The 288,358-nt window shown below is 38.6% G+C and overlaps 8 protein-coding genes across 9 annotated transcripts in view; 5 read left to right on the plus strand and 3 right to left on the minus strand.

Moving 5' to 3' along the window:
* Nucleotides 1-12,970: 12,970 nt before the first annotated feature.
* On the minus strand, nt 12,971-17,901 carry LOC306758050 (cathepsin Z). Its single transcript, XM_079243266.1, has 6 exons — nt 17,759-17,901; nt 16,448-16,611; nt 16,093-16,272; nt 14,325-14,475; nt 13,710-13,875; nt 12,971-13,543 (listed from the first exon to the last, which is right to left on the minus strand). Exons 1-6 carry the CDS (start codon nt 17,884-17,886, stop codon nt 13,430-13,432), a joined length of 903 nt encoding a protein of 300 aa, XP_079099392.1. The 5' UTR covers nt 17,887-17,901; the 3' UTR covers nt 12,971-13,429.
* An 11,233-nt stretch (nt 17,902-29,134) lies between these two features.
* Nucleotides 29,135-118,921, plus strand: piezo2b (piezo-type mechanosensitive ion channel component 2b; the record flags this gene model as incomplete). Its single annotated transcript, XM_079243755.1, has 55 exons — nt 29,135-29,198; nt 36,404-36,499; nt 41,412-41,537; nt 46,092-46,134; nt 48,593-48,755; nt 51,337-51,616; nt 55,059-55,272; nt 60,400-60,574; nt 65,574-65,693; nt 66,328-66,363; nt 66,901-67,018; nt 68,709-68,878; nt 70,863-71,093; nt 71,577-71,697; nt 72,035-72,228; nt 73,131-73,279; nt 75,968-76,141; nt 76,671-76,712; nt 79,476-79,744; nt 86,345-86,505; nt 88,109-88,279; nt 88,519-88,638; nt 89,298-89,498; nt 89,583-89,787; nt 91,423-91,524; nt 92,071-92,236; nt 95,651-95,894; nt 96,694-96,808; nt 97,429-97,573; nt 98,146-98,235; nt 99,908-100,032; nt 100,279-100,347; nt 102,120-102,226; nt 103,830-103,928; nt 104,640-104,760; nt 105,679-105,759; nt 106,044-106,210; nt 106,307-106,500; nt 107,314-107,487; nt 107,750-108,445; nt 108,648-108,906; nt 109,100-109,279; nt 109,485-109,782; nt 110,042-110,174; nt 110,686-110,833; nt 110,934-111,145; nt 111,554-111,712; nt 113,275-113,422; nt 113,892-114,080; nt 114,323-114,430; nt 114,707-114,876; nt 116,070-116,192; nt 116,449-116,522; nt 116,793-116,994; nt 118,669-118,921. 55 exons carry the CDS (start codon nt 29,135-29,137, stop codon nt 118,919-118,921), a joined length of 8,994 nt encoding a protein of 2,997 aa, XP_079099881.1.
* Nucleotides 118,922-124,990: 6,069 nt separating this feature from the next.
* Nucleotides 124,991-131,112, minus strand: napgb (N-ethylmaleimide-sensitive factor attachment protein, gamma b). The gene is made up of 12 exons (XM_079243069.1): nt 130,968-131,112; nt 130,665-130,732; nt 130,489-130,573; nt 129,280-129,297; nt 129,161-129,191; nt 128,962-129,071; nt 128,657-128,723; nt 128,466-128,536; nt 128,230-128,308; nt 127,805-127,884; nt 127,528-127,657; nt 124,991-125,948 (listed from the first exon to the last, which is right to left on the minus strand). Exons 1-12 carry the CDS (start codon nt 131,021-131,023, stop codon nt 125,808-125,810), a joined length of 936 nt encoding a protein of 311 aa, XP_079099195.1. The 5' UTR covers nt 131,024-131,112; the 3' UTR covers nt 124,991-125,807.
* Nucleotides 131,113-132,960: 1,848 nt separating this feature from the next.
* Nucleotides 132,961-146,455, plus strand: rab12 (RAB12, member RAS oncogene family). Its single transcript, XM_079243429.1, has 6 exons — nt 132,961-133,341; nt 134,258-134,318; nt 140,608-140,746; nt 141,857-141,946; nt 142,231-142,335; nt 143,989-146,455. Exons 1-6 carry the CDS (start codon nt 133,116-133,118, stop codon nt 144,094-144,096), a joined length of 729 nt encoding a protein of 242 aa, XP_079099555.1. The 5' UTR covers nt 132,961-133,115; the 3' UTR covers nt 144,097-146,455.
* An 834-nt stretch (nt 146,456-147,289) lies between these two features.
* On the plus strand, nt 147,290-227,025 carry mtcl1 (microtubule crosslinking factor 1; the record flags this gene model as incomplete). The annotated part of the gene is made up of 15 exons (XM_079243428.1): nt 147,290-148,132; nt 153,089-153,313; nt 153,730-153,888; nt 184,807-184,866; nt 187,057-188,439; nt 193,763-193,909; nt 197,192-197,287; nt 198,135-198,365; nt 200,602-200,772; nt 205,169-205,336; nt 211,287-211,559; nt 212,497-212,838; nt 214,403-214,482; nt 214,916-216,485; nt 226,756-227,025. The coding sequence occupies 15 exons, from the start codon at nt 147,290-147,292 to the stop codon at nt 226,957-226,959; spliced, it is 5,952 nt and encodes a 1,983-aa protein (XP_079099554.1). The 3' UTR covers nt 226,960-227,025.
* A 17,615-nt stretch (nt 227,026-244,640) lies between these two features.
* On the minus strand, nt 244,641-262,289 carry acss2l (acyl-CoA synthetase short chain family member 2 like). The gene is made up of 18 exons (XM_079243468.1): nt 262,064-262,289; nt 261,782-261,977; nt 259,085-259,176; nt 258,302-258,405; nt 254,268-254,340; nt 254,035-254,110; nt 253,359-253,443; nt 252,481-252,618; nt 251,953-252,123; nt 251,712-251,845; nt 247,152-247,284; nt 246,985-247,041; nt 246,599-246,679; nt 246,401-246,509; nt 245,858-245,926; nt 245,542-245,718; nt 245,217-245,291; nt 244,641-245,140 (listed from the first exon to the last, which is right to left on the minus strand). Exons 1-18 carry the CDS (start codon nt 262,185-262,187, stop codon nt 245,013-245,015), a joined length of 2,022 nt encoding a protein of 673 aa, XP_079099594.1. The 5' UTR covers nt 262,188-262,289; the 3' UTR covers nt 244,641-245,012.
* A 1,295-nt stretch (nt 262,290-263,584) lies between these two features.
* ndufv2 (NADH:ubiquinone oxidoreductase core subunit V2) lies at nt 263,585-270,497 on the plus strand. Its single transcript, XM_079243670.1, has 8 exons — nt 263,585-263,707; nt 264,565-264,627; nt 266,848-266,910; nt 267,457-267,573; nt 268,331-268,499; nt 268,839-268,948; nt 270,104-270,180; nt 270,282-270,497. The coding sequence occupies exons 1-8, from the start codon at nt 263,666-263,668 to the stop codon at nt 270,373-270,375; spliced, it is 735 nt and encodes a 244-aa protein (XP_079099796.1). The 5' UTR covers nt 263,585-263,665; the 3' UTR covers nt 270,376-270,497.
* A 1,544-nt stretch (nt 270,498-272,041) lies between these two features.
* The window catches only part of ankrd12 (ankyrin repeat domain 12), a 44,545-nt gene continuing 28,228 nt past the window's right edge, over nt 272,042-288,358 (plus strand). For both annotated transcript variants that reach the window (XM_079244206.1, XM_079244207.1), the window contains exon 1: nt 272,042-272,180. The gene's annotated coding sequence lies outside the window, so the exon portion shown is untranslated. The remainder of the gene's footprint in view (nt 272,181-288,358) is intronic.

Genomic DNA, 288,358 nt, shown 5'->3' on the forward strand with positions numbered 1-288,358 from the left:
AAAATAAAAATGAGGAAGCGAGGTTAAATGTGGAGATGAGCAGCAGCACAAAGGGAATTTGCAGCACAGCAGTCTGACTGGGGAAAAATTCTTCCAGTTTCAAACTCGTGATTGACTCGTGATCATGAATGAGTATTTTTGTTCCCAAAAAAACAAAAAGAAAAAAGAATGGGTGGATACCTTGAACTTTGCTCCCTTCCAGATGTGCAGCATTGATGCAAAAGTTAAACAAGAGGCCATGAATTCTTGCCTTGCAATGTCACAGAGAACCAAACTGGGAGAGTTAGCAATAATTCAGATTTTCCTTCACACAGTCAGAACAAAAATAAAAATAAGCATCTTCACTTACTCTGGCATTAAATCCACTATATCACAAGTCTGAACAGTTTAATATACCACACATCTGTATAGTTTAAAAAAAAAAACCAGATTTGATCATCTTTACTTTTACTCTTTATTTTCCCATACATGCATACCTATGCATATTATTTTAGACATTACCAGTACAGACAAAGACTGGACATTTTTTAAATGAAAAATTGTCACTTAAAGATGTCAGATGGCCTTGCACCCACAGTTTGAGGTGTTTATAACTCATTCTTCAGTGTTTATAGTGACATGATCGAACTGGAAAGTGAAATAAGTATGAACTTAGGAAACCTATGGAAGTAAAGTGTTTTAATCCAGACTTTTTGAGAGGACTACACAGGAGAGGACATCAACAACCTACAGCTTTTCACACTTTATTTCCAATCACTGAATGATGTTTTCTGATGGATTTGATCTTAAGAGCCACAAAACCTTAAACCAGCCTAAAACTGTAATTTTTATTGAGTATTTTAACACTTGTGAGATCTCTGAATCTTCCAGGGATGTTTTCACAGGACTGTTGGTATATCAGTGAAGAAAAAACAAGTCCTGTAAGACTTTGGGAGATTTGCATGTATCAGCAGGGTGTCCCAGCGGGAGCAACAACCCTCCTCCTGATCCAGCACCACCAACTCACAGATGGGAACAGCTGTTTGTGAAGCATAGGATCTCCCCCCTGAAATCGCCTCTTCCTCCTTGGTCTCCAAGGCTTGCTCTTGTTATAAAAACACAGTTTTTTGGAAGGTTTTTGAAGCATGCAGCACAGAGACTGAAGAGTTTGCTGAATTTCATTGTGACCAACATAAATGCATCACTTGTGTTTCTATTCAAACAAATGAGCAGGAATTCAGTAGAGAACACTGCTTCCCTGCTTAATCACAAATTTGATTAAGGGATAAATATGTCTCTATTCAGTGGAGCTTTTCTAATCTAGAACATCATATAAAATACATTGATATTTGGTTCACCCACAACAGGATTCCTGTTTTTACTTCACCACTGTTGCTTGACTTCAGATTGAAAGGATCATTGTGAAATAAGCCTCAGAGGAGAGTTAGATTATACAATCAATACAGCTTCTGTGACAATATTAGACAATTAATTATGCATTTTAAATTAATTATTTGTTCATCAAATGATCAAAACTAGACAAGTAACTTTAATGTCCCTGAGGGGTCATTTGGTTTACATAGTCAAGTATAAATATGCATAGTTCTACAGTACATCTTATCTAATATTTACAAAACACTAACACAGAGTGCACTCACCACAGTATCAACTATCATTGGCTGTTAACCCTCTGAGCCCTGTGCAAGTTTTTATGCCACTGCTGCAATTGCAGTCTTCTTGAATATTTCCAATCCTAATAAAAGAAACTTTGGATAAGATGTGCTACTTGTGAAAAATTAAAATAAAAAAGATAACCCTTTGCACAAATGCAAAAAGTTTAAGGCTCACTACAACAAATAAAAAAAGAAAATACTTTTAGGATGAATAGGAGTGTCCTTTTGACAGAATGTAGCTGGAAATCTCTATCAAATAACATGTGAGCTCTGCACAGATCAACTCTGATCAAGTAAAGCAGAAGAAAATTAGAGAGGACTCGGAAGTCTCTAAAATGGCCTTTTTAGCACAGCCTGCCTCAAAATCCTCAAACTACATGATTATATGCTTTTAAAAAGCTAACCTATGCAAGTGCTGCAATACCGTCACTCTGCAGCACAAACTCAGTATGGAATGAATGAAGGACATCAGTAACTAGTTCATGTAAAAACAAACCTTTAATATGCCTCTCTTTGGAAAAAAAAAAGAAAAAAAAAAGCACATCTTTGACTTGTTTTTATTTTTGTGGAGAAAGAAAGAACAAAATAATGTGAAACAAAAACATGTCTAAGCTGCCAAAATCACAGTATTTAAAAAAAAAAAAAACTATTACAGTATTATAGGATACATAAGGTACAATAAGAATGATATGCAAAAACACAACAGTTAACACACATACCTGCAGAGAAACGTACAGACAAACAATCAGTAACATTTAGTAGGAACCAAATGGAGAGAGAAAAACTTTGCATACATGTGTGATCATGCGACAGATGACCCATGTGCTTGCAAGGGCACTGTGACCATGACATGAAGCCTCAGGGGAAGGCAGGGAGGAGCCGGAGACTCCAAAAGGTCCAGGCCCACAGAGCCCATGGCAGCCAAAGCAGAAAGAGCTGCTGTCCCATCTTCGTTTACTTTGAAGGTTTTATTTATCAGGTCATTGAAACACAAAAACAAAGTTATCTGTATCAGAGTTTAACATCAGTGTGCCAGAGTTTTACGTCAATGTCATTTTTTTCTATTGTAGATTCATTTTGGCTCATTTTTCTTTAGAGGTCGTTGAGGTTTGCAGGTAGAATTTTATTCAAGTTCAGGACTTTGGGTCTTATTTTTCAGCTATTCTGTTGCTGATTTGCTGCTGTGCTTGTGTGGCGAATGGAGGGTGTAACTACACCACCTTGGGAGTTATACCCAAAGAAAATCAACCTCACAGGTTCACATAAGCTGTAACAAGTTCCACTTAAAAATAATGTACCGGTATTTTAAAGAAGTAAATGGATCAGGCTGAACAAGAGTCAGGGGCATCTCAGGGATAAAAGCACAAAAACAAAGAGGTCACCCCACCATCAAATCACTCCAATCACTGCATGCACATAGCAACCATAAGGAGACCGTTGACACTAAGATGTCCACCGGTCCACCACCAGGAGGAAGAAGCTAAAAAACACAAATAAAAGAATGTCAGTAAGAATGATTCAGTTAAAAATAAAATTAAAACAAATGTAAAATACCAGACAACTCTGGAACATTTTACTTAAAGGCTGTTCTTTGCAGTATGATGCGAAGCAGAATGAACAGCCTAGAAAAGCATCCCTGGACAATTTCCAGTGGTGCCAGAGTAGGCATTCGCCTAGGTCCTCTGTGTCTAGGAGGTATAGCACAATTTAAAACAATGGATGCAAACACTAGCACTCCAGTCACACATTGACAGCTACATACCGATCAGCAGGGTCTCACCCAGGTAAAGCCTTCGTCACCACTCTGACATCAGTTACCTATCACAGTATAGATTGTTGCTTGAGAAACATAGCTACCTGCAGTGTGTAAAGCCAAAACCAGGATAACCTACCAGTCCAGCCATTTTCAGGACATTGCACAGCAGCGCTTTTATGAGCATTTCTTAGTTCCTGGGGATGAGTGAGCCAGGAGTCAGTTTTTCCTGTTCTACTCACAGCAGCTGCTGATATACCAGGAGTACTGCCATTGGCTGAAGGCCACTGTAATCAGCTCACCTGAAAGCAACTACCACCCTCATTGTCCGGATGATGGATTGACAAAACAAAACTAATACAAGGGTCTAAAGAAAGCCACTACTGAACTAGATATCTGTTCGGAGGGTACAGTGGGCTGCTGGGTTGACCTTTCCACTGACCTTGGAAGATGGTGGACATTACGACGCTGATCAGCAGTGGGCCAAGCAGTTCTGCGCACAGCCCCAGTTATGGTACTTGTGTAGTCAGTCTTGGGACTAACAGTTATATGGATGGCTCACAAGTACAGGAGCTAAGAACAGACCTAGCACTGTGGGAATCAAAGCATCAAAAGTCGATGCAATTGATGTTGGTTGTGAGGAGGAAGCCGGTTATGTGATGGAACTGGGTTGAACAGGTGAGGAAATGGAAGCTTGCTGAGGAGCATCCTGCCTCACAAATGGGCCATCACCAGTTGACAACTCATAACCTGAGTCATCAGCACCTGGAGACTTTTCAGCAAGTTTGACCTGGAGCCCTGAGGATTTTATGCACAACTGAACTCCTTATATCTTGCATCTTAAACAAAGTCCAGGGGCACAAGGCCGGGGGAAGAGTCCAAACGGCCCAGCTCAGGAAACAGTCTGGGGGCAGGCCAGACTCTGGAGGATGGCCAGGAGGCCGAGACGACGAAGGCAGGCCTGGCTCCGGAGGACGGCCGGGAGGCCGAGACGACGGGGGCAGGTCTGGCTTAGGATCCCTCACGTTGGACACTGGAGACAGAGGAGAAGGAGCGACCTCCTCGCCGGACACTGGAGACAGAGCGTCCCGACCTGGGACCCCTCGGGAACTGGGGACAGAGGAGGAGCGTCCCGACCTGGGACCCCCTCGGGAACTGGGGACAGAGGAGGAGCGTCCCGACCTGGGACCCCCTCGGGAACTGGGGACAGAGGAGGAGCGTCCCGACCTGGGACCCCCTCGGGAACTGGGGACAGAGGAGGAGCGTCCCGACCTGGGACCCCCTCGGGAACTCGGGACAGAGGAGGAGGCGTGGGAGCCTGCAGCGCCGGACGGGTTCTGGGCGCTGGCGTGGGAGCCTGCAGCGCCGGACGGGTTCTGGGCGCTGGCGTGGGAGCCTGCAGCGCCGGACGGGTTCTGGGCGCTGGCGTGGGAGCCTGCAGCGCCGGACGGGTTCTGGGCGCTGGCGTGGGAGCCTGCAGCGCCGGAGACGTAGACCTGGGCGCTGGCGTGGGAGCCTGCAGCGCCGGAGACGTAGACCTGGGCGCTGGCGTGGGAGCCTGCAGCGCCAGAGACGTAGACCTGGGCGGGGACGCGGGCGGCGTGGACCAGGGCTGGGACGCGGGCGGCGTGGACCTCGGAGCAGGTGGGGAAGGGAAGCAATGTTGCTTGCGGTCCCGCCTCCTCCTTGCCATTGCTGCAGTCCATGTCAGCCCATGAGATGGAGGAGACCAAATTGCCAATCTGGACCTCCAGTATGGATTGGGTGCTGGCTTACCCCGGCTTGGAGAGTTCATAGCAGCCCGTCTGCAGAAGAGCTCATATGGGGTTATTTTCTCCGCTGGGTCCACGTCTGGCTGGATCATTCTGTCACGAGAGCAGTGGAGATGTGGTGTGGACCCAAACGCGGAGACGAGGGAGCAGGGATGCAGGTTCAAGACTGATTTATTTTTAACCCAGGAAACTAAGAACAGACAAACTAACTGAGGTACAAAATGATCCAGCAAACAAGGAGTGAACCTGAGTGGTATAAATACCCAGGAAAGCCAAACAAGAAACAGGTGAAGCAATTAACAAAATGAACCCAGGTGAACTCAACAGGAAATCAATGAAGCTAAACAAGAACCGAGGGAACTAAACAGGAAAAACTACAAAATAAAACAGGAACCCCGAAAACAAAGCAAAGGGAAAAACCCAAATCATGACAAACACCAACTGTCCTGTCAATGGTGCATCTTTGACATGCCGATCATTGTTCCTTTTCCTATGGTCAGCAGCTACCTTTAGCCGCTCCCTAGCCCCCTCAAAAGCTAACTGTAAGCTAGCCTGATGCTCCTGCATCTAATCATGGACACTTCAATTAACAGGCTCTTGTACCCTACCCAGCAAGAAGTCTATTGGTATTCTCAGTTCCTGCCCAAACAGAAGTAAGAATGGGGGTTCCCCAGTAGATTGATGGGGAGAGTTGTTATGACAATACAACACCTGGGTTGCAAACAGGAATGCCAATCCCGTTTCCAGGTAATGGGCAGAGTACGCAGCAGGTTGTGGAGAGTTCTATTGAAACGCTCGCACTGGTCATTCCCAGCTGGATGGTATGGAGTAGTCCGAGATTTTTCAATCCCATACAGGCAACAGAGCTGCTGGATCAAGGTACTCTCAAAGTTTAGGCCTTGGTCTGAATGTATGCGAGGAGGAACCCCAAACTTATAGAACCACTCATGGACCAAAACACTAGCTATAGTGGAGGCATGTTGGTCATGAGTTGGGAGTGCCAAGGTATATTTGCTGAACACATCTGTCATGACCAGCACATTCTCCAGTCCATGATAGGTTGGCTCTAGTACAGTGAAGTCAATCGTCAACGATATCATTTTGTCAGGAAGCCAATAGATGACCCATGAAACTATGGTTACCCGTCCAAGTATCCTTAGCAAACTGACACCGCTCACAAGCCTGACACCATTGTCAAATCTAAAGACATACGTGGCCAGTAACACCATGACCCCAACAGAGCCAAGGTTCTTTTGGTACCTTAATGCCCATGTTCCTGGTGAAATCCTGTCAGAACTTCTTTTATTAGAACGGCTGGCAGCAACAACTGCCGCACCGTTTCTGCCCCATCTGAACTGGAGGGCAGAAATATCAGTTGGGGTATATTGAGGCAGGACTATGACTGCAGCCTGCGTTGCATCAGTATCTCCTGAATGCAAAGCTTGCTGAAGAAGTCCAGGCAAAAAGGAACCAGGAATGAAAGGTGCTAACAAATGCTGGTCAGGTGGGTGCTGACGTGACAGAGCGTCAGCATTCCTATTGCTTCTTGATGACCTATACTTGATCTCGAAATCAAAGACTGCCAGCTGTGTAGCCCAGCATTGTTCCGTAGCACCCAGCTTAGCAGATGACAGATGACTCAAGGGGTTATTATCAGTGTAAAAAATAACACTTGTGACCCAATAAGTACTCTCTGAATTTTTTTCACTCATAGCCGATTTCAATGCCAAAAACTCCAGCTTCACAGAACTGTAATTCTGCATGTTACGCCCAGGAGGCATTAACCTTGGCTTGCATAGACTATGGATCTCACCTTTCCTTCTTGCTCCTGAGAGAGTGCTGGACCCAGGCCATCAGGAGGGGGAAAGAGCATCTAAGAACATCTCTTCTTCTGTTGTCATGGGGGGGTTGCAGCGGCCCAAGGCCGCTGGGAAGCCAAATCTAGATATGATTGTTGTTTGGGTTCCAGGTGAGGAAAACAATATGCCCTCGGCCTTGAGCCCATAGCAGCTCTCAGGCTGGCAGCTCCAAACAGCCAAATGAAGGGGTCAATTTCCACCAATCCTAGCAGACATCCTCTCCATGTTGTTATCAATTCTGCGTCCTGAATGAGTCCTGAACGTATCCAGCCGGAAGCGTCCCCTCAGGACATTTGGGGTCCCCTCTGCCCGATCTCCGGGATGAGAAAATTTGATTGATTGCATTGAGAGACCAGCCAATCAGATCCATGATGTAAAAATTATAGAAAAGAGATGTAAAAAAAAAGGCTCTGAGTCAAACAGGACAAAGTAGCAGGCCAGAGTGGGAGGGAGGAGGAATCACGTCCGCCTTTGCTGAGAGCAGGAAGAGGGCTTCTGACCCTTGACTTGCCTGACTGATTCTGTAGGGCTGCCATCTCTGCACAATGACAGTCTTGTGGAGCCTGAACTACAGACCCTGGGACTTCTGAAAGAAGTCTGGCATCAAATAAATCCAGCCCATGCTGCCCAAAAAGCTCAGTATAGCTTTTACGGATGATATTCATCCCCAATACACCAGAGACCTTAGGAAACGCACCACTGGGGGGGGGGGGGGGGGGGGGGGGGGGCGGCAGTCTTTAACCACCAGCACACCACACTGGGACATTACCTTCCTGCAAAGCTTTGCGATGAGCTCCAGATAACTAATGTAAGAAATAGCCAGACCATTAGCTGCCCTCAGCTGTAGCCAGTGACAGGATCTAAGTCTCTCTGGGCCCCATGGCAGAAGATGCTCACATAACGCTCTCCATGACTGTAGAGACCATTGAGCCAATGTCAACAAGACATGGAACCTTAACCCCCTTTATGTCAACATCTATGTGTGGACAAGCTGAGACCTACTTAGGATCACCCCCAACAAGCTGGTTACTAACTTCTGAGCCAAACAATGCCTCACCTGAACTGTGGCCCTGCAATCCATTGGGTATTAGTTTTCCGGCTGCCTACCAAACTGAGATTAAAAATAAGATGAAGGATGTAGACAAGAAGAAACCCGCTTCCCATCATGTTCTCTGGCAAAATGACCCGGTTGCTCACAGCATCTACATATTACAAGCCTTTTAAGAGAATTATGCAAGGGGCCTGGCTGTTGAGCACATTGCAAGAGGGCAATACTTTCCGTGAGCAGAGTCAGCTGCTCCTGCTGACGTGTCAATAGCTCCTTTAGTTCGCCCATCTCAGTAGTCTGAGTGTTCGAAGCAACATGAGAGGATTCCTGTACGCCATATTGAAAGCCCTCTATTTGAGGGCTAGGGCTGGCTCATCCTCTTGTGCCTGACAAACCCTCCCATTCCCATTGGATGGCCTCACTTCTAATATCAAGCAAAGTAGAGTTAGGTTGTCTGCGCACAATCTGGTTTAGTTCCCGACGGAGTGTCCCATTTAGAACCTGTTCAACAAACTGATCCCTTAACAAGGCTTCGGCATTTGGCAGGTTACATGGCGCACGCTGCTTTACCCTTTGCATCAGACTCTTTAGGGCCAGGGAAACTCTAACAAGGATTCCCCTTCCTGTTGTTTCAGGGAAAAAATGCTTCCTGCAGGGCTACATTAGATTCAGTACATCCATAAAGTTCCTGTAATACATGAAGAATCTTATTTGGGTCTGCTCTTTCATCTGCTGAGCAATATTTTATTTCTTCACAGGCTTCCCCCTCCAAGTGGTCAAACAAAAAAAATGCCTGATCAGTAGCTGACAAGTGTCGTGCTCTCCTACATGTTTGTACCTCCTCGATCCAATCATTCCACTTCCCCTGGCTTAAGGCTAAATGTAATCAGCTCACCTGAATTCAATCAGGCAAGCAAGCATTCCACTACACTTGCGTTCACTGTCCTCTCGAATGACCTAATTTCTGCCAGTTTAGGTGAAACTTTGAAACCTGCAAAAGCAAATTCTCCTCAAGTTCAGATTGTTCAACTCTTAGAGAAGCTACAAAAACCTTGGGAGCTACTGTACATCTCAGACTCTACGCGCCACAGTTGGCATGTAAAATGTTAAAGCTCATGTCAATGTGGTTTGAAAATGACAGATTATTGATTATGGAAAAGTCTGCAAACTTCCATCTGAACAAACCATGTCCTTGATGATGAGATTGAAGTGGAAAAACAGCGGGACAATCCAAAATAAAACAGCTGAACGACAACAGAAAGGTTGAAAAAGAGAGGAAACCAAGAAGCTGCAGTGCCTCAAAGTCCAGATATAAACCCGATTAAAACGATGTGCTGAGACCGACGATAAGTAAGTTCTGTAAAACAACCGACCACACACCTCAGTTAATTGAAGCAAGAGATGAGTGGGCCAAAAATCCTCCCCAGTGATGCGAGTCTGATAGCATCATTCAGAAATACTGCTTATTGTTGCCAAAACTTACTCTACAAACTATAGCGATAAAAAACAAGTGGAATAAGTCATACAGTTAGTTCATTAAAGTTGCACAACCTCTAGTCGGGACTGGGTTATTTCTTTTTAATTATGTTCTGTTTCATAAAATCTTTGAATTTAAAGAGGGTGTGTTTATTATCTACTTCAATATGGCTCTAGATGTTTTGCCAATTTTTTAACAGCAGTGGAGTATTGAGATTTTCTCTCAATATCAAGTATATATGATATAGGATTTTATGAGGCAGTGTTTGTGCATATTTCCCTGTTTGAACAAGTATGTAAATACAAGTTAATGCTTTCTGTCTGTGAAACTGTTTGCAGAGGAATGATGTTGCATTTTTACTTTGCACAGTTAAAGTGGAAGTTTCTCCTGCATAGACTCTAAGTGATGGAAAAGGCATGCAACCAATCACATTTAGTTGCTTATGATGTTTGCTTGCAGAACTGATCAGATCTTTTTTTGGTTTTTGTTTTTGACTGTCTGACAAACTGATAAACTCAGCTTCCTTAGGCAAAGGCTGCTTGTTTTAAATTGTGGTTACGCTAAATCACATTTTTTAGATATAAAATATAACATTATAAGTAAGTTTCTGGCCAGGATCTGGTGTTAGATTTGCCACACACATACGTGCAGAAATTAGGGAGGCTTTTCATGCAATGATACCTCTTTTTACTCTCTTTACTAGAATATGAAGAAACCACTGCCTCTTTTTTCTTTTCCATGTCAGCATCAGCACAATATCTCTGTACCTTGATGTGGAATCTGGTTTTTTTTTTTTTTAGAAGAATCATAATTTATTTGCAACAGTGTATTGCACTTTTGACAAAAATGTTGATATTTCACGTCTGAAATTTTTGTAATTTCCTTTTTTTCATATTGCTCCCAGTGTGTGAAGGCCTCTGAAATAATAATAGAAAAGATTAAAAATTAGCTACTTTCCCTTTTAACTGTTAAAATTGCATAAAAATGTGAAAATGTTAAAGTTTGGTTTTATAGTTTGCAGAATGAAAAGAAAATCCCTCATATATATATATATATATATATATATATATATATATATATATACACACATATATATATATATATATATATATATATATATGATATATATTCCATGCACAATGCCCTGTATCCCAATTATCCCATTTATTGTATCTTACAAGAGTTGATGTTGGTCCATTCCCAATGCTTTCAATACATGCAAAAGTGAAGAAGATCAGTCAATACCTGATGTATAAGAGGAGAAAGGTACACAAAGGCACCTGGACTGTGCCTCTGAACAGTGTTGTTGTGGCCAAGTGGTCAAGGTGATGGACTAGAAATACATTGGGGTCTCCATGCGCAGGTTTAAATCCTGCTGACATGTGTGTCCTTTGCCTTCTTCCCCAAAATGACTGGTAACAGAAGCAAGAGGGTGAAACGTTTAGAAACCTCAGCTGAAAGGAAGCTAGAGCAGCTATGGGGAGGTGTCCTTTACAGGTAATGATCTCAAATATCAAAGACCTTTCTTGCATTGACGCTCCCTTTCTCAAAGCGACGAAAATGCTTTAGAAACAGACTTGTATTCCAGATTGATGGACAAAAACAGTTTTTTTTCTATCTTTCTGATATCTTTTTCGTCCTCATTGTCAAGAAAATCCCAAGTAAAACTTGCAGACCAGTAAATTGCTAAAACTTGTGCTATAAGACGTGTACATATGAGCTGATGAGCAATTTAAAGGGATCATGTGATAAACAGCTTCTGGCTTTTACCTGCCCTGCAGACGTCTATCATGAGTGTTGCTTCTTCTTGTTTTTCTTGTTAGTTATTAAAGACATATTCAATTCAATTCAACTTAATTTATGTACCGTCAAATCACGGCAATGCCATCTCAAGATGCTTTACCATAAGCATCTTGAGATTAACACATCAGACAACATATCTGATGTGTTAATTTTCATTGTAGAATGTGTTAATTTTACTGTAAAGTTGGCAAGGACCAGACGTTTGTCTTCTTTATTGCTTTGACGCTTTGTAAAAGCATACAATTTGAATTTTTTGAACATGTTAAAACATTTGTAGCAGGCCTGGGATCCCCCGGGCTCTTCATCTTCTGGACAAGGCTTCCTGCTTTCTGAGTTTATCAGAAATGCAGGGTTATGTGCAAAGAATCCAGCTTATAATTACAGCCACCAGCTGGGCAATGATGCAGCCTTAGTAACTCAAACCAACAGATAGAAACCTTAAAAAAATGGACAAACTCTTAATATTGGACCAGACTGAATAGTAGAATATAAAGCTTAGAGTAATAAAGACAACAATGTGCATTAAACACACAGAAAACAATTAACTTGTGTTGCAGATGAAATATAATGACATTATTCCCCATATGCGAGTCAAACTTGTAGAACACTGGATCCTAGATTTTCCATGATTCACCTAATCAGCTCACTGACTGATGAAATCTGCAGAGTTATTTTTAAAATGTTCCCCGCAGAGTCACAGAAAACATTATACAACAGTTTGCGATTGAGAGCCTCTTTTAGCACTCCCGCTAACGAGCTCTATACATCAGCCTGTCGGTATGGTAACCATTTACTTTCTATGATTTCTGGCTAAATAGGAATCAATCAAAATCCTTTTTTTTTTTCTCCCCTAACACTTTTAAATAAGTTATTATGAATGTGATTTAATGTTAGTGGTATTTGAATGAAAACATACTGACTCTTAGCTACATCTTCTAAAAGATCCAGTGTTGATTTTAAAATGTAAAAAGCTGCTAACATTTCCTCAAACTTTGAAAACAAAGTACAAATCAGCTCTAAATCCTCATTCAGCCTCATCTGAACAAATGAAATCTAAGCATCATTTGATATTGATCTCACTTGTGCAGAAGAAAAGGCGCTATAGATCTACTTCCATTGATTTGGCTATTCTGATATTGGGAGTAAACAGCTTCCTTATGAAATATGTGTGATAATGGATCTGAAGTGATGAAACTGTAGTTATTTCAAGCTTAAAACTGGATTAACCAGCAGGTCATCCATCCAGTCTACAGTTTATCAAACCATTTGTTAGGTCTGAAAAGGAATATTTTTTTAAATGCAGCATCTGACAAATCATTTTGTTCCTTCACAGACTTAAAGCTCCCATAACACAAATAATTCTTCTAAATGCATGAAGAATTTAAAGCTGATGTCACAAATGGATTGGTTTAAGTGCCATATTGTATGCTACCTCACTGTGACGCTGTCTTTGCATGCACAGGTCTTGAATTCTAACTTTCCTATGTGTCAAACTGTAGAATCAGTTTCCAAAATTATAAGTCAATTTTTATTCCTCATAACCTAATGTCATCATCAGCACAAACACAGCCATTCAAAAACACATCCCATGATCCACATGATGCGGTTTTAAATAAATTTGTGACAAAACGGAATTTACAGGTAAACAGCTCGTCTTGTGTTCAGCAACTAAACTTAATTACTCCTAGTAAAGTCCATCTTCATTCTCCTTTATTCTTCACTTATTCACTACATTTGTTTTTTCTTTTTGTCAAACACAGCATCTAACCAGGCAACATGGTTATAGACTAAGGTGATGGGTATAGCTTTCCTTACTGGGAAGTGCTCCTGTCCAGGTATTCAATAAGATGTAACATACCTTCAGAAATCTTAAAAACTGCCTTAAAAAAAAAAAACTCCCCAAAAACTAAAACACAGCTGAAAATGATTATATACCTGGAAATAACTGCTGTCAGTTAGGAAATAGTCTGGCATACTTCATAAAATCTTTAATTTTTCAATTTATTTGTCAAATTACTTCCATTATTACATGGCACATCTTGAGCTTGTCAGTTTAATGATGCTTCTATGTTAAAATAGGGTCTCCATATACACAGTTTTTCTCAATACCCAGGTTAAACCAGTTGCCTTTTCCTCCTTTGTATTCACTGGTAACGATCCTCGCCCAGCCGTGTTCTCCCTGAAAGCAAGAAGAAACATGTCAGTTCAATCTGCGAGCACAAAGCTAAGCATCAGTGAATGCAACAACCCTAAAAATACTTTTTCACTCATTACAGCAAAAGCACAGAAATCTATGACAGTAGCTGCATAGCTGATTCAGGCAACGCATGGCGAGTAAAACCAACCCAGAACTCTCCCCAGGAGTTTCTCACGATCCAGAACTCGGTCCTGTCTTCATCTACGCCCCAGCCAGCCACAGACACAATGTGATTTGGCAAGGAGAGGGGGTGAAACTCAGCGACAATCCCTCCAGAGTATTCCTCCAGGCCATCAGTTGCCATCAGAGCACAGCTAAAAAAAAAAAAAAAAATCTAGTTAATCATTAACATTTTTATATGGAAAGTTTTGCAGAAGGATTTAAATCTGCAAATCAAATGCTGACAAAATACATTTTTTACAAAAGAATATTTTCATATCCTGATAACTCCTAATGTGTTTTTCACAATAATCAGATTTAATATAGTTTTTGGACCCTCTTGTAAAGTTTTGTTTGAAACACAACTTAAGAGACAACTGAATAAATAAAGTCCTTGAAAGGTTTGATCGTATGAAAAGCAGTCAAACCTTTGAAAACTGTAAATGAGTTAAGTCATAACAATGAATTATCAAATTAAATAAAGCTTAGCTGTTCCAAGGTGAAGACAGATTTCTATGTGGTGATTTTGTAATCATGAATGATGAAGAGTTAAAAGGTCAGACTTATTCTTCCCTGTTAACAACTTTGGAGGACTTTCTGCTACCTGATTGGCCCGTTGGTGTAAATTTCAGCTTTCATGTGGTCTCTTCCAGAAACATCTCCATAGTCTCCCACTTTCCACACAGTGTAATTCTTCACAACAGCACAGGATTCAAAGAAGGAGCACGTTCCACACTGGTTAAACTGCTCGCACCCTGAAACAAGAGAAGAAGATCACTCCTGCTGATGGTTGATAAAACACATTTAGATTAATGGTCAGTGTCAGATTTAACATCTAATCCTGAAGTGGGAGAAAACAGCTAATACAGACATTTTCTCTTGATTACGACAGAGAGTGCCGCTTATGTCTACAGGAGGTTAGATTTTTCACTAGCGACAGGTTAGCAACGTTGCTAGCAGTGATGGAGCAACCAGGATACAAGATTTGGGTCAGTTGGATTATTTTTTAAAATAGTGAGTCTGAGTGTGTGGTGGATAAATCAAGAGATCTGTCTTGACCAAGCAAAGTGACTACAATACAAACAAGTTGAGGGTGGAATATGAAGGAAATGCAATAAAACTGTCGTTTGGCATAGTTTGCAGACATAATATTAACAAGTGTTCGCTACAAGGTGCCATACAAGCCTGCCTCTTTTTCTTGGTTCTGAATTTATTAGAAGACAGTAATACTGTGGTTATGGAAGTGTGTATTGCATGTTTGATCACTTTAACTATGGTCTCATTAAAAATACATTATGATAATTACCACTTTAAAGGTTTTTAGACAGCATTTTTATTCGTGTCTGGAGAATGGCAAAAAAGTTGATATGCTAGTGTAGTAGGGCGTGATGCATGATAGTGTTTGGCCCCATGTGGCTGGAGTGTGTCAGCATTTCCTGCAGGAAGAAGGCATTAATGCTATGGACTGGCCTGCCTGCTCACCAGACCTGAATCCAGTGGAGCATCTCTGAGACATCATGTCTTATTCCACCCACCGCTGCTAAGCTGCACCAGACTGGTTCCCTGATCCAGGTTTGGGAGGTGAGCCCTCAGGAAAACATCCTTGGTCTCATCAGGAGCATGCCACACATTGTAGGGAGTGCATACAGACACATGGAGGCCAAGACACTCCCATTTTAATTATTCTTGAGGAATTTCCATAGAAACTGGGTCTGATCTTTCTGCTTTTATTTTGGAAAGGGATTCTGAATCCAGGCCTCCATGGGTTAATGATTATTATGATTATTGGTCATGCTTATGTTATTTTGTTCTTGTATGCCACTATGTAATTAATAAAAATTTTCAATTGGAATATTTCATTAATTAAGATCTAAGATGTATTGTTTAAATTTGCCCTTCATTGTTTTTAGCCCTATACAATGTCTCTGCTATTATAACTGTTGTCCACACCTAACATGATTCAATTAAATCTATTGTGCAGCACAGCAAGGCACTTTAGGTCATTTTTTATAGAAGACAGCTGCACTTGTCAAGATTTGATCAGGTTTTAGATTCTGTGAGTAATAAATCTGCAGCTGTAACAGTCTCCACTCTCAAGATTTTGGAGGCTAACAGCAGGGATTTTATGAAGAATAACACTGAGATCAGTGAAAAAAATTGAAGTTCATAGGTAATAGATGTGCTCGAAGATAAAACTGCAGGCTAACTAGCTGTGAAAATGACTTCTTTGTAGCCCCGTCTTTCTGCACTGTTGATAAAACAGGATGAAATCTTCCTAAGCTGTTGCTAAACAAGCCTTTCCTTCATGATTTATCCTCAAATTTTCTGACCACATGCACTTTTTGGGAAGGTGAAAACATTGTATTTCTTACTTTGGTTTATAGCTTGGTAGTTGTTGCAGGTTTCATCAGGAATGCCTTTTTCATGTGCGTAGGCGTAGACTCTCAGGTGGTCTCCGCCATAACAAGAGCCCGCCCTCCCACAGTCTATTACGTTCTGGACAGACAGGTAGGCCGATGGCCAAACTCCTCCACGTTTAATGTTAATACGGTCTAAAAAAAAAAGTATGAAATACTATCAGCAGAAAACAGTGAAACTGACAGTAGATTTTAGTCCTGACTCCATGGGTGATATGAAATATTTAGAAATTAAAACGATGGCATTCATAAAATTCAGTCCTCTGCTTTATCTAGTTCTTCTTCCATCTATCTCTGTTGTCATGGTTACCTGCCAGGGCACTAGTGGCTCCCATCGCCCAGCAGGAGCCACAGTATTGAGGGATGTGTTGGTTCCTTGTGACGCTCACATAATTTTTCCCCTTGATGTTCCTCCAATCCCACGAAGGAGGAAGATCCGACACTTTTACATACTCGTGAGGTCGGGCCTTCGTCCTACAAACAGCAAGCAAGAGGTTGCGCATTATGTTTAGATTCATTACACTCACACTTTACACTTGTCTAAAAAAATGACGTCTCCATCACTGTGCAAGTGGAATACTGGCTGCGACCGATTATTAGTTCCTGCAATATCCTGCAGGAGCTTCTGACTGAAAGGGATATTGGAGGGTGATCCTAAAATTGCTCCTCAACCTGAGCGCAGATTCAATAGACTGGTTTAATGGAAAACAACTCAGTGAGCAGTTTTATAGAAGAAAAACAGTCATCTTGTCATTAATACACAATATTGTAAATATTGTCTTAATGATACAGGAAAGTCACAGTTCTTTTGTCATATCTAAATAAAAATGTCACAATTGCTCTGTAATATTTTGCTCCTAACAATATTTCATAATAAAATGTAATAAAATGTTTAATGTTTGTGTCTATCAGTAATTAAAAAAGACACATGTCAACCAATCACAGGTCTTTTATGTGGCTTCATACAGAGAAGTGTAATCTAACACAAAAAGAGGGATTTAACACAACAAAACATTTATTTTCAAATGCATGTAACAGGACTTTTAACCTGTCCCATTAATCAACCCATCTGATTTATTTTTACTATGTGCCATAAATTGAAGCATGTCCAGTTTAAGCTGCTACAGCAGTGACGTGCATTAAATTGAATAGTCAAATTCATATAATTACATTATAAAGTAGAAATTTTCTCCCTCAAATTTTGTGTTTTAATGCTTAAAGCGCTTTTTTTTTTTCAACAATATGACTTAATTTAAAGCAAGAATATATTTTCCCCGCACGATATAAAATTAAGAAAGTCTGATTTTCATAAAACACGAGACAGTATATATTAAATCACTCAAGAGACGGCATGAATACAGAAATAACGTAGGCAATAAGCCCCTTGATCTACAAACTCATTGCAATAGGTATTGTCATCTTCTAAGTTACAATCATACAATTACACTGATGTAAGCTATGAATTAAAAATAGTAAATGAAAGTGGATTACTAGAGGAATATTACAACTGTAATAATGCGCTGATAAGTTATTTTCCAGACGTAAACAACAAGAAGAACATCTCTGTTTAGACTGCTGTGTCGCTGTCTGCACCCACGATAAACATGCTCCTGTTACTTACTTTACTGAGTCTGGTCTCCCGTCGAAAACGGGTTTGTAACATGGCTCGGATAAAAACCTGGAGGAGGTGATTTGTAATGAAAATGACGCTAAACAAAACAACAGCGGGCCGATGTTTGAAGACGCCATGTTAGCCCCGCCCACTCCGTCTGACGCAGCGACGCAATGACAGAGCGCCGCCTGTTGACCGCTCACTGCTATGGCACACTGCTCCAGATCCAAAGCGGTTGTTGTCATGTGTTCAGTAAAGAAACAGGTTTCCCCCAAGAATAAAGATCTTGCTTTACCTTCCACAGTCTGTAGTACAACAATGTAAGTATAAGAATATACAAACTGAATGAGGATAGGACCATAAAAATATACATATGCCCAATTATTTTCAGAAATGAAAGGTAAAGGTATAAATATGGTAAATATTGTAAATGAAGGAACATGTTTGAAAGAACATGTTTGAAATGAATTTTATATATATATATATATATATATATATATATATATATATATATATATATATATATATATATATATATATATATATATATATATATATATATATATATATATATATGCCTTTTGTTATTTGTCATTAATTAAACTTGTAATTTAATAACTCATCAAGTATGGACTGACTGGAACCTACATGTTCAAAAAACTATCTAATTATGACTGTAGTTATTTTATTAGTTAATTTATTTAGAAAATATTGAAAATCTTACATACTCCACCTTTAAAGTATTACTTCTTCTCTTCATGTACAATTATTTTTCCTGTTCATGATGATGTCAGCACTTTAACTGATGTAAAGTTTTAGAGTAATATTTTATCACGTGATAAAGTTTTTAAAGGAAATTTATATAACTACTTAACTTATCGTATTACAGCGATTTTTTTCTTACTCGAACAGAAAAACAGTAGCAGCTCTGAAATTTCACAAGTTACAATTTTACATTTGGATCATGAATCAACTATTAATGTTAATGACTAAAGTAACAAATGCCATTCTCCATTGAGTATCTTTGGGATCCATGACACTGAGACTTCAACAGTATTGAAAATACTGAAAAAGGAGTGCTACAACTGACATAATTCATTTTATGAACTACATCAATGTATTACGGTACTCAAATGCCCGCTACTGAAATTACTGATGTTGCCTGCCATTCTCTGTTAAGTCACAACAACATGGCACTAATAAAATGTAAAGAAATCTGCCTGAGTTGATGCACACTGGTCCAGAAATCAAAACTTGACCTTAAAAAATGTAACACTAATAATTAGGAAACCATTTTAAAGGTAGGCAAATACAGAAATAATAAGGATAAACAAAGGTGTGGGCTGGGGCATTTAATGAACATTACTCTCCTGCATCACTAATCATAAATTAGATTCTCTAAATATTGAATGAGTAGTAGAATAGTAGTACTTTAGAGAAACTCTTTCTGAAGATTGACTTTTCAGAAATGTATTACTTTATTTATTTATTTTTTTCTACTTTACAGTGGTTGATAAGCTATCATCCTTAAGATAAAATAAATGGTGGTGCACTGTAGTATTTCTATACTCAGCAGGAAACTGAAATAGCTCACTTAGTTCCTAGTTACAATCACATTACACCTAATGCAGCACCGATGATTGGCTGGGTTAGTGTGGAGAATATAAAGCTCTTAACAAGGTTATTATGTTACAGGATGAAACGAGACTTCGACACACCCTGTTTTTGTGAGGGAGAAACGTTGGTGTTTGTACTTTCAATGATTAAAGATTAGATGTCCATTAGGAACATAATGAACCCTCACGAGGAACGGTAGACGGTTTACTGTTATTTGTTTAACAGTCCATCTGCAGTTTGTGTGGGTTTTTTTTTCTGTTGATGATGATGAGCAGCTCATGGGAAAATTCTTCATTAGTAAAGGAGCACGCATGTGTTGTATTTTGTACAAAATGGGCTGTAAAAGTGAAGTATATGGTTTCTGTTTAGTATTAGTCATGACTGGATCAGCACCAGGTATATGGATACATCCACAATTCGAATGGAAAGTAGTTTAAAGAGTATTTCCAGAAATAATCTAGTTTTTCTTTCACTTTCAAGTATCTTTTGTAATAAATTATTTAAACACGTAGAGCACATTATTCACATTGTAAAAATAATTCTGCCAAAATTTATTTATTTCCTTAGAAACCAGAATATATTTGTACTTTTTTTTTTATTGTGTAAAACAGTTATTTTTCCTGCCACTGATCTGCTGTGAATTAGCAATACAGCAGCAGCATTTGTGATGCAGTTGCAATCAGTTCTGCACATGAACAAACAAATGTATGCACAGTAACGAACGTGAGGTAAATATGGCTGATTTGCAGTTGTCTTGCTTAACATTACACTGTCAGAGCAGGCACAGAACTGTGGAACATTTGACATGTCTCTTTTCCTCTCTGGTTCAGCTGCAGGACATGTGGAGAACATTTCATTTTCTGACCCCTCCATAGCCCCGGACTGCACAAATTTTAAGAGTGCTGAAGGATTTGTAAACTTTGTTGAGCAACATGCAACATGAGACAGAGTCCTGACTGAACTGGAGACATCCCACTTCATTTTTCAGCCTTCTCCTTCAGTAAGAAATATAAGTTCTAGGAGATAAATAGCTATAATTCTTTCGTTTAAAAAAGAGTTATTGATTTAAAGAAATAATGCATAAATGATCACCTTATTAAAAGGTAAAGAAAAATTAGTAAAAACAAGCAACCTATGTGTTCTTTAGTCCGCATGATCCTGCATTGTATGGTTTTAATCACTGCTGCATCTTTAATTCACTGATAAAGAAAAACATTACAAGCTTTATATTTTTTTTACAGCATTGTTGGGAGTTAAAGTCCAATTGTTACAACTGTTTGGACAGAAATATTATCACGCATGTTCATTCCTAAAAAATAAATGAACTCTAAAATATACATTAAAAAGTCTGTCCCTGATTTATTTAACACAGATTTGCTGTCAAGGAGCAGAAAAAAAAACCAAACAAACATAGTTTCCATAGTTACCATTCATTCATTCATTCATTCATTCATTCATTCATTCACTTTCTACACAGCTTCATTCAATTCAGGTTTGTGGAAGATGAAATCTATCCCAGCAATTAGCAGGTGAGATGCAGGTGCACCCTGAACAGGTCACCAGTCCATAACAGATTATAATTAACAGACTTTTATTTTTATTTTTAATCGATTCATTTAACATTAATATCAACGAACATCACTTGAGTTTTGTTTTTTCCACCATCACTTGTTAACCTGAGCTGAAAACAGTTTATTTGGGGGAATAGTTAAGTTATTCTAGGAAAGGCAGTCAGCATTAGAGATCTCTGAGAGAGTCTGAGTTGGTAGCACAGAAATATAAACAGTCATTCATCTAAAAGAAAACATTGAATTATGACTCTGAGCATCCAAAAATAATGATATATGTGACAACTGAGACGGGAAGGTTGAACGTTCCCAGGAGTTGCTAACCTCAAATAATTTATTGCTCTGGCTTTAAAGTGTCTTAAAGATGCACCAAACAAACTGAAGAGTGGTTGACAGATGAAAGCTAAGATAATAACATGGTGAGTATGCAACCACCGTCCTTGGCTAAAAAGTCATCTCACTGATTTTTGTCAACTGAAGCTCAAGTTTTAATCAGACACACTCAACGGTCCTCTTCGTGAAGTTCTATTTCTTTGAGAGAAGATGCTCTTCACATCCTTTGAGTTTTCACACACAGAGACAGCTGTCTACAGCAGCAGCAGAGGAATGAAGCCAGGCTGACGTTTAACCTCTTAGATAATCATTGTTGTGTTAAAAGCTGCACTTTTCCATACTTTGGTGCATCTTTAAAAGGCACAAACAGTCCTCAATTATGCATAACCTTACAGCACGAGTATGGGTGTTAGCCTGTTTGCTGTAAATTTTTCAGGATGTAATGTGATGTTCCTAATAGTCTGTCAACATGTGAGTCCTTTATAATGAAGCCGATATCCTGGATGTGTGCATTAACATGAGCTTCTTCCTGCTTTTGGAAGCAGGGGCAATAAAAGCCTTAATGACACACTAAACTAACTTCAATCATCATTTAAGGAGTCCCATTATCCTGCATCATTTTGCAACAATAAAATAGCTCAAAGAGTTCCTTTGCTCCACACAAATAAATTTGCAGACAATCATGCAGCTGCAGTTAAATAATAATAGCTCTTTCCATTTGTTTTGAGTTTCTAAAAGTCAGCCGCTACGTCTGTCGCGTTGATAGTGGTTGATAGTGGTTGATAGTGAGATTTATGGATTAGGATTTCAACCACGCCTAAAAGAGACAGACTACTGGTCTGTCATTCCTATCACACATAAACACCTAATCAATAACCAGGTAAAGAATCATATATGATGTTTTTCATTGCTTTGGAATATTGTTAAAAAGAAGTTTGTTGTTTCCTTTTTTTTACATAGCTGTGTGACTTCTTTAGTGTCAAGCCATATGTTTATCCTCATGATATTCACCATACATATGTATATATATAAGTATATATATATATATATATATATATATATATATATATATATATATATATATATATATATATATATATATATATATATATATATATATATATATGTTTATACATATTTATATTATATATATATATATATATACACATATATACATATGTATATACATATATAAATATATGAAAAGTAGTGGATGAAGATGCAGCCATTAATGATCATAAGTCAGTCCTAAGTCAAAGAATTCAATTTGCTGTTGAACGTCAACATCAAGGACTTTACTTTTGCTTTTTGGAGGGAATGAAGGAAAGACATATATATTTATTTACATCAGCTGAACTGGAGACGAACAGTTTTAGATTACTTGGAATAAATATCACAAATAGTCAGTGATGGTGATAAAGGACTGAAGTTCCCAAGGAGAGCCAGGTTCTTGTAAACATCTACAGAAAAGTGTCAGGAAGCAACACTTTGGAAATATCACATCCTTTCATGAGTGCAGATGGAAGTTTCTGCAGCCCAGATTATTATCAGCATGCAAGGAGCAGTTTCTCTCTGCATGACAACTGAGTGCACAACAATAACACGTTTCCCATTTGACAGTTTATTTGTTTTCATAAAACTATTGTTTATTAAAGATCTGTGTGGGTAGGCATGTACTTAAAAAAACACAATGCGTGTTTTCAGTTTCTCTTTGGAGTCAATGAAATATTTTCATTTCTTTATTTAGCATTTGATGTTTTGACATCACGTAGGAAATAACGAATGTTTGATTATTTCTGTTTTTGTGGCTGGCTTTCCAACACAGCCCAGACCTTATGGGATTATTCCAACTCATTTGCAAATAAGCAATTATTTCCCATGACATCATACCAACTCACCAACAAAATAAAAAAATAAAGAAAAAAAAATACAATATACATACCTAGAAATAACAACACTGAAGAAATATGAGAAATAACTGGTATGACTCATCGTCAGAGTCACAACTGTGCATAGTTGCCTGTTTTCTTCTATTCTAGGCTTTATGTGTGGAATTGGATATTGCAAATATATGATTATCAAATGAACATTTACTTAAATTAAATTAAATGTGCTTATTGTAACAGACTGGCGACCTGTTCAGGGTGTGCCTTGGCTTTTCTCTAGTAAAGCTGCTGGGACAGACTTCCATCTCCCTGTCATCCTACATTAGAAAAACAGGTCTAGAAAATAGATGAATGGATAAATAAAAACATTCACAAGCCAGCAGATTTTTTTAAAGCCATATTGTCAGATCAAATGTTAATTTATCCAGAATTTCTGTAATCCCAACAAAACCTCAGAAGCATTGCATGTGTTTGTAAGAATATTCAAAATGAAAAATACGTTACTTCTTTATATTAGCAATGCTGAAATAATCCTATTATTCATGGCGTCAGAGGTCAAAACGATAATAATAACTGATGTAAATAATTTATTAATATTATACACACACGCAAAAGTGATAGGTTTTCATTGGACAAAACTATATACGCCTACATTCCTAAAGACACAATTTGCCCACAGCCACCACAGAAAGACACTAAAAAGCCCACTTAAGCAGAGAAACCTTGAGAGTGCATGGAAAGTGCATCCATGTAACTATTGAGCACACACAGTTAGGATTTCACTTATGGATCAATATTGAAGCAATTTAGACGTTAATTCAATTACCTCTGCTTTCTTCTTGTCAAATGCTGTTCGAGTTGGGCAGCGTGAATTTCCAGTGAAATTAAGAGATAAAAACAATAAAATCACTCTTTAGGGGAATTTTCCATGATCACATGAATATTTAATTATAATACAGTTCCTGTGCTATTAGATCTTCAGAGAGATAATCAATATACACTTCATATGCAGGCAATTTTATATCTTGGTAAGCATCTTTCTGACAGATTGAACGAAAAGAGACACTTTACTCACGGTATTGGATCAGCCCAATAATTTTATATGTATGTATAAAAGACAAATGAAGTTCACCTTGTTTTTTTTTGTCTAAAATATTCTCCTAACTTTGTTGTTGTTTTAAACATAGTAAATACAACTTTGTAGTAAAATACAGAATAAAAGTTTATGGACAGCAAAAGTTGTCTAATTTGTAAATAAAGTACTAAAAGATGTATCCTCGCTTCCAAAGTGGAGCTGGTTCTTTAAGAGTGGATCTTCCTTTGCTCATTTTCCTCTTTTCCAACGGGTTTCACAGAGTTGTATTTAAGCAGATAAGCAGAACTCATACCTGTACTGTGGTGCAAACGTAAATGAGGAATAAAGAGCAGGCATAAACCATGAGAAAAATTTGACATCTGAATCTCACATTAGATATCTGAACACATTGTGTTGCTTCCTTGCAGTGTTGTGTAGATCAGGTCCACTTGACCCAAACATATGTCTCAAACAACATGTTGAAGAACCTTTTCACTTGAATCAAGTGTGTCGTAATGGGGAAACACTAAACCCTGCAGGACGGTAGCTGTTGAGGACTGGAGTCGGTGACCTCTGGCGTAGAGGATAACGTGAATCATCCAATATACTCAGCATCTTGTTCAGCGTTTCTCTCTGGACAATCAGCTCCAGTGGATCCAGAGTATCCCCAGCACACAACCAGCCTTCTTGATCAGCTGATTCTGCGTCTTTTAGTCTCTGGCCCTGATGCTGCTCCCCCAGCAGATGCTACAAAGCTGAATGTACTTTCCACAGCAAACTTAAAGAGCAGGGATCTCAAAATCTGGTTCTCAAGGGCCGGCGTCCTGCAGGCGTTGGTTGTTTCTCTTCAGCAGCACACCTGATTCAAATGAAATAGTCATGAACAGACTTATACTTTCATCAGGTGTTCTTCAGTGGGGAAATATTCAATACCTGCAAGACTCTGGCCTTCAAGGGTCGTATTTGGAGATAAGATGACAGGCAACATCTTGGTGCAGAATTGAATGATTTCAACTTCTTTAGGAAGTTCAGTCTTCTCTGCCCTTCTTGCAGATGCATACTGCTAGGTAAGGCAACAGTTTGGTGATGAGTGATGAGTGGACTGCAGACTGGGAGGCTGAGTAGGCCTGCAGCAGGTGAGAATCTCCAATTTAACCCAACATTGCGCCCAGCAGAAAGTCAGAACCACAAAAGGATCAAAAGAAAATGAGAAATAAAAAGAAATGTCAAACTGAACTAAGATTTCTGACACAAAACAGCTGTAGGCATTAATTCTTTAATAAGAATGCATAAAAGTTCAAAGATCACTGCAACAAACTGAGCAAGCACACAACTTTAGTGTTGAGCTATGCAAAAAATATCCTTGTTGTTGCAATACTTCAGAAGATATGCGACAAGTGACTCAGGATCAACTTGATCTGAAGCTCCACTGCTGAGTCAATTTGACCCACAGAGTTTATCGATATCTTCCTCTCAAGAATCAGATGAATAATGGATCAAAGACGAATGTTACTTAAGATCCGTATCCATTCGAGGGATTAGATCAGACTTCAAACAACACAAACAAATCAAGGGCTGACATGTTTTGAGGTCGATTATTGATCATCCCTGGCTGCAGTTCAGGAGCCTCGTGGGCGACTGACTGCTCTCACATGACAGCTGTAGCAGGGTAGCCAGTCTGGATCGCCAGTGAAAAGTGAAACTTCAGGGCAGAGGTTGGCACCGAGCAACGTTTTTCATTAGCAGCATTTAACTGCTTATTTTACTTATTTTCATAAAATGAATAACTTTTTCTGATTAGGCCAAATGATGATTCATCACATCACATGCAGGACCTCTGCTGCTGAAAGTGCCCTGGCTTTTTCCATGTGGAGACCGGTGGAGACGCAGGAGGGTCATTTGGATAATTTCTTTTCTCTTGCACTTCTCCTTTAGACAAAACAGCACTGTGGATCATTTCGTTGTCAATAGTTATAAAATACATCAAAGAACACTTAATATATTGATTTTATTCTTGCCTTGATGATGCTCAGCAGAGTTCAGACTTCTGCGTTTTCTTTCGGAGTGGTGATAAATAATCAAAGTATAACCTTAGAGGTAATATAACATTTATAGCATTCAAACTCCAGCAGTTTGTTATTTATGGTTGAAGTCTCTGGATATATAAAAACTCACCCATGCTGTTTGTTTTCAGACGATCATCAATGAATGTTCTTGTGTTGACGTACAAAACGGGGCAAAACATGTCTGTGGTGTTCTGGTAATGAAGAATTTTATTGTCAATTGATGTTTAAAATGAGCCAGAAATGAGTTTTAGACTCTTGCTGTAGATCTAAAATTAAACTGGAGCAAATGCTGTGTGAGTCAGCACCAGCTCTTAGTATACACTGGATATGTTCCAGGCAGCTTTATTAATGACATTTTTCTGTATTTTATGACTCAGAAGTGACTCAAATCTGAATAAATGGTGCAGAAACATGATGGATTTGGGTATTTTCAGATATATAACCCCTAATCATGCTGCATCTTAGGTCTTAAAACAGTTAGTTGTAGTGTAACCCTGGACAGGTTGCTGTATTTTTCAGCAACGGGAAGTTAACTCTCTATCAACTTGACTTCATCCTATTGTGAAACTTTTGATCAGATGCTGATGACAGTGACAATGCTAAAATTCAGAGAGCAGAATGGCTCACTGGAGTGATTATATGGGTGTGGTTCTCACTGTTAAAGAATGTCAATGCACGAAACAAAAGGTTCTGTCAGGAAGACAGCCGTCTTTTCCTTTTCCTGCTCTTTTAGCCAACCGAGGATGTCCTACAACCTCTGTGGGCAGAGGCCAGTCACACAGAGGCCAGTCATTCGACCTTCTTCCTAATGTGGAATGCCACATGTGGCATCATTTTGTCATTTTACCGTCAGATCAACATGATCCCTTTTCCCCTCCCATTCACTTCCACTTTCATATGATCATGCACTGATAAGTCATTTAGCTGACCTCATAATAACTCCAACACTTTATCATTTCTGTCCAGCTTAGAAGTGACAAAATCTGTACAAAAATAAAAAACTCCTTTCCACAATAAGGGTTGACCGCCCCAATTCCTCACACACCTCTTCAGCTTTTGTCAGACATACTTTATGTTTCTTGTGGCTTGACTTAATATTGTTACATATAACATGAGATAAAAGTGACATTTTTCAGAGAAAATCCACTTTTTTTATATTGGGTTATTAATACAAGTAATTGAGGTTGCAATAAAAGATTAATTATAATTTCAATAAGTTTATGAAGTTTTACTTTTATTAAGCTGACTGGATGCCCAGAGATCTGTGTATTTTTGGGGAGAAAAAATAAGCAAAGAAGGGTCATTTGAAAAATATTGCCAATTGCAATAGTTTATTTGTGAGTGCAAACAGAAACTGATGCAGCCATTAGTTTTTTTTACGTCTAGTTTATACAATTCAAGGTCCTAGAAGGGGATGGAGACACTGTCCCAGTTGCTATGATGGGCTGTCTTAGATTGAAACTTGGACAAGTTGCTGGTAAACTGGACTAAAGAACATTTACTTGTTCAACTTTACCAATCAAATCATGACTTTTTGCTCAAAAGGTTTGAAGGGCAAATTTAGCTGGAGAGGGAATAACAGTCTTATAAAATCCCAACACAAACCACTTCAGGTCAGTTTACATGGCTGATATGCAACAATATCCTTTAAAGATATCCACCAATTTCCTCTGAGCAGCACAAAAAGAAACCTTCAGTGGAAAAAGGCTCAGGGAGGGCAGCTGTTTGTGCACAACACAAAGGAGTGTGACAGAGAACACACACACACACACCGCTATGATGAAATTCACTTATGTGCTTCAACAGTTTTGGAGTAAAACATATAGATAATACAACCTGAGTTAAGGCTTTAATAATAACATGTCAGTTCAACCAATTAAAAAATGGTTCACAAGAATTAAGAATATTATTACCGCAACCTTCCCAATTTAAGTTCGGAAGATATGTTTTTCACACCAGTAGACGTCGCTGTTTCTTCTCATAACCAGAATAATCCGTTTGTAAATGGAATTTATAAAGTTTGTTCTGGGAGTAGCTGCTCTCCGTTATTGTATTCAGCTCCATATACATATATAAAGAAAAATATGTATGCAAATAAACTGGTAAAATCACTCAAGATCCGTGGAGCACATCATCTTATTACTCCTGTTGGTTGCATCCATTTCCTCGACCCACCTTTTGGTTCCAATTATCCTGGAGGGCTGGGCCGGCTGCCAGGAGCACACTTCTGATTGGCTGATCTCAGTGTCACTCTCGTGCTCATTCTGTATCCTTCTGTTAGTGAATCCAGTCCACACCAGAAGTCAGAAAGTCAAATTTCACAGAGGGGGCTTCACACAGAAGTGTCGACTTATCCCACATTTCTGCGTCTGTTTTCAACGATCCATTCTTAAGAAGTGTCGTGAAGATAATTTAGCAGTTAAGTAGTTACTTCCTAATTAGTTTTTTTTTCAAGTTAAAAGGAAGGTTAATTAGACTTAAGGACTTATTGGTTCCATTCTCCGGCGTTTTTACGCGTCTTGCCAGCTCAGCTCTCTGCGCACCTGAGCCGTCGCTATTCAGTCCGGGCAGCGTCAACATGTCTTCAACACACTCTAAACTATCATGGTGACATTTTTTTTTTTACCAGCGACTTAGCTGCTGAGGTGAATCTATGTAAATGCGCTATCCCCCATTGTGGAATGGCCAGAGTCCAGATGTCATCAGGGCAGAGCCGATGTGGCCGATCGGAGGAGCCAGCTGGGATCTGACAGAGCGCAGGAGACTGGGATGCGAGAGAAACCTTAGAGGGACGATCTCGGGCTTCTTTTACCTGGATTCAACGCGAGCTTCCCAGAGCCATGGCTTCTCAGATGGTGTGCGGTCTGGTCTTCAGGCTGCTGCTGCCGATATGTCTTGCAGCTGGTGAGTTTTCTGTTAAATCGGCACTTTTTACGCATCTCAACTGGCTTGTGATGTTGTACGTGCGCCACGTGGGGTTTGATGCTTATTCAACAAACAAACAAACAAACTGAAAAAGGATACAAAAAAAAGTAAATTTGATGGTTATTTTTGTTAAATAAATTGAATTCCACTTGTTTAAAATTCCTCAGCTTGTCAGCAAAGCTGGAGCCATCCATCATTTTGCTTCCAGAGAACAAGATCTTGTTCATTGTCTTGTCAGAACGTGAATTGCAACCGTTTTTCTTCATTTCTTTTGTTCCACTTTCAATAAATTTTGCTTAAAGAATATGTTTATTTTGCTTATAAAATCCACTTGATATTAACTTTAAGGCTGTTATCCAGACATAATAAACAGGTTAACTAAAAGCAAAGTTAACTGGCAGTGGAAAAAAATGAAGAATGGCTCAAATCTCAGTGAGATCCGCATGGAGCTATTTGAGGTTTGTAGTTTTGTATATCAGCACTGCTCCAGGCTACACTGCAGTCATACACCAGCTATTACTACAAATTGCAGCGCACAGGCGTCATTTACCAGCATTGTCCTCCACCTGGATGTCACCTTTTATTTGATTTAGAGAAACCGACAGCTGGATATCCATTCACCGCAGTGTGTGACAGAAAGGTGATATTTATGAGATCCTTTCAGATGTTTTATTTGTGAGAAAAGTATGTGAAATTCTGAAATCAAATGAAATATTGACTTGTTTTCTTACTCTACTGTGTTTCATTCTATGCTCAACCAAAAGCTTAATTATAGTTCACAGATGTTGCACAAGTAGCAAAATTACTGCACAGAAGTAGCACTAAATACACACACTGCCATGCTTGTCTAATTTGTTGATTTATATTGCTGTGGTTTCTTAGTTTTGTTTGGTAGCTACTCGTGAATCCTCAACATTGTTACAGACATAGCTGCTGGCAGTGTTACTGTTATTAATTAAAGTTTACTGACAGTGATATCCCTGCTGTTTCACATTCCTTTGAGCTGCTGTGCAGAAGTTTGTTTGCAACTTTGTTAAGAAAAGTGCTCCTTACAGGCACACTTTCCCTGTGTTGTTGAAGGTTTCTGTCTGATTCACTTCTTTGCTATGCAGAAGATGATTCATACTGGTTGCTTTTTTTGGACTTGTAGCAGCTCAAAAGCTGATTTAAAGTGTGTCCAGATGAAGCTTTTGCACCTTGGATGCAGACTCTTTGACTTAAATGCAACTTAATTAAAGCCTTAATCTTGTGGTAGGCCACAAGTGAAAAATGATTAGCATCAAAATGCCACTGAGGTTCCAGTGCGGTGTCTGTATAGCAGGCAGAAGTACTTTTAATGCTAACAGCATGCTTTCTATAGATAAGACCCACTCTGTACAACTGTAATGCATTGTTTGACAGGCAGATGCGCCCTTTATTTCCAAAAGCAATTGTGGGGCCATGCGTTGTCTCCATTAATTTGTGGAAAGTCGTTTTAACAGTATGAATTAATAATGCGGTTGCAAGGGAGAGAAGAATTGCTTTCCCTCTTATCGTAAACATACCTTTAATATTTTATGTTTAGTCAGAATACTGGTGAGCACTTGTCATGCACTGCAGCTGTACGTGATAACTGACAGGATGGAAAAGTCATGGAGAGGAAATGTGGGAACATACTCAGAAAAAACAAAAGATAAAGTCTTAATATTAATATTGATATTTATCAGAAGTTGATATTCAACATTATTATTGACTATAGTGGGTTTAATTCTTTGATTTACTTCTGATTTGGTTTGAGTTCTTTTTTTGTATTTAAGTAAAGTAAAATAAAAAAAAGTATATTTCCAGGTTTTTTCACTGCTACATAAACAGATTGGAAACAGACGGCGCAGCAGATGTTATCATTCCTCGAGCAATTATATTACCATCACTGTATATGTTTATGTCTGCAATATATGTTGCAAAGTGTTGCTTTTCATGTACTAGTGACAGACTTGTCTGCTGACGTTACACAGTCGGTGTTTCCTGTTAGCCATCTGACAGCACCTCTATTGAAACGCACACAACTGCTGTGCCGATGTGTACACAATCCCCTCTAGTTACACACACACACACACACATTGGAACACAACTACAGGTTTGATGATCAAACAATCGACTGTTTATGTGTTTACTGGCAGAGTTCAGAGTGTGAACAGAACTGTGATCAGTCATTTTCCCAAGTGTCTCCTCTGATATTGGTCCTGACCTATGAATGTGCAAACGGAGCAGTGATGCTGACTCAAAAGCATGAAGCTGAGGAAAACATGGGTCAGCTGCTGGGATCATCTGTAGAGTTATAATGATTTAGATATTTTTTTTTAAATCGTTGATCCATACAGGGTATATTTGGATATTTTGAGGCTAAAAAAAAAAAAAAGATATTCAAACCTCAATGCTTTTTAAATTTGTTAAAGTTGAAATTATTGCAAGAACTGGTAAAACAAAGTTTGTTTAAAAGTTTATTACCGTAGAGGTTAAAGATAACACAACAACAGCAGGTTAAACACAACAGTGCTGCCAAGAAATGATGAAGAGTAGCAGGTGAAAACTTAAACATCGGGCAAATTGGGTATATAATAATTGATCAGAGGTGAAAACAGGCAAACAGTTTAGCCAGATATTTAACTTTCTTAGGAAGAATATAAGAGAAAAAGTTTTATTTTTCAGTAAGATACACATTTATCTTCCTCACTAACATCTGATTCATTACCAAGAAAACACTCTTAATTATGTTGGTGTTTTATGCTAATATAAATAATTTGAGGGTATCTATGTTAAATTCAGTTCCACAGGGGCTGCAGTCTTGCAGGTTTTCTTTGTTTCCCTTCTCCAACACACCTAACTCAAATTAAAATGGATCCAACAACCCATGATGATCGATACAATGACAATTTGAGTCAGGTGTGTTGTACTACTAACCATATTAACCATACTAACCATAACTGTAGCTTTTGTGGGAGCAAATGTAATAGCCCTGGTCTAGTGTTAACTCTGTAAATACATTCAAATATATTTGTCATATAAACACAGTATAGTAAGTAATATAAACTTTGGCTGTTTTCCGATTAGTGGCTAACAACTAGCTTTTGCTAGCTGATAGCATTAGCTGCAGGTTGTCAAGCCTGTAATTATAGCCATCTTATTAGCCAGTCAACTTTAGATTATTAAAAGTAAAAATGGCAACAGTTTTTTTCTTATTTGTTTATTTAAATAAATATTAAATGATTAATAATTCAAATCTCAGTCTATCTGCAACAATAAGCTAATAAAAAAACAACAACAACTTTAGATTAAGTGAAATAAAGTAAAATGAAAAACATGTATCCCAAGAAAGTTGTCCCTTTTTAAAAAAGAGAAAATAAATGAGTAATGAAAACTTAATTAACAGTCTAAAAGTGTTGCTCTTGGTGGCTGTGTATGTATATATAGAGAGTGATTGTGGTTGAAGTACCTCTGACATTAAGCAGTGATAAAATGCTGGATGTGGTTTTGTCAGCAACTTTGAATTTAACATTAAAAGAAGTTGGTATTGTTATAGTCTGATTAAAACATTTGCCGAGGAATGCTTTTTATTACTTTCCTCTGAATGGTTTAAACCCTTGTTCTATCTCTCAGTGCTCGGGTTGACCTGGCACCACATTGCCTTATCTTCTATGATTAAGTTTATTCATGTTCACTGACTCAAACTCTGAAATACGCTGGTTCTGACTCCACATGTATTTCTGCTTTGCTTCCTATGTGTTTGGGTTTTGTGTGTCTGTAATAATGGCTTCAACTGCGAAAGACAAAAGCACGATTCAGCCTTGAAGGGGGATTTTTTAACAGAAATTTGATGTCTGAAAACAGCGGCAGTTTATTTTCATTCTCAGTGCAAAATCGTCAGATGGTGAGTCATACGGCAAAGGCAAATGGTCAGGAAGACTGCGGTCATCTGTCTGCAGCAGCAGAAGCACTGCCTGCAGATACACAGTTATTATCAGACACAACAATCAGTATTGATGCAGATATCTTTACATTTGTAACTGAGAAGATGAATAAAAGTGGAAGTTTCTAAGTTGCCAAGTTGGGCAAAATTTGCATATTTGTGTCAAATTTGAAGCCATATGTAATGAAAATAAGTTGGGTGGAGGGTAGAAATGGTGTAAAGTATGAAACACAAAAAATTAAGTTTATGAGTCATTCCCTAGCCTAGAACCTATCATGCCAAATCTCAGAAAGGGAAAGAAAAAAAAAACTACATATGATGGAACAATAATCATTAAAAGTTAAATTATTGGTGGCTTTCACCAATTCTTTCATTTACGTAATATAGCCAAAATTAGGGACATTCTGTCTCGGAGTGATGCAGAAAAACTGGTTCATGCTTTTGTTACTTCGAGACTAGATTACTGTAACTCTCTATTACTGGGCTGTCCTAAATATGCCCTGAAAAGCCTTCAGCTGATCCAGAATTCTGCAGCCAGAGTCCTGACCAGAACCAGCATGAGAGATCATATTTCTCCAGTTTTAGCCTCTCTTCATTGGCTGCCTGTTGAATCTAGAATAGAATTTAAAATCCTTCTCCTTACATATAAAGCCCTCCACAACCAGGCACCACTATATATCAAAGACCTCATTGTTCCTTATATACCAAGCAGAGTACTTTGTTCGCAGACTGCAGGCTTACTTGTGGTTCCTAGAGTCTCAAAGAGCGGAGCAGGAGGCAGAGCCTTTGGTTATCAGGCCCCTCTCTTATGGAATAAGCTCCCAGTTAGTGTTAGGGAAGCAGACACCCTCCCCACCTTTAAGACTAGGCTGAAGACTTATCTTTTTGATAAGTCCTATAGCTAGGGATGGTTAGCATCCCTTAGTTTTGCTGCTATAGGTTTAGACTGCTGAGGGACATTTCCTGATACACTGAGCTTCTTTCTTTTTCTCTTTATCTCTTTATCCCCCCCCCCCCCCCCCCATAACAGTGTTGCATCATTAACATGTATGTCTCCTGTCTCAGCAGGTCTCCCTGGCCGGGAGTAGCAGTTCCTGTTGTCTGTTGTCTTTCTGTCCTCTTCCCCCCACACAGTAGAGGCAGATGGCTGCCTGTCCTGAGCCGGGTTCTGCCGGAGGTTTCCTTCCTGTTAAAAGGGAGTTTTTTCCTTCCCACTGTTGCCAGTGTGCTTGCTCAGGATGGGAGATTGAGTTGGACTCAACTCAATCTGTTGGTTTCCTTATATAGGCTGTTATGAATTGGCCTTCATTATGTTTTCCCCTCTGTCTGTAAAGCGTCTTGAGATGGCATTGCCGTGATTTGACGCTATATAAATAAAGTTGAATTGAAATTGAATTTCATTTTGGCATATCACACATTTACACAAACTTGTAATTATTCACAGAGATAATCTACAGATGTTTGTGATTTTGCCCAAAGACGGCAGGCCCCATGGCATTCATGAACTTTTGTTAGTTTTCACTGGTCTGTATCTGAGCACAGAGAAAATCAGGAGGTGCACTTACGTCTGCACCAAGGGAAAAGTCTGAGCCAAGTCAAATGTCAATGAATAGGTCCATTGACTGCGCAAAGATAAATACAAGAACCATTTTCTGCAGTTAAGTGTAATTTTTCAGTAGTTCAACACCAGTAGCTGCCGATGCCTGTGACTTAGACGATAACTCGTGTGGCCGACCGGGTTGTAAACCCCGAGCTTGTTGATTTAACTGCGAAGAGAAATTTGGGAGGTCAGACTGAGTGTCCACATTTTATATAGACTCACTGTGTGCTTCCCTCCTTGCCTCCGGACCTAAAAATGTTCAAAGAAATTCTGCAGCCTATCTCATATTTTGTGTTTACTTTGGGATTTAACTTGCCACTGAAAGTATGAATCTCAACAGGATTGAGCCGTGCAGAGCTCCGTATGCTTCGTGTGTAGCTGGTACGGCTCACTTCAAAATGCCTTAGATGATGTTCAGTCAGCTTGTTGTTGGTTATTTATTCCTGATAAAAGCCTTACACAAGGCAGATGATCAGTTAGACGTGAAAAGTGGGGTGTGTTTGGGATCAATACATCAAATAATGATTTTTAAAAGTCTTGTTTATACTTAAATGTTTTAACTTTGGATAAACCATTAAATCGTCTCATTAGTCTGGATGGGGTGTGTAGTTGAGGAAGTTACATAATCCAGCATCATGCAGTGACACTTTTGCTAAAATCGCTATAGAAGTAGGCTACAATAATGACTTTAATCAGCTGAATACTTGTAAAATTAAATAATTTATAGTTTGTTTATAAAAAATTATCTAAATCTTTAAAGTGTCAAGTTTGGCAGTGTCAAGTCAGATGTTTATTTCCTTGTTAATATACAGTTAACAAGACAAGCTGGCGCTTTTGAGGGAGGAATACAATAATCAAATGTGTTTTTACAACTGTACTTCACAAATTAAGTCATTACTGAGTTGTCTTGCATTTGACTAATTTAATTTTAATTAGAACTTTTCCAGAAGATGAAAAAAAAATCAGAAGTGAAATAGCAAAACGTCGTTAAAATCAGCCATTTTCTTTTCCTACACTTTTGATGACCTTTCACACTCCGAGATGCTCCATGTCGTCCCTGTTTTTCTGTTTTATAATCAGGAATTTGCCGTCTTGTAGTTTGTGTTGTTTCTTACGAAACTCTCAGTTTTGATTCCTTTCATCATCAAAAATGACAACTCATTTAATAGTGTTGTATGAGATAGTTATTAAATTAAACCTCGGTGTAATGCAGGGCCTAGATGAAGACCAGGTCTCTTCTTACACCCAAGGACTATCGGGTGATTATTCTACTTCAAAACGAAACGTCAGTTTCCAGAGAAACTGAATTAAGGGCAGATTTGTTTTTTTTGTGATGGAGGCCAGATGAAGAGATAATTAGGCTTGTGAGTTTAGACTTTAGTTAGAAGAATGTTCTGGCGTTTTATTACCACGAGCAGCTTTTCTACGCCGCAAACATTTTAATGAGTTCAACCACATGTTTCTCTCAAATCTGTGTTCACATGATCTTAGAGATGATCCCAATGCCAGCTTTTATTTTGTTTAGACCATTTTGGCATTGTGTAATGCATACAAAGAGACTCAGCAGATTAGGTTAAAAAAAAAAAAAATTATTCATTATTAAGTGAATTTACTACATTTGTCTTTTTTTTTCTGCAGCTTGCCTGTTCAGATACAATGTCCTGTCCCTCGTCTACCTCATCTACCTCCTGCTTATTCCTCTCTTGGCAGAGCCCACAAGCACAACAATGCAAGGTAAGATGTTCAGTGTAACAAATTGCAAATCCACATTTTTATGGCTATTTGTCCTCCACCTGGAGTATCTGTATTCTTTCTTCTACAAACTTGAGTTTTGAATGTCGTTCTCTGTAATATAAACCAGTTTTCCTCCAAAAGACTTGAATTTCCTTGTGATGTTGGTGGATTTGGCACATGGTTCCATCCATGAAACGTATATTAGTTTGTGCCAGCTCAAATCCATCTGTAATAATAAAACAGATCCAGCGTTAGCCAGATCTGAGAAGTAAAGATGTGATCCATCAGAGGCAGATCTAAGATCTTTTTGATAAAAGTGGACACCGTAACCTTAGCTTTGGTTTATTCAATCAGATAATTCTCATAAATGACATGAACCAAGAACTCAAGTTGTGCTTTGAAACCCAAAAGACCCTGTAAAATGTTATTTGTAGAAAAAAAAGGGAATCTGGGATATGGACTGTTTTTGATAAAGGTTAATCACATCAGTTTCTAAAAGAAGGGGAAAAAAGATCCTCTATTCAGTTGGTTTTATTTAGTAAAATCCATAATCTGAGTGCATTTGACCAGTAATGGTACTTAATTCAACCATAATGAAAGCTGAGGTGAAGTTTCATGTTTCAACTTTTTGGTTTCAGAAATAAGTGTATTTGATGAAAGCCACCCTTAAAGCTGGTAAAGCAGCTTCTAAATCATCCTTTTATGTCTGTGCTGAAGCTATTTATCCTAAAAAAAAAAAATCACAATGGAGCGCTGAGGCTTTTGAGAAGCGACTGAGGTGGCTGTTCTCGTTACAGATGATGAATGTGGGATTGCAGCCGCCAACTTCAGCTGCGCCTTCATGCCCTCCCTTTACCACAAAATACTAAACAGCACACCTTCCAGACCTCTGCAGTAATGATATGGGTTTCTGTAGAAGACCACATGCAGTGTTTAATAATACATAAACCCATATTGGCAAAGGGAACAACATTCAGTTTGAGGTTTGTCTGCTCGTCTCCAGCTGAAATAACAATCAGGAAGTAAAAGGGGAAGAAAGAGAAGAGAAAGTGGACCACTTACTATCTCATCAATATTTAAAGAGAGGAGGCTTCTAGTAAAGCTGGATGTTCACCTGTCTGTTGGCTTGAAGAGTTATGTTTAGATTAACACTGCCACGTTTTATGTATATATCACTGTTACCTCCTTTTGTCCCCCTAAGTTGACATCAAAATTATGTCCTTCTGTCCAAAATCAAACCTGAAACCTGTAAAAAAAAAAAAAGAACAACCTTTAAAACAATAATAATCTTTGTTTAAAATGAATTAAATGCATAATGACAAAATAACTGGAATACAGAAATTCAGGCATACGTCCACATGTAGCAGCGTATCTCACAAAACAAAGTTGTTTTTTTTTTTTTAGTTTGACCTGCGATCCACGCAAAGGCACAGATTTACAGCATGAAAAGCAATTCTTTCAAAACCCTCCAACCAAACTTAAGATCTATTAATACTATGTTTATGCATCTGCATGGAGACAAACAGTATATAACCGGGGTTTTAGGTTTCCAAATGTCACTGCCTGTGACAAAAAATGCTCAACATCAAATGTGTGACCAGTGTTTACATGCAGAAAGGGCGTGGATGTGACCTGAATGTACGAAACAATGTACTTATGCAGTTAGATGTGGACAGATTTTTGTGTGGAATAGAGTTTTTTTTACGGGGGGGTGTATTCATTTTTGCAAAAACACTGAAAAATTTACATGGTCTCAATTTGAAAAACATTGAACAGACAAAATATATGTTTTTAGTAATATTTAATCCAAAAAATCCTGTCACAGGAGGAAAACATAACAAATATGACATCTTAGAGCAGAATTATCAGTTATTTAAACAGTTGTTGAATTCGCTTTATGTTTACTTATCAATTATTAGACTTTTTCTTGAGCCTTCATTGAATTATTTCCTATTATTATCTGAAATCTAATTTATTACTGGCATTCTCTGCCATAAAACCATAAAAATTTTAAAACAATATTTACTAATTTAGACTAATTTAAATGAGATTTCAACACTGTTTAACAAACAGGTTTGTAATTTACAAGATGTGCAAATTTCACAAGGTTACATAAACCACATCCTCTTAAAAAAAACAGCTCTCCTTTTATTAACCTTTTTATTAAAGAGAGGTGTATCCTGAAGTTGATCTGACTTTAACACACCTATGTCTACATGACTTTCTCCCAGACATTTGTGTTGTTTGGCTGATCATGTGCATCATCCAAATCATAGAAGAAGTGAAGTTAAGTGCCACAGGCGTCAGATAGTATGAGATACCTGCCAGGACTTGCACCCCATCTGTCTGCCTCAGCTGTCTGTCAACAGGGGGGAGTTTCAGGCTGACAGACAGTATGAGGAAGTTGCACAGAACGGAGTCTTAGGAATGGGATTGTTTTTGACTAACAGTGGAATGACTGGAAAGTTGCATGACATCATTGCACGATAAGCAGCTTTTTTAAGTCAAATATTTTTTTAGCTTATGGGAAGTGAAAGGGATTTTGGATACAATTTACCATACAGCATTTAGATTAATGTCAAATTCCAGGCATTTAAGTTCCTGCGTTGGTGAAAGGTTAACAACTGAGGATAATTTATAGCTTTAAATGAAGGAGAAAGTTGAGGAGGTGCAGCTCTCTTTCTTGGCAGTGGGCATTTCTTTTAATTAATGTTCTGAAAACTCAATATAGATATGCTGAAAATACACAGTGACAGCATAAACAAATAAATGTGTTTCTCCCTGCAAGACAAAGAAACAGATTCTGCTCGTTTTTAATAATTTCAGATTGAATTAACAAAGATATGTAAATAAATTAAGTTCTTTGTTTTGATGGTCTGTTTCATTTTGTCTTCTGGTGTTAAAGGACATGTGGCATTCAAATATGTTAAGTTAAATTGAAACCAAATGTTAGGCATGAATAATTCATTTGGTCTGATTTGCTTTAAAAAGCCACAGCGGTGCAGCGCCCCCAAGGATGTTTCATTACACGAGACTCCAGTCCCAACTGGAGACAAACTGCATCTTATGCAACTTGTTGTTTAGGATTTACTCTCTAATGTTGTAATTGCAGTATTTGGCTGTACAAACCTTCCCCCCCCCCCCTTTTTTTTTTTTTTAGGAGTTTTATTGTCAGTGGAGGTGAGCAAATATTGTAGGCTGTTGCTCTCATATGGTCAGTGAACATTTTAAGAGCCTCTACAGTAAGTGCCATATGCCTTGTTGAATGGAAACTGACATGACAGTTTTCCCATAGGGGAGCCATTTAGCACTGTGGCATGAATTTGTATAAATATTTGATGATATGGGTGATTTATCAAGTTTATGTTCCAGCTTATAGACTTCTGCCAGTGAGTGTCTGGCTTTACCACGTCTCTTTTTGAAACCCAGTTGTCACCATATACGTTTTGAGACTTTTCCTACTTTGATAAGCTGAAACTGCATCATTGGTGAGATCACGTGTTAGGTCTTCTTTGACTGATAATAGCTTTAACGTATTATTAAAGCTGAACAACACTCTGTTTAGGAAGCATGCAAAAAGGACTCCAGGGAGAACATTTGGGACTGAATAGTGACATATTCAAGATTAGCATTGCCAGAAACAGATGCCTCTTTGACAAAAGTGCTCTGTTACAAATAGAAAAAAGGGCAACTTGGCCAGAGCATTTGCATTGTCCAGAGCTTTAGGACCAATGTGGATGCAAAAGTTTACAAAAAAAAAAAGCTCATTCTTCGTATTTACAAGCATTTTTCCCTCATTGTGAAAGCCCAGGGAATTGCAATGGGAAATTTGCACAAATTGTTTTCACTTAAACATTTAACAAGGAGACGTGGTGTGTTGTTGCACACATTGCGACAAGGTTAGCCTTCAGCGTCTCAGGGCTCAGTGGTAATGCTTCATTTTAGCCAGGATATTGTGTAGCACTACAGTAAAAGTTGTTATGCGTTCCCACAAGGATGCAGTAAATTTAATGAGATGTTGCACCATGATTAAGTACTGGACCAGACTGTGTAGATATGTTTGACAATTTAATCTAACAGGCTTAATCGCATACAAGTAACAATGCTGCTGTCCATTTTACATCTTTAAAGTAGAATATCAAGCTAGGATGAGGATTAAGATATTAATTCTAGCAATAGACATTCGCAGAAATTCTACTGCAGGGAATTATCACCATAACAACTCCTGAAATTATCCCAAATACCTGTAGGTGCTCTATAAAGCAGCCATGTGGTGAGCAGCTGTGGCAGCTTCCTTCGGATCAGTCGCGTCCTCCCTCGGCTGTATTCTTTACCTGCATTAAAGGAACACGCTGGCTCAGTCAACACCTTTAAAGTTCTTGTGGCCTCACGCGGCCAAGTTATTATTTGTGAACATGAAACTGAAGAACAAAATCCCATTTAAGGTTTAGTTGTGCTCCTTTGACGATGAATTACAGACTTAAAGGTCTTGTGGTCCACCAGAATGTTTATTTGACTTTTCAATAGAAATAAGCTTCACTCAGTAGAAGTGGTGCCAGTTCCTAGCCAGAATATGTTCTAAGATCCACAGAAAATCTTTTTTTGGGTGTTCTCCCAGTCACCCTCGTCTGCTCTTCCAACTCATTCAAAACAGCTTTTGACTCTGTAGCAACATCAGATCGATATGATGTGCAACAGGAAACAGCTGTCCAACGATAACTACGAATGAACTCAGGTACTTTTTTTTTTTAGTTTCAGAAGTTTGTGTGCGACAAAGCTCTTTGTGTGACCAAAAACAAATAAAATGGCAAAGAGACTTTTCTGTATATCAGTACATGTACAGAGGAAATACCATGTGGAAATCCTTAAACCGAGTGTTGTTTTACTCAATGTAGCTGTTCTCCCCCTTTAGGCCACACAGGGCGTCTACTGCAGTCCCTATGCTTCACCAGTATGTCCTTCCTGCTGCTCCACATCATCTATCAGATTACCGTCAACAGCCTCCTGGCCGGGAACTCCATCTCCGCCAACTTCAACTGTGAGTACACTGCAGCCTTTATAGTCAAAGCTCTGAGGCCAGTGAGGTTTGTTGTGTGCAGAAATCAACATGCTTAAAAGGTCAAAGATCAAAAAGGAGGAAATGGGGCCGACTGCTTGTGTTGGATTCAGTTGTTCTTGCTTTCTAAAGGCATTGAAGACATACAAGAAGCAACTCGTGTTTTTAGACAAGATGAACTGATAAAACAACTGTCAATCAAATTGAGGGATTTAGACACAAGAATCAGCTTGAAGGTGTTTGCTGTCGACTGTCTTATTTTTTTAGGAGACTTGTTCATATATTTAGCTAAGCTGAGATGAAAGTAAAGACACTAACTATACTTTGCTTTAAACACATTTATAAATGTTTTGAGTCAGTGCTGTACTGATGTGTTCAAGTGGGAGAAATCTCTTGTTCCACATATCCATGCCAGACTGGGAACACATGTGCGTCCCATCGATCACGCAGGTCGTTTTCTGCGCCTAAACTTTGACCTCAGAGGCTTGTTCAGAGTCATCAGTGAAGGTGCAGCTTTTCACACCCCGAGGAGAAGTTTCTATCCAAAACTTTAAGCAGACTATGTGCCCCATTTAGGTAAAAATGCGTCACCAGTTCCCTTAAAATCCATCAGATCATGGGGACTTATAACTCCGACACATTCTTCAGTTTAATTAGCTTTTTTTTTTTAATTGCATAACAAACAAAAAAACATGTCAGAAAAGCAAAATGCTATAAGCTGTTCACTTAATATTTAGCCATGGGTTTCTCCTGATATTTCGTATTGAACTGTAAAATTTGAACATGTATAGAGAGGACAGGCCCTGACCTTGTTGTCTAATGACTTGTACTTTCTAATGGAAGGAGCTTTCTTTCCTCGGCTGAAGCGGAGCCAGCTCAGTGGGCAGACTGAACTTATCGCCTCAGGCAACAACACACAGGAGCTGTTCAGAAAGGATAGATTAAATGTGTTTTCATTACTGGATTCTTAGTAACTGCAGTATTTAGCAGACTAAAAGCCTAAGTGGGATAAGTTAATAAATTCAGCCTATTTACTTCATCTAATTAATATTATTCATTTACTAATTACTAAGTTGATTAAGACTTTACCATATATTTTAGAGACGAAGCAAATATCACCCTTTTCCCTACGAATTCAGCAGGAAGTTAGACGTAACTCTTATCCCCTTGAAATGCCGTCTACATTCTGAGAAAATATGTTATCACAGGTTTCTGTATCTGGTATTTAGCCCTCCTGACAGCCTTTTCCTTTTGGCAGCCAAGTGTAAACAAGGAGTCTTGTTCCACAGCGAAGCGGTTAACCTTCCCCTGGATAACTTCATATCATTTCTCTTGTTCATTTGCAGCCAAATACGCCATTAAAGCAGTAAACTGAGTTGAATACGAACGAGAAAACCTTTCCAAAAGAGCGAACACCACCAGCTGTTAGGGCAGGTCAGCGACTGGTCACCAGATGAGCCGGGGCCGGTTTCCTTTGGAGTCATCCGTCATTCCTGCGTGCTGACTCAACACAGAGGGAGCTGCATTTACAAACAGTCTGTATTAACCGTAAAGGAGCCCTAGAGGGGCGGGGTTCTCTACATTTTATGTCCGCTTAAATATCCACAAAGAGATTACACCTCTTTGACTTATTTGTATTTTCCTGCAATTGTCCACGCTTTTTTGGCAGACATGTCTTAGTGGCACTCCCCACCCTCCTGGCGACTGAGTAGAGACGAAAACAAAAAGGATCTGTAGGTTTGTTTTCTCCAACATCTAATGGATATGTATTATTACCAAATCAATAGAGCTAAACAGCCTGTTGAATAACCGTTTCATGACAATTAGCACTCCTCTTATCCATACACGTCCTTCCAGCGGTTTAGTAAATGTGAAACATTTTCTGAACTCTAAGATTGTCCGGTAACAGTTATGCTGAAATATTGACGCCCAGAAAGGCGTAGCTTGCATTAGGCCGCAGAGATAAAGGAGAGTGCAGCGAAATGCTGCGCTGACTTTAACAGTCCAGCAAGCACAAAGGGGGTTTTATGATGCTCTCATAAAGTTTGAGGACAGGTATTTTTGGTGTCCAGCTGGGGTGAAACGTGGCCTCGCCTCAACAGACAGAAAGTCTCACACACTCTTCCAGAAGTCTCCATGCTGAGCTCAGCCTGTTTTACACAATATTCCTCTGTCATGCTATGGATAAGACTGGCCTCATTTTACCTCCGCCGTTCCTGAAGCATGATGTCACACACGGGACGGGATTCCTCTCACACCTGTTGGTTTAGCTTGATTTGGGTGAAGTTACATGTTGCAGATGTTTGGAGTTGGTAATCACTAAAACAGTCCATGTTTTGTGAGCAGTCACTGGATTGCTGCTGGAAGATGTCAGTTGGGCATTATGGCCTTTTTCTGCCACCAATGGGAATTGTTGGGGGTTTAAAACAACAGTGCGGGACTTTATCTCCTTTGCTACACGTTATTAACTCTGATTTATATCTCAGTTACCGAGCAGCTAGAGCAGAAGAAGAACTACACAATGCAGATTTTATGTATATATAAACTGTCTCTTCAGTTTAATTTAGCCTGTGCTACCTAATTTGTTTTAAGTTTTCCTGATTGTTTAAACTAATCAATGATCCCAGAGATTAAAGATGCCTTGAACATTTTTTACCCAAATGATCGTATAGTAAGATTGAAAAGCATATCACAACATTGATAGACTGTTTAAAATATTTTAATATTTACATTTTCTGGTTTAACAATAAGTTATTTTATTTTATTTTTGTTTTGTTTAGTATTATATTGTTTTGTATTGTATTGTTTTATTTTATTTTATTTTTCATTCATTCATTCATTCATTCATTTTCTGAACCGCTTATTCCAATTCAGGGTCGCGGGGAAGCTGGAGCCTATCCCAGCTGGCTTTGGGCGACAGGCAGGGTACACCCTGGACAGCTCGCCAGTCCATCGCAGGGCTTTATTTTATTTTATTTTATTTTATTTTATTTTATTTTATTTTATTTTATTTTATTTTATTTTATTTTATTTTATCTTATCTTACAGAAGACTAATTATTCTACCATACCCAACATAATGATAAACATCTGTTTGAACTAAATTTCATGCTGCTGTAGTTTGCTGACATTTTGCTCAGGTTTGGTAACAGATAGGTATGTATTTGGATTTCTAGCTTGTTTTATTGTCTGCTCTTTGTTGCTGTACATTCCTGTGTCTGAGCTCACATCTAATAATCTGCAGTTTTGTAATGGATGAGACTGATGAGAATCAGCCTGTTGAAAGTAGTTGGGTGAAATCAGAAGAGAGACTTATAAATCTGGAATTGGAGCACAACATGTTTGTATTTTTTTAAAATCTGATTAAACATGATTAAATGTTTAGCAAAATGTAGCACCGCTTCACTGGCAGCTCCTTTGTGGACCGTAAATTGCTCACAATGCTCACAATACAATCTTCTTAAAAAAAAAAGAAAAAGAAAAAAAGTCACAGCACAAAGAATTTATGACTACATGATGAATTGTTTTGAATGAATTTTAAGTACCATACTAGTGATGTGTGATTTTGCTTCGTAGTTTCATATTCACCACAGATAACTCCAGCTGTCCTCCTTCACCAAGCTGTTAAAAAGGGAGTAGCTGTGTGGAGGCAGACAGATAAGCCTTAACAGTTCACTTTAAGTTTAGCTGAAGTGTTTGATGTCACGGTTGACCATGTGGCCTCCTCCCTTCACAGATGTTTTTGTCCTTTTAAATTTCTCTACAATCCATGATGTTGTCCACCCACTGACCTGCCTTCTCTTCTACTGCTGCATGAGAAAGAGTTTATTACATTTGCGCGGATATTTTGATTTCAGAGGGTGGAATTCAGTGGTTGGGTCGACTTTCAGGGTCCTAGCTGCAGTCAGGAATAAGGAATCTGGAGACAAAATGTCTGCAGTAATGACATCATATCAGATATTCAAATATTTTCTTTAGAGATGCTGAACCGTCATTTTAATGAACAATTCTCTGTTTCATTTTAAAATGAATAAGTAAAAAGCCCCAAAATCCAGCTGGATGCTTGTGACAAAGTGGTCAGTCAGATGTTTTATCTGTTGTCTCCATCAAAGAGTGTTTGACATCTACACTCTCCTTGTAAGCTGGAAGTCTCAGCTATGTGCAGTTCAGCATTTAATTAGTCACCTAATACAAAACATCCAGTGAAATCGATATAAATCCCCAACTGATGTTGTGTTTTCTCTGGCTACAGAAGAAAAGCCCAACAATCTTTCCTCTTTTTGGTGCATAAATAGAAAACCTGGCCTCTGGAGAAGTGCCATACATGAAGACTTTATCCAAACAATGTCTGTGACTAATGTTTATTTTGTTTCTGGATTTAGTGTCCATGAACACAGCAAATGATTATTAATTAAACAGGTCACCATAACACTGCTGGACATGTTGGAATAAATGTGATATAAAAATTGTCATTAAAACTGTGCAAGATGAAGTCTTTGCAAACCAACAGTAACCGAAGTCGCTTGTTTCTCTCCAGGTTCCTCATGGGAGAGATCTATACGACAGATTGGCTTTGAGAGGTAAGAGAATGATTATGCTGAAATTACGTGTGGTGAAAGGGAGTTTTAGCTATTTTACTCGCTAAATCGGGCATCTGTTACTCACATAAACTGGAAAGACCTTTCGGAATAGACGTTTTTACTTTGCCTGTGAAACATCATTAAACTACTTCTTATCATCAACAATATTTATTGGAGGGATATTGTATTAGCTGTGAAAAATGCCTCAAATATACCAACCTCTCAATATGATTAACCATCACTTTTAGCATTTTACTGCGCTGACGGTCTTTATAAATCCTCCTAGCCCCGCCTTTCTGCATTCTCAATGAAAGCTAAACACACTTATGTTGGACAATAAGTTTTCAAAGCTCTTGTGTCTGTTTCCGCACATCCCTGTGATCGTATTAGACGTATTTTCCTGAGTATGGGAATGTCCAAACTCAGCCACGTCCTTTTTCCAGTACTTAGCGGCTCTCAGTGGATGGTACAGTAAACAGTAAGTGGCGGAAGTAGGGCCATAAACATTTCTTCCTGGCTGCATTTACCTATTTATGTTGAGGATCATATACAGTCCATATACAATATTTACAGCTGCATTTTCTCCTTTTTACTGCCTCTGTGGCGGAAAATATATACACATGTACAAGAGTCAACTAAGGATTCACATCTGTTCTGTTTCCTCAGAATTGACCTCGATAAATTTTTTGAAGACACTAAATATTTATACGGTGTCCAGCATGTTTTGTGGTCTATGTATTGGTAGTTGTTACTTGTTACCCATGCAGCTTGGAGCACTGAAGACAGGCTTTAGCATACTAATGTTTTTGTAATTCCCTCACGTGATAAATGGGGGAAAGAGGGAGTCATAAAAGTTGCTGGCTCAACCTTGTTTGGCTCTGATGGTTTCCATCTCTTTCATCTGCTTGAGGATGCACAAAGCTTCTCAACAATAAAGCCCATGGAAACAGACGTCCTTGATTAAATTAAACTCTCCAACAGCAGCCAGAGGCCCGGCTATTTCTCTTGAGTGTGCGTTTTCCATCACAATGATTAGCACTCTGTTTTCAACTTGTTACTTTTATTGGCTTAATATCCACTCAAGGCCACGGTGAGATTGGTTCTACTTGAAAATGACCAGTTGCTTTATAACTAGAGCCAAACGCTTAGCCTTTTTCTCTGCTGCATGCGCTGCCAAATCACTAGTATGTTTTGTTTATTGTAAGCTGTGTAATTACACTTGGAGCTCAGCGGGAAATGTAAAGAAAACACTGAGGTGGCCAAACACAGGATATGGTGGGATTGCTGTAAAACTGAGACAGAAATTGGTTGGGATGATAAAAAAAGAGTTTTAAAGGTTTTGAAACCTGTTAGCCGTTTGAAAGACAGTTTTCATTTGCTTTAATTGTACATGCAATCATGACACCTCATAAAATCTATCCTCAGGCAGCATAAATGTATCACACGGCATTACATGAAGCTTGAGATTACTGTAGCAGCCATGGTAACAATCTGCTGCAATCATTCAGCTTCCTGTCTGAATAAACCGGATTTGCTTTTACATAGAGGTGAGCAGATAAACAAACAAATAAAAGCTTTGTTTGCTCACACTGATTCAAAAAAACATTTTTCTTAGTTAATAAACGAGAAACAAAGATTTTATAATCCAGAACTGATGGAAAGTGCAGCTCACAGAGTTCAGATCATGTTTATAGACATCAAAAACATCTTATAAAGTGTTGTTTTAGTTTTTTTTCTTTGGATTCAAATAAAAGAGAAAAAAGTTAATTGCGCCAACTACCTTATTACGGACAAACAATTCATCTTCAAAGGAGTAAACATGTTGTTCATTGCTAAGTCTGAAAAAAAAGAGAGTATATAACACATTTTCTCATGGTTTTTGGTTTGAATGGAATTTCACTCACTTGTTAATAGCAATACATTTAAGACCAGCAAGGCTGTTTTTATTAAAGAGGGTGGTACTCCACATAAAAGCTAAAGCTTCTGACACAACATATTAAAAGAACAATTAAGTAACGGAAAACTCCAGATTCCCATGCATTCATGTGAAGAGGTGCTATTTTTCTGAAAGATATAATTGCTGCTATATTATTTCTTCCTGTGAATTGGATAGCCTTCGTCATTTTGAACACAACTAATAGAAACTATCGACTTACATGCTCGTACATGCATTTAAAATATATTGTTTGAACGATTTGAATTTAAGAAGTGTGACAGACAGGGATGTTTCACAAAGGTCCCTTACCATAAGACCCTGGATGTCCCTGAAAAACTGTTTACATTATCAGTAGTTGTTCATGGATGGTTAAATGAGCTGTAATATGTCCCAGTTTCCATAATTTTGTTTGGGTCTCAGCCTGCATGGATTATTCCGAACCCTAATTTTGAGATATATTTGGTTTTACCTGTGTTTTCAGGAAACCAACCAGTATGTGTCCTCTGTTTTCTGTTTGTCTAGTGTGATTGGTGCAGATGCTGGGAACGGCATCCGAGTTTTCATCCCTGACATCGGCATGTTCATGGTTGGCTTGGCCATCTGGCTGCTGTGTCGCAGCCTGGTCCAGAAGAGACCGCCGGAAGAAATGGCTCAATACAACGCAGACTTTGAGGGAGACGAACAAGTGAGTTTCCTTTTGTGCTGAAATGCAGTGCCTTATTTGTCTCAGCCATAACATGAGAGAGTATACCTAATGAATATTTAAATGGTAGAATGGAGCATATTTTTATGTCTCCATACGTATGAGTCCATGATTCCATGAAGTTGAGATGAGCCGTGAATACTTTAAAAGGAAAATGCAAATGTTGACTATTTGGTAGATAAACTAAAGATCATCTTTTGAATCAAACTTTACACTTTGAGAAAAAAAATATGACAAAGAGATTCAAATATTGTGTATTTTTAGATTGTTTTGTGTGCACATTTAACTTGTGTTTCACAACATTAATCATAGCATTGCTTACTTTTACACTTTTGTTATGCTTTAAAATGAAATTGAGCTAAAAAAACAACAACTTTTCATACGTGAAGTGAGGCTGTTGATCAATTGACTTGTTATGGATGATATTTAGGGAATCTGCATTCATCATTCAGTTGATTTGATGTAAATCTGGATTGTGGTTCTTTTTATTTAAAAAAAAGGACAAACAAACCAACTAATTTAATTCCACTAATAGTACTGAAATGATGTATTTGTGGGTACTTAGTGGTTTAGGCTCCAACACAACATCAGATTTTTATGGTGGACATGTTGGGTTGCAAGAGAGGGCACAGTTCATGTTTTCCTGTGTAGGAGCGCATGTTTACATTATGTAAACAAGAACTGACATCAACAACTTGGTAACAAAAAGAGACAAAACTGACAGATTTCACCTGATTGACAGCTCACTCTTAGTCCTAATGGATTGGTGTATCATCTGTAGTCAGAAATATTTTATTTATTTTTTTGATTAATTCAGCAGTATTTATCTAAAGTGACTCACAAGGGAAGTCAGTGTGAGTTTCAGTATTTTGCCTAAAGATGATTTGATATATAGACTGGGGATCAACGAGTAACCATTGTTGGTCTCAGTTACAGTCCTCACAGATTTTTGTAATAGCTGAATTTATTTCTAATACTTTTTAAAGTAATAGAAACAAGTTTGTTTGTTTATAACATTAAGAAAAAATAACTTGCTCTTAATGTCCCTTTGATGGACTGGTGATAGCTTGGATAGGCGCCAGCTGTGATCCTGAATTTGACTAAGAAGCTAAGAAAATGGATGAATGAATAAACTTGCACGTAAAACATTTACATTTACAAACAAATGAAAATGTTTCTAATTTATGTCTAGAAGCAAAAAAGTCTCAGAAGAAACAGACGTTTTGATGATTCTGGAAAGTTAAGCATTCAAATCAATGAGGCGGTGTTATTATACATATAAAAATATTCCCTCTGTTTCTGTTCATCATTCTTAATGTGCAGAGTTAATGCATGTTTTACAACTAGATTTAATTAAATTCACTCTTCTGATAAATGATTGTGACAATGTGATTGATTCTTGATAAATAAAGTTCTTTATCTTCTCAATATGTTCTCATTGCATCTGGTCAAAGGTGATTACTGAGGTGTATAGATGGGAATAAAAAGATTTCTGAAAACGTTAACTTTATGGGCTTTATGTTTCTCTGGATGTGATGCATAACAATATTTATGCTATTAACTTGCAGACCAAGCATTGTTGTTTCCACATCATTAATTCTCTTCCCACTCTTAGATTGTGTATACATTTGAAAGAATATTTTCTCATATGCCCATGTGCTGAAGCCCCTCTTCAGGTCATGGCGTTTTGCAGCCTTCCCTCTTGGCAACCCTTACTTACTCACCTCATTTCTCTTACATGATCTTTAAAAGCATCCTTTGACATTTCAAACTGACTGATTAAATTAAGTTAAATTCATTTAAATATACATATATAAAAAAGCCTTTGCATATTTTCCTGAGAAGATTCTGTCTTCAGTGAGCTTCACAGGCTGTGACGAACAGGAGTTTGAATATAGACTTCTGTGTGAGAGTTGATGACTTGGAAAACAGCCCCTCTCCCTGGCAAGTCCTACCTTTTATGACTCAGTCTTAATTAAATCCACATTCGTTTTGAATACGCCTGCTCACGCTGGCACAGATGGCATGGTTCCCCACCACTAAGAAAAAAACAGAAATTCCTCCACATGAGTCTGTTGTGGCTTATGTTTTTTGAGAGTGAGCCATCTGAGCTGAAGATATTGTTTCGGTCAAAGCAAGATTTATACCACCTGCTACTCTGGGAATCTTGTGTCTTACATGTTGACGTGATGCCATCTCGTTATATTTCTGTTTTACTGTGGAAGAAGAGGGGGCATAGTTACTTAGACGCAGCAGCCAAGGAAGAAATAGATGGACTAGATCTCAAGCCATCATGCGGTTCCAGAGGAAAACATCTGCTACGGGCTGCTGGTAATGTCTCAAGCTGCCATGCAGACCTCATGTTTGCTCAGATAGATCCTGTTTTCGTGGTGAAATACAGTCACAGAAAAGTGTTCTGCAAAGTAGCAAGGGAAACACGGGGATTGTAATGCTGACGCTACCTGTAGGAAGGTTTTTTCAGCACCATGGAGAGCTCTGACCATCAAACGGCAGCGTTCACCTTTAGTGCTAAACTGTTTTGTTACTTTTATCCACTTGTAAGGATGAAGAGGAAAAAGTGAGCCTGGATGACAACAACATCTTGCTGGAGGAAGACTTTGAAGCAGGGTACGAAGCTGAGGAGGATGAAGACAATGAGGAGCTGTATGGGGGAGAGGAAGAAGAAGGGGAGGAAGAGGAGGAGGAGGAAGAAGCGAAAGAGAGCACAAAGATGAAGATCCTGCGGCTGGTGGCTGAAGTGGCTTCCAAAGTGAAGCAGATCATCGGGAACTTGATCACCAAAGCAGGAATGGTAGTGGTTACCATCTTACTGGGCATGACTGGTGAGTCTCTCTGGATTTTACGTTGTGAAAGTGGAAATATTTAACTTCTACACGAATGCTGAGATGATTTTTTGGATGGTTTTCTCACAACCAGCAGGGAGATGTTCCAGTTATGATGAATTGTTATTGAAAATATTGCCCATTTTATGAAACAGGCAATCAATTTTACCAACCAAAATGTATTACTTGTATAAAGAGGTTGTAGAATAGATTATTGCAAAATATATTATCTGTTTAACTGCTTAGGCAGCTTCACCCTGGAGTTTTACTGTCCTGGGCCTCAGTCCGTCATCCCCCACACTGCAGCCCCCCACCCCCACCCCGTTGCTGAGCGCATCTGATACTTTATCACTTTCCTTCTCTTCTCTGCTGTCAGTTTGTCTGTAAGCATGTGGTGTAGTTTGTCTTTGTAAAGACAGTTGTATAAGAAAGTACAACCGTTTTTAACCTTTTCCAGTCATGAAGATGCCTCCTATATATATATTCAGTAAGGATTAAACAACGAGAAGCCGTGCATCACATGGTTTTAATGCACGACACAGAGTCTAGAACACCATGACGCTGATACCATGGTCCCACGCAGTAAACATGCTATAACAAATGTTTATTTATTTATTTATTTTTTTTTCCCACAAAATTTGGTAAATATGCTAAAGTGTAGAAACTATTTTATGTCAAAAGCCAGCTGATCTCTACCAGTTGATTAATGTGTTGCCATGGTGATGCCCGTAACAGATATGAAACAGTGATTTAACTTGGTGAACTACGTATATCCCAAAAATAATGAGAGCCAGTTGGCATTACAATTCTTAGAGACATGGTGTAAGTTACTTTAATTGAATTTAATTGAACAGGTTAATTCTTTATTACCAATAAAAAAAAAAGTTCTTTTTACTGCATAAAACCCTACAATAGTCTTCAGTGGACATTATGAAACAGTCATTTTTATTTATTTATTTGTCTATTTGGCAGGGACAGTACAAGAATAACTTGCCACCTAGGTGGCCGATGCCATGTACATAAGGCTTATAGCCGCAGGCAAATTTATGGCCCCCGTCCCTGGTTAGGCTTTTCAAGTTTTGTAGTTATAGTTGAGGCACTTCCTAATTTATTGCAGTGGCGCTGAAGAAGCCTCTGTCTGAACACACTTTAATGCTTGAGTAGATGGAGTCCAGTGTTGTCCATTATGTTGAGCAGCTTTTATAATATTTTTCTTTGCTTAATCAATAATATCATAAACGACTGAAGTATCTTGAAAATCTAGATGTTGAGAAAACAGGGACTTCTTCTATGTTATCCATAATGCTGGCTCATTTAGGCCCATTATTAATTCAGACAAATGATTTTTTTTAAAACAATTTATGTAAAATTCTTAATACAATAAATGACTCATTGGCTTTTTAAAAAATGTTTGCTGTACTGTTATCACCATACACTGTATAAAAGATAAAAGATGGACGGAGCCTCTGTGACGTCACCCATAGGCTTATGAAGAGCTGATTTGAAGCTCGGTGGGCGGTTCCTACCATCGCCAACTTGACAGGGACATGCGTGTCATCTTGCCCTGAAAATACAAATATGGGCAAAGAGGTAGAGCTGAGGGGGGGGGGGTCTTCACTTTTAACTGCCAGAGGTTGCCGCTTGGTTATCACACAACAGACGGGTACGGTACGTTATTGCCAAAAAAAAAGCTGTTCACATAGGTAATATTTAGGCTCTTGCATATAATTTACTACACAGACACATGACATTATCATCATCACATAAAAAATTCAACATTGTCAGACAAAAACATGTAATTTAATAATCACATTTAACACTTTAACCAATTTACCAAGCGCTGGATTGTTCGCCAACTAATAGGGAACGTGAGCTGAGATTAGACTGATGTAAGACAGGTTAGTTTTACCCTACTGATGATGTGTTGTTGCAATTTTCAAAGCTAAATTCAGTGACATATTGCTTGCCAGTACTTGCACAGACTAATCAACAGCCAACACTGGCCATGTTTATGTGAAACTGTAATTTCAGATAAACGATTATTTCGCTTTAAACTGGTGAAAAATGACCATGTAAACACCTAATTCCAAATGAAAAAGTCGATTCAGAATTCAACTTAATTCCAAAATAAGTGGCTGATTTATTCGCATTTTAAATCCGAACTGTTTAATTCCTCAGGTAAACCTTAATTTGGCTCCAATTTCATTCTGATCGTTCTGCGCATGCTCCTTCCCTTGTCCCGTCGCGACGACGCACATATTCCACGTGTTGTTTTACCTCCTGTCTTTGTAGTCTATTTCCTTTCTTCTTCTCAGCTGCTTAAAAAAAGTAAGGTGGTATGCTTGTGTCGAGCTGGTGCTTCAAAATTATAATCAAAATAACTGCAAAATTGGTACTTATTACGCAGTTTTCCAAGTTACGACCAAAAAGACAAGCAGGAAGCGAACTTTGTTTTTTTGCAGTAAGCCTAAGTAAGTCACGCCTGCCCCTCTGTCCAATCAGAACCCTTTCCAACCCGCTGATCTAAAGCGGAATTAAGTAAGGACGTGTTTCCCTGTAAACCTACATTCAGAATTATTATTTTCATGTAAACTTGTAGGAGAATACTGTTAATTCGGAATGATTTAATTCTAAATGATTAATTCTGCATTAAAAAAATTCATGTACACATCCAACCAAAATGCCTTCAGGAGGTCAGACACTGGATAGCTAACAACTGTCTTCAGTTATATGATATTAAGTCAGGGGTGGTTATTTTTGGCCTTGCCAGTTCCTCAGTAGATTTAGAAATGTACCTCTCAGGGTCTTTATAATTTAGTTTTCGGACCTTTGCAAAGAAAGTGAGATTATTTGATTGTGAATATAAATTTGACAAATAAATTCAGTGATTAAAAAGTTTCTTTTCCCACTTGAGAAACATGGCTAGACAAAAGTCCTTCCTTTTCAGCAATGACTTTAACACAATTATTGCCACATTAATCACTTCAAGGTTGGATTATTGTAATAGTCTGTACCTGGATATCAGCCAGTCTCTCTTTTACTCAGCAGCTAGATTTATAAATAGTGCCAGAAAAAGACAAAGCATCACCGCTGTTCCTTTATTTCTCCACTGGCTCCCAATTAAAAACAGAATTGATTTTAAAATCCCTTTGTACGTTACTAAGACTTTATTGGTATTTGGCACCTGAGTACATTTCTGCTCTTACTTTAACTGCAGACCTCTGAGATCCTCTGAAAAACTGCTTTTAGCTGTTCTCTGGTCGCGGTTAGTTATTAAAGAAGATCGTGGCTTTGCAGGCATATTTGTGAGATTTCCAAGAGCTCAGTGACGTGAGAATCCACCTTTATATGAAAAGGTGTGTATATGTATATAACAAAAAAATAAATCTTGGCTGTTTTAAATGAAGCTGTGTTCTTCTGTCCTCTGTGTGTGTGTTTGCAGGGATTATGCTGCCATCTATGACCTCTTTTGTTTACTTCTCCACCTTCCTTTTCCTGTGCACCTGGTGGTCCTTCTGTCGGACCTTCAACACACTCATCTTCAGCTGCATGTGCATTCTGATGGCCATCTTCAGTGCTGGACACCTCATCTTGCTGTATTTGTACCAGTTCCAGTTCTTTCAGGAGTCTGTCTCACGAAACGACCCTTACACCAGGTCAGATATGACTTATCTTCACACCAGCAGACAGAATCTAAACACTAAAGCCTTTTAATGAAATACCCTATTTGCATTGTGTTACAAAACATACAAAACACACTTCAAGTTCATTGATTTGTTCCACTTTGACTTTCAATATCTTTTTCGCTACATTAAGATGTCTTATAAATATGCTCTTGTTTCTTCTTTTTAACTTTCTTTGTGTAGTTGAATAGGACAGCTGGACAAAAATCAAACCAAACGTGCTACAAACTCCCATCTCACTTTGGCAAGCAATTAAACAACACAATAGCTTAATTTTGCTGCCTGACTTCCAAATAGTCTAAACATACAAGTAAAGATCTCAACAGCCAAGTCTCCTCTGAATCAAGCATATTCATTGCACCCCATCAAGCCAAGGTTGTTTAAATCCAAATAGATAATTGCTATTGTCACTAACATGAAGGCAGAGGAAAGGTCAAGCCTAGCTGGAGGGTAGATGTTTCAAACTCCTACTCTCAGTTCAGCTGGAGGAGAAGCAAAGCTTTTATGCTGATTTGTGCAACCAGTGTCTTTTATTATGTATGAGGAAGGAGACAATCAGCTGTCTGTGGCTGTGTAACGCTGTGGTTGGAGTAGAGCCATTGTTTTATGTCTTGCCAACAAATGTTAGTCACAGTTGAAATCTGATTTTGCACACTCCAAAAGAACTAAAAAATTTGGATTAACATGAAAAAAAAGAAGAAACTTTAGTTTTTTTATTATTTATTTTTGTAAATTTGTTTTTGGTGATTAGAGGTGGCTTAAGTATAACCTGTTTGGGCTGATTGTACTTTATACAGGAAACTTGAGTTTAAATCAGTTTTAAAGGGTTGGTGGAACACATTTTATACTTTTACTTTAAGTCAATGCTAACAAATTTAAGGAATTATTGACTAATACTTGACTTTGTTTTTTTACTTTGTATTTGTAATATTTTGAAGTTGTGCAATACAAGTATAAGTCAAATATCAAAAAGTACCAAATTTCTTGAAAAGATCAAGTAACATCTGATGATATTTTGATTGCAGTCGATTTGTAATGGCATACTGCTTTTCTAAATAGCCAAATATATCTTTTAGCACTACATCTTATCATTTTGTGATCATAATTTCCAGTTAAACTTGTAATGAGTTACCCTGAGGATCCGTAATTACAGCCACACACAGGGAGTTCTGGACAAATGACCAGTTTATTGGTGGAGGAGTATGAACAGAAGATCAGTCCGGGGGAATGGTCTGCAGAAGAAACCAGGCAACAGCTGGGAGGTAAACAGGATGGCAAAATACTCATCCAGGCAAAGACAAGGCTCAGAGATCCAAAGACAGGCAGGGTCGGTAACCAGAAGATCCGAAAGGTAGCGGTATCCGTCGAGGGCAAGGCAAGGAGGGTAATCCAGGGGCATGAAGCAGAGGGTCGGCAACTGAGGAACAATCTGTAGACCGCTGGAACAAAACTAGACATAGTTCTGATTATTATCTGGCAGAAAAGGAGGGATTGGAGGGAGCTTAAGTAGGCAGTGAGAGAAAAGGAAACCAGGTGAACTGAATGAGGTAGCAGAGGCAATTAGGAAGCCAGCAGGTGAATCGAGTAATCAATGATGAGCGCCAGGAGATCAGGGTGGCAAAAACATGACATAAACTTACTTTAGTCATCAAAATGTGAAGGGACCAGTTTTTTTTAAATGTAGATATTTCATCCAAATACTTTATCATTTAATTATGTTTAACTATAAATATTAAGTAAATCTGGACACAATGTTAATCTTTATTAAAATGATCAATTAGCCAATTTCCCATTCTTTCAAGTTCAGCAAAAAATACTTAAATCGTTGAGCTTCACTGTAACCTTAATGTGCAATAAATGCTATTTGCTTTTAACATGAAATAAATAGTAGTTCTAAGTGTGATGTGCTCAGCCCCTGGTGTTTACTGCTTATTTTAGTCATAATATATCTTCTAATCTTTAACAAAATGACATATGAACACATTCAAAAGGTCAAAAACTCTACTTGACCTGTCTACATGAGCTGTCTTTTTAAATACGGTGTGTTTTAACACACTCAACTTTTAATCTAGCTCATGTCTGACAAAAAATAAATAAATAACCAAAACGAAAAACAGGAAAATTAGCCCCACAGCGGAACTGCTTTCTTAAAAATAATATTGAAGTTCATATGTTTTCAGGTAAATAATGTAGTGTGTGAAAGTCACAAAAAGATGAATGAAGATCTGCTAAAAATGCATAAAGTGAAACCTCAATAAAATGAATAGGAAATGGAAGCACACTCAGACAATACTGAACGTTATGTTGCTGATCTGATAACTAGAAATAATGATGTGTCTTTCAGACCCCAGCTGCACTGAAGCTGTGTCAGTGTAGCTGGTGACTCAATGCCCTTGCTGTTGCAGCCGTTTATTGACCTTGCGTTCTCCCCATTCCTATCCCGCCTTTAATAGAAGATAAGGCACTCAATGCAGTGCTGCATTAAGACCTTTTATTTAAAAAATAAAAAAATAAAAAATAAATGAATGAAGCATGACACTGGTGATGTGATCAATGTGTTTTGGCTTGCTGGTTTCCATGAGAAGCTTCTGGCTGTTCCGCCCAAAACTATTCCAACACTTGTCATCCTTTCTCCCTGAAGAGGTCGCCACAGCAAATCATCGACTTCCTACTACCAGCCGAACCACGTTTGTACTTGGGCACATGCTTTCCGCTGGTTGCCCATCCTGACGCAATCCTTTTTATCATGGTTCGGGACCTTGGGGAGCAGGACTCGAACCACCAGTAGTGGTGGAGATCAGTAATTATTCTTCTTGTGCTCTCATACCTAGACACTGACAGTAATACAGTTAAATACAGATGTTGGACGACAGCTATATTGTGCATGTAAAGGTACGAAGTGATGCTCAGGACTCACAGAGATCTCTTCACAAAAAAGAAACTTCTGTTTCATGTTTGCTTATTTTTCTTCTTCTGGTGAAGTCAGGAGGAAAGCCGATACTTGGACCTCAAATGCACTTGTCTAAATAGTTTCAAACTTAGGGCACGGCATGCCCTGATATTATTTGTTAAATGAATATTCATCAAAGAAGTACAACGAAAAAAAAAAAGCTTGATATAGAATTACTTGGCTTGTAAATGAGCTTCTTTTAGGCTACAGCCCTGAGGCATGAAATGCTGGTGTTTTAAAAAAGCTGACTTTTATTTAAAGAAAGGCTTTCTTCTATGTCTAAAGGCTTTCGTTTGGAAAGATTCTCATTCAGGGGCTCATTTCACAAATCGGGCAACTATTTCACAATCTGCCATGTCCTTATGTTCATGTTGACTTTCCACTGCTCTGAGGTATTTTTGTCTGCCTGATGAGGCCCGATGAGATGTTTAAAACTAAGACATTCTCCTCTGTTCTGCACCGTTTCCTCAATGCACACCTTCAGGCAGCTAGAGTCAAACTCTCAGACCATTAATATGCACAGCCCCCGTTGGACAATGGGCCATTGCAGTGCTTGCCCTAATTGTTCTTGTTGACAGTGACTCGGCCTTGCTGTGGGTCTGGTGCTGAGTGAGACTGTTGAGAGGCCTGGCTTCGATTCCACTTCCTGCCTCCCCCACCTTACAATGGAAGTCCCCAGTCATATGACCAGCTGGCCTTCCCCAGTTGTTAGAAGAAACAGGAAGTGCCTTAGGCTGAGGAGGGTGGTCACTCCTCCTCTTGGCAAAAAAAGGCTCCGGAGGCTTCTAAATTGGAGTAGTTGTCACACATACGTCACTGCTTTTCCTGAGCTGATGAACTTTGTGCTGGTCAGGAGGAAGAGAAAAGAGCCTTACGGCATCCTTTCTTGTACAAACACAGTTTTAGTCTCGCTGCATTGTTCAAATTCCAAAGCTGGAGGATTTCCATGTCAGGAATGACGCTTAATTTAGAGAGCTGCTTTCATACAAGGCCATCAGCAAAAGACATTTAAAGCCCGGGAACCGTTTTTTGATTATTTTGTTTATTTTTTGTTGCTTGAAAGAGAAACTAATTCTGAGTTATTAATTGTCAGCCAGGAAACTGGGTTTGTTCCTTTTGGCAGGATCAACTTCTTGCACCTGGACCTGAAGAAGCCTCTTACTGTAGATTTTTCTTTCCTCGCTGTGTTGCTTACAGCGCTTCAACACTTGTCCATTACTAGAAAAAAAACACATCACATTACTTTTGGATCATAAAACTATGTACTAAATTGAAATGAAAAAGTGAACTTTAGAATTACCTTAATGTGTCCATTGTATTTATTAGTATTAACAAGCTTGACAAGGCTGCTGGAAAACCGTTGGGTCTTTGCATTCATGTGGGTGCAACTTTGACACATACTGCCTACGTTAACACTGCTGTAGATAAGCACTCTCCCTGTTAGAAGTGCCCTCTCCACACTGGGCAATATGTGCTCACGAAGCTACAAAAACTGTTCAGGAACTATTTGATGAACACAACAAAGATGCCAAAGGGTTGTTTCCACATCTGTTCCGGCAACTGGAGATCTGCTAGAACAAGTCCAAACTGTGGAGGCCCCACCCGCAGCATGATGGGATGATGGGATCTTCTGTATTAGGAGACAGTTTTAAAATTGTGACAGATCTGTGTATTTCAGATCTTTACAGAAGATACTGAGGCATTCCCAAGCCAGATAAGATATCTGTTTAGTCTGTTTAGAAGTTAGTGCACAATTCAAGAGTATTGTGCTTACTGTTCTACATCTTACCTCATAACTCAAGGACGACTATCTTCTCCACTTCTATTGTACATTTAAAAGATTTAACTTTTAAATGTACAAAGCAACAAAAGCTTCCCTTTTTTCTTTGGGGGCTGACTATAAAAGTAAAAGTAAGGCTGTGGGAGATGGAGAACAGTGCAAAAAGGAGGAATTTTGTCATTCCTTGCGCGTTATTCATTTAAAATGCAGTCAATTCTCACCACCTTTAACAACTTGAAACAAAGTTCTTTATGTAGTCAAATACATGCTATAATAAATAAATCATCATCAATTGAGATTGATCATTGTTGTCATGTTTTCAACACTGCCCTTTCCTACCTTCATATACTAACCTATTTTATCTCTGCAGAGTATTTGGCATCTCCCCCATTGTTCAGACCGACTGCTCCTGCACGTGGAAGTTCATGGTGCGCCCGGATCGTAAGTGGTACCACTTTGTCAATCCCATCATGCTGCTGATTCTGTATTACACCCTGGCAACGCTCATCCGCCTCTGGCTGCAGGAGCCTGTTGACCACCTGATGGTGAGTACAGCACATTATAATACTCTAATACAATGCAGATTTTAGCCTTTTTTATTCTCAACTGCACAATATTTGTATTTGGAAAGATAATGATTTGGTCAGTAGATTACAGTAATTGTATGTGATGATTTTGTTTTTTTAAGCATTCCTTCAATGTTTTTGTTTATTTTGATATTAAAAACTGTTTTACTGGAGGTATCATGTTATTTTTTTTATTATGTTGAGAGCTAGCTTTAGTTTGGAAAGGAAAAAAAAAAATTGTCTTATCTTGTTATTTTTGCTCCTAGATTTAAGAACCTTTATTTGGTATGCATATTATATAATTTTCTAGAACAATCAGATGCCACTGCCTGAATTTTACTCATTCATGATCTACTCTACTGCTCATTTACACCCACTTCTTGAGCACTTTTCAGTTTAGTGGACAAACTAAAACAAAAGCAGCTGACATAACATGTTGGTACTCGCTACCCTGACCGCCTCACGGTGACTGAGTGATTAATTGTGATATATCAGATGGGTCATCCTGCAGCCAACCTCTAAATGTAAGACTGGAAAACTGTCAAAATATTCATTAATAAGGAGGATAAAGTGGTTTTTGGTCAATTTACTGCTATGACAAGGAACCAAATTGCTCAAATTAAGAATCTATTATAGAGATGATGCCAAATTCTGATTTTTAATACAGTATGTGTACTAACTTTTGTATGTCTGTAATATATTATAAATGTAAAGCACTGATTTCAGATTTATCTCTGCATTAATGGTTCTATTTTGACAGCCCTGGTAAAAAAACAAACAAGTCTGTTAGATAAATGTGCTTATTACAATTATTTGGTGACCCCCCTGAAATTATCTTACGACCTCCAGCTGTCCAGTTTGAGAACCACTGATCTAATCCACACAAATTGGCTGTGATTTAACAATTATTCATGCTATTAAACTTCTTTGACCTGTAGGAGATTTGGAACAGTAAGTGAAAGGACTCTGTGGGTGTCAGAGATGAGTGATAGTGATGTGTATCACTGTGTATTGTGGCACAACTTCACTGTGACAGCTCCACAGTAAATTCCAGACAGTGAGCTGAAATAGATTCAGATTGAATTAAATGGGCAACCATGTGGCCTTGAGATCAGAGAAACTGTACTGATGGAGGATTCCAGTACAATTGATTCCCAGCTGGATCTGACGGCCGTGTGCAGCATAACGTATGTGCTATCTGAGACAGCGTTTGACGAATCATGATGAGAAAACACACGGCGTGATGCTCCTGTTTTGCAGTGCACCGTTGTGTAACAAACAAACAATCTGCAGAGCTGTAACGGGAGATGAATGGCTGGAGGTATGTCTCCGGTGTGTATGAACTAAATGCACTGATGATGCATTGTGTGCACCGTCCAGGTCCAATTCAAATTAGATCTGTGGGCAGCTGCTGGATGACGAAACAAGACATAAACACAGTCAGTTAGTTGTGCTTGCAGGTTTTCACCAGTCAGATGAAGGAACAAGCAACAGAAAAGATGATAATTTTTCTCTTTAACTGTGACACTTTTGGATTGATTGCTCTGTTTGTTATTTGATTATTTTTTTGTAATAATCACTGTTTTGAAGGCAAATGTGCTGCTGTTTCATCCCCTCATCCTCTTATTCAGGCTTAACTTCCCCCCTGTGTTAGATAGTGGCAACTATGCGGGACATAGACGTGTAATCGGTTACCAATAATTGAGTGGTACGATTTACCATCATAAAACCATCGTGATCATTAACTGCAGGCAACTGAAAGAGCACAGCTGCAGAAAGAAGATCCGCTTGGACAAATCATGGACTGTGTGGCGGTCAAATCTATAATGTAAAATCTATCACTTGCTGTGAAGTGTATCTAATAATTTCTCCTGGTTGGAGAACACTGACTGATCCATGCTTTTAGTTACAGTTTAAGGTAACATGGATTTTATACATTATGCTTGTTTTTAGACCTTTGTGCAGCAATTTATTAAGTTTTACATTAGGCTAAGAAGAAAATGTCTAATTACTTTCAAAGGAAAATGTAAGAACAAGATTTAAAGGCTGCAGTCTAACTCATTTTATTTTGCATAAATGCAAGGTGCCGTTTAGTTGAAGGGTAAAGTTTTACTTGCTTTCTTTAGAGTTGCTATAAAATGCATTTTTATGTAAACTTTACCATTATTTGTATTAAGGAGAAAAGTAGCTTGTGGGATTCTGAATTTCCCTGCTTATGGAGTAAGTCTGTAACTTCAGGACATTGTTTGAGCTCTTTGACATACGCTCAGAGAGCGGCCATGCCATCTAAGAATTTAGCTATAAATTTAAAGATGCAAGAACTGAAGGTAGGCCCGCATGCAGGTCAAAGATAAGTTTTCAGGTAGACAGAAACAGGACATATCTGTTAAACTCTTTTATTCTGAATACACCAATCTTAGAGACATTTCTGCAGGGAAAGGATGACAAAGTTTATGTGAGTTAACCAATACAGACTGGTATAATGGGACCTTTTTTTTTTTTTTTTTTTTTACTTTCCACTGCTGACATGGAACCATTCTGGGTGAAATATCATACAATATGGTCACATTTAAGAAAGCCCACTTCTGTCTCTGTCTTGCTTTCCCTTGGAGCTCGAGGCTCAGCTCCTCCGTCTTCTAATGGAGTTATAGATTAGTGTTTTTATAGTGGGGTCAATACTTCCCTGCAAACCTGTAGGGCTGTATGCATTATTGATCTTTCCACAGAAGGGTGTGTATGTTTTCACCTACTCTTACACTTTAGATTAAGGGCTAATAATAAAAAATGATTAGTACTTAAATCAGCTTCTGACAGGTCTGTTCCACGGTGGGATTGCTGGACTTTGATGGACCTCATCGCTGCCAAAAGATGAGACAAAGTGGATATTCTGTTTTGTATTTATCAGTTTTTTTTTATTCTTCATTGGCAGTTTATTGTAGAAAAAATTGATATCAACAGATGTCAAAAATTTAGAAATTAATTTTGATGTTTTAAACTCAAGAATCCCGCACAAATTGAATAGATCCACAAAACAATGATGATCATTTTGTAAATTATTTAACACCATGTACATCCACTTTAAACAAGTTAACCCCAAACCAAGAACCAATACTGAAAACAGTGAGTCTTTCAGTATTGATTCCTGCCAGAGATTGCTTGAATGAGTGTTATTTAAAAAAAAAAAAAAAGTTTGGACTATTTGACTTTTTATCGCAACTTTTTATCCTACAGTTTACATAATTGTATGACATGTATTTTATTTGATTTCATTTGTATTACCAGCCAGATGGTTGAGATCTGACAATCTCTTGTGTGAGCACAGCCTGGCCAACATGGCAGCATGAACACAAATAAGAGGGGGGGTATGCAGGACAACACATTACACACATAAAAACAGTAAAACATGGTTAAAACAAACAAACAAACAAACAAAAAAAACATTCTCCAAAGCATATTATGCAGCAAAGCACCTGCATGATACCATATCTCCCATCAACATGGCTGCAACGTGAGGTTGAAACTCGGGAAGCAAGCAGTAAAGTCTGACTGTCTGACAAGCATCACGCACATATTTACACTGACATAACTTATAATGATATAATATAATATAACTTATGATAACTATATATATAATATAATAATAACTTATAATAATAATAAGCTTTTATATTTCTAGAACTTGTACTAATGATGGAAAAGTTAGACCATTGAATGAGAGTCTAATGTCTCCCTGTGGTGAAGAAAGAAAAAAACCTCCAATGACAGAAAAACCTGATCACTCCGTATATTCAGGTCATTTGACCTCATTTTTGCACATATAATGTTGCTGAACCTGCATCTGACCAACTGAAGCAACCCCAAACCATAACTGGCTGCCCCCCCCCACACAGGCATGAACAGTATTTCATCCGTACTCGTGACATCCTGATGTGCCTAGCTCTCTGGGACAGAGTAAATCTGGATTTTCATCAGACCACATGACCATTTTCTATTGCTATTCTGTCCAGTCTTAATGCTTCCTCGAAAATTGAAGCCTTTTTTTCGATTACCCTCACTGATAAATGGTTTTCTTAAGGCTACACAGCTGTTTAGTCCTGATAGCTTGGTTTCTCCTCACTCTGTGTGTGTAAATTTTCCTTCTTTAACCACACAACATCACTGTTCATTTATACTAATGATTTTCTTTTATTTTGATTCCATCAAACATTTAAGTGATCTCTAGTCATAATCCAGATGTCATTCCAGCCATATTTGAACCGCGAAGATGATGGTTCACCGCTGTCCTCTTTTAATAACATCCTTGACTAATCTTAACCCCGCTTTAGTGTTTTGAGCAGTCTTTTTAGTCATGTGCTTGATGCAGACAAACAGTTTAACCCTTCAGAAACAGGTCAGTGTGTGCCAAATCCAAAGAGTGTGTAGCCCAACAGGATTCTGTAAGACACAAGAAACCTATCATTTCATCAGCTAAAGCTAAACCAACTGTTTTTTCATCCAACAGGGATTTTTTATGTGTTTGTTTACTCAAATGTAGGTGTTTTTTTTTCTTTTTTGGCCACAAATGTTTTTTTTTTTTTATTATTGTTTGCATGTAGTTACTGTAAATACTATATCAAGGAGGTAAAGACCACCTGATTTCTACTTGTCTTTGCTGGAACACATTCTGCCAAAATTATGGAGAAAAAAAAGGCACACTTAATGGCAAAACCCCTGTACACAATAAGAATGTTGATTTTTCTTTATATTGTGTTTTATTTATATTTGAGGCACTCCAACCCGACCATGGCCATCAGTATTTCCTCCTAACACGCTCCCCCAGCTGCTCTTCAGATTCAAGCCTTTGCCATCGCTTTGCAGGAGCCGATTACGTCCATGATTCCTGAGAGTATCGAGTCTGTTACACAACAGCAGACTGATCCCTGGGATTGCTGTGGAAGATACACATCAAACACTAAGCCGTCTATCTGTGTTTTTTCAGAACGACAAGGACGATGATATGTGTGAGGAGGAGGAGGAGGAGGACCAGGGCGGACACAGCTCAGCCAACAGTAAGAGGCAGATGTGGTGGGAATCGCGCCAGGGTACAGATGAGAAAAACGTACGTGAGAAACGATGTGATTATTAGACAGTTCATTAAGTAAACATAATTTTGTTAGCATATGCTTGTATGATATCCAACTATGAAAGCAGGACAGTCTGGAAAAGTGTTGGTAATGTAAACAGCATGAAAAAATATTTTTATCACAATTTCCTGAAAAATTCATTCAACAATTTTGGCTGCTGACAAGCAGATGACTCATTTCCTTGAACTGTTGTACAGCTGATAAATATTTTTTCATTCAGTTGAAGTATTAGACAATAATAGGGTAGAATGGAGCAAAGCAAGCATATAGAAGGAGATTTATGGTTATTAGTCTATAAACAACCCTGCAGCCGTTGGTTGTTTTCACAAGCTTCGCAGTCGACTCGTCCTTGGAAAGATTTCAGGTAAACACATCGTCTTGCTCACGTTCTCACACAATTTCTGACCTTGTTCCTATATTCAGGCTTTCACTCTCCTGTGGCAACCTTCTGAGGTCTAAAAGCTTTTAGTGTGCACCGACACAAATGAATGATGAACTCGATTTACAGAGTAGCTGCTGTTTTGCTTATCAGCGTCTGTTAAGAAGAAGAAGAAGGCCTTTGACTTCAGCAGCTCATCAATAACACATCCTGCTCTTTTCTCATCCTAGCTCCTCTCCACCCAGGATGGCATCAGTACAACTGAGGTGCGACTGCTTTGGATGTGTTCTTAAATCTCCTCATCTTTACGCTTTAGTCTTGCTGCAAGAAAGAAAACGAATGTAGAGTGCTTTTTCACACTTCCTGCTCATAAAACAGGACTTTATTAAAGCTGCTTTCTGCTTTCAGTTTAGTTTTTTCAGCAGAATAAAGCTGACAAAATGCATGTAGTGATTTAGTTTTTTGTTTGTTATTGTGGAAATAAAGCTGACTTGAAGCTTTAACTTTTGGTTTTTCTAAATGAAATCAGTTTCCTTTTGACTGTTAGTGTAGCTAAAGTGATGCGAAGGAGGAACCTTTTATTGTCCAACAAAGACAATACACAGTAACTTAATGACACGAAGGAACACAGATATAATGGTTATTGTGCTTCTTCCGAATAAAGAAACCACAATAAACTTTCAAGTAGATCATTTAATCAAAGGAATTATTTTATTACTTTTGTGGGGCAGAATACTACAGAATGGCTTGATCCCACCTCTTTTTCTAGAGGTTCATTTGTACGTTCTGCTGATGATCTGCAGCCTTTGCCCACCACAAACGGGACTTCCTTCGACTATGTCACAGCTGAGAATGGGCCAGTCTGTTTGGACCTGTACTCCACCCCCCAGTATAAAATGGACCAGCGCAGAGACAGTACAGGTGAGCTTTTGATCAGCATTTCCATGAGAAACCCTTTAGAAATAATAAAACTTCTAAGTTCACAAAACTATATTGTAGTGGCAAACTGTCAGCTGTTTAGACGTATATGTATGTGCCTGAGTAAATCTTGTCTTTAAATCAAAATGAATTCAGTACACAAAAAAATGTTGTTGGTTTTTTTTTTTGTTTACAAAAGTTTATTTATTAAAGTTTTAAATATTTCAGAAGGTACATGTAAGGTGTCATTCAGAAAAGTCAGGACATGTCATTCACACTGCATACGAGTCATGGCAACACTGTTGTACATTATGCTTCAGTTTATGCTTTCAGATTTAGATGGCTAAATCTAACAACGGTTAGCTTGATAGAGTTATATTATAACATTTTCCTCATAATTTTGTAAAGGCAGCATATTTACCTTTTCTAATAAAAGTAAATGTTTCTAGGGCCAAGGAGTTTGGAGCTGCAGCCAACCAGGCATGATTTCCATAAACTTCCATTAGCTATGTTTTGCATGTAATAAGCTTCAGGATGTCATTTTCTCATTTACCTTGTTTATTCTAAAGGAATGTGTCTGAATACAGTTTTTGGCACTCCCATCATGTATGGAATCATATTTAACACTTCTGTGTGAAAAAATTGTGTTTAGGGACATTCCTAAAGACACTGGATTACAGTACCTCCAGCTCCATTTTTAATGCAAACATCTGGTGTTTTTGGTTTAGCAACGTAGCTGCTACATCGGTTCTTACTTGCCATTTATATTGGATTAGCTTGTAGTGAGAGTTAATAGACTGTTCTTTAGCTGCAAAACATGCTCTTTTCCAGTTCTCAACAGAGATTTGACTGTTTAGAGTTTCACACCATGTCTGTCTTTTATTTTCTGAGGCAGTTTGAGAACTGTCTTTAATTGTGTTATAAAACTGGGACATTAAACCCTTCTTGCTCTGGTAGTTTACCATTTCTTACAAGGTGGTGCATTAAGGAAGTTTGAAGGATTTTTGCCTTCTGATTTTAAAGCTTCTAATCTATAAATATTTACATTAATTCTTTGATTGGATTCCATATTTTTATCTCAGATCTTAAAAAACACTTAAGTGACTTGTGGTGAAATAGAGCTGCGATTTTACATCTTTTTCTGCCCAGATTTTATATCCCGACTATTTCTTACCAGGTTTAAATGTACTGTTACCCCAAACTGGTGAAAACTGGTTTAGTGTCTGTTTTCATTTTTATGTTGAGGAATCTCTTACAATGCCTGAATTGTGTTTTGGGTGGTTTAGTTAAATATACTGAAAGAGATGAAAAAATTTTGAAATAATGCTCATCTTGAGAAGGTTCATCCAGTCATGGAAATAGGTAACGTAGACCACCTGGCAGTTGTTTCTGTGGCTGATTTAATGTGATCTTTAGTTAGTGACAAGAGTGTAAGAAGTCAGCGCTCCACTTTTCTTAAACATTTGTTCCATATTATTGTTTCCCACAAGTTGCCATTGCATCATCATATGACAGCCATCTTTCTAAAATTCTCTGTTTTAAGACCACTGTGCACATGAACCTTAAGGGAAAGAAGATTTCACTGATTTCTGATGAATGATTCGGCATTTCAAAGCTTTTTTCCAACTACTGGCAGCAAGTTAGGATACATGAGCTTTACTGTTCTGTTCATGAGTTGTTTCTGTCCCATCAGAGAAGAATGAAGAGTGTGTGTATGAGGTGTGTTTGCCGCCAGAAGATTCAGCGTTGAAGGAATCTGAGGACAAAGAAAATGACATAAAGAAAAAAGGCGTTGGCGCATTGGTTAAAATCTTCAACTTCATCATGAAACAGAGCTACGTTTGTGCTCTTATAGCCATGATGGTGAGTATTGCAGTGCACAAGTCACGGGACACACATCCAGCATGCATGTGTTCGATCAGGATTTGTATCATTTTGTTGTTTAGTGAAAGGTAGAAAATGTGAAATGAACCTAAATTAAGTGTTATAAAAATGGTCCAAACTGTCATCAGACAATTTTTATTTGATAAAAGCTGTCTTTTAAAGCTGGGGTAGGTAATGTTGGGGAGCTAGCTAGATATGAAAGTTGTCTGGTTTTACCCTTTGCCTTATCCAAAGCTTGTTTATTTGCAGCTTTTCCCACCAACTATTTTCTCTTTCTGTTTAGGGTTAGGAGGGAAATAAACCGAACCGGGTCGGGGAAATCCTTCCTGCATTTTCTCAGCCATGTTTACCTTCTGAATTTATTCTTCCCTACTTTGTATTTTCATCCTAACACGCTATTTATATGCAGGGTGTGGAGGGGAGTGGAAGGAGGAGAGCCAGGAGAAGAAGCTTACGAAATATGGGAAATGAACAACTCCATTTTGATTCAAATGTTTTGATTCGTCAGAGTTTTGACAGATTTACACTGAGGAGTCTAAATATATTTCTTATTGTTCATGATTACAGAATGTACAGACTGCTATCAGGATAGAAAAAAACCCATTTCCACCAGAGTAAAAAAAAATGGTTCTGAGCAAGATTACCCACCCCAGCTTACATATTTACAGGTAAAATGAAAAGAAAAGTGATACTGTTGCCAGGAAGTAAAACCTGAAATTCACAGGCACTCAATCAGCTTTGACTGGGAAGTCCTGAAGCTCCCAGTGAAACCAGTCAACAGGAGAAAAGTCTTATAATGGCAGACTGTATTTCTACAAGTTCTTTCTGTTCTCTTCTAACTCATTAAGTCAATTTATTAACACACACTTGGCCTGAGTAAATTATGACCTGATAACACACAGAGACAGATAAGCCTTTTTCCTTTATTACAGGGACACAAGAAATAAAAGTTTTATTTCCTTACTGATGTGTAACTTGTGTAAAAATAAGTTCTGAATGCAAAAGGTCAAGTTACAGTGTTTAGAATTATACACAGCTATTAAGAGCATTCATGCATGAAGTCTTGTAAACTCCACCAGGCAGCCCACTTTCCAAACTTATAACCTTTTCCAAAGTCATCTTTGTGATACTCTTGATTGGAGAAAAATGTACATAACGTGTACATTTCTACTCATCCACATCCTTGAGATCCAAAGGATCCTGAGTTTATGTTCAAAAGTGGTTTGTTCTGAAACAGGAGATCCAAAATGATGACAAGGGTACAGCAGACAGAAAAGCATATGTGTCGTCAATAAAGCACAAATTATTTACCCTCCATAACCACACAGCAAGTCCAGAATGCAATTCAGGCAGCATGCGTGCATGTTTCCTGGTTTTTGATAAAGAGCAGACCATCATCTAGTGGGACAACAGGGTAGAGAAGTGAAATATCCTCAATTTATCACGTCAAATCTTCAGATATTATTCCTGACGGCTGGTTCCATTTCCAAAGATGAGGCCAAATGCAGAGACAGAACGCTGAAACTATCTGCTGTGAAAGCAAAGAAACACAAAGAATCTGCTGGTGCTGATAGCTTACTTTAAAGACTTCTGTAATCTTTGAGTGGATAATGAGCAGAGGTGTATGAAGTAGAAGTAGAAAGTAGAAATCTTGTCTGGCAGCTCTTCTAACTAGTCACTAAACCAGGTGAATTTAACTAGTTCAGCTCCACTGCTGGTAGACGAGCCTGTTAATGAAAACACCTGTTCTATATGCATCAGTAGATCCAAAAACATGGCAGGACTTTTGCTTTATTTTCACTTCTACTTCTACTTTCTACACCTCTGATGATGAGTGTGATCGATTAATATTGTATAATTTCATGGTTATGGCTGCATTTTCTGTGTTAAGTGCGAATTTGTGGTTAACGCGTGGCTGGCCGAAGTGCATCTGTTTCAACGTGTCTTAATTTGTCCCTTACAGGTGTGGAGCATCACATACGTCAGTATGCTGACATTTGTTTTCCTCATCTGGTCCTGCGTGCTGTGGATGGTGAGGGACCGGAGACGCTACGCGATGCTGTCTTCTCCCTTCATGGTGGCTTATGGGAACCTGCTGATAGTGCTGCAGTACATCTGGAGTTTTGAGAAAATGGAACCAATACCAGGATTATCGGTCGCCAAGCAAAACCCATTTCACTCTCTTTCATCAAAGGTTTGTGAAACAGCCTGGTTTTTTTCAGTAAAAACAAGACTGCATTCCTGTACTGTACTGCTGAGGAGGGTCTGTGTTTTGACATGTTTTGGAGAAACGTTCATGTTTGCAGCTACCAAATTTAACCTACTCTGCCTTCCACCTTTCACCAGCTTTACATCTGCGTTCATGAACAGTAAATTTGTGTTTATTTTTCTAGACTAGGATAAAATGCTGTTATATTTCTTACCTCAGCTGAACTTTATCTTTTAATGTTTTTTCGAAAGTGCCAAATTATTGCACTGCTTACTTTAAAGTTTAGACAATCCAATCAATGTTTACAGACTCAGTTGAGATTTACTGTATGAACATTTATCCCCTGATGGTTTGGGACCACCTGTAAGTCACTCTGATTGACTTTAAGTAAACTGTGACAAATTTATTGCTTCATCTTTTCTTTTATGGCTATCCATCTGTAAACATTTAACATTTCATTGTGTGTAGATGCTGTGTCTGCTGAGCTTCTGGTTACTGCTCAGACAAACACTCACAGAGAGACAAGAGAAACTAAAAGAAGACAGCGCAGCTCTTTCAGATGTTCACGTGGAGGATCAAAAGGAGAAGGGTAAGCCTTGGACTCCATTTTTGTTGGATTTCATGAACCAGCACCCTGTTTAGTCTAAGTTTTTCCAGTTTTAATCATTTAATTTAATTTAATTTAACTACTAGAACCACAGGATTTAGAAAATGTGCAGCCAACCCCTGTGGAGGATGCTAACTGTCACTTGCATGACATTTTATGCAGTCAGACTGGCTGCTGACTTCAGACTTGGATTACATTTACAAATGGTGTATTTACAGAAAATATTGGGTCAAAAAGATGACATTTAATTAAAAAAAAAAAAAAAAAAAAAAAAAAAAGAGCATCTTGGTGGATGGATAAATATGCTCCACTTTTACAGAGGAGGAGGAGTCTGAGGAGGGAGGGGAGCCGGACGTCATGCAGGTTCTTGGGAACATGGTGATGGCTCTGTTGGTCAAATACTGGATCTACATCTGTGGCAGCATGTTCTTCATAGTCAGCTTTGAGGGCAAGATGGTCTTGTACAAGATTCTCTACATGATGATGTTCCTCGCCTGTGTGGCGCTCTATCAGGTACCACACACACCACTGATTACTGCTAATACTTCATTGACATAAGTCAAATCCTTTCTTGCATAGTTTTCACTCCAGTGGGAACCTATTTACAAGCTTTTTTCTTGCATATTCATGAATGAGGATGTTATATTTGTATATGGGTCACTTCAGTGGATGTTATTGAGTCATCCAATATGTTTCCACTCACTGGAGAATAAGTAAATATGTGATATAATTGAACATAAATTTATACATTGTGATTGTGCATGTTTGCCTTTGTGATAAATAGGAAAAGAAAACTACACAGCTATATTTTATCAAATATTTACTTTTATATATTTACTATATAATATTTTATAAATATTTTATAGAATACAATAAAATCTTGCATTGTTTTTTTTAAGACATGCATGAAAAGAATGTTTGAGACTTAAAATCACAAATTCTGGTCTTAAATAACTACTGTATGAACTCTTAGTTGTTTGATTTGACTTCTTTTTCATCTTAAATTTGGTATTTTTTTCTTGTTTGCGTTCATGATGCTGTTTGAATCTCTAAACACCACTAGAACAGCTTGTCTGATGTGCATATAAAGTCTGCAAATAGTTCTATACAAAAAAAGGAAACTGTTCATTAAACATGCTATTTAACATTTTTAATATTTTATTTAATTTTGATAATCGTCCGTTTTTTAGTTTTAGTTTTTTTTAATTTTTCAAAAATGATTCAATGCCATCAGAAATACCGTTGTATGTCATAATGTGTGTCTTTTGCAGAAGCTAGCATATGAACAAGATGCTGTCAAACTGAACTTCTGTCAAACTGGAAAGTCAACATAAATGTTAATGTCCCTGCACTGTATTCAATTTAACATGATATGCAACCTCTAAAATATAGTAACTGTAATTATCGTCATCTAGGCACACTATGAGTGGTGGAGAAGAATCCTGAAGTACTTTTGGATGTCAGTGGTGGTGTACACCATGATCGTCCTCACCGTGGTCTACACCTTCCAGTTCGAAGGTTCGGAGAAGTTCTGGTCGGAAAGTCTGAATGTAACAAAAGATAGGTGAGCTCCTCGAAGAAAATATTGATCTGTGTGTAAAGATCAAACAAAAGCTGAAGTACAACACTAGTTCCAAAAAAAATGTTGGCTATAAACGCCATAAAATTTATAAAATGCTTTGCAAATGTCTAAGAGCAATATTCTATCGATAATAGAAGAAAGACGTGTTAAATGTTGAAATTTGACAGATTTTTACTTTCTGAATGATTTCTGTGCCACGTGTCATTTATATTCATTTCCCAGTCACTCACCATGTACCGTACTTGCATGTCCACATTTCCTTTTTCTTTTCTGCCGTGTCTGAGCAGTTTCATGTTTAGTTTTTTTTTTTTTTTTTTTTTTTTTAGAAAATGCAATGAAAATGTGCATTAAAAATTATTGCTCATCTTGTATCTGGGAAAGCAGATTGTTTACCACTGTGTAGTATCCTCTCTACTGTTAACGCCCAGTAACGTGTCTGGGAACCCAGGAAACCAACTGGACTTTCAGGAGACGAACAGCTCGGCCTTCCTGAGTCCTCCTTACATTTCATGATGTGCCAAATGGTTTTGGTTGCTGAAAGGTCTGGACTGCACACAGGACAGGTTGACAGATGGACCTTTCAAAGTGATGTTGTGTTTACAGATGCAGTTTGCTGTTTGGCAGTGTCTTGCTGAATGTGCAAGCTCTTTAAAAACATAATTTCGGTGGTTTAATTTGCTCTAAAATTGTGTTTTCAGACATTCAAGTTCATAGTTTTATAAGCTGTAATGCATCACCAAACTCCAGCTAGGGCCTATGCTGAACCTGGGGGGTTGTATGTTGCCAGTATACTGATACTGTTGTTGCCACTCAAGTACGCCCCTCAGAATCACACATTTAGATTTAGTTGAGAACTTCATGAGCTCCTCACAGGACACCAGTTTCGGCTATACAGCTGTTGGCTGTGTAAGGTTGTGCATCTGTTATTTGTCTTTAAACTGGTTAATTTGTCTGCTGTGAATTATGATGCATGATAAATCCTTAGATATGGTAAACCTGCAGTGAGTCTCCAAAAAAACAAAACAAAGTCACATGAAAATCTGATAAGTTTTTTTTTTGTCTTTCTTAAAAGGAAACTTTAGATTTTTTGGATATATTGATGAAACAATATGGTTATGATATGATTTAAAAGATTAAAAAAGGCTATTTTATTTTACTTTAAGGTGCAAACTTTAAAAGTCTAAACTTACAAGAATGTGTAATTAGACTTACTTGTCCTGTCACTCTTTTAGAGGCTTGATGGCATTTTGAGCTAAAATGGCTTCAAATCATTTTTTTTTTTTTGCATTTAAATACATATGGAGAATAAATCTATATCTTCATTGGGTTGAAGCAATGCAAAATATCAAAAGTATTATGCAAATATGTGCAGGTTTGGTTTTTATGTTGGTATTTCTGTTTAAGAAACATTAGTATGAATCTGTTAAAGCAGCAATAGTTGATAAGATTGATTTATTGAATTGCATGATTGAGGAAATTTATCCATAGGTTGTTCAAAATGTACTTTCCAATGTAAACTGAGTCAAATCAGCTGGACTGACCTTAGTTTTGCTCTCATCCAGAGGAGCTTCTGATGTTGGGAGGACATTTGACTTAGTCTGTGAGATCACTGGTGTTTTATCACCGTCGCTGAGAGTCGTGACTCACCTGAGGTCTTTTTAGATTGACTATTGTTTATAGTTTCATTTGAGGTGAAGTTTAAATAGCTGTTGTCAATCTCTTTGTGATAACCAAGATGATGTTATTGTAGGTGGAGGCGAGGTGTAGGTGTCTCTGTGCTTTTCTTCTGTTAGGTCTTTTCTTTTTACTTCTTTTGTGTTACTTGCAAATGTTCAAAATAATAAAAAGAAAACCCACTTTTTTTTTTTCTCTGCACAAGATTTTCACATTGTGGTTCTCAAATATTTTTATCATTATCAGATTCCTGGCCTGATGAATTGCTTCTGTGTGTTCAGCCATCCATCTTTTTAAGTGATTGTTTTGCTTCTCCGATATGGAGTTCATTGTGTGTTTGGCGTGGAACTGAGTCCATAGAATGAACCAGTTTGGTGATGGTGTAGCAGGGTTTGGAAAACATGGGTTGTGTTTATTAAAAATTCTTTACGTGTTTGATTTCTTTTTTTGGGGGGGGGGCTTCTGCATTGGTGGGGATGTTGTCTGCTTGGTGCTGATGAGTCCTGATGATTCCCACTTTATGTTCCAGGCAATGGTGGGAATTACAAAACAGGTACTCATCTGTGTATGTAGCTTTCCTGCCTACTCATGTCCTCCACTGTGTGGACAGTGCAGTCCAGGATAGGCAAGCTGTCGTTGTGACTTGTGTGACTTGATATTCTTTCCCATTTTCATGTAGAGGTTTGCCACAAAGGGAGACAACAGCGAGTCCATTGCACATTTATGTTTCTCTCTGTAGGAACTTTCGATTTAGAAGAAACGGCAGATAGAGCTGGCACAACCACACAATAATTCACTGTTTGATGTGCATATTTCACAATGTGCTGCTAAAGGAAGTTCATCAGTAATAAATGCCTCATAATAAAAATATGTGGTTGGAAATGGTTATATTTTCTTCCTATTTTACTATACATTTAAATGATTGCAAACAGTTTTGATCGACCACACATGAACGTTTAATCCCTCAGTAACCTCAAACACTTTTCCTTGGTGCAGTCTGAATGACCTGGGCTTGGAGCAGTTTGAAGTCGCCCAACTCTTCACCAGGATTTTCATCCCCACCTCCTTCCTGCTGGTCTGCATTCTCCACCTGCACTACTTCCACAACCACTTTCTCCAGCTCACAGACCTGCAGGCTGTGGTGGCCAAAGAGGAGAGCACTATCTATAGGTGAGGCCCGCTTTCTTTTTTTGATTCCAGACACCACTGAAAAAAGATCTTTCTGTATCTTTCTGTATTTGCTTAGTCTGTTTACATATGTCTGAACTTGAATAAAATGACAGCTGAGCCTGCAGGAATATTGTTCCTACACTTTGTTTCTGAGAGAAACAAAGTGCTGACCTTGTTCTTGTCTACTTAGTTGCCACAAACACACATTAATTTATAAATGTTATCACACAGTTTTTGGAAACACTGAATTATTCCAGAGAATTCCTGTTATTTAAAAATGAAACTAAATAGACATTTATACGACCAAGCGTTTTTCCATCACACTCCTTACTAAATTCTCTTTCTCATCACACCTCTGCCTTTGCTCCGCCATGTCGTGCAGATTCTGAGTCATAACATCAACATGTCAGTCTGCGATGCATGTTCTTTATTTTATCGTTGTGTTGTGGGTTTTCCATTGGTGCGCTCAGCTAAGCTGCTTCTCTTTGTGACCTGCTGCCGTCTCTCCTCTGCCATCCTTCTCTCACAGCCACGCTAAAGTCAATGGGCGTGTCTATTTAATCATGAATAGGTGGGTATCTGCTCGCTTTCTGTGGCACCCATTGCCATCCCAGTTCACCTCTGAGTCTCAGCAGCTTCCTCTTGTTAAGAAACATCCTTCTCCCCATATTCTCCCTGTTACCTTGTTTTCTTTATGATAAAGGTGATCGACATCATTAATCTTCTGAAATCCATCTTTTTCAGGTTTTGTTTCATCCTCTGCTTTGCTTTGTTCGATTTTTCAAGCATGTTTAAATAAAGCAAATCTTCTTCCCTTCCAGTTATTTGCCAATGACCCCTTTCTATGCACCAACCCACAGAAAATTACCCCCTTCCTAAAAAAAAAAGAAGAAAAACCTCCCCAAACCACTGGAGTCTTGTGGCCAATTTCCATGCATTTGAATATTTCTACATGAATATTTTAAAAGTGGCTTTTCAGTTTCCAACTGCTTATGCTCGCTCTCCTCCTGTTCATCTTGACTTCTGTGTAACTTTATTGTCCTGAGCAGCATCAAAGAAAAAATTCCCACTCAACAGAGCAAGTAAGTGATGACTGGATAGCAGAATGCTTGCCTTGTAATGCAGCCGGTTCATGTTAGCCAATCCTAAACTCTGACTGCACTCCATTGCCTGAGGAGACTGCAAAAGGTTACGTGCCTCCCTCCAGCTATTATTTATCTGCTGCAAGGAGAAAATGACCCACACATCATTAAAATAACATCCACTGTTTTAAAGAATGCAGAAGGAATGTGCACTGCTTATCGGTTACAATGCTTGATGAAATGCTGCTCTGTTGCTGAGGTAGCTCACAGAGCTGATGAGTCCCATCTGAACGTTTTGCCTCTTGACCACCACCTGGACCATGTGAATGAGCCTGTGTGGTATTGATATGCTTATGAGGACTGGTTTGCTGAAAGTGCTGCTTTCAAGTTAAGATTTAGACTCGTTTAAGTCATCCCTGTTGATCAACATAACAGATTTTTTTTCCTTACAAGAAAACCTGCCCTAATGCTCATGCAGATTTATGAAAATGCATTTATCTCCACAGCTGTCGAAGCTACCGCAGCAAACAATAAACAACGTGTTTCTGTTGTTAGATAAGGATATCTTGTTAGTTATTTCCCATCCTATAAGTTCACAGTAGTGTTGTTTTAAGTTTCAGACACAAAAAATCATGGCTGTTTTAATCTCTTGACCTCTGAATGTGTCCTGCCTTGAAATAAACTGCTAGTCTTCATTTGATTAAAAAAAAAAACAAAACCATCATGTAGACATGTCATCAATTGCTTTAAAGTGCAATGAAAATACACCTCTAATAGGATGAATAGAATGATCTCAGGTTCAAGTGTCTGGCTGTTTTTACCTCTTTGTGTTTTTGCTGATGTTGCATCGTAAATTTCCTTGCTATGGGACCTGTAAAGAAATCTTGAATCTTGAATTTGATAGCACATGTACAACAACCCCTGTTGCCTAAAGTGGTGTAAAATGAAATACATACATTTAATTTAATGAAAGCAATTGAAAATGAATTATGTATGTATTCTGTTGTGGCAGACCTGGCAACTGTGGAGAAAAAGGAATACGTCATAAAGCAGGAGTGTGTGTCACCAAAACTCTGCCCTGATACTCCGTCTAATATTTCTATAAAGGTTTATTAAGGTCTGCTGTTTAATACATCCTATGACTGATCCGTTGACTCAAAACTCTGCCAGTCTGAGCTCTAGATATGTAGAGCTCATTGACAAGGCTCATTTATAGCATCTTCCGAGAAAAACCCTCTGAAGGGACAATACATCTTCATATTTTTGCAAAGGAATGCCAAATTAATAAACTATTAAACTATTAATAAACTATCACTATCAGTTGCAACACAAATTGATATATTCTGCTCAACATCAGCCTGGAATGATAAGCAGGCATCATGCATGCATTGAAATGTGTAGCGATGTTTAAATGTTTGGTTTAATTGCTTCACATAAACCTAAAAAACATCCCGAAAAATTGAGTATCCCTCTAAAATGTAAGAACCCTTGTCAATCAAAAGGAAAGACTAAAAGTGTTAAAAAGAGCATGTCTAATTTTATTTGTCCTAAACATTAATGCCATTTGTTTCTTTTTTTCTAAGTTTCTCATAAAAACTGAAATACATTTAATCATATTGCAAGCAGGTATAGGAATCAAATAACTTTGATCCTTTAGAGGCCAGAGGGGTAAAAATGCTGCAATCCCAGCAGCTTTCAGCTCAACACAAAACAACAAAAATGGGTGAAAAGAAACTAATCGTTTAATCTGTTGGTTCTTAAAAAAATTATACCGCAGGGGAAACTAATCTCCACCAAATTAATACATTTCTAAACATTAAAATGGTGCTGTGATAGCAAAGGTTGTTGACATTAAGATAACCTGAAGGCCAGTTATCATAAAGAGACTTCTACTGACCTAAGGTCTTCCTTTATTTACTTGGGTGAATTACTGAAGTACTCTTCAGTACTCTCTCAATATTCTCTTTATTAATCAAGAAAACAAGTAGCTACACATTGTTTATTATAAAAAGCTGATCATTGATTGATCAGCTTTTTATAATAAACAATGTGTAGCTACTTGTTTTCTTGATTTCTTGTCTTATGCTGAAGATAAAAGAAGGTCTAGAAAAAGAACAAAAATGTTCCTGGTAACTTTATAGTATAAAAACAAAAAAAGAGGTGAAAGGTCCTCATAAGTATATGAATACAGATGCAACCAAGTAAATATGTGCACACGTCTTATTGTGTATAAACTGCTCACATATCCTCAGACTGGTGGATCCCGATGGCAGCCTGGCAGACCTGACCATGCTCAGCGCCAGCTCGGTGGACGCAGTGCTGCCCAGAGAGAAAGAGGAGGAGGAGCAGGGAGGCTGGGATTCAGAAAAGGAGAAGGAGCAGGCCTTGGTGGTGGTGATGGATGACGCTGACATCGCCAGTGAGAAGGCCAAGAGCTTCTCCGACCATCGGCAGTCCAGCACAGAGGAAAGTTACCGCTGCAGCGGGACCGAACCGGAGCCGAGCACAGAGCAGAGCTCAGGTACTGAACAGAGCAACAGGTCCAATAACTATAACTTTAAATATACTGTCAAACTCAAATGGCTACTGTCAGACCAGACCAGAAACAAAACCCAAACTAGAAAAGCACAACTAGAGCACAAACCTCCGCCAAGAGCCACAGTTCTCCCTGTTTTGTCCAAATGGTGATCTGGATCACTGCCGAAATTAAACCACTTCTTCCTTTTCACATTTCAAACAACTCCTGAAAATTTCATGATAATCTGTCCATAACTTTTTGAGTGATATTGAACACAAAAAAACAGATAAACACCAGTAACAACATAATATCCTTGGTGGAAGTAACAAGATTTTGCCTTTGTTTGTTTGTTTTTCTTTTTATAAACTGCAAAGAGTAAATAATGGGGAGTGAATTTTGTATGAATTGCTGCAATTCATAACAAAAATTAGAATCCGGGCCCAAAAATGCATTATTGGCTTCAGCAATCCTCGTTTGTAATGTATGTTTCTATTGTTTTTGGCTGCGTTTGACATTAACAACCGCGATGATTACACAAAATGACCAAGTGAGCTAAAAACATGCCCTGCAGACTTAGCTGGTGAAATACTTTGGTCAAAATACCACATGAAAACAAGATAACAGCACGTTTTAAACCATGCACTTCTTTTTAGATAAGCCTTTTTTTTTTTTTTAGGGATAATTTCCTCACTCCAAACCATCCTTTTCTTTTGCGTAGTCTGTCATTTTCAAGATTAGTAGTTCTCAATAACCCTTGAAGCATATTATTACTGCATAACAGAGTATTCAACATATCAGAGCTAACACCAGCACACACAACAAACTGCGCAGACTGTCAAATTTCAAATTAACACTGGACGGTTTATTAGTTTAATAAGCTAATGTTAATGTTATGAATTGTTGTTTTTAGGCTATTTTTAACCAGAAGTATTGAGCTTATTTTAGTTTTTCAGAAGCTGATAAAGGTCCATTGAGGTCCACTGGCTCAGGTGGTAGAGCAGGTTGTCCAGTGACCAGAAGGTTGGTGGTCTGAATCCCACTCTCCAGTCTTCTGGCATTTTGTCTATGGGCAAGAAATGTCTCCCTCGTTACCTCCAGTGTCAGCATCACTGGTGTATGAATGTTTTGGTGTTGGCTGGAGAGGCAGCAAGTGCACTGTTCCTTCAGTCTGCCCCGGGGCAGCTGTGTCTACACATTAGGGCTGTGACGATATGCTTTTTCCCGATTTGATTCGATTCCAATTTTTTTCTCACAATTCTTTGATATTGCTAATTTTTGTAGATTATAAACAACAAAAAAAATGTATAAAACTCTCTTTTTTGCTCAGCATTTTCCTTGATTTCAGTTGGGAAAAACAACACAGTAGCCAGACCATTATTCTGCTTCTATAATGACCAAGAAGATGAGTTTAAAAAAAAAAAAAAAAACTCAATAAAAGCAACAAAAATTACAAAAATTTTGTAATAAATTATTTTTATTTATTTGAAAAAAAAAATCAATTTTTTAACAAAAGTCAATTTTAAAATTGTGAAGCAAAATAATCCCGATTTTTTATTTCTCCATTCAATTTTCTCACCCCTACTACACATGTAGCTTACCATCACCAAGTATGAATGTGGAGTCAATATAAATAAAATCAATTTTTAATATTATTATAATGAAGAATCATAATTTACAACTTCTGGGTGCAAAAGAAAAGAATGCCAATGCTGTTAAGTCTTATTTACAGTTTTCTAACTGTATATATGAATGACAGTTGGTGGTGCGGTTTGTGATATCAAAGCAAAAAACAAGAACAAACAGGTTTTATTTTCCATTTCTCAGTTAAGTTCAATACGGTCAACTTCAAGTTCAAGCCAAATGGTTGAACTTTAAGTCGAGATAGAGACAGATGACTCTTCTCTGAGCTTGCTGTGTAATGCAGAAATCAACTGCCTGTATAAATAAGCATAGTTTAAGTGTTGGTAGTGGTTCTAGACCCCAAATGTTTGATTTTTCCCCAGAACAGATATGTATGTACATACTCATGCAGCTACATGTAGATGGACTTTATACTTCTATAGTTTTATATATAGCTTGTTCTTTTCTGGATATCTCAAAAAGCTTGAATATTCATGTCTCATTCACCTACAGTATTCACTCACAAACACACACACACACACTCATACGCATTTCTTGCCCAAGAAACGGTTTGCATGAGTACTGAAAGTTATATTATTAATAATGTGTAGTTCATACCCTCGCCCTCACCTCATGAGCTGTGGGTCGTGACTGAAAGAATGAGATCTCGTATATAGGCGACTGAAATGAGTTTCCTTTGCAGAGTGGCCGGGCTCTCCCTTAGAGATAGGGTGTGAAGCTCGGGCATCCAGGAGGGGCTCAGAATAGAGCCACCACTCCTCCGCATCGAGAGGTGGCTCGGGCATCTGGTCAGGATGCCTCCTGGACGCCTCCCTGGTGAGGTGTTCCAGGCACGTCCCAGGCGTTCCCTGGACACGCTTGAGGGATTATACCTCTTGGCTGGCCTGGGAACACCTTGTGTTCCCCCCGCAGAGTTGGCAAATGTAGCTGTGGAGAGGGAAGTCTGGGCTTCCCTGCTTGGGCTGCTTCCCTGCTTGGGCTGCTGCCCTGCGACCCGACCCCAGATAAGTGGTGGAGAATGGATGGATGGTGTAGTTCATACAGTTTATTACATTATGCTACATCCATTTTACAGAGGCTTTCATGCAAAACAGCTTGCAAGTGTAGATGACATTAGAAGCCAAGTGGGCTTCTGGTCAATGGATACCCTGAGATGTTTAAAGACACAAATTGAGTATTTTATGTGTAACATGTGTAACAAATAAAACAGCAAGCGGGAGTGTACACAGCTCACATTCATCCATTTTCTTAACTGCTTAGTCCGATTAAGGGTCGTGGGGAAGCTGGAGCCTATCCCAGCAGTCTCTGGGTGAAAGGCAGGGTACACCCTGGTCCATTGCAGAGCCACGCAGAGACAAACAACCACTCAAGTAACCAATTAACCTAACATGCATGTGTTTTGATGGTGGGAGGAAGCCAGATTACGCAGAGAGATCCGGCACAGAAAGGCTACTGTCCAAACACTGTCCCAGCTGAGGATCGAACCACCAACCTTCTTGCTGTGAGGCCACAGTGCTAACCACTATGCCAGCCACAGCTCACGTAAAATGTTATTTACTTCAGAAATAAACATGACATGGACTTGCAGCACAGGCCTGCTTGGTCCTTTTGCTAGCGTATTTACCCTGGAAGCTCTCCTAACATCTTCCCTCAGGAACACTTCTTCCTGTATTCTGGGCTTAATTTTGCCAAAGTTAATTTTTATTAGTTTTGATTAAACAAAATATTGTTGTTTGTTTTTTCATCAGAATAGTAATGGGTGCAGACCTGCTGACCATGCACAGTAGAGACGGACTTGACTGTATTGTATATCACATAATCATACAAATATGTTGCTGCTGCACGCTGTTGCTCCTCATCCAGTTGACGTTGAGGCTGAAATGCAGTGTAGGCCATAGAGCTGTACAACAAGCTTCAGCATCCCATTTGAGATTTCGATTTGAGATGTTGAGTCTGATAATTTGCTTGAAATATGTACAATATTTTCCCACAGGGCTGCTCATGGTGACTGCTGTCTCTGTGCTTGCAGTAAATATGAGACTGACATAGACATGCTGTTACGTAGAGGCTGTTTTTTTAAAGTCAGCTCTCTGAGTGCAGAAACAGTTTTTCTCACATTTCCCGGCAGCACCTCAGTCTACTATGAAGTCTTTTGCATACAGATTTAAAAGGCCACAACTTTATGCTGCTGCCCCAGTATCAGCTGCCTGCGCTCTTACCAGTCGGTCATTAATCATTATAAGAAAAGTGGTAAAAAAAACCAAAACTGTTCGTGTAGCAGATTTTTGGGTTCAGCAGATTTATTTCCTAGTTTTTTGTTCTGACACAGCATGTAGCGCAAGTGCTCACTTTCACACTCCTGCTATGACCAACTAAAGTTAAAGACAGCGCAGCTGGTCTTAAATTAAAGTGTGGTTTATATACACAGAAAATAAAATAGGTAATAAAACACAGCCTTGCAGGACCTCTTTGTCCATAATGAGCTGTGGGCTATACGTGCTATATGTTCTCTCAGAGCTTCGTATCCAAACAATGAGCCCTCTATTAAAACCTGAGATAATGTGGCTTCTATAAAAGTATACACCCGCTACCACACAGTGGTTGGAGTTTTTATATTCTTTATGAGAATATAAAACCAAATAATAAGTCCAATTCTCACGTTATTAAAACAAGAGTTTGGAATTTGCTTGTTAATTTATATATTAAATATGTTTAGATCAATCTAAACACATTGCATATTGGAAAAACTACAACATCAACAAAAAGTTTTAACAACTCCGGAAAGCATGTGATGCTAATATTTTACAAAGTCTACTATTACTCCCAGAGTAATACTTTCTTTTGCTGATGTGCAGAATAATATTGAATTATTAAGTTGCTGTTATATAAAATTGCTTTTCTGTCAATATGAAATCATATTACCTCTATGTTCAGATTCATATTTATGTCCCAACTCCATTTTTTTTTTTTGTTTTTTTGTTTTTTTTTAAGAAGGTAGTAGGATTCATCAGAAGCTGCTGTTTTTCCATTACATGGAAACTCCATCAGCTGTAATCTTCATCTCAGTTTCTGCTGCAGTGTTACCTGCGCAGGTCAGCTGCTTATTGCCAGAACAGTGTGTGAAACAGTGTTTTAGACATTTTTGAGTGAACATTATAATTGGGTGCCACAAGGTAGTACCTATGGGAAGTCTGTTTTTTTTAATCAAAGATTTGACACTTTTGACTCCCAAATGGTTTTTCATTTATTATCATTCAGATTCTATTTTAAGCTATTTTAACCATTATGAATGTTTTTTGCGTCGGTAAGCAATTTAAAAAATAAAAGAAAAATCGTTCAAGTCTAATTGTTATGCTGTTTTTTGTGAAAATGTAGTTTCTAGTTAGCATTTTAATAAAACCTTTATTGAAAAGCTGACGATAGAACCACAACAAGTAAATCAAACAGATAAAGGCCAAAGTTTTAAATTATGACACTTTAGATTTAATCATTTCTCCACTTTTTTTCGACCGATTTGGATTTAATTCAGGTTCCCTGTCTGACCCTGTACCACTTCTGAGTGTCTTTTGACACTCTCCTCTCTGTCCTACTGTCACGTAAAGGTAGACTGGCTCCTCCTGACAGGGTCAGCTCTTTTTGATCAACACTAGGAGTCAAGTCTGAGAGCCGACTCGTTTACAAACGAGTAACGTCCCTAACATAGAGCCATTAGTAAATTTGTCCGAATGTTAATCCAAAAAAGTTTAAATCCAAAAACAGGGAAAACAGGGTTGACCAGACGACTAACAAACACATGAAGCAAACATGATAAACCAGTAACCAGAAATGAAACCAAGGTCTATAAATCCAGACAGAAACAGAACAAGACACAGGTGAATCAACATGAATGGACTAGTTGAGTCCAGGTGAACCTAATGAACAGGAAAGCAAAACAGGAAACAAGACACAAGGGGAACAAAACAAGGAAAACCACAAAATAAAACAGGAAACTAGAACTAAAAACACAAAAAGTCAAAACCACAACATTCCTCCCATGAGCACATGGAATAACTTTATGCTCATTGTAAACAAATTTACAAACCATTTATGACCTCATATGACCAGGAAATGCTCTAAAATGTGCAGCACTAAGCACATTTTCCAGATAAGTCTGAGGTTTTCTTTTCAAATGTCTAAAATCTGCTCAAAGTCTGACTGGGTTTATATTTATTTGAAAATACACCTTTGCAACAATATAAAATATACCCAGATTTTTTCTTCCACAAATGTAATGTAACACGTTTCGGATTTAATTATGGACACAAGACATTCTTGAGTTACAGGCATTTATCTGCACATATGTGCCGTCAACTAGCTGTGAGAACTGTATAAAAGACACAAAAATATATTACATAAATATATTACGTGACAGACAAACATATCAGAAAAACTACAGGTCGAGTGTCATATGAATTCGGCGAACACATTAGCATCTACATGAACAAATAAAGAAAAATAAACACAAACCGACATACCTTATTGCCTGCATTTAATAAAAAAAGGGGGTTAAATAAAATTTTCCTGGTGCATGAGTCCAGACTGGTTATTTCCATTTTAACAATCTTTTCTCTTTTCAATGGGATCTCCTGCAGCCTCCTGTCGCTGCCTGAAGAGCTTTTCAAAAAAGGTCCGGAAATCAACATCACCAAAACTTTGGTTCCACCTTAAATATTAAGCGACACGTGAAGCATCTCAGTACAATTATGATTGGAATAACAGAAATGATTAAATAACTCAAATAATTAAATAACTCAAATGATTAAATAACCTAAACTCTGCCACTGATAGCAGCTATATGCAAAGATGAGTCTTTAAACTGGTTAAATGCTTCAGTAATTATGAGCTGAAACCTGGAAACATTTTCTGTCTCATTTCAGTTCCATATCTGGTTTCACTGAATCTGTATTCTCTCTTTTGCTTCAGACCTGAAGAACAAATGGCACCTGGTGGTCGACCGCCTGACCGTACTTTTCCTCAAGTTTCTGGAGTATTTCCACAAGCTCCAACTTTTTATTTGGTGGTTACTGGAGATTCACATCATCAAGATTGTATCCTGCTACATTGTCATGGTTTCTGTCACAGAGGTAAGAAAACTGAAGGTTCCTGGAAGAAGATTCATGTGTTTGACCTGAACATCAGGAGTAATTCTGTCATTCTGCTCAGATTCCACTTTTTTCATCATCACAGGTGATGATGGGAGTCTTGCAAGCCTTTTTCAAGTCTGTGTTGATAAATAAAGCCAAGCCAAGCCAACTTTATTTATAAAGCACTTTCTGACAGCCACTGCTAACAAAGTGCTAAACATACCATAATTAACATATTAAAACATAAGACAATAAAACAGAAAACAATAAAACAGTAAAGTTTAAAACCATAAAATATAAAACAATGAAACAAATAAACAATAAAAGCAATAAAAGTAAACTCATTCTGGGTAAAATGCCAGTGAAAATAAGTGGGTCTTAAGAAGGGATTTGAAAATAAATAAACTCCTTTATGAATATCTTATGACTAAACTTTTGTGCTGAACTAGATTTCATTTGTAGCTTTTTCTGGGTTCAGGATCAAACATCAGATAACAAAAGAAACAACTCCTTAAAATGCTGACTGTGACCATCAGCTACCTTTGCATAATTTCTCTGTGCATGCAGCTACTACATAAAACCTGGAATTCACTCAGTCAGCTGTAAATAAGCTTGTTGAGGAAAAATCGATCAAATACATGAATGAAAATGTGTTAAATATAAAAATATCCTGTGAAGAAAAGGAGCATCTCATCTGTACATTAGAAGAATTAAATTACTTAGAAATTCTGAGAATAATTAGATAACATATTAGATCGCAACGCTATAAACTTAGGAAATAAACTTTGCAGCAGGGAGCCGACCTGATCCAGTTTGAAATTAACTCTAATTTTCCAGATGAGCCAAGAAAATCATTCTGGAGGTGTGCGAACAAATGGTTACATTTTTGCTGGTTTATTTAGCAAAATTAGCTCTTATTACAACATTCAATTAATCAATCAAAACTTTATTTATATAGCACGTTTCATACAACTAAATGAACTCAAGCTAAACGCATAAAAATTAAAATGAATACTGTACAATAAATAAGAATTATATAAAACCTACTAATAAAATGTTTACCATAGCTTTAACCTCTTCCGCCCACTGAGCAGTGAAGGTGGGCGTGACTTTCTTCTCGTGAACGTGCACAACCCAGAGAAGCTGACCAATCACAGAGTCCCCTCCCCGGGACGTCACTAGAATCTCGAAGTAGAAAAAAACTCTCTAAAACCAAGCGTTTCCTGTAAAACTCAAACATGCATTTAGGTGAAAACAAACCGGCGCCGCTCATATGTCTGATGAGTATTCAGCTCTATAAAACTGTAGAAAGCTCAGAAAACTAGAACTACCATCATAGAGCCCCTTTAAAGCCAGGCTAAAAAGATGTTTTCAGTTTTGTTTTTCAGGTAGATTTTTCCACTTTCGAGGGCCGTAATAACAATAAACGTATATTTTTACCCGTTTTGTATCGTAGTCTTTTCATCTTTTACTTTTGTAGAAGTGTTTTTTTAACTTGTCATACCAAAAGATAAACATGTCTTTATTAGCAGCGGGAAAAGGCTTTGTGGTTTTGTTTTGTTTTGCTTTGAAATTCTCATCACCTGTATTGTCTCTTGTGCAGGTGTCTTTGCTGAACTATGTGTTCTTGGCATCCTGGGCTTTTGCGCTGCCCTTCAGCCACTATCGTCCCCTCGCCTCTATTGTTTGCACTGTTTGGACTTGTGTCGTCATTGTGTGTAAAATGTTGTACCAGCTGAAGACAATACAAGCCCCAAAGTACAACTGCAGTATGGTAAATATCTTGACCTATATTGTTAATGGTACTCCAAGTTCCTTACTCCAAGTTGCTGCTGGTATGATTACAGACAAACTAATCAGTAATCTAAATGGAAAAATTCCTCTCCAAGTATTTATTAATTACAAGCATATTTTAGATTATGCAAAATGTTCACATCATTATTTTGATGTAATTTGGTTGTTAAATTCTTGCATGAAACAGTTTGCAACTCATCACACTGTTTCTGTTTACAGCCACAATATTACAACGAAAAACAGATGGCAGAGTTGAAGGAATCTCTTCTGTACAAACCGGAGGATTCAGCTGTCTGGTTCGGCCTGAAGAAGTCTGAAAACCTCCTGGGGTACCTCAGGGTGAGGACTGGAAGTTTTAATGATTGAAAAGAGTGATCGATACTGAGCATTTTGAAACTGTGTCAGCAAAGCCTGGACTTCCTGCCTCGGACTTTATTTTGTCTTTGTTTTTTTTAAAGCTACAATACACATCAGAACCACTTTTGCAAAATGTAGTTGTAGTTTTTAGTTTGTTTTTTTTCTTTTTGAAAGTATGGGCAGGGTTTGTGATCTTAAGTTAAACTATAGGAATAGATACTGGTTTGAGCTGGAAGTCTTGTTCCTGCTATGCAGTTTGACATTTTTCATGAGGATTTTTAGAGGTTTAATCATAACAAAATGCAACCCTTTCACACTTTAAAAAAAAAATAAAAAAATTAGAATATAAAAGAATCAGCTGCTCAAAAGTATTAAAGATATCAATCTGTTCTTTCTCTCTAAATATGTTTGTAAAAAAAGGGTTTTACATGTGCGTTCTAGTTGTTTCTTTTCTGTTGTTTCTAAAAATATGTCATAAATGGATGAAAGAAAACAAGGAAACAAAAAAAGAACGATCAATGAAAAATGTGATCATCAAAATCTTAATAAACAAAGCGTATTGAAGTTAAACAGCATTATGCAAATTCTGAATGTTGGGAGTGTGAAAGTGCAGTATGAAATTGTCCCTTCTGTGTGTGCAGGAAAACTTCTTGATGTTGGCTCTGTTGGCATTTGAGGTGACAATTTACCGCCATCAGGAATACTTCAGAGTTAGGAACAAGCTGTCACCTCCTGCTGCCAAAATCATCTTCCATGACATCACACGGCAACACCTGGACATCGGCATCATCTGCTTCATCAAATACTTCATAAACTACTTCTTCTACAAGTTTGGACTTGAGGTGGAGAGTGTAAACAGTCATTTCAAGCGTATGTCTCACTCCACCCTGCTCCATTATGTCTGAAACCCGTTTTGTTTCTCTCAGACATGCCTGCTGTTGGGGGTCAATGTCATCGGGCAGCGTATGGACTTCTACGCCATGCTTCATGCATTTGCGTTGATTGCAGTTATGTTTAGACGAAGAAGGAAAGCCATTGCTGAGATCTGGTCTAAGTACTGCTTCTTCCTGGCCTGCATGATTACTTTCCAGTATTTCATCTGCATTGGGATCCCACCTGCTGCCTGTAAAGGTTTGTGCGCTTGTTTAATTTTGCTCACATTAACCAAACGGTCAAAGAAACGTAACTGATTCAGTCCCTGGAGCAGGGAAAGTGTTTGTTATTGTGAACTGGTTTTGGTATTTGATAGACCAAACTTTCCAGAATACTCTTAATTAAGCAGTTTGATTTGTCTAAGAATAAAGAATTGTTACCATCATGAAGGAGCAGAAGCAGAGTGATCATCCTGAATAGTTGAATTCTGGCTGCACCGGTGCACAGTTCAGAGCTGTGTGCCACGTAGCTCTGTGAAACTATTTTCTGTAGCTAAATAATCACATTTTTTACTTATAAAGCACCTTTCATACAATAACAACGTAGTGCTAAGTGCTTTACATTAAAAGCAAAAAAGATAATAATCAGTATAATAACCCATCAAATCTTCCAGATCAAGAACCCATCAAACCCACACATAGATAAAAATTTGTCTCAAGAGGCATTAACTGTATCTGGGAAGCTGACACTGGAAAAATAGACGATGTTAAGACAACATGAAGATTTAAGAGAATAAAAACATCAAAGATAAAAACAAAGATGTAGGAAAATAATAAACTAAATTTATAATAAAATGAGGTAAGTTTTAAGCTGTCTCTTAAAAAAAAAATCAAGTCTCCCAGCTGCTCTCAGGTTCTCAGGGAGGAAGATCATAAACAGGAAAAGACGTTTTTCCATATGTCCCGGTCCCCTCCCCAGTGATAAACTGGAGACCAGCCCCGATGACCTAAGAGCTCTGGGAGGCTCAGAAGCTAAAAGCAACTCTGATAAATACTTTGGGCTTAGCCCTTATAAGAGCTTTATAAAGTATTAGAGTATTTTGAATTCAACTCGGAACTATAGGTAATAGCAACCTGTCACTGCAACCAAATGTCTACTCCTGGAATATCTGGGAAAAAATATTTATTCCAGATTTTAAAGGTGTAAATGTAAACCTGCAAGTCCTATGTATTCTGAAAAAACAGTAGAAGTCAGTGACTCCTCGCTGGAGAGCCCAGTTAACCTTCAGTTTCCTCCAGTTAAGGACAACATGACACCTGGCTTGGCATTCACTCTTACAACATCTTTACCTGTTTTAAATAAATGTACATAAATGGGGAATTTCTCTCTGTCTGTCACTGTGGTTTACACAAAGCAAAGCTTATTGAATAAAACTGCAATTAATTTAAGTACACCTATTAATGAAATTTGTGTTTTAAAGTAAAAACTTAGATAAATACCTATCAAGCAGGGCCAAGTTCAAAGATCCGCCTGTGCTATCTGAGACTGATAATCACAGCGATTGAAAACACAAAGGATTATTTCTGTAACTTCACAGCAAAGTTTGAACCACAACGTTAGTGTGTGTTGTGAGCCCATGTTGTCTGGTGCTGCTAAGCCTCTTTTTGCTTCCTAGTAATTACAACTTTTAGTTTCGAATGTGTTTCCACTTTAGTGTATAACATAAATGTGTGTTAAAGAACATGAAGACCTTCCGTTGTCTCACATATTTACAGTTTCACAACTGCAGCAGGTCATTCAAAAGCTTTTTATCACTGTTTATTAGATGCTCTTTATTTGTTACCACATTAACTTTTATTGTTGTTTACATGCATGATTATGTTTTTATTCCAGATTATGCCTGGAGGTTACCAACCAGCTCTACAAACTCAAACGTCATCAAGTGGCTCTATGTCCCAGATTTCCTAACGAAGCCAAATTCCTTGTTCCTCGTCTGTACGTCCATTTAAGAATCATAAAAAATGTTCAGTGAATAATTGAAAGTAGCCATCACATGTGCTGTAGGATGCTTAGTAATAAGTATAACTCATATAAAATGTAATTGCTTGTAATTGTCTCATTCTTGACGCGCCACTCAGTGAAGATGTATTATTTTAGTGTTTAAAAACTGTTTTCATTGACGCATTTATGTGTGATATGGATTGTATGTTGTAGTTGGTGAAGATGGGGCCTATTTTAGTATCCTGTTTGAGGAGGGCATTGTATTTTCTATGCAATATTTGTGCAATAGCCAATGATTTCTGCAGTCTAATGTAGACTGTGGCTTGAAAAAAACCTTAGATCTGCTTCCTAATTGTAGCTGAAAACAGAGAAAGCTACAATTTCTTAAAATGAACACACATAATGAATGAGAACAGCGTGAATTTTTCTTGGTGGAGAAAAAGAAGTTATGAAAATGTGATCCTACATCGAGCTAGATGTATGTTGATTCATTCACGGAGATATCGGAGTTACGAATACTTTCTTCTTCTCTGCTTCTAGACGACTTCATGTTGCTGCTCTGTGCCTCGCTGCAGAGGCAGGTCTTCGAGGATGAGAACAAGGCAGCGGTCCGCATCATGGCTGGTGACAATGTGGAGATTTGCAGAGACCTGGACGCAGCCTCTTTCAGTGTCCACAACCCTGTACCCGACTTCATTCACTGCAGGTACTGCGGCTTGCATTGCTCCATATGCACTGCAGTGGGAGGTAGTGCAAATATATTTTTTAAATTCATATTAGGAGTACTTTTTTTTTTTTTTATTATTATTAGGTTCACTTAAAACATTTGACATTAAGTCTGTTTGGTGCCAGTACTCTGCTTGGCAACCATTAGTAAAGTGGAAGACATGCTGAAATGGAAAGGAAGTAAAGCAGACAACATCAGATACCAACAATCAAGTCAAACTGTGATAAACTCCACACAGCCAGAGCAGCTAGAACTAGTCTTTTATTTATATTGGTGTGTATTTAAAGCAGTTTAAAACAATGACATTAGTCAGATATTAATATAAAGATCTGTGTTGTGCAGAATTTAACAGTGAAGAAAAAAATGATTTTGACAAATGTTTGTTGCATAGATTTATTTCACACTTTTAAAGCAAATAATGAAGATTTGTACCAAATTTCAAGTCACATTGCTCTCTTTCCCAGTGAAGTTTTAACATTTAATCTTAGTATTTTATGACTAATCCTTCTGGCGAGCCGACAGTGAGTGATCACACACCTTCGCTTTGGCTCTTGCAGAATCCAGGAGGTCCATTTACATGTAGCTGCTGCCAAGACATGTCGCAACAAAACATTATAATTCATGTTTAGGTCAGAACCTCACAGCTTCTTGCCATCTGTGTGTGTGTGTATGTGTGTGTAAATGACAGATTTCATGTGTGCTGTAAAGACTCCCCTGTTTGTGGAGCCTCTTAATATGTTATAAGTAAGTGATTGTTAGTCCACTGTTGGGCTACTGCTTCAGTATCGGGGTTAACACGGGTGATTCTGTACTCATTTGTGGAATAAGTACTCAGATGTCAAGTTTTGTTTTTCTTTTGTTCATGCATGTCTGTCAAACTTGGATAATTGTACTTTTGTAAAAAAGTCAGACAGAAATTCAACAGAAGTGAATGTAGAGCTTAACAATGAGCAACAGAGTGGCTACCAGGTAAGTCACTCAGTCCTTCTCCCACATGTCTGTGACATGTCTGGATTTTAAAATAAGTGTGTCTGTGTGTCTGGGAAAATAACAATGTGGGAGAGGTACAGGAAAGATGGGTAAAAAAAAAAATGGCCGTTTGCCGGCCAACCTGTCAAGTTGGCCAGCAAACGGCCAGTAACATACTTTAACCTTCTAAGGAGGTTTAGATGAGTTGTTATCGAGTTGTCTTCACATTCTGGCTTTTTCTGGCTCCCAGAAGCTTACTTTGTTTAAGAAAAATGGTTAAGATGTACATAATTGCCAGCTTTGGAAACTTTTATTGGTGAATATAAACACACAGAATATCTCTCAGTCCAGATACATGTACCATTAATTATACTGGTTAAAAAAAGACAAAAAATGCCAGCTGATGCCAGCAGCTTAGTTAGAGATATTATTGAAGATCTGCTGTGTAAACGGTTCTGTCTGTTCAATATTCAGATTCAGAGCTGGATCCTGACTTTGCTCAGAAAAAAAGAGCAAAGAGAGGATTTTGAGAAGTGAAAGAGTGGAAAGCAAGAGAGCGAGAGCATCCCGACCTGTCCACAGTCATTGATTACGAGCTCTTTACATTCCACTGTTTTGATGTGCAAAGTGGACAAGTCTTTTATTAACGCACTCTGTGTCCATCAACAAGCCCTTGTAGAGAGAGAGAGAGCTGCACAGCCCGTCTATTCACGCTATGGCAGCGCTGCACTTATTCCATCGTTTCCCTTCAAGATCGAATTACGGGTACAGGGTGGGGGAGAAATCCATAATCCACAAAACGCTCTGTCCGTCACTCCGCGACTCAGACGCTTTTGCCCTGTACTCTAACTCAATAAATAGCTTTCAAGTATGGAAAAGGTATTTTCTTCCCCTGATGAAGAAGGACACTCACTCAGCTGTTCCGGCCCTTCAAAGCATCGTCCAACCAGAACCCACTTCATCAGTGCTGCTTCCTAAACAGTGCAGCTGCTGCTGTGGTTAATGCAAGTTGCAGCCCATGTTTTCACCCCACACATCACTTTAATGGTCTCTCACATAGCAACACAGGAGGTGTTTGCATGCTTTTAACATGTTAGGCACACAGGGGACAAGCAGTAAGGTGCATGTGCTGAGTGACAGCATCAGGTTACAGCTCTGATTCCCACTCATTGACCAGACTCTTACGGGTAAGGGGGATTGATGAGCACATTATGTACACAGCTATAAAACGAAATATTGTACATATATACTTGTATTGCCGTGTTTGGTAAACATGCAGTCTCACCTGTATTTCAAAGTTGCCTCGGGTCTGTGGTGTCTATTTCTTGTAGAGTGGGACTAAAATCATGTAAGAAATGTTGATGTTTGTTTGTTGAGTAACATATGGATAAAGGCTTGGTGTTGAGCTTAAGCACACGATTTTGATAAATGGTTCACTCGGCTGCTGATTGGTCTCTCTTACTGAGGTTTGTTTATAGGTCTGGGGATTGTGTTGTGTATCATAATTGATGCATACAGTTTCTGAGACCTGTTGCATCTTTTTATGGTAAAAACTTTGCTTAAAACCCTGTTGTATCCAATCTGATGCTTGTCTCCTTCCTCCTGGTGGATACCGTTTGCACTACAATAACTGATGTATCACTAAGTAATAAATGGTACATATATACACATTATTCATTTATTTACATTTCTTTGCCAAATAAAAAAGATTGAAGTAAATAGTTTTATTACTGTTATTTGTTAAATCAGGTGTTAAAATGTTCATTTGTATGGATGACTACATATTATGATCAGCTTGTAAGAAAACCTAGATTAAGAATTACAGTATGAAGCTGTATCGCTCCAAAGATCATATCCATCCATCCATCCATCCATCCATCCATCCATCCATGCATTATTCTCACATACTACAATTCAGATTTGCTGCAACTCAAACCCTAAGCAGTCTCTATGTTTAACATAAATTTGCTTATTGCATCATAACATTTCCACTTTAAATCAATCTCTCTGGGGGATGTCTTTCCATTAAGTTTGATTATATGATCATTCATAGATAGTTGATGTTACATTTTGAGATAAGGACGCAGGAGAATTTCTGACCTTATTTGATCATATGTTTTTTAGCTGTCGCAGCACAAGAGAAAAGAGCATCATGACTCCAGTATGTGATAAATCTGTTTTTGATTTTAATTTGTGTTTAGAAAACACCATAAGGACATAATAATTTTTTTCAACATGCTTTTACCACTTTGTTAAAATTTTCAACACTAATGTGGTATACAGTTCAGATGTGTTCACAATGTCATACTTTAAATTAACCTCTTCTGGTTTCAGTTCTCAGGTTCAGACGTTGTCACACATTACGAGCCATTTACAGAAGGATTTATGAATTCCCATTCACAACTTTTCTGTCTTCATCTCCAGGTCCTACCTGGATATGCTGAAGGTCATCATGTTCAGCTACCTGTTCTGGTTTGTACTCACCATCATCTTCATCACTGGAACCACACGCATCAGCGTCTTCTGTATGGGTTACCTGGTGGCCTGCTTCTACTTCCTGCTGTTTGGGGGCGAGCTACTGCTGAAGCCCATCAAGAAGATCCTCCACTACTGGGACTTCCTAATTGCATACAACATCTTTGTGATCACCATGAAGAATATTTTGTCAGTGAGTGATCTTTGATTCACGGATTGAATCTAGAATATTCTAGCTGCATACTTCAGAGAATAGTGCAGAATATAATGTGGTGTATAATGAAAAAAATATAACATGTCCATACACATCTGGCCCCACTGGTGATCTGAAATCAACCCAGTTTTTTCATAAATTCTTAAGTTTATCTAATATCTAACTCAGGAGGCCAACTTTTACATTATATAAATGTTACACATGACAACGACTGAATCATTTCCAGACACGTACTACTGATAGCTTTTTCTCCTGCCACATCAGAATATATCTACTTTCCACTTTCCAAATTCTCTGCATGATTTTCTTTAAACCCTGCCAATAGGGTTTGTTAGAGGGGCATTCACAAAAGATATGATAATGATTGGTTTATATTCTCCACACACTCTCCAATATCATCCTGATATCTGTGTAGTGATAGTGTTGCCATTGATGTCACTGTGCTCTGCCAGACCTTTTCTCTCCATGAGAGGGAGCTTGTTGTTGCTCATTGATCTCTTCCTAATTGACCTCTGATAGAATTCTTGTCTCTTTTTCCCACCTTTCTTTTATATATCCTTTATTATTACTTTTTTCACTTCTTCATGAAGTTTTGAGACTAATTTCTTGCCCACATGTGATTCATATTCCATAGTAAATCATTAAATAATTCCTGACTCTACCTCATCTAACTATGCCGTAAATGCCTCATCTGGAGATGTCTGTACAAATCCTGATTGATTAACCCATATAAATTCTTTACATCCAGAAAACCTTCTTGCTGTCTTGCTGTTTGCAGATCTTGGCTTGTGGTTACATCGACTCACTGATCAAGAACCAGTGCTGGTTGATCCAGTTGTTCAGTTTGGCATGCACCATTAAGGATTACAAACTAAACACAGAGTCGACTCCCAGTGAGTAATTGTTAATATGTATTATATTATTATTATGTTTTTATAATCTAGAACTTAATATATATAAGTTATACTTCTTCTTACTCTTTTACGAAGATTAATTTGTGTCCTAAATGTTTTTTGTATATTTGTATACATTTTTGTCTTATATGTTTAATTTTTTTCTTCTCTTTTGTTCTTGATTTTTATAGTTTATATATATATCTATATATTTATATATCTATGTCTATATATATATTTGACCCTACGATGAGCTCCATTCAGTGTGACTGTGAATCATAGTTTAATCTGCAGATTGTGTGTCTAAAGTAACTTGTTTCTTTCAGTCCAGTTGCGTTCAGCGTGATGTTGATTCTGATCCTAAAGAAGCTGTTTTACAGTAAATGCAAAATGGTGCAATAATAAACTGTAAAACGGTAATACGATTTCAGTACATTCCTGAAAGTCTGTGTAAATTACTCTCATAAATCTCACTGAAAGTTAGAAGTAATCACTGTTAAATGGACAATGTCAAGTGGAGCTGTTGTGGTAATAATGCTTTTTGGTTAACTGCACAACAACTCAGACAAAGTGGAAAGCACCTATAAATACATTAAAGGGCTGTGCTGTCTGTGTTCCAGACTGTGATCTACCCAAAGATGAGGCGGGAATAATCTGGGACAGCATCTGTTTTGCCTTCCTGCTGCTGCAGAGACGAGTCTTCATGAGCTACTACTTTCTCCACGTGGTTGCAGACATCAGGGCGTCTCAGGTCCTGGCTTCCAGGTGCTTCGCTGCACATTTCATCTCCATGTAGACATTTTATAGCTCTTGTTGTCATCATATATGACACGAGTAGTTGATACACAGCACTGCAGGGATTTTGGGAATTGTGTCATTGATGTCATATTGTGACAGCTTGACACTGCATTCCTGTCGCTGTCCCAGCACTTATCTTAGCACTTATGGTTATTCTCTTTCGTGACCAACTTCTTTTGTTTCTTTTCATACTGGTGGGCCAAAGCCTTCGGCAGGAACTCTGAAGCATGCACACAGCGGCTAGGACAGTGTGTACATAGAAAAGCATTTCAACTGAATCATGGATGTGTTAGTCATTTTATAATTCAACTGGTGATGCTCAGTAAGAAAAGGCATAAAGGACGTTGTTCCAGTTTTGATGTTTTTTTTTTTAGCTTTCTAACATGTGTATAACAGAAAACATTTGGTGCATTAAGGTGTCAGACAGGTGCTGTAATGTTTTTGGAAGTTTAAGAGTGAAAACAACAGGGTTAAACCAACATTACTGTGGACAGTGACACTGAGCCACATGTTTAAATACATGTTAATGTGTGTTTCAGAGGAGCGGAGCTTTTCCAGGCCACCATAGTGAAGGCGGTGAAAGCCCGGCTGGAGGAGGAGAGTAAATCTGTGGAGCAGCTGAAGAGACAGTGAGACTCCTAGTGTTTAGCTCTCATGTTATTATGCGGTCGCTGTGGTTACTGCGTGTGTGCAATACTCGATCACACAATTTGTATGAACAGACATAAATCGAGATATTTTGATTAAAGCGTTGTATTTATTTAACGCAGCATTTTTTGTTTTATTTTGTGATGGATTCTCTTTGTCACAATTATAAACCCATTCTTATTACTGGGATTGGCTCCAGCTTCCTGCGACCCTTAACTGGTACAAGTGGTTAAGAAAATGGATGGATGGATGGATAGACCAATTTGTTTGTGCTCTTCATTTATTTCCCCTTTTCCTTCTGATTAACTGTCATCAAATCCCATGAAAAGTCATCATGAGAAATGTGATCTCGTCTCTGAATTTTTTTTGAGTGTGCTGCTAAACTACATATATACATGCAAATACATACATATATGTGCTGGTTTGATAACCTGTAGGAAATACCAGCATCCGTTGCCCCGTAAACATGGACACAGACGCATTCATGTGTTGCAATAGATCTAAATAGGTTAAAACACATTTGGTGCTCTTCTTAATGGGACAGTGTGAATGTGGGGGCTTCTAATGAATGAGATGCGTTTCCTCTAATGGTTGGCTATCGTTGTGTCACAGCATTCCTGTTGGCTGTTTTCAAAATGTTTTAACACATTTTGATACAAACTTTTGGTGCTTGGTATCCACTCTCATGAAGACAAAATCACACCAGAGGATTAAATGACTGTTTTATGACTCCAGTGTTTGTTATTTATGCTGCCAGCACATAGCCCACACACACACACACAGTTAGTAATATCATGACAACAGCGGCATTTGTGTCACGGTAAACCTATAAATAATGCACAATGAAGTTTATTCAGCATACCTTGACGGTGCAGTTGTCACTTGTCCTTCGTTTAGTTTCTTAAGGAAATAAAAAAAATGTGGTTACTTGTTTTATTTAAGTGCCATAATTAAAATGTTGCCAAGGGATGCAGGACTGTTTCCTAGGCAACCAAGATCCTTTTTAACCAAACAAAGCTAACATAATGTTGGCTCTGTGTGTGATTTCAGATAGTTGATATATGTGTTTTAAGAAATGTGAAGCTGAGAACATCTAAGATTCCTGCTGCTGTGGCAAATGGTTCACATTTCTGCACAATGGCACTGTGCAGTCCAGCCATATGTCCGATTTTTCTTCTACGACTGTGGCGCAGGGAATCAGAGGCTACAGCTGCACTCAGTACTTAGTTCTAGTAGAGTTCATTCATCGTATGACTTTTTATGGAATTTGCTGACATTAAGCTACACCGTGAGCATGTTTATATCTATTTCAGTTTCATTCATGAGCCTCATTAGGTTTAACCTAGTCCGAAATGAAGTGAACATGATTGTTGTGGTCTAAAAGCATCTCCTGGCTCATTTTTAATCTTTTACTGGAAGCCAGCTCTTACTTTATCATACCTCATTAAAGCAGTATATTTCCATTACTTATAGTCAGCTCAGGAGCTACTCATGAGCTCTGATTATATCCACTCATCCTCTCTAATGTGCACTCTGCTGTACTATAACATACTTTAATTTCCATGTGATGCCGGGAGATGTTTATAGTCAGTCTGTTATGATGTTATTGTGTCGATACTTTGTGTTTCTTCACTGTCTGTCTGATCTAATCAGGATGGATCGCATTAAGGTGAGGCAGCAAAAGTTTAAGAGAGGCAAGGAGAAGATGCTGAACCTGGCGCAGGAGTCTGCGGATGGTCAGACAGTCATCCAGCCGGAAGAGGATGATGATGATGATGGTATGACAAAGCCTGCTGGAGTGTCCAGAAAAAAAAAAAAAAAAAAGCCGGCATAGAAGTTGTTTGTTTGCTTGTAATGCTGGTCATGAACGCACCAGTAATTCATGCATTTTTAAAACAGAAAGCAGACATGTTGTGTTATAATTGCATTCAGGAGCTTCATGCAGTGGAATTATGATCTGAAACATTTGCAGATAATTGATTTTCTTATAAAATGTTGCATTGATGTATTTGTTAAAATTTTAGGAGCAAAGCCAACGAAAGCCACGACCAAAAAAAAGCAGTGGTGGAGGCCTTGGGTTGACCATGCTTCCAGTAGGTTGACCCCCCACCCCAAATCCTCTTTTGTCTTTTCCTCCACTTTTAATGGCCCTTTTGTCCTTGACCAGAACACTGAGGATTCCCATACTGCTCCTGGGCTCTGAAGGCACCAACACGCATTAGCTCCCTCCAGACTTTAGTCCTTTTCTGTCTCTATTTAAGGGCTGTTGCAACCTTTAGCTCTCATGTGAAACCTTGCACCGTGCGTGGAGAAGCACTTCAGCTTTAAGACGATTCCTAAAACAATATAGATGCCTTAAATAGACACAATAAGAGGATGTAGAAAGAAAGGGACTAATGGCTGGAGGTTTGTACTCAACGTTGTCCATAACTTAATCATTGATCTGGCCCAAAGAGCCCACAGTAGAGAATCACTCTCTTGTGCAACATTTTTTAGCAAAGACATGAAGTTGACCCACCTTTGTTTTCCATACATAAATGAAGTGTGAAGGGTTTGTTCATTCTTTGCCTTCAGACATGATCACCAAACAGGCAAAGCAGGAGAAAAACAGTAATTGGAGCAGGGAGTTTAAAAAAAAAAACAAGAAAACAAAACATCAGCATTTCTCTGAGAGTTTCAGCGGTTGCCTGTTTGGTTTGAACTCATGTCTCCAGTAAAACTCCAACCCACCCCCCCCCCCCCCCCCCCCCCATGACATTTTCAAATTGTTTTACCTCTTTGTCATTTGATGTTAAATCTCCATTTCCCAGCATTCTCCCTCATCTCCTGCCCACTGTGGTTCTGTTCAAGGACATAAGTCAGCCTTTTCTATCCCATTGCGTCTGACACGTAACTGCTTTAGTCTGGAGTCACTGAAAGTAGCATAAAGTTGACTGTGTCTACTGAAATAAGAGATTCAATCATTGTATTTATGTTATACTAACATTTCTAAGGGTCTGAATGTTTTCTGTACTTTTGTTTTGTCTTCTCATGTCTCTAAAGTTGTTTATTGTCATAATACATACACACATGGACAAAATTGTTTGTGCCCTTCAGTCAATAAAAGAAAAACTCAAAATGGTCACAGAAATAACTTGAAACTGACAAAAGTAACAATAAATAAAAATTCTATTAAATTTAACCAATGAAAGCTAGATGTTGATTTTTCACCATGATTCAACAGAATTACATAAAAAAAAAATAAACTCATGAAACAAAAATGAGGGTATCCCTAGAAAAGACTGAAAAAATGTTACTAACAGGACATGTTAGTCCGAGGTGTGTCCACTTATCAGCATCACAGGTGTTCATGTTCACATCATGTTCATGAGGAGTGGGCCAAATTACCTGCTAGGAGGTGCAGAAGTCTGATTGACAGTTACAGGAAACGTTTCAGGTAATTGCTTCAAAAGGTTGCGCAACAAAATATTAAGTTAATAGTACCATCATTTTTGTCCAGGCCTGTTTCATGAGTTTATTTGTTCATATAATTCTGTTTAAGCATGGTTGAAAAGCAACGTCTGACTTTCATTGGTTGAATTTCATAGAATTTTTATTTATTATTTCTTTTGTGAGATTGAAGTTTTTTCTGTAACCATTTTGAGTTTTTCTTTCATTGACAGAAGAGTAGTAAAAGTTTTGTCCATGTCTGTATACATGTTAAATGAAGGATGAGTTCATATAATATAGAATTAATGGTAAGTGGTTTGATTTCTACATCCTACTTTTATCGAGCATACTTAATTTGATCCTTATTTTAATGTCCTGAAAGAGTTTAATGACTGCAGCTCCAGACTGTGTAACAACATTCCACTCTATCCCCCAGTGGTTAGAAGTGGAGACTACTACTTGTTTGAAACTGACAGTGAGGAAGAAGAGGAGGAGGACGACGGGATAAAAGATGAAGAGCCGCCAAAGAAGTCTGCATTTCAGGTGGATCGTTATTCATGTGATTCCAGATCAGGAGCAAACGCCTCTGGTTTGGCTCTCTGCCATATTTATTTTTATTTTATTTTTTATTTGTTTTTGTTTCTGGAAAGTTATCTGAGATGAAGTGTGAAAGAAGTTTTCTACAGTTCGAAACAAAAAGAAAAAACTGCTTTAATTGTTGTTCATGCAGGGAGCGGTTGCTCCTTTACCATCAGTACTTTTGCCACATCAAGTTAAAGTACTTTTTCTAACATTTGCTTATTAGAAAATATTATGTATGAAATTAACTGAATTTAAAAAAAAAAAAAAAAAGAGTAAAACTTAGATCTGTTGTTTAGTGACTGGATTGAACCATTATTTAGGTACAATTCTTTTGTCTTTCTGTCCGTCTGAGCTCATGTGGATATGTAAAGTTGATACACTGCTTCCTTCTTGTGTAATACAGTTTCAGGTTTCATTTCTAGATGCAGGAGCAGACTGTTGAGTGAAAATGGTTTTCAGAGTTACTCGTCCTATGGTTACATTGATCATGATGGCTTGAGGCTATTGCATGCAGAGCTGAGTAGGAATTAATTGTCACATCATCCAAACTGCTGTTCTCTGTTTTTGGCCTTTATGCACTACAACTTCCTCAGACTCCCTGAAGAATTGGACATTATACTCTGTAGATGTTAAAACACAAAAATTCTTTGAAATCTTAATTTTTTTTTAACCTGTTAAGGATTTGTTTAACAGGTTAAGAAATCCAATTAGGCAAAAAGTAGTGAGACAGTCGGTGAAGGTTTCTTTTATTTCCAAACCTGACACCCTCACCTTTCACCAATTAAGTTAATGACAGCCAAAACGCTGATGTTTTTTTCTCCATCTCTGAACATTTTAAGTGTGTTATTGATATAACATTTTAGATTATTATATTCCATAAATAGAATGAAGTTGATCTAAAAAGACACCACATATCAGTACATTGGATTGTTGTTCATTCAGTAAATCTTAAAATTAGTTCCCAAATTTAAAGTTTTATTGAACTTTGTAAAGGTTTCCAACTTATTTTGATTAAAGTTTATAAGAAATTGCTCTGAAATACAAACAGATACATTGCTTTGGACGTCTTCTGGCTTTTGACGTGTAATTTGATGTTGTCCTGAAACCTTTGAGTTGAGTGTACCACTTAAAAATGCTGAAGGCCCTTATGTAATCATGTTGTAGCCACAACTGCAGACTCTTTCTTTGAACTATTCCTTTACCCAAAACTATATTTGCCACATTGCCACATTACACACACACATGCACACACATGCACACGCCGATATCTGAAAACAACAGAATTAAAGTAAATTCAGATTTCTTATCTCCCCACATTATTATCACTGTGCCGTTTATTCTTGTGCATCATGGTAAATGTTGGAATTGGACTTTTTGTACTTGTATATTTCACTTTTTAGTGTTGCTACTCTTTTTTTCGCATGATTATGTGATGACTATACATTATTTCACTGTGTGTATGGGGTGTTGAGTTTCTTATTGACTGCCTCCTAACAAAGTATCTTCTAACAGTTTGAGATTTTCTTCTACTAACCCTCTCCCTCTCTGTTCTCACTATCTTTAGCGAGCAGTTGGGAAGTTTGCCTCCGCTGTTCTGGCTTTACCCAGGTCTATCATTAAGCTGCCTAAAACTGTACTGCAGTATGTAGTCAAGGCAGGCAAGGTACTCACGCCCATCTAACATAGCTTGCTTCTTGTGTGAACTTCTGCCAGCTCAAATAACGACTAATACCGCAATCAACTGCCTTCGCATCTCAAGTTTGGTTTACAGATTGTTCATCAATTCTGAGATGGAGCGGAAATGCTTTTGTGCTGCTTATCGTTTCTTTCTGACTGGAAATGTTTTGCATGCATTAGAGTTTTGTTCTACCAAAGGTTCAGCTTAATTTTTTGTGTTAAAGATAGTATTCTGGTGGTTCACCATGCTACAGTACCTTAGCCAAAAGCTACATGCACTGAAATCTGATTTTCCTCCTTTCAATGAAGCTGTTTTCCCCCTTTGTTTAATATTATTGTTAATATATAAATAATTAAAAATCCGTTCATCTGATCCTTTTATTTATTTATTTTTTTATTGTAATTTGGTGATTGTGAACAAACTTTCAGGTAAACTGTAGATATGGCACAGATGGATATTTTTGTCTGAACTTAAAAAAACTGTTTAAAAATGTTGATATTGATTATTAGGACAAGACCTAAGCCTGACTCATAAATGTTAAAGGTTTCATAGTTTTATTTTATATTTTAAAAACTACCACTTCGTAGTATAACATAAAGATGATATGCGGTGTATAAAATGTAATATACATGATTATTTATGTATAATTTCCCAGCATCTTTTTACTGAAACCAAATTACTGTGTCCTCTTTCCAGTTCCTTTACAATGCCTGGATAACAGATCCTAAAGCTGCTCTCAAGGCACGAGGCAAAGACAAACGCAAGTTTTGGAAAAAATACACCAAAAAAATCAGACACAAGAAAAGCAAGAAAGAAGGTAGGCAAGGCTTAAACTTTTCCTGTGTTGTGCTGGCAGCCGTGGACATTTATATAGCAATGTTTGAAGATACTGTTCCTTTTTTTTTTTTTATTTATGCTGCTTTAGAATAATTGATTTTGTTTATATTTGTTTTCCTGAAATGTTGCATCGTAAATTCAAGACGGCAGAAGATGGGATAATTTTAGCTGTCACTTTCAGGAATGTCTTTTAAAATATCCTCTGTACAGACAAGAGAAGAATATGAATTATTGTGATTTACTGGATGTAAAAGTTTGATTCAGTCTGCTTTGGACAAGTTTATTATCATTTTAAAATTGTGACTGCAGTGAACGGCAGCTGTCAGTCTTTATATTCTTTTTATTTTTTGGCCTGTTTAGTCAAATTACTTAAATTAATTGATGAAGTTATTTTCCAAAGACAAATAAAACAGTATAACAGTGTGTTTATAGTGATCCAACCTAGTTTTTATGTCCAGTTTGACATTTCAGTGGCACCAACATAAATAAAAGACTACTGCTTTATTTCTGTCCATGTTCTTAAGGTTTTCCTGGAAGGCATATACATATATTTTTCCATATTGTTTTTTTTTTTTTCTTTTTCTGATTTGTTTGTTTTTTTGGGTTTTTTTTTTTGCTTTTGAACATGTCCCAAATCGCTTCTCTTACCCAAGAAACTCTTCACTATAAATGTTTTGATTTATAGTGATGATTTATAGATGTTTTGAAATTCATCAGCCAAATTCATCATCAGCCATTATTTGAAAATATGGGGTCAAACTATGTTTGTGAGATTTAAACACTATTTTCTGTTTATGAATTTATTTAAAATATACACAAATCCCTTGTTATTTTTAAAAAGATCTTCAGCAGTAAGAGCTTGAAATAATTATAGGATTCTCTCTCTATGGTGCTCCAGCAGGTCATGTGGCCATAGAGATAGGAGAGCTGTCAGATGGACAAGAAAAAGGAGAGGAGAACAAGAAGCCCAGTGGTCCAGGTAGGTTTCTGATCGAAGAAGCTTTGAACCTAAACTTCAACTTTGTTTTCAGCCGTTTTCTTTGAGATGTCGATACAGACTGAAAATAGTCACTTTCTAAGCCAAACTCTGATCTGACACACAGACACAAGGAGTTGTGTTTCACAATTTCTAGAGGTAAATTATAATTCTTCCAAGAACAGGGATTCTCCATTTAATTTTCCCCACTAGTTTATATAATAATTGGTTTGCTGTGGTTTTGCAAGAACACCCATGTTGGATTTTCTGTTGCGTGATGTCTGCAGACAACATCATCAAGCGGGTGTTCAACATCATCAAGTTCACCTGGGTGCTCTTCCAGACGACGGTTGAGAGCTTCACCGGCTGGATGAATGACATGTGCAGGGAGTACATTGACATATCCACCGTGCTGCGAATTGAGCGCTGTATGCTAACAAGAGAAGTCAAAAAGGTATACGAGCAACTCCACTGTTTTTTTTTTTTACATGATGAAAGTTAATTAAAATATGCCTTCTGAACATTATTTACTCTCCTCTTCTCCTGTCAGGGCAATGTGCCAAACAGAGAAAGCATCCACATCTACTACCAGAAGGCCATGAGGCTTAATATGTCCAGACAGGCTAGTTTAGACCAGCTTAGTGAGGATGGGTCAGTCTCAGGCTTCTCAAGGGGAAAAAGGAGGAGAGGAGTGTACCAGATGGGGAGCCAGGACTCCACTGCCTCCAGAGACAGCATGTCCAGGTACTGAAGACCTGATGGTTGATGTAATATGAGGGATTAAAGCTCAGGAAGGCACATTTCAGAGCATCTCCCACAATTAACTTTCCCTACAGATTCATAATTTCTTTAAAGAGGAAACATAATTTTTGTTACCTTTTTTTCCATTTTTTTAAAGTCCGATATTAGTTTTTGTATGAATCCATCTTATCCTGGACAGGTCAGCAGTGTATTGCAACACAGGGAGGCAAAAAAACCACTAAAGCTTACTCCTAGGGTGAGGTTAGAGACTGGTTAACCTAACCTATCATGCAGGTCTTTGGACTGAGACTAAGCCAGAACCCACGATGTACAGAAAGGCACATGTTCAAATTATTTGAATGTCTTGCAATAATAATAAATAATAGTTGTAGTTGTTCTGACAATATGAAGAGATCTTAAAATGAGATGTTAGGATGTAGAATAATATCCAGCTACAGAAGCTGTTAGCCTCTTTGCTAAATTAGTTTAAAATGAGTGTTTCTAGAAGATGTTATACTGAATGCTGTCATATTGTTTAGCTATGATACATAATTATTGTTTTTATTTTTTATTTTTTTTTAGCAAGAAAGAAATTAAAATCTCAGGGAACAGTCATTTGTAAGTAAAAACTGTAGATGCAAGTGAAAGAACTGTTTTTACCTTCGAAGTTGCAGCACTTCATTAACTCCACACTGAGACATTTCATTTTAATTTTGTAGCATTTTTTCATTTTGACAACAAATTATAGTTTTACATTAACCATCTATCCCATCTCATTTCACCCACCTTTGATCATGCCATCTCACCACCCATCAGCGCTTACACTGATGCCACCACACTGATTTCTCGCCAATCCACTATGGACGACATGGATGCAATGCTAGAGAACATTCCCAAAACCAGTGAGCGTGCCCGGCCCAAGCTGCGAAAGATGAAGAGCATGGACATGTCCAACTCATCAGTGGACAGCGGCAGCAGCTTCATATCCAGGTGCCTGGCTTCTGTATCCCTCATATAAGCTCCTCTTCCACTCACAAGTAAAATCACTGCATCCCATCATTCCTGCCTGTGTTTCCATCAAGTTTTACATTGATTCCTAACTTCTGCTGAATCACTGCATGAATTTAAAGTTGGACTTGACTGTCCTTTTCTGAGCTGCAAAACTAAGCTTCAGATATCTGTTTTTATTTCTTTTTTCTTTAATTGGACAGACTGACACAATTTTCTGTCTGTGTTTTCTTGTCCTCTGCAGCGAAACAACACAGTGCGTTGTACTATACTCAAGACAGGGTACCACAGACACCATAGAAGAAGTTGAGGATGAGCAGGACCAAGGGGAAGACAAGGAGCAGATTCCCTGGGAATCCCAACCATTTGAGGAGTGTGGAGGAGATGAGGGGGAACCATGGAGTGATGGAGAGCCCCAGCAAGAAGAAGCAGAAGTGGAAGAGGAGGAAATGGAGGGGCAACAGGGACTGGAGGAGGAGAAGGATGAGAAGGATAAGGAGGATGAGGAAGGACTGCAGAGAATGGAGGAACCTGAGGATCCAGAAAGAGGAAGAGGAGGTCCCTGGGAGTCATTCAGCCCAGATGAGGGCCCCTCCACGAGGCTGGAGGAAGCAGAGTCCGCCCTGTCTGCTCAGGAGAATGAATTTGTCACTGAGAGTGAAGAGGAGAGAGACCAGCAGGGCTTCATGCAGACAGAGGGGACATCGGGTGTGCTCTACACCCCTGATACCGATGCCTCCAAAAGTTCAGATGCTGATGTGCCTCCCAGTTACAGCAAGGCGGTCAGCTTTGACCGTCTGGAAGTTAGTGACGATGAAAGTGACGGCTACAGAAAGAGGCGCATGCTTATGACGTCCGACAGCCGCTCAGACAGCAGGTCAGACATCATGCTGCCGTCGATGACCACCGAACTGACCGCCAGCGAACTGCTGCTCAACAAGTGAGTCCAAAGCTCTGCTTCAGAGAACAAAAGCACCTCATCTCAGATGTTTTACTGCAATTTAATCTGCACCTGCCTGCAGGCTGTCCATCACATAAATAGCTAAAAGAAACCTCACTGGTTTTGTTTATTTATCTGTAAACAAGCAACCAAAATTCTGAAATGGTCATGTTTAGTTTTAACCCTCTATGTGTTTGTTCAGGATGTTTTATGATGAGGAACTGGACCAGTCAGATAAATTCTACCAAAGCCAGCCTCTGATACTTCAGCTGTGCTACGCCCTCTACAACATGCTGGTGGCGCACTCAGAGTTTGTGTGCTACCTAGTCATCATTATCAACAACATGTTGTCAGCCTCCTGTGTTACCCTGGTCCTTCCCATAACCATCTTCCTCTGGGCCATGCTGTCTGTGCCTCGGCCCAGTAAGCGCTACTGGATGACCGCCATCATCTACACAGAGGTACCGTCCCACACGAAGACACAACTCCAAAAACAAAAAGTCAGATCGAAGTAAACTTCTGTTTATTTTTATTTTTAAAGAAGTCAGAACAGAGAGACAAGATATTTCATTGTGCTTTTGGATTCAATTTGTTAGTTTTATTCTTGTTTTTAGTTTTGTAAACATAATAACACAGATGTTGCTTTTTCTCTAGGTCACCATAGTCATCAAGTACTTCTTCCAGTTTGGCTTCTTCCCCTTCAACCAGAACAAGATAGATAGGAATAAACCATATCACCCTCCCAACATCATTGGTGTGGAGAAGAAAGACGGTTATGTTCACTACGACCTGGTCCAGTTACTGGCCCTCTTCTTCCACAGGTCCATCCTGAAGGTGCTCAGTCACACAAAATATTAAGTCATTGTCTTGATATCATAAAGCCAGTATGTGCATAGTTTTCCCTCTTTATCAACAATTTCATGCATTTTTTTGGGACCTTTGTTTGGATGAGATGCGATTCTGAGCTTTCCACACTGCAGCACTTGTATTTCATGTGAACAGACTATAAAAAATAAACCATCACTTGTTTTCATCTCAGTGTCACGGCCTGTGGGACGAAGACGACCCCAAAGAGAAGAAAGAAGCTGCTCTTCAGAGTGAATCTGAGGATGAGGGAAAAGACCAGGAAGCAAGTGACAAGGAGTCTGAACCTCCTTCATCACTGATCAATGAAAGGAGAGGCTCCATGCACACTTTGAGGTCCTTTAACTTTGGGACCTCCATAGATTCAGGACATGTCCAGGTACAATCCTCGCAGTCGCAGACCTACCAGCGACGCAAGAGCTCCAGCGGAGGCTCACATGTTTCTCGCCTCTCTTCTGCACGATCTAAGAGAGGTGAACGTACAAGTCTAACACCAATTATTTCATTATGCTTATAATAATAAGATGATTTGTGTATTGCATGAGTGGAAAAACAAGAGTAAAGTCAGTTTTCTTACAGCGTAACAACATCAAATAATAGAAATACTTTGTGCTTGCGTACAGAAATACTACTGTTTGTATTTTCTTGATAGGGTTGTGACTCAGGATGTATCAGTGACTCAGTGCCATCTCATGGATCATTTCCAGCTCAAAATGTAAATTGTTTCCACAGGAAGTACCACTTCCCACAACAGCAGCCGGAAGGATGGCAGTCAGGCCAGCGTTCATCAGAAGACCCGTAAAGAGATGATACTAGAGAAGCTGAGGGAGCAGTTCTTTAAAGCCAAAGCTTTTGTGATAAAGCGGTACGATAAGCCATCATTACTGTTTGGAAAAAAAAAAAAAAAAGGGGCAGCATTTTCTTTTTATTCTTTCAACTCCACCCATGGCTACTGTGTTGGCTAACACTAAAGTACAGGAAAGACTGTGACATCATGGCATCAATGAGAAATATGCTGAGAATAATGTAAGAGCTTCATCGTCAGTAACACATCAGCAGAAAACCTTTCATGGATCTAAATTTAGACCTTTAATTACAGCATTCCCGTCTGACTGTTCAGTGACATTTTGGTAAAAGCTGCAACAGACGATCAGAACGTGGTTTTGTGCTAAATTTAATCAGGATGAAACGAGTGGTTTCTGAGATGTTACGTCTAGAAGAGCAACTGAAAGCCAGATTCTTTCTGCTGTGGTTTTCTTACTAATGACATTGTGTTTGATTTCACTCTGTTATAAACACCATTAATGCAACAGGAGTGTGGACATGCAAAGTGACTTGTTGACACATTTACATAACACCAGCTCCTCTGTTTCCAGGTTTATGGAGTTCTACCTTCCCATCAGGCAATTCTTTTACAACCTGATCCATCCAGAGTACAGCGCCGTCACAGACGTGTATGTACTGATGTTCCTCGCTGATACTGTCGACTTCATCATCATTGTGTTTGGATTCTGGGCGTTTGGTGTAGGTTTGGATTTTAAAAGTAAAAAAATAAACAAATTTATTGTTTTTGTTTTTAAGATTTGTCTCAAGTTGACCTTGAAGTGTCGTGTTTTGCTTGTAGAAACATTCAACAGCAGACATTACTTCATCTCTATCAGAGGATCAGGTGCCAGGACCCTTCCTAGTCATGGTCCTGATCCAGTTTGGCACCATGGTGGTGGACCGGGCCCTCTACCTCAGAAAGACTGTTATGGGAAAGGTCATCTTCCAGGTCATTCTGGTCTTTGGGATCCACTTCTGGATGTTTTTTATCCTGCCTGGTGTCACGGAAAAGTGAGAACTTCATCTTACTACATATTAGAAGATTTCAGAGTCATTGAAAGTCCTGATTTATTAAAGTTACCAGAAGGTATTTAGTAGTTTCTCAAGTTTCATCGAGGTAAAATATTATAATTATTGAATTTCCCTTAAAATGAATTTCCTTTTGGGGATTAATAAAGTATTTTTCATTTCATTTTTCATTTCATTTAATTTAATTTCATTATTCAAAGAATTTTCCTTCTTAGAAAGTCTCAGTCAAAGAAAATCTGTCCGTTGTTTGTCATGTAATCAGTTTAATCTCAACACATTTAATACAGGTTCAAAAGGTGTATATGGATTATTTTTCCCCCTCCAGCTGAAATTAATATCTAAAGAAAACAGTCCAGTTGTATAACTGTGTCTCTGCTTTTCCTCTGGTAGGCGTTTCAGCGAGAACATGGTCGCTCAGATGTGGTATTTTGTCAAGTGTATCTACTTTGGGCTGTCAGCCTATCAGATCCGTTGTGGTTATCCCACCCGCGTTCTGGGAAACTTCCTCACCAAGAGCTACAATTATGTCAACCTTTTTCTGTTTCAAGGGTGAGTAAAGAAAACTTGAACTTCTTCCAGCTGAACCAACATAACCAAGACACTGGAAACAATTCATTTTACACCTGGTGTCAAGAAATTACACCAAGGTGCTTCAGTAGCTGTAACTAAAACATTTGCAAGAGGAATAAAATTAGTAGAATTATTCTTTTTATCACACATTTCTTTTCATTAACTTTTATTTTCCATATTTTTCCTAGTTGCTAAAGTCATTTAAATGATTTTTCCTTAGCAGTCTACAATCATCCCACACAGCTTTAATTCAGTTTTCTTAAGAAATAATTAGCTTCAGCTCCGATTTGAGCCACATATTGGCACATATTAATTATTTAAGGTCTGATTTAATATTCTGACTTTACATATTTTATGCTTACAAATGTTTTCTCCAGACTTTAAGGTGACTTTAAGACTTTAAGACTTTAAGACTTAAAGGTGGTCTGAAAATTAGCAGTAATGACTAATGCTGGCATGTGGGCAAACATCTAAGGTGTCCATTTTCTCTTTTCTGATCTGATTCCTGATCTTTTCACTGTCACATATAAATATCCTTAAACAAATGTTTGAGATGTCACTTCATGGTAAAATTTTTGTATTTTATAAGTCAAGTTTAGCTTATTTATATAGCTCAAACTCATAATCAACATAAAGCAACACAAGGAAGATTAAAAAACATAAGACAAAAGTTTGGATCGTAAAAAAACTAAAATCTCATAAAGTAAAAACTTGTGAGGATAGAAATGTTTTCAGTCTGCATTTAAAAGAAGATACCATTGTAGTGGACCAGTGTTATGTGGCAGGGAATTCCACAGAGTAGGACTGTAGTGACTGAGAGGACCATGAGCTGATTATTAAGTGTAATCTGGGAATACACAATAGACCTTAAGGGCCAGTTTGGTATGTATTCAGAGAGCTGTAAGAAGCACCTGTACTGCTCAAAGTGCTGGAGTGATGTGTTTACACCTTTTGGTTCTGGTTAGAAGCAACATTACATGGCACAACATACTTATTTTTAGTTTTACATAGAAGTAGGAAAGATTGCTCAGACAGGTTTTAGTTTTATGGGCTGAGATTTGAGCCAGATATCATCTCCTTTGATTAAAGATTAAATGATTAAAGAATGCATAATAAAATTGTACAACGGCAGCACGGTGGCGTAGTGGTTATCACTGTGGGCTCACAGCAAGAAAGTTGCTGGTTTGAGCCTCAGCTTGGGCTGTTCACACAGTGGCCTGTCTGTCTATGGACTTTGTATGTCCTCCCCATGTCTCTCCGGGTACTCTGACTTCCTCCCACCATCTAAAGACATGCATGTTAGGCTAATTGGCTACTCCTGTGATTAACTGGTGGCTCCAGCTTCCCCACGACCCTGAATTGGATTAAGTGGTTAAACCTCAAGCTATTTTGTTACTTTTGACAGGAAAATAAGGAGCCTTATGCCAGAACTTATAACAGTGTTATAACAAAGTTAGCACTGGATTCTCTGAATAAAAAATCTCCTGTGTGTTTGTGTGATCGTTGGGACAGATGGACTAAAATGTGTCTGTGCTCTGTAGTTTTCGACTGGTGCCTTTCCTGACGGAGCTGCGAGCAGTGATGGACTGGGTTTGGACCGACACCTCGCTGTCTTTGTCCAGCTGGATCTGCGTGGAGGACATCTATGCTCACATCTTCATCCTCAAATGCTGGAGAGAGTCCGAGAAGGTGTTTATCACACAGGCATCAGTGTATAAAGAACCTGTCTGTTGTGTAGGAATTCAATCAGAAATTTATTTTATTCATGTCTTTAAATAATTTTTTTTTGTTTGTTTGTTTTAGTTCAGCCTTTATAATCTTGTTGTTTTGTGTATTTTCATCCAGTCCATTCTGTAAAATGCCTGCTTTTCATGGAGTCACAGAAACAGCCTATACATTAGAGCAGGAGTGTCAAACTGCAGTCCTGGAGGGCCGGTATCCTGCAGGTTTTTGTGTTCCCTGTGCTCCAACTCACACCTGACCGACACTCAAACAGGTTGACAAGAAGCTGCTGGATCCATTGATTTGAATCAGCTGTGTTAGTGGAGGGAAACAACAACGGCCCTCGAGGACTGGATTCTGACACCCCTGCATTAGAGGATATGTTGTTAATACATTTAAAAAAAGGATCACTGGCTCTCATGCCATCCCTCTGCAGAGATACCCCCAGCCGCGAGGCCAGAAGAAGAAGAAGGTGGTGAAATACGGGATGGGAGGAATGATTGTGATGCTGCTGATCTGCATTGTGTGGTTCCCGCTTCTCTTCATGTCCCTCATAAAATCCGTTGCTGGAGTTGTCAACGCGCCGCTGGACGTGTCTGTTGAAATCACACTGGCTGGTTTTCAGGTGACATTACATGATCATTTAAAGCAATTTTTATGTTCAGATACTGAATATCTCTGATGTTAATCTACACAGGACCAGGTCTTTATTGTGATGTGACTGAATGTAGCCTGATGAATGTGGTCGTATTTTTATTTCATTCTTTCATTTCATTGCTGCAAGTAAACAACGGATTCAGAGTTAATCACAAATGTCCCTTTTTTTTGGCCTGAATGTCTCTTTAAATGTGATTTTTCTTTTCATAGCCTATTTTCACCATGAGTGCTCAGCAAAGCCAACTGCATAAGGTGTCAGAGTCGGATTTTGTCCAATTCCAGAAGAAAATCTACTTTCCCGATGAATCCAAGCAAAATGTAAGTTTATGATAATTGTGTTTTAGAAATGTAAGCATGCATGATAAAACATTTAAATGTAAGATGTGTAGGCTGCATGGTGTCAGCTATCACCACTGCTGTTAACATTTACCTTCTATAAACCTGATCCAGTAGTTAACATGTGGCACTACACTTTGTGCAGCTTGTAGCTTGCTGATATGAACAAGCTGCCTTTTTTTTTTTTTAAAGAGTCAACACGGCTTTAGTAAGCTGAAAAGCATTGACTGAAATGATTTGATATTGTTCTGTGGACAGGAAGCCTTGCAGTGGCTGGAGAAGTATGTTGCAGACGACCTAATCATCGCTAAACTGAAAGGCAGCTCTAACTCTCTATGGACCATCAGCCCACCCAGCAGAGGCAACCTGATAGACATGTTAAACATGAACGAGACCTTCCCCATCACCGTGTCCTGGACTATACAAAGGTAACAATCACAAATGATCACGTGCTATTTACATACTGCATTTATTCAATTCAGTTTTTTCAATTTAGCTTTAATTGTACAGCACCATTTCACAACAATGTTGTCACAGGGTTCTTTACATACACATAATTTCAAGCCAGTTATTTATACATAGTCTATAATAGAAACCAACTGATTGCATTGACTGCATGACTTTGATCCAATCCCCCATCCTGAGCATGCACATAGCGACAGTGGGAAGGAAAAAACTCCCTTTTAACAGGAAGAAAACCTGTGGCAGAACCCGGCTCAGGGAGGGCAGCCATCTGCCTCGACTGGTTGGGGTGGAGACGACAGGAAAGGCAGGACAACATGTACAACTGCACTTAATCAGGAAGACCTGCGGAAAAAAAGAATAAATAAGTTAGAGACGGCAATATTGGCATATATTAATACATTAGAGAAATAGAACGAAGTACTTCTCAGTGCATCAGGTGACATCCCCATTGCTACATAAGTAATGGATGGCTAGACTACCCATAACTATAAGAGCAAAGAGCATAACCTGGACAGTTGGGTCCCGTACATGCAGACTCCAACTCAGGAGATGCTCATATCCTAACTATAAGAATCACGATAAAGGAAGGTTTTTAGCTTTATCTTAAAGGTGTGGAGGGAGTCTGCCTCCCAAACCCACAGTGGGAGCTTTATCTGCTCAGTTTATGTTTCCAACAATTCCAACAACTTGCGAAAATTTAATTAAAATCCGTCCATAACTTTTTGAGTTAACTTGAACACAAACAACACAAACAGATAAACAGCGGTAAAAACGTAACCTCCTTGGCGGACATAAGAAAAAAGTCTTGGATCACGCAAGGAGCAAAACCAGAGGGGCAGGAGCCAAGACAGGGTGCCACTTTCAGATCTTGTGAGCTCCCCAACATCACCTACACCAGCTTTAAAAAACAATAGTCAAACCTCATCTCTCATTCTTGTCACATAGTAAATAAAACACAAATGAAACGTATATCTTTGCACATCATGTTCTGCCTTCCGTTTGCTCCACTCAGCAGTAAGAACACACCTTTAGCAGGGAATTAAATGATGTAAGTCTGGACTAAATCATCCAGATGTTCTCCTGATGTGTTTGTGTGTGAAATTATCTTAGCTTTAGATTGACTAATCAGACATGAGGCTGTTTTTCCTGTTTTCAGAAATCTAAGTCTTGGTGCCCAGGCTGAAACAGTTTCTGGGAAAAAATTGATAGATCTGAGCGATGACATCAAAAAGGCTCTTGCTAAAATTCTAAGTGGGACAGGAAACGTGTCTGAAAACGTGTGAGTATTTCATCTGTCGATCTTCTTTATGCTGGTTTTCTGTGCACAGACAACAAGCACTGGGGTTAAATTTTAAAACTACATCAAATGTAAATAATCTAATTGGTGGATTTTATAGCTGATTACAAAACATGTAAAGTTAAACATGGCTTGCAGTTAAAATATAAAGTATAATATCAAATTAAGCCAATTTTTCTCTTATATATTGACTAAATAAAACTCAAAATGACGATTTAAGGCTTCTCTTCTTCTGCAGGACCATACCAGATATCATCCCTCGCTATATTCGAGCCCCCAAGGACTCTGATGCCACACCTGTCACGGAGCTGGGTGAGGAACTTTTACGTTTTCCTTCGCAAATATGACGACTTCATTATAAACTCATTATTCCATAAGTTCTTGCATAGATTTGAGTCACCTTTGCAAATTTATCTCAAGTACAATGTATTGAATCTTCACAATTATAAACTTTCTTGATCATAAAAACATCATATCATGATTGTACATTTATAGTTCTGCACATGGAGACTTTAAAGTAGCTGTTTTATTTGTTTTGTGTTGGTTTTATATTTATTTAATGATTAATTTCACTGTTTTTAGTTGACAACAAGATGGTTGACATTACCCTTACCTTGAAGCGAGCCCAGGGATCCACAAGTCAGTTACAAGAGTGGTGGATTGTCAACCAGACGACATCTGGCCCAATAGAGGAGAAGGATAAAAAATATGAGGCCGGCCTGGAGATCTACATATTCAGCGATCAAGTCAGCCCACCCAGTTTGGGATTTCTGGCTGGATATGGGTATGTCCTGACCAGGAGACAGGATCCTGCTTTAATACTTAACTAAAAAGCGTGTCCTTTTATTCCAGCTACACATTTTTCATTTGATATTTTATGAAATGTCTAAAATTAAACAGCAGCTGATTGATTTTTTATTGAGGATTGATTTCTAACATTGGCTGTGGCTCAGTATGTACAGCACTCATTAACAGCCTGTATGGCAAAGAGATACTGAGCCAACTGTGTGGCCTTTAGTGTGCAATTTTGTTGTTATTAATAAAACATATGCTCAGTGGATGACATAAAACGTGGTTTGCACTGTAAAACACTTGGTATTAAAAAGCAGTGGATTTACGTGTACCATTTAAAACAGCCTGCGATGGACTGGTAACCTGTCCAGGGATCTCTCGAATACAGGCGGCTGAAATGAGTTTCCGCCGCAGCTGCTCCTCCACATGAAGAGGAGCAAGTTGAGGTGGCTCGGGCGTCTGGTCAGGATGCCTCCTGGACCTCCCTGGTGGGGTGTTCCAGGCACGTCCCTCTGGGAAGAGATCTCAGGGAAGACCCAGGACACGCTGGAGGGATTATATCTCTCAGCTGACCTGGGAACGCTTTGGGTGGGATTCCCCCCCGCAGAGTTGGCAAATGTGGCTGGGGAGAGGGAAGTCTGGGCTTCCCTGCTTAGGCTGCTGCCCCCGCGACCCGACCCCGGATAAGCGAACGAGCATTAATTTTTTTCACTGCTGCTTTCTGCAAAATGATTTTGTCTTGTTAAAATATGATTGTAACATCTATTCCCTCAGCTTCCTTTCCTCCGGCAGAAAACATTCTTGAAGCATTTCATTATTACAAAGATGTTTTAGAACAAAGACCAACAAGACACACACACAAAAAAAATCTGTGACAACAGCTGATTTCTTACAACAGCTCAATAACAAATGACAGATTCTGAACTATGTCCTTATTTTTGCCTGCTGGTAATGTGATGAGATATAGAAAACAGTTTAAAGTTAACTATAGGGATTTAATGCTTGACTTTTCAGACTTTCTACTTTTGCATCAAAGCATTTTTTAGTAGATTTTAATCTTCTGACCAGTCTAAAATGCTACATAAAAATGGTACATTTTATTTAACCAGTTGAGCTCCGTGCCTAATTTTTAAACCTCTGCTCATAAATTGCATCCCCATGCGGAATGAGTTTATCTCTACAATCACAATTGTTGTTGTAATAAAGGGAAAACTTCTAAAATCAGTTATGCATTAAAATGCAAATATCAGCATTTGTGTTCCTGGTGAAGTAGAAAAGAAAATAGCACTTGGCACTTTGTAGCCTGTGTAGAGATCTGAGAGCTGGAGTGATATTTTTCCCTTTTTCTGGTCTTTCTGAGGGAACGAGCGGCAGTTTTCTGAATAAGGTTCAGTCAACTTAGTTATTTTACATCAACTAACAGAATTTTCTAACACTGAAGTAAAGAATCGCAGTGAGATACGTGAAACTTGTGGATGAATGATATGAAGGATGAACTAACCGGTCAGGAAGAAGAAGCATTTACTCTCAGACATGCAGTTTCTCCGCATACAAATGTGATCATCTCTTTTTTCACTACATAATATTACACTTCAAATCAAGCAACCACCAAACAAATCCACATCCTGAATATTTCCCTCTTCTTTTTCCATGTTTTCTCCTTTAGTATCGTGGGCCTGTACGCCTCTGTGGTTCTGGTCATCGGTAAGTTTGTGCGTGAGTTTTTCAGCGGCATCTCTCATAACATCATGTTTGAAGAGCTGCCCAACGTGGACCGCATCCTCAAGCTGTGCACCGACATCTTCCTCGTCCGAGAGACGGGGGAGCTGGACCTAGAGGAGGACATGTACTCAAAACTCATCTTCCTCTACCGCTCGCCAGAGACTATGATCAAGTGGACCAGAGAGAAAACTCAGTGAAGGTGGACGAAATGCCTGAAGTCAAGTCAGAGCTTTTCAGAGGTGCTGCATGGTCACTCTGTGAGGAGCAGCAAGATCCGCTTCAGCTGAGCTCAGATAGCAGCGACACTGTGTTAACTCCACACAGAAACACTGTTTTTGAAGTAAAAACTAGAGTTTTTACTAGTTAATGATGAAAAGCAGCATAACGGACTCATTACTGAAAATAGAGCACAAATTTGCAGGTGCTACATTCATCTGGTGAAGTTTGGCCTCCAATGGTGAAATATCCATCCGGTGTGGAGTTGGAGATGTTTTAGGACACTTTCTTAAAATGGAAGGAGGCTCGTCACTTCTGTAGGAAGATATTTTCCTCTGACTTATTCACAGTCATGCAGTAGGTTGAGATAAACTGGCTGCAGCGTCTCTCTTTAAGGGCTTCCCACTGACAGATATGTGCACAACGGTGATAACACGAGTAAAATCTAAAAGTTTCTCCTACTGGAACGTATGAATCATGGGACAGTGCAATTCTGAACTCCTGTTCTTCCAAAGTTTAGAAGGATGAGAGCAGCAAAAATAACAACGACAAAAAAAGAAACTTTAACACAAAGACATTTTTTTTCTGAAGTGTCTGAGGCACTTTGAAGACAAAAAGCAGAAAACATGATCAGACAATCTTGCCTTATTTTGTTTGTACGAGATGAACTGAAACTTCTTCATCTTTCTCAGGAAGAGCTGTTTTCACAGATACTTAGTGTATGTGTTGTATGTTACCATATGTAGGCTTAGGTGGATCGAAATGAAAGAACATGAGATTATAGAAAAGGTGAGATCTATTTAAATGGCATGAAATATAATGTTGGTGTTGTATAAATGGACTGATGTCAAGTTTGTTTACTCCTCAAAAACAGAGATTTAGCACAGTGGAAGTTTTTTTTTCTTTGCAGGGAATGAAATCTTTGCCAATCATCCACATCTCAACCATCTGCAAGTTGGCTGGAGTTGAGTCCAGCAGAGCGCTGTTTCTGGATCATTGGGATATTTATCAGGCGGTGGACTGTTCTTCGTCACTTTTGAACCTCATTGTTTTAAAAACTGAAATATTTGATTGCTCTGACAACCACAGCTCTGCATCCAGCCATCAAGGAAGAAGGAAGCAGACAACACACATAAAAAAGCTTCCTAACAAAAAGGGCTGAAAGATGGAGTCTTTTGGTCCAAACTATGCATTAAAGGACATTGTAGCATGAGTGAAAAACTTCATTATTGCCATGACTAATTCCCAGTTCATGTATATAGGGGGTTACAATGAGTGTCGGGTCACAGAGGAATAAAATGTGAACCTGTTTGTTATGTTGGTGCGGTGTGATGGAGGTCCAGAGATGTGCAAATAAAATATGTAGAAAAGTTGTTGTGTGTATGTGTGTGTGTGTGTGTGTGTGTGTGTGTGTGTAAAAGGACTGTGAGAGGCATCAGATAATCTGTGTCCATTTGCAGGATTTCAACGGGAATATGGATGGAGAACAGCTGCAGCTGAATAGATTTTGGACAATCCCATGGTTGGATGAAGGCCTCTATTAACTACAAAATTTCCTGGTTTTATTAATGAGTTTTAAAGCATCACTTTTGCTTTTTCACTTAAAATGGGTCAAATTCTTTATTGACATCATTTGAAAATATTACATAATAAAATAGCTTCTTCAAAATAATAAAATTATTTTGCCTATGGAAACTGATTTTTTTTTTTTAGCTTAGTTTGTCCCTTTTAACCTCAGACAGTTATTTTTCTATTACAAATACTCTGAAGAACAGAAAATAATTTTGCAATAAATCCCCTGTAACTGTTAAAGCTTTGCATAAACTTCCCTCAAACTGTGTGTCATCACTCACCAATTGCCTTTAACTGTTGATAACAGGATTAAATGATGTAATTCCCACAGAGATAGCCAACTCAGTTTGTGATGTAATTATTTAATGATAACATCAGCTGGAGCATAGAATAAGTTGTCATCCACAGAGGAAAAAGTGTGGAAAACTGCAGAAACAAAAGCTTTGCAGGAAAAATCAATTAAGAGACAGAGTCAGACAACAAATTTAGATGAAATGTAAAACATAATCTTAAGGTGTAAAACATTATTAAATACAATAAATGTAAAAAAAAAAAAAATAAAAAAAAAAATAAAAGCAACATTAAAACATGCAAGGATAATATTATCATTATCAGTATGCTGTTGGTCTTCAATAAAAAAATTAAAAAAGTATTTGTCAACAATGAAATCATGACCAATCTGTTTTCAAGTATCATGTTTAAGTTATCTTCCAGCTAAATACATGATCTTGTTTCCAGGGAGATTAAGATGAGGACAACAGAACTGGCAAACTGGACATGAAGTTTATTGTTTAGGAGTATACAGTAGCAGTCAAAAGTTTGGGCACATCAATCCACTAAAATCTGAATTGACTGTGACTTTAATTTTCCAGTTAACATTTGCATGTGGGACACATTTTAATTGTAAATTATTTGAAAACTGAACTGCTCATTAAATTGTTCACAGGTCCCACATTGGCTTCAATGTGAATTGCCTACTAAGGTGTTAGCCCAAGTGGATAAGCCTGCTACGTACTGCATAAGAAGCAAACACTTTTTCTTGTTCTCGATGCCCCGAGAAGAAAATTATGTCATTTTGTTCTTACAGATGTGGTTGAAGACAGTTATTGACACATCGGGCTGGCAGAATTTTTTTCTTGTGGGGCTCCAAGAAGTATTGTGTGATTGGTAGGGAATCTGATGTGGGCGTGGTTAACACAGAAAAGCATGAAGTGGAAGGTTGATGTTTCTGCATTTTTGCTGATGCGGGTAAAAGAGATTGTTTTGATATAACAGTTGATCAAAGTGGTGAAAAAGTACAAAAGTGTATACAACATGTGGCATTTAAATACACAAATCCAGCCGCGTGCAAAACCTGCCCTGCTGCAGATTAAGTTTCTCATTAAATATTTAATAACAAGGTTCATTGCATATACAAGCAGATATCACTCCCTGCAGTGGTCCTTGCGCTGTTGCAGATGGTGGAGCATGAATGGACCAGAGAAAAATATTTTTTTTCTTGTTCTTCTAACCTTGAGAGCAACACCGGATCAGGTACACAGAGAGAGCTTGAAGCCAGACTTAAATTACAAGTGTGTCAAGGAAAAATGAAAAATTTTGTCAATTTAAAGTGTCATTATGCTCGAATAATAGCGTATTTTTTCCTTTTTTTTTTTTTTTTTTTTTTTTGCTTGGTCAGGGTCTGTATTCAGTTTTTTTTAAAAGGTTTAATTAACATATTAATCACAACTCTATTTTATAATTAAAGCACTACACAAAATATAAGAGTCTTATAAAATAGCAAAGGAATTGATTCATAATAAACACACCTCTCATAACTGCTCAATTAGACTTTAATAGAAGCTGAGTACAACTGAACAAAGAACAATTTGGGAACCAAAAGAGCCAACTCTTTTCAGGGAGCCGAGTCAAAAGAGCCGAATCTTTGAAAAGAGCTGAAGTTCCCATCACTGTTTGAGCCCATGCTCGTTTACGACCAATAAACAAAAGCGGGAAATTCACAAAGTAAATACTATCCCCTTTTACTGGCCTGACGTCAAAACTTGCCTTAGAAGCTTAAACTTTAAATTTGCCTGCTTACTTTTGGAGAGCCTGCACCACAGAGGTGAGGAGTCAAAAGTCTTTAAGTCTTCGTTCATCGACTTGCTATAAACAGAAAAATCTCAGGTAGCTTGGAACAGCTGTCTGCAGCCGAGCAGCTGATAAGGGAAATATAAGTAGAGCAGAACTGTCAGTGCAGTCAGTTTAGTGAGAGTTGGAAAGTTGTGTGTGTTCTCTTGTGGTAATTATGTAGTTTATAGGATATTGATTAGAGTCTTGAAAGATACTTTAAACAAGAAAAAGTGGAAAGGTGTCGATGAGTCCAGGCCGTACTTCAGGAACAGGCCAACGAAAAGAAACATAAATGTATGGCTAAAATGTAATATTTTAACTAAAGCTGGTTTGATACATTTTAATATGATCTCAGGAAACTCTCAGCTTGTGAAAAAGGTTTAAAAATTAAAATTTATATATAATGAGAATCGGTGTGGCACAAAATGATGTGACAGGTCGTAAAGGAGGCACTTTTTTAAAACAGCTTTTTCTAATGTAGATTAACAAATAATGCTTTATTATAAACATCAATAGATTATTATTTTATTATATAAGTCTTGCCATGTGGTGCAAGGAGAATGAACTTTTAAACGATTTAAAGCTCAGTTCCAATCATGACCTGTAGTTCATACTAGGTCATAAAAAAAAGATAACCCATCTCAAAATCAGATTTTTTTTCCCCCTTGTAATATGGTTTTTGTTATATCTTATCTAAGGTTAGTGTTTTCAGTTTTACAGAGTTTGGTCAAATAAAAAATGCTGGTTTAATTCCAAACATAAAGAGTTGGTGTACAAGTGATAGGTAAACAGGATCGTTAGGCTTTTTTTTTTTAAACCATAAAAATGTGTTTCTGACACAACTAGATGGTGCCATGACATTTATTATGTGCATTCCAGGTGTAGCCATTCCCCAGCAGCGTCATAAGCCTGTACATCACCTCACAACTTTTTTCCAGGTTGCTGGCCTCCCTTTACAAATGAATTTTGATCTATGGCACCACGTCACACACCAGTAACTGGATATCAACACAATGGCTGTTTTTAAACTGGCATTGTGGCTAATTCATCGAAGAAAAGCAAGAGGACATTACTGGAGGAAGAGAGGGAAAGAAAGAGCAATGAGACAGGAGTTAACCTCAGACTGACTTTTACTGGCTAGAGAGAGCTCAGAGTACAGGTAGGATGCAAGATGGATACTGAATTAGCTCACAATAGGTGGCATGCCACTGAGAATATCTGCCAAGGTTCAGTAGTGCCATTTTAGTGCTCTTACTCCAGATAATCCTTTTTTTTTGCCTCATTGCCCTTCAAGACACTTGTTTTATTGTTACTTAGTTACTTTTAATAACTTTTCATCGATTTAATTTCCATTTTCTAAAACAAACTAAATCTTTCATTAAGGGCACCGACTTGACATTTTTTAAGGTAACAGACGCCCAGTCCTCCCTTATCGCTTGGAAGCTGCAAGGACAATATTTGATGAGTGATCTTTGTTCATTTCTAACAAAAGAACAAAACCAGCAGGCTGCCACATTCTTAATTCATTCATTCTGGTTTGATTCAGCAGGCTGGTGTCACAGCTTACTGGGATGAATGGACATTTTCAACCTGCAGTGAGTAAAGTAAAAGCCTGATGATAAAAAGGCCCACTTCAGACATCACTGAATCACTGTATTAAATGTTGTAGGGTGAGTTTTATCGCAGTAACAAATATTTTTAAATTACGTTCCCGTGTTTATTTTTAGTTTGTGTCTTACCAAAAAAAAAAAAAAAAAACAACTTAATTTTATAGCCATTATTAAAACCCTCAGGAAATCAGTCATTTGCTCTGTTTGATCTTAACGTAGTTATAAACCAATACTGATTTTAATACACAGAGAAATGTAAGTTTTAGAGATTAATTTATTTTTAGATTATTAATTGATCACCTAAACTAATGCAACATTCTGTTAAGACACTTAGAATAACTTATAAAACAAAGAGTTGTATATTTCTTTTCCCACTTAGTGGTAAAGCTCACAAGTCAAGTCCTGCTAATGCACACATGCATTGCAGACTCATTTAGGATGGGAGGCATCACAAAAGCATATGAATGTATGAGCATTAAACATCGCTTAAGGGGGAGAAAGCATTAGTCTCATCAAAGATAAATAGCTTGTAGGAAGCTATGCAGTCATTACATGTCTGTCAGGCCATTTTGGTGCAGACATCTGCAGCTGCTGTTAGACTCACTGATATGGAAAATCTGTCTGCTAACTTGTTTAAGAAAATGTACACAAACCATCAAGTGGGACACAACGGAAACGTTTATTGATGCGTGTGCAGTTCGGAAATCTACACAAGAAGTGAACAACATCATAAATAAGAAATGTAAACAGTCCCTTTATCACCTTAAGTAGTTGATTTTTAGATATTTTTTATTCTTATTTTAAATTTCCTGCCAGAAAGCTGCTGTTTACTAACACAAACAATAAGGTGAATTAATGTTGGGAATGCACATAAAATCTTTCTGCATGGTCCCTTTTAAGTCTTAGTTGTTCCTATTTGAGGATTGAACGGGAAATAAAGACACAGCAAGGACCGTTTATATGTTAAAGTAGCATACACCTGGAGGTAGACAGGCAAAAATCAGTCTACGTTTGACTAAAAGCTGCATTATTCATTCTTTTTTATGCTTTTGCCAAAGACAACAGTATTATCTTTGAGAATGAATATTGACAAATTACTTGCAGATTTCATGTTATTTAATCATTTCATTACTTCAGACATGCATTGATGTGATTGCATATTGCTCCAGTAACATTTTCAACAGGCAGCAGCCGTGAATACTGATTTGAATTAACTCTGTACAAATAAACACTTATACACCCATCAACTCATTATATATAATTAAGAGTATTTCTGATTTGAATATACCTACAGTAATCTCACACTTTACCCACAATAACAGCAAAATGTACAGCTTCACAGATGAGAAATAATAGATCATGTACATACAACAGGCTGAGGATCAACCTCAAACAATAAGAAATTAAAAGGCTTCATGTCGACTTTTCTGCAACACCTACTATAACTGTGGGTTGTTTTTTTTTCTTCTGCACATTAGAGGTCAAACAGCCGTCAGAGCTGACGACGTTTCCAGCTCACACACATACAAAGGATGTACTGGTGACAGCAGAAGAGCAGAGTCGACACTGAAGACTAACACAGCCCTCCTTCATAGTCATCCTCCTCATCTTCTGCAGCAGCCGGCGCCCCTCCAGCACCACCTTGTGGAGCAGCAGCAGCCTTCTTCTTTCCTCCTCCTCCGGGTACCCTCAGGGAAATGGCCAGTTTGGCGTACTGACAGGGAGAAAATGTGTCATCAGATTCAAAAGAAGCTCAGTGTTAACTTCATCCCTGTGGTTTTAACTGTGATGTGATGGAGAGCAGTGCAACTTTTGACTAATTCATTTGATGGAAATGTGTTAGCATCAACGTAAAAGCCCACCTGAGAGCAAATACAATGGACAGGGGGAAAAAAAAAACAGATTATGAGATGAAGACCTCATAATCTCATCTATTTGTTGTGCTCTTGTGATGTCAGTGACAAGTGGAGTGGTCCAGCAGTCTATCCATGTCAAATCTGGTCAACAGAGTCCTTTCAGCTACTGGACAAACCTGCCTTTTCCTATCGAACGGCCCTTGACATCAGTGAGCCACATCTTTATTGTCTTTCAGTACACCTGATGATGATGTTGCTTTTGTTGTTGTTTTCAACCACAAATTCTGGCAAGAGTGAACCTCATGCTCACAATCAATCTCCGAGAGAGCAGGACAAGGATGCCCGTCATCAACTGCAGTCCAAGTCAAAGGCTGTCCGCATGACGCCACTCACATTCCTCTTTTTAGGCTGTACCTCACTGATTTGCAAGGAAACGGCCAGTTTTTTATTTTTTAAAGAGGGAGATATTGGGGAGCTGTGGTCAACTATTTCTCATACTTGAGTCAGTGATCAACAACTCTGGTCCTCAAGACCGACCATTCTGCAGGTTTTCTTGTGCTGCAACACACCTGACTCAAATCAATGGCTTGTGGACAGGTTGTTGGAGAATCTTTTCATTTCAATCATTGTTGTACAGGAAACATAGAAAACCTGCAGGATGGTAAATCTCAAGGACTGGAGTTGGTGACCACAGGTCTAGTTGAAGGGCTAAATGATCACTGAAAAACAGATTGACAATGTCAAGTAGAAGATTTGGCTTAGGTCAAACTGTGGAGATGGAAAATACAAACCAGGTAACCTAACACCAACCTGGCAAGGCTGCAAGGCATGCTGGGTGGAATTGTCTGAACTTTGAAAGTTTAACACCTTCATATGGCAGCTTTCGGTAAAAATGTTGCTCAGCAACACTTTGTTATCTAGATCCAGACTGAAAAAAGCTTAATGCTTCACAGGTATTCTTATAGTCTACAGATAAAATATATAAAAACTAAAGAAAAATAACTCGCAGATTGATCAAAGAAACCGACAAATAAAGATCATGCTGGTTACAACAAAAACAGATGTATATTGTTCCAATACAGGTGGAGTTTTGCTAACTTTAGTCCTTTGTGTTCTGGTCAAAATAACCACAAACATCCACTATAATCTGGCTTTAAGTGTGATTGTAGAGTGTTTACTGGACACACAGTCCAGCATCAGAAGACTCAGTTGTCCAAGCAGGGATTCATCATATCCCGTTCTGACTGGAAGCTGAGTTCACTCTTTATTTACAACAACACGTTTACAAACTGTTACATCTACCATCGGCACTGTTAATCCATATAATGTAACCATTAAACACCAAGGGTTAAAACGCTATAACTGGAAATGGGAATGGATTTAACTGGCTCGTTTTGGTGCAAGTACCTACATCTACTTTGTGCCAGCGGTACTCACATCATTGTCCATGTACTTTAGCAGTGGTGAATTGCACACGCGGTAGACCTGGTCCTCATCCTGCTCGTCGTAGCCCTGCAGTAGTGTCTCCATGGCAACGCAGTCCTCACTACCACTGTAGCCTGGCAGACTGGTGGAGATCAACCAACACGTCATGTGATGATTCTTGGTTTATGTGATAACAGTGCGACACATGAATATAGTCTTAAAGAAACCACAAAATCCCAACAGATGCTTGGACCAAAAACGTGACGTTTTCTGTTTTGAACTGTCATACCTGTAACTTTCTCTGACACATTTATCAGCTGCCACATAGTCGCCTCTGTGAAGGTGAATCAGCACTTGAGCAGTTGTTTTCTGAGGAATGAGAGAATCAAATTTTCAATATACTTGTTAAATAATCCAGGAAGCTTTCTCTGATTGTTAAGAAGTATCTCTGTGATGCTGTGACTTAACAGAAATCTTTCAGAAATCTTTTAACAAAAAAGTGTATTTATCGTTCACTTGGAAACAACTCCACATCCACATTTTTATTCTCAAATAGGTAGCTCAGAGTAGAGATTAATGCCGTTGTGTTATATAAATGGGCTGAGGAACATAAGTCAATCAGGCAGTTGAGAGGAGGCTCAATAACCTACATTTGAAATTATTCTGATAATTTATTAAGTTTTATTTAAAGTACAAAACAACAAGCTGACCCACCTTGAAGCACATGGGGAAGTTCTCAATCTCTTTGTACATGTTTTTCTCCTTCTGCAGGGCAACTGAAGCCTCATCCAGCCTGAAGGAGGAGACCAGAAAGCAGGTTGTTTAAGATTAGGTGATGTATTTTCCCAAGATTATTTACATTTAAAAATAAAAAAAAGCACAGAGAAAAGTGAAAAAAATGACATGTATTTAAAAAAAAAAAAAAAAAGAAAAAACTTCTCATCCTTTACCTTTTTAACCTGACGAGGAGTCTGGATGCTTTTCCCAGCAGTTCTACTGCCTGACGCAGGCGGTCCTCATTCTGCAGCAGGAAAACAAGAACATACGAGCTGAGTTATATAGAAAAACATCCATTTTCTATATCCCTCTAGCCCAGTCTAGTCAGAAGAAGGTTATTCTGCTTCTGCTGACTACAACACACCTCAAACACACCAGCTGCCTTTTGATACAAGTCAACAGCTTTCTCCAGGTTTATAGGTTCTATCAGTCTGAGGAGATAAAAAGGGATTTAGTTTAGAAGAAAGTCGGCTGAGCAATTTATTTGGGAAATGCAGCAAAACAAAAACAGCTATTTTTAAAAGCAAAAAACAAAACAAACAAAGCATGAATTACAACATGCATATTTCAACCAAACCAGCGCTACAAGTAACAGCAGCTGCGTTAAAATGCGAACATCTTTCATCTGTAAAATGTAGGAAGAAGAAAAAAATAAGGTGTCAGTTTTACTTTCCCGCCCGGTCCAGAGCCATTGCTGCAGTGTCAGGAGTCCCATTCTCCATATACATCATGCAGGCTTTCTCTATGTACTGGATGGCTTCTGGCATTTTCTTTTGTTCCTGGTGCAGCAAAAATACAGACAAGTACCAAAAGCTGTGCAGATAACTTGCTTTCATATCTTTTACACAGTCCTCACCGCAGCACTTACCTTCATCATCATGCCTGCCTGCTCAATAGCCCTGAGGGGAAAAAGAAACATTAAACACAAACAAGGGTTTTACATTTTCATCTAATCCAATCAAATCAGATTTATATGAGGATACTCACTTTGCAGCATGAAAAAGCCTGAATAGCAGGTTAAGGAAACAACTGAATGAGTACAGCAGTAGTGCAACTGGTTAGGATTTTTTACTATAATGATTCAATAAACCTACTTGTGTTTTTAATTTTATGACATGACAAATACCAAATACATACTCTGTGTAGCCTAGCCTGAGGTAACATCACGTGCAACCATCTATTCATCTGCTCTTCTGCAGGTGTTTGATGTATCCCTGTTTTAAACACACAATAAATGGATCCAACAGCCCATGACGTTCTGCACAATGAGTGATTAGTTTGAGTGTGTTGGAACAGGGATACATAGAAAACTTCCAGGACCAGAAATGGGCACCCCTGGTCTAAACTCACATTATCACATGAAAAATATGGACAGCTTATTATTTACAAAAGATAATGTGAAGCAAAGGGCTCAAAATATTTGAGCACTTCAAGTCTACAGACATTACAGAATTCTTGAGCCATCGCTCATTTCTTTATGTTTTGTTTCTAAACAACCTAATATTTGGTCTTAACTAATAATTTTCCATTTTTTCTTTGGACTTATGTTGCTTTCACTGACTAAGTTTTATTTACAGCTTTCACCTGAACATTTTCAAATGATGTATTTTTGTTGGTTAACTCTCAGTTTATCCATCTGCTGTTCATTGAAGCCTAATGGAAGTCTCATAGGGAAGGATGGCTGTCTAAAAGCCTTTCTAAGGTAAGAAAACCGAAGAAAAAACAGAGGTATGCCACAACTTCACAAGAACCTGCTGAAAATAGTTGGTAAGAAGGTTTATGGAGTGATGGATCCTCTACAGAGCCCAGATCTTTGCATCACAAAAGCAAAGGTTGTGGGATCAACTTGACAGAGAACAAAACAAAAGACATCAATTGTCCAGAGAAGAGCTTTAAAATGTCCTTCAAGAAGCCTGGAGAACTATTCCTGAAAGAAATTTCAACAAAGGTTGTCTGAGAGTGTACAAACTGTGTTGAAGGACAACGGTTGTCAAAGCAAATATTTCTTTTAAGCATGTTACAACTTAGAAAACTGTAACAGCCTTACACGTTGAATTTTCATTTATGCTTGCAAGTTTCACTGCACTCTTCTTCAGTTTTCCTCACAACATACAAAGAAAAGAAAATCAAGACTCTTGCAAAGTTCTCTTTTGGCTCAGTTGACTAATTGTAGTAGTTTTGCAGAGCAGAGGATACGCTTTGTTTTCTGTGTGGTACTCCGCTTCCTTCAGGTAGGCATCCTTTGCTTGTTCATACTGCTTTGCATTTTTGAAGCAGACAGCTGTAAACAGAAACAAATCAATTCTCAGTAACGTGGGATTCTGCCAAGTATTTACTCCAGCTTTCAGTTCCAGTAAAGACCTATGATTCACCTGCTTTGGCGTATTCTGATGCAGCACTGTCAAAATCAGGTTTCCACTTTGTCAGGCTTGTCTTCAAGCTGCAGAAACATCACGATGAGTTGGAAACAACCAGAATCAACAACATGACCAAAACACCCAGAGTTAGTCATGACAAGAAATGTTCCACAACTAAATTACCCATTATAATCATGACACAACCATCCCTACTTTATGTCGCATAACCTCTGTATAGAAATGCCACAGTGGCCTTAAAGCTAGCTAAAATCAGTAGATACAAATTTGTGTTTTCTTCGCTGAAATAAAGCGACTCACCATTTTTCCGCTTTAGCTATGTGCTCGTGAGCTTCGTTTATCTTTTGAGCAGCCATACTGGTTATTAATTTTGGGGGTAAAACGAATTTATTATCGATAAATGGCTGAGTTTTTTTTTTTTTTTTTTTGTCGATGTTTGGATTAACAGGAGCTCCGCCTCTTCTGATACGTCATCCAATGTCGCAGGCTAAGGATGCCGCTGAGGACAAATTACACATGAAAACGCGAACTACTTGAATGTGATTGAAATGTTGACATTTTAATGTTGTGGTCTACTCACCACTGTGGTTTGCTTTTGTTTCTGTGAATTGTTTGGGTTTGATTTAGTCGCACCAACAAATCTGACATGTTTGTTTGTGGAAGATGTGGGAGTACCCAGAGAAAACTAAACAAAAACTGAAATGTAGGGAAAATGTGCTCATTTCTATTAGAAAGATCCAGGCCAAGTGTTGAAATGGAAGTCAGAGTGGTCTACTATAGTTTTAAGTAAATACATCATCAAGCAGCATGCACCCGTAAATAGAACAGCAAACCTAACCCTGATGACAGAACAAAGGGTGTCAAAATATGTCATCATTGAATAATTGTAAAAAAAAAAAATAAAAAAATAAAAAAAAAAAAGAAGAAATGTCACTGGGTTTGGTTAAGTTAAGGACTATTCCTGCAATTTTCAAGGTATGTTTTTTTTTTGCAGTTGTGCCTTTGGTGCATAATGGAAGTTTAAATCTTTGTGTGCTCATAACTATTAAAGAGCTCAATTTTTTGCTCTTTTTAAACTAACTAGTAAACATGTGAAAATTATTCCTGTCCGTGATTGACACTTGTGTCCACTTATGATTTGAAGGACAATCGATGTGTTTACCTTCCTATCTGAAAAACATATACACATATCCCACTAAAATTTATACACACTGGGAAACCAATAAAGAAGCTGTCATTTAGCAAGTCACACACACCAAAAATAAGATAATACATTGATGAATAAATAGACCGTTTTGTAAAATAAATAATAAGAAATAATAAACTATGAAATATATGCATATGTGTAAGATAACCCATCCCATAATCAGGTAGTTATTTAAAAGTGTGGTCATTCTGCTTTCCTCCCTTTTCTAATGTCATGCTCTAGTTATGCCACAGATAACACAAACATTGGACTAAATCTGGTACAGGCTTCCATCCCTATCCAGTTCTTAGTACTTCACTCTTTTATTATTTAAGCAAATTTTTCTAAAGCCAAACTAAAAGACTTTTCTGTAATCTACTGTGGAAAGTTGTGTCTCTGATTTTTCCCTTGTTGAAAGTATTCAAACATATTAAAGCATTTCCTTTTTTGATGGATAATAAAAATGGATATTTTCCCATGTATAGCAGGACTAGGATCTCCTTTAGAACTCCTGGAGGAGAAATTGTTACCTGGCTGCAACTTCTTAATGCAAGTGTTGGGTATATTAGGAACAAATTGGTAAAGTTTAAAAGTAGTTATGTAACTCTTATACTGTAACAGTCTGCATCAGGCCCTTATGGGTTAAATTTAAGAATGAAAACATACATTGTACAGTATGTTGCACCCATGTCTAGTTAAACATCTTTTCAGTGCAGAGAGATACAAACATTCTTTTAAGCCTAATAATACTGTATCGTATAAGTTGGAGAGCTGACATCTACTGCTTAGGTGTTGTTTTTTCAGTAAATTGTTCAGTTGCGTATAATGAAGTTTCAATGATAGTTTAAACCTGGGGGAAAATGCAGCTCTTTATTTGCACAAAGTTAAAAATGTTTTCTGTGAAGGTTGAACTTGTCCTGTAACTGTTACAAAGACATAGGATATCCTTCATAGAAGTTTTCCTTTTTAATGATAAAACTACTTGTTCTCTTCTGAACCGATTTGGATATAATTCAGTGACATGCTTTATCAATTAAAAATAAAAAAAATCCACATAAAAATTTTATTGTGACCGGAAGCGGAAATGACGCACGACGGTCGCGCTCTCTAATGGCTGAACAACAACAACTGTCGGCGAGCAGCAAACTTTCCCAAACTTCTTCATACGCTAAAGAAAGTTAGAATTCGCAAATTGCATCTGTTATTTAACTTTTAATCTGCATTTGTCTGTTCTTCCTGTAAGAACAAATGTGGAATTACTAATGGATCCCAGATATGATATACCGCGGAGGGCCGCCGGTGGCGGCGGGGGCTCCGCGAACTCGTCCCCCGCGATGGGGGCTCAGTCACGCCGCAGGAAGATGCCTCCGAGACCCGCTGATTTTAAACTACAGATTATAATCATTGGCTCCCGTGGTGTTGGAAAAACCAGTCTTATGGAAAGATTTACCGACGACACTTTCTGCGAAGCTTGCAAGTCGACCGTAGGTGAGAACAGGAGACGTTCAGCTCTTAGTTTACTGGTTAACAGAACTACACAGAAGTTAAAAGGATAGTCATGGCAGGCTAACTTGAGCTAACTCAAACAATAACACTGTTATTGTTACAGTCAGTCATGCTGCTACGAAGTGACTTCTGAATTTTCCATTACATCTTTATATATATATATATATATATATATATATATATATATATATATATATATATATATGGCATTGTTGTACCCTACATGGCAGGGTTGTAATTAACTGAATATTTTATTAAATGAAGACAATTTTCAGGACAGCATTTTTCTGGGTACGCAAATGTAACAAAGGTCAGTCTGTTTCTATTATTTAAGCAGTGCAGTCATTTCCAGTTGTATTTTCCATATTCCTAAATTTATTTCACATAAAATATTATGTATAACTAGTATCTTTTCTAATTAAAGAAAATATTCTCTTGATGTATATAAATATATATGCTGTGCTTTGTTCATTTGCCTTTAAGTATAAAGAAGTGAGATATTTGTGGGTGGAATTGGGTAAACAGTCCTGTGACCACTGCAGCAGCCAGTGGAAGTGTCCAATCCTAAAATAGCCGCACACACAAGCAGCAGCTGTGCCAGAGAGCCATTTTGTGCCTGGTCATTCCCATGACACAGCCATGGCTCGCTGATATGATGCTCCTTTGATCAGGTGTCAAGGATTAAATAGTTTGAAAGTCATTCAGGTCTGCATAAAAATTATTTTGACGCAAAAAAACCTGCAGTTTTTTATGAAATTGAATATATAGCCAAACAAAAAAACAAAATTGAGGTAAAATTTAATTGGCCAATGATATTAACTGGTTTTCTTAACTGAAAGCAGAAGCAGCAGCAGAAATATGTAAATGTCATTGTTTACATGTTTGTGATTCATCTCAGGGGTTGACTTTAAAATCAAGACGGTTGAATTGAGAGGGAAGAAGATCAGACTACAGATATGGTGAGTAACTGGTTCAAAGTGCTGCTCTTTTGTCCTCCCCCATGTGTTTCCTCCTCTCATACCACCGTGCAGGTCACACTAACAAAAGCTCCTGATAGGGCCTCGGCTCTGCACACTTAATGTCGTTATCCATCCATCCATCCATCTTCTGCCGCTTATCCGGGGTCGGGTCGCTGGGGCAGCAGCCTAAGCAGGGAAGCCCAGACTTCCCTCTCCCCAGCCACATTTGCCAACTCTGCGGGGGGGATCCCGAGGCGTTCCCAGGCCAGCCGAGAGATATAATCCCTCCAGCGTGTCCTGGGTCTTCCCCGGGGTCTCCCCCCAGAGGGACGTGCCTGGAACACCTCACCAGGGAGGCGTCCAGGAGGCATCCTGACCAGATGCCCGAGCCACCTCAACTGGTTCCTCTCGATGCAGAGGAGCAACGGCTCTACTCTGAGCCCCTCCCGGATGACCGAGCTCCTCACCTTATCTCTAAGGGTGAGCCCGGCCACCCTGCGGAGGAAACCCATTTCAGCCGCCTGTATACGAGATCTCGTTCTTTCAGTCACGGCCCACAGCTCATGACCATAGATGACGGTAGGAACGTAGATCGACTGGTAAATCGAGAGCTTCGCCTTCTGGCTCAGCTCCTTCTTCACCACGACAGACCGGCGCAGAGCCCGCATTACTGCAGACGCCGCACCAATCCGTCTGTCGATCTCACGCTCCATCCTTCCCTCACTCGTGAACAAGACCACGAGATATTTAAACTCCTCCACTTGAGGCAGGACCTCACTCCCGACCCGGAGAGGGCAATCCACCCTATTCCGGCTTAGGACCATGTTCTCAGATTTGGAGGTGCTGATTCTCATCCCAGCCGCTTCACACTTGGCCGCGAATCGCTCAAGCGAGAGCTGGAGATCACGACCAGATGAAGCCAACAGGACCACGTCATCTGCAAAAAGCAGGGACCCAATCCTGAGGCCACCAAGTCGGATCCCCTCAACACCTCGGCTGCGTCTAGAAATTCTGTCCATATAAGTTATGAACAGAATCGGTGATAAAGGGCAGCCTTGGCGGAGTCCAACCCTCACCGGAAACGAATCCAACTTACTACCGGCAATGCGGACCAAGCTCTGACACCTGTCGTACAGGGACCGGACAGCCCTTACAAGGGGGTCCGGTACCCCATACTCCCGCACAAGCTCAGGCTCCTTCCCCACCAGAGAGGTGACGCTCCACGTCCCTAGAGCCAGCTTCTGCAGCCGGGGATCGGACCGCCAGGGTCCCCGCCCCTTGCTGCCGCCCAGCTCACACTGCACCCGACCCCTACGGCTCCTCCTGCAGATGGTGAGCCCACGGGAGGTCTAATGTCGTTATTGTTTTTAAAAATTTTTCCAGCCTCCTCGACAGCAATCATCTTCATGCTTTCTGACATTACAAGTCCTTTCATTCTTGGTTAATTAGAGTATCTAACTGCCTTTACATTTACTTTTATTCTTCCAGTATGAATCCATAACTATTTGTACACAATAGTACAATGAGTCCGCCAGCTCTGCTTCCTCATCGGAAGACGTGTTGGTAGGATTGAGGAGGTCTTCGAAGTATTCCTTCCACCGACCCACTACGTCCCGAGTTGAGGTCAGCAGCTCCCCATCTCCACTGTACACAGTATTGATGGAGCACTGCTTCCCCCTCCTGAGTCGCCAGATGGTGGACCAGAATCTCCTCGAAGCCGTCCGGAAGTCTTTCTCCATGGCCTTGCCGAACTCCTCCCATGCCCGAGTTTTTGCCTCGGCAACAGTCGAAGCCGTATGCCGCTTAGTCCGCCGGTACCCATCAGCTGCCTCCAGAGTCCCACAGGCCAAGAAGGCCCGATAGGACTCCTTCTTCAGCTTGACGGCATCCCTCACTGTTGGTGTCCACCAACGAGTCCTGGGATTACTGCCACGACAGGCACCAACGACCTTACAGCCACAGCTCCGGCCGGCCGCCTCAGCAATAGAGGCACGGAACACAGCCCATTCGGACTCAATGTCCCCCACCTCACTCGGGACATGGTTGAAGCTCTGCTGAAGGTGGGAGTTGAAGCTCGCTCTGACGGGGGACTCAGCCAGGCGTTCCCAGCAGACCCTCACAACACGTTTGGGTCTGCCAGATCTGCCAGATCTGACCGGCCTCCTCCCCCACCACCTGAGCCAACTCACCACCAGGTGGTGATCAGTTGACAGCTCCGCCCCCCTCTTCACCCGAGTGTCCAAGGCATGTGGCCGCAGGTCCGACGATACGACTACAAAATCGATCATCGAACTGCGGCCCAGGGAATCCTGATGCCAGGTGTACATATGGACACTCTTATGTTGGAACATGGTGTTCGTTATGGACAATCCATGACGAGCACAGAAGTCCAATAACAAAACACCATTTTGGTTCAGAGGGGGGGGACCATGCCTCCCAATCACTCCCCTCCAGGTCTCACTGTCATTGCCCACGTGAGCATTGAAGTCCCCCAGCAGAACAATGGAGTCCCCAGAATGAGCACCCTCCAGCACTCCCTCCAAGGACTCCAGAAAGGGTGGGTACTCTGAACTGCTGTTCGGTGCATAAGCACAGACAACAGTCAGGACCCGTCCCCCCACCCGGAGGTGGAGGGAAACTACCCTTTCATCCACCGGGGTAAACTCCAACATGCAGGCACCAAGCTGGGGGCTGATGAGAATGCCCACACCTGCTTGGCGCCTCCCACCATGAGCAACTCCAGAGTGGAAGAAAGTCCAGCCCCTTTCGAGGGTACTGGTTCCAGAGCCCAAGCCATGCGTCGAGGTGAGTCCAACTATATCTAGCCGGAGCCGCTCAACCTCGCGCACAAGCTCAGGCTCCTTCCCCACCAGAGAGGTGACGTTCCACGTCCCTAGAGCCAGCTTCTGCAGCCGGGGATCGGACCGCCAGGGTCCCCGCCCCTTGCTGCCGCCCAGCTCACACTGCACCCGACCCCTACGGCTCCTCCTGCAGATGGTGAGCCCACGGGAGGTCTAATGTCGTTATTGTTTTTAAAAATTTTTCCAGCCTCCTCGACAGCAATCATCTTCATGCTTTCTGACATTACAAGTCCTTTCATTCTTGGTTAATTAGAGTATCTAACTGCCTTTACATTTACTTTTATTCTTCCAGTATGAATCCATAACTATTCGTACACACATATATTGGAAAACGGATTTTAAAAAAGTCTTATGGCGTTTTAAAATTAATTACCATTCTTGTTTTAATGTTTCTAAGAGTCATGAAACTAAATCATACGTATAGATGAAACTTTGCTGGTCTTGCAGATGTCTTTTCCAGACTCTGGGCTGCAGGTTTCAGCTTGTGTGGTTATTAAAGGAAGGACATCAGTGAGGTTTCAAGCAGTTTCTGCAGTGTGAACAGCTTGATCCTCTGAATATGGTATACCCACCTGATGAAGCTATCATTTAAATATTTACTTAGTTGTTCTCTAAACTTTTGCATGTGCTTCAGCTGTTCTTGTTTTGATGAAATCTTTGCTTTTCCACCATCACCGACCTGACACTCCTGCTTAACTGACTGTTAGTGTTCATAATTAATTAGTATTTTGATTTTAGTTGCACTCAGTTACCAGATTTCATAGAAAATCTTAGTAACACAAGAAAAATCTGCATCTTTTGTTAAAATACCCTTAAAAGCCACTTAATATTAAACCACATAACAGCTGTCAGTGAAGTCACATTACATTAGTATTACTGTTGCAACTTGATGATGAGATTGAACGACTTTCTTTCGTTATTATTCTAAAACGATGTTTAGGAATCGGCAATGTGTGGACTAACAAGGTTTTGTTTGATTCTGTTATGTCTTCACTTCTGTCTTGTGACTTCAACTAGACTCTAATCACATTTTGAACATATTTACTATCCTACCAGTAATAGAAAACCAATAAACAAAGGTACGTCAGGAAGGCTTCATAACTGCTTCTGTGTAAGACAAAGAAGGCTTTATTTATTTAGCAAATTTCAGCAAAAGGGTGATTCAAAGTGCTTTACAGAAACAATAAAACACTAGAAAAAAGGAGGCAAAATTTAGAATTAAAACAAGAAATACAGAAAATGAAATAACATTAAATAAAAACTATCAAAATGAACTATTAAAATCAATCTGGTGTACAGTGAATTTCGAAGATTCGCATGCTCCACCTTATGTGATCTTTCAGACTTGTTAAAATGCATCCAGTTTTTTTTCTTTCCGGTGTACTTACAGTCGTCCAGTTCAAAAAACAAAAATGTTTGCATCCAGGCTTGGAGGAGGGATGCGAGAAAATGCTTCTTAATTTAAATATACAACATTAAGTAACCTTCATCAGTTCTAAATAAAAAAAAAAAAAGTTTGAATCCAGCAACATCACATAAATCATTCAGAAACATGTTGATGGAAGCGTCATTATGTTCTGCAACGGGGGCTGAGAGATTCACCGGGACAGAGGGAAAGATGGATTCAGTCTCGACCAGAGCCGAGTTGAGGCTTTTTCCAGAGTTTTCAGCATCTCATGCAGAGATCAACTCAATCAGCTCCAGTTTTCTCCTTCTTGATAAGTTTGTTCAGTCTCAGGAACAGCTAAGACTGCAGTTGGCATAGCAAGCATTTAGTCAGTAACTAAAGCCTTTTTTTAAACAAACATTCAGGATGGTGTTGATGGGAACACAGCAGCTTGGTGCACACATTAGTTTCTGTTTAGATTTATGTGGCTTCTTTCTAAAGCTTTAAAAAAAAAAAAAAAAAACACTTTTTCCAACTGTAATGTTTCACATGGAGGTTCTTGACCTGATACCAGTAACTAAACAGAAAGAGACAAGTCTGGTATATTTTTAACTGTCTTTTAGTCAACTAGCTTATTCTAGTTACGTTGTCTCAGGAAGGAAACGGTGGTCCACCACACCCGAAAGGATCATGCTATTCCTTGATGTTGCAGTTTCAGCCTCGTTCCCTTCCCCTGGAGGTAGATACTGGACCGGTTCTGAATAGTTTGAAAGCCTCGGAGGATGCTGCAGACTTGTTTTAGCAAGTCTACTGAAAAAAAGTGCTGAACACGTTTAAGATGTAAAACTTGCATTAGTTTTGGGGCTGCATACTTGTGTAAATAATTCTTTCACATATTATTATAACATACAATGCTTTTAGAAATTCACTAAAGATCCAACCTTTTCTGTTGTGTTACCATGGAGACTTGTGTAAAAAAAAAATAAAAAATTACTGAAAAACTGCATCTATTTTAAGATTTGAAACATGACAAAATGTGGAAACTCTCACTTGATCTGAAGACCTGTGCATTTACTTTGTGATGGTGCTTTGCTGAAATGTGTGAAATCCGGTGCTTGTTTCACTAACACGTTTGTCCTGCTCACTAACACCCCTCCATCTTCTCATCAACCCACATCACTTCCACCCTTTACCACATGTTGCCCATGTTGACCACGCTCTTCTAGCCGTCCTCGATCTGTCCGATCAGGATCGCAGTCATCGTGTTGAAATGTTCTCATTAAGCTCCACTGCTACTGCGTCCACACATTACCTAACCCTGCCACTGTGCTGCTGTCTCTGTCCACCCTTCTGCTCATAAGGCTGACTGTGACTCACAGGGGGAAGGGAGAGGCTAGCTGGCTGAAGGTACAGTAACACCGCACTGTGTCTGCCGCTCAAATGCTTGTCATGCTTTTAATCCAGGCTTGGCTGATTGGCAGAGTCGTATCAGGAAAACTGAGGAGTTCATTTCCTAAATGCAGCAGATTCATTTCAGAGACTTATGTTTGTTCCAGAAATTTTTTAGTTTTTATTAATAACTTATAAAGCTTGTGCTTTATCAGTGAAGCTTTGAACAATCAATTCATAACTGTGTATAATCAGACTGAAAAAGTCTCATTTTGGAACAAATCTCTTCAGTTTTCTTGTTTCTTTTGTGTTTTTTTTTTTTAATTACTATTTCTAAATGGGAATGAATATCAGATAATGAGGATGTGACCACCAGATTTAGCTCAAACGCTGAGTGATTCATTGTTGTCTCGAGGAAACTACAAACTCTTTGGAAAATCATTTTAGTTGTTTATCCGTGACATCAAGATCCTACAGAACTGATTTTAATTTCCTCCTTTTGGTTTTGGTCTTTCTTTCTCAATTAATATAGTAAAAGTAATCTGTAAAGAATAATAGATAGATAGAATTAATTAATCACCCACTTGTGATTTAAGGAAATGTGTGACATTACTCACATGACTTATTATTTGGTCAAATGTTTTTCTTCCAGGGACACTGCAGGCCAGGAGAGGTTCAACAGCATTACATCAGCGTACTACAGAGGAGCCAAGGGAATCGTGCTCGTTTATGACATAACAAAACAAGAAACGTTTGACGACCTTCCCAAGTGGATGAAAATGATAGACAAGGTAGATAATATAATAACAGCAAATATTAAAGCTTTTTATAGCTGTAGCTTCTAAGTGAAGACTTCACACATCAGAAGGACCATCTGTGATGTGATTGTACAGTACAGCCAATAAAAGTGTTCAGTTATTAGTTAACATGCTAAACCAACACTGGAACCTGCAATAAAAAAACAGCTTTTAAATGTCTTGTACGTCCCTGTGATGGTTGCATGAAATGATGTTTAGTTTATTGATTCCCAATCTGAGGCCCCTAACTCCACAAATGGGGACTTTAAAGAGCAAACGGCTTTGACCATACAGAGCTTGTGTGATTGCCAAAATGAAGATCATGTTCACCAACCTTGTTCAAAGCAGGTTCTAAAAGTGAATAAATGGGGTCATCAAAATTCACTATACAACAATATTTTCCTAAATAAATGGAAAAAAACCCTTCTTGGTTGGTCACATTTTGAGCATCCAGTAAGTTTTGGTTTATATATGGTGCGGTTTAGTTGAACCAGTGAACTGGTGGACCTGTGATTGTGGAGTAGTTCATTTCTACCCTGGTTATCATTTCATGAATGAAACACCACGGTGCAGTTTATTAGCTGATGGTTATTCTAACCTGTGTTATTGAAGGACATGACTTCCAGAACGTAGCATTTACAGTGACAAGATGGCTCAGGAAAGCACAGAGCCAAGCATTATTTCAGGGGAGGGGTCCACGGCTTTGTGGTTGCTGCATGAAGGCGGCCCCCAGATGGGTTCGAGACTACTGCTTTAGTTGGTAGCGACATTTACCTTTGCTGCTAGGTTTGTCAGAACTGCACAGTGCTCTTTTTTAGCTTGTTATTGTGACTTACTTGAGCTGTTGGTGTTGGCTCATCATTCTTCCTTTAAACCAGTTGAACTTGCAGTCTGAAGTAACGAGAAACTATTTGTTTAGTAATGGAAAGTTTCATCTCGATGTCACAGACTGTATTTACAGAAAGGGGAAAAAATCTCTTTTAGCTCCTAAATGACTGCATTCCACCAACCTGGGATGACCTGAAAAATGTTTAAAATCAACCTCATTTATTGAAATGGCAGATTTTTGCTGACGTTGGTCTGCTCTGCTCTGTTTCACGTCAGTACGCCTCTGAAGAAGCAGAGCTCCTGCTGGTTGGGAACAAGCTGGACTGTGAGACTGATCGCATCATCTCCAGACAACAAGGAGAGAGGGTGGGCTAAACACAGTCTGACATCACCAGCACATAATGTAGAACGACAAGTTTTCTTTAATATGAACACAGAGGTGGATCATCCCTCATCATAGGCCGTGACTTACTTCGTCCTACATGTGACATTGATTACATCTGGCACAGCTGCAGCTCACAGAGCTTTTATTAACTCGCTTTCTAATTGTGTGGGAAGTTTGCGCTTTGTTGTTGGATTCCTTCGTCTGCGGTGTGATTTGCAATGTTCTTTACTGACGCTAAGCTCCTGTCACCTTAATCATTTTACAGTTTGCCTCTCGGATAAGTGGAATGCGCTTCTGCGAAGCTAGTGCCAAGGATAACTTTAATGTGGATGAGATTTTCCTGAAGCTGGTGGATGACATCCTCAGCAAGGTTAGTGTGGTATAATTACTTGTTGTTTTTTTTTTGTTTTTTTTTAAATGTAAGAATGTGTTTATAAGCTGCTGAGGTCCCCCTGAACAATCAGTAGAGCATTGACAAGATAACTTTAATCCTTCACTTTTCTTTTCAGTCCCACATGGTGTAGACTTATTAATAGCAGATCTTGAAAATGTATTTATTTGATAGGAATAGTGTATATTGATGAAGATCTAGAGGAACAGAGGTAAACATGCTGGATCATAGCTAACAAGCCAATTTGCATCTGCAGTTCCTCAGCTGATAAAGGAAGATTATTCAATACGATAACACAATAAAATGTTCAATAAAATGTACAATAAAAGGAATTAAACATAAAATACTACTTTAAGATTGTAAACCGTATTTATATGTTTAAAGTTATCACAAAAGTGGTTTGTCTTTGCTAGCGTTAAAGTTGTAAAAAGTTGCTTCTGTTTATGTTATTACTGTGTTTTATTGCCTCAGAGAATATTTCTTCAACTGAATCCAATTAATTGTCTGTAAATGGTAACCTGATTGAAATTAGACAAAACAAAGAAATGAGAAAAGATGATGTGGCGTTGAGAACAAAACTGCTTCAATCTTTCAGGACTTTTTCAAAGAAGTAAATTTCCTTCCCACGGCAGGTTTCCACTGTCGTTTGACTTACTGAGAAGACCAGAGAAATGACTTCATACTTTAAGCTGCGGCACACACAGATCAGGAAAGATACACTGAAAAGAAGGAAACATACCGTGCATTATGGCCTTTTCCCAGTGTTGTGCTGAAGTAAAGGCATGGTTTTATATCGGCAAAATATGCAAAAGCATTTAATGAATATTGTTCTCAAGATTGCTGCGCTGCTTCCTCGACCGATGCAGGTAAAAAGAGGGTTTACGAGTTATGGTGAAAACCTGGGATGCCTGAGACAGAAAGTTGGAAATAAAACGGTAGAGGTAATCAGCAAGTTGGAGATATTGAGAGGCTCAAACATACAGGGTACTTATAACAGATTGCCTCCTGACTGGGGCTTTTCTGTGGGATAATACCTCTTCTAATGCATGTGGTGGACATGGGGTGGCTCGGGACTGGGACTACAGCCTGGGTAAAGTTCCAGTAGCCAACATGTGGCTTTAAACATGTTTAAGGCCACATGAGTGTCTATATTCAGCTTTCTAGTTAAATGTAGGTACTCACTGTTCACTCTGTTTGAGAAAGAACTGCTAGAATATGCTGTACGTACTTGAATACGTCATTTTCTGCAATGTATCAAAAACATTTGACATTTTTCTTAGTTGTGTTCCTGTGGTTGTGTATCTGACAGTTTGCATCAGTTGACATGTTTAATTACGATGCAGCTTTTGAAATTATGCTAAAATTGCAGGCATAATATTGGTTTTGCATTATAAAACCACTAGAAAAAGAAACAGCATAAACTGCAGTATCTGCTTAGAAGTTAACATTTGTCATGTTGTGTGAGTTTATCGGACCCAGATAGATTATGTGTGAAAGTACCAGACTTTTTTGTACTTATTTTTAATGTTTTGGGGGTTTTTTTTGTGTCTGTAAACGTTGTTTGGTATTGCTACTTTAAGCAGAACGGGACGGCTTCATCAAGCTGACATGACTTTCTCTCTCATCACACAGATGCCTTTGGAAGTTCCCAATAAGGAGCTTTCCAACAGTGTCCTGTCTCTGCAGCCTGAACCGGAAGTGCCACCGGAGTTACCCCCTCCTCGCATGCGCTGTTGCTGAGAGTGAGACTCCCCCCCCACCCCATAAAACCCTCCTTTTCACATAAAGCACACACACACTCACACATGCAGTGTACCCATCTGGCCACCAGGGGGCAGCACACAGCAGCAGTTTGGAGTCATTGCCTGATGCTGTTATGATGCATGGACTCTCAAACAAGCAGTATTATCCTCTCCTGTTTCTTCTCCTCCTTGCAGCACACTAACACTTCGACCTAGAGAAGCACCCTCCTCCCACCACCTGTTGTTTTCCTCTTGACCCAGACTACCTCATTGCTCGGACGGTTAGGCTAGCTGTACCCCACAGGTGCCTTCCAGGTAGAGAGTCTCCTGGTAGCAGTTGCACATTTTCTGAGTGGGATAAATTACTGAGGGCCTTGCATCATATTTGCTTCCCTTTTCGTTTATAATCCCACTTGCTTCACTCTAACAAAAAAATAAAAAGGAATAGCAAAATGTCACATCTGCCCACTTCAGTTTAAACTCTGGGTCTACAGGTACACTAGTTTTATAGACTTATTAATGTGTATTATTACAGTGACATGTTGACTTGGGGTAAACAAAAGCACATGATGTAAATATGGTGTGTTGCTGTCATGACTGGACAAGGTGCAGACGTTTGTGGCCAGCTGCAGGTGGTCGTATGGTGGAGGATCCTTGAAGCTAACATTGCTTTGCCTTAAAGTATTGAAGTGGCTGGAAACGGCTAGATTAAAAATTGTTTTGATTTGTAATGTTTTGCACTACAATCCATCTTTCTGGTAAAGCCGACATGCACAAAGTTAAATGTTAAGCACTAACAAAAATACCAGCTGCCTCAGCAGTTCTGTTAGCGGGACGTAGATGCAAGGAGAGATGGGTAATGTAGTCTTGTTACTGTGTGTTACTGGTTTACCGGATGGAAATAAGATTGTAAAAAGCTGCCACACAGAGTTTGAACCTTTGTTTTAATTCATAATATCTTTTCAGTGTTTCATATTTTTCCTCTGAATTCAGATATTTCTGAGGAAAGGCTTTTTTTCCTCCCTCTTTAGGGTTTTGGAAGGGGTTGGGGGCGCAAGGTTTGTTTATAGCTTGAATGACTCAGGAAACTTTGATCGACTCATAGCTGCACATGCTTTTGATAACAGACTTGCTTTGAGTTGTGGTGTGTTGGATGTAGTGACATCTTGTGGCAAAGTTACAGATTGCAGACAACCCTCCCTTCCAAACATTAAAGAAACACTAGTGTCAGTTGGAAAATGCAAAAAGTTCATGATAGAGCTGGTGTTTAGTTTGGCCCTTATGGGCTGCTGTAGCAACACAGAAGCTGAGAACTGGAACCTAGAGTGACTCTGGACATACACTGTCTATTGTTAACTGTTTTGCATTTTGCCTGCTGACAGTTTTGTGCTTAAGACGCTCAAATGAATCAATATTCAAGAAAATAACGTGGTTTTCAGCAATTTTGAGTTTTAGCTTCTTACAATGGACCAGTACACTGATGTCCCTTTGCTTGCACAATTTAATGTAATCCCTCCTGTGTTCATAGACATTAACAATACTTTATACTTCCATCTTTTGTTTGCAACTTATTGCAGTATTAGCGGTGTAGCACTGTGAGTGTGTCTGTTCTGTTGTGACATGCTGAGATAAAAACACGAGTCTGAGTGGTCAACAAGCCTCCTCAGTGGACCTGGTCTAAAAGACTCCAACTGACTTTCTATCTGTTATACATATCTTGTTTTTGTTGAAGTTTTATATAAGTTTCAGCTTCTGGGGACTTAAAAAAATGGCACATTACGTACTTTTTAATAAATGAACGGTTTCATAAAAAAGATTGCTTTTCTCCTTACCTAAAAACATCTTGCAATAAAAATAACTTTGCATACAAATTATCTGCCACATTTTCAGTTTTATCACCTGCGTTTGGAAGCATGAATGTTTTTAATATATATATATATATATATATATATATATATAGGTGTGTATATATAGATATGTATATATAGATATGTATATATAGATATGTATATATAGATATGTATATATAGATATAGATATATATACATATATATAGATATATAGAAAATTATATAGGTGTGTGTGTGTTTTTATTTTTCTCATTTAATTTTTTTTATGAAACCATTCATTTTGCTCCCCTTGACTTTTTAGCACTAACCCTGTGGACTTAGTTTTATTAGCCAAACCTTATACTACTCAGTTTTTGAATATAAATAAAAAAGATTGCCTTTATTTGCAACATGTATCTTTTAAGATGGAAGACTGTACTTTGTATTGAACCTGTCATTAGTCTTTGAAACGTTTTGGCATGATTAAGGCAGATTTGTTGTATTTATAACTTGTGGCATTCTTGAACTAATGAAATGCAATTAAAGATGTCTATATTTATTACTAGGTTTTTTTTTCTTTATTTGTCCTTGAGCTTTTTTTCTGTGTTTGAAAAAAAAAAAACGGGACCTGCAGACTCCCAGGTGTCCTCCAAGATGATGTGGAAGAGACCTTTCACTTATTAGAAAAACTATTTCCTTGAAGAGTTGTGTATTTGTCCCAATTAGTACATCTATGTAATGTGTTGAAAAGCCAATAGTGTGTATTCCACGAGGACATGCGCACCAGTGCGTGCCAGACCTTGTCCCGCCCGGTCCCGGAGAAAACAAGGGGTGTGCTCGGGTGCTTGTGAAGGCAACAGCGCATGCGCACCGCAGGAAAATCACGGGCGTCGAGCCTCACCGCAGCGATTGCAGATCTCCTATGTCAGATAGGAAGGAGCACGAGGCACGGGGGGCCCCAACACATATACAGCCAGTGAAGGAAGGATGAAGACCCCCGGCGACAGAAGAAAAAGATATCCGATGTAACTCCGCCTGACTCCTGTTTTCCTCAACTTGAGCCTAACAAGCCCTGCAGATGCAACCTGTCACTCATCCCGTCCGTGCAAGTAATCCTTCTTTTATTGCAGCGTTTTCTCTGAAGGTGCTACAGGCAGAGGGGAATACAATGACAACCTGGTGAATGCAGTCAGGATGGAGTGAAAGAAAAAAACACCCACAACGACGCAGGATGCGCATCCATAAACCGATCAGGAAGAAGGTAAAGAAACCTGGCTGCTTTTCTGGTGGCGCGTGCCTGACATTTTCCGCGGTGCTGTGGCGTGAACGTTTCCTTCATCCCCATCCTGGTGTCGGTGTATAATGGAGAGCTCCAATGGCTCTGGCAGCGACACCAAACCGCAGAGCCAACAGCTGGAGAAGAAGAGACTGAACCGAGCGCCTTCCCCGGCGAGACCTTTCCTGAAGGATGTGCACTCCCGCTCCACCAAGTCACCTGCCATCGTCCCCAAATCCCCCAAACTCAGCAAGCAGCAGCAGCCTACCACAGTGTCCTTAGCCCATCCAAACCGCAGCTCCAGACGCAATACAACCGGGACGAAAGAGAAGTCAGCCACGGCGAAAAGTAGCACCAAGTCTACGGTCGCGAAAAAGCCCACGAAGGTGCCCCAGCATGCAGCAGCTGAGCCCAAAGCAGCCAGCATCAAACCGGACACCACCAGCAGTCCGGTCCTCATCAAAGGCAAGAAGGGGAAACTAGCCTCGGGCTCCCCGAGCCCTCTCAGCCATGGATCCCCGATTCGTGTCCCGACCGGAGCGCCTCTCGGTCGGGTCAGCCAGACCGACAGTAGCTCAGATCTGTCGGACTGCCCGTCCGAGCCGCTGTCGGACGAACAGAGGGCGGCACCGGCCGCTAGCAGCGACGCCGAGTCCGGTACCGGCTCCAGTGATCGGGATCAGCTGGTTGCTGATAATCCTCCGCGGACAGAAACGACAGCTGCTTCTCCGCTGCGCACAAGCGAGGCTTCCGCCGCCAAGGGAAGCATGTCTCAGGCTCAGTGCGCTCCGGGGACGCACGGAGACAAACACAGACCGGAGAAACCCTCTACAAGCGCACAATTCAAACTGCCAGGCACCAAGGATGTGGCGGAGGAAGACCTGCTGCGGGAAATAGAAGATTTGAGATCTGAAAATGACTACCTCAAGGTACGGAGAAGTTTAGGTTTGGGCACGTTTTTATGTAATTGCTTTTAAAAAAGTCAGCATCTTACGGGCTAAATGTTTGTCAGATATAAATTTGGGCTATTTCTCTTGATCATCCATCATGTCATCTGTTTATTCCTTTCAGCCCTCTGTTGAATTGACCTTTTGAAGATTGGATTTTTATTGATGCTGGCTTCACCCTCCTGCTTCCTTTTTTTTTTTTTTTTTATTTTTTTATTTTTTTTTTTAAATATTTCATGTGGAATTTTATTATGCATTGTTTCTGTCAAGGCATCAAAGTGGTTTTTGACAGAGGCTCAAAATCCTGTTGGATTTGGGATACAGAGAATTACATCTGTCTGTGTAATGATGTGAGCAGATTGTACTTGGATGCAGTGCACAGTTCAACCCCGTAATTTCCCCCATTTTTAAGCTTGTCTACACAGCAGGGTCACACAGACCCATCAGTAATGATTTTAGACCTTTTTTTTTTTTTTTTATGGAAACAAGTTTAAAATACAATGTATTTGCACTAAGATTTCATTGAAGCTTTATCTCCCTTCCCCCTTCTGAAAGTAGGCTAACCCTTTAAGATGAAGATGGGGCAGGCAAAGCATTAATGCAGCATAAAATATTGCAACCTCTTTTTTTCCCCCTTTCTAGATTGAGAACAGGTTTATTTGCATGTCACTGATGAGAGCATTATTTCAAACTTGATCGCGCATGTCTGCTGTGCCTCGCTCTGGCTCGGTGGAGACACAAGAGAGTTAATCAGCTTTACTGGCTCTGCCGTAATGGCTTTATCCCACAGGAGTTGATCAGATGTCCCATGTGCATGGGGTTCAAACACCCTCCTGCTTGGCTGTCAGTCTGCCAGCTGGGTCTCTTGGGTCTTTTACACCCCCATGCCCCTAGACCATGAGGGGAGTCCCCAGTGCAGTTTTCTTTTTAAGCTCTTGGCAAAACACAGAGCAGATAATAAAAAAAAAAAACCAAAGTGTCAGACATGAGTTTTTATAACACTTCCTTTTGCCAAAAAAAGATGCCAAATTGTCATCTTCTGTGTGATCTGAAACTTTATTTTTAGACCATTTCTGAAAGTTTTTCTTTAAAAAAAAAAAAAAAAAGGGAAAAATACTCAAAAACTGAATGAAAATAGTTTCTTAATGTAAGAATTTGTTGAAAGGTCAGTGTGTTGGATGTAGTGACATCTAGTGGCACAAATAGCAAACTGCAACCAATTGAATAGTTTCTACTTCACCCTCTCCTACCAACGTAGTGTGCAAAGCCATAATTGTTTGGAAAAACATGAACCACATCTCAAGAACCAACATTTGCCCTCAGTTAAAACATGTAAATGTGCTGATCGATTGCAGCTGCTGTGAAGTTAAGATCGGAACACTTTAAAAGGAGGATTAAGTAATGACAATACACACACTTCCCACATCAGAGGTATCCCCTTAATATACCTGCTCCCAGGATACTGCCTTGCCTCTTCCTCTGCTTTTAACCTGGCCATCGATTGGGTCAACTGTGTGGAAGGTCATTAGCGCCTTCCTCCAGGGCCCTCCTCAAATAACAACGGGCTCTGTGCTTTCCTATAGAGGATAGCTTTAGTTTTCTTTAATTGAGACAATCTTCCCTCTTACTCTTTATGCATTCAACTGTCTTTTCATCGGATGCCAGTTGAGCCACTGGAATACTGATCCCAGGGAAAATCTGTTGAGTAGACTGATTCTTCGGGATAAGAGGCAAACGGATACCCTCAGTGTCACTGAAGCAAACGTGAAAGCACCTCGGCGCTGCAGATGAACTCACACTAGGACGTTACATGCCAGTGGGAGAGGGGGAAAATGAATGCATCCAATCCAAGAGATAAGATGCTTAGAACCAACTAGTAATGTTACATCATCGCCACAAAGAGTACTTGCATCACTGGAACTCATATGTAATCATATCAAAATATGTGCATAATCCCCAAAGGTACAGTATCTCCTCTTTGATAGCTATATATGTCAAAAGTACTTTAAATGTTTATGAATGTTTGACTATCTGTTTGCTAAACTATCACTGTGTTTTACATATAAACACACCTTAATGGTAAATAAATACAACCTCAAATGAACAATACATGATATATTTCAATGGATGGTAATTCATTAAAAAAACAACTAAAGTTATAATTTTTCTACTCTATTCTGGAGGAATTTTTGCCAGCTATTATATATCGTGTTGCTTCAGTTAATTGTGGTGATCAGTTATTTCTTTGGCGTTATCCCTTAAAGCCTAACTACTGAGCGTTGACGGACCTTCTCAGTGAGGCGTCCCCTAGCAACAGGCATCCATCTTGACCAGACCGCCTTGTTTTGGCCTGGTATGTCCAAGTGGTACGTCCCAGTAACATTCTGGTTTTTTAAAATCCAACTCTGCAAACTGGAGCTGTGCTGTCATGTTTGTTTTAAATCACTGTGTCCTGGTAATCTAAACAAGCCGTGCACATTCGATCTGTTTTTAATTGAACGGTCATAAACTTTAACATTTCACATGCTGACTGAGATGTGGCTCTTGGTTTTATTTTGGAGTTTCTTTGAACTTTACATCATTTGGTTTTTTATTGAAATTGCAGGTATATCTGCTCCCAGAAAGACAGGAAACTATTCTGAATATACTTTCTTAGACTGGAAATTGTTTGAAGATGGCTTTTCCAAGTTAATGAGAAGCAGCATCTGTTTCTCTAAGGCAGGGATCCCCAATCCTGGTCCTCGAGGACTGGTGTCCTGCAGGTTTTCCAAGTGTCCCTGCTGGACCACATCTGATTAAAATAAATGTTTATTCAGCAGACATGCAGAGCTTGTCTGAGTCTGAGTCTGGTGTGTTCCAGCAGGAACACTTGGAAAACCTACAGGACAACGGCCCTCTAGGACCAGGGTTGGGGATCCCTGCTCTAAGGCATAGACTGTATATAAAAGCTCTAAGGTCATTGCTGATGTCTTTCCTCCTTGGCGCCCAGTGCTTGAATGCCCCAGATCAGAAAACTGATCAGTTCTTCAAGTGCGTTTGATGAGCAGAACCTGTCAGCCACTTATCCTTTTAACGGCAAGCAGAAAGTTTGCGCTCTGTGTTATCCTGCAGTTCTATGGCTTAATTTTGGTTATTACTCATGGTAAAATGACATATATTGCTCTTAATCTGACGTTGTTTCCTTATTTTGAGGATCTGGTAAAGGCCAAATGATTTCTAGCTTTTGTCCCGAATTGATTAAGCCTGTATTTCTTTTCACATGGCTGTTTATAAACGTGATCAGGTTTTCCATCACCAGCCAGGTGCTCCTCAGTTGTTTCATCAGCTGATTTTAGTTAAGGACTGTAGTCTGCACAATGATTTGCAACATCAATTTTTAGAGATTTTTCTCTTATCTTATCTGGACTCTTGACTGGTTTGCTGGCCTGAACTTTCCACTCATTGGCTCCATCAAGTCAAGTCAGTTTTTTCCCTCTCGTGGGAGTGTGTGTGATCCATGTGATGGAACCATCCATTAATATTTTACAACGTGACCTATATGTTTATTTTTTTCTTCTCTTTAAGGGCCAATCTCAATTATTCATAAGTGACGAGATGAAAGCGGATCTATAGCATCCATGTACATTTACAGTAAAAATTAAAGCATTGCCTCTAAGATTCAAATATCACTAATTCAAACACCAAACATATTTAAAATGCAGAAATATGTTTTCCAATCATGTTATCGGTCAATGTTATCAATGAACAGACTAGTTTAGCTTTTTGTCTCTGTGACAAAGTGCAGTATTGAGACATTTTCCTGGAACAGGAAGTCTGACGTGTTTCTTATCAGAGAAACTGGTGATACTTGTAATGATCATCACAAATAATGGAAATATTGTTTGTCTTACCTTCAAAACAGAGTTAATCTTTCTCACCGCAGACTTCTGCTCTGCAAATAGACTTCTCTTTATTTGTGTGTGGCATCATCCGATTCAGTGTTAATGGTCTGTTAGCGGTGATGATGAAGACATCTGTGGACAGGACGTCGCTGGAGACAGGCTGCAGCATCAGAGCTAAAGCAGCCAAGACGTTGGCTGCTTCAGAGTTTGTTTTTAAAGGCAAACAAACACCCTTTTAATGTTTTAAACATAGATTTTCATGTTTTTCTCATACTATACCATCTATAGCAAGATTTTATCCTTTCATCTCGGTAGTTTTTTTCTGCAGAGAGCTGTAAAATTAATGAGCATATTATTGTTCTACAGAGAGTTATTTATTAATTTATGCTGTTGTTGCAAAATCCTCGGGTCAAAATGCCCCCTTTAGTATGTGAGAAATGGTAGTTCTGGGTTGTTTAAAAGCTCTCCATAATGTCAAGGATGCAGAAATATGCAAATGGCCAGAGGATGCCAAAGTCTCGCTGCTTTTTTAGGAAAAAATAAATGACTTTTTTTTTTATTTCAAGTCTTTTTTTTTGTCATTCTCAACTGAGTGTTTACTTTAAATGCATACTTTTGTGTTTAATGAGTTTATTAGAGGAATTTTTAACCTTTTAAGTTTTATATTTCTGCATTAAAGCATCTTCAGATAATTAATGTTGCACCAATCTGAGACAACTAACATCACAGGTACAAAGTTTAGTCACTTCCTGACAGTTGAACTGCAGACTGATGTTTCTTCATCCTGCAGACGAGATGCTGAACTTCTCCGCATTTAAAGCAACAGTATCTACATGAAGAGATCAAGACATTAAATCCTTCAAACCTTGACACTCCGTAGCATTTTATCTTTACAAGTAACTGAATTTTCATTGCAAACACAGATGTTACACCATGAAAGATGCTGATTTCTAAAGAAATAATACAAGAACACATTTACCAACACAAGTGTCTGATCTATGGTCTCTCATTACACCGACGTGTTGTTAAAAATCTGTTTTCTCCCTGCTTCTCTAAGGATGAAGTGGACGAGCTGCGGGCGGAGATGGAGGAGGTGCGAGACAGCTACCTGGAGGAGGAAGTGTACCAGCTGCAGGAGCTGCGGCGGGAACTGGACCGCTCCAACAAAAACTGCCGCATCCTGCAATACCGGCTGCGAAAGGCCGAGCAGAAGAGCCTGCGGGTGGCTCAGACCGGCCACGTGGACGGAGAGCTGCTGCGGAGTCTGGAACAGGATCTGAAGGTCTGATGTGCTCATCTCTGCTTATTTCACTACTTTTTCATTTCCTATTTATAGTGAAATATTTAATGTATTATACATAAAATACTATAAAGGGAAAAACAAACAAAAAAAAAGGATTAAGCTTCATGAATGTCCATATTATCTGTTACCATGGAAACAGTTTTAATGTAGTAAGTCAATGATTCAAAATCTTAATTAATTTCTTGATTTTTTTTTGTCAGAATAAGGCAAAAATGTGCAATATGAATCATAACATCATTCAACTTCTATGAAAAATCTTGTTTTTCTTAAGCAGCTTATATGACACACACGTATGCCTGCACAGTCATAAGCTGCGTTTTGAGTGTGAAAATAAGCGTTTATAAAATATTAATGTGCCCTCCATGTATTATCCTTTCAAACCGAACTGACCTCAGGTCGCCAAAGACGTGTCGGTGCGTTTGCACAACGAGCTGGAGAGTGTGGAGGACAAACGCAGCCGGGCGGAGGACGAGAACGAGACGCTCAGGCAGAAGATCATCGAGGTGGAGATTTCCAAGCAGGCGCTGCACAACGAGCTGGAGAGGACCAAAGAGGTGAGAGGATCAACATGCTGAGCTCGTTCTCTGCGGAGTTATGGTGCTGTTTGTTGCAAAAACCTTTATGAAACTCTGCGAACGAGAAGAATGCTTCAAGTTTCGCTGCAGGTCACTTTGTTGACAGTGCTTTTGGAGCATGTTTGCTCTTTTTTGCATGCAGGGCAGCATTGTTTTCCCAGGAAAGAGGTTATTTTATAAGTTTATTCTTTATATTTTATAAGTTTATTTCATGTTTTGATAAAGGAAAAACATCACAACCTTATGATAAATACACGATGAGGACAGTGTTTCCATCTATCGAAAGTGACAAAGGAAAATATTAATGTCAGCAACAGTGATGCTTTTTAAGATCAGTATTAATCTGTATGAAAAATTTATCCTATAGCCTTGGCTTCTGTAATGTAAGATACACTATCTGGCTACAATATATGGATTTATTCCATTAAACATGGTTCATTAGATGTATTTTTGAGCGTTACAGGTAATCAGTTTGACCAAAAGCCACCTATAGGCCTCTCCGCCCCCCCCTCTTTACAGCTCAGGTGTGTTTAGAAGCTCACATATATGTTTTTCTACAACCTTTTTTCAGAAAACATTGTTGTAAATACAGGATTAAATCCAGTTAAGACAAGATACTGTTTAGATTTTTGGATGCATTAAGGTAAGGTAGGTAAACTGTTCATTAGAGGTTCTGCAGCATTTCATGACACAAGCAGACAGGCAGTCATGTAATAAATGCAGGACATGAGGACCATATGAGCTGCAGTAAGATGTGTTTTGTGAATCAAGGAAAGAACTTCCTGATTTTGTTCCTCTTGTGGGTTTTCTTTGTCCTTTAGCTGTGAAAAATGTGTTGTGAGTTTAGGGACTGCAGTTGTCGTCACACTTCGGCTGATATAAGCACAAAGTATTATGTTGTCATGTTGTCAAAGGGAAAGCTGGAAGCTGCACCTGAGACCTGATTTTTCTGCTTCTTTTTTTTTTTTTTTTTACTTGCAGTCACTTCTTGTTTGCATTGCTACTTTGATTTGCAAACTTTAGTTTGGTTTTGAATGTGGGGAAAAAAATGGTGCCTTTCCATCTTTTCTCCAACTTTACTGCCCTAAAATCCTGCAGAGCTCGGACTGTAAAACCTGAGTCTATACACCCAGCGGGCTTTAAAAACAGAATTTTTTGCCATTTTCTTAAAAAGATGTCTGATCATCTTAAGATTAAGCAAATATAAGTAAAAAATAAAAAATGACATGCATGTAAATGTTGTGTATGAAGTAAGCCCTGTGATGGACTAAAGACCTGTCCATGATTTACCGCGCCTCTCGCTTAGTGATTGCTGGGATAGACTCCAGCTTCCCCATGACCTTAACTGGACTAAGTGGTTAAGAAAATGGATGAATGGGATTGAGGAAGCATCTCATGGAGGAGCAGATTGTTTTTACTCCATGTGAATTTCACTAAAATACATGACGATGCACACAAGACCAGCTGAACATACTTTTACATGTTTAACGTGTTATTTGAGGAGACGGGAGTTGCAGATGAATCCAGGGGAAGGATATGTTGGTGGATGTTGGATGTGTGTGTGCGTGTGTGTGTGTGTGTGTGTTAGTGTGTTTTAACTTGAGTCATGATATTTTCCCAACCTTAACCAAGTGCTGTTTTCTCCTTCGACAGTCAGTTTTATAAATTGCTCTGCTCTGTCAAATCTAACATGTTGGCTTGACTTAAAAAATAAATGCAAAGCGGTTGCTTTGACTTTAGTTAATTCCTACAATTTGAGTTAGGAGAACATAACTTAATGAGATCTGAGTGCAAGTTCAGCAAAAACTTGCTGTGGTCAAATCTGTGTAAATTGCAGGTGATGCTTCGCATATTCATTTATTTTCCATACTTAGTTTAAGTTGATCCCACTCCAGTTAAATAATGAACAGCTTGGTGGATGGGGTCTTTGCTGATCTAACCTCTCAGTTATAGGAACAGTTGTGCTTTTACAGTTAGAGATCAGTAAAGGTGAGCACAAGATGCTTATTTTTTTCGCATTTTATTCTTCCCAAATAGATTTTCATTATAAGACTGAGAAAGCAGAAGAAAAACATTAATATTATTAAGGTACCAACAAAGTTGCTTACAACAAATTACCTTTGATTTGCTGCCTTTAAATACCCTCCAGCATCCATGTTTTTTTTTACAGTAATCTTATTTACAATAAGTAATTCAATAAGTAAAGTCTATTCATTAATTTAATCATTTATTCTCCAAAGTACATCAGATTTGTTTAAGATGAGTGTTAATAACAACTTGATTTACTTCAATCATTCTTGTTCAAGTCTGTTTCAGACATTATGTTGTGAAACTGTTTGTTTTCATTTCCAGAAGCAGAGAGAAAAGTTTCTGTTTTAAAAAAAAAAAAAAAAAAAAGTTTCTGGTTTATAAAGATTTCCTGTGCGGCTGGATTGTCTCCTCAGTGCGTCATCTTCTCTGAGGATTGAGAGGTAGAGTGTTTTAATCTCCTGGGAGCCAAGTTCTGCTTGTTAATGATGCAGAGTTTTATGCATATATATTTTTTTCCCTTAATTAAGGTCAGCTAATGTTAATCAATTCCTCTGAATCTGCTCGATCGTTGTATTTATGGCCGTTTCAGACGGTATAAATCTTTCATCTGCTCGTTCTGCTCCTGTCAACAGATTTCATCTGGGAACTTCTCTGACTCTTTCTTCTCTTTGATAATAGCAAAGGAAGACCTCCAAAGTAATAAGATGAGGCTATTCTAAGTGCTGCTCAGCTTCAGCTGCTTAAAGTAATCAATGTTGACAGCAGCAGGTAACTCACCGTCTGCCAGCAAAGAGAAAGTAGGCTAATCCCCGACCAGTGGCTTTTGAAGATGTGGCCTTTTTTTTTTTTGGCAGCTGGATGACAATGTTTCCTTTCTGGTATCATCAAGCATTCAGCTTGATTAACTTCTGTCCACATTGTCTCTATTTGACTTATTGCTTGCTTCAGTCCGCTCTTCAGAAGGGTCCACTTCTGGTTTTTAAAATCTATGTCTGAGCTTGACCTTAGCAGCAGATGCTTCCAACATGGCTGTTTTCAAAGACAACTTATCAGCAGCTGAGCTGGAACCAGGACAGAAAATCCATGTCTGGTGTGGATGTGGTGGTGCAGCAAATGCAAACCTCAGATTTTATAATTGCTATGACACTGTTAACCTTTTGGAAATGTAATGATTGGAATAGTAAGACTGGCGGGAGAGAGAGCTGCACAGTCAGTTTTTTCTTTTTTTTTTTTTTTTAAAATTTGCAGGGTCTGTCTCAGTCTGACCGCTATAACGGCTAATTTAAAGGCTCGGCCGCTTTCTGGTGTCGTGGCTGACGGCAGTTTTTGCACAGCTTGCTTCATAAGTCCTCAGTGGTGGTAAGACGATGCGTAGATGCATGAGCACAAGATGACAAACTGTCTTGTACACACAGAAAAAAAGGGAATGGAGTAGAAGAAGGACTGAGATTGCGACTGCTCCAAATGATTGCAATTTTTTTTATTTTTTTTTAGTCCCCCTCGAGAGGTTCATCCCAGAAAAAACACACACAGACTGGGTCATGTTTGATGTAGAAGTAGAAGTCCTCACTTTCTGGTGAACTCATAATAAACAGAAGAGAATTGTTTGATTCTCTGATTTTCTGATTTGGCTTTTATACTTTAATTCTCTTTCTTTTAGTTAAATGCACCCATTTTGAAACAAAAGAGGCTCCTTTAAGTTCACTTCATTAGTCAAACATTTGTCTGAAAAAAAAGTCAGAAAATCTTCTAAGAAAAATAAAAAACAACAACTTTTTTTTCCTTTCTTTTTTAAACCATCCATCAGAGGAAGAATTAGAGATAATATCTCATCCAAACAAGTAGTCTTGGACTGATACATAATGAGAAACGTTCATGGCAAATAAATGACATATCCACACACACCAGCTTTCCTTTGGACACCAGGAAAGATTAGTGCTGAAGATCATTACTCTGTAATTGGTTTTCATGATTTAAAAACTAAAAGAAATCCCGTTAAAAATTTCTCTCCTCAGTGTAAAAGGGTCAACTAATCTCAAATAGTTGGAGCAACTCTGGCTTGTAAAGCCCATTTTGTCCTGTTGCCATAGCTTGCTTTCAGCTGTCAGAGGGGGCCCAAAGAATGGCACACCAGCACGGATTAAGCCAACAAGAAGAGCTGTTATAAAACAGAGCAGCGTGTTTCAGTGCGCTGAGATGGGAGGGGAGATCGGGGAAGTGGCTGTAGGCCCGGCCACCCTGCCGTACGACGGCTTACAAAGCTCAAATTAAACAGCTGAGGAGAGGAGGTTGATGGGATCTGCTGCTGTTACACCGCTGGCGTGCCGCTGCTTTTCTGTGTGCCCAGCGAGAAGGCGGAAAATGTCTGTTTGAGAGATTTTTCACTCCTCTGACATTTGAAGAGCGGCCCACTGATATGTGTAATGAAATGGAACAAATGAAATGCCAGCACGCACAACACGAGCATCAGGTGATTTATTATGTGTTCCCAGTCCCCTGTGATAAATTCATCTTTCATTAAGGCCAAATGGTAATCTTTTTGTGCTGTGCTGTTCCCTCTCAGTGACTACAAGGTGTGTTTCATGACAGATTTCCTCATTCTGAAGCGCTGACGTGCGGACAGTACCCATTAAAAGTGGCACATTGCTCGCGCTAACCAAAGCAAGCAGCGCTCTGCTCATGCTTCTCCTTTAAAGTGGAACGCTTTGTCTCATTTTAACAGCAGTCAGTAAATACAGATTATCTCAATTGTAGTCAGTGAACATGTGATCCGCCAGGCAGCGGCCTTCTCTTCTTTTAAAGAGGTTTTAATGAATTCATCCATTATTTAAGGAAACCTGGCGTGCTGTTGAATGTAAGGATGCCGGTGCTCTGTCTCTGAAGGGAGAAGGAAAAAAACCTTCATTATTTCCAAAAAAAACAACAAACAAACAAAAAAATTCTAAATTCTTAGATAAATAAATAAAAAAAAAAACCTAAACGAGCCAGGACAGGTGTGGTGCAGGTGTAATAACCTACATGGTGACCCTTACTCTGTCTGAGACACTCTGAGATGTTGGCTGAGGATGTGGGCTGGGGGGACAGCCTGACATGGTGTCATCATGGGTTGGTGTGTGTGGGGGTCCAGCTTGCATCAGGCCTGGAAAGGGATGCAGGTTCGCCTCCGATAGCAATCCATTATTCCTTCTTTGTCTCTTTTTCTCCAGTTATTTATGTATTTGCTCTCTGATTAAAGTTGTTTGTTTTATATCTTTTAATGTTTGCATTTAATGGACTCCCACCACCACTACTACTGACACACACCTATATGCTGAGGTAGCACAATTGATGCTGTTTTCCCTTTCTCTATTTTCTTTTTCCTTCTTTATATTTTCTGTCGTTCAATCATTCTCTTAGTGCATTTCAGGGTCGAGTGGAAGCTGAAGCCTGTTCCAGCAACCAGCAGGTGAGAGTCAGGAACAAAAAGACTCGGAAATCTTTTAGCTTTTAGTTTAATGGCCTTTAAAAAAAATCAAATAATGTCAAATAATTATTACAAAAAGGAAACCACTAAAGGCCTTAACTATTTGTTTCTACATCCTAATGAATTTGAAGTGATATAAAATAAAGTACTGTTGGAAAATTTAGTGTTTTAGTCAACGACTGTCTTATTAAAAAAAGAAAAAAGAAAAAAAAAAAAAGCTCAGTCGGTGATGTTGGCTTGTATGACGTTCATTCAGTGTGATATTGGTCAGTTTTTAACTGGAAGAACAGATATATGTTCACTTTCCCCACATAACAAAAACACAGTAACATCACAATACATTGTTGGGAATAGCTGCCATTTCTCTGAGCTGTTATTTCCTGTAATGCAACAATCAATGCAACATGTGGCCCAGAAATGATAAAATATGCTAATTGCAATAAAGAAAAATTATGTATTGTTTATTAGGGCTGTGACGATGTTCTTTTGTCCCGATTCAATTCCGATTTTTTTTGGGTGCCGATTCGATTTAAATTGCGATTCTCATAATTCTTCAATATTGCTGATTTTTTTTTTTTTAGATTAAAAGCGAAAAAAAAAAAAAAAATGTACAGAACCTTTTTTTGCTCATTTTTCTTGATTCCAATTAGGAAAAAACAACACAGTAGCCAGACCATCATTCTGCTGCTATAATGCCCAAGAAGAAAAGTAAAACGTTCGATAAAAACAATAAAAGTGACCAAAATTTTATAATGGATTTTTTCTTTATTTATAAATATATATATATATATATATATATATATATATATATATATATATATATATATATAAAATTTTTTTTTTTTTTTTTTTTTTTGTTAAAAAAATCTATTTGAAAATTCTAAAGCAAAAAATCCCAATATTCGATTTTTTGATTCGATCTTCCCACCCCTATTGTTTATGTATTTGTAAGTCCTTATCTTAACCATTCGAAGCTCAAAGGGAAGTAAGAGGGAGAAACAAAGACTGTGCCGGATGCAACTTGAACTTGCAGCGCCTTGAATGAAAGCCTGTGGATCAACATCCTCTGCTGTCTTCCTTACTTATAGATAATAGTGGCCAAGCCAGTTATCTCTGAGTGGATGTAAGGATGTACGTAGCAAGATGTGGACTGCGGATGTCACGTGACGACATTTGGACACATTTGCCTTGATCTCATTAGGACATAAGCTGCATCTTTAAGAGAAAACCACCCAGAGACACGTAGTAATTTTACTTGTTTTTTTGTTTGTTTTTTTTTAGCTTTTATTCTAATATTTTCCACTGTCATCCATCATTTAATAAGTTTTGCAGTTTGATTTGGTTGAACCTTCTGACTTGTTTCTTTCCAGTCAGAATCTGGACTCATTCATATGAGCTGAGTTTGACAGCTACGCTGATCGCTGCTCTTTACACAGAGAATCTGCTGCAGTCCATTTAAACTGGGAATTTAGGAGGTCACGCGTTGGATTTTCCACTTGCAAAGTCAAAAGAAAGTCTCACCAACATTAAAATCCAACATGACTTTTCAAGCAAAATGAGAAGAAACTCTGCAGTTATTCATACAATCAGTTGCAACTATCTGTAGCTCTGCAAAGTCTATCTGTGCAAAAATTGCTGATGTTTGCAAAATACCAGGTATAAATGCTAAAACCCTTCCTGAACCTTTCCATCATCAAAACTGAGTGAAGCTTGCTTGTTAGTTCGCTTGCACCCAGAGTCGCTGCAACATTGCGTCTCCTGTTTGTTTGCTGCCAAAGTTTAAGCAGGAGACGTCTGTTCTTAATAAGTCACGACGTCTGAGCGGGAGTCAATGCAGACATTGTTTCATGTCAGAGCAGCCGCCTCGTGCTTCCCTCTCATGCCTTCCTCATCAGAAAGAAGCACCTCCTCATCCTTTTGTTCTCATCTCTGCTTCTCACCTCTCTGCCATGGCTTCCCCTATCTCCTCCTCTGCTGTGGTTTCCTGCTGTAGGAGTGTAAAAGAATCTCATTGACCTAGTTAATATCTTGTGTCTGACTCCACCAGTGGAAAGAGGAGGAGGCGTGAGGAGAGGGGCAGCACAGGGACTCAAAATCTGCTGCAGTGACACACATCCGTACAAAAAATCCTCATCACGCAGCCGTGGTGCGGTTTGCTCAAAGTGGAGAAATCCACCATTTATGTAACGGTGGAGCTCGCATAGCTTCACGAAACTGTTTCAACGACACGTTTAGCCAATTATACCAAATACTTTTACCATAAAACAAAACAAAAAAAAAAAGAAATTATACTGGGAGTAAGGCTTTTTAATTAATGTTTGACATAGAAAATATTAAAATGGATGACATGATTTTTCTTGCTGGTTTGGAGCGACTCTACTGTGTCGATGCATTTCAGAGGTGACGATATTGTTCTAATTTAGACAAAATATCACAGACACAAAGCAAATGGGGACAAATCATGAATTCTGCAGGAAACCCTGGGATGATGTGTTGCAACTCTGAAACGCCGTCGTTTGAAGTTTAAAATCCATGAAAATTGGAATTTCTCCCCCTCGCGGAGGGGCTTTTCTGCACACGGACATGTTTTGCAAGTGATTTAATTTACAGAAGAATCAAAGCCACTTTAGAAAAAAAAAAAAAAAAAACACAAAAAAAAAAAAAACATCCTGAAGCTCTGTAAGCGTTGCAGTTCATCTTTTAACATCAAACACACCAAGAGACATTTAGGAAGATTTCAACACTTTATGTGGTTTTCTTGAACGCAGTCTTCATGAATCTTTTGTTACAGCTTAGATTTCATGCGATTTAAAGCTGCACAACATCACCATTGACAAACTCCATATTTCTTCAGCTTCTTATAGAAAAAATAGTTTTTATATTAGCCTTATTTGTAAATTTATAGGATGAAAAACTGGATTTTTATTAAATAGTGTTTACACAGTCTTCAAATTTTTTCATTGCCTCATTTTTGTGGAAAAACAGCAACACATGGTAGATTATTCTCTCCCCATCACAATGACTAAAAGTTTAGAGATTTTTCTACCTTTTGAGGAGATTTGATGAATGTTTATGTTCAAAATAGACAAAATAAATCCCATGAAAGGAAATATGATCCAGAAGCTTCTCTCTGAGTTGATAAGTAAACTTAGACACAATTGGATTTATTTAAGTGTGAATTTTTGATTTGGAAAATTTAAAAAAAAAAAAAAAAAAAAAAAAAGGCTAGAAGAATGAAATTTAAAACATTTTTGGAGGGAAACTTGTCGAAAATGTATCTTAGATACAGAAAGACAGCGTCCGTATTCAGGCAAACATCATCTCATTGATTCGCAGCGTGCTGCTCGGCTTAACCCAGATCTGAAAACGACAGAACTCACCGTTCAGAGCTCGGTGACGTGGATGATTCTTCTCCACACCATAACAAATGCTATTAGCAGTTATATGTTGGGCGGTTGACAGCAGCTTGGCAGGCGATAATGCCGGCTGATTCAGTGTTTCTAAGCTCCAAACATTGGGAACAAGCAGCCCACCAGGAAAATGGAGCTCCCAGTTGAGAGCAGGATCCCATCACCTCCAGTGAAATACAGTCAGGAAAAGTGTTTCGGCTTCACTAAAGATTGTGGAAGGAAAAAAGATGTTAGATTCGATCTGCCATGTTGCCAAGTTGAACAAAAGGTCTGGAGCGTCAAAGTTTTAGATGATGAGCAGGAAAGGGCAGTCCTGTTTATGTTTCTCATGTTGGATTTTCTTTCATAACTAAATATAAATCAGTTTCATCAAAATGCAAATTAAAGATCACACTAAGATCTTGAAGTCAAATGACAATTTAGTCTTTTTAGCTTGCTGTTGTGGTTGTGTATGTTCTACATTTTGCTCTCAAACACTGTCCAGCATTGTCGTTTTTATTGTTATGAAATCTCCATTTGTGTTTCAACATCTTAGCTTTAATTGTTTCAGACTTTTTAAAAAAAAATTTTTATTATTATTATTAATTTCCTCTGACTACAAGGACCAGATAAAGGCCCAAAAAGTATAAAAGCTAAATATTGCCTTCGAACAGGAAGAAGTTATTGAGTAAAATACTATGATAATGGATTGGATTGTTGGAGTTTTTTTTACATTAAATCCATTACTCACTCCCTCCCCATTAATAAACTGCTGGTTAGGAGCTACATTTGCAGCCAAAGCTGTCCTGGGCCAAGCTGCCAGAGAAACCAGTCCAACCACCACTGGCATTTATTCCCATTCAAACACCAGCATTCCCCACACTGGAGGCAGGGTGGGTGAAGTGTTTTATCTTAAAATGCACACAACAGCAGAATGACTGAGATGCAGTGAGGTTCAAACCACCAACCCTTCAGCTATTGGATGACCCCTCGGCCACCCTGCAGTATGCACTCATATGGATCATATGGGTCTGAAGCATGGGTCGCTTTAGGAGGCCGTGTGTGTGTGCGTGTGTGTGTGTGACAGAGTGACTGTACAACACATGAACAAATGGCAAATGTGGTGAACATTGCTGAGTGATAAAAACCAGTCAAACAAGCTTGTGTTAGGTTGATTATTTCTTCAATAATTAATACCAGGTAGTGTTAGTATAAGGATCATGCTTCTGTGGTATGAAGAACACAGCTGAATCCCCCCAAAAGTGTGCCAAAATTCCCAGAAATATTCTCCTGTAGATATTTGCTCTTATGAAGACTTAAAGATAGTCTGCTATGATTGGTCAGCTCCAGCGGTCCCAATAGGCATATTCACCAAAAAAAACAAACAAAAAAGAGCTTTTAAAGAATGCTTTAAAAAAAAAAAAAAGATATGAAAAATATCAGTTTCAGTTCTTACAGCTGTGATGTTTTTATGCAGATGGATTCATTAATACTATAATCAACAAAATAACCTTTTAAAAAAAAAAGTGAACTGTTTTATAAAGGCGTTAAGACTTTTTAGAGGTTGTACATTTAGTCAGAATCAGTAAAAATCCAAAGAGTTTTTTTTTTTTTAATCTTCTGTTTCTTGATAGGAAATAAAACAAGAAATCATCAAAGCTTCTGAAACCAGCATTTGGGCTTCTTTCCTTTTCACACCAAACTGATTTAGTTGATTATTATCATTAAAACATGAACCCACAAAAAAAGAAAATCCCTCTGTCATTTCAAGTACTTTTCATCAAACATATTTTTTCCAGTGAAATAATTTCATTAGGCCTCAACATTAATAGCAACTTCTTATCAAAGCCACACTGATCTGAGCGCCAGTTTCTATTTCTTTCATCACCAAATAATCAAAGCTCAGTTACATTATTTCTGTCAGGCTGCAGCCCTCCAGTCGATGTGCATCCCACTGTTCAGAGATGAGACCACAGGCTGTGTGAGGAGTCGGTGAGGTCCAACAAAGTCTGCTGGACTTCATTTGAAGTGGCAACGATTGGAGACCAGCTGAGTCACAGAGGTTCTTCATGCAGAGTCGGCGATGCAGAACTTTAACAACATCCAGCCTCCTTCAGTAGAACATCGCTCTTCTACTGAAAAGAAGATATCAGCTATCATTTGGGCTTGGCGTCCAACTCTAACCTATTATTTGAGACCAACCTTAGCTGATACAAACTAAAATGCAGCTCCCTGAAGCTTACTTACAGCCATCCTATGCAGATGTGGGTAAATTTAGCTAAAAGCCAGTTTCCAATCAAATCCACTTTATATCTATAGAACATTTTATAAACATCTATAGAACATTTTATAAACAAACAGTTTCCAACTTGCTGCACAAATAGAATAAAACAGCGAAAAAGAAAAACAATGTTGCAATACTAAAATATGGACCATACTAAAATAGCAAGAAATACAAAGTAATAAGTCTAAAATCAATCTCTATAAATTGCTAAAAATAAAAGACAATAAATAATTTAATAAAATGAAATAAAAGACACAGAGCACCACACAACTCGCGTGGTGTTAAAAGCCAGAAAATAAAGTGAGTCTTAAGACGAGACATAAAACACTCCAGGGTTTAGTTTAATCAGTTTAATCAGACTCTTCCTCATGTATAATAAAGTAGCAAAATCGTTCTTTTTTCTTGTCATTTTGCAGGGAAGCTCATGTTGAATGTTGCTACATAGTTTTGATACCGTTTATTTGTCTTGAAAGAGATTCTTATAAACAGCTAGTGGATGGAAAGCAGCAACATCTGTCATTAGAGGTTGTGCTTCAAAAGACTGGATGGATGCAACCCTACTCTAAGACTGTGTTAGTTGAGGGAAACTAAATATTTGCTGCCAAGAGCTCCTTTGTATGAAAAGCACAAAGATGTCAGAGCCTTTTCCTCTGGAAACAGCCAGCTGCAGCAGGAAGAAACCAGCGCTATGAGCTCGGACCGCACAGCAGATCAGTGGACGTCATAAACGGCACAAATAACCTTAAAGAGCCTAAAAGAACCTGCAGATCAGAGGTCTATAAATTTGTACCCTTCTTTTTTCTTTTTTTCCTCCGAGTATTCGAATACCACATCATGCTTTTAACTTTACATTTCAGAGCTCTGCCTGGTCAACCGTGCAGCATCCAAATGATTCCTCCATCAATTCAAAGCGCTCTATTTTAGGCGGAGTTTCCTCCTTTCAGGAGATGATGCAGCAGCTACTTAGGTCGTGTAGAAGCCGGTAGACTGTGTTGGTCTATAGTTTGAAGTAAAGTGTTCTCATGCTCTTTGTGACTGTTGCATGCACATAGTGTGTTTAAATGATGCCCGAAGCAACACAGACACTTACCTGCCTGCAGAGGGTGTCACACGCCGAAGTAACCTTTTGTGGCATTTACCACTGCTGCTTCATTTTTCTAGCTTTTTTAAAAAAAAAAAAAACAAAATTCAGTCTTCCTTTATAAATAGATTTATTTTTCACAAAAATCTCCCGATAATGTTGGATTTATGACCTTTTATATGTGGATCATGGAGGACTGGATTCATTCTACTCCGTCAAAATGCATGTCGTGCTGCCAGTTTGCATTTAGACGTTCATTCAAAATCTTTGGTCATCCTTGCTGGAAAGGATCTGTTGCTGCTGCGTCTATCACTTCATATTTGATAAATTACAGAGAAATTGGCCCGTCTTTCTGGTTTGGCTGAAAAGCTAAATGTGTTTGGAACACAGTCCATAATGTTAATGTTAACAGATTTTCACTGTAATACAGTCCATTAGACGTTAGATGTGCAGCCAATCAAGATTAAAAGTGGCAGAAAATCTCTGGCTTTTGCTGCCATCTCTATCAAATCGTGCAAAAGCAACATTGAAGTCAAGAACAGTGTATATTTGTTGCTCTGAGTGTGTCTTTTGTCTGAACAGACCCTGAAATCTAACTTAAGGGTGTTACTACATTAGAAACTGCAGGATCTCTCCTAAGCATTGGCTGTGCAATAAGCCATAACTAGTCAGCAGAACTAACACAGTACTAGTGAACTGATTCATCTTATTTAGGACATAAAATGACATTAGATTTCAGTTCATTTTTTGACATGTTTTCAATCTAACCATTTCCCTGTAGACATATGACCTACGTAGCCTCATAAACGCTCTTCTTCAGCCGGTAGTTGTGATTGCTTATAAGTGCAGCCCCCTGATAGAAAACCACTATCTGAACTAACAAGTTCAGGTAATGAGTCAGCAGATCGCTGAGAGCCATTGCTGCCACCTGAGCTCAGAATTGATCTTTTCCATCTTCCTGTGGCAGCTTTGTACTCTTATGGGGTTTGATAAAAGCTCCATATATCACTTGTCACTTTCCTCCTTGATTTGCTCCCCTCCCATCATTTTCCATCCACAAAGACAGCATGTGTGCAGACACAACCACCCCCTCTTATTACCAGCTCATTGTGACCCTTTTGAAACGCTCAAGGCCACAGTGAAGCACTGAGTGGCAGAAAGTGGTGCGGGGGCTGAGACCAACCTCATTACCAGCCAGCTGGACACTCGTACCCCCCATTTTTCACCCTCATCCCCCACCCTGCACCCCGCTCCTCTCATAGATGAGAATAATGCCCCATTGTCTGCGTCCTATTATTCAGCAGAAGAAACATGGACAGTGCTCAGAGGGAGAAATCCAGACAGAAGTTTATGATCACAGACTAATAAGGTTTTATTTATCTGCTCCTTATTACCATAAACACATGCTTGGTAGGCACCAAATGAGGACCCAGACTCTCCGCTTGGCTCATGCTGATGATAAATAACACGATCCTCGAAGTGGCTGCAGTCCTGAGTTACATGAAGGGAAATAAGCTGCTGATGAAGCCTTAATTAAAGCCCAGCAGCCATCTTGATAAGATTGTTTACAGAAACAATTAAATGTGAAACAGGCTGAGTAAAGGTATTGTTTTCTGCTGGAAGACAGGAAGAAGAATTGAGTGCTGGATGTTTTTGAGCCCACCATGTCGTTCTGTCTATTAGGGCTTTTTGACCAACTAGTGCTGGTGCTAGAGCCGATGCTTCAGCTCCGGTTCTACCAAAGAACCGGTTTTGGTTTCGACTGAAAAAGTCTGGTCAGTGCTGCGTCATTGCCGGCGGGTCACCAAGAACAGAATTCAGGGTCTGGAAATGTTGTTGTCTTTTGGGTCGTTTGTTGCTGCTTTGTCTTCAGGTCTCCAGAAACCTTTTGTAAAATTTGTGAAACTAATATTTGTGGTACTATTATTGTTATTATTACTGCATTACTCCACCCCTCTAACTGATTATTTTACATATTGCATTAACCAAGTTGTTCTCTTATTATTATTTGGCAGGAGTTTATGCTTCTACCCACTCCTTTTGAACCATTTGTCATATGCCTTATTTATTTATTTATTTTTTTTAGATTTTTCATTATGTTAAAAAAAACAAAAAAAAAACCCACCAAAACTCAACGCTCATATTTTGGCCAGATAACCCTGCAACCAGCTGCTGATGCACACAAAGTGAAACGGTTCCAAATTCTGGCCCAGCAAAGAGTTTGTGCCAGGATAGAACCGGTTTTGAGAACCAGGAGTCTGTGCTTATGCAGTCGAAAGCCAAAGAACCGGTGCGAAGTCTGGCTCTGGCCCCAAACCAGTTCTGGAACCAACTCGCCTGGAAAAAAAAAACCCTATGTTAGCCAAAAAAAAAAAAACTAAAAAACAACAAAAAAAACAGACAAACCCAAGATGTGATAATCTAACACTGCTGATGTCTTTTTGCATTTGAACAGCTTTTAAAAAATTCATCTTTAAAACCTAGAAAGTATTTAATCCTTTTTTTCCTATAAGCCCATCTCCACAGAGGCCTGAGTAAAGCCAATAGAAACAGCCCTCCAAGCAGACGAGGAGGGAAGAGATTGTAGATTATTGTTGCAGTTGTTGAATTTTCCTCTCTAAAGTCACTTCCTGATGTGAGTCTGCCTGGTGTTAAACCTGCACACACGGATAAGACTCATACCTGCACCAAAAGGAACAAACCTTTTATTCCTTATGGGCTTCATACACACGTCTAACTGGCAAGCGGGCACAACTACAGCCCGCCTGCACATCTGTCTGTCTTGTATTTCTGCTGTGTGATTAACTGTCTGCATGTTTGGAGTCCATCAGCTGATTCAACGCACTAACTCTCACCTATTTTATCTAGAAATTTTACCCTGCGTAGATGTAGGAAACCTCGATGCGTCACCAGTTGCTGATGTCTTTCATCCGGTCTTAAAAATCCACTTTAAATCCACTTTAAATCCGTCTTTCCCAGAAACCACCCAAAAAGCCTGTTGGTGGCACATCAGGAATACATTGTTGTACCAGGTCTGATGACATTGACAGAAAAAGAAATGAACTGGTTTCCAGACATAACTGATGTTTGGGACCACAACATCTAAATGGTCCCCATGTATTACTGACACTTTAACAACTTTCCCAGTGTCAGCTTTGGCTTTTGTTTTAGTCTCAAACTGTGCTTTTCCAGCACCTGAATCAAGTGTCTCTGACTGAAGCGGCCAGGTGGGATGAACTACAACAGATTGCAGGAAATCCTTTTTACAGATCATCTTGGTACATGATGTCTTGCAGTTTTGGAAAGGATCAGTGCCCACTAACTGTTCCACAAAAGCCTCAAATCCGACAAAAACCACAACTACCTGCTAAATCCACAAACAGGCAGTTAATCTATTGTCCCATTGAACTTAGTTATAGAAACTACGTGAAGTTTGTTGCATTTTGGTTCAACTATTCAGCAACCCAGTAAGCTTGCTTACAATATTTGATTAATCGTTACATTAAAATAGAATCCAATGAGATAATAATTGCCCACAAATATGCAGTTAACTAACACATGGCCACAAGTTAGGTATCTTGTTCCCCGCATTAGTAATCTGTGGGCATGACTTAATAATGCACGGCTATGAGATAACATCTGGTCATGTATTCGTAACGTGCGCATGAGTTTTTCAGTGTAACCAGACGGGCTCGGCTGCACGACAGGAAATGAGTTACAGACCTTTATTTACTCCATTTTTTTGTAGATGCCTAGAGATGACTGCACTTGCGAATTATTCAGTTATTCCTGATGTATTTTCCAGTCCCAATACAAAACTGTGAACGTCGAAATGTTTTAAATAAGTTTGTCCAGGTTTTCTCCAGAAGTCCTAGTTCGTGATTAAACCCTTGATGATTAGAGGTTTAATCTAAAGCTATTGGTGCTGCCTTTATTCTAAATCACTGTATCAAACTGTATCAAAGTTTGCATTAGAAACAAAAACTAATGAGCAAGAAAATGTGAAAGATGAGTCACAGCTGGTGCCTTAATGAAGGTGCCGTGCTCATTTGTCGGAATATAAAAAAAAAAAGAAAAAAAAAAGAAAAAAAGCCTTTTTCATTTTAAAGCTTTTGCTGATCTGAATCTTTTAGAGATTCTTGTTGATGGGAAAAGGCCTTTTTTTATTGGGAAAATATTGATCTGTGAATTGTAGAGAAAAGTTTCCTAAGAGCTACCTCCATCTTGACTTTAAAAAAAAAAAAAAAAAAAAGAAGCCAAGATTAGAGTGATGTATGTCTGAAATCTAAAAGAAAAAAGTTGGTTTTAATAAAAATATAGCCCGTTTCACATCTCCAACTCATTTGTTATCGGAGTTCATTTGAGTCCTTTAAGCCGCCACTGCAGAATCCCAGTCCCATTCATTTCTGGCTAGAGGCAACAGATAACTGCACATTGACGGTAAGATCACCGTGAGGCCGTTAAATCCTCACTGAGTTGGCAAAACCACCGCGTCTTTATCCATCGTCAAGTTCTTTATGCCTTGAAATGTTTCCTCGCATTACAGTTCAGACCATTCCAGGTGATTATTTTCTATGAGGTTGGATATTTTTCTCCATTTTCCATCAAAGAAGAGAACAGGAACCTAACATACTAATTGACCATTACCCACAGATCATTTTTCATTTAAAAATGGTGTCTTGTGCAATTCTTCAGAAGCTAATTTTATCCAAACATCTTCACCTTGGTCATCTTGCTCTGGTGGTTTCATTCTCACTTGTTTGGGTTACTTATGGGGTAATATTTGACTCACAACTGAAAAGAAACAGTTAGCATAACCTCTGCTAACATTAGCTCCTTTGCTAATACAATTCAGGACGTGAGAGTTTGCGTACTTTAAAAGAACAAGCAGAGATGTGTTTGCTGAGCAGTTCTAAAGTGGCTCTGCTATGGAAAAGTTGGCTGCGTTTAAATGAATGTTATTAGCCTTAACACTGACTTTTGGTCTCTGGGTTAAATTAAATTCTGGTTTCAGTCCTGTTATGGGATTTAAAAGCAGGAAAGGAGTTCATTTGTAGCATCTGCCGTATAAAAGCATGTGTAGATAAACTAACAGCAGCTTTATCCTGTAAGTGATCCCTACTCTTTACATGTGTGAGCTGCTGATATTTGCTCATGCATGAACAGACTGGGAAATGTAGCACCTCTTAACATTTGTTATTCATCAGAATTATGGTGCCAGAGGGCTCATACAAGGCCTAACTCCCCCGATCTTATCCGTGTCCTCTACACATCACGACGAGTGCAACATGAGCCTCTCCACATGCTGGCCCGCTGCCAGTCTGCCTTCCCAGAATACTCGGTGGACCTGCTGAGGAGCTCGCAGGCAGATGACACGGCAGCTCTTCCCTCCTCCTGGCCCGTCTGAGCCACAGTGTCATTTATAGCTGTTAGCGTCGCTCCACAAACGAGTCGACTCCGGTGACGCATCAGATTTTTTTTTTTTGTTTGAAAGCTTCAGACAGTCTTGGTCGTGTGAACTGCCTTTGAGAGTTCAGTTTTTTTTTTTGTTTGTTTGTTTGGATCTGACTTCCAGATAGAGCTGCAGGTTGCGTCTCACATATTATCCTGTTTGGCCTCTTTGTGTCACCTGCGTGTCCCTTGGGATGAGTTCAGCTGAGTGTGCATGCTCAGATAATACACTTACACACACCCCCACCTGGGGACTGCCCAGTACAGCTTCATGGCTTCACTGGGGGGTGTATGAGTTTGTCCTGGTTTCAGTCAAACTTAAACTAATAAATTGTTGCTATGTAGAGTTCTTTTGCAGCCACATAACCACATTTTGGCTTAAAGGGCCGAGTCTTTACTATGTTTTGCTTTATTAGGAGTCACACTAGCAGATTTTTTATTAATTTCTGGCTAAAATATTAAATAATTCTGCATTTTGGGAGATATGTTACTGAATTACATCCTTTTTCTTCAATATTCCTGCACTAAGTAAAAAGATACCTGTAATTAGGAGTGGAAATCCTGAGGCAAAGTACCATTCAGATGGCTGCAATGTGATTATATAAGGAATATTGATGCAGCTTTACTCCTTGTGTGACTACGTGATTACTTCTGCTTTCTGAGTGGAAATGTGTAACTTGGTTTTTCATGTTTATTGTGACAAGCATCAAATAAGAAAACACATTTTTCTATCCGTTACTGCAGGGCTGTTTCTGATTCTACCACAGAAGAGTAAAACATGAAGCTGCACCAACGTCCTCAAATTGATCAAAATGAAAGTGTCTCTTATTTGTCACATGCTGATTTATTTAGGGGCTTTTCAAATGTTTGCCAGAAAACTGCTTTAAAGGTGGAGTATGTAAGATTTTCAATATTTAAAAAAAAAAAAAAAACTAAAAAAATGACTACAATCATAATTAGATAGTTTTTTTAAAACATGTAGGTTCCAGTCTGTCCATATTTGATGTGTTATTAAATTACAAGTTTAATTAATGACAAAGACCCTTCTTAAATGTTTGCCTACCAGTAAAAAAAAGTGCTTTTTGTCATTTGTCATTAATTAAACTTGTAATTTAATAACTCATCAAATATGGACAGACTGGAACCTACATGTTCAAAAAACTATCTAATTATGATTGTAGTTATTTTATTAGTTAATTTTTTTTTTTTAAAATATTGAAAATCTTACATACTCCACCTTTAAACATTGTTTTAATTCCATGTAACACAAACTTTAAGTATCATAAGAAAAGCAAATAAACACTGTTTCAGATGCTTTTCTATTATTTTTTTGTTGTTGTTGCAAATTAGCTTCTGTTCCATGTTTAAAACAGTTAAATACAATCATTTATTACTCTTAAAAAACTGGTGAAATATTTGTTACTTTCCAAATGAATTTACACTATTAGTCACATACAGAAACCCTTTTCTTCAGCACACAGAGACAATCAGAGCTGGTTGAGCATGTCATTAGTCTCCAAGCTGGACATGGATTCCAAACCAAACCCTATCTGTGATGCGACCCCCTTCACAACACGAATACCAGCTCCCTGTAGCCTCCTCTGGCCTTTAGCAGCCAGTGTCCAGCCACTCTGTTAGACTCCACCACCAGCTCTCACAGTGACACTGAGCCACAGGCGGACACTGCCAGTTCTGCACTTGTCAACCCTCCACATCACGAACCGAGCCAAATCAGCCCAACAGCGGCTCATGGTTCATGACGGCTGCATCCTTTCTGTCAGCCGGCTGTCTAAAGTCAGACTTTAGTGGAATTTCAAGCCATTTCATGGCCTAAAGATCAAATATAATGTGGCAGCATGCTGCAAACTTATTATCGGAGGACCATAGCTGTAATTTTGCAAGATGGATGGTATTTAAATTGTACAATTATGACTTGCTGTTCGAGTCAAAGGCCCAGAGAAACACGGTGAATAGTAAGCTGTGTTTCAGAACATCAAGAGCTGCAAGGGTTCATGGAATTATCACAAGTGTCTGTGTTCAAGTTCTTCTTTTATTTAGGTCAGATTTTTCAATTTGGCTGTCTTAAACCATTCGTTACCACTGCAACCAGTGATGGACAGCCCGGTCGGGTGATGGGTCATTAGTCACTGTGAGAAGATTTGTTGTCCTTGCTGCTGTTTGCAGGGTATCTGAGCTGTTTCAGTTTCTGACTGGGAGCCAGCATGGACGATCACACTGTTTATCACCGGATCTTCAAAAGTATTTGTTTTTAATAAGCCTGATTATTCCTTTTTTAGTCTATTTAATTTCACAGAGCATCCATCTAGAGGGAGGGTTTTGTTTTTTGTTTTTTTTTGTTTTTTTTTGTACCACATAAAATTCTGCATCAAAATTTCTCCAACCTGACTTCTAGAGGTCCTACTAACATGTGGCAATAGGTCAACAAGAGGAAAGCACATGAATAGGGTTTAGAAATCAAAGGTCTGAGTCATAATCTAGAGAGATAGAAGCCTGCTTGATCAAAATAGTACCTATCCTGATGTAGGAGCTACAAAAGGTCTACATGAACTATCATAGCCCTGTAATTCCTTCAGTGTGGACACTCATAGAAGTCACTTTTTTCAAAACGATAAGAGCTGTAAAAAGAAGGGCCCCGTATCTTTCTGTAATTATTCTAATATATTTTTTTCTTGGCAAAGATAACACTAAATCTTTGCTGCGTCTCACTCTGCTTTATTTAATTCCTCCTTTTCTGCTCCTTAAAATTAAGTTTCTCCAGAAAAATGATACGAGAGCAGAACTTTTCCTTCCTGGTCAGGGATGATGAGATGCACGAAAGAAGCTTTTCTGCTTCTTAACACACTCTACTTTGGAGCTTTAACTAAGAAAACATGCTTTAAATAAAAAGCCTGTGTGTGTCAGGATGGGAACTTCAGGTGGAGCTGATTTGTAATTATACATCTCAGAGAAGCTAAAGCTACTAATGGAAGCGCTCACTGAAGGGTAACCTCCCCTCCCCTTCGTCTTTCATTGCCGTGGGATCTGCATAGTCAGCGCTTCACAACCAGTTAGAAAGCAGGTTAATGTATCATGCATGTAACACACACATAACATTATTGATGTTGTATTGAACCTGATTTCCATGAAGGAAACTTTTACTGCCTCTTTTCCTCGCCCTGACTGAGCTCTTTCATTTTGCACTGTTGTCTCACTGTGAATGAACTTAGAATGCAAAGGCAGCTCTGTTAGTGGGAAAAGAAATCTCTAATTTTGCCTTTAAGTCTTTGGTTTGGCGGCGGAGCTTCGTGTTTTCCACAAGCAGCATGCCAGGCCGGGTAGTTGTGCAGGAAGATTTGTGAAGTGTGAGTGAAAACGTGAGTGGCATGCCCTGTGAAAGCTGTATTGTGAGGATCGAGCACGGCGGCACTTAGACGGTCTGGGTCGGCTTATTGGAGAGGAACATTGTGGGAGAGACCTTACACCGTTAACTTCCTGCAGAAAGACGCACGCACACACACACACACACACACACACACAGATAGAGGCATGTTGTGTACCTTCTGCCTTACAGGATGATGTATGTAACCTGTGCATGGGTCACTATAGCTACCAGTGGAAAATCCAGAGAGAATCCTGGTTTTTTTTGTAGAGGACCTACAAGCCTCCACTGGGGAAACCAGGAATAGCTGCACTGTTGACACCGTGCACATCACACCTGTTAGTTTACAGCTGTTGTTGCAAACAACAGCGTGACAATGCATTGCAGATATTTCTGCAGACATGTTTCTTCTCTTCTGTTGGAAGGTTTTCTGCTGTGTTGAGCGTCAGCAAGGTAGTTCTTGTGTTATTCATTCATAATTTGATTTATTTGACAAATTGCTGACAGAAAGTCATTAATCCAATAATCAGTTGATTAGATTTATATGCTAATCATGCATCAGGTATCAGATGATCATCATATTTTAGTCATGAAAGTCAGGCTGCATTCATAGATCAAAATAAAAGGTGGACATTCAGTACTTCTCATCTAATATCTTTATCAAATTATTTTTTAGATAATATTTCTATTTTTTTGCTGCAAACTAAAACCAGGTGGTTTGGTCATGCTTTATTTAGTCTGTATATCTGTATAACTTTTAGGGTTTTTTTTATTTTTATTATGGAGTATAGTAAAACGCACCATTCAGCAAAGTTACTGTAAAAACATTCCTTTTACTCTGTCATCAGGAAATATTGATTTCAATTACATTTAGAATAATTATCCACTCCCTCAGGCAAGAGTCGAGGTACAACCTGGACAAGTTACCAGTTCATCTCAGAGAAACACTTCACACTCACACTGGCTCTGAGAGAGAATTTAGAAACTTATTCATTCATTCATTCATCCATTTTCCGTGCTACTTAGTCCAATGAAGGCTCGCGGAGAAGCTGGAGCTTATCCCAACAGTCTTTGGGGGGAAAGGCAGGGTACACCCTGGACAGTTCGCCGGTCCATCACAGGGCGAAACTTCTTTATAATTATTTCAAATGTTTTAATTGACTTAGTGCTGGATGTCACCGTATTATCTCTTCCCCTGATAAACTCAAGTTTAAAGCAAGGAAAGGCAAGTTTACTTGTGTAGCACATTTTCTGTTGAAGGTAAAATATTAAAATCAATACACCAGGTGCAGAAGAAGCATTAAAAAAAAGTACATTAGATAAGCTTTAAAAAGAAATAAAAGAAGCTTTTGAAATATGCTAGGAATGAACACTTATTAGAATTTTACAAGAAGTTTAGAAGAATATTCTGCTTTAAATATGTGTTTTTATGGTGAGCGCTTCTAGACCTGATGTATGGAAGCAGTGTAAAGCAATCAGTGTAAATGTGACCAAATATCCAACATCCTCAATTCTTTCAACTTCCTTTATTGTCTCCATGTTGGTTGTTTACATCCTCTCCAGATGTTCTGCACGGTCTGAGTTTGTGGAATCCTCTGGTAATAGGAATAGTAGCCGGGCAAGCATGTGAACAATTATGGTGAAATTGGATCCGGATGCCTGCGTGAGTGTGAAGTTAAAGTGTTTTCTTGATCTGCAACAGCAGATGGTTTGTTATTCAGAATCATCAGGGAAATGGAAGAAAAAAGGACTCAGCAAGTGATTGTATGAATCATCTGGCAGGTAGAAATCCCAGTGATGTGGTCTGGTGAAAGTCAAACCGGCCGGCAAAGTTAATAATAAATTTGTTTGCTCAGTTTTGGGGTTCATGAAGGTGATAAAGAAGAAATACACCAAAAAGGCTGAAACCAGTGGTGGACAAAGGCAATGCTGTTTAAATCAAACGGAGAGTAATTTAGAAAATTAAAAGCGTAGAGCCTTAAATCATTGGATAAAAAAATCAGTTATTAAAAGCTACATGTTTCATAGCATCCTGTTGTTTAACCAAGTTTTTATGGAGTGTTTATTTCTGCAGCTTTGAGGTGACTTCTCAGACAGATAATTCACACCCAGTATGACAAAATATGTCTTTTTTTTCTTTCTTTCTTTTCTTTTTTTTTTTGCATCAGTTGTCCTTGTCGTGATGTGCGCATTCTTAATCATGTGCAAGACATCCTCTCTGGAGCTTTGCTCCTGTAGTCTAACTGTGGAAATTACAAATGAACTTTAGAGGTGGAGACAAATCCCTGGAGAGTCATTAATTTCAAGATGCGGTGGCGGTAAAAGAAATGCAAGTCTCTGCTTACAAGATGCTCACATTCACTTGGGATGCCCTGACATTGGAGTGCCCTCAGAGAGTGCTGCAACCAGCCTGTCTCCCTGCCTAAATTATGCACACAGCAGCAGGAATATACAAACTGACACATGCACAACCTCATAACCTCATGCACCAGGACACCCAGACAAAAGCATACACAGGCACAAATTCACAGATTGCAGGAGTCCGATCGCTGCGAGACATGCTTGTCTGTGCACACAAATGCATCAGTGCACCACACACTACTGCATCCTTCTAATATCAATTTGATTGGCTTAGAAAGAGAAGGAAATATCACTGCTGTTGCTTTTTGCATCTGTTGCCTGACTGCAGCCACTCCAGGAGGATCGTGCACAATTTCCAACTGCAAGATTTTGGTGCTTCGCATGGCTCATATTTGGCTGATGGAGCACATCTACATGCAGTATATTTAGACTACTGCAGGTGCTGCAAGCCAAAGATTGATTGATTGTCTGTATAAAAAACCCTGATGGCTGTAAACCCTGATGTAGCTCCAACGGAAAGACCTTTTGCATCTGAATGTGTCCTTGGATTGGGAAAAAACAATTAAATTAAGTGACAAAAGGAGGGCGTTTGACACTTAAATGTTCTCAGTCAAGAGTGTGTTCTGTATTAATTAATTTATCGAAATGGATTACAGTCAAGATTGAGCGCTCATTCAACCAGATCTCGCTAATATAATCTGCCTCTAAACATTTCAGAGCGACTTATCTCTCTGAGCTCTCCCGCCGGGTGAGCCATATTTATTCTGTTGTGTTGCAGTCTTAGCTTCCTCTGTCAGAGCTGAGAAGGGGTTTATCTGCATCCAGTGGCCGCCACAGCTCCTTTTGTGCTCGACTCCCCCACTCCCCTTGCCAGCCCCTTCCTCCCGCCCACTTTCCCTGGTCACATCACTCCTCCTGTTAAATCCCATTACCGCAGCCAGCCGCCGCTCTCTGCATCATGCTCCACTCTTTCAGCAAAATCATAAATAGGACAAGCTGTTGAGCACAGATGCTTCTAGACTCTCTGCACTCTTTCTTTCTCATCCACTGCCCCCTCAAAATGTTGTTTTTTTTTTTCTCTCCACTGTGTGGGATTTTTTGGATGATGTCACTGTGTGATGCTATCCGACGCTTGTTCCAAAAATGCTTCATGTCTTGCGTAAACAGGCGTGTCAAAGTACACACCATTCTGCTTTTTTCCCCCTTTGTGAACAGCCCAGCTTTTCCAGTATGATGCTTGAATTTTCTAGCCATGTTTTTTTCTTTTTCCTCTGACATGAACCTGTACTGGTCCCACATATAAAAACACAACAGCAGTGCTGGTCTGTGGCTCTAAACTAATGACTGTGGAGAGTAAATGAATTCTAAGTGCTTGTTAAACATAAACTCGCTGTCATACACATTATGCTCTTCCCTAATGCAACAGTCTCGGGTCTTTACTTCTGCTCTCCCACGTATTCATTCTCTAACACACACACTTGATTATTAACCCAATAAATGACGTGTGTGTTGTGTTATTAGCTCTTTTTTTTAAAAGACTAAACTGCCAAAAACCAAATTCACTTCTACAGATTAGCAACAAAACCGGTGTTGAGCCTGAAGGTAAACTCCCGATCATTTTGTATTTTCTTATACGACAACACAGGCTGCAAACTAACTGATGCAACCAGTTAATAGACTGATTAAGTGATCTTTAAAAAGGAGATGTAAGAATATGAAATGGACTAGATTACGAATATTACTTTTTTTTTTAAAAAAAGATAGATTAACCTTTTTTACTTGATATTTAAGAAATCTATTTTTTTTTTTGTGTTAAAAGTAAATACAACAAAACATTTCAGTGTATTTCACGTCTCCATGTAGGCTGCTGAACTGGCTTTGTATAATTTCGTAGAAGTTCCAGTTCACATGCCTCCTTGTCACATTCTGGAAACCAATTTTTTATAAAAATGAGATGAGAGCAGTACAGCTACAAGCAGTTGTACATGTTTATTTGTTGTGAGAGTATTTAGTAGCCCTATTTGTGGAGATAAACAGGTGGAGCTTTTCTCACTGCTGGGTGATAAAACTCAGAAGTAAAGAAAACAGACTTTTATTTTGTTGCCTGCAACTTCAACTGTATTAGGTCTGTAATAATATATTACACGCCGAGGAAGACGTAGTGAAATTCCAGCAGCTATCTTTGGCCTGGATGTATAGATGTGCTTCCTGGCTCAGTGCAGAGACGATATTAAGCTGTAGAAAAGGGAAATGGAGCAAGCTACTGAACGGCACTGGTCTCTTGCCAGACTGGAGTCAGAAACATCGCACTAAAAACCATCAGCTTGGAAACCAGAATTTTTTTCTGTCTTATTTAATCCCCAAACTCCAAACTAACCTCAATTTTTCTCCATAAATGTCTACTTTCCTCGTCCCGTCCTAAATCTTGTCCCCAGTCTATCACGTTGAAATGAAACCCAAAAACAAGATTCAACCTGAACCTCAACGTGGCCTTAGGTCGACTCAAATCCCAGGTTTCACTGAAGTCAACCCTCAACTGTAATCTTCACCTTGAGAGAGAACTCTGAAAATATTCTCGGGGCCTAAAGGGAAATCTCTTTGATGATATAAAACTGCGATTGGACTTGACAGTGGCTTAACTCACTAGTGGGTGCAGACATATAATATTAATCACTCCATTAATTTAAGGCGTCCTTCATTGGTGATGTGCATTAGGCCAGAAGGAGAGGAAGAAGATGTGGAAGAAGGAAATCAAAGCAGGAAAAGAGAAGAGTGGAAGAAGTAACACTGGATGAAGGAGTCCAGGAGGGAGCTACAGGAAAAGGCTACAGAGGAACAGTCAGAGTCCACAGCGTCCGCTTCGTTTAGTCCCTGCAGAGTAACATCAGTGTAACTACAGTCCACTAATCCTGCAGGCTGGCAGGAGAACCAGCTGCACCAGTCCTGCAGCCGGAGCTGTCTCCCAGTCTGCATGGCTGTGCTACCCACTACTGCCAACCCATACTAACTGTGGAGGAGTGCGCATATGTGCCTACTTGTTGTTTTGCAGGATGAATGTGGTACGTGTTAAAAGGAAGTGTAAACGTATCTCAGTAAAAATGCACATGTGACAGAGCTGCTCAGGAAGTAAAAATAATCTCACTGGCTGAGTCGAGTTTCAGTGTGTGCAGCAGGAGGGATGCTCAGCAGCAAACACTGCTGTGCACGTAGGGCTGCAAATGATGATTGTTTTTGTTGCATATTAAAGTGTTCATTAAAAGAAATTGTGGAAACGCTGTTACCATGTAATGACAGTAAACAAATAAACGCGAACACAGCAGAGTGTGACTTTGCTCTTCTGTTTAGTGTCACAAGATGAATCGATTTTTCACCCCTTAATGTAGGAAAAGAGAAAATCAGAACTTTAAACACTTGGAAATGACAAATGTTTAATGTAATGAACATAAATATCAATCTATCAAACCAGCAGATTAAAGCATGATAATCATTTTTCCAAATGAATTAATCAAAAACTAACAAACAATAAGAGAAATCTCTTTATATTTCATGTTAATAGCAGTTTTTTCTGATCTAATAAGGGGATACAAACCTTTCCACAAGAAAAACACACCCCAAAATTATTCAAATCGAGACAAAATCTTCACTCGCATTACTGTTGTGATTCTGATGCACCAAGTCTGACTTAATCCTGGAAAACAATCAGGATTTTTTACCTGAAAAACATTAATTTTTCTTATTAGTGACCAAAAATGAATAATACAAAGAAAATTTTTCAAAATTTAAAGGGTTAAAAGTTCATTTGGATCTCAACACAACAGATTCAAACACAGAAAATAAGTAAATGAATAAATAAAATCAACCTGAAATCAAGCTGCCTGCTAACTATAATGGCAGGAGAGCAAAGCCGACTTAAGAGGACACTTTCAAGGATAAAAAAGGAGGAGGAAACGACACTGTTTGCACCTCACCATGCAGAGACAAGGTGCGAACACACCATCTGTCGCAGAGATGCAACTTTTAACCCTGCCCATCCTCTGTTGCCCTGTTTTTGTGACCTTGCTTTTTGACAGGCTAATCTTACTGGTGCTGTAGTGGTCTGTCATGTAATCCCAACAGCGCAGCTAAAAGCTTCTCTGAGCAACTCTCTGCATCCTTCATATAAATTATTAAATGATAAGATCGCTGTAGTGGTTTCCATTAATCAGAGGAGGGAAGTCGAAGCAAACTGTTGAAGTTTGGCGTGATTAACCCAGTCTACAGGTGTCATGGCGGTTGCTTGACAAATGCATTGCCTGGGTGGAAGAAAAGCGTTGTGTGGATGAATACATGGGGTTCCATTTAAATAGAGAAATTAATTAAAAATAATTTATTCACTTTTATCGCTTAAAATCTTTAGTTAGTGTTAAATTGTGCAAAATGTGTATATGTCAGCATGAATCACCAAACAGGTGTGGAATAGCTGAATGAATTACAACCAGTATTTAAAGATCAGCTGGCTTGACTCTTTCTGGGTTGGAAATCAAACAGTTCGATTAGTTTTTTCTCAGTCTGCTTCGTCTCTGATCCCACTGTTGACTCGCGTATTAACTTATACATACAATAAACAAGGATCCCTGATTATGGCAGTCTGGGGCTCTGAGGAGCTTTGCACGAAATGCCGTCTAATCCGCTGTCTCCCTGGAGAGATTAGCTCCGTCACCACTACTGGGAATTAAACCATGACTGGTGTGGAGATGCTGATGCAGGACCAGAACGGCTGCAGATGCAAAGCTGATGCAACTGAAAAATGCACAACATCAGTCCAATAGAAAATGTCCAGAGATCTAAAGCTGAGAAGGGTTTAGGTGAAGTTTCACACAGAGGAAATAACATATTTTCCCCTCCTGTAATCATTTGCAGCTTCTGAAGAACTGAACGTGACAAGTCAAAATAAGGGAAAACAAATGTGTTTGTGTTCCTTTTAAGTGGAAACCAGACAAATCGATGCTGTAATGAGTTCGAGCAGCCTGTCAGACACATCCTGTAACTGATTTAAGGCATAAAAAACGCAAAGCAACAAAGAAATGAGTGAATTCTGGGTGCACATAGCATACAGAACAAAAATGACATTTTTAGATTCACAAAAAGGGTGGCAGGAGTCTGTTTTGCTACCAACAGCCATGTTTTGGTGCGGTTTCTAAGTGGGCGCCACCCTCCAGATACGGAGCCAGTGGCTGAGTTAGAGCTCACTCCTGCTCAGGGTGAAACAGGTTCCTCCTCATACTTTCCATCTGTCTGGCCATAAATGATTCATTCTGCCCTACTGGTCTGTTTAGGATGGCAACAGAGTGTGCAGCGAACTTTTCTGTGTGCAGAATAAAATAAGAGAGGCAGCGTGTGCTGAGACATAGCAGAAATGCTCAGGATAAACTCTAGGTCTGTCAGGGATCAATCAATCTATTTAATTAAACCTGAGTCATTCATCCATCGTTCAGTTGACCATTTAGCAAAAAAAAAAAAAACAAAAAAAAAACAAAACAGTTTATTAGCAAGTATTAAATTACCTAAATCAGACTTCAAGAAAAGAGAATGAAGAAAGACTTCAGTTCATAGGTGAACTTGTTCCTCAGGTTGACTTGTGGTAGCCTTCAGGTTTTCATTTAAGACCACCTTTTCATCATTACTCACCCAAACTCACATCAACTAAAATGTAATCTGGGTGAAATTTACCAAAGACAGATGTCAGGACATTATCCGATGTGGTTTATACATGGAAGGCGCTGAACTCTTTAGATATACTCCGTCATATTAAACAGATCATATTAGGCTCTTCAGGGTTTTTTTTTCCCGTTTCATTTAGTGCTTTACTTTTTTTAAAGCACATTTAAGGTTACAAAACATAGATGGAGCAATTCTCGTTCAAAGAACACACTGACTTTGCAAACGCACCATTCAGCAAATTAATTAAATTTAAATTGCAAACTTACTAACAGCAAAATGAAGATGATTCACTTCATTTCAGATCTCCAAACAACTCTGTAGGAGGTGCTGAATCATCAGATTTTTGGTAAGAAACTCCCAAGAGGAAATGACAGTTTGTAAAGTCCTTCAAGCAACATGCTGTTTAATGAGCATCAACACACACGTTCAGTTTAATTTAGTTAAATTGACTAAAGCTTATTCATACAGCGGTTCACAACAGATGTCATCTCAAGACACTTTAAACAGAGAATTGAGAAGTCAATTTACAATCATTTCCTTCTAATCCATTTCATCATGATTTATTTCAATCCTTATCCTTATTGTATTTGTGAATTTTACAATAGCATGTGATCTTTACTGAGTCTGTGTTTCTGAGCATGCACAAGCTGCAGGACTGAGAGATTTTGATGCTGTTGTTCACAATATGCAAACAAATTGTTCAAGTTGTTTATTAACCTAACTGTGAAGATGCTTGAATAGTCAGGAAAAAAGGCAATCTCTGAAAACCTACCTGTTAACATTGTTGGCCTAAATACATAAGTTATCACAAGTCATTAGAGGGATCTGATCTTCTTAGCAAGAGCACAGAGAACGTCTCTGAGATAACTCGGAAATATTAATAAGGAGATACGCCTTTCAGAAAGAAACCCCGCCGACCATGAAGACCTTTAAATAACGCTGTCAGGGCAGCGATCTGTCTCTGGAAGCAGCTCTGCAGTTTCCGTTTATAGAGGGGGATTTCTTCCTTCCTCTTCTCGTCGCTGCCTTCCTTTCTCTCTGTGCTCCTCTGTGTCCTGCCAGTCAGATGAAGCTGTAACTGATGTAAGACAGAGCTGATAAAAATGAATGATTTTATTAGTCGGCAGGACTAAGCTGGCACGCAGGAGGCCTGGTTTTATCCAGGCTTTGTGTGTTATGTCCGCTGCAATATCAGCTGCATGGCAGATTTCCCCACCCAATGGGCATATGCTTCCCACTCAGGGTGTTGTGGAAGTGACATGTGTTTCTGAATCTGAGCTGGGATAAGGTGTCAGAATGGGGTCTAAAGCACCCTGGTGCATCATACAGCAAAATGCATCATATGAGGCATCTGAATTGTCTCAGAGATTTTTTTATCCCTTCGAACTGCAGTAAGACTGACTGGTAACAATGTTGGCCTGGGAAACCAGCCACTGCAACCTGACAGTAATTATATCACATGATCTCCAATAGGAATTAGAGTAAACACTTTGTATTGGACTTAGCCTTGACCTGATGATGTTATGTAAGACATCCACTTAGATTAATGCTCCTTTACAACAATCGTATGTGTAGCTGCTGGCTTTATGACATGAAGATGTCAACAGAATTCATGATTGCAGAGATCAACACTAATGCTCTTGTATCGTTTTCATTAGTCGCCCGGACGTTTGTCCTTTTATTCTCAAGTAATAACTTTTTAAAAATAAGTTGTTCTGCACCATTGTTTTTACATCTTTCTTGTTTTCTGCTCCACAGACCACACTGAGGCGACGGGGAAGCAGAGAAGCTTTTAGAGACAAGAAATCCACAAGCCAGGTAAAGGAAAAAAGATGAATTTTATTTGGATTTGTTGTGATGAACTACTGCAGGCATAAATGTGTAGGATTAGTCATTTTAAGGGATGCACAGATCCACTCTGCGAGTTCCGATCCGATACCGATATCTGAAATTTAAATACCAACCATCTGCTGAAACCAAATCTGTTTATATGAACATCATTGTGACTCTGTTTATTATTGCTGTTACAACTGTGTAAGATTTCATTAGGTTGTAATAAATTACCCATCTTTTCTGAAGTTACCTCACCAATACAAATATAATAACATCACAGATCTAACAATTTTAACAAGTTTTAATTTTATTCAGCACATTTTACCAAATACAACTATACATGTGGGATTTTGAAACAAAGATGTAGCTTCTTGTGTTTCAACAAATGTCACATTTTAACATTCAAGGCATTTATTTCTTCTAAAACACGTCAGAAGCATGTCATCAAACACATCTGCGCTGGCTTGACTAGTGTGGTATCAGGTATTGGTTGTGGCATCGGAACACTTTTATTAATAACAAGTACAAGTACACACACACATGATATTTAGCAAATACCAATACTGATATCAGTATTGGTGCATACCTAGTCATTTCATTTTATTTTAATGTCAGCAGATAAAATGAAAGAGACTGATTGAAGTATTAAAACACAACAATATTAAGCCTTTCTTGTCTTTTGGAAGAATGAATGGAGCATTTTGAAATGTCATTAAGAAGCATTAAAACTAACTCTCTCATGAGACATTTGTTTTTCTTAAAGAGGTCTAGATTTAAAGATATTTTGACCTAATTATTTCAACTCAAGTGGTCATCTGCTGTGTTAAAGGAAACCCAACTGTGTAAAAGAAAACCATCTACATTTGTTTACTTGTTTACTTCGGCATCGATTGCCTCTAATCCCTTAATGCCTGAATTTATTTAGATAAAAACAAAATAAATACGGAAAAAAAGTCACGGAAAAACACAAAAACAAAACTAATTTAAACTGGTATTAAATAAAAGAATAATAAATAATAATAAATAAAAATGAATACATAAAAATGAAGTCATAAACAACAGTAAATAAAAGTAAATGAAAATAAATTAAATCAATTACTTTAATTAAAAATAAATAAAATGATTTAAGGCGAGAAGCATATTTGAGTTTTTCACTGCTGCATAAACACTTATACTTTACTGAAAACAAGAACCACTGGCTATGAGACTAGTAATTTGTTTTTAGAGCTTCTACAGGCTTCTTGGCAGGTTAATGGCTTTACATCTTACGATTAAAATGTAAATAGTTTGGACAAACAAATATCATCTGGCCGTCAGTAAGATGATGCTGTATATAAAAAAAAAAACCTGCCAGTGATGAAGTGCAACATCATATAGAAATACATTTCATGCTGCTTTCACCTGTATCCCAGGCCGTCTGACCACTTGGGATTTTAATGTTCCTTGTAAAGAGAGAACGTTATGATGTTTTGTATTTTAAAGAATTTTCCAATACAGTGTAAAGTGAGTGATTTCATCCTTTAAAGATGATGTAAAAATGGTAAAAAATAAAAAAAATTTTAAAAAAAGGGCAATATTTTTAATATGACATCTTTATTTGTGCCTTTAACAAAAATAAAAGCAAAAAAAAAAGCAAAAACAATCTATTACCATGTAATATGTCAACATCCGTATTGTGTAATCTTCTGCTCTCTGGTGTCCATTAAGGTGCAGAATAAAAAAATCAGATTCTGTTCCACAGGAATGTGAGCAAAGTTTTTACCATGAAGTGATGCCAAATGTCTCAAACTGTATGTATCATATATGTCACACTCTGTTCTTATGGGTTAAATTGAACAATAGCATCTTCAAGCATAACTCAGACTTCCAAGCTTTAACCCCAGATAAAAGCTTAAGTGAACCAATCATAATAAACAGAATATCATATTTAGCTTGTAGCCAATCCCATAAACACCATTCCTTCAAACTGCTTTCCTGCTGTTTGAAGAACACGTAGCAAATAATCACTGGGAAATATTTTGCTTCTTAAAAAGATAGCTGATATATTGAATCTGTGTTTTTTGGCTTTTTTTTCTCACTATGAATAAAATGGTTAAGGAGGTCTGCTTACGGTCATACAGGGGAGCGACAAAGTAAAATCTATGATAATTTGCTCATATTTTATCCCCTGCGTAGGAGGACAGCGCAGACCTCAGATGCCAGCTCCAGTTTGCCAAAGAGGAGTCAGGCCTGATGAGGAAGAAGATGGCGAAACTTGGTCGGGAAAAGGATGAACTCGAACAGGAGCTACAAAAGTACAAATCCGTTTATGGGGACATTGACAGTCCTCTTCCTCTAGCGGAGTGCTCTGGCGGCGGCCCCCATACGACACGAGAGGCTGAACTACGGTTGCGGCTCAAGCTGGTTGAGGAGGAGGCTAACATTCTGGGAAGAAAGATAGTTGAGCTGGAGGTGGAGAACCGCAGCCTACGGGCAGAAAACGAAGATATCCGCAGTCAGTATGAAAGGGACTGCTTTGGGCGGGAACCTTTCTCCAGTATGCCCTCATCGCCATATGGCGGTGATACGCTAGAGTCGGCCAGTGAGCTACGTCGCCATCTCCAGTTTGTTGAGGAAGAGGCTGAGCTTCTGCGACGCTCCATCTCAGAAATTGAAGACCATAACAGGCAGCTAACAACTGAGCTCAATCGCTTCAAGTTTGGCCCCAGCAGCAGCTCCGGGCTGGTTGGAGAGGAAGGAAGTGAAGGGGGATTGTTCAAACCTGGCAATGGGGGAAGTGGGAATGGCAGCGGCATGATGGTGGAGGAGCTTAAATCAGCCAGGATGCAGATCAACGAACTGAGTGGAAAAGTGATGAAGCTTCAGTACGAGAACCGTGTCCTTATGTCCAACGTCCAACGCTGTGACCTAGCTGCACACCTTGGCCTGCGCACCGGTAGCCCCCGAGACAGCGATGCAGAGAGCGATGCTGGCCGGCGGGAAGCCACCGAAGAGGAGGAGGCAGGGCGACTTCTCCTCCTCCATCCCAAGAGGGAAGGCCCTATTGGAGGGGAGAGTGATTCGGAAGATTTATTTGAGAAAACAGCAACCACCTCAGGGTTAGGCAGCATCAAACCTTCAGACGGCAGCGACCTCAGCGCCACTGAACTAGCTAATCGCAGGAGAGAAGAGCGGGAGTCTTTCGCTAATGTGAAGCGTGAAGCTGACAGGCTTGGGAAGTCAGTGGACCGTCTGATCACGGACACTGACAGTCTGATCTTTGAGGGGAGGCTGATTGTGACGACTGGAGAAAGCCTAGAAGGCGGTGCAACGTCTGGATCCAAACCAGACACCCAAGTCCTGGACACCATCAACACTCGCATGAAGGCTTTTCGCACTGAGTTACACATCTTCATAGAGAAGCTGGACCACGTAGGCGAGGGGCTTAGAGAAAGAACGGATGATTTGTCACCAATGCCGACTCTGACGGAGTCAAACAGCTTCTTGTCCACAGTCACCTCCATGTCCCGTGACTCTCCTATTGGCACCTTTGGAAGAGATCTGGTGACAGACTTCCAGGTGAGTTTAACACACTTCCTGTTGCCGGTTTTGAATTGTAAAGTGGCATCTTTCAACATATAGCTTCGGTTTTTTTGGTTTTTATTTTTGTAAAAGTTTTTTGTTATTTCATTATTTTTTTAAATATTCTTTTGCAAAAAAGGACAAGACTTCTTTCTGAATTAGATTTGACAGGGAACACTTAAAACTCACTAACAACCACTGCTGTGATTAGCATTAATCTTAAATGAAGTCCACTTTCTTGTCCAGGGGATCAATTAGAATGTAATATCATTTCATTGATCAGCTCTGCAGGGTACAGGATGATACTGTCTCCAACTTTCAGTAAAGAGCTGCAGAATCCGTACTCACTGCGGCTTTCCATGAGTTAAACCCAACAGTGTGCTTGAATTAATTGTCCCAGAGCATTCATTAATTAATAGGCCATTTAAGGCCAAAATAAACTTAGTAAGAGCTATAGTCAGCAGTGTGTGCAAAAAAAAAAAAAAAGCTTTAATTAGAGACAGTGGTAACATCGCGCATCTTAAGCACACTCTTCACTGCCGTGTCGTCGATGGGAATCTCATTAAGTTGTAGGCAAACACATCCAGATGGATGGGTTCGGATTTTTTCAAGTTTTTCTTCTGCCTTCATATATGCAGAGGGAGTTGAATTATTTCGACTCTACATCAAGAAATGGGGCAGAAAATTAAATAGAGACTCTAGATGCACCACCTGGCTTCTCATTGTCACTGTCAACGCACTGCTGCACTGAAAATGTCAAGGAGAGCCCGTTTGCAAGGTACTGATGTGATATGGGTTGACAAAGTTGATGTAGCTCTGAGGCAGTCATGGAGCTGAATCAGTTGTCTGTGAATGAGAGAGAATCGGCCAACGGGAATACAACAATACTGACGTACTATCTGTCAGAACATTGTTTGGTGCTATAGCATCTTTGTCTGGTCGGAGTGAATTAACAAAAGTTAGCAGGCAGAATAAGGAAAGAGTCTTGTATAACAGTATTCCATGGAGATGACACTACTAAACTAGTCACGAAAATATTTAGATTTAAGCAAAGCAAATGTGCAACCTCATCTTACCGCAGAATGTGCAATGGCTGATCCATTAGCACAACAATATGATGTTTACATAAATTTGTACAATCACTACTCTTTCAAATCTTCAAAAAGCAGCTTATGTCCTGCTGTGTGATAGTGTTTGATGTCTGGCGTCTTGTTATTTAAAGGTACATTTATGCTCTATGTCAACTAGGATGCCCAACTCCAGTCCTCAAGGGCCACAATCCTCCAGGTTTTCCATTTATCCCTGTTCAAACACATCCAACTCTAAGTAATCAGTGATTGTGCAATACTTCTTTGGCTGTTGGATCCATTTAAGAGGAGCCAGGTGTTTTGGAATAGGGATACATCGAAAACCGGCAGGACATCGGCCCTCAAGGACCTCCTCTGCTCTATGTTAATATGCGTATGCAAGTAAACGTATACGATTTGTCTTCACCTTAACCTTCATATTTGGTCCACTTTCAGAGAGCTTGAGGATGCGTACCACTGGAAACAGTGTTGTAGTATAGCGGGCATCTGACCAGTGAAAGAAACTAAGAAGAAGAAACGAGGATGCATTTAATGCCCGCACAGACCACCTACCTCTTTTTATGTTTCTTTCTGTGAAATCACATTGAAGTGAAGTGAAGTTATGATGGTGGTGATCTCCACCATCGTCATGTTTGCAAACTTGGGACTTGGGGGTAAACTCTACACTGCCCTCTAGTGGAAGGGTTGCATGGGAGTATGTGGACAGTGAGGTTCGCCAATGTTAGAAACAGATGTACCTGTTTACACATGTAAAGTGAGCATAAATGAGCCTTTGCAAGAACACTGGCACACAATGCAGTGGCTCAGGGATTAATAGCCTTTTCACATGTTATAACGTTGATGCTGAATCTATCAGCTGTTATAGACTTGGAAAAACCTTTTTTGCAGCGACTGCTCTGAGTCAGCTCTAATATGAGCTTCAATATTCTGAGACTGCAAGCGAAGGAGCAGAGAAGTATATTTTTCTGGTACACAAATGTCAATTTACTGTAATTTGGTTTAGATTTGTATCATATATGCAGCTTACCAAATATTCTAGGATTACTTCCACCATTTCAGCGGTTTAAAGTTCCAGCAGGGCTTTATGTACATCTGGTAAGTTTAACTCCAGTTATGTGTCAAAAAATCACCCTGCTGATTAAAGGCTCACTGTGGACAATCTTTAAAAGTGATGTTTTTATGCTAATTATTCATTTATTGAGAAAGTGCACACAAAGTGTTGAACTGGTCAATCAGTAGAAAGGAGAGAAAACAGGACCTGGACTGTCAGGGAACAGATGAGATATACTTGAAAAGATCCGAACCACAATCCTCCAGACATGGAGCATTTGAAAGACCTGATAGACCCCCGACACACACACACACACACACACACACACACACACACACACACACACACACACACCTGTATTGTGAGCACAGAATGACATGCACTATTAGGTCCTTCCACTGTAAGCCACCCAGCTCTACCACACTGGCACCCCCGCCACTCCTCCTCAGACCCACTGCTACCACCATCGCTTCCTGCTGCCGCCTTTACATCTGCATCTCCATGCACATTTCATAGCCAGCAGCCCTGCTCGCCTGCTTCCCTCCACTCACCGTCTGCAGCTGCCCTGCTTCCACTCAGCTGGGGCCGAGGGAGGGTGCTTGGTGTGAATGTAGTAAGTAATAAAAGGAGTTTTAGCAGCTTCTTCCATTTGGCTTAAACTTCCTGATGCTGAACTGTTTTACGACACCATTATTTCTATGGCACATGAAGGGTGTGGTTGTTTCCACAACATATCACACACACACACGGGCACACTTAGGATTGGTTACGCCAGAGCGTTCCCTCTGAGACGAACCATAAAAAGAGTCTGAAGTGAAACTGCGTGGCGCTGTGTGAGATGCCTGTGGAAGAACTTTGCTGGCTGGTATCCTGTTTTCTGTCCTTGTTTTACCGCCGCATTGTGTAAGTCAACATGTCAAAATGCAGTGTACTTTCCCCAAGCAGGTTCATTATCTCTGTGTTGCATGATCAGGCAGACATCTTGTGATTCTTTTCTAATCAGCTAGACTGATGTACGGAATAAAACAAACAGCTCTTCAAACATTTCTCACTTGAAAAGCCCAGTCTGCTTTGCAGCGATAATAGACTGAAGCTGCCTCCATGCTCATTTTATCCAATGACTTGTTTCTGCTTTACTCCTCTGCCTGTAGGACTCACTGGTTAGTCTGGGTGAAGCTGGGTGGTTTAGTCAAAGCTGACTGCTGCATCAACAGTTCATTGTCTGTTCAGAACAATAAAGCTTTAGAGTACAGCTGAAGGTTAAAAATGTTTTAAATTAAGAGCAAAAACTATTGTTGAAGCAGCAACATGTAATCCAGTACAGTGATTTTTATATGTAATGAAAACAGAATAAAGATAACCACAGAAATGGATTCACCAGACGAACAATAATAGATGCATTTCCTTACAATTATCTTGTGGGTTTTTTTTAAATTTATTTTAAACAAGTAGAGAATATACCTAATGTGTTAAAATAGTTCATAAGGAGTATTGCTTCTGCATTTCACACTTATGGCCCTATGATGGACCGTAGACCTGGCTCCAACACACCTGTGATTTGGAATAGGAATAAGCAGGTATGGAAAAAAAGGATGAATAGATGGATTGCACCTTTATGATAATTGATCTTGCATTAAAAATCATACACACTTCGAAAGAGCATCTTTCCTTGGAGCAAATTTGAGAAAAAGTGATCCAGCTTAATGTGTTGCTCATGTTCTGCTCTACCTCTCATTAGAAAAAAATAGATAAATTATTTCAGATGTTTTTAGGGACATGAATGCCAAATGCTGTGGAGCTTTTAATCAAAAGCTTTAAAGTCAGAATTACTCTAATATACATTGATTTTGTCTTGAAATGAACATTATTACATTTTCTCTGAAGTTAGCTTCAGTGGTAATTGAAACACTTGTAATTACGATGTCTTACACACATGCTTTTCACTGGTTATTTGCCTGCTTTATTTGTTGCAAAGCAATAAACATCTTAAAGCTGTACTTGTTTACAGCAAAACCATTAACTTCATAGGACGGCTTGACATTTTGCCCTTTATTCAAGATGCTAGCATGAAATTTGGCAGCCTAAAGTGCAGCTCAGTTTCTCATAATTAACCAAAGATTTATCTTTTTTTTTTTTTGTTTTTTTTTTTTTTTTGTTATTAAATGACCAGACCATTTAACATCCAACTTTACGACTCTTTGAGACACTTAAAATAATAAGCTGAATCTTTCACATTGCTTATTAATTTTTCAAAAATCCTGATTACACTGGGATAAAACTGCCTCAAAAGCAAGTTGTTGGTGCAGTTTTAAGTCATTATTTTTTGGAAATGTATGGAAAATAACCCAATTTAAGAAAAGAAAAAAAAAAACACTTTGGCGAACACTTTTGTTTTTTATGCTAACTTCAGCGCTAGCTAGGAACAGTTATAGCAATGATGCAGCTGGCATGTTGCTGCTTCAAACTCCAAATAAGGCCTCAGGTTTCTTTTTATTTTTAAGTTAAATCATCTGAAAATGGTGTGCATCGCACAGACTCAAGATACAACTGTTCTTAGTGTACACACACAGCTGTGCACAGGAGTGTTGAACCTTTTTAGCATGCTAGCTCTCGCTGTGCAGTTTACCGTGGTATCTCTCAGCTGTTGGTTTGGACTCATGTATCCCTCATTGCATGCGCTTCATAACAAGTGTTTTGCATTCTTTTCCCCCCTGGTTCCCTCTCTTTGTTCCTCTTTGTGTTCCCGCCAGATGTTTCAGCCCATGATTTTGTTCATCCTCATTCTCGTTCTCTTCTCATCTCTCTCATACGCCGTCATCTTTAAGTTGGTTTTTCTCTTTGCGCTTTTCTTCGTACTCTAGTCCGTTTGTCTCCACATCGTTTAGTAGATTTTTTTATTTTTTTATCCCCTCCTCTGCTTATATTTTTTTTTACCCATATTCTGTATTTTTTGTTCCCCCCCTGCTTGCTTTCATTTCTTGTCCCCTCACCCTGTATGTTGTCTTCTGTCTTTTTTTGTCCACAATCCACCTCACACATGTCCCCCCCAACACTTCCACCACCACTTGCACCCCTCTATCCTGCACCCCTTATCCCCACCCCCTCTCCCCCAAATCCCACTCCCTTACACCCTCTTCCCATCACCCGTTTTCCCTCCCTTCCCTCTCCACGTCACTCACAGTCCGTTCAGAGGGATGAGCTGGAGTGGCGTCTAGGACAGGAGCGAGGCGTGGAGCCCCAGAACCAGAGCCAGGGTGGGGTCCAGGCCCAGAGCAGGGGAGCCACGGGACTCACTAGGTACCACAGGCCCCTGGCTTTAAGAATAGAGGTCAGTGCCTCCTCCCTCCTTCATCTCCCTTCCACCATGAATACTGGCCTTCTGTCAAATCTAAAGCATGAATCTGGACATGTGTCGCGATGGACGCAGCTTTTGTTTGATTGATCCCTCACCAAATGATTCAGAACAAAATGTGGTTGAGGCAAGAGTGATGAAGCTTCTTCCTGTCAGGGGGAGCAGCTGTGAAATGCAGCTTTGCAGGATCAGTGGAAACGCCAAAGAACAACTCCAAAACGAAGCAAAGCTTAGCATGACACAGAAACGTTCCAGCACAGGATTGGATGCACCAAACCAGCTTTTTTTTCTTCTGATATTAACTCTAAAACATCACGTAGGGTGTCTACACATATCTTTTTCACACACGATCATTTCATACATTAAGTGGAACTTTTTGTCCAATCAATTAGCTTTAAGATAAAAACTGATTCAAAGAGCATCCAATATTTGTTGCCCCCTAGTGTAGCCGGCAGATATCTGAATATTGGAAACTGAGTGTTTAAGTCTTCCAGTCTGGCATGAGTCTTTGTATGAGATGGATATAAATACTTTACAGACAATAGTTAATGTTTTTTTTACACTGAATCTCAGCCAATGCACTCTGCTGCTTGTATTCTTTACTGAAATGTTAAAATCTGCTAAAAAAAAAAAAAATGTTTGGTCTTTGCTACTTGGCCTGAGCAGAAAAACTAGAAAGCTTCTGGTTCTGGAAATTTGCCCAGATTCTCCCTTTTCACCCGCAGATATTCTATAATGATTGCTGGAATAGACTCCAGCATCCCTGCGACCCTTAATTGCACTTAACGATGTTGGAAAATGAATTACGGAGTGAAATTTCTGGATGACGTTTTGTTTAGAGATGAGTAACTTAAAATTTCTGATTCTTAGTTGTTATGCAATGATCTGCAACAACCAGTTTAAATTCAACATTCCTGTAATGTTGATAAACTTGGTGTGCATAGTTTTGTTTTTTTGTTGTTTTTTTTTAAACTTGACTATTGTTGAGTAGACCAAATTATTTTAATAGTCTGGTCTTTATGTCTGAATTTCCAAATATTTTCACTTTTGACAAACCTCAAAATTGTTCTTTCAATGAACATCTAAGTAATGTGTACATCATATTAAATAATAATGTCACTTTTTTGTGTTTTTTTTTTTTTTTTTTATCACCCGTCGTATGTAGGAAGACAAAACCTTGTAAACCTATAAACCCCTGAAAGGCTATTCTGATCTTGTATCTGAATATGATTTGGTTTCTTTATCTGAAACCGTGATAATACAGAGAAGTCGTCATGGACCAGATAAGAATCCACGTTCTGGAGTTGTTCTTTTGGGTGTTGACTGAAGTTGCTCACCTGTGAAGCATTTCATAGCATTTACAGTTGAAGATCAAATTTAAAGCGTAAAGGTTAGATTATATCATTTTCCTCAGTGCATTAAGAAGGATTAATCTGTTTCAATCTGAGCACAGTTCACAACTAATTTGATTTGGCTGATTTTTTAACTAATACTCTCTTATCAGAAGACCACTCAGGCCTGCATGCCTGGTGACACTCCAGCCACAGTCACTTTATGATAAACACAAGTTCACTTCACTCACGCTCACACTGAAATCCACTCCCACAGCTACTGATGTTGGTTTGGTTATTATTATTTCCTTTATTCTCCTTTTTTTTGTTGTTTTTCTTGTTTTTAACCCCCTATCAGTTTGAAAGTGTGTGACATGCACCGCTTTACAGCTTGAGTTTTAATTATCAACTGAGGATATTGCACTTAATAAAGGTCAATAACATTTAATTCAGGTAACGCGCCAACGTTGGTCGCATGTTTTATGTTGCAGGAATAAATTTGCCGGCTGCTGGTGGTTTGTTGCCCTTTAAAACAGCATGTAGCAGCAGCCGTGTGCAGATAGTTACTATACTGACATGACTTGTGAGGATTTAGTGGTCATTCAGTGCATCAAAGCTGAGTTTGCACGCAGCGCCGGAGGTGATGTCCTTTGGCACTGCTTCATCACTGCCAGCTACACTTTCATGGCTCGACTCAGCATATTTAATGCATGTGAAAGTGATTGCAGTCTGCACACGGATGTGCCAAGACAAAACGTTTTACACCTCTTCCAGCACATTTCTTGAATCTATTAAATCCTTGGCTGTTTGATAAAGCGACCGCACGGACAAAGGACGATGTGATTCATAATCGCTGCCTCATGCTTGTGCTCATAAAGAAACTGCCAGCTGTTATGCAATGCAGAGTACTGGCAGTAGTGATGTGACACAACTACTACAGCCAGAATCATGGTACATTCGTGTGGATTTCTTTTTGTCCTCGTGCCTTCTGCTGCAGCGTAATCTGTGAGGTGAAATGAATGAATGGGGGGAGAAGCAGCTCGGATGTGGCAGGATTAGCTCTGCGCTGTCGGCATGTGTGATTTGCATTTGACTTTGGGCTGACAGCGAGGGATTCAGGGTCAGCACAAACCGAGCAGCTCAACTTACTGCTGGACGGTTCGGTAGATGATCAGACAGAGGACAGGAATAACATTAGAGAATGCTGCCGTCGAGACTTTGAGGTTTTAGAGCGAAAGGCAGCGGTGGTTTGAAGGATTTACTGAAATCTGAAGATAAATCATCACATTCAGAACCATAAACATGAACATCTCATTTCCCTACAAGCGTTTTCTCATGTCGTAAAGCAAAGCACACAAGTTCCTGTTGCAGCTGCTGCATTCGCTTCATTAGATGGAAGTTTTGAGTGTTTTAAGAAATGACACATTAATGAAAAGATGTTTTGGTGATAAAAAGCTGTTTGTCTGCTGAGAGTCCTGCAGCTCCTGTCTCTGTCTTTATGTTACTGTTTTATGACAGTATTTCGTGTTTCCTTTTTCTCTTTTCTTTTTATAAAGTTCTGTTAAAGCAGAAGTTGTTGGTAGTTGTTAACTTAAAGAAAAGTTGCTGACAAGTTTTATTGTATTTCCAAGTGAACATCAAGCTTTGATCTCTGAATTACCATGTAGTGAACTCACTCAGAAATGTGCAGCTTGAAATGCAAATATTTATTACTTGTCTGAAACGTTTTTATTAAAATCCTTATTTCCCGGCAAGTGTCTTTGTTTTGCAGCGGATACTGGTGAAAGTAAATTTAATCAAGTAGACATATCTCACCCTGAAATGCCAGATGGACTTTCAGACTTTAAATGAGGGGGAAAAAAACCTCAATATGTGACAACGTGTTCCAGAAGTTGGTTAAGTGTTTGTTGTGCTGTTGTGGGTTCAGCTCCGGGAAACGCCTGCTTCTGATGTCCAGCTTCGTTTGGATCACGAGCGACGGACGCGAGCAACAGCAGAGGAGCAGGAAGCTGCCGGTACTCAGGTACTGAGCGACGACGATGCAGTTTGATGACCAACAGGATCTTTGTTGCTATGCTACTGGATCTTTGTGAAGTTTGAGCATCGTTTTAACAACACATCAAGGTTGATATTCTAATTTGTCCTCGGTTTTAGACTGAGACTGACATCGTGCTGCTTTCAGTCTGACAGCTGCAGTGCTGCTCTTACAGTGCGTCAGTCTTGCTTCACTGATGTTACCATCATTTTCCAAAGATTATATAATGAAAGTTTTAGAAGAAAAAAAAAACATGGGTGGAATGGTTCAGCTGTCAATCAGTCTGGAATAGTTATTAGCTAAACAGGTGATTAAATCTACTATTTATTTATTTATTGTTTTGAGTCTAAAATGTTAAAAGAATCTTTTATATTTTAGCTTCTTTTTTTTTTTAAATTTGATTAATCATTTACAGAGGTCCTGGGGTTCAGAACACAAGAAGGGAATAAAAAAAAACATGAAAAATAACCCAAACACAAGATAAATATTTCAGGGGGGGAAACAAAATCAAAAAATTGTTATAAATACACTCTACAAGTAGTCTCTGATACATACAGAGGCCTCAGAGACCACAGCAGCTGCTTTGTTAAAATGATCCTAAAACTCATTTTCTGACATTTTCTTTTCTTTTAATTAAAACATAACCATCATTTTTCTTTTGATTTTGGAAATATCAAACCATCAACCCCAAACCATGCAGAGAAAGCCTGAAACTGCAGAATGATTGTCTCTGGTTAACTCTTGTTAGTGAAACCACGGCAACAGCATTAAAGTACTGGAACATGACAGCTGTGAATGAATGAACTAAGCGCGGACTGTTCAGCATTTTTTCTTTTTGCAGCAGGAGGATGAGCGTTTGCGTCTGGAGGGGCAGCGCGAAGGTTTGGAGCTTCAGGGCCTTCAGACTCACGACGTGTCCTGGACTCAGGAGAGAGCCATGCTGCAGCAAGAGGTCCGCCTCTTCAGACGCAACACCATCATCTTCTACATGAAGCTCAGGGGGATCCTTATGCACTGGAGGCTCGGCCACAAGGAGGAGTCTGGAGACAAGACGGTTCATCCGGAGGTGAGTCAGATTTATATATATATTTTTTTTTCTATTTAGAGGTTCCGTTCTGAAAACACGTCAAAGCTGCGCTTTTCCTCCAATGTTCCCCTCTGTACATTAAAAGTATTTCGGTTTAATAGGATGGTGGAAGGATGAGATCCACATCACCAGGTGGGTTTGACATCACTGTGAATCCAGAATGGTCCTCTCCAGGATGTGGTTATCATTTCTGATTTATTAATGGAAGACAAAGCACAGACGTTATTAACATGCAAACGCACAGCATAGTAGGCAACATTTCTAAGCAGCACATCCAGCTGTAATTCGAGTCTGTCAACAAGAACAAATTGAAGTAAGTGGAAACAAACGAGACTAATTTCAAACTGTTTTCAGTCTTTGAGGCTTTTCCATCCCACAGGGACTGGACTACCTGCAGGACTGATGGGTAGTTGGTTGCCCGGCTGAGCAAGCGACTCGGTTTGCTGAACAGTTTGTCGATTCGACGTTCGATGCTCTTCTTTTTTTCCATTCTCCTCTCAGGCTTCTGGTTCTTGTGATTTGGGAGATTCATGTTTTGTTTTGTTCCTCTCAAATGTTCAGATGATCCCTGGAGATCCCAGCGCAGTTTGGACCCCTCTGTCCACTCTCACCTTGAATTTCAGGCCTATGGAGGTTTAGTTTCTGCAGTTACGGTTTTCATCTCAGCTGTTTTGGACCTCTTTTGTCCCAAACAGCTTTTTTACGGGGAGAAGCATAAATCAGCCGCAGCGACTAGCTGCACTGAAAGCATTCCTTCATATTAATGGCTTTTCTTTTTATCATGGGCTCAATGGTTTGATACGAGTCTGTACGGTAGTTTCAACTCAATTAAATTTCTGTATCATGACTCATCAGTTCATTCACTCGCTGTCCCGTCATGAAATCTAATTTGTGCTTACAGATGGCGAAGCAGTGAGGAGCCAGAACGTACCTTGTTGGATATTTATCACACACATCCCCCACAGAACCTTTAGTAAAGTCAAATATCTAGCTCTCACATGATAAAATAAAACAATTCCTCAAACATTTATAATGCAGGTGAGAACAAGAGAGCTTATTTGACTTGATGAGTCTGCAAAGGGTCAGGCATGTCGGGATGCATAATTACATTTTAAAGCCTTCTGCACATTTTCCATTAAAGTCTGCACTTCACGTGGTTTAGTTCATTTCAGTTTTCTGGGGATAAAAACCACAGTGGAGCATATCTGAAAATGTTCAAATGTGCTCTAATATGCACTATTAATCAAGACAAAGGGGAACCAGGAGCAAGTTTGTCTTCATTCAGACATTTCAGAACAGTGAAAAGAAAGTCAACTGGATATAAAAGAGGATGAATACTTTGTTCAAAAACCATTAAATGGTTTTCCAGCACAGAAATATTGGAAAAATGCAAACTTGGCCTGAGCACAAACAAAAAAAAGCATCAAGTAATCTGAGTTAAAATGCTCGGATTAAATCAGAGGAGAAAGCTGTTCGTTTGCTTTGTAGCTCTGACAACTGAGCGAGCTTGTCTGTGTTGAGTAATAATGCGTGTGGGTTTTACACAATGAGCTCAAAGCTTGTCTTACTGGCAGAGAGGGACAACTTTTACTGCCGTACAAGTCTCAGTGATGACTTCTAAAACTGACAATCTGTTGTGTTTCTCAGAAAAGCTTTGATCCGAAACATCAGTGTCCAGTATTTTGACACAAAAGAGATCCAGGCAAGGTGTAAGGGATCTACAAGACTTCCTGATCTCTTCTGAATGGTCATCATGTGACAGCAGAAGGTTTAGTTGCTCTGCACAGTGCTGAAACCAGCTGATATATGATCGGAGAGGTACTAGGAGGAATCCAGGCCACAAAAAGGACAATAAATCTTTGGCCCTACAATCTATATTTTCATCAGACAAATTCATACAACTGTGCTCCTTCCACTGTGTGTAGTTCAAGCTTTTTAATAATCTGCCATTTCCATTTGTATTTCTATTTGTTATAGTTTGTTCATTTTCACTAAAGTAGCAGATTGATGAAATTACAGACATGAATATGTGAAGCTGGTTTTATTAACTCAGTGACAGACTGTTAGTTTACCCTTCCAGTGTTTTTTCTGCCTTCTTCTCTGTGCAGTTCTGGAAAAGCTCCCTTACAGCACACTCGAGACAGAAAGTGTTGATGTGGAAAACAAAGAGCATGAATTAAAACCCAGTGTTTAATGGCTGTATGGTCTGTTCCAGTGTGAGAAGCTGGAAGGATTCCCAGAGCTGGGAGTGATAACTGAGCAGGCAGAGGGCGAGTCGGACCGAGACGACAGACTTTGTTTACCACAAACTCCAGGAGACGCCCCCGACTTTGCACCCACCATACCTCTACCATCACCTGAGCGACACCTGCAGCATCAAAGACAGGTAGGCGACCACGAACAGCCGCTTCACGGGTGGTTTGAGCAGCCTTTGCTGTATAAAGAAACAGATTTGAGTTTTTCTGCCTGAGTTGGCATTGAGAAACCTTCAGGCAGATTTACTTTTACGTGAGATTTGTGCTTGAAAATCAGCACTCTGCTTTTTTTTTTTTTTAATTTATTTTAACCATCTGAGGTTTGCATGTCAATCACACCACGTTTCTTTAAACAATTATTGAGATTTAGCTATTATCTCTGTTCAAATATAAAATAAAAAAATCAGTTTTTTGTAAATTAAAACAGTTGGAGCCACTAACTGGTGATGCGATGAAACAGACACCTAATTGTACTTATTAGCTTTAGCATCAATAAATGCAGCTTAAACAATGGATTCAGAGCTTTACCTTCAGTTGTCAAAACCCGATGTTAGACGTTTTCAATATCTTTTTGTTAATAGTATCGCCCCTGACAATGTTGTAAATCCTGACTGAGACTTTTTGTGTTTGATTGAATCACATTTAACTGATTTATTAAACAAAAAAAAATTCAGTAAATGTTTATTTTTAGTGAGAGAAGTTCATCAGTGTTAATTCTCAGGAAGATGCAACCTCAAACATCCGCGCAAAAAGAGCAATTAGTGCCATATATAAATCATCAAAACAGTGAACTTAATTACTTAAAATAGCTTTCAGTTTTTATCAGAATGATATAATACAGGACTGCTAACTGAATGCTGATGACTCCCCATTATGCTACAGAAACTAACTTAACAAATAATACAGAAAATTAATTACATTTCTTCATTCAATATAATTCAGCAGGTGAGTCAAAGTCATTTGAAATGAAGATAAATTCACTAAAATGTAATGTAAAAATAAGAGAGTAAAGCTGTTATGACCTGCCTTCCTGGCGTCCTCAGCACTCTGCTCTTGCCTCTTTTTTTCTTTATTGAGAAACAGTTTTTTGCAGATTAGATCAGCTTTTAATTTCTTCTTCTGCCCCATGCCATGACTACAACATAGATTCGAGTTAAAGTTATTAGTTAACATCCTTTAGTTTACGTCAACGTTGATCTAGGGTGAACAGGATCGTCTGAAGAGTTGTTTTAGAAGGGTCTGTAATTGCAGCAGTCCTACAATCTCAGCTTATTGTGGTGGTGTGGTTTGGCTTAATGTGGTGCATAAACACTGACCAGCTACTCTGCGTTTATTTCCTACTCTGAGGACAGAAACTAAGCTTTCAAGATTCCTGGATTAAATAAAAAAATATGTAATGGGAAAAATCCTAATTTCCCCCAAATATCTGAAACGTATTTAGACTCTAAACCATTTAAAGCTTCATAAAGCAACAGACCCTGAACAGACGTGATATGATCCAGTTTTCTGGTCTTAATGAGGACTCATCCTGAATTATCTTCAGCTGTCAGACTGATGTTTGTTACAGTAATCACATATCCACAGAAAGTTAATGCATGGACACGCTTTTCTGAATCACTCTGAGACATCAACTTTAATCCTTAAAATATTCTTCATGGGATGAAGGTGATGAAGGCTGGAAAGATTCATGTGTGGCTAAATAATGACACCCAGGTTTGGCTTGGCTTGTGTTTACAGACTGAAAACATTGTAAACACATTTCTCAAGATGTTCATTTTCCTAAACTTAAATCCCTCCGACAGAGGTTATAATCCCTTAGCAATATAATTATCTCCACAAAACCATGATGACAGATTTTTTTCTCATATGATACGGGCAAATAAGGCAAGATGTTTCGAAAAAAGCTCAAAAACAGATCCCTGAGGAACTCCATTCTTATATTTATCAACATACAAACTTAAAATACTTATAAAAAAAATAAATAAATTAAAAAAAAGAAACAACATAATTAATAGGGCTGTGTCGATATGCTTTTGTTCCGATTCGATTCTGATTTTTTATTAAAAAACTAAAACACCTCAGTCATATGAAGAAGAAAAACAGAAGTTACTGTAAGTGTTTGTTTGGTAGTTTCACCCTTCAATCTTTTCCCATTGAACACTGCTTTGGCAGCCGCTCATTAGAGCTGCTTGGCACAGTATGCAGATTTTGACCCACTTAACTAGTTAGAGGCAGTAATTATTTCCAGCACGCTCAGTTTGTTTTTTTTTTCTTCATCTCGATACTAACACACACATCGACCTGATTATATGCAAAGTTTAAATAGGCTTTGTTTTTTATTGCTTCCATCCAAACACAATACTTGTTGAGGTCTGCTCCACGTCAGTCCATCACTTTACTTGTCTGTCAAAAGGAACGCTGAGTGTAAGCATTTTGCATTGGATACATTATTCAGCAGCACTAAGTGCTCTACTTTGTCATATGTTTAGATTTTCTTTTCCACACATCATAAAAATAGCTTGAACAGTGATCTGACATCACTTTGTGTGAGCCTTTCTCCTCTCTGAACACGAGTGTCCTGTAAACATCATAAACACCAGCAGGCCTGCATTGGTAAGCGTTTGCACGCATGGCTGCAACAGTAAAGCAGAAAAGTCTTGCAGCCACACCGAGATCATTCTGTCAAGCTGTAAAGAGATCATTCAGAGTTTCCAAAGACTTGGGAACATTTTCCACAGAAAATCAGACAGGTAAGGGAGGAGTCCTCACTCATTCCACTCGGTTTTGCCCATAGCTGACACCACTGAGGTGCTTAAGTATATAAATAGCACGAAAGATGTAGGTGGGATTGTTTCCCTCCAGCCGTTGCAAACTCTTATCACCTTTACTGTTATCAGCACGTCATGATAAATTGAATATGAAACTAGTTATTCAGTCAATTTTAGAACAATTCAACTAAATTTGAACAAACTTTATGCCACAAATCAGCTGCTTTTGTTTTACTTTCCTTAAAAATAAAATAAATCATGCATGAAACGTTTTAACACATAAAACCAAATCAGTCTTACGTACTGCAGGCTCCACTTGTTGCTACTTCACTCTGATGACATTTTAACCAGCAGTTACATGGTACAGCACCAACGTAAGTTGGCATTTAATTTATTTATGTGCAATGTTTTTATTTTAAAAAATATTTATACAATAGTAAGGCAAAAAGTTTTTTGCTATACTTGTTTATTGATACACACATAAACATTTGGTGTCAGTACACAGAGTTTTCCATAAATGGAGGCTTTTCCCTCATACTTTGTCATGTGATCCCATCATGTGATTAAGATCCTACTGTATACTATACTTTGAAAGTTTTTTGTGTGAATATCTGTTCTGATATAATTTTTTTATGAATGATACAGAAGTTGTACTTTACATTTGCATTAAATATTTATTAAGAATACTTTTGAAAGTATTCAAATGTTGCACATAATGTTTGACCTTGTAAAACAGGGATGTCCATTTCTGGTCCTTGATGGCCGTCCTCCAGGTTTAACCTGTTTCCCTGCTGCAACACACCTGCACAAACCTGCTAATTACACGTTCATTTAGGTCGGGTATGTTGAAGCAAACATCTAAAACCTGCAGGAGCCCCAAAAATAAGCAGCTGGACATCCCATTTGTTCAGCCTTTCCTCATATTCAAGCAATGCAACCCACACTTTCCTTGTGTTTGCATCATGATGACATCCACAAGCGCTACTGAGACCTCACACACACACACACACTTTTACACTTGGAGACACATCTAAATTGCTTCAGAAAGGGGTAGATTAGAAAACCATGGTGAGGCTACATGGTTTTAAACATCGTAACTTGTATGTAAAGCTGCATCATTTGTTTTCAAGGAAACCAGCTTGTGGTCTGAATTGCTACATTTTGTAGTCACATAAAAAAAGTCAAATAGGTTTCTTTTTATCATTAGATAAATTACAATACGGTCTTTTAACACATATTGTTATCAGTCGAGGCTGGCAAGGCCGACGGCAGTGCAGTGACACCTCGAGGTGATCACGCTCTCCTTTGGTGCCGCCAAGACCTGACGGCTGAGCAGGACCACCAGAGGTGAAAACCCTCTCTGAGCAGATATCTGACTAAACCAAGCTTTTCTCTGCTGTGCACTCAATTGGATCGTGATGCCCATGTAGCCTGAGTCCTTATAAATCAAACTCCTGTGGTTTTCCTTGCAGTTTTAACTACTGCATGATTCAAAGGTTTCAAATGATTTTTTAAAATTATTTTACACGCAGCTATATGTACATAATTTAAGTTAATTAAGTTTCATGTCAAACTCCAAGAAGAGAACCTCTGCAGAAGAGGAAAGAGATGCTAAAAGGCTTTAAAAGAAACAAAAGACACTAAAAGGAAACATAATGTCCTCTGCAATTTTCAATATAAGGAACAAAGTTGCAGGTTGCTGTACGTCCAGTGTTTTAGCTTAATGTTTTATTGGTGTGTGTTCTCGTTGGCTCGCCAGTTCACTGAGAACCGTCGAGTGCTGCAGGCAGTGAGGATGCTGCTGGAGGAGTTTCGTGAGGAGCTGCGGGAGGTGGAGACTTGGCGATGCCAACTACAGCAATCGTACGCCAATGACAAAGCCGCCTGGGAGGTCAAGTGGGCAGAGATGAAGTGCCAGGTGGCTCAGGTACAGATGGCGTCTCAGCACACACTTTTAAAGGGACAGGACACAATCTGGTGCAGGAGGCACTGGGCGCTTTCAGTGAGCAGCAAGACGACAGTAAACATGTTGCTTCTCTCATGCATGAAATTCCTCCCGGGGCCCGAAACAGGAAAAGTGAGACAAGCATCTTTGTAAGCTTTGCTCCTTTTTTTCAGCTGTTTTTCGCTGCAGTAAAGTTAGAAATAGACTTTATTTGTGTCTGAATGCAGATTGCATTTGACAAATATGCAAAAGCAATTTCATTTTCACATCCCAATCATATATTTCCTAAATAAAAGGTGGATAGTCCCCGTGAAAATAATAAATTACTTGCTTGGCATCATGTAATAGGTTGTATTATGCTGTTGTACAAACTAATTAATTCAGCATTGTGCCTCCTTGTTTGATATGCCTGATTGTTTCTCTCTGAAGTGAAGACAGCCAGTCAGGTCTCTTCTGATATTCCTGATGAGGATCTTCAGCTGTTGTGCTGATTAATGGATTTGTGTGTGCGTTAGCATCACACATAGTTTGGTAGTTAAGTAGTGCAAGCCTCCTGTTGCAGTTTTATCTTCTAAGATAAAAGTCTGGAAAGTTTTCATACAGATAATTGTTATATTACCTTTTGTGTTATCTGGGGTTTACAGGAGAATCCTGTTTATTAAAAGAAATAATAAACAAAAATTTGAACCTGAATGAATGAATGAATGAACAAGTGAGCCACAACTGAAGTGTGTGCATCAAGAAGTCTATTTTAAATAAATGTTTAAGCTGCATTTACAGCATTAACAGTTCTTTTATCACTAAACTTCAGCAGCATTCAGATTGACTTTGAATTTCCCTTCGGGGATAAATAATGTAGAATTGAATTGAACTGAATTGACTCCCGCTCATGTATTTCCTTATGGAATAAAACTCAGTGACTTCAGCATACTAATGAACATTATAAAATCCCCCCCAAGTGTTGAATTTGTGCTCACTGTGTGTTCCACATCCTTCAGTGGTGTCAGAACACTGAAACACCCCAGTCTCTGTTCCTTACATTTGTTTACAGATAATCTGCAGCGGGTCTGGGTAATTGTCTACATGGCAAGAAGTTCTATCAGCTAGAAACGTGGAGTGCTTTGTGCACGAACTGATCAGCTGCAGCTGGTCATCATGCCAGATCATTTAGCTGCTAATGAGCCAGATATGCCCTACAGGAGCTGGTGGAGATCAAAGTTGGAGCTGAAAGAGTCAAAATTCCACTTTTTCTGACCGTAAAAGCAGAAATGTGACCCAGCATTGAATGGTAATGTTGTGCTGGAAGTTCAAATAAGCAGCTGTTTGCCAACTTAAATGTTAAAATCAATGGGTTTTTTTGGATTGCTGTAATATTTTAAATAAAAGAAAGATAAATTTTAATCGTTGTCACTTCTGGAATTAGGCAATGTGTTGATCTTGTGGATAATCTTCAGCCTTTAGCTTTGAATTTAAGTGACCTGATTTACATCCAGATAACTTATCATGCACATAAACTCAGCTAAATCTGTAGGAAAATTCTCACTTATATGTAAGTTGCTTTGGAGAAAAGCGTCTGCTAAATGAATGTAGAATAGATAAAACAAAATTAAATAAAATTCAGAAAGTTGATCTTTATTTTTCACAAAAGATTGACATGTAAAACTGAGCACACCCCCCAAATAACTCTAAATAACATTGCTAATATTTTATAAGATTGTTCATTTATAGCTTAACTGGTAGTCCTTCTTTTGTACTGGTCAGACTTTGTCTCATACATATAAAATATCTGAGACAGTTGTGGGAAACCTGAGGCCTCGAGGGCCAAAATCCTGCAGGTTGTCCATGTATCCCTGCTCCAGCACACTTGATTCAAATCAAAAGGATCCAACGGCTTGTCAAGATCTGCACAGTGATCCATTCATGTGATTCTGCTGTGTTGGAACGGGGAGACATCGACAAGGACGAAGGCCAAAATTCCCAATCCCTGATCTAAAACATACCAAAGGGAGTAAATTACATAGGATTTTATAATAATTGACCAATCATAAATTTCCTTACTTTGTGTGCTAAGTTTACGTAAACTTGCCACCACTTACACAGTACTTGTTTAACGTTAGAAGCAGTATATCAGTACATCCTTGTAACACTGAAGTTTAAAAATATAAAAATATAAAAACAAGGATTTACCAGGTCTGTGAACATTCAGGCCATTTGATTTCCCATTTGAAATGATAACTGGAAAAACACTTTGATTGATTGTCTTTTTGTTTTCTAATCCAAATTGAAAAATCAGATAACAGACCATCTTCCCAAATACAATTTTAACTTCACATTTTTGTTTTACCTCCTTTTATTTGGGACTAAATCTATGTTTAGTGTGACACCAATCGGTTTAATTCTTCGGTTTTGATGCAGATAGCCGAATTGTCAAATGAAACCCTCTAACTCTGGCAGAAAACAAGATTCAGCTCTGTCACAGGAGACATTGGTCCAAGTCTGAAATAACAGCAAACCAACACTAGAAATGTTCCAACAGTGAAGCCTGGAGGGATTGAATCCAAACTCATTTGATGAGACTGTTTTGTGGACTTTGCAGTGGGAGCCTCATTGTCTGCTGCATCTGATTTAACCTTAAGATTGTCTTTTCCCTTAAGAACTGGAGGACAATCAAGCCAGGTAGCCATCGATTTGGAAAAAATCCCAACTCTTGCAAACAGCTGGAGGACAGAGTATGTTCTGACTCGACCACTATGTTGGGAGATCAAATCTGCTCCCAGTGTCAGAGCAGAGTCACATCTGAGCTTTATCTGATAGATATAAAAAAAATAAATAAATAAAAAAAAAAAAAAAAGGAAAATGCAGCTTTTGGAACCAATTAAGAGGTTTGAGTTATAGGAGGAAGATTATCTTTTTAACTCTCTTGCTTTAATCTGTGAGGCTCTTACATGGTTCAATCCTTCCACAGAGCAGAGGTCGCTCAGGGCTGCAGCGAGAACTAATATGCTTAGTTTGGTCTAATAACATGATGTTGAGATCCATGCTTGCTCCGCTGTGCTTCATCCCAAAGCTTTTAGAAATATGCCTTTCACTCATTATTATTATTAATAGCAGAGCAGAATAAACATGTGCATTTATGTATATATGAGCATACAGTAAAAGGTGATCATTTCACACATAAATGTCTTGTTTTTACGCTCCTTTTTGGGCTTTGGCTCCCTTGTCAGATACCTCTACAGCTCTATATGTACTGGATGTATCTAGTGTTAAATCACTCACTTTGAAAGCTTGATATATACAAGACAAACATTCCTAAATGAGAGTTATGTAAGCTCTTCTTTTTTTTTTTTAAAGAATGGCCTTGAGTCAGTCCTGACACAGCTCCAGCACCGCACGTCGGTTCTTCCCATTATGTTGGGGGATCAAAGCCTCTCAGAAGATTACAAAACTCTGCAGAAAATAGACGTAGCCCTGTTTTCATTGTTCTGGAGCTTTGAAGATTTCTGTGAGCTGTTGAATCCTCAATTCAGGCTCTCCTTCTCCTCACGCCACCATGCAGCGTGAAATTTAAATTAACCAAAGCAGCCTTTGTTCAGCTGTAAAACAACAGCAGTTCTGTGATGCACTCATATTTTTTCTTTTCCCATTAAACAGAAGATCAATACCACTGTCATGTCCGTGCAGTAATGTGATAAATAGCTTAGTGTAAAGGCTGAACACTGTTCACCTTGTTCAGTCTGAGGTTAACAAGGTAACTGTGCTTTCTGTTCTCAGCTAACGCTCTTATTTCTTCTTTTGTTTTTAATTTGTGGAACATTTTTTTTTCTATTGGACAGAGGCGGATCAGTCTCTGGTTGTCCTGAGGAAAATACATGCTAACGTAGCTAAAAAGTGTTAAGACATGCTAACATAGCTGTTTAACAACTAGGTTATGGTTGACTTTTTTTTTTTAACTAGTGGCTCATCCAGGATGCGACCTGCCTCTCCTCTGGTAACAGCAGGGATAAATACAACTTAAACATATACTTAGGGTGAAAGGAAACGCCACCAGTCTGCTGAGATTACCTAAGAATTTGATATAAAGTAGAGGTTTAATAGTGGAGAAACACTGTAGGATATGACGCTGCAGAGCTCTGAAAGATAGCGCCAAGATTTAATGAGTTTTAATTTTCTCTTTTGTGAATTTTGTTACTGCTTGACATTTTACAACAATATTGAGTAAAACTGAACAGATAATTCACTGGAAATTAATAGAAGAGGTCAAGCAGATGTTTAAGTTGTGGGGGGTTGTTTTGTCCCATTTTCTGCACCTCATATCTGTTTTCATCTGACGTTCTTGGTTGTCCCCTCCTCTCTTCATCCAACACCGTCCCTGCCTCTGTAAATTTCCTGGGCCATGCACAAATTGAGGGACGTGATGGTGAATGTGATCTATGATTATTCCTGTAGTTCTGTTGACTATGTGTATCCACTTTTGATTCAACAAACATCAACACAAATTGTGCATTTTCTTTAGGTGCGGCCATTTTTTTTAAGGCTTTATCAAACAGACGCTCTTTCTTTTAAAGGGAGCCTGAGATGCACCGATAAAATGTTATTTAAGTCTTTGATAAGCACTGAGTACATGACAGGAATCAGATTATCGCTTGTCTTTGTCATATTTTTTTTCAGATTGTAAACAGACTTTATGAACAGTGTGGTTTATTATTTGTAAGTTTTTTGATTAATTTGTAAATCTGTTATTTTCATACATTTATTTGTGCATGTGACACCGGAGGTGCCGCTCCAGGTGTGATTTAGAATAAACCATCTCAACAGCGACTTGCTGTATTTTGGAGAATTACACCGTCAGTAAGTTGTTTGGTTGTCAGCTTGTTCACACATTTTCAGTATTTGTTCTGGAAAACAACATTGTCTGTAATTTCTTTCATCCATTTAGAGAGTAATTTATTATTTTAGCTCAGGAAGAGCACTTTATTGTGCTTTCTTAGCACTTTTTTATTCATCTTTTCCATCTTTATATGCACATACATATGTAATAAATTGTCATCTTCCTCCCAAACCCCCTTCCAGAAAAAAACCCACTTTGCATAAGTTTCATAAAGGGAATTGCAGCCCCAGGAACCAGAAGGAATAATTTAATGATTTATTAAATGTGTTTATTTTGCTGCTTTCACAGCTGCTCTTATTTTCTACTGTTACAACAATGAACAAGATAAATTGCAGGCCGATTTGTTGTGTTTTACACATAAAATGATTCTGCTTCTGCAGAAGTCGTCACCTGGGTGGACTCCTCCAAATGTATTTGGAGGACTTGCTGATTATTTAAGTAATTTTATAAAAATGATTCAAGAAATAAGTCCTTTCTCAAATAGATTGTGTTTGAAATTGTTAGATGAGAAATATTTTAGAGGTGAAACTGTAAACTTTTGGAAGATGCTCTCACACAAAAAGAAATCATCTACATCCGGGTCAGGCCATGAATGGGGATTAAACAGATGTTTCAAGATCAACGGGAGGAGGACAAAATTTTGAATTAAACTTTCTCTGCGATTACATTCAGAATTTTAGTCGTAATGTCCAGAGAGGCATTCCTCAGGGACTGTAATGTAAATTTCATCAGCCTCACAAGTCTGTGAAGGTCCCTCGTAAGAAAGCTCATTCCAGCTTCCTGTTGTCCTGGTTGTGCACTCAGACACTAAAAGCATGAATTCCTAAGTAATGTCTGATTCTTATTTCATTTTCACAACCTACCAACACATCTGCTTCAATTTTCTTCAACTTAAAAAATGTATGTTTTTATTAGCAAACATCTGGACTTGTTGCTTTAGCAAAAATAGTTTCACTTAACGTAAATGTTGACCAAAGATTTTTCTTGGTTTTATGTCATCTAGTTTAATCACGGCTCTGTCGTGTATTGTTGTTCTTTGGCCAGCTGGAAGAGGAGACGCAAGGGAAGGTTCGAGGCGAAGCACAGGGAGGCGAAGATGAACCAGTCGGAGACCCTGAGTGGGCCTTGAAGCAGGAGCGTGAGGAGCATCAGCGCCTGCTGGCTGAGAGCCACAACACATCGCTGGACCTCCGCTGGAAGCTGCAGAACGGCGAGAAGAGGTGGGGCCGCGAGAGGGCGGAGCTCCTGGAGCGCTTCGACCGAGAGCGACAAGAGTGGGACAGTAGCATGAGGGAACTCCACCGCCAGATGGACAGGGTGAGACGAGGGGGGGGACGGAGCAGGAGACACGGGGAGTAGTTCTGAAACTGGAGTAGAGAACTAGAAGGAAGGAGAAAGCTTAGACTGTGTGTGTCGTGTTTTTCAGGGGTTGAGAATGAACTTTAACAAATTAAACCCTTGAGACACATTAAAAAACTAGAAAAGCACTTGGAGAACGCAGTTTAAAAAAAAAAAAATTCCTGGATCCAAACAGTGATCCGGATCGTCACCAAGATTAAATTAGTTCTTCTTTTTCACATTTCCAACAACTCCTGACAATTTCATGAAAATCTATCCATAACTTTTTGTTATCTTGAACACAAACAGATAAACCTCCTTGGCGGAGGTAAAACACAAAAGAAAATTAAAAAAAATAAAACACAAGCTAATATTACATTTGCCCTCAAAATTATGAGTAAATTGTCTCTCCAAAAAAAGGAGATTTACTCATAAAAGAAAAAAAAAATTTATGGAGTTTCTCCATGAATAGTATTGTAAAATATTATCACTAAATATAAATTCATGTGACTTAAAAAAGCAGCATAAAACCAGCATAAAAATCATAAATCATTGATATATCTTCATTTCCCTTTGGCTTTTTCCCTCCAACTCCCACTCTGGGACATTATAAATTGTCATATTTGGCATATTTTGGCAAAGCTCTAACTCTGATACAACCTTCTGCTTGTACCGACATAAGCAGGATACCGTCTTTTTGCTGCTTTAAGTCATAGATATGATACTGAATTATCCAATATTAAACGAATGAGGCTAGTACATTTGGTTTATGAATGATAAACACACCTGTCATATATTTGACAGTCATAAAATTGAGCTTGAATAACATCCAAGACAAGACAAGACATTCTTCAGTTCTAAAACTTTCCATCTCGTACTGACTTTCCATGCATCATGTTTGTGATTCATCAATCAGATGCAGCGGGAGCTAAACACCAGGAGAGGTGAAGGTGTTGACACCAAGGATGGCAGCTTGGCACACAGAGGGGTGCTCTCCCCTCAGGAGAGTCCGTGCAATGCCCCACGGTCACCTCATGCCCCCAGTTCACCCTGTACCTCCACTCCTGCACCACTGCTCTCCACACGCTCCCACTCTGACTCTGAGGCCATGCTGGAGGGGCAGGGAGCTGCAATGAGGCTGAAAGGGCCTACAGAAAGCCTTTTCCTGGATGCGCTGTCTCTGGACCCCCTCAGTGGTCTGGAGGTCCCTCCGCCCTCCAGACTGGAGAGCGAGAAGAGGTTCCCCTGCATGAAGGAGGTAACACGCATCAGTCTAATCAGCTGTGTTAGATTATACCCCTTTTAAAATCACTTTTAATCCAGATTATAAATTATTAAACCCTGATTGGAAAGTACAGAATTTTTGTATTAAAGATGTAGAATGAATTAAAAGCAGGTGTTGGAAAGTTTGAAGCAGAGAAAAGAGCATGGTTGAAATTTCCAGACTACTATGAATGCACCGGAGCTGAATTTTTATTCTATTCTATTTTATTCTAAAGTCATTTAACGGACGCTTTTATCCACATGTCTCACATGTGAAAAGTGATCAGTTAACCTAACACACATGTCTAACATGGGTCGGAAGAAGCCAGAGCACCCGGAGAGAACTCATGCACACACAGGGAGAACATGCAAACTCCACACAGAAAGGCCGCTGTGCAAACCTCCCCCCAGTAAGGCTCAAACCAGCGGCCTTCCTGCTGGGCTAACCACTACACCATGGTGCTTTGACTTCTGTCATCTCCTGCAGCAGATTAAAGCTAAAGCTCCAACAAGAGCGCCAACACTACAAAAGCAGCACATAGCTGACATATCATAGTTCTGATATCGCCTCCAAATGTCAACAACATGCTTTAAGATGTAAATATACAGTTGCAAAGCCTCAATAAAGTGATGTTGCAGAGGTGTGTTCTGTCCCTCATGCTAACAGATCTACTGCAACATGCAGCACCGGTATAGAGCTACTGTAAATGTCACATGTTGACACAATGTGTATTTCAAGCTTTAGATGACAAGGATGATTCTTTCTGCTATGCCTCTAAAGCTCCTGGTTATAGCCTCCTTCTAAACAGGCTGAGTCAGTGTCTGCTGCTTTAATCCAATGAGCTGCTGCTGCTGCTGCTGCTGCTGCTGCTGCTGCTGCTGCTGCTGCTGCTGCTGCTGCTGCTGCTGCTGCTGCTGCTGCTGCTGCTCGCCCGACGTTCCCAAAAAAAATCAGTGGCTGACAGGGAGAATAACAAAATATGGACTTAGAAATGGCTAACACACAGTGTGTATGTGTTGTTGTGCTTATTTTAAAGGTAAATATTAGTGTGGGATTGTTTATCTAGCTGACCAGTGGACAGCTTCTTTAAACACATCAAACACCTATTTAGCATTTTGCTATTTATGCTTGATCTGTCAATAGCTAAAAATTAATTCTTGCAGACTTTGTTCAAACTATTCAACAAAACAAGAAAGGTGTTTTAACTGTCGGGATAAACTAAGCAATAGTAGAAGAAACATCTTAATAAAATTAATCTGTGTCATGATTAGTTTGGTATATAACCATCTTATTTCCAAATTAATGGATGTTTAATCCTAAAAGGCAAAAAGAGCCTTTACTTTAGACTTTAAAAACCAGAAGGCTCAAAATCCGTTTATTATGTTGATTAATAATTCAGTCTGGATTCTTCACTTATCCATAACAAGATGAAGACTAGGATGTTATTTATGTGCAGGACTTTTTTTCTGTTTGGCTAAATTAAAATAAATTACTTATATTCCTCCTGATATTACAGCCTAATTTCCCTCTGAATCTCTGCATTTGCAATGTGTTTCAGGCCCTGAATGAGATTTCAGAGATGGAAAGCGCTCCTGATTATCCAGAGGAGGAGATGACGGGGGGCGGGAGTCTCCTCAGGTAACCAATTCAGAAAACGTCAAGTCAAACTGAGATCAGAAAACTGCATTCTAATAGAAGTCATCAATGAATTTACCCGAGAACAGGTCTGACTTTTTGTAGATTGTTCAGGCTCTCGCTTTGCTTTTGCTGCTCAGTCATACGCACCAGTCTCTTGGGAGAGTGACTGCGTATTCTGTTAACTTTTCACGTGAAGTGGCAGGGAGGGGATTTCTGCTGTCTTTCTTTTATGGCAGGAGAGAGATTCAGATCACTAAACTGATAAATAATTCAGACAGATTTCAAACATTAAAAGCATTTTTAAAAAAAGGAAGAAAAAGTCTTTTTTTTTTTCCTTTCCGCAGTGGGAACACAAGACTGTTTTCTGTTTGTTGTGATTTTTTTTTTTTGGTCCCAGTTGAATAAAGTGTTTTTGTTTCGGTTTCATCTCCAGAGCCAAGTCTGTCTGCTCCATGAGCGACTTCCAACGGCTGATGGACAGCTCACCGTTCCTCCCCGACAAATCGCGCCACGGTGACCGAGGCCAAGACGACATCACTCCCCCTCTTTCTCCAGATGACCTCAAGTATATTGAGGAGTTCAACAGTAAGGGCTGGGAATTCCCTTCATCACCGTCCGGACCTCGTCCAGTCCGGGAATTATGGACAGACAAACCCACTGAGGCCCGGGAAGGGGAGCCCGGTCCATTCCAGCCAGCATCCTGGTTCCTCACCACCAGCGCCACCCTGACCACCAGCACCCTGAGCAGCCCAGAGCACTGCCACAAGTCCCCCCTCAGGGGAAACGGGGCAGGGGCAGCAGGGGTAGGAGTGGAGCACTATGGGGTTCACATCCTGCACAGTCCCACCAGATCTGCAGCAGCTGAGCGCACTACTGCCCAAGACCCAGACTACTTGTATGCTAAGGGGACCAAAGCAAGAGGTGGAGGAGAGGCTGGGGTGGGAGCCGGTGGGCCAGATGAGGTGTTCAGTAATCCAAGGTGGCCCTGTATCCTGGAAGGTGGGGCGCTAAGGACTTCTCCTAGTCAGTCTCCAATCTGCCCTACGGTGGGCTATGCATCCTCTCTGGAGCTTCAACTCTCCAGAAACTTGAGTGATGATATGAAAGAAGTGGCTATCTCTGTCAGGAATGCCATCCGCTCCCCGCCAGGCCCCCAGGTCCGTGACACCGCCTGCCAGACCAACGGATTCACCACACGAGGCACTCAAACAACCCAGACCATCAGTGTGGGTCTACAGACAGACCTGCTGCGGAACCTGACCAGCAGCCCCCACCGCTGCCTCACCCCGAAAGGTGGCAGCACACCCATCTCATCTCCGTCCCGCAGCCTGAGGAAAGTTCAGTATTCCCCGGTGGTCCAGAGCAAGTTCGAGCGACCTTGCTGCTCGCCGAAGTACGGCTCTCCTAAGCTTCAGCGCAAACTATCCACATCCAATAAGCCTGAACTACCAAATAACAACCGCGCTCCAACCCCCACCACGCCTCAGAAGGGCAACAATGAGTCAGCATGGGCGCGCTCCACCACCACCCGCGACAGCCCCGTCCACACGACCATCAACGACGGACTCTCCAGCCTCTTCAACATCATTGACCACACGCCAGTGGTATACGACTCCCTGCAGAAGTTCAACAAGTCCCCCAGTCGCTCTCGCCCCACCCCACCTTCCACTACAGAGCCCAGCCCTGCTCACGGGGCTCTTCCCGCGGACCCCAGGAACGTCCAAGAATGTCTGCGGACTGCCCGAGGACGCTCGCCCAGCCCGGTGCAGCTGATAGTAGAGATGCAGGGGGACAAAAACCCAGAGGTCGTGAGCATACGGCAGGATCTGTCTGCCCCTCCGGGATACACGCTGACTGAAAACGCAGCCCGCATCCTCAATAAGAAGCTACAGGAGCAGAACTTTAGAGAGGAGAGGAGGCTGCAGGCAGGAGGACAAAGCACCCACAGCAGAGACAACAGCAGGCAGGCCGACTCAGACAGAGCACAGTCTGGATGTATGGAGGTAAATATACAGACTCACTGGATTCATCGCTTCATCATTCATTTGATCTGGGGCCCATGTTTTAAGACACAGTGATATTTATGACATTGCCTTGGAATTCCCTTAAAAAAAAAGGTTGAAGACAAACTTTGAGGCATCTGAGTTTAATCATAGTACAGATATATGGACTGCAATGCACTAAAACTTTCATGCTTTTTGTTTTCTCAGCTCGAAAGCACTGACTGATACAATGGTAATGTTAAAATATTTAACCTTTCTCTGCAACACTGAGCTTCCTTCTACTGTAATGTAGACACTCTTTCTCTGTATTTTCCTCTTTTTTGTGGTTTGGCTTTAACTTTTGTGCTAACTACCACTGAAACCCAGCTGAAATCTGATTTATGCGTCCAATTACCAGAGGAGTGAAATTAATGACCTCAGTTACGTAGGACTGCAGTGAATGACTTACATAATTTATCTGTATCAGTACAATCCAACGAGATGTTCCAGCAGAGTTTTAGATGTTGCCAGATTTTGAAGTGAGGGAACGCAAGCGCCTGTTTTGCTTATTGAAGTTGGCACTTTGGGTCGTATGTTGCAGCACTTCACCCATTCAGCTGACCTGTGGGAAAATAAATGACACATGGTAAACTATGTTTTTGGTCATGTTTACAAGGGAAACGGTCGTATTTCATTTTTGTCAGAGACAAAGTAAGACTTCAGAAAAGTGGGTCATGCTATGCTGAAGCGATATTAAAGCATGTATACTTAAAGTCAGCTGTATAATCATGCATCTGCTCATTGATATCCCCGCATCAGGATTTGATCTCTAATTGATGCCCAGAGTAGAAATATAAAGAAGCTTGTTGCTTGAACAGATTCTTTTTAAGGTGTCATCTATTTTATAGATAAATTTAGCACAAAAACAAAGAAAATTTATGTTCTTCTTGGCAATAAATCTTTCAATGTTGGAAAGCCTGTTTATCTTCCTTTTAAATGGTGCTAATTTGTAAGGAAAATGGATTTGTGGGACGAGCAGCAGAATTTGACTTGCGGGCTCCACCCATGAAAAATTGGCCAAGTCTTCTCTGCCAAAGCCAAACGACCTATTCTAATGTTAACTCTGTTGTTTGTCATTTCTTGGATATTAAAGTCTTAAGAAACAAGAAAATAACTGCTGATTTAACAATGTATTCATTTAAAAAACAGGGGCTCAGCAACATGTGGTAGCACCTGACACAGCCACAATAGCCTTGCACCTCCTCATGCCTGGTACAAGCTTGGTCACACACACTGCTGTAGGATCAACATTTGATACAAACAACAAACTGGAGTGGATCTCATAGGTATTTTATGGGTGGAGGTCCGGTCATCAAGCAGGCCATTTCCTCATCTCTACTTCTGCAGGGTAGTCTTTGATAAACCCTTACTCTTTGGGGGTTGAATGTTGTCATTTTGTAGGATCAAGTTCTGTCCCAGACTGTGGCGATATAAGGCTGCCACTGGATGCAGAATCTCATCTATTACTGAGATTGCTTCCAATGATAACAAGCCTTGGTATTCCAGTGAGGGACTTTCTGCCCCACATCATCACACTGCTTCCACCAAAAGCCGTTACCCTTGATGTGCAGGAATCAGCATCGTGTTCTATCAGGCACCTGATGGTCAGATCGAGGAAAAAGCTGCATATGTTGTATGGCATTCTCAGAGATTTTAAATATTTTGTCATGGGTCAACCCACATACTCAGCTTCACTGCTCATCCCACAAATGCATTTTCCCTACAAATGTTACTGTATTTAAAAGGGAGGTGAACAGATTTTCCAGCAGTAATTTGCAACAGTCGAAAGACTAATTTGATATTATATAATATGACCTAAACATAAAACTTACAGAATGAAATTGCAAAAATGATTTCTTATATTTGGAAACTTTAGCATCATGCTGAATAAATAAGTCATATCAATTTTCCTCTTTTAAAAGAGAGAAAGAGGAAAAAACTGAGTGACCACATACTGGTGAATTTGTAGCATTTTCTACTGATTGCCAAACCTGATACTCTATGACAGCTGTGTAGGTTTGGAGCTTCTGATTGTGTTTTTTTCAGGTCTGAGGTGAAAGAGTTTTGGCTGCTTTCTGTGTGGTATGCAGGATAACAGCAACCACCTTATTTCTACCAATATTGTCATGTGTCTCCTCTTTCCTTTTGCTCGACTTTCCAGATTAACATTTCCCACTTTGTATTTTTCCTCTTCCTCCCTCCCCCCTCCCCTTTTCCCCCCCTTTGGACTTTATCTCTCTTTCCTCCTTCCTGTCCGCTGTGCTCTGATCCAGAACCACACTGTCATACTAACAACTCCTTGGGGACTATAACTCTGCTTGTCTCCATGATGTAAGTTCCTCTTCCTTCCTCCTCCTCTTCCCCTATGGTCTTGGCGATGGGTAACTAACCACATGGAGCTTTCACCTCACCTCCTGCAGACCTCCTCCTCATCCCTCCTCTTCATTAATGCATGCTTCACAGGTCAGCCTTCGACATGGTGTCAAAACTTGTGACAGCCATACATCTGTTCCTTCGTGTTGATGCACGCATGCTTCGTCTTTTAGATGGGTCATCTGATTTTCTTCTAAAGGACCATACCAGTGGTTTTGCATGTTGCTGTTGATCAATCATAACTCTCATATTTTAACTTTTAAAGTAGTTTCTTATATTTTTAGGTTATCAAACTTTCTACTAGCAAAGTATGGAAATCAGATGCTTAAGAGAGCGGAAACTTGTGAGAATTTTACTTTTTGCTGACACCACATTTATAAATTTATGAGAGAAAAGGAAATTAATTAGTTTGTCAACCATTCATAGTTGGTGGTGCATTATACAGAATTTAAATAAAGATGGACATAGCCGCGCTATGTCAGCTTTGGTTAGGATCAGAAGGTACGTTCAAAGAATGCATCTTTGTTTTCTGTTTCCAAATGTAAATTTTAAAGCAAAACAAAAACAGCAAAATCAGATATTTTTCTTAGTAGACTGGTAATTCTAATTTTTTTTCAGAGCGCCAGGCTAATGCCAGGTGCAGGGAAAAGAAGTAAAGATAGAGCTGGAAATCTCTATAAACTGTGTGATGGCTAATGCAGTCCATATGTGCAGGTTTGCACTTCATCGTCTAGACTTTGAAACTGTGCTCACAAATTCATAAACCAGAATCGTAAACTAACAAATATTTCTTTCCATCTGATCAAAATCAATCTCATCAAAGACTCCAGCTGACATGTTTACATGGACGCTAGATCTGATCAGTTGAGTTTACGTGATGGAAACAATTAATACGATCAAAAGGCTTGTGATATGCGTTATGTGTATTACAATTTGGAAAAGATAAAAACATAAAAAAAGAGTTTTATCAAATTATCTTCGTGAATAACTTGTGAGCATCAGCATGCTCAATAGTACTTGATTATTTTAGAGTTTCCAACAAAAACTTACCAGCCAGAATCCCACTCTGTTTTGCTACCGTCATTTTTCAAGCCATTCCTTCGTCATAATGTCACCTAAACCCCACGCGGTTTAAGCATGTGCAGAAAGAACATACATCACAGAACAATCAGAATGAGTGTATACAGTTATTTTTCCTGCTGACTGAATCATGGAAAAATTTAAACCACCCCACTGTTAGATTGAATATTCATTGCTATAGAGGACAGTTGGATGAAATGAGGTGTTTACAACATGCATTTTTATTCCAAATGGACGCTCAATTGGATTAAAAGTGCTTCTTGTAAATACAGCTTGAGTCCACAGATTTACAAAGACTGTATTCTGTGGACGAGCATAGAGAGAAAATACGAAATAACATGCACTGAAACAATAGAACAAAAACGTGCTAAATAAATCAAGCTGATTTTTACAAAGTTTATCTGAAAGAGTCTGTACAAACATCCTCCAAAACCTATTTTTAAAGACTATTGTTCCTAATTCTTCAAATAAATCATTGCCGAAGAACTTTTTGCTATCCTGAAATACTCTCTTAACTTTTAGCTAAGCTTTGCTTCATGACCGTTTCAATTTATACTCTGCAACTTATTTTATGATACTTTGTCCATTTGAAATTGCTGATTAATATGTAGAAAGAGTCCTCACGGTAATGGATAACTAACAAATTAAATTTGCTATTTTAAAGAACTTGCTAGCAGAGTAGCCTGCAAGTGTTAGCTTGACTTGCTAATAGTTAGCACATCCATTAAATGCACAGTTTGGGTTATATAACTAATTTTAACACAACTTAAACTATTTTGAGTCCATTAAGGACACTGGAAGCCATTTTAGTCCACTACAGACATAAAAGAAAAACATATACAGGCCTGATCATTTTAAAGGGGTGCATCAAAACAAAACTTGGCAAAAACATTATAGTGGTAGAGAAATTAATAGTAAATGATGTCATTTGAAAGAAATAATAAAGTGTACTATTTTGTTAAACTAATTAAGAAATTAGAAACATGTTAAAAATGTTTTTAAAAGAACATTTACACATAATTTTCAGTGTTTTGTATTGTTTAAAGTCCACCACTGTCGTTATTTTGACAAGCTAACTCTGGATTTAGCTAACTAACCTCAGCCTACGTGAATGTTAACTGGTTAATGTATAACCATGTGCAGATTCTAAAATGTTGATACCTCTAATATTTATGTTCTAGAGTTGATTATCTTGTTTTAAAAAAAAGTCATTTGGGGTAGAGCTTCTCTTTTTTTAATCAATAATAGGAACATACATAGTGGAATGTCTATCTAAATCTATAATATAAGAATCCAATTTAAATCCCACTTGGCTGGAACTACTTTTTCGTCTGCATGCCATAGCCATACATGAAATGCAGCAAAGTGTAAGCATTGGACCACCACACTGCTTACTCACTTGCTCAGTTTCCCTTAGTTCAGTTGAGTCAATTGACAACAGCACTTGGATGCAAACACAGTTTTGCATAGTGCTATTTAAGCTACATACACAGCAGCTATTTGGTATTTTACTTGGCATCAAGTCGGAACTGAAATCAGTGGAATTTGCACAATACTTCTAAAGTAATCTGCTGTCTTAACTCTATCAACACACATCTGAAGTCCAAATGGTAATTACACAAGTATTAGTAGCATTTATTTTTCACAAAACTCTTAAGAAAAAGTGCTTAAGATCATAGTGTTAGCTAAGTAAAATTCTTGAGCTAGTTCCTGCTCTCTGTGCTTGATTATGGCGTGGCAGTGACTTTATTTACTTGATAAATCATGTAAAAGCAATGGTATAGTCCTACCAACACGTGGTACTCATCAGATTGTGTCTTGATTACTGGTGCGGTTGTATTTTAATATTTTCATCAAACTGTGTGCCAGTGAACATGACACAAAGAAATCAACTGTTGCACATTCACAGGTTGTTTGTTGTCTGTTTAAGGTGAATTATTCTAACACAGTTTTCATCAGGTCCACCTCTTTATGTCTACATGTCTTCAAGTTGATGGGCTGTAATGTTTTCCTGTTATACAAATATATATGCTCTACTTATTTGTCGATACAGCGCTTCCTTTCTTCTTACAGTTTCCCCAACCATGTCGTCTTACTCTAACAAGTCCTCCAAAGTTTAACAGATGAAGATGACTTCTAACACTCATCACTTTCTGTGCATTCTCACCTTTCTTGGTTGTTTGTGATTTCTTGTGGAAATAGATTAAATGTTCTTATACATTTTGCATGCTTAAAGGAAAACTCCACCTTCAAATACATCATACAGTTTATCCTAAAGTATATCCTAAGAATTACTCCAGTAAGTGTAAGAAACTATGATGGCTACAGCTGTGGGTATGAGGAAGTAAAGCTAGAGCAAAAACATTATGCAATGTGATTAGTCCCACTATGCGAGAGACATGAAGAGCTTTGACAGTTTTTCTTACTTCTTTCATAAATTTGAAGTGTGATAGTTTTTAATCAAACATTTTAAAACATCCTTTGTAGTAAGCATTTAAAACAGTAATGAAACACAAATAATTAAACAACAAATAATAAAACAACAGTGATGTCCTCTACAAATTCACAAGTAAACATCAACTATTTCCAACTCAGCACAAACAAAACAAAACCAATGCTTCAATCTTTTCATTCATTGTTTCCCTCCACCTGCTGTGTTACTGTATAATTTTGGGGAAATGGCTTCATAACTACAGTCACCGTGGTTACATCTTCACCAAAATGCCTACAGACCCAACCCAACCAATCGACAACCAGTAAGGCCTACAAAATGTGTGATGTAACACTCAGACTCGTACCTCAATGGCATTCTTCTGTTCAGCCATGTGACCGGAACATACCAATGGAGCAGTAATTAAATAATTGCTCTCAACTGGCGTGGATAACCAGCATACCCAGTACCCAAACCATATTTTACTCCTTGCAAAATGTATTCTCATTTCAAGTCAGTAACCAAGGCTGAGAGTTTCATTACTAAGCAAATAAAGCTCCTGAACATTTTTTATTCACCAGGTAACGGTATTTCAGACATCCTCACTATGCCCCAAACCAGTTCTTTGGCTAATAACTTGGTGGTGGGCAGGTTCTGCCATACTTATATAAAACCAGGCTCTGGTTAAAGGACTTTAAAGAGGGTAAAGAAATAAAGATCACCAGACAGATAAATCTTGAGGTAGGATGACATTTCTAGGGAATATCTTATAGCTTTAACAGAAAAATGTGATTAACAGTTAACACTTAATCATCCAGAAAGCTTTTTATTGTTTTCAGTTTATACATTTGTTTTGTTCTTCATGGTGGTTAAAATGGTATTTCTGGGATAATTTTACAACACAAAAGTGTTTGAAAGTGGATTTTTCCTTTAAGGCCATAGTACATTATCGTGGTTCACTTTGCTTCTGCCAAACTCACTCCTTTTATACGAACTTCCTGTGGACATTAATGGTGCGTGACCTGTGGCATTGAACCATCTGATGTGTTAGGACCACAAAAGCAATCTTGAAATAACTCACAAGCCACCCATTAAATGAGCTGCCTGTATTTCTGTGGTGTGCAATTAGCTTTTATTTACTAAAAGCTGATTTATTGTTGGAGACATTGCGCATCCACATCATCTTTGTGACTTGTTTTAGTGCCGGTCAAGGACAAGGACTTCCTGCAGGTTGTGTAACGCATCTCTCACTGTTTGTTCTTCAATCCGAGTTTTTTGTCCTCTAGTTCATCCGTCCCGCACTGCAGCAGCCTGGCTGCTGTGTATTTTTAGAAGAGCTAGATTGTTGCTTTGCTTTTCTGATGTTTCCCTCATCCTTTAGCTGAGATGTAACATCTGGAGACGAGTCATTTATAAATTGGGCCAGTGGCGAGATCTTTCACTTGCTCATAACCTGACATCTCTCGGAGGCTGGATCTTCTCTTCTTTTCACCCTCACTCCCTCAATTTCAGTTTCTGTCATGACGGGGACAGATGCATAAGACTCTTTGGCCAATGTTTAGATGGACTACTGTTGTTTAAATCCTCTGAGGGTGCATGTTTTTTGTTACACTTCTCAATCAGCATATGACCTTCATTTGACATGTGCTGTCTTTTAACAGCAGAATGAGAGAAATACAGGGATTCAGCTGGACATATTCCAGTCTTTAGGTCTAGTTTTTATCATTTTGGAGTTAAGATGTTGAATTAAATGCTGTACGTCTTCAGTATAAGTTGCAACTGTTACATGGGGCTGTATTAACTTTAAAGTTAGACTTCAGGATCCTAGGTTTCTCCATTTTCCAGGAACTTAAGCACCAAGTTGCATATTAACACTGAAGGAAAATAACCTGCAGTAAATTACATAAAGGTGGCATATTCAGGCACCATCTTTATTTCCAGGGAGCAAAATAGCAATTAAGACTTATGAAATTCCATTAAACATCTTTAATGAACACACACTTTCATTGTTCCAAAGTTCTTGTTGACTCAGTAATGAAATAACTCATGAAACACGATTTTATAGTTCAAAGTTCGGATGCGGGTGATTTATCATGGTTTATGATTATAGTTTTACATCTCTGCTGTCTGTAGTTGACGCTGTCAGCAGCTTGTTTCTAACATTACCTTCACTTGGCTTAATAAGGGAAACTATTTGAGTTCAAATGAGCAACCTGCCGCATTAAACAGAAATTAACAGAAATAAGCAAGTACGTCCACACTGATTACATCAGTTCGTTTCAAAGTACCTGCATGGCCTGGTTCATATGTCATTGATAAACTCAATGTTTCTGTGAAGGAAAATCTGTGTGCAGATGGATATAATTATGTTTTTTGTGTGAAAAGAGAAAAAGTTGTGCATTTTGAAACTAAGAGCAGTCACTACAGAGTTTTCAGTCCTCTCTTTTGTTGCCCTGAACCCACCATCTTCTTATGGATCCATTTATATTCATGTTATTGAACGGTTGTTACAGTTCATTGCCTCATCTGATTTGAAGATGAGCTCCCCTTTCTGACCCTCGGTTGCGTGAGTAAAGCATGTGTCTCTTGAAACATAATGATAATTAGGTCCTCTCTAGGCAGTGGGATGTGGTGGTGTGAAGGCTGAAACATTTTTCTTGTTGTCCTGTCACGTAAATGTCATAATGATTAGTTCATTTCTTTTTCCTTGCATATCTGAGCAGGTTTCATAGGAGCCTGTCACTTATCTGCAGCAGGGATCTGATAGCGGGCATCCTGCTGAGTTTATGCATTTACTCAGTTTCTACTCAAGAAAACACACTGCTGCATCAAAGCTGTTGCAGTTATCATCATCCTTTAATATGAAATATTGGTATAATATTTCAGTTTCCAATCTTGGCCTCACTATCTACTGTTAGTCCACTGCTGAAACCATTTTAATGTTTGATCTGCACCTTTTCAGATGCAGCTCAGACTTGATTATTTATAAGCTGCATACCTTCAAATGCAAAAATATGGAATTTTTTTAAAAAGTGAACCAATAATTTTACAGCATTTTATCAAACTCCTTGTGTATTATCTTCTCTGTTAAAGCTGTGAAGCAACAAACAAAATTTCACCTGATTTTGAAAATGACAATTAAGGGAGTTGAATGATTATTGAAACAGTATACCTAAATAATTGGCATCACACTAATTAAAATCATGTTTATGGGGGAAAAAAAATGTGTTACAAAGATTATTCTGCAGAAAACACTCGCTCATGAGAACTGCCACATTTGAATTGCAAGCATAGAATTGATATTATCTTTAAAAACAAATGCATATTTCAGCCTGCACCGTATGCAGACACAGATCCTTCTTCAATGAACATTTATTGACAGAGCAAATCAAAGTAAAGCTGTCTGACAATGCGGCACATTGGTTTGTTTAAATGTGATTAAATTAAGCCGACGGTGAATAGAAAAATGGATCCACATGTAAACATGGTGGAGGTTGCATCATGCTGTGGGATCAGGTTGCTGCTGCTAGCACTGGATGAGTAAAGCGACTGATTACTGAAGTTTGAGGAAAATGTTTCAGGGGAAAATGTGTTGTGACTGAAAAAGATAACTAAGCACAAAATAAAGAGCAGGAAAAAACACAGACTCCTAAGCCTTTATGGGGAAAGTGACTATTTTTAATCACTTTGTTTTCTTTCATTTTCAGCATGAAACTATTTTGTTTTCTTTTGTTAATGTAAAAACAGAATGGAGGTTTGGTACATTGAAATACCTTGAAATTTCTGATTTGAAGTTATTTCAATGAGTGCCCTACAAAAGGTTAAAACAACCAGGAATGTGTTATATCAAATTTAATCTTAAATGTTTGCAGAAATGAGTCCTACAAAGTTTAAACAACTTCTACACAAAGCATTGGAAAATTGTGGAAGAACTAGCGGCAGAGAGGAGGAGGAAGATAGCTGGCAGGGAAGAAGCTGTATCAAAGCGTCTGCGTGTTCATTAGAGATGTCATTAAGTGTCTCTGACAAACATATAGTGCTTTAATGATTTCACCAGGAGGCACGTTTTATTTGTTTTGACATAACTGAGATTTTGTTGAACTATTCAGATTATGTGATAACCGTTTAGATATTCTGACTTGTTACCTTCAGGACTGTAAACAGGCATGATTTCATTGGCATTGTGTTTTTGTGTATATCATTTATGCATCTGCCCCTGTTCGCTGTTCTCTCTCTTCCTCTTTTCTCATGTTTATCAGTAGGAATCTGTGCACTTCCTGCTGTCTGAGCGGCTGCAGACGCCTCGCTGCTCTCTTTTCTCATTAAACCGCTGCTTGTCCTCGGCAGGACCTGCCTCGTTCTCCAGTGGCTCCACCTCTGGACTCCTGCTTCCTGAGGCCGGCTCGCCCGGCCAACCGCCGACCCCCATCTCGCTGGGCCGCCCGCTCCCCTTCCTCCTCCCCCAAGTGGAGCGAGGGCACAAAGAGGAGGTTCACCTTCCCGCCACCGGGACACCGGAAGCCCATCCTGGAAGGCGAGGAACCGGCGTGAGGCTCTACCTCCTCTCACCCTCCTCCACCTCAGCCTACAACGACCCAGTACCTCAGAAACACCCCCCCCCCCCCCCCCCCCTCAGAACTAGAGACTCCCAGAGATGGAGCCTGAAAGGGGGGAGGGTTGGGATCCACTAAGTAGCACCAGCTGACCATCGAGGAACCAGAACTTCTTTTTGGAGGAATCTGGAATGTACTGTAAAGTCACTGATATCGAGACATAATAAAAATCCATTTCCATGAGAGGTGCCTGTACGTTTAGGTTAGCCCCCTCCCCCACCCGACATACTTGTGTGTATATGTATTTAATACACACATATATTTTAGTCACAATTCTGAACCTCTTTTCAGGTTAAAACTGTAGGTCAGCTGTTGCACTTGTATGACGTTTACACTTTATTTTCTCATAGTTTACATTTTTCTTTTTTTTTTTAAGACTTTATTCTTCTTTTTTAATCAGGGCACCTTTATTATCATCATTTCTGTTTTTTGTTTTTTGTTTTTGTTTTTTGTTACTTTCTGATGCTTCACTTTTCTGTTTAGTGACAAAAAGTGAAATAACTACACAAGAAAACAAACTTAAACGAAACAAAAAACAACTTCTGCTTCATCTGGTCTGAAGCGGAGACACATGATGTCATTTCTGATGCTGTTGTCCTTATTTATTTCTATGTTGGGATGAATGTTTCTATTTGTCGACATGTCGAAGGCGGGTGGCAACAACCCGGAGAAACTTATGCATATGTGGAAGGCAATTGTACGAATATCGGTCAAATATTTGCATGCCTTTTGAACACTAGCACTTTAGTGCATGTACATACGAGTTCTAGTCATGTGCGGTGACTCGGCTCCGCTGTGGGGAAACACAAAACTCATCATAAAGGGAACTCTCGTTCTTTCTGTTGTCACATGATTTGCATTGAATAAAATAAGAACAGTTTTTAAGTGAATTATTGTACCTACCGGTCTTTGTTACTATTGAAAATGAATAACTTTTTTCTTTTAACAGGAAAAAAAAGGGGATTGTGGAAATAAAAATATGAATGTTTTAAACAAAAAGTCTACGTCAAAAGTCTAACGATCTATAGTCTTATGTAATTATTAAATGTAATAAACATGAATGTGTATTTACAAGACCTTCTCCTGTGTTTCATGTTTTATATCCACGTGATGAATCATTAGACTTGAGTTTGTGTTCTTGCCAGATACTGATCATGAATCATGTGTGTCTGTGGATTACGGGACAGACCACAGGATTACAGTGGGTCGGGGTTGGGGGGGGGCGAGGGGGGCAGACGGCGAGAAAGTAAATAAGAAAATTCCATCCTTCCAGAAGCCAAATCCTCTCTCATCATAGTCATACATGTGCTACTTTACTCATGTTTTCCAGCTTGTCATGCAAGAGAGAATGCTATTGTGCAGGAATAAATTATCTAAAATGGTATGGGTATCTGAAGAGGTTCTGGGGGATTTTGGTTTAATGTGATGGCACAGAAAGAGAGCAGGTCAATGGGAAGCAGCCAGCTGGGAGTCAAACCAGGGTTAAACATGTAGGATGTGCCACTGGATTGCCTGTTCAAAAGAAAACTGAATTATTTTCTTATTCAGCACACTTCTTTTATTTCTGCTCCACAGACCCCGATGTTTTACATTTACAAATATTCATGATGAAAAAGTACTGCATGTATTTAACCCTTTAAAGTTTGAAGGAACAAAAGCAAGATAAAAAGGTTTTGTTATATTTTTCTTTTTGCTTGGTCAATAATAAGTAAAATCTTGTTTTGTTTTTAACATATGTTTCCAATGACAGTTAATAATATAGTAATATAATGATTATTCTCTACTCAAACCAAGTGGTAAAGATTATTCAGGCAGGTTTATTCCACAAAATTTGAATTCAATTCATTATTATCCAAATTATTATTTGTTCAACCAAATGACAGAGCAGACTGTTAAAAAGTTAAAAGTTGTATATGACTTTAAATAAAACAAACTGGAGAAGTTCCTGTACCATGTTTCCTCTACATGGCTATCACTAAACACATATCATAGTAACAATAGAGAGTTTAAAAAATAAAAAGTTATTTATCAAACTAATCTGCTTTTTTCCCCTTATTTCTGACATTAACGCTCAGTATTTGCAACACAATCTTAATATTTAACTCTTATTCTTTGTGTATGTACCTATTTCTTTTTTCCTGACATGCATTTATATCAATCAATCAAACTTTATGAATGAAGCACTTTTCCAACATAACATTTGTGACTCAAAGCGCTTTGGAGTTTAAAATCAGACATAAAAGAAACACACAGACAGAGACGTTATATAAAAAGACACCTTCAACCCCCCATTTTAAATACATCTAAATGAGAGAGGTAAGTGCAGACGGACCAGTAACGGAAACCCCATCCGAGGAGCCGCCTGCACCGCATTGGCAGTAACACAGAGGCCCAGGCACCCAGGGGAGGCACGGCTGGAACACCAACATCCACCAAGGCACCAGCAGCACTGCACCCTATCCACTACCACCACCCCGGTTACGCACAGCCCCCACCAGTATGTGTGTTGTTTATTGTTAAAGAATATCAGTATATTTGTTACTGGTGGTGAATTAAAATAATAAATTTCACAAATTAAAAAAGTTTCCAGATTGCCTTAAAAGTCGAAAACAAAAACACTTGTGTTCTTATTGTCTTTGTCTTTCTGGACAAACAGGCTGTCCTCGGGCATCACGGGAAGAAAGAAGCACAACTTTCTAGAGGGATTTTCAGTATTTAAGATCAAAACCTTATTCGGAGAGTCAAATATAGCTCATAGATCAAATATCATTAGTAACTTTATCTGATTTAATAATTGTAGTCAGTTGTGTTCAGTCCCAAATCTGCCACATGGACACTGACAACATTTTTCATCTCACTGAAATGATCATGCAGGAAGTGAGAAGGAATAAGTCTCCATGAACTCCTCAGATGCAGGTAGTAAAGTAGTTATTTCTCTGCTGGAGGATCAAATGTTCGAACTAACCTTTTCATAAAATACTGCTCTGAGCCACATTGTGCTCCTGTTGTCTCTGTTGGCTCAGCAAGAGACCAAACATTTCATTTTCAAGTTTAATCAATAACAGTGGCCCAGACATTAAATCTATAAATTGAAAACTGTTGACTTTCAGTGGCAGACATGATGGAAAGCGGGAGCGATAAAGAGGCCGAAGCAGAGAACGGAGGGCATATACCTTTCACAGAGTTATGAAGATGAATAATTAATGCAGCTGGGCTACACGCAGGGAGCTGCTGATGGCACTGAGTGGGTCAGCGGAGGAAAGAAGAAGAGGATGCTCTGCTTTTACGTCCATCTGCCCTGAGAGGAACCCACCACTGCTGAATAATTTACACCAACCCTCAAGTCCCTGTTCACACACGCAAAGTCCACTGCTTTAATGTCTGATGTCAGTGGCAGCAGTGGTGGGTTTATCACAACCAAACACAGCTCTAAAGTACTGAAATACTCACCTGTAACATGTAGGAGAACTTCTATTATCTGTTAAATACACAGAAACATCACAGGAACACTTTAAAAAAAAACTGGTTTGGGGCTGAAGCTCTGAGCAAAGATCTGAAGTTCATTTATAGAAATTTTTTCTGATGCAGATCTGAGATCAGTAGAGTATTTGCAGCAGTGGGATGTTGTGTGTGTGTGTGTGTGTGGTAGGGTGGGGGGGGTTAGAAACTGGACATGGACATACATTTGTAGCTATAGCTGCACAGAAAATGAGTGTTGTCTATTGTTAATGAAATAGGCTTGTGTGTGCATATGTGGCTTTAGACAGTGTACAAGAATACAACCATGTGACCAGAAGTGCTTCCTCTTTCTGTTTTGTGTTTCAGGACAAAATAAATGTTGTGCATTCATCCATGCACAGTTGTCCTGAGGTCCCTCAGCATTTCAGTCAGGTCTGGACTTTGTCTGAATCATTGCAACATCTTGAATCTTTTCTTTTTTCGTGTTCTAGATGTGCTGCTGTGTTTGGATCCGAATGCATCCAGTTTTTATCCAAACTTTACCAACTTTATCCAAACATTTGACTCTGGAATAGCTTGGTAGGGACTACACATGGTCTTGTAGCTACAGCACAAGCCCAAGCCATCACCCCTCCATGCTTCACAGATGCTTCGAGGTCTTTGAGCGGATATGTTGTGTTTGGATTGCACCGTATGCGGCGCCGTGTTTCATGTCTAAAGCTTTTCTCTTTCATCCGTCCAGAAGACATTGCTGAAGACATTTTGAGGGTTTTTTCAGATGCAACTTTGCAAACTGAAGCTGTGCTGCCAAGTTCTTTTAGAAGGGAGGCTTTCTTATGACAACCTTTCCAAACAAACCACGCTTGTTCAGTATTTTTCAGGCCTTTATATGATTGTATTTTCAATATATTAGTGCAGTTTTCAATTTTTCCAAAACAGAACAAATTATTTGCACTTTCATTCAGGTTTATGGTAAACTCAGTTGGTGAAATCCAAATGTAGAGGATGTAAACTTGGAATTTTCAACAAATATAAATGTGGGCCTTTACACTTAGTCCTCACATAGTTAATGAATCTATAACAGAATAAATGTTTTTTTTTTTTTTCTCAAAGATTCTCACTGCAGATCAGTGTTGCTGCTGTTCCTTGAACCAGACTAAGGTCCATGTTATCCTGAGGTTGTGATAACTGTCCAACCTCAGGATATGATAGAAAAACCTGATTCACATGTCTGCATTATTGTATCATATGCATTAGTCACGATTAGTCATTTGCACTGGTGAAAGTCAGTAATGATCTTCTCATGGCCTCAGATAAAGGACTTCTGTCTGTACTCATTCTTTTAGATCTCAGCGCTGCATTTGACACTATTGATAACAACATTCTGCTACAGAGGCTGGAACATGTTATTGGGATTAAAGGGACCACATTAGACTGGTACCAGTCATACTTATCTGATAGATTTCAGTTTGTAAATGTAAATTATGAGTCTTCCTCACACACCAGGGTAAGTCATGGAGTTCCTCAGGGTTCTATGCTTGGACCAATACTTGTCACATTATACATGCTTCCTTTAGGAAATATCATCAGGCAGCATGGTACAAATTTTCATTGCTATGTGGATGACACTCAAATCTACCTTTCCATGAAGCCAGATGAAACCAATCAGTTTCTTAGATTACAAAGATGTCTTACAGACATCAAGACCTGGATGACTCTGAATTTTCTCCTTTTAAACTCAGACAAGACAGAGGTTGTTATCTTCGGGCCTGAAAAACTTAGAACAAAATTATGCAGTTATGTAATTAATCTGGATGGCATTAATCTGGCATCCAGTACCAGTGTGAGAAATCTTGGAGTCATTATTGACCAGGACTTGTCTTTTAGCTCACATTTAAAACAGGTTTCTCGAACCGCCTTCTTCCACCTGCGTAATATTGCAAAAATTAGGGGCATCTTGTCTCAGAAAGATACAGAAAAATTAGTCCATGCCTTTATGACTTCCAGACTGGATTACTGCAATTCCTTATTTATGAGTGGTCCAATAAATTCATTCATTCATTCATTCATTTTCCGAACCGCTTATTCCAATTCAGGGTCGCGGGGAAACTGAAGCCTATCCCAGCCGGCTTTGGGCGACAGGCAGGGTACACCCTGGACAGCTCGCCAGTCCATCGCAGGGCCACACAGAGAGACGAACAACCACACTGGTCCAATAAATTTAAAAAAAAAAAAAAAACGAAAAAACTTCCTTTTTCATGATTCTTATAGTGAGTGTATGAGCGTCTCCTGAGTTGGAGTCTGCATGTACGGGACCCAACTGTCCAGGTTATGCTCATTGCTCTTATAGTTATGGGTAGTCTAGCCATCCATTACTTATGTAGCACTGGGGACGTCACCTAATGCACTGTAAAGTACCTCGCTCTATTTCTCTTATGTATTAATGTATAAATACATGCCAATATTGTCGTGTCTAACTTATTTATCCTTTTTTCCGCAGGTCTTCCTGATTAAGTGCAGCTGTACATGTTGATCTGCCTTTCCTGTCGTCTCCACCCAAACCAGTCGAGGCAGATGGCTGCCCTCCCTGAGCCGGGTTCTGCCACAGGTTTTCTTCCTGTTAAAGGGGAGTTTTTTTCCTTCCCACTGCCGCCTCCTGCATGCTCAGGATGGGGGATTTGATAGAAGTCATGATTCGATGCAATCAGTTGGTTTCTATTATAGGATATGTATGAATTGGCTCAAAATGATGTGTATGTAAAGTGCCCTGTGACAACATTGTTGTGAAGTGGTGCTGAACAAATAAAGCTGAATTGAATTGAATTTGAGAATAGAGTGAGTGTTGTTGTACTGATCACAATTGTTGACGGAGAGATTTTAGACAGTTTTACACCCATTTGGGGCAGATATCTCAAAGTCAGCCCGTTTAGGGCCGCTTTCTGCAGGTTTCTGATGTTTTAACACTTGCTTTAACACAGCTGATGAACTTTGGTAGTTATCAAACCTTAGCTTCAAAACTGAAATCTGACAGGGTTCATTAAAATAAACTGAAACATTTGTAACTATTCAAGTGCACTGTTTATTATTTTTGTAATTATTATGTAAAGCTCATCTTGCACTTAGTTGTGTTGGTAATTAAAGTTTGCTACAGACTCTGGAACTCATCCATTCATTTCAAAGGATAGACAAACCCATAATGTGAGTAGATTAAAGAAAAAAACACAGCGTTGTTTTGGAAGTTTGTACATTTAATCTACTAAACATACATCAGAGAGGTCGTCCAGTTGAGGTGTGAGCTTGTGTCCTTTATCAGACAGTTTCTGGTTTTAATAATAAAGTTGGACAAGTGCGAACTGCAAAGTGAGACAGGGCTAAATGTTGGCTTTGATCTGGACCAAAAAAACCCAAATACAATTGTTAACACACCTTTATCGCCTAATTTACATAATTTTGTTACGTTTTTATCCTAAATCATGTCAGAGAAAAAAACACTACAGCAGTTATTACTCCCCATTACAAGCAGCCGGATGATAAATATGATAATATTTCATTAAACCAGGACCTCTGCTGCTCCGTTCTACTGTGGTGCAGATCGTTTTGAAGCAGCTCCTCACTCCTCCTCACCCACCTGCTCACCTGCCCTCAATCCCCTCATCAGCTGCCTCCTTTCAGCACTACTCTAAACTACTTACTGAGCTGCTTGCTGACTCTGCGTGAAATGTGTTACAGAAATTACATTTGATTAATTGGTTGATTTCAGTCTAATTGGACTCAAGTCTTCCTGTGAGGCAGAGCAGATTTCCAGGAAAACATTTCCCACACATCCTGTTCAGAGTCACTAATGTACCAAATGGGCTTTGGCTGAGAGAGTTTCAGGAAACACAAGTTAAAACCGTCCATATTCACCACTTTGAGATGTTTTAACTGGACTGTTTTATTTTGTTATAAATGTTAGAATATAAGATGTTACATGTGGATCCATTAATCTGATTGGCAGATTGTTTAGAAAAGGCTGTGTTTGTGTCTTAAAAGTACCCAGACATGTGTTGCAACCGCAGGATTTATACAGGTATGTACTCAAACACACTGAGCGCCTTTAAATTTAACTTTTATTTACATGTAAAACATAAAGTAGATGTGGCCAGTTTAGCCGGGTGGCTGTGACTGTCTCACTGACAGGATGTATGGGATGTGATGGGAAGTTCAAGTCTTTTAAAAGATCCAACTCTTTTGACTCTGCTCCTTGAGAAGAGTCAGTACTTTCATCTCCCACATCGCTCTTCATTTGATTTCACTCATAGCAGCTAGTCTAGTCAAATTTAGGAATTATAAGCAATTTCTTTGCTGGTAAATTATTTTTTTTTAATAATTTTTTTGTGCATTTTTTCATGAGGAAACATATTTATGTGAATTTTTTAAATCAAATCTTCAAACAAACAATTAAACACAGAACAAGATCAAGCAATTCAAGTTAATAAAGGCCAAAGTCTGAACATTGTACTTTAATTTAGCTAATTTCTCCATTTTTCTTGATACACTTGTCATTTAAATCTGGCTTCCCAGCTCTCTGTGGGTATCACTTCATTCCCTTCCACAGAAGTATCCTAGACATCCTAGACGTTCCTCGTACCTAACCAACTGCATGGTGTGTCCATCCAAATAGAGTCCCCTTCTAAAGATTCGACTCTCTTCGATAGCTGTGTTGCTACATTTGCTGCGTCAAGCCACAGTCATGACTTGGATCGAAGTCATGACTCGATGAAATCAGTTGGTTTTTTATTATAGGATATGTATGAATTGGCTCGAAATGATGTGTATGTTGATTCGTGTATGTAAAGTGCCCTGTGACAACATTGTTGTGAAGTGGTGCTATACAAATAAAGTTGAATTGAAAAAAAAAAATAGAAAATCTGCAAGCCATCTAAAATGGACCAAATAAACAATGTAGGAGATGGACACAAGTATCCATCTGTCTGCATTTACATCTTCCACATCTAGCATAAATGAGCATTCAGTCACACTAGTCGCCTGACATGAAAGTCGTCGTTTAAAGTGAAAATAAAATCATATAAAACTGCTGTCATGTGTCACTGTGGAGTGAACAATCCAAAATCCACAGACTGCTGATAACATCAAAACATCAACACCGCAGGACGCTTGTTGAAAATAAAATCTAATTTCAAAACGAACTGTCAGATTTTTCGCTCCAGCTGAAGCAGCCTGCTGACTCTTTGAAGTCTATTAAGTTAAAACGTGAACGTCGACTGAGCCACCTGTCTAAATGAAACTTCTGTTGAATGTTTGCTGTGATGTTTGACTGCGAATGAAAAAAAAAGATAAAAACTCCATGTTTTCCTCTCTGCCTCAGATGAGTAATGCAGCTGTGCTGGTCTGCTCGTCTCAGTCTGACTGTTCAGAGCAGTTTCTCCTCGTACAGAGATTCCCAAATCTCTGTACGTTTGACTAAACCGATGAAATGAGCCCTTTTGTTTCCTACTCTTGTTTTGTTTTGTGTTGTTCTGCAGCTGATGTGCAAGGACTCAGCTAACAGTTGTAAAAAGCCTGAGCGTTGGGAGAAATGGGCAGAGCTGGAATACAGGCATTTTACATCAGTCTAAGGTCACTGAAGGGATCCACAGATGTGCTGCTTATTAAAGCTCTGAAAGATGGATTTTATGACTAAAGAGCTGCAAACAGGATTATAATGTATTTCAGGCCATCTGAAGTTAGCAGCTGATAGATTGGTCACAGCTAAATGCAATAGGGAAGCTTTTCTGTTACCTATAATGGATTGATTTTTTTTGTTCCCTTGCCATCAAGAACAACTTTCTCATTTTTTCAATGTTTTCTTCCCTTTTTTAGGATAATTGTCATGTCTTTTGCGAACTCAGTAAGCCAGAAAAAATACGATATTTGTGTTTGATTTTTTTTTTAAAGGGCTGTTTAAAAGCAAACTATCATAAATTCATAAATTTACCCATGTTTTTCTTTTTTTAAGTAAATAAACCAAATCATGAAGTACTTTAATTCTAAACATAATCAGTGTGAAAGTTGACATAAAGACTGACTGGGATTCACAGACTTTGATAAGAGACTTTGATCCGACAAAGTGAAGTGTTAGTAGAAATTAAGAATAATGACATAGAAAGATAATAAATTATTTGGCTGGCAACAGAACAAATTCAGCTGATCATGCATGAGTCAGAATTAAAGGATCTGCAACATGGAAACCTGTTGCCGGCAACAAGAATCCAAAATCTTGTGTTTTGTATGAAATATTCAGAGAATCAAAGAGCCATGAAACTGTCTGTTTACATGACATTGAAGCAACCTACGGTTCACACAGTTAAAAGATATATATAAATATATATATATATATATATATGTATATATATATATATATATATATATATATATATATATATATATATATATATATATATATATATATATATATATATATATATATATATATATATATATATATATATATATATATTTCACTCCATTACATTTAACTGTCTTAAATGTGTCCTGTAGATACAGTAACCTCTCTGAGGCCTTCATGCTGCTTCATGCTGTAATTTTTTTTTTCATTCTGGCAAAATTGGACCCTAAATTGCACACGACTGTAGCTGTGCACAAAGTCTTCAAACAGACACTGAGTGACACAATGAGACTGGCTGGGCCATTTGCAGAGAGGTTGTCATGCCAACGATACAAAAAGCCCAATGCTCTTCGCTAGCAAACCGTTCGCCCCAAGGTGAATCATATTGAGAGCTGTGCTGCTTGGAGGCCCCTCCCTGCTCCTCACCCCTTGCATCATTATTCCCCCCGAGGAGGCAGCAGGTCTTTGTGACGGCAGTCTCAAGCAGATGAAGCAGCATGACAGAGGCTGTGTATCCAGTTTTTTTAGGCTTTTAGCTCCACAAGAAATGTCCCATTGTGAGATTGAACAGGCAGCCCCTTTGTGTGGAGGAGTGTGATGACCATTTGAACCCAGAGCTGAAGCATGGGGGCCGTCGTTCAGGCTGGCATCCTATCAAAAGCATGTCGCCCTGACAAAATATGTACTGGGACCAGTTCAGCATGACAAATACAGATAAATACAGAAGTGTCAGTTCAAGAACATCTCCAACACCTTTTTAAGAAAAAATGCTCTTAAAACTTCACCAAATTATCAGAAGTGAAATAAATGGTAAATATAAAGAGTGTAATCGTAATTTAAGTCTTCTAAGTTAAATAAATAATGAATCATTTTGAAGTACTTTGTTAACTGGGGGAGTTTCGTCCAGTAGTTCACAACTTGGGAACCTAATCTCACATTCGGCTGGGTATGGAAGGACCCATAGTGCCAGAACAAGATAGACCCCCCCTTCCCAAAATGTGATAATAAGATGTGTGTGCGTGTGTGTGTGTGTGTGTGTGTGTGTGTGTGTGTGTGTGTGTGTGTGTGTGTGTGTGTGTGTGTGTGTGTGTGTGTGTTGTGCGTGTGTATGCAGGCAATTATGGACTATAATTACATTCAATATTCTGAGGGTGATGAGAGTAAACAAATGGTTTCGATAAAAGCAATAATGTGATAAAAAAAAAAGAACATTTTTTAACACAAATAATGATTATTTTACAGCCTAAATACAGATATGAAATAACATTTCATTTTGACATGATTTGTCAAAACCATGAGAACTAATACCATAGCATCTATGACAGTGATGTTCACCCTAACCTAGATATTTTAGCCCTCATCGTGATCATTTTCTAATTGTAGCAAAGTGATTTTACAGCTTAAGCACAAGTAGGAAGTAATGAGTTTATTTGTAACATGTGTACATGTAACCAAGGTACTCAGGGAAATGGTACCTATAACTTTGGATGTTTGCAGCGTAAAAAGAACGTATTTTAGCACAAGTCATGATGGTCATAAACAGGTGATAAATAAACCATGATACATCTGGTTTTCTCCTCTTCAGACTTAAACTGACCCAAATTTAAGATCATTTGTCCCTTTTCGCCTGAGGAACTTTTTTCATTTACCTAGGTTTTAAAAAAAAAAAAAAAAACTAGGGGCATTTCACTGACATTACTTAATGGAACAAAAACGTTCCCGCACCCTCTAGACCACAGGTGTCAGACTCCAGTCCTGCAGGTTTTTGTTGTCACCATGCTCCAACACACCTGACCAAAATTACTAAATAGGTGGACAAGAAGCTGCTGGATCCATTTGATTTGAATTAGCTGTGTTGGTAGAAGGAAACAACAAAACCCTGCTGGATACCGGCCCTCGAGGACTGGCGTTTGACGCCCCACCTTCCCTGAAGAAAGCAGCCAAAAGAAGCGTGTTGAAGAGCTCTAATTGGTGGATCGCAGCATTCTGCACATTTTTTTCACTGTATGTTTAAGCCAGTATGTGTATGCAAGCATGTTTACATTGCTTACACAAACTTAACTTTGTCAAAAATGGAGATTATCAGAAATTCTGTGATCCTGTTAAATAGATTCCTGTTTATATTGTTAGTTTATCTCCTTTTTTTTTCAGAACTCAAGTTTTCACTCAGCCAGTAATTTCTCCCCAAATGCATACACATTTGTGTTTTCTGGAGCTAATCATTAATACGTGATCGAAAGGGACCACAGTTACTTTTGCATTTTCACAAATTCTTCAACAGGCTCTGATAGGAAGAGTCAAAGTCACAGCTGTGAACTTTAATGTAGTTGCAAATAAAAACTCTCAAGTTACTCTCAAGTAGTATGCAGTACGTTAATTTGCTTAAAAGTATGCATTTTTTTTCCACATAGTTCAGCTCCATTCAAGGTTAACCTCCATCAGACGGTCTCAGTGTCCTTCTTAACACACACTTTGCAATGAAAAATGTTCAACGGTCTTTTAGTTCAGTTAGACCATCTGTCTTCTTTTGAGGACTAAAAACAAAAAAGATGCCATTCATTTGGTGCCTCTTTAATTCTCCTTTTGTTGATGCAGTTTGCTGTGGATGTGCCCATTCTTTGTCATGACACTGGCACAAACCCAGACATTCACAAAGCTCACATCGCTCCGGCTTCATACAGGCTCAGACGCATTGCAATGAAACACTCGGGTAGCACAAAAACAGCCAGTTTGGATGGTGGTGTGTCTCTACCAGTCAATATGACGCCACAAGACGAAAGAGGGATACTATAGAGCATCTTCATCAGCTTAGTGAATGTAGGATGTTAGAAAAGGCCCAATCTAAAACACACATGGAAATATAAAAAGACTTCAGATATATTCATTAATTTGCTACAAAAGTGAGAAAAACTAAGCAAAAGATAAAGTAAGTTAGGAGACCTTCTTATTGGCATCATAAAGTACAGTAAAAAAAAAACAATACTGAAAGTCATTATTCACACAAGTATAACGAGACCAAACAGAGATAAATTAACATAAAGGGAAAGTAAATAAGTTATAATTATATTAGGCAGAACTGTGTGCATTTTTTGACTGAAGAAAAAACAAAGTTTTAGAAAATTAAACACAGTGTGTTAGATCCTGGGGAAGGTTGTTGGGGGCTGTGGTTTTGTTTTTTTTATTCCCTAGAACGAGGACCAGAACGTATGCTTTAGCTGTACTGGTCCTTACCTGAAAGCAGCTGGGGGTGGTGACGTTTTTAAGAGAAAGGTTAGGAAATATCTTTTATGAAAGCTATTAATGGATTATTTTAAACCAGAATTGGCATTTTATAGTCTTATTCTTATATTAAAAATATTTTATTTTATCAATTCTACAGCATATTAGTTTTCATGATACAAATGGTGAAGGTTGATGCAATGCTCTCAGATACTGTTTTATGAACGTATGGGTATATATGTCTTTGTGGGTGTGTGTGTTGCATGTGTGCAGGCATGTTTATGTTTTTATGTGTTTGAAATATATGTTTGTTTATATCTGACAATGGTAAAGTTATTGTAATGTAAGTTGATTGGGAAAAGACGGAAAAAGAAGTGTGTGTGTGGGGGGGGGGGGGGGGGGGGGGGGGGGGGGGGGTATAATTAACAATTTTGCTGTTTTGGATTTTTCATTTTAAAAATAGCCATTTTCAATAATGGTTTTCCATCTTTTTTCCAAAAAAGTGAACCTTGGTTTGTGCAATTTTTAATTTAGAACTTCTTCACTGCATTCACCTGATATTCCAAGCTGTTTACATTTCTTTTTTATATGAATAAATGGAGGAGGGAATACTTCGAAGACCTCCTCAATCCTACCAACACGACTTCACATGAGGAAGCAGAGCTGGGGGACTTGGGGGTGGACTCTCCTATCTCTGGGGCTGAAGTTGCTGAGGTGGTTAAAAAGCTCCTTGGTGGCAAGGCCCCGGGGGTGGACGAGATCCACCCGGAGTTCCTTAAGGCTCTGGATGCTGTGGGGCTGTCCTGGCTGACACGTCTCTGCAGCATCGCGAGGACATCGGGGACAGTGTCTCTGGACTGGTAGACTGGGGTGGTGGTCCCCCTTTTTCAGAAGAGGGACTGAAGGGTGTGTTCCAATTACAGGGGAATCACACTCCTCAGCCTCCCTGGTAAGGTCTATTCAGGGGTCCTGGAGAGGAGGATCTGTTGGGTAGTCAAATCTCAGATTGAGGAGGAGCAGTGTGGTTTCCGTCCTGGTCGTGGAACAGTGGACCAGCTCTATACCCTCTTTGGGGTCCTGGAGGGGGCATGGGAGTTTGCCCAACCTGTCTACATGTGCTTTGTGGACCTGGAGAAGGCATTCGACCGTGTCCCCCGGGGGCTCCTGTGGGGGGCACTCCAGGAGTATGGGGTACCGGACCCCCTTGTACGAGTTGTCCTGCCCTCTCCGGGTCGGGAGTCAGGTCCTGCCTCAAGTGGAGGAGTTTAAATATCTCGGGGTCTTGTTCACGAGTGAGGGAAGGATGGAGCGTGAGATCGACAGACGGATCGGTGCGGCGTCTGCAGTAATGCGGGCTCTGCGCCGGTCTGTCGTGGTGAAGAAGGAGCTGAGCCAGAAGGCGAAGCTCTCGATTTATCAGTCGATCTACATTCCTACCCTCACCTATGGTCATGAGCTGTGGGTCGTGACCGAAAGAACGAGACCCCCCGCAGAGTTGGGGCTGGGGAGAGGGAAGTCTGGGCTTCCCTGCTTAGACTGCTACCCAAGAGACCCAACCCCGGATAAGCGGCGGAGAATGGATGAATGGATAAATGTTTTCAGTTAGTTTGTTTTTTTTTCTTTTGTCATTTTAATTTTTCTCATTGGAGAAACTTCCACTGCTAAAAAACAAGTAAAGCAGAATATAAAAAGTCTGAAGTGTAGGCATATTTTATCAAAGCAAAATAAATTGACATTATTCCGATCAAATTCATCCCAAAACCTTTTAATTATACGAGAGAATATGAACATTATTATCTTATCTGATTATAATTATAATAATTATATCGACTTTTATTTCACCATAGACTATTTAAATCATAAAAAGAGTCCAATCCCACTAAACTAAGCCCAACGTTATTTTTACAACAGCTTCCTTTACACAGTGACACACACTTGCCACATGAACACATAAATAATTCACTTTCATTTTGAGATTGACAGTCTGCTGAAACGTTGTCAGAATCAGCCAGCTTCTCCTCGCTGCTTTAAAAGTCACAGTTTGTGAAATTCAGGCTTCATAAATCAGCAGAGGTGTATAATACAGGTGTTATAACGTAGACGTCTCACCATGGTTTTGGATCTACCTGTGCATTTAGAACAGGTGTTTTCACTAACAGGAAGTGGAGCTGAGCTAATTAAATTCAGCTGATTTGGCGATTGGTTGGAACAGGAATTTTACTTTATGGCACCTGGATTATAAACCTCTGTAAATCAGTAAAACAGGACAGAGAAACGCAGGATGCTGATTTCTGATTTTGATAAGATGATGCTGATCTGATTGAGATTGCAAATTCAGCCTGCTTTTTTTTTTAATCATGGTTGATGGTTTTCATATTAGACTGGAACCATTGACATACTTTTTATTATTACATTGATCAAAGGTCGTGTTAACTCATTTAGATTAAATACACCCCTAATATGAGGCTGTTATATTAATGTCATTTCAGCCATCTTTTAAACTTTAGATGTAATAAACTGTTAAATTCTTCTTTTGTTTCTTGTACATGGCATAATTTTATCACTTTTACTTTTCTTTCTACTTTTTTTCATTATTTGCACATTATTTTAAATAGCCATATTTTAGGTTGATGAAATAATGAAAATACCACAACGTTTCTTCACCACAAGCAGTTAGTTAACTCTCAGTTTCACTGATTTGAAATCAAGTAATTATTACTGTACGAATGATTAAACTTTAGTTTCAGATCAAACTGAGTGTGAACACCTTTATGAGCGCTGCTGTGTGTATTTGTGTGCATCACTTGGTTAAATTCCCAGGACTGATGCATCACACAGAACTAAAGACCAGAGGCTGTTTTTATATCAGATTGCTGCTCCTTTGGGGTTGTTTACTCAAACTCTCTGTGTAATTTTAATTCCATCATCATTTGCTTTATTTATTGTGTTATTTACCATTATTTGCTTTATTTATCATGTTATTTACTTGCATAAATGACTAATGTCACTGGAAACAGTTTTTCTTTTACCTTTGTAAATAGTTTTCAGAAATAAGGTATATCATATTTGTTATTTCGCTGTGTTTTACTTCATTCAAAACAATGTTTTAACCTGTCCTAAAAAGAAAAAAAGTATCAATAGATTAATTTTCATAGCATATCAAATCAAGCATTTGGTGAGTCACTGAACAGGATGCATTCAGTGTTCAGTCTGTGTCTTTGAAACTTACTGTGATGTAACGTAACCAAACTCGGTGTAAGGTAAATGTGTCTCTTTTTACTTCCTTACTCTTTAACTCTGTTCATTTAGAAATACAACCGCAATGTGCTTTTATTCCCTGCAAGAAAGTTATTTAATTTATTTATTTCCATCCCTGGTGTTGTGTATTCCTCTACTTTTACAGAAGGGATGTTTTATTTTGTATTTTCCAGTTTGTAAAAACAACTTATCAGGGTATTTCATTATACAAATTTAAACTTCATGTGTCAGGCATGCGAAATATGAATGTTTTGGCCCCAAACTACAATTTATTCTAATTTTAATCTTTTAAATCATTTACCGGAGTTTTTAGAGGCGTGAACTATCCATCTTCTGGAGACTTTTTCTGAATTATAGTAATTTCTATTATCCTCTTCTGTATTTTCAACCGCTGGAGTATAAATAACTATCAGTTAATTAATGAACGATGCAACATGAGAGCATTACAAACTTGCATTATTGTTCTGTTGATTGTTCTGTTGACAGTTGGTCACACACACACACACACACACACACACACACACACACACACATATATATACATATATATATATATATATGTATATATATACATACACACACACACACACATTTGGAAAGCAGAGGGGGGAGATGTGAGATTTAAACATCGGCAGGCTGCTGCTTGAACCAGGAAATGAGGGTGGGTTGAAAGGGGGAATATGAAGAAGTGGGGAGGATGGGGTGAGGAGTTGTCATGGTTACCACTCCTTCTGCCTCTACTGGGGGTGATGATGTAACATTGCTCATTGCTGGTCTGTTTTCTTGTCTTTTTCCTCCCCACCTCTGCACACCAGCATTGCTGCCTGCATGTGACATGGAGGAGATAAACAAGGAGAAACAAAGAGGGAAGCCCACTGACTCTACACGAGCCAACACAACAGGATGATGAGACATTCACCCAGTCTGACAATGGTCACAACAACCTGCTGCAATCTCTCTCTTTAAACAAACCCATTATGGTTCCCTTTTTGTCCTTTTTAAGGCAAGTGATGCTTATTTCAAAGCATCAAACACACTTACGATAAAGCAGCTTCTCATCTCTTTGGTTTCCCATAATCGCTGCTCCCAGCTGCACAGATCACATCTTCAGGATCAGTGCGTGTGTGCTTGGTGCATCATTAGACAACACTGGAAAAAAGCCTCAGCAGGAGAAAGATTTTTTTTTTTTTTTTTAAAGGCTTTACTGTCAGGCAGCTGCAGAGGATTATTTCTGCCACATGAGGGTGACAGTCAGCTGCTCTGTTTGAAGATGAAAGAAAAGCAGCAGATGGATTAAACTCTTTATTCTCAGGTTATATACAAACGTATCACAAAAAAAGAGAGGAAAAAATACAGCAGGGGCAGTCAGAGACAAACTGTGCAAAGCTGACATTTCAAATTCAAGATTTAAGAGGACAAATTTATTCATTTCTTCCTCGTGTGAAAGACTTCAAATAGTACGTGTGACATTTTGGCCTGAAATCAAACCACCATCACAAAAGATTTGGTATTTCAGAATATTTAGAGTCACCTTTCTCATCCCGACCCCATCATCCAGTCCAGAAAGAGAACAGAAAAACACTCGGATGCTGATCCAAAAACAGTAGTGTCGTTGTCTTCATCAGCAGTGTTGCATAGTAAGAAGAAAGAGACATGAAGGTGTTGCTTCAGGCTGCAGCTTCACTCCTCTGGCTGAACAGAACCTCCACTACCTTAGGGTCAGCCAGGGTGGAGAGGTCCCCCAGATCCTTGTCGTTCCGGGCGATCTGCCGAAGGATTCGTCTCATGATTTTCCCTGAAGGAGAGTAGATGTGTGTCAGAGGAGGAAGGTGGAGGTTAAAGGAAGAAGGATGTTGGGTTTTAATTGTTACCTGAACGAGTCTTTGGAAGAGCTGGAGCATTTTGAATAAAGTCTGGTGTGGCAATTGGTCCAATTTTCTCCCTCACTGGCGGAACGAAGCAGAAGAAGAGTCAGTACAGAATGCAACAAGTATGGACTGAAAGTCAGAGATGACTTCTTTACAGAAAAAATGTGTGCCAACTTTAAATCATGCTGCCATAACAATGAATACTTTTAGTAGGTCATTTCTCCCAGTTATGTGTTGCTGCTCTACGTTTTAGTTGCATAAAGAAGAAATAGTTTTAAGTGACTTTTTCTTTTAACCCTGATAAAAGCATCCTGAGTCAGAGCTTCACCCAGTCTCTTCAGCTCCTCCGCCAGTGAGTGGTTGAACTCCCTGCAGTCTTTCAGTGTGACAAAGCAGTAGAGACACTCTCCCTTCACCTTGTGGGGTCGACTCACCACCGCAGCCTCAGACACAGCCGGGTGCAGCATCAGAGCTGCCTCCACCTCCGCTGTGCTCATCAGGTGGCCTGGAGGACAAATGGATACAGTGAGGAACTAAAAACAAGGTTTAAATGTTGAAGATATTAAATCCAGAACTAGAAATAAGTTAAGTCATAGCTTCCTTTAAAGGTTTTAAGACGGGGAGACGGAAACATTTTGAAGCACCTGACACATTTAGCATGTCGTCTATCCTCCCTGTGATCCAGTAGTAGCCATCTTTATCCCGCCTGCAGCCTGAAAGAGGGGAAACAATTTGCATAACTCCCCAAATACATATGTATATATTAGGGCTGTGACGGTATGCTTTTGTCCCAGTTTGATTCTAACAATTCTTTGACATTGCTGATTTTTGTAGACTAAAAACAACCAAGAAAAAAATGTCCAAAACTTTTTTGCTCGTCATGTTTTTTAATTTCAGTTTGGAAAAAACAACACAGTAGCCATACCATCATTTTGTTGCTATAGTGCCCAAGAAGACAAGTAAAAAAATAAATAAAAACAATAAAAGTGGCAAAAAAAAATTATCAGGAATTATTTGCTTTTTTTTTTTTTTTAAATAGATTTTTAACAAAAAAAAAAAATTAAAATTGTGAAGCAAAGAAATCCCAATTTTTATTTTATACATATAATTATTATTATAATTGTTTCTTTTTTTTCCAACAAAATCCTCTGTTCAGTACCAAGAGATTTTGGATTTTAGCATCTCACCATCTCCAGTCACATAAAAACCCGGGAATTTCTTAAAGTAGGTGTTTTCAAAGCGCTCGTGGTTTTTGTACACAGTACGCATTATTCCAGGCCAGGGCCTCCTGAATACCTGCAACAAAACAAGTACAGATACTTAAAAAAGTGAGTCTAACTGGTCAGCTTCTTACTAAAATGTAACCATACTGAATTATGACTCACCAGATAACCTTCAGCCTCGCCTTCCAGTTCCTCTCCATGTTCATTCAGGATGGTTGGCTCAATCCCAAAGAAAGGAAAGGTCTGAAATATGAGTGGTGCATTTCATGTGGGTTATATGGATGCAGTAATTCCTCCATATCATATCAGTTAGCACACTGAAAATCCAAACCAGGCTATATGTCTTTTAGTTCTACCAAAACAACCAAAGACATTGTCATGTACATGCAGATCTTACAAATGGGACAAATTAATAACATTACATAGAAATACACTATTTAGTTATTTATTTCTTAAGGAAAACGATTTGATATTACTAATCTGTGTCTGTCTTGCATTAAAAAGATGCAGGCTTATCATTTACATAGAAACACGGAGTTGTTACTTACAGCAGAGCCTGGTTTCAGTGGTGTAGCAGCAGGCAAAGGAGTCAATACATGACCCCCCTGCAGAGGAATAAACAGTGTGATAGCCAGAACTATTTTAGAGAGAGTCTCTGAAACTTAATTGTAGCCTGTGGCTAACATGAGTCTAATCAATAAAGTGTGTTTCTTACCGTCTCCGTCTGCCAGAAAGTGTCGACAACGGGACATCGGCCCTGACCGACCACATCGTAGTACCACTGCCACGCCTCGGGATTGATGGGCTCGCCCACAGAACCCAGAATCTTCAGACTGGAGAGGTCATACCTGACAAGTCAACAGAGTTCCCTTTTGAATCTTATTTTTTGTTGTAATATACATGTTCTTCATTACAGTCTCAAAGTCTGGACTCCTCTTCTAGAAACAAGAATCAGTGATGCCTCTGCTTCAGATCTCATCCATCACATGCATCTTCTGACTGCAATGCTCCGTCCAGACACTCCTCACCTATAGATGTTTTATAATCTGGTGTCTCGTAAAACTGAAGTACTCAGCTCTACATTACATAGTTTTCCCTACATGATTCAGTATCTTCTACACGCACAACATCTTTTATCAGTATCAAGTCTTTACTCTGTCTGTGTGAAGTCTTTTACAACAGAGGAGTTTCGGTCTGCTTTTCTTTGCAAAGTTGCTTCAGTTCTTTTAACCCTTTGATGCATCATGTCCACTACATCCATTCATTCATTCATTTTCATAACCGCTTAATCCAATTCAGTGTTGCAGGGAAGCTGGAGCCTATCCCAGCAGTCTTTGGGCGAAAGGCAGGGTACACCCTGGACAGGTCGCCAGTCCATCGCAGGGCCATGTCTACTACAGTGGATACCTATTTAAAGGCTGTTTTATCGTATATTCACAAGTGAGGATGGTGTATTTGTAATTTTGATAGACCAGTGGACATTAGGAGAGTCATTCAACAAACTGCCACTCACTAAAGAATAAACAAATCTAGGATAAAATTTCATATATACACGCACATGTAATTACCAGCTATAACTGATAAATGACAATCGTCTATTTTTATGACTATTTTTATAACTATTTTTAATTTTCATAGCTATATTTCCATCTATTATATATATATATATATATATATATATATATATATATATATATATATATATATATATATATATATATATATATATATATATATATACACATACATATATATATATATATATATATATATATATATACATACATATATATATATATATATATATATATATATATATATATATATATATATATATATATATATATATATATGTATATGAATAAGACAATATGTTATTTTATAAATATTTCTATAAAATAGATAGAATAAATAAAGCAAATAAAATGTAAAAAGAAAATATTAAAAACAAAGAAAAGTGTCTTTACGTGTCTGTTGGAATAAAATATTGTATGTGAAAAAATGTGGCAATGTTTTTTAATACTTCATGCATCAGAGGGTTAAATTTGAAGTTGTTCATGTATGCCCATGATTTTCAGTCTCAACGCAGCATTTAAACCAGGTTAAGGTCTGGACTTTGAAGCTCCGTGAGAGCAGCGCTGATGAAAGTGCTCCTTTTACTTCCGTTTTTGGAAAGATTTCCTCACATTTATGTCTGGAGTACTTTGGTATGCAGAGTTCAGTTCATCATCCCCCCACCACCTTGTGTGACAGTTGATGAGGGGTTGTGCTGCGGTAATGTGTGTAGTTTTCTCCAAACAGCTGCTGTGCAATATGAGGGGGAAAAAAAACTCCACTTTGGTCTCATCTTTCTGGAAATTTTCTCGTTTTTTTCTCTTGGCAACCTTTCCAACTGAGCCACCCTCATTCAGTTTCTAGTGGTACTTTCTTGTATTTTATCATTCCAACTTAGGCCTGTGGAGTCTGAGATGTAGCTTTTGAGTTTTTTTGAGTTTCTCTGCATAGTTTGAACTTGAGGTGAACTTACTGTATTGTTTCATGTTAAGCTGTAATTATCAAATGTTAAGACCAAACACTTACAAAAAGGGTTCACTTTCTTTTTCAAATAACCACAGAAAGTTCAGGTCATACATAAAACATACCAGCTCGTCATGGTCTTGAGCTGACGTTGGTCTTTCCCAGCTGCCTCTGAAGGCATCTCTCCTTTGTCTTTTCTTTCTTTCTTTAAAAAGTTTATTTGTCAGGGACCATGTATAAAATACATCAACGAAAGATGCCTTACACCAGATTTAGCCTTAGATAGTTTCCATCTGCAGTCCGTGGGCACGCAAAGTACAATTTAAAAGGTATTTAAACATCTACAACAGCTGCACTTACATACAATCATTTAACATTTCAATTATTGCATTACAATAATGCAATAAGCCTCAATATGTCAGGCTTGGGAACTGTGTCTCTGAGACCATCAGGAGTAGCACTGGAGCGCCACAGGGGACGGTGCTTGCACCTTTCCTGTTTACCCTCTACACAGCGGACTTTCGGTACAATTCAGAGTCCTGCCACATACAAAAATACTCTGATGATACGGCTATTGTGGCCTGTATCAAGAATGGGCAGGAGTTTGAATACAGGAACTTGGTGAACTCTTTCAGAGACTGGTGTCACAGGTGCTGCTTGCACTTGAATACAGCAAAGACAAAGGAGGTGATCCTGGATTTCAGAAAGGAGAAGCTTCCCCATCATCCAGTCTCCTTACAGGGGGAGGACATTGAGGTGGTGCACAGTTACAAATATCTGGGCGTTCACATCAATGAACGGCTGGACTGGTGCTGCAGTACTGATGCCCTCTATAGGAAGGGACAGAGTCGCCTGTTCTTCCTGCGCTCGCTGAGGTCCTTTGACGTGTGTGTGGACATGTTGGTCATGTTCTATCAATCAGTGGTGGCCAGTTCTCTCTTTTATGCAGCAGTGTGCTGGGGGCACAGCCTTACTACAGAAACTGCAAGAGGCTGGAGAGACTAGTCAAAAAGGGGGGCTCAGTGCTGGGTAGGAGACTGGACTCTCTGGGAACAGTAGTGGAGAGACTCACGCTGAATAAACTGAGAACAATATTGGATAACAGCAAACACCCTCTCCATGGATTCCTGTGGGAGCAAAGGAGCAACCGCAGCAGTCAATTTCTCTTGCCACGCTGCAGAACAGAGCGTTTCAGGAGATCTTTCATTCCCACGGCCATCAGACTATATAATAAAACCTCCTGAATTGTACCCCCACATGTACATGCATCGGCAAGGGAGAGTGGCTTATGCTGTTTTTATTGTTTTTAATGAGTTTTTAACCTATGTCTGTCTGAGCAATTATTTATCTATGTTTAATACGCACTGAGAGGTGGAAGAGTGAGTGTTTTAGTGTTTTATTGAGTCGCCAGACACTTTGAATTTCCCTTTTAGGGATGAATAAAGTTCTATCTATCTATCTATCTATCTATCTATCTATCTATCTATCTATCTATCTATCTATCTACAATTATTATCATAAAAACATTACATTTCTCCAAACGTTCATAATAAAAAACATATACATACATACAAACATACATGCATACATACATACATACATACAAACATACATGCATACATACATACATACATACATACATACATACATACATACAAACATACATGCATACATACATATTATATAAAAAACATATACATACATACAAACATACATGCATACATACATACATACATACATACATACATACATACATACATACATACATACATACATACAAACATACATGCATACATACATACATACATACATACATACATACATACATACATACATACATACATACATACATACATACATACATACATACATACATACATGCATACATACATATTATATATACAGATTGTCAGAGTTGTCTTCTGTGTCTATCCAGCTCTGGTTTGGCCTTTTATTTAGGACTTGTTTCTCCCTCCCAGGGTTACTGTACCCACCGGTCTTATAGTCTCTGCCTCTCAAATCTTGTGTTTTTTTGTGATCTCTGGCTGATCTGTCAGATTAGAGTTGGATTATGGACCAACCTTGTTTTCCTTCGTTCGATGGATGGAAAGGAACACCAGACCTCAAGGATTTTCCTGTCTGAGTCAGAGTATTTGAGCGCTATTAACAATCTAGTTTGCATTCCAGATTATCACCTGTTCATCGGTTGTCTGCAGCTCTCTGGAGAGGATTCCTGCAAGGATCTCATCATTTCTGCTGAAGAGCCAGCTGCCAGAGCCAGACATTGCTTTTTAGAAACACCTGCCTGAGTTATAATATCTTAATTATCCGATCCTCAGGGTTTTCATCTTAGCACCACTTTCCAACATAAAATGCTCAGAAACTATTAATAATACAGGAACCACTTGGATAATGTCTATAGCTTGTAAACCATTACAGGTGACCAATGGGTTCTGTTTACAGCTTCTAAAAAAACTAAACAAGTAATGAAATATTTACAGCCCAACAGCGATCGCACATAATTTGATGTCTTCAAGGCTGAGCTAAATGTTTCATAAGAAGAGAACAAAGTGATGTGGGGTCTTTGAAACTAAAAGGTGGAAGTTTTCATATGAAAGGCTGAAGAAGTCCTATTGCAAAAACAGCTCTGATGTCAAGCTGTGCTTTGAAACACATTCTGCAGCTTCTGGAATAACCTTTTCCTGAACTGATGCTTTAATCTGAGCTGCAGTGACTTTCAGACGATGCTTTCACTTACTTCTGCAGAGGTTCCTGCCCATACTTCATCAGCAGGCGGATGGCTGTGGGAGCCGTGTAAAACTTGGTCACTTTGTACTTTTCAATGATCTCCCAGAGCCGGCCAACATGAGGGTGGACAGGGATGCCTTCAAACTGGAATTGCACACCGGTACGCACACATACGCAAACTGATTAGCCAGATTTGGTTTTCCAACTCTGTTTGGAGTGTTAATGCTTTTATGTGTGATGATCTGACTCACAAGGACACTTGTAGCACCGTTTGCAAGAGGGCCGTAGGTGATGTAGGAGTGGCCAGTGATCCAGCCGATGTCTGCCGTGCACCAGTACACGTCGTCATGGTGATAGTCGAAAACATATCTGAAGGTCAAAGAGGTGTAGAGCAGATAGCCGGCGACAGTGTGGACGACACCCTGCACAGAGCAAAAAGATTAGTCAACAAAGACAGAGGACAGCAAAAATAAGGGAAAGAGGACACGTGCATGAAGGTGTGTGTGTGTGTGTGTGTGTGTGTGTGTGTGTGTGTGTGTGTGACAGAGAAAGAGTAAAGTCAGTCAGAACAAAAATGCACAGGAGCAGTAACCTTATTGTGCCTTCTAACATACAAAAACCACAAGTTTTTATCGTTTCACAACAACAAATTAGTAAAGTTATTACAGATTCATTTGAATGCAGAATAAATTATGTGAATTATTGAAAATATACAGTTTGTTCCTAATTCATTGGAGCATCTCCAATTTCTACTGTTTCTACACGAACCTACGTCTTACTTTGGGTTTGCCTGTGGAGCCGCTGGTGTGCAGGATGAACAGCGGGTCCTCGGCATCCAGCCACTCGGGTTCGCACTCCTCAGGGGAGTCTCTCATTGCCTCGTCCCACCACACATCGTGCTCTGAGTCCCAGGGGGTCTGAATGCACAACAGCGCAGATTAAAAACATAAACCCGCTCATTGCAGCTGCTCATTTTGGGTTCCACACACGCAAGCAGCACAACAGGAAACCTTTGAAAGCAATTTACTGCAGACCTCCTTTCAAACATGACTGAAATAATCAAGTCCTCTGTAGATTTAAGAACTGTGGATCTCATCGAGTGAAAGCTCAAATATAAATGTTTCCTGCTTTCTGACACTGCTACACAGTCATGTTGAATATGAACATGTTCATCTTGCAAGAAACAAAAAAAAAAAAAAAAAAAGGGAAAATACTTTTAAATAACATCATGCGATAGAGTGCAATATTTCAGGAAGGTGTCTGTGATTTTATTTGGTTGTTTAAAAAATTTTGACTTTGACATTTCACAACACTCGCTGTCAAAAGTGTGTTTAAAAAGCAGCTTATTTCACAAACTGAGATGCTTTTTAAGTGACAATCTGATCACTTGTGTGGTAGATGGTGTTTTTTTCTAAACTGCGAGCACTCTGGTCAATGTTTATTACTGGTAAGATACTTTTTATTCTGTCAGTAGATATGAATTTAAATTTTATATGGCAAAAATATGAATCACTTCTGTAATAAAGTCATAATTAAAAAAAAGGCTTACTACAAAGAAAATAAATGCAACCATGTGTATTTTATTTAATGCTTTTGCTTGATGTGATCTTGTACATAGGTTATAAAAGAGCATAGCTGTAAAACAAATCATATCTACCTGTAGTTTGTTGCATGACGTTCCAGATGTTCTCCTCAGAGCAGGGTGCCTGACAACCAGGCATTTAGTGACACTCAATGAATCTCTGAGAAAATCAGATAAAAGTGAGAGTGCATGAATGGTTCTGCTTTCCAAAGACATTAGACTTTAGCTAGAAATCAGTGGCAATTAAAATACATAATATTTTCCATTAACAGTAAATTCAATGGATGATTTGCAATGAGAACATTGAAATTTGAGTTAATTTAAACATCTGTAAAGCAGGTACTTCATGCCCCCCCCCCCCCCCCCCCCCCCCCCACCCCCCACCCCCCACTCCCCTTCAACGACAACCCATCCCAGCATCCCTCCCAGTCTCTTGTTGCCATGACAGGCGAGCAGCTTGGGCTTCCCTGATGAATCTAAGTGCTCCATGTTGCCTGGCAACTATGTAATCTAAAAGCCCAGTGGTGTTTCTTCAGCCTCTCTGATAACAGCTGATTGAGTTGCATGTATATGGGTGTGTGTGTGTGTGTGTGTGTGTGTGTGTGTGTGTGTGTGTGTGTGTGTGTGTGTGTGTGTGTGTGCAGTGACTCATGTTCAAGGGGCTGAGTCCTATTACCAGCAGGAGCATCTAGTGTAAATACAAGTGGTTGCTGGGAACTGGCAGACTCTTGGTCATATAAGCAGGACCTACTTTTCCCTGCACTTCTCCAAAGCCTCGTCTGAAATCTGTTTCAGGTTGATCAGCTTCTCTCCTCTGTAAACACCATCTGTGTATTAATTAGAGAAGGAGGAACAGGTAGACGGAACATCACATGATGACGTATTACAAAAAAGTAAAAAAGGATAGAAACATTTAAAACATGTTACATCCTGGTGCTGCTGTTGTATGCAGGTTTAAACAGACTTCTCAAACACGAGACGTACCTGCCGTCACCAGAACACCGCTTTGAGCATCCATAATCCTATCACTCAGAGACTTGGAGGAAAAGCCTGCAAACTGAACATACAAGGAGCAAAATAAGATAAAATAACAGGTAAAGGCGAATCCTGGTTGTTAAGAAAGGCTATTAGTAAAGCCCATGAAGCAGATCAGAGTATCTGCTGAGATCAGAAGCCATTATTTACGAGACGATTATGACATGATGTCAGCACTTTTAGCATTTCCAACTAGAGGTGTATAATCCAGGTGCCATAAAGTAAAAGTCCTGTCCGGCAGCTGTTCCAACCATCACTAAACCAGCTGACTTTATTCAGCTCAGCTCCACTGCAAGGTAGATGAGCCTGTTAGTGTAAACATCTGTTCTAAATGCACAGGTAGATCCAAAAACATGGCGGGTCTTCTACTTTATAGCACCTGGATTGTACACCTGTGCTTCCAAGTAAAGTGCTTTTACATAATTATTACCTATAAGAGGGGGGAAAAGGCAATATTAAGGGAAGTTTACTTAAGTAAGGCAACCAGGTGCAAAGCTTTTCTGAGTTAATTTAACAAGGTTCTGTGAACTTAAATTGAATGGAAAAATCAATGTTTATCATTATCTAGAGTTGTCTCTGCTAAAGGATTTAATTTCCTTACACAGCTGTGCAATGAAAGCTTTGTAAACGTGACATTTTCAGTGAGCTCAGCTCAGCTCTTTTCTTTAAATGATTTGTTCACCGAACTTAAAAAGAAATGTTAAAATGATACATTTATAATCTGGGTTTGAACAGTGTGATTAAGTGGATTTCCAGCCACTTTGTGGCAGAGTGTGTACTTTTCCTGATACTTTATGACACAGTGACTGCTTTAGAAATCTGCATTTCTATTTGAAAGATGAGTCATTATAACAAAGAAAAGATGAGGTTTCTGCAGTTTTGGAGGTGCAGGTCAGTGTGTGCAAAGGGTGGCGAGTAACCACACAAGTTCACACTCAAACACTGACCTATAGATTTTTTTTACAGAGCATTATTTTTATATATATATATATATATATATATATATATATATATATATATATATATATATATATATATATATATATATATATATATATATATATGTATATATATATATACATATATGTATATATATTTATATTTTATATATATATTTTTTTTTTTTAAATGTATATATATATATATATATATATATATATATATATATATATATATATAAATATATATATATATATATATATATATATACATACACACACATATGTGGTGAATCAACATATATGTCTATATGTTTTACTTTTGTCATTGCGTTGCTGTACTAATGTCTTCATCCATCCTCTTGTTTGTTCGATGACACTTCCTTTCTCTGTGCCCCCACCCCCACCCACTGCTGCACAAACACTTTATTTTCCACCTCTCTCTATCTGAATACTGGTATTCAACCAGCTTGCTAAGTGTCATGTAGCGTAATGTTTCCTCAGGCTGGCAGCTTTGGCATGGCAGTGCACCGCCAGAGACCGACTATTATTTTCTACATCTCCAACTTTCTAACCCACAAAAGCTTTTAGCCCTTGTCAGTGTGATAGAGTAATCTACCAAGTCAAGCTATGGTTATTATTTGCCCTCGGCAGTTAACTAGCCAGTCAACGTCGGGTGATTTTTTTTTAGATGAAGCTGTGGTTATAAAACTGGAATTTGTAAGAGAAAAGCCGTCAGTCCAGGCTAGCTTTCCAGTCAAACTTTCTAACACATTTTACTGTTTGACAGAAGAAACAGGAAAATTAGAGCAGCTTTCTTTGAAATCTGGCTTCAGTGATATAGACTGGTATTTAAATGTTTTTGCAACATGATGCATGCTTTCCATTGTGACATTTCATGCTATTAAAGGCTTTGTCTTCTCTGGACTGGATGAGAACAATGGAGCATGCACCATCCATTTAAATTAGTTTATGTAAATACATGCAGGAGTGATTTGACTTTTAACTCAATTACCTGGTTTAAAGATTTAATTTTATGATAATTTCATCTGCCTATTCTTGTATGTTTACATTCCAGGTTTAGTTGCATTTGCATATTTTTAGTGACATCTTAATCAATCTTTTTAAATTTAAGAGTATTATTCATAAATGTGTGTTGGGGGGTTTAATTCCGGGTACAGTAACATTGTGGTCTTCAAAGTGTTTTTGTTCATGTTGTTTTTATTTGTTCTGTTCTCAGATTTCCACTCTAATCTAACTTGTTTCTGTTTTACTATACAGTCAGATGGCTTTACTTCCTGTTTCATCCTGTAGAATTTGTTACTTTGTGCAGACTTTTTCATTTTGCTTCCTATGGCTTACCTGATGGTCAAGCACCTGCCTTATATTTTGTCACTACCTTCCTCACTATATTAATTTTTGTTGATTTACCGCATTCCCAGATTCACACTGTTGTTTACTCCCATATAAGTCCTATCCTGAGACTCTTCTTGTGTTCTTGTATTTCTATTTGGTATTTCTGCAACTGGTTCTGGTTTTCCTACAACTGGTTTTGGTTTTGACCTTGTCAGTTTAAAACAGGGGTGCCCAAGTCCAGTCCTCGAGATCTACCATCCTGCAACCTTTAGATTCAACCCCTGTCCAGCACAGCTGAGTCAAATAGCTGAATTCCTCTTCTGCATGTCATTCAGCTCTGCAGAGGCCTGCTAATGAGCCACTTATTTGATTCAGGTGTGTTGGAGAACGGTTGCACCTAAAAACGGCAGGATGGTAGATCTCGAGGACCCGATTGGGCACCTCTGGTTTAAAACATTGTTCATATTTGCTATCATCTACCTACCTGTAAATTTTGCTTTGAGTTCATCTCTTACTAATTTCACAACAGAACCACTGCAGATAACAAGGAAATACAGCGGAGCTGAAATCAAACCAATGAAAATAAGTTGGTTGAAATAAGAATAAAAATCTTTAGTTGTGGAGAGGTATACTGTAATGCCAAGGTTCAAGACTACGTGAGGGAAAGGAGCCCAAAGAATCACCTCAATCATTTTATTTTATTTTATTTTATTTTATTTTATGAAGGTTGGAAACTGTACGAGTCAAAGAAGCCAAAATCCAAGCTTTGCCATGTCTGAAATTGAAATAACTTTAAATGCAGCGGCCACACTGATGCCACATGCTGTTCCCTCGCTTCACCATTTATAGATGAGTAACTTAGTTTAAATTTACATAACAAACCAGCCAACCTTTAATTTCTCTTTTACATGATTGTCATTGTCTGCCTTCCCTGTTCTCTGGCCAAGGTTAATAGTTCATGGAGCATAAAGTTTCAGTGTTGATGGCAGCATTATGAATCAGGTCACTGAGGACTCTGGACTCAGCAAAATGTCATTGAGTTGGCTGCACTGAGCTGGCCTAACTTCATAACTGTCTGGATTTTATGTCAAGATTATTGATGATAAACATTAATAGAAACATGTGAATCCAAGAGGCTGGCGTAATCTCATAGAGCATTATGTTTCGGAGTTTTGTTCATGTTTAATATAATAAAACTCTGTTGGAAAGCATACAACAACGGCCCAGTGCAGACAAGGTCGATTACACTTGAGTCTGCCAAAAACAAACCTTTGCTGGTCATAAAAAGTCCACCTTGAAGCCTGTAGATATTTTTAACACAGCTGCTAACCTTTGCATGAAAGAGGAAGGTTAAACGTCTAAAATTACGTTGGCGTGCTTGCCTTCCCAGGCTGGAAACAGCCAGCAAATGCCTGACCCATTTATCCAGTGCAGGTGCTGTCATTTCTGTGTTCACACCAAACACATCTGATAGCTGCTGGAGCGAGGCAGTCCTCGCCAACAGCAGCAAGAACTCAAGTTCAGCTGGCCTTTTTCTGAGGAAATAGGGTAAATGGGATAAACTCAGACAACCAACATGTTAATTCTCTGCGAAAATTATACAGACGTTAGAACAGCTGGTTCACCAGAAAAAAAGGAGACTGTCCATTTTATATTTTAGAAATAATGAAATATTATCACAATGCTTACCACAACAGAGTGAACAGCACCTATCCGGGCGCAGGCCAGCATGGTGTACACAAGCTCTGGGATCATGGGTAGATAGATCGACACCCTATCTCCCTTTTTCACACCTTCATCAAAGAAAAACATGATTGTCACATTTTGAAGGATGAAATTCCCAAAAGGGATTGGTGTGAGGAGCATTTAAGCTCAGTTTTAACACTGACAATGATGATGCAAGCCAGACACGAACAGCACAGTGTGTCTGCAGCAAGAGCACATAAAGTTTTAGCATTCATCATCTGCATGAGCTACATAACAGTCATATTAACGTCCCACAGAAAAGATTAGAAGTACACATCTCAGACAGCAGACACCTTTGCATCAGTGCTTTATTATTGTAAATAAACAACAAGAGGATAAAATATCTATATATATATAGATATATATCTATATCTATATATCTATATATATCTATATATCTATATATATCTATATATATCTATATAGATATATATATAAATATATATAAATATATATATATATATATATATATATATATATATATATATACATATAGAAATATATATATATATATATATATATATATATATATATATATATATATATATATATATATATATATATATATATATATATATATATATATTACAATAATAAAGCACTGATGCAAAGGTGTCTGCTGTCTGAGATGTGTACTTCTAATCTTTTCTGTGGGACGTTAATATGACTGTTATGTAGTTATGTTATGTAGCAACTTTGTTGCTGAGGTGTACTTCTGTTTCTTACCCAATTGTTTAAGCACATTAGCACAGCGGCAGACGTGGCTCAGCAGCTGGCGATAGGTGATGGTCATGTGATGGTCAGGTGAGTTTCCCTCCCTGTGAAGTCAATGTACAAAATGATAAACACGCTTGATTCTCTTAATGATCTGCAAAAGCTCTTAAAAGATTCAGATGAATTTCAACCATGCAAAAACAAAAAAAAAAAATCTTGAAACTGATGCCGTTTATGGGCTCAGGTGAGACCAAACTACTTTGGAAACCCTTGACTTTGATTTCTTTAAAAAAAAAAAAAAACAAACATGGATGCTACAGTACATTCTCCGAGAAGAGGAGCAATTAATACAGAACTGGGGATGCAGCTTTTGGAGTTACTAATGCTGCCATTCAAACAATATCTTATGCAAGGAAGAATTTGCTCATTTCAGCAAGACAATGTCCCACCACATTCTGCACATGTTACAACAACACAGCTCTGCAGGAAGAGATTACCCGGCTCGCTTGCATGCTGGACCTACTGAAAACATTTAATGTGTGTGACACAAATCCAACACAGAAGACTCTGAACTCTTAAGCAGCTAAAATCCTACACCTAGCAAGAATCGGAGAACATTTCATTTAATCAAGTCAGCTAATCATGAAGTTTACGTTTTCTGCTAATGACTAAATCCATCCAGCTCTTGTAGATAACATCAACATTTTCCTCCAAAACCTCTTTTCTCAGGAAATATGAGACAATATGAAACTGTCCACTGAGTTTTAAAAGTTCACTGGAAAGATAAGGTGTTCCAGTTGTTACTGAGTTTATATTTGGTTTGGATGCTTGTCAGGACAGTTATTTGCAAACCAATGTATCACTGTGATTGACACGTCAGCACATATACGCTGATATGGAGCAAGCTGGTATCAGCCTGATCACCCACCTGCGGAGGCTGAAGTAGCTGATTACAAGAAGAAAACAATGCAAACATTAATGAAGCAACTCGTACTTAAAAAAAGTGACCTGAGGAGCACTGATGGCATGAGAGTAAATATTATGACATATTTACTATTAATTAAGTCTGTTGACTCAAAGAATTAAATGAGTCTTTTTATAATGACAGTACAAAACTGTAGTGTCCAACATATATGTGTTTTCCGCATTTTGTGGCTCAAAATAAATAGATAATAACAAAGCAGCTGATTATATGACTTGGTAAGTCCATGTATTATACGATTTTATAAGAACTTCTCTTTGTCAATTTATGCCAAATGACAACAGCAATTCTCAAGTTTCAGCAGACATGGTTGTTCCCAATTCTGAGTTTAATAGTAGTTAATAGTTTATAAAAGCCAAATAAATTCAGAACTGTTTTACTGTGACATGCTGCTTTATTGATACAGTATGTGCACAGCAAACATTTTATTATTACTTTTCTTAGCTCAGCTACTTTTTACATAATTGCATTCTATGAATCAAAGTATAATGGGATAAAATAAAATGGCATTTAACTTAAACTCAACTGTTTTCTCTGTAAAGTGCTGAGATTATTGATGATGCATATAGGAAACAGAATTAATTTTTTTCCTGTTTTTTTAAGTGCAAATAATTTTTCTTTAAGTTTATCATTTATTGTGCAATTCCGATAATGCAATGCCTCTATTTTCAGAATAAATTAATAATAAATAATAATAATAATAATAATAATAATAATAATAATAATAAATTAATCAAAATTATGCAAATTTTGTTACCAGGTAACAACATAAAATTCCTCTGAGGTTTCTTTAGTGCGCCTATGATTGAGGGCTAATTCCAAAAATTAAAACATTTTACTCCATCTCTCTTTTTCATTTTTTATTTAATATCAAATATCAATGACAGATGGTTTCCCACAAGAAATGTGATTTTGTGCTAATTAACAATTTAAGTCAGAAGATAATTAAGCACATTCTATATTAAAACAATGCTCGTCACTGACAAGCAGAGGAATGCAATCATCTACTGATCTATTTGTATTTTTTGTTTTTATCTTGTGGTTACAACTATTTGATTCAGAAAACAACTCAAAGTAAAGAGCAGGACTCCTTGCAGAATTTTAAATACAATTTACAGTCTTACTTATTGTACAGCATTCATATTTAAGACAGTTTTGAAAAATTTGAGCACAAGCTAAAACTTAAGCAGTGTTTAAATGCTAGTTAAAGCAAGTGAAGTAGTCCCTGATAACATGCAAACTGACACAGTTTTTCATCTCCACATGGTGTGCTGAAGCTCTCATTGCAACCATCAGATATGGTGCATATTGCATGTGCTTTATTTGGTGCAAACAGTATCAGAACAGTTGTGTGGGTAATCTCCAGAGTGCCCATGTAATGCAGAACCCCTATACAGCTGAACTTGCAGAGCAACTACTTCTTGTTGGCAAAGCTTTTGAGTTGACAGAGCAAATACATGCCACAATGTGATGTGAAAACAACATTAAGAACAGCTTTGCTAAGCTAAGAATGCTTTGCTTGCTTTAAAATGTTTTTAATTGTTTCAAGAGAGAAAGGAGAAAGAGTGAAGCCCTGATATTGTGGTCTTACTAAGCGTGCTTCATCTAGTGCAGTGTTGTTGGCACAGAGGACACAGCAGTTGTTATAGACTGGAATACCTGACATAACTCCAGGCTGTGCCTCCCATCAAAGCCATCCTTCACACCGGGGGCATGTTATTCCTTACCAGTAATAGGCAACCTTGTCACCGAGGTTCCCATCCTTCACATGTCTGTCCAAGACATTGTAGCACATGTTGGTTTGAGCTCCTTCCATGCATTTGATAAATATGTTGCCTTTTGTCACGTCAAAGTTGTACTGCAGCATTGGCCCCGTCGCTGGCTTCTCCCAAAAGAACTCATCAGCTATCTCCTTCCAAAAAGCTACAACAAAAATGGCATTTGTTTTGTAGGGAAATTGGGCAGGTAAGCATGGTGACACCATGTAACAACAGACATGCCTGACCTACCTTCTGGATTCTCCAGTGACTTCCTGTACATTTCCAGATAGGAGTTCAAATCAGGCACATGAGCATCCCTCTGTAGGTCGTCAGGAGGGTAGTACATTTTGTCCTGGGAATCAGGGACAACCATTGTGGAAGGAAATATCTAGACAGGCCTATGTCATCTGAGGGTAAGTAAAAGAAAAAAAGAGGGTTAATCTGGAGTCACTCCTGGTCTGTCTGGATCCTCAGGGTGAGGTGACAATAAGGCCTTCTGCACTGAAGCAACACAATTCAGCATGCAGAAAGACCCACCCCTAATCCCTGATCTGCAGACTCTTCTCTGGTCTGCTTAGTGTCAGGGCAGCCAATCGGCTCACAGGGCGCAGCACTCCCCCTTTTTCATTGGTTGAGCCACCTCTGGCATGCTGGTCACATTATGTTTTCAAGCAAGTGGGTGGAAGAGGAGGAGGAGGAGTGCAGAGGGATGAATACAGTGGATTCAGGCAGACAGAGGTTTGTTTTGAGAGGGAGGGTAATGGGTGCCCACAGTCAAAGAGAAAAAAATCAGCAGGAAGCAGCAGTTTCTCACTGAGACAAACAAAATCCCTAATCCTCAAGTGGCACATTTACTTTAACATGTATGGTCATATTTCAGAGGGTTTCTTTTTCTGTTCTTGTTTTATTTACATAATTTTAATCATTTTCATGGTGCCTCTCTAGCAGGATCACTGACACCATTACTAAATGTTATTATAACATTTTGAAAAGCCTAACTTTTCATGGTTAAATTTTTGAATTTCTTCATCAAAGAAAAGGCATGACAGACATACATCAAATGAATTTCACTAGCAAAAATAAACCCAAAACTAACCAAAATCATATGATGTTATTAAGGTTGCTTTAACATTAATTCCATATTGCACTTTTACTTTCATAAAACATATTTTTAATTAATTTTTTACACTATTAATATTTTTAATATGCAACAGCAGTTCAGAGTCTTGAGCCATCCCTTAAATTTTACTAAATTGGAAAGGAATGTTGCTTCAACAGAAAGCCAAAGTCTTCTAAGGCAATTACTTTCTTTATCTCGTCTTTAGAAAGTGTTCTTCATGATTCCTGAAGAACACATAAAAAGTCTTAGGATGTTTTCTGGCTAATTGTTCTGTTTTCTGTCAAGATGATCCCACGCTGCTCCAGCAATGTTGAGTTTTTTTCTTGGAGACCATTTATGATGAGGTTTCAGTAAATGCATCACACACATCTCTCGGGATCTTTGTCAAAGTTTTTGCTTTATTTTATCATTTTACTTTAGAATTCACTTTCAGATCAAGACGATGTATACAGTAACTGAAAATATGGATAATGTTTAGTTTTGCCTAACTTTTCCATCTATCTATCTATCTATCTATCTATCTATCTATCTATCTATCTATCTATCTATCTATCTATCTATCTATCTATCTATCTATCTATCTATCCGCAAAACTTGGATCGATTAAGCATTGCAAAGACTGGCCGACGTAGCACCAGCACCTTACGTCAGACCCAGTTAATCGAGTGGGAGTGCGCTTGTCTGTCGCTATTCTCCCGTACTTCTACAAGGACCGAGCTTAAAGCCCAAACATGTTTTTGTCTTCTGCTGTTCGCTCTGCTGTCACACAGGCGGTATGTGTGACATATTTTCTATGGTTGTGGACAATTAAGTAAATGCTAATTTGTATAAATTGGACAGAAAGTGCCGTGACTCTTCACAAGGGCATGTAGCGGAGGCCGCTAAGCTAAATGCTGTTGGGTAACCATTGCATGCTAGCTCACTTAGCCTCCTGCTAAAATGTTGACAAGGTGATGGTCGGATGAATAAGCTGTGCAAATGAAGAGTCACCATGAAAACAAGAATTTAAGCGTTAAATTTGTCAAAAACCCTATTGATTACATGATTGTATCTCAGTTTTGAGCTGGACAGCTTTAACTGTTCAGCTTTGAAACATGTAAATATTCATTCAGCTAGACAGTCAACGCGCAGCCATTTGTCAGTAAATAAAGGACTGTTTGGGTTTGTTTATGAAATACAAACAGTTTACGGAACTGACAATGCTTAATGTGATTTTAACACTTACCTATATTTGAATATAATATGAAATGCCAATTCCTATTGCAGGAACATACCAAATTGTGCCTGTTGCATTATGATGCTCAAACCATTTCTCATTGTTGGGCATTGACTACATGTTTTCTTGTTACTATTGCAGGTAATGTAGTGATAGTTTGAAGACATACCTGCCAGAATTATGCCTTTTTTGTTTCTATATCAGTTCTGCACTGTCTGTTGTGTAACACTGCTCTTGTTCTTTTACAATGTTACTAAGATTAATAATGACTTTAAATTTAAATTTAAGGGAGTCTTTTCATCTTTTGACTAAATAATTATGTGATAAATTGTATTATTGAATGTTATAAAACATTGAAATTGTTAAGGCACTCATCACACACAGATGTGTTACTTGTCAACCTCTTTCTTACAGACCAGGCAGGTCAGGAGTCTGCATCGATCTGCTGCACGAGCTGGGGCTGGTGGCATCTTTGTGGTGAGTTCTATTCTCCACAGCTTTTCTTCTGGGTTACGGGCTTCAACATTAGGTTGATAATTTTCTTTTAATGATTAATCTCTCTTATGTAACACCATGCCATTTAAAAAGAAAAAAAAAGAGTCAATTTGTCATTTTTCCAGTAATTACTTAATGTCAGCACTGCTTGGTTACAACAGATCATTTGCTTAACTAGCAGCCTAAGTTTTCTTCAAGAATTTACAGTAACATTAGCTTTGCTGAGAAGTATGATTTAAGTTGCAATATAAACCACCAGTTACTTTTAACTATAAATGGGTGTGTCACCAGTATACTAGCAGCCAGTCAAGCTTTAAAATCCACAATTATAATGAAGCATCAGTCTTTAAGTATGTCTGATGTTTACTGATAAAGAAATACCATGCAATGTTTAAAACTAATATAAAAGTTTTTAAGAACTATTTTAACCTCTTCTTCACAATGCTTATTTGTTCTGCCTCCTGTTAAAAATGATAAACCCAAAATAAATCAAGTATATTTTCACAACTACAATGCCTGTATGTATAATTTTGGTCTCAAAATACAGCTAAATGTTAGATAACCTCAGTTGTGAAAAAATCTAAATGTGTGACTGTGCCAGAGTAAATTCACCTGGAACACGGTAGAATATTTGATAAATAATAATAAATAATTCAATAAATAAAATAATTTTCTCCTCCCTGAAGAAAATCACATTACTTCCAGTGAAAACCAGAGAATAGTGACTCAGTTCATCAATAAATTAATAATGTATGATGAGTAGCTGTGCAGAATTCTAAGTTAAAAAAAAAAAAAAAAAAAAAGTGAGCCTGAGCAATTTTACAGATGTTTTAAAGTAGGTAAACAGGAAGTTATCAGCTGAGTTTGATGATGCACACCTCTATCAATGGTCAGTCTTGAGCATTGAGGAATAGCTTCTTTAAAAAAAAACCACATAAAGATCCAGAAAAAAGTGAACCCCAAGATAGTATATCATAAGAAAAATTAATACTTCATCTTCATGCTACCAATACTTTCATGATCAATTCAGTAGGCAGAGTAATAAGAGTTCACATTTGCTGATGTTTTGTTTTTTTTTTTAAATTACTGTAAAACAGTAAAAGTAAGACATGATGTATTATTTATATCTGTTTGTTTGTCTTTGACTACTAGCTCACAGGGTTTTTGTCACACAGTGATAAGACGGACATTTTTGTAATCAGCAGAGTTTCTGCTTTCATATGATGCAGTTTGTGTTTGCTTGAAGTGGAGAATTTAGCTGAAGCCCTAAATGGACGGTTCTCTTCTCATGTGTTTGTTACATTCACACATAATTGCGTTTTGTTTGGATGCCAAAGTAGAGTCTTTTAGCCTAGTTTCTCCCTGTGGTTTTGGCATGCTATATGTTAAGATTAGTGCTTCTTTGTAAAGAGGTTCAAGGGTTTACAATTTGGTGCTGGTTCTCATAAAATATAATTCAACAGCAGTAAAAAAAAAATAAATCAGTTTTCTTTATTTCATTCCTTTTATTCATATGTTGTGTTAGCGTAGTCCTAAGGACAAATATTGTGTGGTGTATAACTCTGTAACATGTTTTTGTTGGTGTAACCCCAAAGGCATTTATTTTCCAAAGGTTCCTTCCTAATATATCCAGGGAGCTACTTTGCAGCCTGTTATAGCCAAACAAAAACATCACATTATATTCTCATGCGATTGGAAACATGCCGTGGTTTCATAATCCCTCGATAGTAACATTGTTTTGACCAGTGCTGGGATAGGAAAAAAAAAAAAGTTATGTGATGCAATTCTTTGTTTTGTTTAGAATATTTTTAATTTCAAACTGCATTTAATTTAAGGTTTGGCCTTTTCTAATTGCACAAAAGATATTTGCTGCTCACAAGGGGGCAGTGTGTACAGAAGCAGAAATCATTTTGAGCCTCTTCAGTGGCCAGCAGTATTACCTGTTTCCCCTCTGGGCTTACATGATAATATGTTTAATATTAATGTTTTATCAGGGACTCCTGCTGGTTTAAAAACCTATTATTCACACATGAGAGCGAGTCTGGTGTAAAAATGTATCCTTAATTGCAGCTTCCCAGTTTGATAGCTTGTAAGCCAGATGTAGTGGTATATTTGTAGCTAAACATTTAAAAAATTACAGCAGTTCTAAATTTGGTATTAATATGAGCTTTTTTTTAAAGTGATTGTTTTTCTTTGTTTCAGCACAGAGATACTCCTGAAAACAACGCTGACACTCCTTTTGAGTTCACTGAGGAGAACAAAAAGGTAAAGCTGACCTCTGTGTCTCATTGCTGCACAAGTGGGGCTTTCTATTTGAAGATTGTGGCAACGCGTGATCTTTCCCTTTTAATCTTGATTTAAAATATATATTCGACCGTCAATCTTAAAACAAAAGAGCAGGTTAATTCTGGCTATACTTGATATTTAATTTGACCTACATATTTGTTTTTTTTATTACGAAGTTGGGAGTTGTTACCTTCCTGCTAATTTTCTTGAGTTGATTTTCTTTAACATTTTCAGCATGGCAATGTGTTTTTCTGGCTCCCTCTAATCTTACTCCTTCTAAAAAGTTATTTATTGATAGTGTCTTCCTGACAGGGTAATTTATTGAAAATATTCAGCAGTGCATAAATTTAAAAATTAAAACTATTGTCAGCACTCAAATTAATTTCTAATTAAAAATGTAACTAAATGATTGTATCAATACATTTCATGTATACACCTGTGCAGGTAATACTTAATTTTAATGTTTAATTCCCAAGAATAATGCAGATAATTAACTTTTTAATAAACTTTTTATTTCTCTTGCAGAGAATTGAGGCGATTATGTCAATGTACCCTGAAGGACACAAGCAGGCAGCCACCATCCCAGTCTTGGATTTGGCCCAGAGACAGCATGGATGGCTCCCCATCTCCGCCATGAACAAGGCATAATGATTTCTATGTAGCCTTTTTCACACATGTACTTGTTCACATTAATCTGGTGTCACATTTGACTGGGCACCCTGGTTGTGTTTCTTTTACATTTTGCAATGACAGTCTGGCTTGGTTGCACTTAACGGTGCATACATCTCGCTCTCACCATGGCACAAGTGTGAGCTGCAGCTGACACAATAATTTAGACACATGGTGTAGTGGTTGGTTAAACTGATATGTTACCAGATGGTCAAAGGACTCCAAAAGACAACATTAGGGGAAATTATATCTATTTAAACAAGAAAAAAAAGTACTATTTTATAGAACAATAGTTTTTGTCTGGATTGATTAGGTGCATTACTATTCATTTAATTTTAAATAAGATGTTATGCAAGCTGTATGTCTAGAGGGCGTAAGCTTTATGTAAACATTAGTGATTGCTGTCGTCGTGAAACTGTGAGGGTTTCACTTACTTGGTTTACTGTCCAATTTCACGGGAAGACCAAACTACACATGAACTCACTTTCACATGCATGTCTGACTTAAGTCATGAACATTTATTGAAACATGCGTGAATGACTAAAAGGCATTATTTTAATAGATGGTGAAGCTGTTAATGTTAAAACAGGGCTTATATTTTCTTTTCAGAGATGAAAACTGGGTTTTGGTTTAATACTTAGCTAAATTAGCAGGATCACTTTTTTTTTTATTTTTTTTTTTCACCTACTCACAAATTGAATCATGTAAATTTCTAATTGTTTATGTTCAGGTTGCTGAGGTGCTGGGTGTCGCTCCGATGAGAATTTATGAAGTAGCGACATTCTATACAATGTTTCTGCGACAGCCTGTGGGAAAATACTTTATTCAGATCTGCACAACAACACCGTGCATGCTCTGCAACTCAGACAGCATCCTGGATGCCATCCAAAACAAACTGGGTAAGGGAGTCATTTTCCATTTTCAGCAAGAAGCCAATAAAGAGATGAAGACGCATGACAACAAATTTTTTTATTATTGTGTAGGCTTCAGACAAGCATATAAATATACAACTACCAACAGTATTCAAACAACCACAAGATGAAGAAGCAAACAAAGGTTAAAAGAAAAAAAGAAAACTAGCCAACATAAGCTTGTGACATTCAGATGGCATCATTTTCTCATTGAGCCATTATTGAGACTTAACGTTCAGTTGTAACTCAAACAGTTGCACCATTGTCAGTCATCACTGCTTCAATTATAAGTGTTAGTTTTTCCAATAATATGTGTGTTTTCTACAGGTATCAAGGCTGGAGAAACTACTCCAGACAAGTTGTTCACTCTAATAGAAGTGGAATGCCTAGGTGCCTGTGTGAATGCTCCAATGGTCCAGATCAATGACAACTATTATGTGAGTGCCTGATTACTCGATGCAGATGGTCTCCTCACTGAACATGATAACTACATTAACTAAATTAGATTAAAGTCTGAAATAAGTTTCCAAAGAATGTCTGTAAAGAAAACATCTCTGTCCTCTTTGGCTGAGACCAGTGCAGGTGTGGTACAGTCATCACATGCAGAAAACCAGAGAAGCTGGAAATCTCAGTGGTGAAATAATAATACGGCTAGAGGAGCAATATCATCTCATTTCTGAATAGATTGATTTCATTAGCAAGATGTGATATTAAAAATAACCCTCTTGGATGTGGGATTGGAAAGAATGTAAAACTGTTGCCATGCGAAAGGATTTTTGCAAGTTGTGCAGAATTTGCATGACCCATTTAAAGTAAATACAAGGTTTTTTTTGTAAAACTGCTGAGATGTGATCATTAAAGTAAGAATAGGAGCATGTGTTCACGTTTAAATTATGTGAATAATTAGCAGCCTTAAATGCTCACAGTCCTTGGAAACAAGATTGAATAACTAAGTCACCCATTGTATGAACTTAGTATAATTTAGAAATGGCAGTTTATTTGTAAGAAACAAACAAGCACTAACTGTTCATTTTATTTTTGAGGGCTTCTGTAGGCAAAAGTCTCTGCTCAGATTCATTGGTTGAACAGTCTGGCTGCTTGTTTCTCAACATAAATGTCAAATTGTCTCTGTATTCACAATGACATACAAGGTAGAAAATAATGCTTAATATCACATTTCTTTAAAAAGTATCTTGTTGGATAAGATAATTAGGTATTTAAAGTTACTTATGCCCATTTGGTTTTGGGAAAGATGTTTCTGGTCAGTCATGAGACATGTTAGTTAAGCTTTGGCTGCTTGAATTAACATAATTAAATTTCCATTGTCTGGCACATTGTTGACCTCTTCAGTTCTGGCAACACAAAGAGTGGAATCTGAGTTAAACTAACAAGTAAAGACAACTTTGCTTTTGTTTATATTACGGCACAGTAATTGCCTTGATATTATACCTGAACCTATCTATCTGGAAATATCAGTTTACAAATTAGACAACTTCAAAAAAAAAAAAATCAAGCACAAGCGCTTTAGCACTGAATAGCAGTCCACTTTGCAACTTTCTTTTTATTTGTGCTTTACTGTTCCTTGTCCTCAGGAGGACCTTACACCTAAGGATATTGAGCATATTATTGATGAACTCAAGGCTGGCAGAGTCCCTCCACCAGGACCCAGGTACTTTCATTGAAGCTGTTTTTAGAATTTCCCATCATATCACATTCACTGATTTTCAAGTCATGACCTGTTTGTCTTTTTTTTTTTTATTTTATTTATAGGAGTGGCCGTTTCTCCTGTGAGCCTTCAGGCGGATTGACTTCCCTAACAGAGCCACCTAAAGGACCAGGGTTTGGTGTAAGACCAGATCTGTAGGCAATTTCAAGCCACTTATCTATGTGCTTTGAAAGGTTATCCTTGAAGCTGTGATGTTTAAATTGAAACATATTGTAAATAAAATGCTCCTGTAACTATTGTCCAGGTGTGTGTCCATAATAGGGATTTCAGAGAAGTCATGATGATGATCTAATATACACTTCATGTATTTATATCATGTGTCTGTGTCAGGCATACTTAACCCATCATACTCCCAGAATTATATTATTATAAAGATATGCTGTTGAGTAGCTGTCTGAATTAATTGCTGAACTCAAATGCTGTATTTATAAAATAAACTATTCCACTTTAAATACACATACATTTTGTGTCAGAGGAAATTATAATTTAAATTTTGTTTAATATCCCCTAGCTGCACACACGCCGATTAAGGGAAGCTGGAGCCTATCCAAGTAATTATTGGGCGATAGGCAGGGTGTATACTGCAGCCAGTATATGGAATACATTTTTGCTGTTAAATATTTATTTTCCCAATTATATCAAATACACTTATAACACAAAATTAATCCATATTAAAAAAAGTACTAAAAATGAAGTTCTGCACAAGGACTCATTTATTTGAGCCAGATGTGTTTGAGCAGGGATATATTGAGAACCTGCAGGACTGCAGCCCTCATAGGAACAAACTGAGTAGTGCTGGATTGTAATGAATTTACTGAAGAACAAATACAGATCAGGCAGTTTTCTCTGCAGATCTATCTGCATTCATACTTTGATTACTGACGTCCTAAAATCATAAAATGATACTTTTCTAAAAGTAGCAAACATTCCACTCAGCGAATTGGTCAACTAATAATTGATCTATATTCATCTGTAATCACATAATGTGAAATGCTAAAGGAACTTTTATTAGATTTGAATACTGTCTTTGATACTTTCTAAACTAAGCTATTTAGTGTCTTATTACCAAAGCATATATATTGTTGTGGTAATACACATAATAAAGCATGATATTTTTCTGTCATTTCATTTCCATCCAGCCCAGGTGGCGTTTCGTGTCTAGCCGGCACCCCTCCCCCACTCTCCTTTCGCCACTTTCTTCAACCCTGCTCTGCAACATTATGCATTATACTGACGCATGCGCACTATAAACGTCATGATGCAAATGCCACTGCGCAACCAATTCAGAGCTGACTCATACACAAAATTGGCGGGCAACTGAGCGAATCAACATCATCACTTTGTTGATTTAATTGTCTTACAACTAAACAGCCCTTGCTTACAACAGGACAAATCCGCCGTTCTTATGTTAACCTCAGCTGTGGTGTTCGAGAAAGTTCCCACTGTCCGCAACATAGCAGCGGAAAAGATGACGTCAAGTGGCCATTCCTCTTCTAGTCTTTTCTGTCTTAATTTACACGCTCAAAAATCACCTGTTGCTATTCAACATGCCTCTAAATAGCAAAATGTGAAAGTACAAAGAATACTGCAAGCCTTAAAAATACGAATTTACTCACAGCTTTGAAAGAATATCAGCTAAATCGTTTGACACGTACCCATTTACACTCTACCTCAGCAGACGGAGACCTTATAAGCTCGGTGGGGCTCAGCCGGTCACGTGACTCGTTTGGACCAATGAGGACGCCGTTTGCGTGTTTTGCTAGGCTTTTCTCGGAGAGGACGACAGACGAGCGGCTGCGATGTTTTCAAACCCAGCGATGAACGTCACGCAGCCGTAGGGTACGGTTAACGTCCAGTATTTAGCAAATAACCGCTAATTCTGCGCAATATCCACATATAGCGGAAGGTGAATGACGCAAAGGGACGTGTAACCCAGTTTAAAGGTAAGCTCAAAACGAGGCTTGTTAAAAGTGGTTCGGATCAGGATGGGTAAAAAAAAAAAAAAATCCCAGTTAGCCAGCTGGCTAATGTTGAGCTAACTTGACGTAAACTGCGTGAGATAATGAATGTTATGTGTTTGCGTGGGCTTGGTATAGTTGTGTGCCACGTGCGTTACACACAGTGTCTAGTTTCTCTCTTTACTGAATATTAATTATGTATCCGCTTTTGGTAAGTCGTTGCACTTGAAGCGAGAGCTTGGTAGGAAAATGTCGGAGCGAAGCACCGTGAGCTGGGTTAGCCCCGCTCAACCAGCGAAGCTGTGACGGGCTGGATGTGAGCTCGCTAGCTAGCTGTAAAGGCTGGGGAGGGGGGACGTCGTAAGGGCAGTGAAGGGGCTGCAGTGGGCTTTTGTCTCAGCTCAGTGCTCAGTGTTAAAACTCGATACGTGAACTGGATTTTATTATATTTACCTGCATTAGCCACGCAACAGCATTTAACAGCTTAAACACACATTTTCTCATTTTATTTACGTTCACGAGCCAAGTTGATTATTTAAGCGCTCAGTAACATTGCTGTCTGTAAGAAAACACGCGACATAAACGCTGCTGAGAAATGGGTGTTTTTGTCTGCCATGATCCAAATCTATGCTTATTTACATTAAGCATTCAAAACTGTGTAAAATATGTGTTATCCAAACTAGTGTGAAATGTTGATTATGATTTGCAAATGAATAATACAAGAAACTAGCATAGCTCGAATAAGTAAGAGCCTGCGCCTCTCAGCCATTGCCTGTGACATCTTGGGGGTGTGTTGCTTTATACAAAAGCTGCCTGTTTTCAGATGGTAGTCTGTGCAACCACCAATCTGAATTCAATAAAGACGACGGCCTGAAATTTAAAATACTTAGTTAAAGATCTGGGTTGTACCACAGTAATTAACACACTTAAAGTGTTTCATTGCTAGTTACCAGGCTATTTACTATATATCTGTGTGTTATTAATATTAGAATATCAGTATTTATAGTTGAATCAGCACACAAACAGTAAAGTAAAATGAGGGGTGCAGAAAATGTCATTTTCTGTGTAGTAATGTAAATCCCATGCCATCATATGTAAAATAGTTCATGCCATTGTCTTCTGTATGACAAAGGTTAAACATGGATGACAGCTGGTATAGTTGGCTAAAAGATATTTGTTTTACCTTGAAACAATAATATTTTGTAACTTCAACAACAGTCTTAATATTGTAAAATATTCTCATTTTAAAACCACAGAATAATAAGAATTTAGGCTATTAGTCAGACTTGTAATATAAATGCATCCAAAGAATCTAAACTGTAATCAATATATAAGGAAATTATTTAATAAGTGATTATTTTATGATGAACATTTTTAGCAAGCAGCAGTAGCATTAGTGTAGTTTTTTCCTCTCTAAGCATTGCCAGGCTCCATTTTAGTGGGATTTGACAACATCACCTGTTTTTGTTAGGCCTTTTGTTTCTGCAGCTTCACACAACCTCCTTTTTAAAATGCAACATAAAACAGCATACAATCTGAGTTTTGTGGGTTTACATTTCAGTCAAAACTAAATGAGACCTCATCATTTAACACGTACCATTGTAAACCAGAGAAGAGGATCTAATTAATGAAAATTCACACATCATAGTTTACCCGTGTTTGAATGACAGCAAGTACATGCAGATGCTTCTGAGGCAGATCTTCTTTTGACATGACTGATTCTACAACACGACATTTACAACATGTCAGATTATTGTTTGTTGTGCTATAGCTATTCACTGCTTCATAAATGTTATTTACAAACATGTATGATATGGGAACTCTATGGCAATTGAAGTATAAAGATCCATTTTATTTTAGTCATCAAATCTATTAACAATACATGGTATATTATAGTCTGTTTTAATTATCAGCTAATCTTCAGAGGAAAATTATTCATCACAATGGCTGCACAGAAACGGTTAATTTTCTCATATTAAAATAATGATGCTTCACACATATAAATATATACACACACACATATGGTTTCTGCTGCCAAGACTTTTCATCTTCATTTCTAATTCCTTGCAAATTAAAATAGTTGGAGTCAGGCTTTTTGTTGATGTAATTTGGAAGGCATTGTGTGTCAATTTGTTTTGTACAGTCACTTGACGCTGCTAAGTGTGCATCAAGTTTGCAATGGAAAGGGTGCATAGATGTTTTTATTTTCTAAATAGAAAGCTTTTATCAAATATGACTGATGAAACAAATGACTGTTATCAAGTCACATTTGGCCATTTTGATGCAACAGAAGAACCACTTCCATGTTATTGCTATTTCCTCTCATTTTTTTTTTCTGTTTTTAAATCGTGATTATGCATTATGTGAGACATCAGGTTATAATTGTTTAACCTGTGTGTGCTGCTATGGCAGTGTATATGGAAGAAAGTAACAGGAATGACAAGCCTTTAAACCATTATACCCAAAAAAGAATAGCTACACTTGTCACTTAAGTCCTAAATATCTGCTGAAAATAATTCCGATGAGGAATTGGCTAGAGATTTTTTTTGCATTGAAAAGATAAGAAACTTATCTTTGTGACAAAAAGATTCACATACAGGTTGAGTAGCTGGGAAATTGCAAAGAGAAGAACACATTGAAGACCAGCATATCTGCTAGGAGTATATAAAAACAGTATAAAACATTGTAAGGCTGCACTGTTAATAAAATGTTAAATGTTGGGGGCTTTCATGATTAAATTAATGCCATAATGATATTTAAAATACATTATCTACCAATTGAAAAGAAAGTAAAAACAAAGACAGCCTCCTAAAATCACTGTATGACCTGGAGATGATACTACCCTGTTCAAAATGATTGTAGAGTAAAATTATGGACTTAAAAACTTTTATTTACATTTTTACATTTTCTGTTGTAATTGGACATGGCTTAGAAAGTTAATGATATTTAAATTTAATAGGTAGTTTTATTTTAAAAATTAATTTTGTACCACTTAAATATCTATTAATAATGGAAACAATCAAGCCATTGAGTTCTCAGTTTGATATCATCATTGGGTGACACTGATGAATGATGGATATGTTGCTTATATTATCTTTTTCAGGAGTGAAAGCAGTGGGAGGGGGTCAGCACATCACAGCGATATATGCCAGAATGCTTTACCATTTTACAAAATTGCTCAATAGCAACTGAAAAATGAACTAGCAAGTGTACATGTAGAAAAGTAAAAGGAAGTAAACCGTAATCAACTCAGCTGACATGCTGCAGCCTTGGCTCAACTCAGATCTTCCACTTGGTCAAAATGAACTTGCTGTAAAGTGGATGCAGGTTTGAATCTAATCCTATATATCAATACAACGGCTGGAGAGATGACTAGTTTAAGCAAAAGTATGAAACCTGACGACTTAGCACTGTTGATTTAAATTTACTGTCAAGTTACAACCTAGTGGAATGGACTAACCAGCATCACTTTAGCGCTTTCTGTGATTCCCAAACTCTCCAAGCAGTAGCTTTGGCAAGAGTAGTCGTGCTTTTTCACTCAATTAATTTTTCACTCAATTAAACTGAATAAACATGGTTAAAAACTCACTCTCAGATTTTGGTAGACCTTTAGCCTCCTGAATGTCAGTTTCACCATCCACCTGGCAAATCTTTTTTTAAAACACCAAATCTTGTTACATACTCTGCAAAACGCACAAACAATTTTCTTGCTTTTGAGGTCATAAGAATATAATTACGTTGTTTTGGTTTTGTGGACGTGATTCTGCCGTGTGAAAAACAAGCACCTTGTAGCTTGCTCTTGACACGTCAGCTGAGCAGAAACTTCTTTTCATGGGGGTCCAGAAGTATTGTGTGATTGGTTAGACATTTATAGGTGGGCGTGGCTAATTCAGGAAGGCATCAATAACAATGGAGTCACATACACATTTCTGCAGATGCAAGTGTGAGCAGACAGCTTTAATTAACAGCTGATAGAGGTAGTGAGGTAGTATTAAATCAATATAACATTAATATATAAAGGTATGGACATTCTTGCGTCCACAACCTTGCCCTGCCATGAACAAAGTTTCTTGTCAAGTATGAAAACACCGGGTCAGTTAATTTCACATAAAAACAGACTCATCGCAGTAATCCCCGCCCCCTCATCAACAAAGCTTCTCTAGGAGTATGAATTAACAGGATCTGAACTTTTTTTTTTTCTTCTCGCAGTCTCAAGAACAAGAAAAAAGTTTTCTCTTCACACAGAGTTTGTAACACACTTAACACTTCCTACAACAGCATTTGATCTGGGGTCATCAATGGAGTCCTTCTTTCTTTTTAGTCAGAACCACCGATCGATATGTTAATTTCCACTCTCATCGATTGTTGCAGGGATTCCTTTACTGACTCATTTTGACCTTTACTGTTTCTCCGAAGTCTTTTCTTACCATTCTTTTCCTCCCATAGTGGAGACACAGCTTAGCATGTGCACACAATGCCGCATGCTGTTGCTATTCCCATTCTTGTCATTTAATTGTTCATATTGGCGGGGCAAATATTAAATCATACTGTTTCTTTATTAACAAAATAATGACATTGACAAATCGGGACATTTTTAAATTATTTACCATACCAAATGATGGTATTATAGAAAACTATTTGCTTTCTTGTTATTGTCAACTGTTGTCAGCTTTTAGCACGTGTTTTTTCTGCTTTCCTACTCTCATACTCTTATTTTAATGCAGCTTAACTCCATTAAAGCCTCTTTAATTTACATTTTTTCTGTTTAACACTTTAGAAAATACAGGAAGAGGTCCAAGATGAGTCTGTTTGCTCTTTATTTGTCAGTTGACATGACACTACATCCCACACACTGGACCTTAAAATGGGATTCATATTAATGGTTTGGCATGTGCACATGCCAACCCCCTTGCATTGGGTTTAACATCTAGCAGGTTAAGAACCTTATCTGTCCCTTACACTTGTTTTTTTTTTTGCAGTGTGACTGTGGTAGGACATTGACACTTTGACCACATTCCTAAATCTGTGACTTGACTTGAGCTCATAAGCTTGCATATTTGTGATGAAAACGCTGAGTAGCATCAGTCAGTGCTTTGACAGTCTCAGTCTACACAAACAAGTCGCTTGAAAGCTATTATCAGGAACCACATTCTTTCTGGTCTTTTTCACTGATCAGTAAATACACTGGTTAAAAGAGAAGAAACAAATAAATAAACCTACCGTATTACATTTGGCTTTTCATCACAGAAGGAAAGTGATAAATCTGAACTTAGTGCCATGTCATATGACTGCAGTGGTCACAGGTTTTTATCAGTTCCAGCTCAGCAACGCATTTAATAAAGTATTTTTCATTCATTCATTTCATTCATTGATGGGAACACCATACAAGATGCACTTGTTAATTTTCACAGGATTCTTTGGTCTGAAACACAAAAGTTGATACAGCTCATTGACCATAATGTTTTACATTGAGGCTTTAATAATAATGTAGACACTCCTGGACAGAAAGCAAAAGGACCGAACCCTTGTTGTCAGGACAACTGGTTGCTCACTGTCTTGGCTTCTTTGTGCAACTGACCTCTGTGGTCCAATCAAAAACTGTAAACTAGCTCTGCACAGTTAGGGAAAAAAAAAAAGGTTACCACGATAACACTTTATTTTGTGTTCTGAGATTAATCCACCCTTTCTCTTGTTATTAAATCCCAAAACTACACCCGGCTGCGTGGACGTTTGGTTCAACTTAAGTTAACACAATGGACAGATTCATAACAACGAAAACAGTCACATTTTAGTGAACTTGGGGTCTCCAGATCCCCGTAGGATCGCTTTGCCTTCTCCTACACCTCCAGACGACAACAACAGGCACAGGTTTGTTAAACAGGTTCATAGACATAAACACAAGTGCTGAAAATACTCAATATGATACCAATAATAACAATATAGTATTTAATAATTTTGAATATTGTGTTATAGTTCTTGTTTGAATTGTTTACTTGGACTAAATACATCTTGGACTTACATTTAAACATCTTTTCCAAAGATTGTTTCTTTGTATTGTGATCCTCATTTCCTTCATCTGCTTTTTTAAAAATGGGATTTGCTATTTTATTTTTATGGGGAAAAAAAAAACTTAAATTGAAATTAAGAGGTCATCAGATTTATTGACTTATTAAAAACATCACTGGGATAATCAGTTAAACATACAATTATTAGCTACACATCACAAATATTATCAGTCTTTATTTAAGGATGTTACTGTTGATATAAAAATGATAACTGGAAGAATGAGAGAGAAATCGTGTTGATAAACTTTGCTTCCACGTGTTATAAGCCATTCTTTGTAGCTTGTATTTGTGCAAGTGCTCACAGTGAACCATAACATTCATACCCTGACATTTAGAGACCGTCAGAAAATGACTAATATAAAAAAATAGGAGATAAAGGTGTACTTTTTTTTTTTTTTTTTTTTTTTTTTTTTAAAAAGACAATTATGTATTGATGCATCACATTCAACCTCCTTTCTTTGAGATATGGCTCATGCCTTATCAGTCCATGCAGGAGGCAACAAGAATACATTTTCCCCGTTGTTTCTTTGGTGACATGTGGACAGTATGTTAATAATTCTGCTCTTGTTCATAACCATTGCTTTTGAAGGTTAATTCTCATTGCAGATTTGACTTTTATTAAGGACTAGATTAAGCCCAGACTTGTTTTCTGGCTGTCGTGGTAGCGTACTTTGCCCAGCATTTATTCTCTGATCACACCCCTGGTGCACCAAGCAACAAGACTGAATTCACAAAAATCAGATATTTTTTCTGTTTCTGCCGTATCATGAAAATTAGATGAGTGAAGATCTGCAGTCACATCAGTTTTACACGTGCAGTTCAGGCAGATAAAACAGGGATGACGATCACTGCAGACATGCGTGTAAGGAAACACAGCTAGTTTAATGTTAAGTGCACAACATTAACATACTTTGTTACAGACGTGTGTGTTTAGTGGAGAAGCCATATCATGGCCTGTACATACAATAGCTTCTCCAGACAAACTATAAGCCTCTTAGTGAGTAGGTTATTGACTAAGTTACAGTAACATGGGCACAATTATGTAAGCATTTACTGTATGCTGTGGCTGGAAGTCAGTTTTCATAGTAGCTGATTCATTTAATTTTAATGGTATTAGACATACTTTTACATTTATTTACGCTTTTTTCTTTTGTATCCCATATTGCCACTAGTGTTGTTTGATCACCCTCTTAAATTATTATTGTGGCTACTGGCTGGTGGTCAAGAAAAAAGACATGTTTCTTCATCTGATAAAAATATAGTTGTTTATATAAAAGTGAGAGCTAATATTTTTAATCAAGATTTATTTGAACGCAATAATGTAAGAATGAAGAATATCCCCTAATAATAAACATATATATTTATATATATAATATATATATATATATAGTAGACTGTATCACACTAATAAAATATAAAAACATTTTTCAGATAAATGTTTGGAAAATAAAACAAATGAAAAATACATTTTTAGTATATTTAACAGCAGAATGGTTTTAATTTTAACAAGGGATTAAAAAAATAGCAAGCTTGCATAAACTTACCTAAGAAGAATGAGTTTTTCATGGCAAGCTGCATTTGATTTATGTCATGAAATCATTTTTATTCTGAAATTCTATTTAGTGTCTGTTGCAACACAATAGGAAATCTTGTTCTAATGGAAAACAAATGTTAGAAATTATTATTATTTTTTTTAACATACGTGAACTCAAACTTGCCTAAAGAGTGACCTGTGGAGATGTGACTATTAAAAATTTTGTTTTGTTTTTTTTTGGTCGATTCTTTATTTTGGCTTCTTTTGGACAAATAACACAAGTGGGACTGCTGGTCATTAAACAGCTACTTCAACTAAAAGAAAAAAAAACATGCTGAATGCAATTCCTCTTTCTTTTGTTTTGAATAATCACACTGGGGCCTCTTCAGGGAACCCCCTAAAAACGGTCTGAGTGTTACGTTTTACTCACTTATCCTCGGAGTGAGTAAAGTGTTTACTATGGCCTACTTAGTATTGTTGCATTACCATTAGTTGTCATTAAGGTTCCTCAAATCATTTCAACATAAACCAACCTACAAGTAGTGAAACAAAGATTTAAGCGACTAAAGAAATGATCTGTTTCCTCTGTTCCAGGCTGAGTAAAATTCTGCTCCGTCACTTTCACTTCAACTTGTCTTTAACATTTACAGCGAGGCAGTTAAAACAAGGCTGTGAAATTGCTTTTGCCGTTTATGATGCAGATGGCCTCCAGCCAATCCAAAACCTACCTGCAGTTGGCTTTGTCGGTCCAATGCGTCTTTAGGAGGCCCTGTAAGTGTGCTTGTGTGTGTAGAGGGTGGAGCCTCCTGATTACACATGTGCAGGCCTTTGCCAGCAGCTGAATGTGTGCAAAACGTTGTTTTGGTTTAGTGCGATGAGTGTGGTATCTGAGTGTGCAACAGCTTGATAATCCTCTGAATGCTTTTGAAAGCTGACATTTTGAAAACCTCCAGCCTTCCTGCAGGAGACGAAATACAGGAGGGAGAAGCTGTTTTGCAAGATCACAATATTGATTTCCGTTTATTAATTAGCCCATAGTTCCCTTTTTATGAATGAACTTTGTAGAAGATTAACAGTGTCCATTGAGGTTAGAAAAAGACAGTTATAGAAAGTTTGTTTCTTTCTTCACATCTGGGCTGCTCTTACCTCACTAATGCCAAAGATACCGGTCATATCCTGTTTACGCTGACTCTGTCACCATGCTTTGAAAAGACAGAAGCTTTAAATTTTGACTAATGGCATTTCACTCATTGAGCAAAATATATAGATTTTACTAATTTATTTTCTATTTTTTACTCTATGGAATCAAACCATGCACTCACCCTGAACTTTTTGGGTGGTTATATGTAATCATATCTGGTTTACTTTTCATGCTGCCAAAATACTATGAATGTCTCTGCTTGTCTCTATTTTAGATGAAACAGCATGGCTGCATTCAAGCAGACTACATGTTCGGATCCATTGTATATACATACAATAAGCTACCAGTACTATTCTCAAAAGGATTGTTGACATGAAAATAAGGCATTCACTATAAAGATAGTGATAGTTTAACAGCGCTGTTAAAAATATAATTTCTTAAGTTAAATTATGTACAAATATTAGCTAAAATTTGAAATAAGGCCATTTCTGATAATCCCACTTAATTTTACTCAGGTTATTTAAATGAATTTCGAAATTGACATAACCAAGCCTTTTACTTGGTTATGTGTCCTTGTCACCTAGCCCATCTCACATATTGATTGTGCCTGATCACTGACTAGTGTCCTTCTTTGCCTACAAGTTTCTCTTTAGTCGTATTTTGTAAGTTTATGAAAATATTTACAGAGATATCATTTGTTGGAGCTCTTCCTCTCCTCCCTTAAACTTGTTACATATTCCACGAGAAGCAAGATCTTTATTCTTGCTTCTTGAGGCTGCAAGATCAAGAGAAAATTCCTTTTTCGTCCGGTCCATTTATACTGCACGCGAAGCTTCGTATGAAGCGGGGAGGGGTAACTGTGGGTGGCGATGTCTGCTTTTATGTGCAATGAACCGGTTGTTTCATATTTAATAAGCAACTTTGTTGCTCATTGTGCACGTGGCTGGCTCTGTGTATTTTAATGCCACCTGTTGTAAAAATGTTCATACTTTTTCATCACCTTGATCAGTTGTTTTATCTAAACAATCTGTTTTACCTGCAACAGCAACAATGCAGAAGCGCCAACTGTCTGTTTCATGCTTTTCCGTGTTAAAAATGCCTCCCAACGTTTGACCAATCGCACAATATTTCTCTGAGCCCCGCAAGAAAAAAACTTCTGCCAGCTTGATGTGTCAAGGACTGTCTTCAAACACGTCCGCATGAACAAAATTACGTCATTTTCTTCTCGGGGCCTCGAGAACAAGGCAAAAGGTCTCGCTTCTCGTGGAGTATGCTACAAGTTTCAGGCCCTGAGATGTTGAGGCACTAAATCTAAAAAAGTTTTGTTGTGTTTTGGCCTCTCGTCGACATTGTTACAAGTGCTTTTGGTTGGATAAAACTGCAAAGATTTGACAACGGTCCTCAGTATGGAATATTCTTGCAATGAAAAGCGACTCCAGGGGTGAGAAAAAAAGACAGTTTGCATCATCTTGCATCAGATTAGGGCTGGGCGATATGACCAAAGTCTTATATCATGATATTGCTCATTTTATATTCCCAGAACGATACACATAATGATATAAAATTGTTGTGTAATTCTGTGTCAGTAATCAGTTATGTTTTAGATGTGCTTGGCAATGGCAGTAGGGATTTCCTTCCATCTGCTGGAACTATGGCCGTACGACGTTTCACGGGGCAAAGCCTGTTGCAGCGTTTGCGTCTGGAGTTTATTACAAGCGCTTTTTCCTCTACTTGGCGCTGCTTTTGCTCGTTGACTCTATTCTTTTTTCTGTATTCTTCATGCAAATTCTTGCACAGGTGATAAAATGAGTTACCGGTAGTTGTGTCGGAGTCCATTGTTGGGACTGTGAGCTAGTCTGTTGTCGGTTCCACATTGGTCTTTTTAAATCCAAATTGCATCCATGGACCAGACATTTCCCCTCTTTTATGAACAAGCTCATCAGTTTTGGTTGGCTGGTCATCTTTTAGTGAATTATCCTGCTCTGAAGCGCGTCTGCTACAGTCTTTCTCCATGTTTGTTTATATATTGCAGCGTGCAAGCCGTAAAGCGCATCTTGACGGAAAATGCTGCAGTAAAGCACCTTATTGTGGCTTAAACGATAGGAAACAATAGACATTTTTATCGTCCAAACAATGTATATTGTCATATCACACAGCACAACTGCAGTAGCGGATCTCCGTGTCATGTTTGTGCAGCTCCCTGTTTTTAATTCATTTGGTCTGTTGAAGCAAAAGCTGCCATTTAAGCTGCCAGTGAAGACGCATAGATTCAATGTGCCAGATATCTAGCAGTTAGTGTATTCGCGTCTATTGTGTTTTATGAGGATTCAGCACACACCTGAGTTTTTCAGGATTTTTTACTGCCCACTAGAGGCCTGCCATGTGCACATCCTTTCTGGTCATATTTGCGTTTTCCCGTGCAAGCAGATAGTTGTCATTCCACTATTGTATAAATGCGTGGAAACACTGTTGTAAACAAGGTTTAGTGTTTACACTGTGCTGGCTTTTCTTACGATGGCTCATTTTTCTCGTAAGTCTCCAGTAAGGCTTACTGAAACACTTTTATATAAAGTAACCAACAGTGTGTCTTTAAATAAAACTTGATGATTTCAGTACCATTAATTCACTGTCTCTAGTTTCCTTAACTTTACATATTATTTAGATATTTTTGGAGAAAAATTATCGTTTACTTCTATATCGGTATATTCTTGTAACACAAGAGTGAACTAAATAACCCCTTACTGCTTTTGGTGCTACAAGTTAACTTGTGTAAAGCTTGATGTAATCAATGCCCTGCCCAGTGTATGCTTCCTCTGTGCCAGGTTTAGCCTCTTTATAGTGTAAGGTAAGGCAAGTCAAGCTGATCTGTACACCATGTTCATGTACAATCCAATTCGAAGTGCTTTACACAAAACATGACAGAAAAGTGCAAAAAAACATTTAGAAAAAGAGAATTACAGGAAGAAGTTAAAATAAAATTAAACAATATTTTATACATTTGCAGACATTTGATTCTCTGATCAATGAGAAATATATACTTTGCATGAAAGAAAAACAAAACAGGACACCGTGTACTTGCTGCAGGGTTTTACTCTAAATACCCGGCCTGATAACATGCCTTCAAGTTCATATCGAACATAACTGTCTTACGAGTAAGAGATGCTGCAGTAGGAACTAACCGCTTAATGCACACAGGGAGAAAAGGTCTGTTAAACATGCCGTTTGCGACAGAAGATGATCCAGCATATAGTGTTTTTGTATATTTTTCCTTTGTTTTACGTCACTGCACTTGATACTGATGCAAATGTATGAATTTGTTTCCTGCCTTTGAAAATGTTCCATTTTTTATATTCAGTGCAATTATTGACAACGCCTCCAATCCTGTGCTGGGCCTGTGAAATACTGGCCAATATAAACAATGTTCCTTCTTATAAACAGCTTACAAGGAGTATTACTAAATTATAACACACTAAGAAGACATTAACTTAATTTATGTAATTTTATCATGGTAAAACATTATTAATCACCACTAAGACATCTGTCCAGAACCTGTTTAATGAAGGCATGCATGTTCTTCACAGCTCTTGCATCTTCTTATATTCATTGTAAAAATGTGTTTCTGGATGGGTTCTGCCATAACCTCAAGCTACAAAAACACCCAAATGAATATGCAGAGTTATGTTTTCAGAATTCATTCATTTCTGTGTTCCCATGTTTACTCTGTAATTTTAGCGGGAACACACGAGTGCAGATTGATAAGTTTGAGCTTTCATTTTAAAACTCAAATTTACACTTGATTTAAAGACACAACATAGCACAGAGAACACTAAACTAGATAAATAAAATCACGTTTTAATAAGTTACGCTGAATCACAGTTTATTTTTGTCAGAAGAAATAAATTGCAACTTATTTCTTGTGTTTAAGTGCTTTGGGGATGACAAAGGGAAGGTCACAGCTCAAACTTCTGATGTAGTGAATGCCTAAACTTCTTTTTACTACTGGGATTAAGTGTGGTAAATCCCACCAAGCAACTTAAAATACAAATCAAATGAATAATAAATGTAATATATAAAATCATAATAGTTTCTAATGAACTGCTTCAATACGAAACATAATACTAAACATAGCTAAATGTCTCAGAGATGGATGTTGCAAAGAAGATATTGCCTCTAAATATTTAATATTTGTGTTAAAATGGTGGTTGCAAAAGGTTTGCCTTAAACAGACAATTAAATGATGAAATTATTAGTTAGGGTAATTTCTATTTGAATCTCATTGTTGTAAAAGTCTGCTTATTGTTGTCAAAAATGCGTATTTCTCCCTGAGTGAAGATGACGATGCTTTGGTAACCTTTTACACACTGGCCTTGCTAAGGCTTACTCACAGACAAAGCTGCGTTTTTTGACACGCCACCAGTCGCCATGTGTTGAGCCTATGATCGGATCGACAGCTCTTCAGGCTTAATTTGATGTGACAGGTGTAGATGGAGTTGGGTCTTGAATGTCATGATGAAAACTGACGCAACGTTTCCCTCGTGGTTTATTTTTCAAACTGTGACCAGCTAGTTGCTCATATAAAACCCATTAGACAGAATTTCTTGTGACTCTAACATCCTCTCTGTATCAGATTTTTTGTTGTTTTTTTTAACTTTATGGTCATGTAGGTGTCTTTGTCAGCCCACGTCATGTCCTCTGAGTTGAGAAGTGGATGTAGCTTAAAGTAAAAGGGGCTATTCTTTTTATTAGAATATAACTAATTTAGCCACTTTCTTGTTAACTTTGTCCCACTCCCAACACTGCAAGGTAATTTACTGATGTTCTGTGAATAGCAACAGTTTTTCAGTATTTCGTTGTGTCATATGAGCTCGGCACTATAGTGGGTATAAGAACAAGACTCCTGCCTAGGTCCTAACCTTTAGTCTAATCCCTCCTGCATTCCCTCCCCCCTCCTTTTAACCCATAAACAGCAGTAAAAGCTTCATTGTTCCTGTCCTCTGCTTGGTATCTGATCATTAACCTACATTCAGAATAGCGGCAGTAGGCTTCTTAAGGCCTTCAGAGTCTCAGATCAGTTAAATGGGCGTGTTTTAGTGAATCTGGGTCTGAACCATAGTCTGCCGCCAGTAAAGTTAAACCCATCTATGCTTCTAATGCACAAACATTAGGTTATTTTATGATGCGCTTGATTTGTGTGCGAGTTATTCTGTCAGCCCTTTCCCTTGTGAATTTGGAGCTGTTCCTGTTTTTATGGAAGCTTCTAAGAGACGGATAAGGCTGTAAAACAGTTCAGGACCCAGTCTTACATAAGATTTTAAACATTTAGGATGCAAACTATTTCTGGGTCATAATTATCCAAGCAATAAGCTGTTTTATTTATTGCATAACAAAATCTGGTACTTTTTCTCTTGTTAAAATGTAGTATTTGGCTTTTTTATTTTTTTATTTTTTAACATTTAGTAAAATTGGTGGAATAAAAATGATCTTTATACTATTGCTAATGACCAATCAGAGGGTCATCCTAGTTATATTAAAAGCTCCTGGTCTATACGGGTGGTTGGCTCTCTGACTAAATTTGGCCACATTTACTCGAGTGTTAAAAGCAGTTTAATGTTGAAATATTTGTATTTTCAGGCTTATTAGTTAAGGTAATAAAAGCCCATATGGTAGAGTTTAAATTGAAGCTCTCCACCTATTCTCAGTAGCACGGCCGGTTTATTTATGCAACCCAAAAACACTTGGAAGGAAGGCCAGACACTGGAAGAGGCATGTCTCGTCTGTCTGGGGTTAGGGTAGTGAGAGGTGAACAGACGCCTTCAGGCATCCACTGTCTTTTGCTGTTTGTTTGTCCATGTCGAAATATGCCCCCAGCTCAGGCAAACCAATGACAAGAGGAGGAGATTTGCATGTAATTCATACTGGAAATGTTGAGCCTTTTGAATTTGATGAGCAACTGAGTCAAGACAATGACATGACTTTAGTTTAAGGATGTAAATAGATGACGAATTATACGATTTAGATATTTTTGACAAATCTGGAGGTTAATACGCCATTGTGACATTTCAAACATGCCATGCCTGGATGTTGATGACTATTTAGGTGATGGTTATTTTCTTTTTTTTCCCCTCTGCCATAAATTTTCAGATGCTAATTGAATGATGAAATTCTATAGTAAGATGAGTCATAATATGCCTGTTTCCCTTGTAAAGACGTTAATCAATTGATAACTACAAAAAACAGTAAGAAGCTTTAAACGTCATTCTTCCATCTGATTAATATTTCCGCCAGTCTGTATAAGATAATTCCCAGAAAGAAATGATGTGCTCTTGTAAAATGTAAAAAGAAAAAAAAAATCTTAACGATTTAACAGTTTTGAGCAGTAACTGGAAATTTAGTTTCATAATTATAAATTTAAGGTAAAATATGGCAATCACCTCACCAAATGTTTAAAATGTCTACCCTGATAAACTGCTTGAAATCATGTGAGGATAAAGTGTGATTTTATGGTTTTACTGAAGATGGGCGGCTTTTTGCTGGTTATTGTTTCCTCTCCTGCCCTTCTGTAGTCTCAATAATCTGGCCTGTGCGTCTGCCTTTGTCCTGTTTCTCATTATGGAGTCAGGAGAAGGAGGAGGAAAAGGAGAAGGAGGAGGCCGACGATGAAGGCAGAGAGTGGATGTGCAGCTCAGAGAGACCTCCCCCATCATTTAGCCTGATAGCAGAAGGACCCACTACCACGTGACTGGCTGTTTACCATTGCGGCAAGCGTAGAGGGTCTCCTTGAGTGCGTTACAGATTTGTTTGCCTTCTGTTGTAGAAAAAAAACAACTCTTTCCACTGTAGATTTCCAAGATGGTTATAGTACAGTTTTATTTATGGCACTGTGAACATTTTGATACCATTGATGCCTCCAGAGTCTTTTTTTTTTCCTTTGCAAATTCATTGTACGTGCTATGGTAAGTGCAGCCACATGGGAGACTGGGGGAAAATCACATGTATTTTCCACATGGTGTTTGTGAGAGAGATCACAGCAGGCGGTACTCTGGGAGCTATAGTGGAGTAATACTTCTGCTGCTGCTGCTGGTGGCGGGGTACTCTGCAAACGGTGTGTCAGGCTCACTGCTATTCTTAGCCGTCTTCCCTCCCTGTCCCATCCTGCAGTCAGTGGATCAGGTTACTGTACTGTGTGCGCTCTTCATCCATCCTAGTTATAACCCCTCCATCCCCCTCTTCAGCCTACACCATCACCCTCAACAGTCCTACAACCCCCAAATAGTTGCACACACGCAAGGACGCACGCTAGCCGCCACTGTGCTGTCAGGGCCGTCATGTTCCTGCACTGCAGGGAAATGGTTGTTATTGTTGTTAGTCAGGAGCCAGTGGAGTTGGAATGAAGGAACATCAGGTTATAAATAAATACAGAGAC

This window comes from Telmatherina bonti (assembly GCF_933228915.1).
Source record: "Telmatherina bonti genome assembly, chromosome: 7".
NCBI classification, from domain to species: Eukaryota; Metazoa; Chordata; class Actinopteri; order Atheriniformes; family Telmatherinidae; genus Telmatherina; species Telmatherina bonti.

Coding starts and splice junctions, on each gene's coding strand:
- rab12 (XM_079243429.1), top strand. CDS start 133,116: ATGGATCCCAGATATGATATACCGCGGAGGGCCGCCGGTGGCGGCGGG. Junction 134,319..140,607: donor AAGATCAGACTACAGATATG/GTGAGTAACTGG, acceptor TTTTTCTTCCAG/GGACACTGCAGGCCAGGAGA. Junction 142,336..143,988: donor TGGATGACATCCTCAGCAAG/GTTAGTGTGGTA, acceptor CTCATCACACAG/ATGCCTTTGGAAGTTCCCAA.
- napgb (XM_079243069.1), bottom strand. CDS start 131,023: ATGGCTGCTCAAAAGATAAACGAAGCTCACGAGCACATAGCTAAAGCG. Junction 128,537..128,656: donor AGGCAGCTGGTGTGTTTGAG/GTGTGTTGTAGT, acceptor TTCCTGCTGCAG/AATGAGGACCGCCTGCGTCA. Junction 125,949..127,527: donor TAAAGTACATGGACAATGAT/GTGAGTACCGCT, acceptor TCTCCCTGTCAG/TACGCCAAACTGGCCATTTC.
- acss2l (XM_079243468.1), bottom strand. CDS start 262,187: ATGGTTGTCCCTGATTCCCAGGACAAAATGTACTACCCTCCTGACGAC. Junction 254,111..254,267: donor CGGTGTTCTGGTGACGGCAG/GTACGTCTCGTG, acceptor ATTAATACACAG/ATGGTGTTTACAGAGGAGAG. Junction 252,124..252,480: donor GCTCCACAGGCAAACCCAAA/GTAAGACGTAGG, acceptor TGCTCTGTGCAG/GGTGTCGTCCACACTGTCGC.
- ndufv2 (XM_079243670.1), top strand. CDS start 263,666: ATGTTTTTGTCTTCTGCTGTTCGCTCTGCTGTCACACAGGCG. Junction 267,574..268,330: donor CCATCTCCGCCATGAACAAG/GCATAATGATTT, acceptor GTTTATGTTCAG/GTTGCTGAGGTGCTGGGTGT. Junction 268,949..270,103: donor AGATCAATGACAACTATTAT/GTGAGTGCCTGA, acceptor CCTTGTCCTCAG/GAGGACCTTACACCTAAGGA.
- LOC306758050 (XM_079243266.1), bottom strand. CDS start 17,886: ATGGCGTCTTCAAACATCGGCCCGCTGTTGTTTTGTTTAGCGTCATTT. Junction 16,273..16,447: donor AGCCACTAGTGCCCTGGCAG/GTAACCATGACA, acceptor TTTTTTTTTTAG/ACCGTATTAACATTAAACGT. Junction 14,476..16,092: donor CTACCAAGCTATAAACCAAA/GTAAGAAATACA, acceptor CTCTTGTTTCAG/GGTGCGAGCAGTTTAACCAG.